This window comes from Oncorhynchus masou, chromosome 29 (assembly GCF_036934945.1).
Source record: "Oncorhynchus masou masou isolate Uvic2021 chromosome 29, UVic_Omas_1.1, whole genome shotgun sequence".
Taxonomy (NCBI): domain Eukaryota; kingdom Metazoa; phylum Chordata; class Actinopteri; order Salmoniformes; family Salmonidae; genus Oncorhynchus; species Oncorhynchus masou.
This window is the reverse complement of record NC_088240.1, coordinates 39057087-39296441: the sequence shown is the minus strand read 5'-3', so window position 1 is coordinate 39296441 and position 239355 is coordinate 39057087. Positions and strand designations below refer to the sequence as shown.

Below are 239355 nucleotides of genomic sequence, written 5' to 3'. Positions count from 1 at the left end.
ACCTAAAGTTGTATTAGGAAAGTTTTTTTGACATGTTTGAACAAAGATTACAGGTAACTTATTAGATATTTTGTAGTCATGTTGCGTGAGTTGGAACCGATGGTTTTCTGGATCAAACGCGCCAAATAAATGGACATTTTGGAGCTAAAACGACAGAATTAATCGAACAAAAGGACAATTTGTGATGTTTATGGGACATATTGGAGTGCCAACAGAAGAAACTCGTCAAAGGTAAGGCATGAATTATATCGTTATTTCTGAGTTTTGTGTCGTTCCTGGTGGGATGACATATGATTGTCTGTGTTTGTTTGATGGGGTGCTATCCTCAGATAATAGCATGGTTTGCTTTTGCCATAAAGACTTTTTGAAATCTGACACGGTGGCTGGATTAACAAGAAGTAAAGCTTTCATTTGGTGTATTGCACTTGTGATTGTATGAAAGTTAAATATTTCTAATAATTTTATTTGAATTTAGTGATCTTCCATTTAACCGGATGTTGTCAAATCGATCCCGTTAACGGGATTTGATCCCTAAGAAGTTTTAAGAGCAAATTGTATTTTGCTGTAACATTATGGTTTAATCATAATGAAAGACAAACACACACAAAGGGCTGCAGTCACAGTGTAGGGAGCGAGATGCAACTGACATTTTGAGAGTGAGGAGAGAGCGAGAGAGGATGGAGGAAGCTTGCCTTGAATTGCTGGGCATTTTGTTATGACATGCATTATCTGAATAAGGCCAACATAATTATACCTACGGAGGAGTGGCTTCTATGGAGGAACTTTGAATTTTTTTGAACTTCTGAGTTGGTTTAGTGTTAGACCAGGGCAAACGTTAGCTAGCTGGCTCGCTAAGAAGCTTGTGTGTGCAGAGCAGCACAAGAATTAAAAAACACATCTTACCTTTTTATATTTATTAAATATAATGTGACATGTGATAACAATAGTATCCTTAACTAGTATTGAAAAACTAAATCCATTCTTCATTAGTTAAACATCTCTTCCTAATTTCTGAATTATGCTTGACACTGGAATATGTTTCTGAGTGACGGAGTGAGGGCTTTGCATATTCGGCTTTGTTGTGGTTTTTGTGGGACTGGAAAACAATGCCCCGGATGTAAAATAACAGTATTTACTGGTTCCCATGCTTTTAAAACAACGGTTCTGTTCCAGAACAGTATAGATTACTTTTGTTCTGTTCCTCAAATAATTGTGTTATTTTCTGGTTTTCGGTCCTGTTCCCTGTACCGGTTCCAACCTTTGCCATAAAGTCAAGCTGGCTGAGGTATTATCAACACAGACAAGTCAAACAAATCCTCAAATTCCTCTTGCTGATGACGAAAAGGACAGCATAAAACCTTTGTCTGTGCAATCATAGGTTGCTGCTAAATTATGTCTGCAATAGTTGCTCAAAACAATGAAGAGCCCCATTTAGCGTTTCTGCTTACTGAAGATGACAATGACTTGAAGAAAAAACTAATATGACCTATAGCTATCTAGTGAGTACAAATAGCTACTTTGAAATGGTGTCACCTTCTCTAAAAACCTATGCCCATCAAATCCAGCATTAATAAAGTAGAGGACAGGAGACAACGTATCCATTAGTAATAGATGAAAATAAACACTTATTTCATGCAGGGAATTTAGAATGTATCTAAGAGAATGTATCTAAGAGAATGTATCTAAGAGAATGTATCTAAGAGAATGTATCTAAGAGAATGTATCTTACAACTTCATCCCACATAGCATATTTTTGTGCGACCACTTGGGACGCCGCTGCCCCTTCTTTTTTAAGGAACTCAGTCAGCGTCTCAACTTACCATTGAGAGTTAGAATAGTAGAAAACACAAGGTGCAATTTTGACATTTGTCTGTGCATCAAATCATGTCAAATTGTACTTGTCCCATGCGCCGATTGCAACAGGTAGACCTTACAATCAAATGCTTTCTTCGAGGCCCTTAAACAACAATGCAGTTTTAAGAAAATCCCTTTAAAAAAAGGAGGAGATAAGAATAACAAATAATTCAAGAGCAGCAGTAAATAACAATAGTGGGGTGATATACAGGGATACCGGTACAGAGTCAATGTGTCAATGTGAGGGGGGCACCGGTGTCGAGGTAATTATGTACATATAGGTAGAGTTATTAAAGTGGCTATGCATAGATAATAACAGAGAGTAGCAGCAGCAGGGGGGGGCGGGGAGGGGGGCAATGCAAATAGTCTGGGTAGCCATTTGATTAGCTGTTCAGGAGTCTTATGGCTTGGGGGTAGAAGCTGTTTAGAAGCCTCTTGGACCTAGACTTGGCGCCCCAGTACTGCTTGCCATGTCGTAGCAGAGAGAACAGTCATGACTATGGTGGCTGAAATCTTTCACAATTTATAGAGCCTTCCTCTGACACCGCCTGGTATAGAGGTCCTGGATGGCAGGAAGCTTGGCCCCGGTGATGTACTGGGCCATACGCACTACCCTCTGTAGTGACTTGCGGTCAGAGACCGAGCAGTTGCCATACCAGGCAGTGATGCAACCCGTCAGGATGCTCTTCAATGGTGCAGCTGTAAGTCCTTTTGAGGATCTGAGGACCCATGCCAAATCTTTTCAGTCTCCTGAGGGGGAATAGGTTTTGTCATGCCCTCTTCACAACTGTCTTGTTGTGCTTGGACCATGTTCGTTTGTTGGTGATGTGGACGCCAAGGAACTTGAAGCTCTCAACCTGCTCCACTACAGCCCAGGTGATGAGAATGGGGGCGTGCTCGGTCCTCCTTTTCCTGTAGTCCACAATCATCTCCTTTGTCTTGATCACGTTGAGTGAGAGGTTGTTGTCCTTGCACCATATGGTCAGGTCTCTGACCTCCTCCCTGTTGGCTGTCTCAGCGTTGTCAGTGATCAGGCCGACCACTATTGTGTCATCGGCAAACTTAATGATGGTTTTGGCGTTGTGCCTGGCCGTGAGGTCTTGAGTGTACAGGGAGTACAGGAGGGCACTGAGCACGCACCCCTGACGGTCCCCCGTGTTGAGGATCAGCGTGGTGGATGTGTTGCTACCTACCTTTACCCGTCAGGAAGTCCAGGATCCAGTTGCAGTTTTTCTCTTGTTATGTCAGTCACCGACAGTCACTCATTTAGTCCATGTCAGCAATTTTTCGGGGGATTGGTAAGTTAGTTTAGCCAGCTATCTAAACTTTTAGTAATCATGGTTCTGCCACTGACCGAGCATGCAGAGCCACTACATTTTACGTAGGGCCCCAGAAAGGGGTCCTATGTATTTCTCTGATGGAAACACAGGATGTACATTTTTGTGCTTTAGAAATGTAAAGATCATGACAGAATCAAACAAATATCACTGTGGGAAATTTGCCAGTACTCTTTGGTCTGCATGGCAGCCATCTTTGTTCTTGAATAGTTAATAACGATGTAGTTCTTATGGTCCTCCAGACATCTCTGAGGGTGCATCAACCAATGCAAACGTAATAGACTGAACACGTAAAGCAGCATTGGCACGGATCCAGCAAGTCACACCCCCAGGGAAGGCAGTTCTACACTAGTTTCACAATTAAACAAACAAAGAAATATTCAGCTTAATGCTTCCTGGAGGAAAATCATAACATATCCAGAGGGCTTGATTTTTTATTTTTTTTTCAACTCGAAAAACTAATTGGTTCCCTTGCCTATTGTTTGTCGTCCACAATACTGTGAAAATGCCTTTGACTCTCCGACTGCTCCTCATGAAGAAGAAGGGTGTCTGAACACAAGCAGGTCACATGGATTCTATATAGACTGTCACCTTGCAATAGGTTAAGACTGATGCCATTTGGCTTGACTAACACACCTGTTCTTGTATTTTAACTGTTCTTTATTGAAGGCATGACTCTATGGAGTTGCTCCTGGCTCTGAGTGCATTGAAACATAGAATCAAATGATCTGATGAGCTTTGGTTAGTACATTTAAGGTCAAGGACCTCAGCCACCCGAGCCACAGCCTGTTCACCCTGCTACCATCTAGAAGGCAGAGACAGTACAGGTGCATCAAAGCTGGGACTGAGAAACCAGGCCATCAGACTGTTAAATAGTCACCACTAGCCGACCCCCACCAAGTACCCAGCCCTGAACTTTAGTCACTGTTACAAGCCGGCTACCACCCGGTCCTCTACCCTTCACCCTAGAGACTGCTGCCCAATGTACATGGTCGTTGAACACTGGTGACTTTAATAATGTTTACGTACTGTTTTACCCACTTCTTATGGATATATGCTGTACTCTAGTCAAGGCTCATCCTATATTACTGCTGCTGTACACATCGTTTCTATGCATATACTGTCCATCATATACATACTGTCCATCATATACATATATATTTATATTCCGGTCTCTGACATTGCTCATTCGAATATTTATGTTTCTTTAATTCCTTTATTTTTATTTTTGGGATTTGCGTGCATTGTTTTGCATTACTGCACGTTTTGCCCTGCCCGCAATAACATCTGCAAAATATGTGTCAGCAACTAATAGCATTTGATTTCATTTGTTTGTGATTTAATCAAGGGCTATCAGATGATAAATTGCACACTGTGCATGATACCGTACACAACGTAGATGGTCAAATATTGATTGTAAACGTATGACATTTTCGAAAAAGAAAGGAAGCAGAAGAGGGAGAGAGTAGTGGGAGGAGCTAGTTGGAGTGGGGCTTAACACACACAATCAGCTACTACTGTCTCCCATCTCCTGTTTATTGAGATATATCTTGTGAAACGTAACATCAGATGGGTGCACAACTCTCATGTATATAATGCATTTGTAAATGGGAAATGTGGAAGTTTCCGCAATGTCAACATTTGGGATTGACCTTAGAGGGAGGAGGAGGAACCAAGTGATGTGTCTGATGGATGAATGGAGAGAACAGAGTAGACTTGACTTGATGGATTCTAGCATGACATAATCAATGGCTTGAATAGTTGATTTTCTCTAACTTGAACAGGCTCTTACTGAATTGAGATGCTCCGTCAAGTATGAGTAAGGGCTTGGAGTGTACGGCTCTCGAAAAGCAGGACTTGATGTTGGAAGTATAATTGGCAATAATGGAAAAGAGGCACTTCCCTTGTGTTTTTCCGTAAGTGTGGTGAGTGTGAGCACGTACGTTTAGTATTGGTGGATGAGATGTGGAAATGTCACAATGCTAGAGAGAAAGAATTCCGCAATGTGAAGATTGTATGTACTGTTTCTTCTTTTCCCATATGTCATTCTACTTCTCAACAGCATTATGGAGAGCTGGTACAATGTACACAGAACACTGAAGGTTTGTTCTTGCAAATCCTGGTGAGAGAACAAATCCATAGAAATGGAGACATTTCCTTCTTTAAAGTCCTTATCGGTCTTTCATTTTGGATACACAGCTATGTGCCTCTCTCATCGCACTGACAAGAAGAACGTTGAATGCCCCTGTGGGGAGGTGAATGCTCTTCTTGATTTTCACCACCAGAGTGAAAATGTTTTTTAAAACGTGAATTAATAAAACATTCCCGCTTAAAGTTGAATCTCAACCCGAAACACTTCTTAACATCCATTGTACATGCGAGAGCTGCTTTCGTGGCCTCCGCAGAGACTCGTGTTCAGCAGTCTCTGTTGGACTAATGAAGCACACTTGTCCTTTCTCGCCATTCCGAACAAAAATCAGCTTACCCCAAACGCCAACACTATCTCTGAGGGATATACAAGTATTATTTTGTAAGCCAGAGAATAGTGTAATCTTCAGGAAAGTATAACCGATTTAAGCTTTAGCTGGAAGCTTCTCCCTCCCTGATAGTGTGTTTTTCTTTTTCTCCATTTGTAAGATATGACTTTTAGCCTTCTTTTATGTTCACGGGGCAGTTTTATGTTGTTGCTGCTGTGTTTATCTGCAAATTGTCTAAGAGTCACACATAGATGTCGTCACAGCCAATTGAGGAGTTCAATCTGACTTGATTGTTTGGTGACCTGGGTTGAATTCAGTATGACAGAACGGTGTGCAACGTTGAATTAAACGGAAACAGTACTGCACTGAACTACCAGTTGAAAACCGTTGTGATTATGGTGACCCAGAGGGCATTTACCACATGGTGTGTGGTGCACAAGTTTAGCCATTTCAGATGGTCACACCCATATTGATCAGGCCACACCTGGCCACGCCCACCAAATGGGAGGAAAAGTACCTCAATAGCTGCTGAAGAACGGTGTGTAGTGTTCTGCGGAAACGTGTTGTTCAGTACATAGCGTCACTCAACGTCACAAATGTTGAAGTGAACTGAATGCAACCCAGGACATATACCCGCACCAATTAGCTGATGGGTTTTTCTCTGGACTGGGTGAGTGTTATAGGGCTGCAATCAACACAATTCCTTTGAGGCTTTGGAGAACAGGGGCTGATGAGCTATTTAAGAAGACTTGCCTCAGTAGGCTACTTTTGATTAATTACAATTTAATAATTCAATGGCTTTTGATGAAAGACAGCTTTTGCGTTTGAAAATGTACAACCTTTCAGAATTTAACAAATTGTGTTTTTTTGAGAATAAACAATGGAGAATGAGTATTCGGTTTCTGATTTTTTTTTTAACACAAAAAAAGGTAAATACACGCTTGCACAGAGATTGCAATGGCTTGATTGCCGTTTCTTCTGCTCGTGACCAACTTGTAATGCAGAAGGATGTGAAAAAATGTACCATATAAACAAACATAGTTTATATGATAGTTTCTTACGTATATGTTTAAAGTTGGACAAGATGAGTTTCACAGCATTGACCAACTTCTTAACATGTCTAAAATCACACCCAGGTACTTATATCCAGACACAATATAGACTATTTCTGTCTTAATGAAGATGTCAGAAAAAGTGACATGCTTTTTCCTTCTGGAGAAATGCATGTCAACAGTTTTGTTCAGATTTAAGCTCAAGCCACTGTGATACATGTGTTTGTAATAAGAGTGGACCAGCTTTATTCAAAATCTATTGATGACAGATTGCAGATTTCCTTGTGCGGAACTGTCCCCCAGTACTAGATCAGTCACACTATGAGGACATCAGGCTTAGTGGATAGAGACAAGTCTACAGCACACACCATGTTGTGGTGTTTGTCAGCCAGTGAAAGAGTCATTGTAGTGTTACCATGGAAAAGCCAAAGTGCCACATTACTTCAATGAGGGTGTATGTGCTTGGTCCTTCACACTGTAATGTAACTCTGCCAACTTGAGCATGTGATTGGACTTCTGGCACAGGTTACCACATGAATAAATCTAATACAATTGTGTTGGTCACATGCGCCGAATACAACGGGTTTAGACTTTACCTTGAAATTCTTGCTTACGACCCCTTCCCAACGATGCAAAGTTTAAAAACATATCAATACAAATACAAATAGTAACACAAAGGAATAAAATACACAAGAATGGATCTATATGCAGTACCAGCACCAGATCAATGTGCAGAAAGAGGTATTTGAAGTAGATATGTACATGAAGGCAGGGTAAAGTGACTAAGCATCAGGATTCATTATAGGTACTTGGTTTTATTAGTTGTATTAGTAGTTGTAATAGTATTGTTTTATGTCTTAATGTATGTTTTTTTTATTTGTATTATAATTACTTTATTGTTATTATAAGACAGTAGCTACTATTATTATTGTTACTAAGTATTGTTTGTTTATTTTTATATCTATTTTTTTTATTTCATCCTAAATTTCGACCAAAAAAGTAATAATTTTAGTAAAATAGAGAATAGAGTAGCAGCAGTATGATGCGTGTAGAAGTTCGTGTGTGTCTATGCGTGTGTATGTGTATTTGTATTGTATCTGTATGTGTGTGTGTGTTAGTGTGTGTTATGTGAATGTGTATGGGTTTTGTGTGAGAGTGACAGAGTAGTGTGTGTGTGAGTGAGTGAGTGTACATACAGTATAGTCTTGTGAGTGTGCATAGGGTCAGTGCAGACAGTCCGGGTAACCATTTCATTAGCTATTTAGCAGTCAAATGGCTAATTAGCAGTATTATGGCTTGGGGGTAGAAGCGGTCTCAGAGCCTGTTGGTCCAAAAGCCGATGCTTAGGTACCATTTGCCGGATGTTAGAGTTGCCATACCAAGCGGTGATGCAGCCAAAAAATGTGATGCCCGTTTTGGGCTCTAAAAATGGTTAATTATGATCAAGTTCGATTCCCATGTTGATTTAAAAAAAATGTGATACAAATCGAGGTATTTAATTAAATAGTGATCCATTCTGACTATTACGTTTGTTGTTACACAGGACCACGTGCTGATACAGACCAATCACGTGCTGGCAGGCTATGCACGCTCTTTGCACAGGTTGACTCCTTCATGCACGCTCTTTGCACAGGTTGACTCTCTCAGACAGGATGAAAACGACTACATCGACCATGTCTATGGATGTCTTGGACTGACCGCACCACCCTCTGTAGTGCTTTGCGATTGTGGGCAGTGCATTTGCCATATTAAAAGCTATTGCAGCCAGTCAAGATGCTCTCAATGGTGCATCTGTAGAACTTTTTGAGGATTTGAGGGCCCATGCCAAATCTTTTCAGCCTCCTGAGGGGGAAGAGGTGCTGTCGTACCCTCTTCAAGACTGTGTGTGTGGACTGTGTTAAGTCCTTAGTGATGTGGATGCCAAGGAACTTTAAGCATTTAACCCACTACAGCCCTGTCCAATGTGGATGGGGGCATGCTCTCCCATCTTAGTCCATGATCAGCTCCTTGGTCTTACTGATCTTAAGGGAGAGGTTGTTGTCCTGGCACCACACTGATAAGTCTCTGCCGTTCTCTCTGTAAGCTGTCCGTGATCAGGCCTACCACTGTCGTGTCATCAACAGACTTGATGATCGTGTTGGAGTTGTGTATGGCCACGCAGTCATTGGTGAACAGGGATTACAGGAGGGGACAAAGCAAACGCCCCTGAAGGGTCCCCGTGTTGAGGTTCAGCGTGGCAAAGGTGTTGTTGCCTCCCCTCCCCACCTGGGGGCCGGCCCATCAGGAAGTCCAGGATCCAGTTCCAGAGGGAGGTGTTCAGTCCCAGGTTCAGTCCCAGCTTGGTGATGAGCTTTGAGGGGACTATGGTGTTGAACGCTAGGCTATAGTCTATGAACAGCATACTCACATAGTTATTTCTCCTCTTGTCCAGGTGGGGGAGAGCAGTGTGAAGTGGAATTAGAGATTGGAAATGTTTGAAAAAAAACTTGACAGCTGGTCTGCGCATGCTTTGAGAACACGCCATGGTATTCCGTCTGGCTCGGCGGCCTTGTGAGTGTTAACCTGATTAAAATGTGTATTTATATCAGCCACGGAGAGTGAAATCATTCAATGTTTCATGGTGTGTTCCTCAAGGTGAGCATAAAAGGCATTTAGCTCGTTTGAGAGTTAGGCATCACTGGGCATCTCACGGCTGGGTTTCCCTTTGTAACATGTTATCGTCTGTAAGCTTTGCCACATGCAACGAGCGTCAGAGCCGGTGATATAGGGTTTCACCTTCTTCCTATATTGTCCTTTTGCATGTTTGATGTATCGTTGGAGGTCATAGCAGGCTTTCTTGTATCAGTCCATGTCCTTGTCCCATTCCTTGTAAGCGGTAGCTCTAGCCTTTAGCCCAGAGCAGATATTTCCTGTAATCCATGGTTTTTGACCCCATACAGTTTGTTGAGTGCTAAAGTGGCGGTGGCTTGTGGAAGGATGTAGACAACCGTGATGATTATGGATGAGAACTGTCTTGGTAGATAAAAGTGTCTGCAGCTTACCATGAGGTGTTCTATATCAGGTGAGCAAAAGCTTGAGATTTCCTTCACACTGGAAACAGCGCACCAGTTGTTGATTATGAAGAAGCATACCCCTGCCCCTTGGACTTGCCCGAGGACGAATATGGATCGAGTAGAAAGACAAAACCATTAGCTGAACACTGGCATTTTCTTACCCATTTAAGCAATGCAACATTGCCTATGATTTCCACTTTGACAACTCAGAATGGTTAGATACAGTAGGTCCAAATTCGTGTTGATCCTGTCAACATTACACGGTGTAATCAAAAACGACACACCCACTGTCCCGGCACCTGAGTTGCAATATTCCTTTAAGACTGCAATTATCCAAAGATTAGCAAGTTCAAGCTGCTACGAGAGGATGCTGTGAGAATGGATTTCAGTTCCAAGATTTCTTGGCCCCTTGCCATCTCTGAAGGTGACAGAAATCTTGCCGATCTTGCATGACGGGAAAGTGGGATGGACACAACACAGGGAGAAGGAGCCAGTGGATCTGAAAGTCAACACTGTTAGGGCTTCCACCACCATGCCCTTACTGCCCCAGTCTAATAGATCAGCTTTACTCAGCACATTCCTCTAGCCCCCAGTGGGAACGTACAGGAGGATTGAAGAGGAGAGGAGAAAAGAGAAAAGGAGAGGAGGAGGAAGAGAGGCAGAGAATTAAACCGCTCCCTAACACGGCTCTGTCAAAGCCCCACTGTCCTGACGCTAATTATTGATCGGATGATTAAGGCAGATGAAGAGATTTTTTGAAAGTGAAGGCTCTGATTGTGCATCCCCGACGTGGCTAGAGAGAGCCGACGGAGAGATCAATACTCTCAATCACACTGGAGAGCAGCTCTGTCAGTCACGCTGAGTGAGGTGATTAGAATTGAGTCTTAAGACAATGAATAACTTCACAGGGCTTCCTCCCGGCGCTCGCAACCTCCTCGCGAGAAGCCTAATGAACTCACATCCACTAAGTGGGCAGCCCAACCTTCCAACACACTGGCAGAGAGAGCGGCCCTGCAGAGAATATTACCTACCTCTCACCTGCAAACAGCCACACATAAACACACACATTGACACCAGGAGCAGCAGAGCTGTAACCTTTTATTATACAACACAGAAAGATTAAAAACCAACAACAGTGATTCCCATCGGAAACTCACAGCAAGCCCTTTCATACATTTAATGTGAGGAATTTGGAGAGGGAAGCCAGAGGCAGGTTGGATGGGCAGAAGCAGCAGGAGAAGATGGACTGAATGGTGTTCTTTCCTTCACTTCATTCATTTTGGGATTGAATTAAAGGCAATAAACCTTTTAATTGCTTAAACCATCTGTAAAAATGCTCCTAGATTTTGAGAAATGTTTTTCTTGTTGTGTGCTTTTGAGACAAAAATATAGTAGAAATATACATTTATTTTTGATTGTGCTAATGCCCAAAGATATGTTAAAAATGCTAATTGAGATGTTGAGTTTATGAAAATTCCCACTGATAATGTTTGTGGTTGTGAGATTGACAGAAAGATCAGAGAGCCCTCTGCGACTCTCTCTTTGTGTCGTGCCTGCCTGTCAGCGAGAGAGGGAGAGGAACATGTCTGTGCTCCCTTTTTCACCACTTCTGTGTGTCCTTGTCAGCCACCAAGAAAGGACTCCTTGCCAAAACTCCCATTGTGAGCAGGTCATTTATAAGGCAGACACCACAAATATAAGGAAATAAAGAGTGAAATATCCCTTCTAAGCGCTAGCATTGAGTCCACTGAGCGATTGTGCAGGATAAAGCTCTCCCAGCAGTGTAGAAAAGGGATCTAAGGACTGCTTTGTCTTTAACAGGCAGCATGCATCAATGTCCCTCCTCCTCTGGCTGACACCAGGCTTTCAGGGAGCCAGTGACTTGTTAGTACTCTAAGCAACAACAGGAACAGATGTGTCCCTGACAGTGGATGGATGGTCAGGGTCCATCTGGTCAGTGCAGCCCTGGACAGGAATGATGAATACAGCTTCATCAGTGAATGGCTGTCATCAATCCCGCTCCGTGGCTATGGCCAGTGACAGCCACATGCCAGCCCCAGGCCCCAGGTGTGGCCAGGCGGAGGGGGCTGAATCCAGAATGCAGGTCAATCAGCCAAGCCTAAGCCAATATTATCTCCAAATGTATATATAAGTGTATGTATTACTACTGCTGAAGAAGTCCATGTTCTAGCAGCTGGACTGGGGGAGAATTTGAATTTTGATTTGGACGCAGACTTAGGCGTACATTTATTTAGTTACTGAGCTTTTCTCTAAGGACGAGTGTCAGGTGTCCAGACAAGTCATGGCTCTACATTGGATTCTTCGGCAGTCCCAAATGAAATGCGTTGCATCCTTGCCTGCCGCATGGTACATAGATGTGGAGAGGGATTGGAACACTGACCTTGCTGTGGATCATTTTGAATATGTTATGGGTCTATGGTCCCTTGAACTGTCACAACTTAAAATTGATCAATTTGAATGCTTTCCTACACAGCGTGGGGATGACAAATACTGTGGTTATATTTCTGCATCACGAGATGACATGTCACCTTATTTTGAATGTGACTTTGAAGACAATGGACTAAAAACGGCGCATCTTTTAAAAACGGTCTCTAAATCTCAAAAATGTCTTGAAGTTTCCAATGGACTTGTTGGAGCACTTGTCTGCTTGTCCTAACGACCAGGAAAGCCTGGAGAGGGTGTGTTTTAGGACCTTGATGTCGATGAAATGATGACACCCGTTTCTAAGGGGGCGGTTCAATAACACACGAAAGCAGGTACATTTCTACAATTCTACACATCTTGCCATGGGGCAAAATAAGAGAAACAATTGCAGTTGTATAGCTAATCTCAAGCTATTTTGCACATTTTGCCATGAAGCTGAGAAATAATTATGCTCGTTTAAAGCGATTTCATGCAATTCTACACATATTGCCATGGGGCAGAGATAAAAATGTGCAGTTTTATAGCTAATCGTGTGCTATTTTACACATTTTGCAATGGGGCTGAGATACATTTGTTTTAAATGGGGGAGGGGGTGGTACACCAGTAATTGGTAAGAGGAATGACAAGCTGGGACCCTGAACCTAGCATACCTCGCATCTCCAGATAAATAAAAAAAACGAATCAAAACCATACACCACTTGTACTAATATACTTACCTAATTTGATCCATTTATTTTTAACATGCCTGTGCATATTTACATATGTTGTGGATCCATTTAAATTAAATAAGGTCGGTTAAAAAAACAAACATTTCCATCGTCTAAAGGTGTGTGGAAATCCTCTAAGTTACAACAGAATGGATGTTATATCAATTACAGCTAAATCCCCATCTTTACACAGCTGTTGCTGGTGCCACCTCGGCTTCAGTGTCAGGACTGTCATGTGTAGTAAGTTGTCAAGGAGAGGGCCTAAAAACAAGTACACATTTGACCTATTAGAGAGCTGGATTTTATAGTCTAATAAATATTTATTGGCACGGCTCACCTCCAGTCTTGCTGACAGCAAACCTGAGCTTCAAATGGCAATCTCAAGTTCACCAGAATGTTAAGCCTGCTCAAGGTTTATGGTAGCTAATAACAGCTAATATTCATATGTTTCTGTATGTTAAAGGTGTGAGTTGCTTTTACATGATAATCACTTGCATTTTATTTTCATGATGATGCCCAAGTGCTGTACTTAACATTAACTTGTCTCCCTAATAGGCTATTTTCTACTAACACAGCACAAACACAAACACACACGTGCGTGAGCGTGCATGCACATATTGCAGTCTCTCAGATTCTTTTGATCTGTTGTAAATCATTCAGCTGCTCTTGTCCACTAGATGTTCATTATAACCTTGTTTTGTTTTTCAGAATTAGAAGATAATGAAGCCCAGTAAACACTACCATGGTTATGTTAAAACAAGCACTGTGATCTTAGTCTCAGTCATGAATGTGGTTTGGCTTTGGTCCAGTATAGAAAACATTTCTCTCCTCATGCTAATTGCAACAACAGCAAAAAATACATAGTTGTTGTTGGTATCATTAACCAGACTGGGTGCTCCCTAAAGAATATAAATTAATCTCAATAAATTGTTCAAATCATGGTGTTGTGTAAAAAAATGTAAATAAACATGCATTAAACCTATTGTAATGACATAGATCTAAAGATAAACATTTGGCAATATTGGAGGATAAGAAACAACCGGACCCATAGACTAAGGTTAATTTAATGCACAATCATGTTTTTTCCATGTTATGTGACTCAAAATGATGGCGTGGGAGTCCAAATTGCTCTTCAAATGTCACTTTCCACTAGCTCACACATTTCCTATCTGAGAAGAGAAAGGTAGTGTGAGCCAGGAGAGAGCTGGTTTTGTACATTTTTGCTGCCCTGTCGTTTTCTCAGTGGGGTGTCTCTTGGGAAATTCAAGGTGAGGGGGAAGCAATAGGGGGAGGATCTGGCAGAAAATACACACACAGCCATCAAATCTACAAAACACCTCGAGATGCTGGGTCTCTAATGCTGTGCACATGTGATTAAGAGCCAGGTTCTTAGAGAGGCTGTGTGACTAAAGATGTACGATCTTAATTTAAGCCAGTTTGCTACAGCAGGAAAATAATCCTGCAGCAACAGGAAATGTGAATTATTATGTGGATTATAATTAATGGAATTTCTTTTAGGGATCGATGCATTTTTCATATTTTTTTTTTTGCATTGCAGGAAAGGCCTCCTGCGCTACACGGTGATCAAATTCAGATCCTACATTTGTATATGTGACTGTGTTTCATGACCCTGGTGCTGCGTGTGTCCCTGACATCCCTGAGCCTGTGTAGTGGCAGCACGCTGGGCTCCTCAAATGCTGCGGACGGTGGAGCGCCTTGAGAAGAAACAGCAGCCATGTTCAGAGCTCCGCTCCGCTTTGTGAAGCCTCCCTGAAACTGACAGTAATCCGCTTTTTCTTCACTAGACTGACAAGAGCAAGGAATGGAGGTGTCACACTGCAGACAGTGAAAGGGGCAGCAAGCCTCTGATGCCCTGCTAAAACATTGCTGCTTGCTACAGTCAGAGCACCGCAAATTGGAAATCCAGAGGAGATCATCTGTGAAGAACAAGTCCACTGGGTGTGAGGGAAACACAGAAAGGGGGAGAGGGCGAGTTTTTATTTTTAAATCAAGCAAACAGGCTTGTAGGAAATCTAAAATGTAACAGTTCATAAACAATACTTCACAGGAGCCGTACTACCAAACGGTTTTTCCATTGAGACACACTTAAAGCCGGCGAATGTAAAGTGTGAGTTGAAAGGAAGGTAATGCATTGCGTCATGTGTTAAATATGTGTAACATCCAGCCGCTTGTCTAAGGCGTGTGGTTCCCATCCAGGGAGCCTTCAAACAGAAACCTTCAATCCCACTGACATCTGCTTAGATGTTGAGGTTGACCAGAACCCCCCTGTATCTATTCGAACATATGGGGCAAATTGCATTACCTCCAGGAATTTGACCAGGCCACTTTGGCCAAGGTACAAGAATAAACAACTAGTATTAAGTTCAAAAGCAGGCCCACCTCGCCTCTTCCCCCTCGTTTGTATTTCTATTTAACCCTAAACCCTTGAAAACAAATTATCTTTTGATAACTTATCTACAACAATCTGCCTGATGTTTCCATTAAATGCCTTCAGAAAGTATTTGTGCCCCTTGACTTATTCCACATTTTGTTGTGTTACAGCCTATACATTACAAATGTATTACATTTTTTCCCCACCCATCTACACCCAATACCCCATAATATCAAAGTGAAAACATTTTTTTACAAATATTAGATTTTCTTTTGGGGAAATACAGAAATATCTAATTTACATAAGTATTCACACCACTGAGTCAATAGATGATCTTTGGCTGCGATTACAGCTGTGAGTCTTTCTGGGTAAGTCTCTAAGAGCTTTGCACACTTGGTTTGTAGAATATTTGCCCATTATTCTTCAAGCTCTGTTGAATTGGTTGTTGATCATTGCTAGACAACAATTTTCAAGTCTTGCCATAGATTTCGAAGCAGATTTAAGTCAAATCTCTAACTCGGCTACAAAAATTCACTGTCTTCTTGGTAAGCAACTCCAGTTTAACTCCTTGTGTTTTAGGTTATTGTCCTGCAGATAGGTGATTTCATCTGCCAGTGTCTGGTTGAAAGCAGACTGAATCAGGTTTTCCTCTAGGATTTTACTTGTGCTTAGCTCCATTCTGTTTATTTTTTATCCTGAAAAACTCCACATTCCTTAACGATTACAAGCATACACATAACATGACGCAGCAGCAACTATGCTTGAAAATATAGAGAGTGATAGTCAGTAATGTGTTGTATTGGATTTGCCCCAAGCATAACACTTTTCAGGACAAAACTTGAATTGCTGTTGCCACATTTGTTTTTTCAGTATTACTTTAGTGCCTTGTCGCAAACAGGAAGCATGCTTTGGAATATTTTTATTCTGTACAAGCTTCCATCTTTTCACTCTGTCAATTGGGTTAGTATTGTGGAGTAACTACAATGGTGTTGATCCATCCTCCGTTTTATGTTATCACAGCCATTCTACTCAGTAACTGTTTTAGAGTCACCAATGGCCTCATCGTAAAATCCCTGAGCAGTTTCCTTCCTCTCTGGCAACTGAGTTTGGAAGGATCCTGTATCTTTGTAGTGACTGGGTATATTGATAGACCATCCAAAGTCTTGTTAATAATTTCACCATGCTCAAATGGATATTCAATATATTTTCTTTTACACATATACCCAATAGGCGCCCTTCTTTAAGAGGCATTATAACACCTCGCTGGTCTTTTTGGTTGAATCTGTGTGTAACTCCTCTTCGTCTGAAGGGGAGGTGTAGCAGCGATCAGACCAAAACGCAGCGTGGTAAGTGTCCATATCGTTTATTATAAAACAAACTGAACAGTAAGAAATACAAAACAATAAATGTGAACATGAACGAAAACCAAACCGAAACAGTCCCGTGTGATGACAAACACAGACACAGACACAGAAACACCCACAAACAAACAGCGAAACCCAGGCTACCTAAGTGTGATTCTCAATCAGTGTCAGGCATATGTGTATAGGTGGCAGGGAAGTCAGGCGCAGGAGAGTCAAACGGAGTGTAAAATGGAGTCTTTTAATAAAGTCCAAGTAACATGCTCCATAACACTAAATAGACAAATGAACAATAACATAAATATGGGTACGAAGACCCGACGCGCACCTATACAAAAACACTACACTGACGATAAACAATCTCTGACAAAGACATGAGGGGAAACAGAGGGTTAAATACACAACAGGTAATGAATGGGATTGAAAACAGGTGTGTGGGAAGACAAGACAAAACCAATGGAAAATGAAAAATGGATCAATGATGTCTAGAAGACCGGTGACGTCGAACGCCGAGCACCACCCGAACAAGGAGAGGCAACGACTTCTGCAGAAGTCGTGACAATCAGAGACAACTAACGACACCTGCCTCTGATTGAGAACCATACTAGGCCGAAACATAGAAATCCCAAAATCATAGAAAAACAAACATAGACTGCCAACTCACGCCCTGACCATACTAAATAATGACAAAACAAAGGAAATAAAGGGCAGAACGTGACACTGTGTTTGAAATTCACTCCTCGACTGAGGGACCTTACAGATCATTGTATGTGCGGGGTACGGAGATTCAAAAATCATGTTAAACACTTTTATTCCATGTAACCTATAATGTTACTTGTCAAGCAAATTCTACTCCTAAACTAATTTAGGCTTGTCATAACAAAGGAGTGGAATACTTATTGACTCAAGACATTTCAGCTTTCCCTTTTTAAGGAATTTGTAAACACTTTGAAAAACATAATTCCACTTTGACATTACGGGGTATTTTGTGTCGGCAATTGACAAAAATCTCAATATAATCTATTTCAAATGCAGGTTATAACACAACAACGTGGAAAAGGTCAAGGGGTGTGAATACTTTCTGAAGGCACTGTGTGTGTTTACAATCAAGTGTATGTGTTCAAATCAATCGGCATGTAAGTGATAATAGGCCCATCCTTCATTATAGGATATTCTGCTGTTTAAGGGTTTCTAACATTCTACAGGAACCTTCATTGGATTGCATCATGTGTAGCATGAGAAATAGCCGTGTTTCTGTAACAAGTGGCTTGGTAAGTAGCCAGTGACAACAACAATCTCTGCTCTAAGTACAAATCTCTCCATTTCATTTGAATGTCTTGCTTATCTAATAGTGTGGTGACATGAGAAGACTTAGAATTACATTTTTAGTAGACACTACTAAAAATCTATTTTTAGCAGACACTCTTTTCCAGAGTGACTTACAGTAGTGAATGTGTACGTCTTCATACAGGTCCCCTGTGGGAATCAAACCTACAACCCTGGCATTGCAAGTGCCATGCTCTACCAACTGAGCCACATGGGACATCACCCTGTGTTAAAGTACATGTGAGCCTGAGAGGTTGAGCGGCCTGAGAGAGAAGCACAAACTAACAATGGCAGCTCCTGCAAAAAGATGATTCTGAGATAATTGGCTTTAAAGCTACGAACCCTCATTGATTTGAATGATGTCAGCAGTTGTTATCTTGTATTCTTTTGAACCTTACTGTATAGGTAGAGAACATTGAACAGAACAAGGCTATGTCAATAACTGAATTTTAAAGTCCCAAGCTCTTGCGGTGTCAGCGACTGCAGTCTCTGTGCTCCCTCTTGTCACCCTGTGGCTGCTCTAGTCCCTCCAACACCCTGTGGCTGCTCTAGTCTCTCTGACACCCTGTGGCTGCTCTTGTCCCTCCAACACCATGTGGCTGCTCTTGTCCCTCCGACACCCTGTGGCTGCTCTGGTCCCTCCGACACCCTGTGGCTGCTCTAGTCCCTCCGACACCCTGTGGCCTCTCCGACACCCCCTGTGGCTGCTCTGGTCCCTCCGACACCCTGTGGCTGCTCTCCCTCCGACACCCTGTGGCTGCTCTAGTCCCTCCAACAACCTCCTCTGGTCCCTCCGACACCCTGTGGCTGCTGTCCCTCCGACACCCTGCTCTGGTCCCTCCGACACCCTGTGGCTGCTCTAGTCCCTCCGACACCCTGTGGCTGCTCTGGTCCCTCCGACACCCTGTGGCTGCTCTGGTCCCTCCGACACCCTGTGGCTGCTCTGGTCCCTCCGACACCCTGTGGCTGCTCTAGTCCCTCCGACACCCTGTGGCTGCTCTAGTCCCTCCGACACCCTGTGGCTGCTCTGGTCCCTCCGACACCCTGTGGCTGCTCTGGTCCCTCCGACACCCTGTGGCTGCTCTGGTCCCTCCGACACCCTGTGGCTGCTCTGGTCCCTCCGACACCCTGTGGCTGCTCTGGTCCCTCCGACACCCTGTGGCTGCTCTGGTCCCTCCGACACCCTGTGGCTGCTCTGGTCCCTCCGACACCCTGTGGCTGCTCTGGTCCCTCCGACACCCTGTGGCTGCTCTGGTCCCTCCGACACCCTGTGGCTGCTCTAGTCCCTCCGACACCCTGTGGCTGCTCTAGTCCCTCCGACACTCTGTGGCTGCTCTAGTCCCTCCGACACCCTGTGGCTGCTCTAGTCCCTCCGACACGCTGTGGCTGCTCTGGTCCCTCCGACACCCTGTGGCTGCTCTAGTCCCTCCGACATGCTGTGGCTGCTCTGGTCCCTCCGACACCCTGTGGCTGCTCTAGTCCCTCCGACACCCTGTGGCTGCTCTGGTCCCTCCGACACGCTGTGGCTGCTCTAGTCCCACCGAGACCCTGTGGCTGCTCTGGTCCCTCCGACACCCTGTGGCTGCTCTGGTCCCTCCGACACCCTGTGGCTGCTCTAGTCCCTCCGACACCCTGTGGCTGCTCTAGTCCCTCCGACACCCTGTGGCTGCTCTAGTCCCTACGACACCCTGTGGCTGCTCTGGTCCCTCCGACACGCTGTGGCTGCTCTGGTCCCTCCGACACACTGTGGCTGCTCTGGTCCCTCCGACACCCCGTGGCTGCTCTAGTCCCTCCAACACCCTGTGGCTGCTCTAGTCTCTCTGACACCCTGTGGCTGCTCTTGTCCCTCCAACACCCTGTGGCTGCTCTTGTCCCTCCGACACCCTGTGGCTGCTCTGGTCCCTCCGACACCCTGTGGCTGCTCTAGTCCCTCCGACACCCTGTGGCTGCTCTAGTCCCTCCGTGGCTGCTCTGTCCCTCCGACACCCTGTGGCTGCTCTGGTCCCTCCGACACCCTGTGGCTGCTCTGGTCCCTCCGACACCCTGCTCTGGTCCCTCCGACACCCTGTGGCTGCTCTTGTCCCTCCGACACCCTGTGGCTGCTCTGGTCCCTCCGACACCCTGTGGCTGCTCTAGTCCCTCCGACACCCTGTGGCTGCTCTGGTCCCTCCGACACCCTGTGGCTGCTCTGGTCCCTCCGACACTCTGTGGCTGCTCTAGTCCCTCCGACACCCTGTGGCTGCTCTAGTCCCTCCGACACTCTGTGGCTGCTCTAGTCCCTCCGACACCCTGTGGCTGCTCTAGTCCCTCCGACACGCTGTGGCTGCTCTGGTCCCTCCGACACCCTTTGGCTGCTCTAGTCCCTCCGACATGCTGTGGCTCCGCACCCTGTGGCTGCTCTAGTCCCTCCGACACCCTGTGGCTGCTCTAGTCCCTCCGACACCCTGTGGCTGCTCTGGTCCCTCCGACACGCTGTGGCTGCTCTGGTCCCTCCGAGTCCCACCGAGACCCTGTGGCTGCTCTGGTCCCTCCGACACCCTGTGGCTGCTCTGGTCCCTCCGACACCCTGTGGCTGCTCTGGTCCCCGACACCCTCTGCTCTAGTCCCTCCGACACCCTGTGGCTGCTCTAGTCCCTCCGACACCCTGTGGCTGCTCTGGTCCCTCCGTCCCCCTGTGGCTGCTCTGGTCACACCTGTGGCTGCTCTGGTCCCTCCGACACCCTGTGGCTGCTCTGGTCCCTCCGACACACTGTGGCTGCTCTGGTCCCTCCGACACCCTGTGGCTGCTCTAGTCCCTCCGACACCCTGTGGCTGCTCTAGTCCCTCCGACACCCTGTGGCTGCTCTTGTCCCTCCGACACCCTGTGGCTGCTCTTGTCCCTCCGACACCCTCCCTCCGACACCCTGTGGCTGCTCTAGTCCCTCCGACACCCTGTGGCTGCTCTAGTCCCTCCGACACGCTGTGGCTGCTCTGGTCCCTCCGACACCCTGTGGCTGCTCTACACCCTGTCCCTCCGACACCCTGTGGCTGCTCTAGTCCCTCCGACACGCTGTGGCTGCTCTGGTCCCTCCGACACCCTGTGGCTGCTCTGGTCCCTCCGACACCCTGTGGCTGCTCTGGTCCCTCCGACACCCTGTGGCTGCTCTAGTCCCTCCGACACGCTGTGGCTGCTCTGGTCCCTCCGACACCCTGTGGCTGCTCTGGTCCCTCCAACACTCTGTGGCTGCTCTAGTCCCTCCGACACCCTGTGGCTGCTCTAGTCCCTCCGACACTCTGTGGCTGCTCTAGTCCCTCCGACACCCTGTGGCTGCTCTAGTCCCTCCGACACGCTGTGGCTGCTCTGGTCCCTCCGACACCCTGTGGCTGCTCTAGTCCCTCCGACATGCTGTGGCTGCTCTGGTCCCTCCGACACCCTGTGGCTGCTCTAGTCCCTCCGACACCCTGTGGCTGCTCTAGTCCCTCCGACACCCTGTGGCTGCTCTTTCCCTCCGACACCCTGTGGCTGCTCTGGTCCTCTGTGTGAAAGAGAGGCACGAGGGAGGGGGCCAGCTGCCGACTGGGATTAGGTACCTGAATCCAATCTTGAGGAGCAGTGGGCTCCAGTGGCGTTAAAGTGTTTTCTGGAGAATTTCTCATGTTCCCCGCTAGCTGATTACTTCCAGATTTTAGTTCCGCCTCAGAGGAGATGAGCTGCACACAGTTTTGTCAGTCGTGGTTGAGATGTAGTTTGACACACTGGTTGCCCTGAGATGAGGTGTGTAATCACATTGGGAGAGCAAAAAGCCATTCGCAAATCATCTGTCCAACATTGGACATGCATGTATTTATCACAATTTGCATGGATTTGATATGAATTAAGACATAGGCCTCTTCAGATAATTTGTATTGTCTTCACAGCTATTTTGATTATGGCCTCAGAAACTATATACACTGAGTGTACAAAATTTTAGGAACACCTTCCTAATATTGAGTTGTACCTCCTTTTGGCCTCAAAACAGCCTCAATTCACCAGGGCATGTACCACAAGGTGTTGAAAACATCCCACAGGGATGCTGGCCCATGTTGACTCCAACGCTTCCTATAGTTGTGTCAAGCTGACTGGATTTCCGTTGGGTGGTGGACCATTCTTCATACACACAGGAAACTGTTGAGCACAAAATACCCAGCAGCATTGCAGTTCTTCACACTCAAACCGGTGTGCCTGGCACCTACCCCATTTAAAGGCACTTAATCTTTTGTCTTGCCCATTCACCCTCTGATTGGCAAACATACACAATCCATGTCTTAATTGCCTCAAGTCTTAAAAATCTTCATTAACCGATCTCCTCCCCTTCATCTACACTGATTGAAGTGGATTTAGGCAGTGGTGTAAAGTACTCAAGTAAAAATACTTGAAAGTACTACTTAAGTCGTTTTTTGGGGTGTCTGCACTTTCCTTTACTATTGATATTTTTGACAACTTAACTTAACTTTTACTCCACTACTTTCCGAAAGGAAATTATGTACATTTTTTACCTGACACCCAAAAGTTCTTGTTACATTTTAAATGCTTAGCAGGACAGGAAAATGGTCCAATTCACCGACTTATCAAGAGAACATTGCTGGGCATCCTTATCACCTGATCTGGCGGATTCACTAAACACAAATGCTTTGTTTGTAAATTAGGTCTGAGTGTTGGAGTGTGCCCCTGGCTATCCTTCAATAAATAAACAAGATAATTGTGCTGTCTGGATTGCGAGATAAGGAATTTGAAATTATTTATATACTTTTACTTTTATTTTTGATACTTAAATACATTTCAGCAATTACATTTACTTTTGATACTTAAGTATATTTAAAACCAAATACTTTTAGACTTTTTACTCAAGTAGTATTTTACTGGTTGACTCAATTTTACTTGAGTCATTTTCTATTAAGGTATCTTTACTTTTACTCAATGTCACGAATAGTACCGATGTTGACTCCCCTTCTGGTTCAGGTGGCGTTCGGCGGTCGTCGTCGCTGGTCTACGAGCTGCCACCGATCCTTTGTTCTGTGTTCGTTTATTTTTGTCTAATTGGTTTCACCTGTTCCTTGTTTGGTTGTTAGGGTGGGGTTATTTAAGTTGGTTTAGCCCGCTTCTGTTTGTGCAGGCTTGTTCTACTGTATTGTGAGTGGTGTTAGTAGTTTGTGTTGAGATTTTACGCTGTCCTAGTATTTTACCATTAGGGTCCTATTTGTTTATAGTTTCGCCTGTGTTAGGTAAATACGTTTTGATTAAGGACATTAAAGTGTGTTTTTCCCGCATCTTTTGCTCTCTGCGCCTGACTCCACACACACTCACTCATTGAGCGTTACACTCAAGTATGACACTTGAGTACTTTTTACACTACTGGATTTAGGTGATCATAGCTTTCCCCTGTATTCATCTGGTCAGTCTATGTCATGGAAAGAGCAAATGTTCCTAATGCTTTTTCTACACTCAGTTGTATGGTATGTACACACATACTCCAAATAGTAAATACAATTGGAAAACAATTCTTTTTTCTAAAGATGTCAAAGATTTTACAGAACATACAGTATACTGTAAAGCATTGCATTCTAGAAACACACAATTTGAATGGATATTTGGGCGATTTGGCTAAGTAAGGGGACATCAATACAAGACCACCTCTGTTTCAGCTGTATAAAACCAAAGCCAGACCCTTTTCACCCTTCGTGTTGGTTTTTTTTTCACCAATGTCAGCACTGCTCTTTCTACTTTTGCTCATTAACCTTGCTTGTTCTTTCACTTCATAGCTCTCCTAATACACCCCATCTAACGCTTAGAAGCGTCCAAATCCCCATGAATGACTAAAGAGAATGGGGCAGACATAGCCACACCCAAGCTCTGCATGGTAGATGAAAGTGGGGTATGTCTTGCCAAAGGGTTGGTTGAGCCACCCCTTGTTTCTAGGAAACCGTATACAAAATCAATCATGTGACCACATATTTAGGAAGAGGTCATCATTTCATGGAGTCTGTAATGGAAGAAACCACATTGAAAAAGTGGTAAGCAAGTTAGATCCAAAAAACAGATTTTCACAAACTCAAATTAGTTTACAGAGTTTTAAGACTTTATACATCAGTTGGAGTCTCTATAAGCAACTATATGAACCTATCATGAAAGTGCATTCTTGTATCTTTTGGGCTAATATAGTCAAAATTTTTGCTTTGGGGTAAATTGTGCCATTTCTCCAGGGGCATGTTGAGCCAATGGCTCATACCCCATACAAATGATGATTACATTTAGTCAGTTTTATGCATAATATGCATAGTATTTTTGCAATTTGTCATGCATATGAACTCAATATAGTGCCATTTTATTGTTAACAGACAACATCATGCCTTATAACGTAAAACAAGCAGGGGACTAGCCCCCCACTTGAGGTCCGTGAAAGAGCAGCCAGGGAAGTGGGAGAAGGGAAGAAGTCTATTTGAGCAGCAGTAAGGGATGAAAAAAATAGACCAACGGACACTGAAGAGTTACATTGACAAACGATTGATCAGTGTACCCGTGTTAAAAAGAGGCTATTATAGAGTACCAGAGGCACACACAGAGTCTGTGCTTGCTAAACATATCAAGAATCTCATGGACCAGTTTCATGGGCTTAGTAGTGTCAAATTCAGAGAACTTGAGACTGCGAATAAGGCGGCTCAACTTACCTTAAGTTGTGTGAAGAGACAAGCTACGTTTTCAAAACTTTTTCTCCACGGATACACAACATCCTGCAATATATGTAATGTATAGTAATGTATATTTCCCTTGACGTAGTGACACTGAATGTAAAAAAGGGTTCAACATGCACCACTGTCCCCTACTCCAGAGGTCATGTTTGTTTATGCATAAGGCCAGTACATTTTTTTTCTAGCATCACATTTGTCACATATATTATAGTTTAATAATCACATGAAAATACATCTGCCTGGTTTTCTATGCATCGTCAAGACCAGAGGCAGACTCTGGTAAGATGAAGGGAGGAGGGGGGTCTCTTTGTAAACAACAGCTGGTGGAAGATGTCTAATGTTAAGGAAGTCTCAAGTTTTTGCTTGCCTGAGTTAGAATACTTCATGATAAGCTGCAGACCATACTATTTACCAAGAAAGTTTTTATCTATATTTTTCATAACTTTCTATTTACCATCACAAACCGATGCTGGCACCAAGACCGCACTCATTGAGCTGCATAGGGACATAAGCAAATAAGTGATTTTTAAAAATTTTTTTTTTTTTTTTTTTTGGAATTTTACCTCATTTTCTCCCCAATTTCATGGTATCCAATTGTTTTAGTAGCTACTATCTTGTCTCATCGCTACAACTCCGGGCTCGGGAAAGTAATGCGTCCTCCGATACACAACCCAACCAAGCCGCACTGCTTCTTAACACAGCGCGCATCCATCCCGGGAGCCAGCCGCACCAATGTGTTGGAGGAAACACCCCTGCACCAGGCAACCTTGGTTAGCGCGCACTGCACTTGTCCCGCCACAGGAGTCGCTGGTGCGCGATGAGAAGGATATCCCTACCGCCAACCCCTCCCTAACCCAGACGACGCTAGGCCAATTGTGCGTCGCCCCACGGACCTCCTGGTCGCAGCCGGTTAAGACAGAGCCTGGGAGCGAACCCAGAGTCTCTGGTGGCACAGCTGGCGCTGCAGTACGGCGCCCTTAACCACTGAGCCACCCGATATTAGCAGGTGCGTTTTGTCTTCATCACACGCTCAAAGACGAATTTCCAAGACTGTGTCCTTGTATTAAAACTCATTATTCTTATTCGTTTTGGAAGAAACAAACCTGAAACCTTGAGCATAGAGTGCTGACACCCAATGGAAGACAAAGGAATTGCATCCTGAGAGCTAGAGTTCATAATGCCCCTGTGCTTTCCATTGTAAGAGCATGGGCTCTCTAAAAAAAAAGTCAGGTTGGTTTTTCTTTGGATTTTTTCCTACCATATCTACTGTGTTAGAGTCTCCTACATTATTTTAACATTTCTACAAACTTCAAAGTGTTGTCTTTCCAATGGTACCATATGATATATGCATATCCTGGCTTCAGGGCCTGAGCAACAGGCAGTTTACTTTGGGCACGTCAGTCAGGGAAAAAAGGACCCTAAACTGAAGAAGTTATACATTTAAGAATGTCCTGTTGGAGGCCACTGTGTTCTTGGGGACCTTCAATGCTGCAGAATTGGTTTGGTACCCTTCCCCAGATCTGTCCCTCGACACAATCCTGTCTCGGAGCTCTACAAACAATTCCTTCGATCTCAGGGCCTGGTTTTTGCTCTGGAATGCACTGTCAACTGTGGGGCCTTATATAGACAGGTGTGTGCCTTTCCAAATTGAATTTACCACAGGTGGACTCCAATCAAGTTGCAGAAACATCTCAAGGATGATCAACTGAAATAGGATGCACCTGAGCTCAATTTTAGAGCAAAGGGTCCGAAGACTTATGTAAAGAAGGTATTTCCGATTTTTATAAATTTGCTAAATGTTGCTAAAAACCTGTACTCGCTTTGTCATTATGAGGTATTGTGTGTAGATTGATGAGGAAAATGTTTTATTTGATCAATTTTAGAATAAGGTTGTAATGTAACAAAGTGTGGAAAAAGGTAGGAGTCTGAATACTTTCCGAATGCCCTGTATAGTTAAATGCACTAAAGAGGAACAATTAGTACATACTGAAGACGCTCATTCACAGAATATTTTGAAGTGTATGTAGCCCTTTCCTGCAGTCAAATGACCTATTGGCCTCATGGGTGGAATGTTATTCATATTTTTCATCAGTTCATAATTAATAAACATTATTTGAAAAAACAGATCCAAATCTGGTGTTTCTATGTCAAACAATTTTGTATATTTTTGTCTTCTGTGATGTATAGCATATAAAGTGTAATATTGGGATGCAAACTCAAGATCTGACATGGTACAGGTGTCTTCTTTTTGTAAATCCACCTCCTCCTGGGCAGAGGCTGTTGTTGTTCATAAGTTGTTGTTCATATGTGTATGTTAGTATTTGGTGTAAAAAAAATAGGGGAAAATGAAAAGAAAGTATTTACACCTTTGACTGTTTTCACATCTTGTTGCGTCACTGGACAAACCACAATAACTCGTACTGTCAAAGTGGAATTGTGTTTGTAGACATTTTTACAAATTCCTTCAACATTTTATGCTTAAGAGGTTGAAAGAATTTGTAAAGAAGTCTACAAACATAATTCCACTTTGACATTCCGGGTTATTGTGTGAAGTATTCAACCCCTTTGTTATGGTAAGTTTGAGGTGTGAAAATGTGCTTAACAAGTCACATAATATGTTGCATGGACTCACTCTGTGTCCAGTAATAGTGTTTAACATGATTTTTGAATGACTACCTCATCTCTGTACCCCACACATACAGATAATTGTAAGGTTCCTTAGTCAAGCAGTGAATTTCCAACACATATTCAACCACAAAGACCAGGTAGGTTTTTAAAGCATCGCAAAGAAGAGCACCTACTGGTAGATTGGTACAAGTAAAAAAACAGACATTGAATATCCCTTTGAGCATGGTGAAGTTATTAATTACGCTTTGGATGGTGTATCAATATACAGTTAAAGTCGGAAGTTTACATACACTTAGATTGGAGTCTTTAAAACTCAATTTTTCAACCACTCCACAAATGTCTTGTTAATTAGCAAACTATGGTTTTGGCGAGTCGGTTAGGAGATCTACTTTGTGCATGACACAATTGTTTACACATTATTTCACTAATAATTCACTGTATCACAATTCCATTGGGTCAGACGTTTACATACACTAAGTTGACTGTGCCTTTAAACAGCTTGGAAAATTACAGAACATTATGCCATGGCTTTGGAAGCTTCTGATAGGCTAATTTACATAATTTGAGTTAATTGGAGGTGTACCTGTGGATGTATTTCAAGGCCTACCTTCAAACTCAGTGCCTCTTTGCTTGACATCATGGGAAAATCAAATGAAATCAGCCAAGACCTCCGGAAAAAATTTGTGGACCTCCGCAAGTCTGGTTCATCCTTGGGAGCAATTTCCAAACGCCTGAAGGTACCACGTTCATCTGTACAAGCAATAGCACGCAAGTATAAACACCATGGGATTACGCAGCCATCATACCGCTCAGGAAGGAGACGCGTTCTGTCTCCTAGAGATGAACGTACTTTGGTGCGAAAAGTGCAAATCAATTCCAGAACAACAGCAAAGGACCTTGTGAAGATTCTGGAGGAAACAGGTACAAAAGTATCTATATCCACAGTAAAACAAGTCCTATATCAACATAACCTGAAAGGCCGCTCAGTAAGGAAGAATCCACTGCTCCAAAACCGCCATAAAAAAGCCTGACTACGGTTTGCAACTGCACATGGCGACAAAGATCGGACTTTTTGGAGAAATGTCATCTGCTCTGATGAAACAAAAACATAACTTGTTGGCCATAATGACCATCGTTATGTTTGGAGGAAAAGGGGGGAAGCTTGCAAGCCGAATAGCACCATCCCAACTGTGATGCATGGGGATGGCAGCATCATGTTGTGACGGTGCTTTGCTGCAGGAGAGACTGGTGCACTTCACAAAATAGTTGGCATCATGAGCGAGGAAAATTATGTGGATATATTGAAGCAACATCTCCAGACATCAGTCAGGAAGTTAAAGCTTGGTCGCAAATGGGTCTTCCAAATGGACAATGACCCCAAGCATACTTCCAAAGTTGAGGCAAAATGGCTTAAGGACAACAAAGTCAAGGTATTGGAGTGGCCATCACAAAGCCCTGACCTCAACCCTAAAGACAATTTGTGGGCAGAACTGAAAAGGCGTGTGCGAGCAAGGAGGCCTTCAAACCTGATTCAGTTACACCAGCTCTGTCAGGAGGAATGGGCCAAAATTCACACAATTTGTTGTGAGAAGCTTGAAGGCTACCCAAAACGTGTGACCCAAGTTAAACAATTTAAAGACAATGCTACCAAATACTAATTGAGTGTATGTAAACTTCTGACCTACTAGGCATGTGATGAAATAAATAATTATCTCGACTATTATTCTGACATTACACATTCTTAAAATCAAGTGATGATTCTAACTGACCTAAGACAGGGATTTTTACTAGGATTACATGTCAGGTATTGTGAAAACTGAGATGAAATGTACTTGTGTTACGGCTTTCTAGGTGGGAAGGAGATTCGGACCAAAATGTGGCATGTAGATTTTGATCCATGTTTAATAAACAAACGTAAAACACGAATCAATTACAAACACTACAAAACAAAGAACGTAACAAAAACCGAAACAGCCTATACTGGTGTAAATAAACACAGAACAAGGACATCAGGACACTAAGGACAATCACCCACGAAACACTCAAAGAATATGGCTGCCTAAATATGGTTCCCAATCAGAGACAACGATAAACACCTGCCTCTGATTGAGAACCACTTCAGACAGCCATAGACTTAACTAGAACACCCCACTAAGCTACAATCCCGATACAAACACACAACATACAAAAACCCATGCCACACCCTGGCCTGACCAAATAAATGAAGACAAACACAAAATACTTCGACCAGGGCGTGACAACTTGGCTATGGTGTATGTAAAGTTACTACTTCAACTGTACTCAGTCACTAAAAACGGTACAGGCATCCTTCCCTACTCAGTTTTCTTCAAGGAAGGAAACCGCTCAGGGATTTCACCATGAGGCCAATGATGACTTTAAAACAGTTACAGAGTTTAATAGCTGTTAAAGGAGAAACCATGAGGATGGATCAACAACATTGTACGTACTCCACAATACTAACCTAATTGACAGAGGTAAAATAACATGCATCCTGTTTACAATAAGGCACTAAAGTAAAACTGCAAAATATGTGGCAAAGAAATTAACATCTTCTGAATACAAAGTGTTATGTTTGGGGCAAACACAACACGTCACTCTTCATATTTTCAAGCATGGTGGTGGCTGCACCATGTATGTATGTACAGTGCCTTGCGAAAGTATTCGGCCCCCTTGAACTTTGCGACCATTTGCCACATTTCAGGCTTCAAACATAAAGATATAAAACTGTATTTTTTTGTGAAGAATCAACAACAAGTGGGACACAATCATGAAGTGGAACAACATTTATTGGATATTTCAAACTTTTTTAACAAATCAAAAACTGAAAAATTGGGCGTGCAAAATTATTCAGCCCCTTTACTTTCAGTGCAGCAAACTCTCTCCAGAAGTTCAGTGAGGATCTCTGAATGATCCAATGTTGACCTAAATGACTAATGATGATAAATACAATCCACCTGTGTGTAATCAAGTCTCCGTATAAATGCACCTGCACTGTGATAGTCTCAGAGGTCCGTTAAAAGCGCAGAGAGCATCATGAAGAACAAGGAACACACCAGGCAGGTCCGAGATACTGTTGTGAAGAAGTTTAAAGCCGGATTTGGATACAAAAAGATTTCCCAAGCTTTAAACATCCCAAGGAGCACTGTGCAAGCGATAATATTGAAATGGAAGGAGTATCAGACCACTGCAAATCTACCAAGACCTGGCCGTCCCTCTAAATTTTCAGCTCATACAAGGAGAAGACTGATCACAGATGCAGCCAAGAGGCCCATGATCACTCTGGATGAACTGCAGAGATCTACAACTGAGGTGGGAGACTCTGTCCATAGGACAACAATCAGTCGTATATTGCACAAATCTGGCCTTTATGGAAGAGTGGCAAGAAGAAAGCCATTTCTTAAAGATATCCATAAAAAGTGTTGTTTAACGTTTGCCACAAGCTACCTGGGAGACACACCAAACATGTGGAAGAAGGTGCTCTGGTCAGATGAAACCAAAATTGAACTTTTTTGGCAACAATGCAAAACGTTATGTTTGGCGTAAAAGCAACACAGCTCATCACCCTGAACACACCATACCCACTTTCAAACATGGTGGTGGCAGCATCATGGTTTGGGCCTGCTTTTCTTCAGCAGGGACAGGGAAGGTGGTTAAAATGGATGGGAAGATGGATGGAGCCAAATACAGGACCATTCTGGAAGAAAACCTGATGGAGTCTGCAAAAGACCTGAGACTGGGACGAAGATTTGTCTTCCAACAAGACAATGATCGAAAACATAAAGCAAAATCTACAATAGAATGGTTCAAAAATAAACATATCCAGGTGTTAGAATGGCCAAGTCAAAGTCCAGACCTGAATCCAATCGAGAATCTGTGGAAAGAACTGAAAACTGCTGTTCACAAATGCTCTCCATCCACCCTCACTGAGCTCGAGCTGTTTTGCAAGGAGGAATGGGAAAAAAATTCAGTCTCTCGATGTGCAAAACTGATAGAGACATACCCCAAGCAACTTACAGCTGTAATCGAAGCAAAAGGTGGCGCTAAGGGGGCTGAATAATTTTGCACGCCCAATTTTTCAGTTTTTGATTTGTTAAAAAAGTTTGAAATATCAAATAAATGTCATTCCACCTCATGATTGTGTCCCACTTGTTGTTGATTCTTCACAAAAAAATACAGTTTTATATCTTTATGTTTGAAGCCTGAAATGTGGCAAAAAGTCGCAAAGTTCAAGGGGGCCGAATACTTTCGCAAGGCACTGTATGTATGCTTGTCATCGGTAGGGACTATGGAGTTTTTTTAGGATAAAAAGAAACTGAATAGAGCTAAGCACAGGCAAAATCCTAGAGGAAAACCTGGTTTAGTCTGCTTTCCAACAGAAATGAAGACTTTAAAATGGCTGTGTAACAATGACCAACAACCAACTTGACAGAGCTTGAAGAATTTTGAGAATAATAATGTGAAAATTATGTACAATCCTAGAGACTTACCCAGAAAAACTCACAGTTATAATAACTGCCAAAGTTGAAAATAGCATGTATTGACTCAGGGGTGTGAATATTTACGTAAATGAAAATGAAATATTTCTGCGTTTCATTTCAATAGATTTGCAAACATTTCTAAAAACATGTTTTCACTTTGTCATTATTTGTGTAGATGAGTGGCAGAGAAAAAAATCTATTTTATCCATTTGGAATTTAGTCTGTAACACAAGAACATTTTGAATAAATCAGGGGGTATGGATAGCCTTCGAGGCAAGCAACACTGAACCATGCATGAGTGCACCAGCTGTTTCATTTGACTGTGTGATCTCGCTCTCCCAAGCAGATATAAGAAAGACTTTTAAACAGGTTAACATTTACAAGGCTGCGGGGCCAGGCGGAATACCAGGAAGCGTACTCAGAGTATTCACTGATATTTTCAACCTATCCCTGACCCAGTCTGTAAAACCAACATGCTTCAAGCAGACCACTATAGTCCCCGTGCACAAGAACACCAAGGTAACCTGCCTAAATGACTATTTCCCCCGTAGCACTCACATATATAGCCATGAAATGCTTTAAAAGGCTGGTCATGGCTCACAACAATACCATCATCCCAGGCACCCTGGACCCACTCCAATTCGCATACCGCGCCAACAGAATCACAGATGACGCAATCTCTAAAGCACTCCACACTGCCCTCACCCACCTTGACGAAAGGAATACTTATTGAAGAATGCTGTTCATTGACTACAGCTCATCATTCACCACAATAGTCCCCTCCAAGCTCATCACCAAGCTCAGGCCCCTGGGACTTAACTCCTCTCTCTGTTCTGCAACTGGATGCTGGACTTCCTGGCGAGCATGCCTCCATTCACGTTGATGGGGCTGTGGTGGAGCGGGTCGAAAGCTTCAAGTTCCCTGGTGTCCACATCACTAAGGAATCGTCCACGCACACCCACACAGTTGTGAAGAAGGAACGACAGCACCTCTTCCCGCTCAGGAGGCTGAAAAGATTCAGCATGGGCCTTGAGATCTTCAATTATTTTTACAGCTGCACCAATGAGAGTATCTTGACTGGCTGCATCACCGCTAGGTATGGAAACTGAGAGACACCCATCCGCAAGGTTCTACAGGTAGCCTAGTGGTTAGAGCATTGGGCCAGTAATTGAAAGGTTGTTGGATCAAATCCTTGAGCTGACAAGGTAAAATAAATATGTTGTTCTACCCCTGAACAAGCCAGGTAACCCACTGTTCCCCAGTAGGCTGTCTTTGTAAATAAGAATTTTTTCTTAACTTACTTGCTTAGTTAAATATACAACATTTACAGAGAGTGGTGAGTACAACCCAGTACTTCACTGGGGCTAAGTTCCCTGCCAGATAGGACCTCTATACCAGGCAGTGTCAAAGGAAGGCACAAAACATTGTTAAAGACTCCAGCTACCTAAGCTATGGACTGTTCTCTCTACTACTGCACAGCATACAGTACCAATGTACCACGTTTGGAACCAACAGGACACTGAACAGTTTCTACCCCCATGTCAAAAGACGGCTACATAACTAATCAAACGACTACATGCATTGACCCTCTCGCTTGCACTGACTCTATGGACACATACTGGACTCTACCCACACACTCAGACGTACGTGCACCCCAACACAAACATACACACACACTACATACGCCCACACACACAGAACATGCTCACACATGTGACACCACACACACATTCACACTCACACACTTTCACACTCAACCACATACTCTGCTGCTACTGTCTAGTATCTATCCTGTTGCCTCGTCACTATAACCTACCTATATGGACATAGCTATCTCAGTTATCTCATACATGGACTCAAGTACTGGTACTCCTTAGCCATGTTATTTTTAACTCATTATTGTTATTAAGTTTTCACTGTGTAATTATCCCTTGTCACTATTTGAAGAAAAACAAGAGCTTTATCTTTAACTCTGCAATGTTGGAAAAGGACCCATAAGTAAGAATTTCACTGTTAATCTACACATGTTGTTTACGACACGTTACATTTTCTGGGGGATGTGCAATGGCTTTATATGTGAATGAATGACATGATTCTGGCCAAAAGCAACTTTTATTTATCATCACCAGTCACCTACCCCTCTCACATTTTGACAAATTAGAACTATTTGATACCCCATCACCTTTTTGAACACATGATTTTGCTGTTGGTGGACAGAACATAAAGACGTTCTAAATGAGGATTTCCAGCATTGAAAAAACAAAGCGTTTTTTTTTAGTAGCTACACATCTGGATGTCTTTCTGCCAATGATTAACTCATCAGTTCGTTACTATAGTAACTCTATAGCTACACTTGGGTGCTGTCATTATAATTAACCTCTATCAGATTGTCTTTTCTCATTTAATCTAGCTTTTTTTCTACTGTCAGGGAGAGAAACTCCTCCTGCGGCTCTGTGATTTATTTATTTTTTAGATCAATTAATTCGCTTGATTAATGGATTCACTTGTCCTGAGTTGATAAGAGATCGGATACTTGCGATAACACATTTATGACGGAACTCCTACAGTGTAGAAGACATAGACCAGAGAAACGATTAAAGCCTTGTACTGAGGAGGGCACGTTGGTGTTCTGTTGAGGAATTTGTCTGCTAGAGGAAACAGACAGGGTAATGACAGTATCATACGTGCTAAAGCTTTGAAATGATATTGCAAACTGTACATGTTGTTGTAGCGTGAGGTGTTGTCTGAATGCATTTACCGTAAGTAATTGTTTTGACTGCTAAATGTGTCATAATTGGACATGTTTACTCATTTTCCAAGAGCTGTTGGACAATTATAAACTTAACTTTTATGATCTGGTAAGAACATGTCATGTCGGGTCTAATTGAAAATAATGAATTCAACTGACACCAGAAAATCCAAGGTTATACAGGATGTTCATATACAATATACATTATAATGCTCAAAATCAGTTTGACACCCTACAGAGAAATGCAATCAAAGCATTGTGTTGTTTTCTCCCCCGTGTATTTTGGACTAAGCAGGTGCATTTGTGTTGTGTCTGCAGGTGCATTTCTGTTGTGTCTAGTCTCTGGGTATGCCAGACAGCATACTGTAGACTCCCTCTGTCTAGCCAACATAGCACTACTCAGTCCAAATCAACTCAACTGGACAGGTATACCGCCCACACCATTTATAGTTTACGCTGTAAAAGTCCATCAATAAAGTTTGAAACAAAGCTAATGTATAACAATAGGTTAAATCAAACTACTGAAAAGGTAGTGGGTAATGATGCAAGAATCTAATTAATAAGTACAGATTTGAGTTTCAGCTTAAAAAAAATACATTTTTACAAAGACATAGTCTTTTTTCTCAGAGATTAGTATCCTGGGGATCAAGACCATGAGCCTTTGCAGTGCTAAAGTCAGAGGAGAATCAGAGCTCTTTGATGTCACAGTTGAATGTAAAATTATGGCACTTTCACAATGTGGTGAAACCTCAATGTACTTGCTAATGATGACAGAGAAGGCCAATATGGCACCGAGATCCGAGGGAATTTGACAAAATGCTCATTAAAAGGTCTAATAATTAAAATATTGATTCATTAGTCTAACATTGATTTACAGTCACACTTTATCAAGTCGAGAGGCTCTAATTACTGTGTCATTATGCCACAGGCCGACCTGCTCATTTTTGTCACTTGTAATGAAAAATGACATTTCTTTAAACTGCCTTTTAAATTTCTGACCTGTAAAATTTTAATAGGGAGTACAGTGGGTGTCGGGTGTGGATTGGTAGTAAAGTCATGGGTGGCTAATGTCCCTGAGTCTGGTTAAGTGGCTGTACACACAAAGCGCTGCCTGGACCGCCTCTCTGGAGGGATTGGTCAGGGCTGCATTGTTTTAACGACAGGCTCAAACGCTTCCAACAAAGCAAAGCTAAATAGCCAAGCTCTACTAAAGCTGAACTTAGCCAATTGTATAATTGCAACATTTTTTATTACATTCATCAAAATATGCAGAAACATACCTGACAATTCCAAAAATGTAATTGAGATGTAAGGGGAATATACAATTATCACTCTTCTTTGATACCATCCTTTTTTTTGTGGATAGCATTTAGTGGTTTAGTTCATGAAAAGGCGTTGAACAGGAAGTGAATCCTATTTTCCACTCCATAGATTCAGAAAATGGTGCTTTAGACACTTGTGAGTGCGGTCAGGAATCCCAATTTGCCTGCCGAAATTGGAAATGTGCAGACATTGAGGTGTGATGCCAATAAAGTCAGTCAGTTTCATACAAGGGGCTGGTGGATGGCCTGGTGGCTAGTCCAGTTCACAGACCAGCTAAGATGGGCCATGACACAATAGACTCCTGTCCATGGCCAATCCATGACCAACATACACTTCCACCAAGTGGAAATTGGACATTTGTGGGCGTTCCTTTTCCTCCATGAAATGTCAGTTACATTATTGAGAAGTAGAAGTTTCCATTGGCGTAAAGTACATTCTTTGTGCTTCGTGTGCTTCATTTTTATATTATTATACATTATTATACATTGTACATTATGTCATCATTTTTTTCTTGTATTCTCTTATATGGTAAAGTAATCCGATTTTGTATTGGGGTTTTTTCAAACAAAAAAATGTAAACTGTATCTTTTCTGGTAGAAGTAGTTGTAATGTTAAAATCACCATACAATGGGGCTTGATGTACTGTATGCATGAATGACAAAAAAATAGGCTGAGTTAATGTCAATCCTCAAAGCCAAATTAAAAACAAATTGCAATAAATCCATTCATGAAGGGCTGAGGGAACTGCTGTCTTTCCCGTTTTAATGAGCTATGAAGAGTATCACACCTCTGTGATTCTGCTGCATCAGAACTACATCCACCACACCTCTGTGATTCTGCTGCATCAGAACTACATCCACCGCACCTCTGTGATTCTGCTGCATCAGAACTACATCCACCACACCTCTGTGATTCTGCTGCATCAGAACTACATCCACCACACCTCTGTGATTCTGCTGCATCAGAACTACATCCACCACACCTCTGTGATTCTGCTGCATCAGAACTACATCCACCACACCTCTGTGATTCTGCTGCATCAGAACTACATCCACCACGCCTCTGTGATTCTGCTGCATCAGAACTACATCCACCACGCCTCTGTGATTCTGCTGCATCAGAACTACATCCACCACACCTCTGTGATTCTGCTGCATCAGAACTACATCCACCACACCTCTGTGATTCTGCTGCATCAGAACTACATCCACCACACCTCTGTGATTCTGCTGCATCAGAACTACATCCACCACACCTTTATTTGCATTTCAGAGAGAGCCCGGGGGAACATGCCTTGCATATTTACACCTGATTAGCAACTTTAAATGAACATGTCAAAATCCGCAAAATATTCATCAGTGACAGTGATAAGACCACACTGACTCAACACCGAGCTTGACGAGAATACAACTACAAAAGGGGGATTCATCTAACATGGCATGGACGACGCCCACAGTTTAGTTTATCAAAATAGATTTAACTGAAAAGGGAACATGTGATTTTTCAAATTACGTCGACTAAATGGATAAAGACAACAAATGGATAAAGACTTGCTACTGTATGGGGATCTACATTGAGCTGTTTGAATAGGGAAGCAGGAAGGATGACTGTTCAAGGTTAAACATTAAACAATACTTGCAGAGGAGGGTGACTAGCATGATGTAAAACATAAATATATATATATTATCCTGCATATCTGAAATGGCGTGTTTGGGTGTGCCATCCTCGATGAGCTCCTCACGTAGTGTAGAACATTTATTTTCAATAGATGGGTTGGTTGTTTAGCAACAAACACCGATGCGTGCCCAAGTATGGGGCAAAACAGGCGGGTTTGGCTAAGAATGTTGACAGCATGTAAACAATATTTCTTCTCCAATGGTTATTGAAAATATAAATACATTTGCTAAATGAGCGCTTGTTGTCTTTCAAATGCTTCTTTACAGTTATTGGTTTGCAAGCTGGCGAATTATTTTGGGGGCCATATAAGCATTGACATGAAATCAGGCAAAACAAGAAATGGTATCAAGAACAAGATGAAACTAGCTGAAACGAGTTTCTTGTTATTGGTGCTAGCCATCTGGCCAAAAACAAAAACAACTCACAGACTTCGGCCCCGTTGAAGTGTGCGCATTCTTTCTGTGACGTTGTCAGCCAACCCATCTATATAGATACATATCTTATTTCTTTGCGGTGCATTCCTTCACAAAGACGAGATCATTCAAATTTCATGGCTATCCCTTAGTGTTCACATTATTATGTATTTTTCTTTCAACAGTCTGTCCATATTAAAGAATGAAAAGGAGAGGGGGAGAAGGGTCCTCCTAGCCTACCACAGCGTTAACGAACCTAGTATTCCAGCATGCACAGGAGAGGAAAACAGAAGAGTTCAAAATGTTAAGGTAAAGCTTGGGCATGCCAAGAAAAAAAATGTACTCTCCATAATTTTCGATGCAAACTTTGTTCCGCCGAGCTCTGTGTACCGTATGAAATATGGACTAACTATGTGATTATTAATTGGGCCCATTTTAATTTGACGATTCTGGGCTGCATATTGTTGGCAGCTCTCCACGGGGTCTGTCTGCGCAGGAGCGTGTCGAGGGGGTACCAGGCTGGATGCCTCAGCTATTTAGAGAGCAGCTTGCCACTTGCACATTGGAATACCAATGAGTGAGGTTAAAAAGGCACGGCTCCTCTTGGAGACGGCTCTCCTTCTCCTGCTCGGCTCCAGAGGGTCTCCACGGACTAATTTCCAAAACCACCTCTTAATGTGGGCTTGTGTCAATCACCCGAACAGACAGCTTCATCCCCTGATATAGAATAGTCCTACGATATAACCAAGCACACCAACTGCTCTACAATCGCCACAGAGCATTCCCATACGGAAAAGGATCAGAGGGTCTTTAATGACATTTTGTCTCTGAAAAAAATACTTTTCTCAATTTTTTTGTTCGCTTTTAAATTACCATCTTAAAGAGTATAATCAAAAAAGTGTTCTGGAGTCATAACGATGAAGTGAAGGCAAAATACAGATTTATTTTGAAAACAAAAGAAAGTGTATTGAGCAAGAACTGAAAATCTCAGAGTCCGAGACATTTATTTTTCATTTTTACGAGTGACCAGTCTGTCATCTTTTCAGGCTGGCCCATTTACTTTTAAACTCCAACTTATGGCCATGGTGCTGTGAATATAAACTTCAAAAGAATCTCCGGCAGATGAAAATAATACTGTGGGACTTCATTTTACCCTGAAAGCTGTCTGTTGTAATCATTTCATTCCAGACTTCATCATCCACTTTTTCAAAGCCGGGGGCTTAAGAAAGAACTAGACTGGAGGGACAGCCAAGAGTCCTATTTAAGAAGTGCATAATGGTATGTCTTGTAACTTTCCGGCCATATTAGTAATATCAATATTGAGTTGTTACCTTTTTGTGAAAGTCATCCATAAAGGAACCAATTCTTGGGAAAATGCATAATAGGAACGTCTCGTATCTGTCAGTTAGAGATCTCATTATTTTCCCTCTGACATGGTCTCTCGATACCAAATAGTATTTGGTCGGGGAAAGGGGAAAACATTTCAAATGATCTTGAGCAGGGGTGAAAGATGATCTCTCATCAGCATGCTTATATGAAAACACAAGGATAGACGTGGAGGTGTCCATTGAAACACACTTGAACGTTATGAAATGGACGCTCCAAGGACATGGATTTTTTTGGGGGTGTGTAGAAATAAGAATTTCATATTCACGTCAGTTAATGAAAATACTGTTTGTTTACTGAGTTTATGAGAACACACGGTGTATGTGATGGAAGTGACAGTATTGTATACACGGATCTAACGTAATAACGGAGTCATCTTACTGAACTCACGGGACCGTATATTCTCATTCAGTCATAACCAATAAAATCCTGTTGGTTAATTTCAAAAATGACTGACAAAAATGTTGTCACATGTTTTCCCCTGCAAATGGAATGGGATTCTGCCTGAAGTTGAAAGTGTAATCACGGAGATGTTTATTTGGATGCGGAAACAATAAGGAAGCAGCAACCTGTTTGAGCGTTTTTTTGGTGCCGTGTGTGATGTGACAGGGGTTAATAGGCTGCAGTAGTTGCGTGGAATTTGACTGTTGAACTGTAGAACTCTTTGGAGTGTCAGCACTAAACGTAACTATTGATTACAATACGATAGTGCTGAGTGGGTTGGAGTCCCCACAGTCCAATCTGCCCATCAGCAGATTCTCAACGAAAAAAACAGGACACAAAAAATGTGTACACTCGCTGTTACACTGCAAACCTAATGACATTGTACCGCGAACGACATGTCCATCTGAATATCAGCCTTCTGGTGATCATTTTTACAATGTTTCAAGTTTTATTGTCATATGCACGGGATACAAATCAAATCAAAAATCAAATCAAATGTATTTATATAGCCCTTCGTACATCAGCTGATATTTCAAAGTGGTGTACAGAAACCCAGCCTAAAACCCCAAACAGCAAGCAATGCAGGTGTAGAAGCACAGCAGGTGTGAAACAGTGCAGTGAGATGCTTAACTTGCAAGCTCTTTCCCAATAATTCACAACAGGGGTAGTGATATAGATAAGAAATTAAACAAGTGACGTGAAAGAGAAGAAAATAATCAAATCAAATAAAGATGAGTGTGGATATCTACAGGTACGATATTTAGGTCACTGTAGAGGTCAGTGCAGTACCAGTGCCGTTATGCCAATGTGCAGGGGTATCGGAGTGATTGAGGAAGGAATGTACATGGAAACGGAGCAAAGGTGTCTGGTAGCAGGATAAATACTAATGGTAGTGATGATCGTTATAAACAATATAGCAGCAACGAATGGCCATATTAATCACTGTAATCAATCAATCAATTATGGCAGCAGCGTATGTGGTGCATGCATGGTAATGAGTGAGTGTATGTATGGTGTCAGTAGTGTGTGTGTGTGTGTGTGTGTGTGTGTGTGTGTGTGTGTGTGTGTGTGTGTGTGTGTGTGTGTGTGTGTGTGTGTGTGTGTGTGTGTGTGTGAGTATGCAAGAATATGAAGTATCAGTGCAGGTGTATGTGGCTGAGTGGTAGAGACCTGAGGTCGGGCACATAGTCTGTGTAGGTTGTCAGTGTGGATAGTCTGTGAGAGTGAAGGAGGGCACAGGTAGTTAACTATTCAACCGTTTTATGCTATTCAACAGTCTGGGGAAAGAAGTTCTTTCGGAGCCTATTGGTCCGAGGCCCGATGCTCCGGTACCGCCTGCCAGACGGGAGCTTAGAGAACAGTCCATGGCTTGGCTGGATGGAGTCCTTGGAAGTTTATGGGGGTTTTCATTTGATTGGGGAGCAGATAGTACATCAGTAGCTCCAAAAACACACCGCTTAACTCCTTCAGTGAAACACAACCATTTGTCTACTGAATCAAAATCCCTTTCCTGCTCTCACATTAAACCACACAGAAACCATCCCACATACTGAGTTTTGCTTTTTGTGTCACAATCCGGGATGGCATATGACACGTAAAACGATGAGAGAACTGTGGAGGCTTCCAGTAAATTGATTCTCCCATCGCCTCGATCTTTTCTAGTTAGTAGTCTATTAACTACAAAGGGAGAGAGTGAGTGAGGGAATGAGTGAGTGAGTGTCACCTATGTGAGTGTGTGAGTGAGTGTGTGAGTGAGTGAGTGAGTGAGTGAGTGAGTGAGTGAGTGAGTGAGTGAGTGAGTGAGACCGAGAGAGACTGACTGCCCTGTTTAATCCTTGGGGCATCGGTGTAATGTGATCACTTCTTAAGAACGCTAAGGCCTATGAGGAAATCAGAGCAGCATTTGAGCCTCTAAGCTGAGCTGAACAAGATATGACCCAGGTTGAGCCCCAGTTCTTCAGGGTGGAATAAGACCACTCTGTAGAACAACGTTGGGAGGCTTTAGAGGCATACCCGTTCGTATGGTCATACAAGGAGCAGTTAGTCTGAACGGTAACCCAGTGTCCTACACGGACAAGTAAATCATCCTTGGGGTTCTTTCAGAGGAATATCTTGTATCATTTCAATTCACACGTTTCATCAGTTATCAACGTAGTGGAGAATGGCCACTTTTTTCTCTCCTTCATGCAGAACATTGTAATTGTTTGATAGCAGTGATTAACCTTTTGTGTATGTCAACTTTCTTTTCAAATATCTTCTGCTGGTTGTATCACACACCTCCGATTACTGTACATCATTGTAGCCTGATGGAAAGGGAAGAGATCCTATCAACTCTGGCTATGTCACTAATGCTTTTATTCCTCTTCCAGGCAGATGAAGTCGATATTTATTCAACACCAAGAAGAAATGTGTTTCCAATTGTAATGCTCTCATCAACCCAGACCTTAAGAACTAAACCCGGCACATGAAGATGTATCTATCTTCCATCTGTCAACAGAATAAGCAGAAAAGGAAATAGGTTCAGGTTATTCGCCAGTCTTTTGCTGGATCTCAAAATACAATGTTCAGCTTTAAAGGGATTACCATTTGACTATATCAACACATCATAATCCCCTGTGTGTTGTGTGTCGACACACTTGATAATCAATATGTGAACTATCAACTTCTCTTCCCTATATCAGGGGTCCGCAGTAGGTTTCTGGACGCCATTCTTTAAAAGAGTATTTCAACTGCGCAAACATAAACTTTGTGATAAAAGAAATTGTTCACCTAGCTATGCATACAGCACTGAAACGGTGAAGCATTCCGACTTGCTCTACTCCTACACGTAGATAACTGATATGATATTAGATTGAATAGATAGCATATCACATTTCCTATTCCATTGTGATGGTATTAGAAGACTGTCCCCCACGTAAGCGCAATATAAGAAAGAAAGAGGAAACTCAACCTTCCTTTGAAAGGTATGCAATTACAAGTTCACAATTCCAATGGATGTGCCAAGGCTAAAGTTGAAGCACATGAGACTGAAGAAACTTGCGCTATGGTTATGCATTTCCACAGTCCAAGAGAGTGACTGTAAAATTAATGAAGGGGGAACTCTGACTTTTAGTCAATGTAAAAATGTCATTAATGTTATTATTCAGTCATCTGAATGGTGTTGAATTTATATCATGGATGCTTCATGCTTAGAATTTTGATGTCAAGTATTTCAATTCTCCCATGATCAAGTATCTGGCCAGGTGTACACCAGGGACCATGCATTGTGAGATGGGTACAGTATGAAGGATGTCAGAAAGGAAGAGGAATCTTTCTATGGCCAACACTATTGAGTAATGTGGATAATTCAATGTTTTCATTTTAAGGGACTTGTTTTCTGAATTGTAAGACATGCCCGTAAAAAGTGACTGTTTTTATTTAGGAAGATAATGCACCAACAGGCACACACATGTGCACGCAGACACGCACACACGCCCACATGCACCCCCCCCCCCCACACACACACACACACACACGCCCACACATGCACACACGCAAGCACACACATACGCACACACGCACGCACACACGCACGCACACACACACACACGCGCGCACACATGCACACACACACACGCCACACACACGCGCGCCCACACACACACACGCGCGCGCATACAGAGTACTCTCTGGAGACCTTAGAGCCTCTGTATCTCTATAGTGTCTGCATTAGGTTTGAGTTTCCGCTATCACTGGATTTTCCCCCTCAATTTCTCTTGGAGTGCCGGGACTTGATGAAGAATCTTTAAACAAATCAACAAAGCAAAAAGCAAGTGAAGAGCCATGAATCAATTCTCCATGGAGTTTAGGATGCCAGTGAGGGATGAAGTATGTGCTTGCAATTGGGGAGTAAATGGTTTTCCGTCAATTGTGCTGGAATGCTATCCTCGCCTCGAGTACTGCTTCACATCTCCGAGGAGTGTCCTTTTCGGGTGGGAACGATATCAATGTTTTGTAATTCCATTTCTAATAACAAGGCTCTTCAGTCCTTTTGGAAATCAGGGTGCTCTTGGTAAAGTGTTCCATACTTACAGGAAGGGGATAAGAGTTAATGCAAGCCCATATCTGTTCAAAATTCTGCAACAAGGTCCTTGATAGACCACGCAGATTGGTTGTGAAAATAGGGGCATGGAGTCATTTGGCTACAAATCTGATTAAAGCTAGCACTCACTCACACAGTTGGAAGATGAAGTGTTATGGTATTCAGACGTTGTCTCCTTTCTTCTTGGTTTTACGGTAAACTCTGAGACAGAGGCATGATACAAACATGTGTGCGTGCTTTTGGAAATGATGCAAACATGCGCATTCTCTCTCTCTCTCTCTCTCTTGCTCTCTTTAATTATGAATACATACAAGTCCATTCATTCCTATCGTCTTGTCCTTCAAGCAACCTTGCATACAAGGTAGTTTGAGGTACTGTAGTTCTCTTTCATTCCCCGGCCACAGTAAGTATATTGACCCTCAGGGTTCTCCATTGTAGCGCTGAAGCAGTGTCGTCTTTAGTCTTCTGGATCAAAGATTGGTCAATAAAAATCATCTTAGCATTTGGTTTAGCATTTGGTTTAGCAACTGGTTTAGCAACTGATTTAGAACCAGTTGGGACACAACATATCTATCCCATGGACTAAACCCATTTAAATCCTAATCAGCTTTCATGACATTTTTTTTGATTCAATTCATTTATTGATAAATGTTAGTTTTATAAACTTCCGCGTCAGTTAATATATAAATGTGTGTTTTGTAGAATATCCAAGGAAGCTGGTTTAACATCTAGGTAATGGGTAAATCAAGGAAATCAAGAGTGTAGGGTTTTTATGCAATCTGATAGTGCTCCAAGAATATACCTCTGATAAATGGTGGTCAGAGCAATGCAAAACAAAACAGTTAAGTAAAAACATGAACTGACCTCTCACTACACTGGGATCAATATGGTAGAGTGCATTCCTTAATCCCACCATCTCTCATATGTCTGAAATAATAAAGCACATAGTCTATAGCTCTCTTACAATTCATGCTCGAAGGATGAATTATCTCCGAACTGAATGATTCCAATTCAAGTCAAAGGTTGCCTGTGTGAAAATAGCCCATGCACCATAATGTTCATGAAAGTACATTTTGATGAAGTCAAACCCAATGTGAGGCCGTTTGACAAAAGTCCTTATCTGCACCACCGTATGTGGTACGAAGTAGCAGCATAACCTTTTGGCTATGTGGCTATGGATCATTCACAGTGATTAATTAATGTCAGCGGGCTGCAGCTTGTGAACTGAGTTTATCCATAAACAAAAATGACTATAAAGAAAGCAATGGTACTGATGAATATCCTTTTAGGGGGTCATATTTCTGGCAGTACTAGAATTGAGGTTAAACCTCACCTTGATTTTATGATCATATTCTACTATATAAGGGAACTTAAAATGACTGTAGGTTATTGGGAATCGAGGTGAAACAGAACTATTCGAAAACAGGATTCCAAAAGGGTTCTGAGGCTGTCCACATCAAATAACCCTTTTTGGTTGCAGGTAAAAGTGTTTTACCTGGAACCAAAAATTATTCTTCAAAGGTTTCTCTTTTGGGGACAGCTGAAGAACCCTTTTAGGTTTTAAGATAGCACATTTTTTTTCTTCTAAGAGTGAATGGTGTAAGTCTTGAGATATACTTTGAAGACATTTCATGGCTGGGTATGTAAGCAAATTCTGATCCGCTGAAAGTCTCGTTGACAGTAGACGTTTAATACAAGTTGTTTCATGATAAGCATTCAGGGTCTCCCAGAATAATGGCTTGGGTACCTCCATGTCCAAAAAAAGATACCATGATTTACAAATGCCTTTGCAGAGGACTGTATTACATTGTCCCATTCTCTTCTTTAGTGATCAGGAATGTGACAATTACTGCCATGTCGTGAAATTCCCACCCCTGCAAGACACTGCAAACAAATCTGTTGTGACCTCTGTTTAGCACTCTGCTATGGGCCAAGACACGTCTCTTTCCTCCTAAAATGCAGAGGTCACGGTCGTTTTGCCCGTGTCCCCATTAGCAGATAATGTTTGTCTCTGTATCCTACTGTGCTAACACTGTACATGGAGACTGAGGCCTCTCTCTCAGTTATATCAATAGATTGCTATATGTGGGTCAAAGTGGAAGCTTTTCAATGGAGGATGATAGGAATACTTCCCAGTGTGATCAAAATGAAAGGTATTTAAACAAAGCCAAATAAACCCATCTCTCAGATGCCTGACCAGAGCAAACTGATCTTCAATGGAAATATGTGTTAACACAGCTACACCTGTTCCAGCACTTTTGTGCCTCCTTACAGAGGAGCATCTGGAGGGATGTATTGGACTCGGATTCAATTAACTTGTCAGATAATAAGGGGCAAATTGAGGGAGTTAGCTATACAAGTCTGAGGTCCAAAGGTATGATTGACGTTAGTCTCGATTCAACCCAGCATGAAAGGATGAGCTAAGTAAACAAATAGAATGCTCTCTAAATATTCCCTGTCCAAGTAATGGCACCAAGTCCAATACATTTTCTTGTGGAATCAATCCCCATATTGTCTGGCATTGCGAAATAATGTACAAAGGCAACAATTATGAAGTAGTGTCTGAAGGATCCGCACTGAGATGGGCATATATTGTGGCCGGCTGATTAATTTAATATTTAAAGGACAAACCTGAGCTTGCAAGCCTGTTGGGGGAGAAATGTGTTTGTAGAGAAAGGCTGAAGGGGTATTATCAATCAAATACAGCATAATATTTTGGGCTTTGTTTAAGTCAGTGCCTTTTTACGCGATTTTTTGAATAAACATAAAGATTATCTTTGAAGATATTTGGCATACTCTCTATAGGAGGACATTTGTTAGTGGTACGTCTTGGACGAAAAGAAGTTGCAGGGGGTTTGGTGACGAATTGGTTTTTATCTGTGTGTTGCTGAATGACACAGTGTCAGATGCTGTCTGGAACCTTTCATGTTTCACTTCAGTGCACATTTCACAATCCTTCCCCTTCCCTAGGCAGCTACAGAATACATTACTGTGGACTTGTTGTTCTGCCACTTGTCATGTTTTGAAGACGTAGATGTACTGTAAAATGTAGCATGATAACAATAACCAAAATGGAAAAACATATATTTAAAGTTGAGGGTAAGGTTTTTCTGTTATTGTTCTACATGTCATGGTATATGACATCATTCATGTTACATAGAGTACATTGTTTAACCACTTGGTCCGTTTATATAAAACATGCCTTTATTGCCCACCACTTTAGCCAATCACAGTAACAAAACACCTGTCCACGAGCGCACAATCAACACAGAAAAGCAGCAACAAGCAAAAACACCCTTAACAGCCAGTCAATGGATCAGCCAGTGGATGGCCGTTGTCCAAGACCATGTCATTGGGAAGAAAATAACATCTAATCAATTGGCCAGTGTAATGTATGTGTGTGTATTGCTTTCATCCTCCCATTTTCCTCCAGCACTTGTGGGACAGTATCCACCCTGGTGGATATTGATCATTATTGGGGGTGATCAGTCAGCCCTCAGTCATGCTCTGTAGGAGATGAGCTCTCCTGGCTGGAACTATACTGAGGCTGGATGGCCCAACAGTAGAGGAATGTAGTGCTGCCTCTATACTTAGTTAACACCAGTTTCCTATGTCTAAATTGAGCAAACTAACTCACTATAATTTCCAAAATGTATTTTTAAATCAACTAATTGTATGACATTGGAACATTTTTATATGTCCTACCAATTTCCATGAAGCTCTTTGAATGAGATACAGATTAGAAAAAATGGCCAAATCCTCCAATGTTTGATTTTCAAACTCATAGGAAGCATATTTAAAAAATCAAACCCATTAATTACACATTTCACTTCACACTCCCACAGCAGGTATTTACATGCATTCTCCCTGCGTTGGAGTAATGGTATATGTAGTACTATCACACTTCTATTGGGGTGATTGGTAATGTGTTCTGTATACAGCTGTTTGTTCACATGTAGGATCAGTTGACAACAACCTGTGAAGCAAAAGTCTCTCCATCCCCTTAAGAACAATTAAACGTTGTGAGCCCATGATCTTGACATCTGTTCCTCCCTAGCAATCTGTTTCAGGGAAAAACCTGTTGAAATAGCCTGCAACCGCCAAGCAGCATGGCAAGATGGGGTCACAAAGTCGTTTATCATATAAAGGGTCAATTGTTTTCGGATCTTTCCAAAGGAATATTAAACAGTAGGTTTTTGTTTCTCAACAAGACAAAATGTACAGATGTGGGAGCTTAATTTGAGCCAATTTTCTACAGCAGGAGAATAGTCTTGCAGTGACAGGAAATGTGAATTTAATATGTGGATTACAATTACTGGACATTTTTGTGGGGGTGATACATTTTTTATATATTTGTATTTTTAGGATGTAGATCAGCTTTAATATTGCAGCTAGATTGTTGCTTTCATCAATGTAATTGTCTGCATCACCTCCAATCCCCCATATATTTTTGGGCAAATATATATATATATATATATATATATATATATATATATATATATATATATATATATATATATATATATATATATATATATGCACACACATACATACTTACATACTTACATACATACTCACATATACACATTTTTTAAAAAAATATATTTTCCTTTATTACTTTCTAACCCTGCCACCCCTCCCTTAATAGGAGTAAACTAGCGAACAACAACGCTTAGGCTTCTACTTCCAGCTCATACGTACTATATATATTTTATAGGAACAGTCTATTTTACAATAGTTATATTTTGTTTGTTTTTACTCCCGTCATTCCTCAAACCTCAACTATCGATTTATTTCGCAAAAGTTCTCAACCTGTTTACATTTTACGGACACAGTATGTTTTACATGAGTTATCTTGTTATTAGTTGTTCTTATTCCCAACCTTCAGCTCCATTCAACCCCTCCTATCTATCTCCTAACACCATCCACATTGGATTTATATTTGTCATATATTTTCCATCTGTGCTGTGATGTTTCACAAAAGTTCTGAACCTTTCTATTCTCATAATTTCTACAGGTTGTAAATTAAAAATATTTTTTCTTGTTGCTGAAAGTATTATTATATTATTGATCGATTGACTATTGATTTATCAGATCACCCATTTTTTTGTGTGGAAATGACAAACTACTATGTTTTGGTTTCCTCATTGCAAAGAATGTTCTCCTGCAACAGGGTATTTGTATGTAATGTATTAAATCCCTTTCAGTTTCATTACATGGTTCTAAATAGGATTTGAACATTATAGACAATAAGGTGAGGTATAATACACCAGGTATGCTATAGTGTAGTGGTATGATATAGTTCAGGCTACAATACAATCTGTAATTACTTGATTTTGTGTTTAGTAATAAAAAGTGTAAGGAGTTGGAGATTGTTCTGATGTGACTGCTTGTTGGGCACTTCCTGCCCTCTAGTGGTGCTCCAACCTTGTGAGACAGAGAGACAGACAGACAGGCGGATGGACGGACGGACGGAAAGACGGACAGATGAGCAGGAGAGTCTTTGTTATTGAGCTGTCAAACTGTACAGTATGTTCACCAGGATAGATTTGCGGGACAAACGTTTCTAAATGATTTCATAAAATAATAGATGGGCTCTTATTCAAAGGTAAAGACAGGCAGGAAAGAGCAGAAAAGTTCATGGTTCAGTATGTTGTGTCTGCAACCGTCAGATATGAAAACTGCACGAACAAACCTTTAGATACTCCCCAAAGACGTAATAATCAGTTATCATTATGTGTCAATAAAACATGTATATTCTTTATATAGTCTTAAATGTAAGTACAATACTGTACATAACAACTGTAATTGAGATATTCATATTAAACTCAATATTAAAACACAATAAACCTGGATTCCGGATTCAGTTCAAATCATTTAGAAAATGATGATGAGATGTCTTGCGAAAGTCATGAATACAAGTTTTGTTCTTGACAAATTTCTAGCTGACTGAAACACCAGAAAGAGTATGTGAATATGATTAGGAGAGAATGAGTATAAATGGTGCTATGATTTCCTCTGCCTCAGAAGCAGGGGAGATGGGGAGAGTGAGCAAGCGGCAAATGCCCAGTGAAAGGTCAGCTCTGTATCGATTTTTTTTTTTTAAATATCTCTTTAAATACCTCCTGGCGGTGCAAATATTTTTGACTACCACCTGGTACTTTGTGGAAGGATGACCCCCCCTTTTCCCCTCCCCCACCAATGCAGAGCACTGTTCTAACCAATCCGTCCAGAAAAACACTGCTCTGGGTTATTCATCGATTGACTATTCAAATCCCAACATATGCTGCTCTGCTTCCACTCCTCAGCGCTCTGAGAAATGGTTCATTTCCTCGCTCTTCCACAAGGCTTCCTGTCTAGCTCAGGAGTCACTCGCACATCATGTAAATGAGAGAAAAAAGTAGGTAGAATTGTAAATAGATTCAATGTGGTGTGTTGGCCATGTTGCTGTCTATAAACCCCAAATGTTGTGTGTGTGTGTGTGTGTGTGTGTGTGTGTGTGTGTGTGTGTGTGTGTGTGTGTGTGTGTGTGTGTGTGTGTGTGTGTGTGTGTGTGTGTGTGTGTGTGTGTGTGTGTGTGTGTGTGTGTGTGTGTGTGTGTGTGTACAGGGCATATTGTACGTAGTGCGTGCGCACACACACACACTACGTACAATATGCCCTGTTTTCAGTGTTACTACAACGATGCTTTGGTTAGAGTGCATGCTGCTTCTTAATGTATTTCAAAGTAATTATTTTGAAAGTACATGTTGCATAATGTCATATGTGAACTCTTTATGTTCTTCACACTGAAACCATTCCAAATTTGACTTAGCGGAATATTTAAAGTGTATTATGGATCAAATGTGATTGCTGTACCTGTATAATGTCATGATGTATTCATTTCAGGGCATGTCTCATTTCTGATTTTGAATACCAAGCAACTGAAAATGTGCAGTTGAATACGAACTTTGTGATGTCAATCAGTAGGCCTATGCTGCTGTACAATATCTCACCTTTGCTTTCACGTTTTATGCTCTACAACGGCTGTAAAAATCCAAATGTTTTCTCTCCAAGACCCCTTCCTGTTTTTCCCCCTGTTATTTTCCATTTCTTATCCATCCTTTTGATCACCTAAAACATCAGTCCATCTCCTCTATAAGCTGTCAGTTAAATCTCCCAGCTGTCTGTCCACAGCTCTCTCTCTCTGCCCACCTCCCTGCTTGCCAAACTCACGTGTTACTGTGAGGAGTGAGCAGGTTTTACATGCAGTACTGCCTTAATGTTGCTCAGTCGGTGGTCAGCCAGTCAGCCAGCCAGCCACTGAGCCACACAGCGAGCTCCTGCACTTCTGAAACACTGTTGGTCAACACAGGCCCAAGCTGCTGGAGATGCTGAAGCCTCGCTCAATTTCTTTCTTCTCTCTCTCTCTCTCTCTCTCTCGCTATCTGTTTCTGTCTCTGTCTCTCTCTCTCTCTGTCTCTCTCCATCTCTGTCTCTCACTCTCTCTCTGTTTCTCTCCATCTCTGTCTCTCTCTCTCTCTCTCCATCTCTCTCTCTCTCTCTCTCACTCTCTCTGTTTCTCTCCATCTCTCTCTGTGTCTCTAACCATCTCTGTCTCTCTCTCTCTCTCTCTCTCTCTCTCTCTCTCTCTCTCTGTTTCTCTCCATCTCTCTCTCTCTGTGTCTCTAACCATCTCTGACTCTGTCCCTCGTTGTCTCTCAGTGCACCTATCCAGCTCAAAAACAGGCAGGGGTTTGAGGATAGCCAAGAACTCTCGAAAATATCCTTAGTGATATTATCGATTGATTGTGTGATCTTCCTCAGAGCCTTATACATATTTACAATATTCCCTTCTTTACTGTATACACACAGGCATTATTTACACATGTCAGTTTTTATCACACAAACACTTGGCTTGCTGTGATTTCTCTATCTCCTTTGAGCAATATAAAGGTATGCCTTTCAACTGGGGATTAGGAGGAGGGGGGAGGGGCTGCCTCTTGCCAGGCTCCCTCAGAGCAGAGCACTCTCTCTAAGGTCAGAAATCCCACTGTAATGTTGTTGCTTTGAAGGTGTTTCTGTGAAGACAATAACAACTGTCCTGCTGGTGGGGAAACAACACCATGGATTGTTATGAGAACGATCCTGCCACTGGTCTGGGAAAGCTATACTGAGCTTAACATCTAATGACATCAGCCTGGACCTAAAGCTCATTTTATTATGAATATTATATCTAATTTATTGCATCTAACAATACATTTGATGTACAATAATATTAGCCAAGAGTGTTTAACGTCTTACTTAATATTAGTCTTTAGCAATTGCTACCTACATGGAGACAGTATTTAACCAGGGGATGTGTCATTGCCTTGTACTGTAGTGTTCAATTTGAACAGTCCAGGTCTAATTGAGCTACTTTACATTGTAATAAGGGAAGGAAATGCATAGAATTGAAGTAGACGAGAACCTGTTCCCTTATGTATTTAAAAATAGGGCTTTAGAAAAAGCTACATTACCTATGTCTTCCCTTTTGAGATTTAATGACTCACTTGTGACTCCACAGAGAATTACTCCCAGTAATTGATTATTAAAACTTGAAATTGCAAACCATATCCATTATTTGACGAGTGAATGTGTTATCCTTGTAATTAACAAAGCTGGATACTTAGTGTTCTCCAGCACCAAGACCTCTGGAAAAATATATGTGGGGTTAGCAGGCAGACTAGGAAGCCAACATTGAAAATGTGTAATTAGCCGCAACACAATATATCAGAAAATGACAAGGTGAAAACCACCTTTAGAAAAAGTCTAGTAAAATTAGATAATTTAAACATAAAACACATGCAAATATAGCTGTCCATTATTAATGTTAGAATTACCACCAAACTAGCCTTTCAAATACGCGTTCTTCTTACGTTGTCTGGAAGTGCAATATATTATCTAAAAAAGGTAGACACAAACACAGAATCCAACCTTTGCCTCAGTACTGTGTTTGCTCTGGTTGACTCAAAAATACCACATATTCTCATGATCAATGGGTTTTATCATTGCATCCTGCCAGCCACTGCCTTTTTGGATATTTCTTTGTTGCGCTAATGCTATTTGTGTGCTATACCTGTTGTTCAACTCAATGTATAACAGCAATTAAATCTCTAAATAAATGGACAGATATGATTGGCCTTCGACAGAACAAATCAGCTGCTCAATCAGGATGCTCATTAATAATCTACCGCTCATTATCCATGTCACTTCGTATCCATGTGTGTATCACAGGGTGGATGGAAACACTCTGCCAAAAGGTGTTGCGCTGAGGAAATGGGCGTGTTTAGTGGGTAGAGGCATTTGAGAAAGAGTAACAGAATTATAATTATATGTTTTGAGGTATGGCATTAATAATGAATTCAATTACTCAAACAATATATAGGCACACACCTTACCCCTATCTAGTTTATTTTGAATTAAATATTCTTTCTTACACACGTATATATTATAAAAACATATGTTTTGATGTTTATAAAGTAAAAAGACAAAAGGCAAAACAGAGTGAAAAAAAAGAGGACAGTGATCTTTAGAGGTTTGGGGCGGCAGGTAGCCTGGTGGTTAGTGTTGGACTTATAACCGAAAGGAAGATTGAAGATTGAATCCCCAAGCTGACAAGGTAAAAATCTGTTGTTCTGCCCCTGAACAAGGCAGTGAACCCACTGTTCCTAGGCCATCATTGAAAATAAGAATTTGTTCTTAACTGACTTGCCCAGTTAAATAAAGGTTAATTAAAAAAAGGTTAGCTTTTTTTTATACCTTAGTGACAGTGCTGTTCCTTTGGAGCTACAGTTGCATTAGCAGTAGAGCTGCCCTGGCCTCTAGGAACAGCCTGGTGTGATAGACTAAACATAGTACATGTAAATCCGAGACACTCAAATTAGTTTAACATTTTACATTTGGTATGGTTGCTTAAGGCAAAAACAATAGTAGGGTGGGTGGTCTGGGTGGGTGTATAATGCGAACGTCTAGCAACCTAAATGCGGAAGGCACATTTCAGTTGAAGGCATACAGTTGTACAATTGCCTAGGTATCCCACTTTCCCTTTCCAAAGGTTGTGAGTTTGAATCTCATCACGGAGAACTTTAGAAATTTTGTTCATTAGCAACTTTTCAACTACTTACTACTTCTTAGCTAACCCTAACCCTAGCCCTAACCTTAACCCTTCCCCTAACCCTAACATTAACCCTTTAACATATCTCCTAAACTTAACCCTAGCCTAGCTAACGTTAGCCACCTAGCTAGAATTCATAACATGTCATACATTTTTACAATTTGTAACATATAGTACAAATTGTAATTCATAACATATAAGAAATGGGTGATGGACCTGCACAAATGAATACATACAAAACGTAACATATTATACTAAATGGAGTATCACAGATTTACGTACAGAATAAAACTAAATTGTCTGAGACCAAGCTGCTGGGAGTGGCCTGACTTGCGTGGGGAGCCAGCCTCCTGCTGACACACTCTCAGGTCATGTACAGTACATCTAACGCACAGAACATCCACTCTGTCCCTGTCTATACCTACCCTCACAGACCATCAGTACCTTCTGCTCCTTCTGGTTGGGTAAAGTAAAGTAGAGAAGAGGAGAGAAGAGGAGTTGTTCTTGTTCTCATGTGGGCCCAGACAGTGAGCCCCAGTCTGCCTGGGAGGAGAAGTTATCCATAGGCTGTTTGGGCTGTTGTCTAGCTGGATGAATTCATTAAGGGAAGCAGAGTCTCTCCCAGCTGCCATCTCTCCCTTATCCCTGGCCCTGCAGCCAGACATGGATCAATGGCAGGAATAAATCCAAGAGGAGCATTTGGCTGAAGACCTCAGAAGCAGGGCTGCGTTTAAGACTTCAGTGTGCACATCTCCCCTGGATGTGAGCACAGTTTCAAAGTGAGCCATTGAAGTAGCCGTGGCCATGAAGTGGTGGGGTGATTCGTTTATCTGACTACAGAGACGGTGTTGTTTTACTCATGTTATGTGCAAGAAACGCCTCAAGTCAAAACGCTCAGCCGCCTGACTGCAATGTACAGAATACTTATCCACGTATCAAGGTTATTCATAATCTATTCACACATACAACAGTCTGTGGCATATTCATTCATTGCTTTCTGGAAAAATTGATTTTCAATTCAATAGAGAAATATGGATTGTATTTCTCATTGTTGACAAAAATGTACTAATTCCAAAGTGAACTGCGAGCACATGGTAAAATAGGCCGCTATGACTCTTTATGAGCCAAATCAAATTAGGATATAAAAAAAAAAAAAAAATCTTACTAGATTAAATAATATTAAGATTGATCTATTCGGGATATACTGTACTGTATGCTCGTCATATCACCTCATCTCGACATTCTAAAGTTACTATCTATGTTTAGTAATGACAGACCAGTGGATTATTAGCAGGTCTAATAGGTCCAGTAAAATGTTGTGAAAGTAAATGACTGATTGCTCTTTCAAACCATTGCAATTATTGGTCTGTGCAACAGATGCTGAGAGATCCAGTGACATATAGAGATTTCATCACTCCCTCCAGAATAGTACAAGAAGCCATTCTATTGCCATCTAGTGGCTACTATATGTACAACCGTAGTGGCTCCAGTGTCTATGCCAGGAAGGGCATCTTAAATTTGACCAAGTACAACAATGAGCGAATGGTGGACACAAACAAAGCTTTACAGAATACGAAGTATATGTACAGTTGTAGGATCTTAATTTGATCATCCTGTTGCAGGATAACCTTTTGCAGGAAATGTAAAACTTGTAGTGTATTCGAGTTTCAAAAAGGCTTCTGAAGTTTGCCATTTCCACTTTGAAATATCAGACTTGATTTTCCCTTACGAAAATTGTATCAACCCCCCAAACATTTTTGATTCATTATAATCCACATAATAATTCAAATGTTCCTGTTGCTGCAGGATTATTTTAACTGCTCTTGCAAACTGGCTCAAATTAAGATCCTACATCTGTACATGGTCATTTCAGATACACTAAGGCTATTTAGGTCAGTATAAAATGAAATCAGAGCTTGTTATGACCTGGTAAACAAAATGCATGCTCTATCAACTTTTCATTAATAACATACCGTAAAGGGATATTTTGAGATTGGGGAAGTAGATAAAGTCCTTCATTGCCACAGAGCCAGATGAACTCATGGATACCCTTTTTATGTCCGCAGCCAGTATGAAGTTCTAGGTAGTTTCGTGAGCCAATGCTAACTAGCATTAGCACAATGACTGGAAGTCTATCGTATCTACTAGCATGTTAGCAGTAACCATAGACTTCGAGCATGGGCGTCTGGCCATCTGGCAATATATTCATATGTATATATTCTTATTCCATCCCTTAAGGTTTGTGTGTATTATGTAGTTGTTGTGGAATTGCTAGATTACTTGTTAGATGTTACTGCACTGTCGGAACTAGAAGCACAAGCATTTCGCTACACTCGCAATAACATCTGCTAACCATGTGTCTGTGACCAACAACATTTGATTTGATGGAGGGCTGGTTGAAATTGACAACAAAAAAAAATATATATATATACAGTGGGGAGAACAAGTATTTGATACACTGCCGATTTTGCAGGTTTCCCTACTTACAAATCATGTAGAGGTCTGTATTTTTTATCATAGGTACACTTCAACTGTGAGAGACGGAATCTAAAACAAAAATCCAGAAAATGACATTGTATGCTTTTTTTTAAAAGTAAATAATTAGCATTTTATTGCATGACATAAGTATTTGATACATCAGAAAAGCAGAACTTAATATTTGGTACAGAAACCTTTGTTTGCAATTAGAGATCATACATTTCCTGTAGTTCTTGACCAGGTTTGCACACATTGCAGCAGGGATTTTGGCTCACTCCTCCATACAGACCTTCTCCAGATCCTTCAGGTTTCGGGGCTGTCGCTGGGCATCCTCCCATCAATGTGGTGCAGTCGTCCAGTCCCCTTTGCTGAAAAGAATGATGTTTCCACCTCCATGATTCACGGTTGGGATGGTGTTCCTGGGGTTGTACTCATCCTTCTTCTTCCTCCAAACACGCGAGTGGAGTTTAGACCAAAAGCTCTATTTTTGTCTCATCAGACCACATGACCTTCTCCCATTCCTCCTCTGGATCATCCAGATGGTCATTGGCAAACTTCAGATGGGCCTGGACATGTGCTGGCTTGAGCAGGGGGACCTTGCGTGCGCTGCAGGATTTTAATCCATGACGGCGTAGTGCGTTACTAATAGTTCAAACATGTGCAGTTAATACAGGTAATGAGTGGAGAACAGGAGGGCTTCTTAAAGAAAAACTAACAGGTCTGTGAGAGCCGGAATTCTTACTGATTGGTAGGTGATCAAATACTTATGTCATGCAATAAAATGCAAATTAATTACTTAAAAAAATCATACAATGTGATTTTCTGGATTTTTGTTTTAGATTCCGTCTCTCACAGTTGAAGTGTACCTATGATAAAAATTACAGACCTCTACATGCTTTGTAAGTAGGAAAACCTGCAAAATCAGCAGTGTATCAAATACTTGTTCTCCCCACTGTATATATAAAATAATGGACATGGCCGGCGGCCCATGAGACAGACATTTTTTTAATAACTTTTGCTCGCTGTGTGTCTGTTGACATAATCGTCGACATTGAGCATTTGGCTGACCAGTGGGCAACAGTATTCTGATTGCCTGAGCTGAGGTGGCGCATATTCACATTCAAGTCAAACGTGCATCATCATAGTGAGACCCGCTCTGACTACAGTACCAGTCAAACATTTGGACACACCTACTCATTTAAGGATTTTTCCTTACTTTTACGATTTTCAACATTGCATAATAATACTGAAGGCATCAAAACTATGAAATAATAAATAGGGAATCATGTAGTAACCAAAAAAGTGTTAAACATCCAAATCTATTTTATATTTGAGATTCTTAAAAGTAGCCACCCTTTGCCTTGATGACAGCTTTGCACACTCCTGGCATTCTCTCAACCAGCTTCACGCAGAATGCTTTTGACAATAGTCTTACAGGAGTTCCCATATATGCTGAGCAATTGTTGGCTGCTTTTCCTTCACTCTGCGGTCCAACTCATCCCAAACCATCTCAATTGGGATTGGGACCATCACTCTCCTTCTTGGTAAAATAGTCCTTACACAGCCTGGAGGCGTGTTTTGGATCATTGTCCTCTTGAAAAACAAATGATAGTCCCACTAAGCGCAAACCAGATGAGATGGCGTATCGCTGCAGAATGCTGTGGTAGCCATGCTGGTTAAGTGTGCCTTGAATACTAAATTAATCACAGACAGTGTTAACAGCAAAGCACCCCCACACCATCATACCTCCTCCTCTGTGCTTCATGGTGGGAACCACACACACAGAGATCATCCGTTCACCTACTCTGCATCTCACAAAGACACAGTGGTTGGAACCAAAAATCTAAAATCTAAATTGCCCAAGCAAGTCTCTTCTTCCTATTGGTTTCCTTTAGTAGTGGTATCTTTGCCTCAATTTGGCCATGAAGGCCTGATTTATGTAGTCTCCTCTGGGGCGGCAGGGTAGCCAAGTAACCGGAAGGTTGCAAGTTCAAATCCCCGAGCTGACAAGGTACAAATCTGTTGTTCTGCCCCTGAACAGGCAGTTAACCCACTGTTCCTAGGCCGTCATTGAAAATAAGAATTTGTTCTTAACTGACTTGCCTGGTTAAATAAAGATAAAAAATAAATAAAACGTTGCTGTAGAAGCATTTATTTGTGCTGCAATTTCTGAGGTGTAGTTAACTCAAATGAACGTATCCTCTGTAGCAGAGGTAACTCTGGCTCTTCCTTTCCTGTGGCGGTCCTCATGTGAGCCAGTTTCATCATAGCGCTTGATGGTTTTTGCAACTGCACTTGAAGAAACTTTCAAAGTACTTGACATTTTCGAGATTGACTGACTTTCGTGTCTTCAAGTAATGATGGATTGTCGTTTTTCTTTGCTTATTTTAGCTGTTCTTGGACTTGGTCTTTTACCAAATAGGGCTATCTTCTGTATAGCACTCCTACATTGTCACAACACAACTGACGCAAACGCATTAAGGAAAGAAATTCCACAAATGAACTTTTAACAAGGTACACCTGTTAAATTAAATGCATTCCAGGTGACTACGTCATGAATCTGGTTGAGAGAATGCCAAGAGTATGCAAAGCTTTCAAGGCAAAGGGTGGCTATTTTGAAGAATCTAAAATATAACACTTTTTTGGTTACTACATGATTCCATATGTGTTTTGTGTTTTGATTTCTTCACTATTATTCTACAATGTAGAAAATAGTAAAAATATAGAAAAACCCTGAAATGAGTAGGTGTGTCCAAACTTTTGATTGGTACTGTATGTCAGTCACTCAGTCAAAACAGAAAAAAACGGAAGGGTGGTGACGAAAAAGTTAGAGACCAAAAAGGGCTTGAGGTCGACGCTGCTAAATGTTTGAAATCAACCCGATTTATTTGCTAAAACTTCTGGTTCTGCTGGTCTGAGTGCTTTGTCTGTGTAAGAAATGACAGATCATCATCTGCACTGGTGCAGTCTAGGTAGGAATAAAAACAGAAAAACACACACACACACTGACACAGATTATGTAGCCAGTTAGGCCTAATATGTTCCTGTCTATTTCTTACCCTACTATAGTGGGCTAATCAGGGAAGGGGGATTCGGGGGACCATTTAAACACTAGGCTACAAGCAATATAGCCTAAAAAGTCAGATTGGCTTTTATAACACATAGGTAAGGCAATAGTCATCTACTAGACCTTTATACAATGCTTTTTACTAAACACAAGTCACCAGGTATATCAATAAAGGTCCATTTGGGGACTGTCTGGGTATTTTAATTGTTTTAACAATGTTTATTCACTTCTGAATGCGCAGTCTCTTCAGCTCAGCAAGTGAGTTTATAAGGTGCTGTTAAGTCCTGCCCATCTCTCGCTTATTTCATTTGATGGATGGCTCATCACTTGTTGGCAGAAAGATACGCATACACGTGCGGCACTGTCAAACGAAGCACAACGCTGGAAATCTATCCGCATCCACATCAACTAATCCCGGCATCGTTCTTTGACAAACCCAGAAGGTTGTATATTGAATTCAACAGAAGAAAACAAAAGGGAGAGAAACTGTCAGTTCCTACAGCCAAAACATTAAGGAACTTGCAGTCTTTCTCCCTCTCAGTTCTCTTCTGATGAATTATACACCCATATGCTCTTTTGTCTCCAGAACAGCCCGAATTATTCGGGCGTGGAAAAATTGCTCAATTGGTGTCACGGGACCAAACCTGTACCAGGAAAACATTCCCCACACCATTACACCACCCGCCTGTACTGTTGACAGCAGGCAGGATTGGGCCATTAACTCATATTGCTTACGACAAATCCGGACTCTGGAATCAGCATGACGCACCAGGAATCGGGATTCGGACCAGGCAGTGTTTTTCCACTCCTCAATTGTCCAGAGATGGTGATCACGTGCCCACTGGACGAGATGCCATTCTGCGCCGTTATTTGCCTGTTTGAGGCCCGCCTGTTAGCTGGAACAATCTCTCATCAACAAGCGGATTTCGCCCACAGGACTGTCACTGACTGGATGTTTTTTGTCTGTTGCACCATTCTCGGGAAATGAGTGAAAAGCCCAGGAGATAGGCCATTTCTGAGATTCTGGAACTGGTGCGCTTGGCACCAACGATAATACCACGCTCCGTCTCTTTAGGTCACTATTATCAGAAATTAGTGTTACCAGTGTTTCAACTACAGTGCAACTAGCATGTCATCTACAACAATATAAATGCAATATTTTCATGAATGTATATATACACGTGTTTATCTTGTGGCTAATTCTCAATATGTAACAATTACAGAGAAAAACACACACACACTGACACAGATTATGTAGCCAGTTAGGCCTAATATGTTCCTGTCTATTTCACACCCTACTACAGTGGGCTAATCAGGGAAGGGGGATTCGGGGGACCATTTAAACACTAGGCTACAAGCAATATAGCCTAAAAAGTCAGATTGGCTTTTATAACACATAGGTAAGGCAATAGTCATCTACTAGACCTTTATACAATGCTTTTTACTAAACACAAGTCACCAGGTATATCAATAAAGGTCCATTTGGGGACTGTCTGGGTATTTTAATTGTTTTAACAATGTTTATTCACTTCTGAATGCGCAGTCTCTTCAGCTCAGCAAGTGAGTTTATAAGGTGCTGTTAAGTCCTGCCCATCTCTCGCTTATTTCATTTGATGGATGGCTCATCACTTGTTGGCAGAAAGATACGCATACACGTGCGGCACTGTCAAACGAAGCACAACGCTGGAAATCTATCCGCATCCACATCAACTAATCCCGGCATCGTTCTTTGACAAACCCAGAAGGTTGTATATTGAATTCAACAGAAGAAAACAAAAGGGAGAGAAACTGTCAGTTCCTACAGCCAAAACATTAAGGAACTTGCAGTCTTTCTCTCTCTCAGTTCTCTTCTGATGAATTATACACCCATATGCTCTTTTGTCTCCAGAACAGCCCGAATTATTCGGGGCGTGGAAAAATTGCTCAATTGGTGTCACGGGACCAAACCTGTACCAGGAAAACATTCCCCACACCATTACACCACCCGCCTGTACTGTTGACAGCAGGCAGGATTGGGCCATTAACTCATATTGCTTACGACAAATCCGGACTCTGGAATCAGCATGACGCACCAGGAATCGGGATTCGGACCAGGCAGTGTTTTTCCACTCCTCAATTGTCCAGCGATGGTGATCACGTGCCCACTGGACGAGATGCCATTCTGCGCCGTTATTTGCCTGTTTGAGGCCCGCCTGTTAGCTGGAACGATCTCTCATCAACAAGCGGATTTCGCCCACAGGACTGTCACTGACTGGATGTTTTTTGTCTGTTGCACCATTCTCGGGAAATGAGTGAAAATCCCAGGAGACAGGCCATTTCTGAGATTCTGAAACTGGTGAGCTTGGCACCTTTGATAATACCACGCTCCGTCTCTTTAGGTCACTATTATCAGAAATTAGTGTTACCAGTGTTTCAACTACAGTGCAACTAGCATGTCATCTACAACAATATAAATGCAATATTTTCATGAATGTATATATACACACATGTGTTTATCTTGTGGCTAATTCTCAATATGTAACAATTATACAACTGAAATCAGACATCTGTTTGCTTCCTTTATTTAGCTTCCTTTATAAAACATGACAGTTCATGACATGCATTACTATTTAAATGCACTGTTCTCCCTCTATGTTAAAAGAAACGTTGTATGAAACGCATTGTTAACATGTCTTGGTTATTTAACTTGTTTCAAAGCACAGTACATCTCGTTTCATTATATCGTACTGGTGAAACATGTCTGTACAAATTGCTGCATGATTACAGTACCATTTCCAAAACAAAGCAACAAAACAATACATGATGTATGTCATAGTTTTGTTGTTTACATCAATATTCAACCATTCCCGGTGCTGCACATGGTTTACCTGAATCTTTAAAAAAAGACTATAAAACATTAAATGTCAATGTACAACAATTCAGATTTTGATCAATAAAATCACAATAGTATACTGTATTTCTATCTTACACTTTGTGGTTTAAATCTAAAAATAGGTCTGGATTCAATCTGTAGTGCCGAAGTTCAGCTCTGCAGTGTGCTTGAAATGTAAAGGTAATTTCCGATTGAGCCGGCATATGCAGCGTTTGCCGTGAATGAAGTCTCCACTAAAACAGGAACATTCCCTTTAAATGTCAATCGGGCAACAAAGTGGAACTTCGGCAATAAGCATTGAATCCGACCCGTAGTCAAATATATCTTCTGTGGCTCTTGCTATAACAACAGAGAGCAGTTTTACATGTATTGACTCAAATGCAATCAATACAATTCAAAGTAATGTACAGTGCAGGCTAGTGAAGCATTGTTGTGCATGCTCTCTCCTTACAGCGGTCACAGTCCAGCTTAAACAACATGCAACCACTTTGCATTCTCTGCTACTCATACCTCTAAAATATATATTTTTTAATCATAATTTGTTTTAGAAAAATACCTGAATTCCTTGAGATGTGAAAAAAAAAACAACGAGCAACAGCTTAGTTTACCCAGGAGATGACCAAGGCCAGAGGACCACTGTAGCCTACATACTACATTTCCCATCATGCCTTGCCTACAACCTGATAGTAGTGATCCCCTCCTACTGACAAATGACCAGGTTCAGCTCAACTGTGCCAATAATGCACAAATATTATGGCTATACCACACTGGTCATTCTATTCACATGGTGTGAACTGAGTCAAATATCCACTCTTGCTCTACGGATCCAACAGTTTGCTACGGTAGAAGATGTTCATTCCCATAGAAAGTTGTAACGAGCAAGTAAGCCGATACACAATGCAAACATGATCAGCTCCACATTATATACAGTACATTAACTGAAGTTTGGACTCCACATGAGTCATTGCGGTGTTTGTGATGTCTCCACACCCGGGCTAACATACAGGATCAACCAATGGGCTCGCAGTAGAGCCCTCTCGGTGACATCAAGTCGACAGTAGATGCACTTTATCCAACACCAGATTTCTCAACACCTGTGGTCACTTCCCACTGAAGTCATTTTAACATCTTGATTTACATTTGGTTGAATTGTCAACTAATGTGAATTCAACAAAAAAAAAAAACTCACATCAATGGATTTAGGTAAAAACCTGAAATTCCTTAACGTTGATGACTTTTTGCAAATCCAATCAGTATTCCACAATGATTCAACGTCATCACACAGATTATTTGTTGTTGTTGTTGAAATGACATGGAAACAATGTTGATTCAAACTAGTTTTGCCCAGTGGGTTGTGACACAGAATCTTCATCTATTTCACATCCTAAAACCTCTAATTCATATTTTATTGAAAAACAAAGTCATTACAAAGACCGATTACCATGTTTGTCTCCAAGAGGATGGCTTCTAGTGGGTGATTATAACAGTGGTTTCAGCTGGCTTATGTCTGGCCGTGTTCTCTGTGTCTCCTGTCCAAGGCACGATAGGGAGGGAGGGATGCATGGGTGGTTGGTTCTCTGGAGAGGCCCTGGCTGTGATTAAGGTGCCTCTGTATGTATTGAGCCCTGGGAGACCCCTGGCCCCTCAAAGGGTGATCCTGGCACAGTGGTGTTTGAGTTTGCAGGGCAGCACCCCCCGGTTGAGCTGGTAGAACTCCACTAGCTGGATCAGATCAGTGAAGCGGGTGTGACCGTCATCCAGACTGTAGAACAGATCGCCCTCGTCATCCACCTAACACACACACAAGCTTGAGCATGTCATCTAAAAGACAAGAGAAGTGCATATACCAAAACAAGGGGTTATACTCACTGGTAAGATCTGAAAGTGTTTGATTCTCTGTGTGTGGCACAGTGACAGTACAAATGTCTTGGGGTTGCTTTGGCTGTCCCTTAGAAGAAATACTCTGAAAACAAAAGAAAAATCTCAGTTTCTTCAGGAACACCTTTTTAATGGCATTTCTGTCCGTTTGGAGAAAAAAGGGAGAAAAATATAAATGTAGGGAGAAAAATACAAAAGCTACACTGAACAAAAATATTAAATGAAACATGTAAAGTCTTGGTCCCATGTCTCATGAGCTGAAATATAAAGATCCCCGAAACGTTCCATACGCACAAAAATGTTATGCACACATTTTTTTACATTCCAGTTAGTGAGCATTTCTCCTTTGCCAAGACAATCCATCCGGCCTGACAGGTGTGGCATATCGAGAAGCTGATTAAACAGCATGATCATTACACAGGTGCACATTGTGCTGGGGACAACAAAAGGCCACTCTAAAATGCGCAGTTTTGTCACACAACGCCACAGATGTATCATGTTTTGAGGGAGCGTGCAATTGGCATGCTGACTTCAGGAATGTCCACCAGAGTGATTGCCAGAAAATGGAATGTACATTTCTCTACCATAAGCCATCCTCCACGTCATTTTAGAGAATTTGGCAGTACGTCCAACTGGCCTCTTAACCGCAGACCACGTGTATGGTGTTGTGTGGGCAAATGGCTTGCTGATGTCAACTTTGTGAACAGAGATGCGGTGGTGGTTGGGTTAAGGTATGGGCATGCATAAGCTACGGACAACGAACACAATTACATTTTATCGATGGCAATTTGAATGCACAGAGATACCGTGACGAGATCCTGAGGCCCATTGTCGTGCCATTCATCCGCCTCCATCACCTCATTTTTCAGCATGATAATGCACAGTCCCATGTCACAAGGATCTGTACATAATTCCTGGAAGCTGAAAATGTCCCAGTTCATCCATGACCTGCATACTCACCAGACATGTCACCCAATGAGCATGTTTGGAATGTTCTGGATAAACATGTACGACAGCGTGTTCCAGTTCCCGCCAATACCCAGCAACTTCGCACAGCCACTGAAGAGGACTGGGACAAGATTCCAAGGCCACAATCAACAGCCTGATCAATACTATGCGAAGGAGATGAGGCAAATGGTGGTCACATCAGACAGACTGTTTTTCTGATCAACGCTGCTACTTTATTTTTTAAAGGTGTCTGTGGCCAACAGACGCATATCTGTATTCCCTCATGTGAAATCCATAGATTAGGGCCTAATTAATTTAAAATCGACTGATTTCCTTTGAAATCGTTGCATGTTGCGTTGATATTTTTTGTTCAGTATATTTACGCTTCTTTGCGACAAAACACATAGAAAAGTGTCTGATGCTGCTCACCCATCAATCAGACCTTGTTGAGTGATTAAGCGGTGTGCCTCATCTCTGGACAGTTTGCTGTGGAACCAGGGCTGGGCCATATGGAGGGCTGCAAAACACACAGGGCGACCATGGTGAATGTCATTAGGCACCGAATGGAGGAAAACATAGCACCTTTCTCTTTCTTCTAAGAGTGCGTGTATCTAAAACCTAAAATGGTTCTTCAGCTGTCCCCATAAGAGAAACCTTTGAAGACCCCTTTTTAGTTCCAGGTAGAACCCTTTACACAACCGATTCTACATGGAATCAAAAACGGTTCTCCAATGGGGACAGCCGAAGAACCCTTTAGGAACCCTTTTTTCTAAGTGTGCAGAAACTGGGAGGGGCTGTCCTGAAATTGTCCAATAAGAAATGATTGTTTTTGTTTCCGTTGTAAAGTGGATGAATACCACCCATGAATATAACCCCCACCCCAAAATTCTGCACTGTTGGTTAATGACTTGTAAAGTAAGCATTTCACGGTATGGTGTATTCGGCGCATGTGACAGATAAAATTTGATTTGACGCCGGAAGGGAGTAGACACTGGTGGCTGAGTCATTAAATTAGCTACTTGTAGAATCTTTGCATTGTAATTTCAGAAAATGTTCATAATATATCTGCAGTTATAGTGGAATGATCGTGTTTCACAATATTTTTTCACCCCAAAATGATTTTGGGCCAATATAAAATCGTATTCTAAAATACAGACTTTCTATTTGACAACAAAAGCCAGACCGGCTTCTGGGAAAAACGGCACCCTCCCTCATCGGCGTCACTAAGAGGCATGGTCATGTCCTCCTCGATCACATTGAACAAAAGCAGACTGGGGAAAGCGGGCAACGTAGAAGTCGCGCTGTTGTTTCGTGGTTGCTAGAATTCTACACCCGCCGCTGAATTTCAGTTTATGTTAGAAAACAATCACTGAATGGTGTCGGGAATCATTGTACCTAAATGGCTGTGAAATATCTTTTCAAAAACAAAACAAAAATAGTTTTTACAGCTGTTTGGTCCATGCTATCCGTTAACCCAAATGATTTAATTTCAATTTCAACGGGGTAAGGTTAGGCTTTAGGATAGGGACATCAAGGATTCTGGACTGCACTAACCTCTTCACCATGTTACAGGAAAATGGGATGCGGGGGGGGGAGGGGGGGTTGTTTGGAATACAGCATAGGTGTTGTTACAATTCACCTCGCTTCCACATGGTTGATAAAGGTGCTACATGTAGAATCCAGTGTATCTGGTCAGGAGGGATGTGACTTTATTCCGGGGAGTTGCTGCCTGCATGGTAAAAAGAAACCGTCTACTAACCTATGTTTGACATGGGACTCTGGGAGGTGGATGGGCTTCCATGGGAGCTCAGACGGTGGCAGCTTTTCCTCTGAAGGGATGGAGAGGAGTTCAAGTATCACACGCTTGGACTATTTTCACATGGGTGCATCATCATTTCACACCTTATACACATTTTGGGCATTGACAAAGCATCTGTTGTCAGGTATTCAGTCATGGTAAAATAATCCTTTAAACACTATTGCAGGACCAGTGTGTCACTAGTGTGTCATGCTGAGTAGAGAGAAATTACGTCAGAGAGAGAACCAAATGGCCTACCCTCCATGAGAGCCCCTCCTCCACGGCTACGGACAGCGCCTCCGATGGGTTCTCGATCACCCGGCTCTTGTGTCCTGAGAAGTCCATGGCCACCAAGGAGTTCTCGGAGATACTTCTCTGGAAATATACGTTTGAGGTAGTATATATTATTACGAGTATACAGTGCAAGAGTTTTAAATACGTGTACAGACGGTGAGTGAAAGGTTTATAGGAGAAGCACATTCATGCTTTCTTTGTGTGGTATTGTGCTGCCATCTAGTGTCTGAGAAGTGTGACTTGAGTATAATTTCTAGATGATTCCGAGCAGAATGTGCTCAAGTGACTGGAGATTAGAGTGGATGTGAATAGAATGACACACGAGCACATAGCATTGACGGTAGTCCCTTAAACTCTCATAGTCACTGATTCTAAATAATCACACACAAAACATTTATTGTCAGGATTAGGATTGCTATGTTGTTGTTGCTTTGCTACGTTGTTGTTGCTTTGCTATGTTGTTGTTGCTTTGCTATGTTGTTGTTGCTTTGCTATGTTGTCGTCTTAGGTCTCTCTTTATGTAGTGTTGTCTCTCTTGTTGTAATGTGTGTTTTGTCCTATATTTATTTTAATCCCAGGCCCCCGTCCCCGCAGGAGGCCTTTTGCCTTTTGATAGGCCGTCATTGTAAATAAGAATTTGTTCTTAATTAACTGACTTACCTAGTTAAATATAAATGTAAAAAAATAAAACAAAACAATTTGTGAGAAACCATTAAAAAAAAAAAAAAAAAAAAAAAGCCACGATTTGCCTCTATCACTCACCTAACCTCAGGAAAGGGAAAGAGGGATACCTAGTCAGTTGTACAACTGAATGCATTCAACTGAAATGTGTCTGAATCAGAGGTGCGGGGGGGGGGGGGGCGGCTGCCATAATCGACATCCACATTTTCGGTGCCCGGGGAACAGTGGGTTTGTTGTAACGAAGTGACTAGTGTTTACTTTAAGGTAGAAACATTTTAATCCTTCTTAGAGACTCTTCTCCGGTCCATTCAGAAGATGTAAATATAATTCTGGAGTTCCTGGACAAAACTGTGCAAACAAACCGATTGCTCCTTTCCTTGACATGTCTCAATTTTCAGTTCGGTTTTCGTTAAGATCGAATTCTTTCTCCGGCAGTTCTAGTGGCGTGCTGTGCTCTAGGCCAGGGGTACTCAACTACTATTGGAGAAGGTCCAGTGACACAAATGTCCTAGGTGGCAAAGGTCCGGATGGATATCGTCCTTTATCAGCGCTGTGGTACAGCCGCAGTAACAAACATAGTCGTCTAAGACTTAGGAAACATGTTATATAAGATATACATTAAACCTGTGCAACATTGCGGCAACATTGCTGAAGAACAAAAAGTGGTTGCATAATTGTCTATGCAAAAAGTGCACTGTGAACCATTGTACATGGGCCTTGAATAAAAAACAAACAATAAAGCGCATGTTTTCTGGAGAACAAAGGAGAATTTAACAAAAATAATCATCTGAAAGCACATAATGTCTCTGTGGGCCGTGCAATATTCATGTAGAAGTCACTCTGGGCCTTGCCCTTGCATCAATGAGAGAAATTACACTTGGTCTCCTCACAATGTTTTGAACTTTGGCACAAAATGGTGTGAGAGCAACTCTTGAGACACTGGTGCCGTTGTTCATTGGTGAGCCTGGAGCGGTATTTGTTTTTAATAAAGTTCATTGTGGAGAAAGCTGATTCACAGCTGTATGTGGAGCCAAACATGGTCAGGATGTATAGTGCCAGTTTCTTGAGAACAGGGACATCAGCTGCAGGCACCATCTTTCCCCAGAAAGTAACAGGGTCACAGTCACCAGTCTGCTCCTTCAAAGACACATTTTCTTGCAGCTCAATCAACTCGATTTGCAGTGAGGCAACATCTACAAATCTGAAGATCTGTTTTGCATTTTCTGACAACTTTGTCACATTTGTGACCAAGAAGGGGTTCTGAATGAGCAGCAGCAGTTCCCTCCCAACAATGAAGTCATCAAAGCGAGCCTTGAATTATCCATCAGCTTCTGGATGAAATCAACATGGGTAGGGAACATCTTTGTCTCCCTGCGTTTGCACCAGAAGATCAGGGAAGTGGACAAGTTCTCCCTGGAGATCATTCTTGAAAAGCTTCAATGTGTTCTGGAAAGCCCGGACTGCTGTTATCATATCACACACTGTGTTGTGTCATCCCTGCAGCTTAACATTCAGTTGATTAAGGTGTGATGTAATGTCTGTCAAAAATGCAACTGTTCCCATCTTCTCCCAATCTTCCAAAAACTCCAAAAACTGAGTTGCCTTGTCACTCTTTTGCTCTGATAACAAAGCTTTGATTTCCTCCCGAATGGCCAAAAGCATCCAAAACCCTGCCTTTGCTGAGTCATCTGACATTGTTGTTCAGTCGTAAGTCAGCAAAAAGATCAGTTTCATCATCGTTGTCATGACCTCAGAATATTCTTTCCCCAGACTGGCACACAGAACAGATTGATGGATGATGCAGTGGTATGATGTCAGGTCAGGGTGGTCCTCCAGTCCCCTCCCTCTTCCTATCATGGATGGATCTGTGATGATGGAGACCACAGACCTCAGATCTCTCCTGCTTTTTGTCAGCATCCCTTTGATGGCCTCATGGGATATCCTCTCCCCGTGTGTGTGTGTGTGCTTCTAGATTTGTTAATGCCAACAGCTCCCCACAGAATTATACAATCTGACAAACACCAGAAGCTGGGCATTACCAGTGTCATCTGTTGATTCATCCATAGCTAATGGTATGCTTGGTGCATTCTGAATGGCCTCATCAAGTTGTGAAGTCAAATCTTCAGCTAATATTTCAGTTCTCCTCATTGCTGTGGAATCTGACAGTGGGATCTGTTTGATATTTTCTCTGAGCTCATAATTTTATTTTTTTAACCTTCGAGCAAGGTGTCAGCAGCTTCACACATGCATTATTTTACCATCTCAGCGTCTGAAATGTTGTTGTTGTTGTGTTTTCCCAAAACCGGGAATTGACAAGGACTAATATTGGAATTTTAGTTGGTTAATCTTATTTGTTCTCACCTCTATGTTCAGAGGATACGTTTGATCTAAATTACTATGCCTGGTGTCATAATGGCGCTTAACATTGGCACTTTTCAGGAGGGCTACGGACTCACTGCATATCAAGCACATTGGTTTTGTGCTCGTTGCGGGGAGAATAAATACATACTGTTCCGTCCACTTGTCTTTGATTATATGGTTTTCAGCGGCAGCTTTTTTTTTAACAAGCCATATGAACAAAGATACTGGTAACTAAGCTCCCATCTATGATATTAACAGTTGAGCCGCAGTAAAATCTTTAACATCTTTCTGCCTGCTTGTCCCGAGGTTCCGCAGAGGATATTTGGATTGATGTTATTGGGTAAGATGCGGCCTCTTGTATTTGCATATAATCACGCGATTGGATTAGACAGGGCACTTGTTGAGGTGGGCGTTGTTTTTGAGAGAAAGAGAGGATGCTGAGTTAGCAGTCGATATGCCCGGTAGATTTTTTAAATAGCTTTTAAAAATTATTGATTTACTTTATATAACAAATTGAGACGTTGTCCGGTCCGTATTGACACTTCACTGGGTCCGGAGACGGACTGCGAGCCGGCAGTTGAGTTTGGCTGCTCTAGGCTGTAGCGGCTGCACGGCAGGGTAAAGGAGATTAAGCAGCGCCATGACCCCTCTACAGTATATCCTGTACCCTAACCTAATATACTCCCCAAGCATGTTCCCAGAAGCTGGGTTAGTCTAGGTGTGCATCCCAAATGGCACCCTTTCCCCAATTATAGTGCACTACTTTTGACCACAAGTGCACTACTGTACATAGAGAATCAAGGTGCCATTTGAGATGCATCTTAGCCCTTCCCTTTGCAGCGCTGAGCTCAGGGTCCCAGACCCATGCCTGGACACTCTGTGCATTCCTCTGACAGCAAAGTAGAAGTGACGAGGTGTTAAGTCTGAGAGCAGCTGATCTCGGGTTATTTTTAGAGGAGCCAGGCTCCTCGAACATGTTCCAGTGCCCAAAATAGAACATGTGTTTACACATACAGAATACTGGAATTTGAGGGGGAAACGCTTTCATTTTAGACTATTCTAGAAGATCACTCCGGTATGAATACTAGACGGGTGTGTCCTGGGTTATGTGCTTTAAACGGTGTACCGGCACATTGGTATTTACACACCACTTACCATAGGTGAAGCTTTCTGTTTCTGGTGTGGTTGAATGAAGTTTTGGTACAGCTGCAACCCATACTGCAACACAAAACAGTAGGTGAGACCGTTGTTCAGTAAGCACCGATCAGACATGAGGCATGGATGGACGGCATACAGTAAGTAGTCAGTTGGGGGTCAGGAAAGACCACACTACTAGAGTTGTGCTGACTTTGGAGATCTGTAGACACTTGACAGAGGTTGCATCCCCAATCGCACCCTGTTCCCTACATAGTGCACCACTATGACCCCGGGTAAACGGTGGTGCACTATATAGGGAATAGGGTGTACATTTGGGACACAGCCAGACAGAGGATGTGATAAGGGGGCAGCATGGTGACTGTACCTTAAAGAGGCGCATGGCAGTGACCCAGCAGGTTCTGGTCTGCTCATCATCTGCACACAACAGCTTGAGGTCTCGGGGAGAGCCATGCTTAGTAGACTGGAGTGGAGTATCATCATGAAGAGAAAGCATGTGTTTATCAAACAGAACTCGGAAATGACTTTCCTTTCCTTAATTGCGCCTGATGGGATAAATAGAGTTCCATTGAATAACTTAACATTGTAAAACACCAAAGTATAGGTTTACAGATAGAAAATGCAAAAGTACCTTGACACAGAAGCCATAGTCCGTCGGCGCTCCGTGTATCTTTTTCGCCGATAGTAACGTGTAGACGTCGCCGTCACTGAACTCGGCAATAAACTGAAGATGCCTCGGTTCCTGTGAAGAGCGAACAAGAAACGTCTCAAATCTCCACATGCCTTTCAGTGTTCATTATTGTGTTTATGTCACATCACACCCCCCCATTGCAACCAGGGGTTCTTCTTGCATTCCACTGTAGAGTAGCCTCAAGTCCCATTACAAATCCAACTATGTGAGAGATCGGGGTAGAAATGTGAACAATGCAGGGGTGCCCAGTGTTGAGGACAGATGCTAAGCAAGTGCCCTGGTCCATGATGATCACAGACTAAAAGTGATCGTTGTTTTAGCTGCAGACTCCTTCGAGCTGAGAGGTGGGACAAGGTTGGCACACTTCAACATAGTCAAGCAAATAGTATTGCCCTATCCATTTACACTGTAGGTGTGGCTAATATGTATATTAGGTGTTAAAGATAGGACCAAATATGTGACAAAGTGATGATAAAGTGATAGTAGCTTTATTAATACTGTAAGCATACTGTCAGGGAACCAAAGGAAAGGAGCACAAAGCAAAACCATTGTTGAAACTATGTGACTGCGACACAACATTCTCACTTCCCTGTTGCACATATATATAATTGCTTAGAAATAGATTATTATTTATTTTATAACAGTCTTTTTTGCTAATCTTTATCAAGGTTGCCAATAATTATGGACTTGACTGTACCTATGCTTGACACTATGCAACAGGGAAGTGAGAATGTTTTTTGGGGGTTGAAATTATATATATATATAAAAAGAATTTCAACCCAAAATGTTTTTGCATACAATTTAGCTCAGTATTTGTATTATTTATTTTATATAGAGTATTTTTTGCCCATCTTTATCAAGGTTCGAATAATTATGGACTTGACTGCAGGTATAGTTGTCTGTGTATGTGTTGACTGACTGGCAATGTGTATGACACCAACCAAAATTGTAGCCAAAACCAATATAGTCTTGAGCATAAACCACATCATATCAAACTAAAGGAATTAAATTAAATCCAACTTCTGTTACTAATTGGATTGCCTATATTGGAGATTGCAAACCCGGGTCATTTTGTGCTTCTAGTCTAAAGAACAGCTCTTCTGTAGTTGGGAGAGGGGGAAGTGGTTGGCTTGGCACAGTGCTGTGCAGGTCTAAGATTCACCTGTCATCTGTGGGTGTTGAGGGCTTAGTCCTTGGCAGTGGCATGCCATCTGACCTGAGGGAAAGCGAGCTCAACCAGTTCCACAGAGCAGCCAGGGAACAATAGAGCTAGCTACTCCCCTACTGTACACCACACCGGCAAATTGACACAGGCTTCTCACATGAACCCATACAGCAGCAGGTAAAAAAACAGTTCTCTCCTTGAACATACTTGCTGTTGTTGCAAAAACACTACTTTTTAACCATTTTTTGAAGGAAATCTTTGTCATTCATATTGTAATTCATTAAAGGCCATGTTTCATTGAAGTCTGGAAAGACGCGACGACAGTTACTTTAACATTGAAACATTTATAGACTACACACTTCTAGAACATATGTTATTGACTGACCTTTGAGGTCCCCTTGTTGGAGAAGTAGAGACCTGACCGTCTCAAGACAAAGTAGAACTTTTTCCAAGACTTCCTGCCTTGTTCTTTGGCATGGAGGTACCCATGGATCTCTGGACAAGTGCTTGAGTTGAGAAATGTCTGTCGGACAGAAAGAAAAATAGTCCTTAAATAGTGTAGCAGCAACACTGAGGGACAGTTTCCCGGACACAGACTTTAAAGTGAAGCAACAAGTAGAATGTCGCTTAATAGATACCTGTATTAGCTGAGAATGGTTCATAATCCCATTGGTTTCACTTGATAAGGACACCATGTGATCTGGGAAAAAATCCTATCAATATGAAAAACATCAGTCATAACACACACACACACAGGCTCTTTACATGAGCTATCCATTACTGGTTCAGCTGAGTGCATTTAGAAAACAGGAGGTGTAATGTACTAATTAGTTCAAAATTGTTTTGCTAATCACACCCTGGTCTTACCAGCGGTTTATTGAAGAATTCATATTTGGCATAGTTCTTCCGAAAATATAGGCGACTGTCTGTGTCCATGCCCCAGCCGGACAGCACCTCCATCACAGATTCATGGTCTTCTATGGTTCTTTCTGGTCAAAACAAGAGATCGAAATGTCAACGTAGAGACCACAAAAGACACAAAAAAAAGAGGGAAAATGAGAAAGATAGTTAGTAAAATCTACAGTATCCAACAAAGTTCCTCATCACAATACCATATAGTCAAACATTAAGGTTTAGATTACAGTTCAGACGTTCAAACATATCGTGATCAAACAGTACACATAACAGTACACAATACAGTACACATAAGTGGTTATAGCTGTTCAGATTCATAACAGTAATATAAACTGGTCTAGTGCCCAGGGCCCACATACAGTACAATAAGGCCTGCGTCAGAGCAGGGCATGTGCTTTGCTACCTCTAAAACGGTGCAGATTGATTATTAACCCTTTAATTGGAGAAAGATTAATACACAGCTTTAAGGTGGGAGTTACAGTACGACTCCTGGCTCTGTGGGTATTATGATTTAGACGTATTATCGAACATTACTCAGATGAATATTAACTGTTACAATGGAAAGCAGTCGTCTGGACACTGGAACACTGCACAGCCGTTTGAGTCAAGGCAAGGTGGTGGTTATGCTGGTCAGGATGGTTTGTGCTGTTTGTACCGTTTCCAAACTTCTGCACTGTTCAAGTAAATGTGATTTTGTGAACAAAAAAATTGGGAAATTGTTAAAAGTCGTACTTGTGCATAGAGTTGTATGGTTTAACTTTGTAATCATTGTTTGTTGTTTGGCATAATGTGTCAGCAGCATTCTGTTACCGTGGAATTGCCCAGCAATGACCATCTTTAGTGGCCTATTTTTACAAATGTATTCATTAGGAATCACATTTCATGTCTGAAAAGCAGCATTTCATCTCATCACGAGCACCGCATTAAGTGCTGAGAGGCTTTACAAACAATATTACATTACAGTACCTGTCAAAAGTCAGGACACACCTTTATTGTGACTATTTTCTACATTGTAAAATAGTGAAGACATCAAAACTATGAAATAACACATATGGAATCATGTAGTAATCAAAAAAAATGTGTTAAACAAATCAAAATATATTTTAGATTTGTGATTCTGACTGATACTGTAATTTCAGCAGCACTTCATGACAAACTTAGTCAAAGCAGATGCACTTCAACTAAATTGTACAAGAGCAGCACAAGCTTTATTTGGCTTGAACAAGATTATGAGTGAATCAGGCCACATATCATTATAGGAGGTTCTAAGGGCTCTTAAAAAGGTTAAGAGGAACTGATGTGTGGGTGTCCCAAATGGAAACCTATGCCCTATATAGTACACTGCCTTTAACCAGAGACCTATGGGCCTTAGTCAAAAGTAGTGCACTATCAAGAGAATACGGTGCCATTTGGGACAGAGCCTGTATACGTCCTGTGTAGCTCCAGGATTGTGGGTTCAATTCCACGGGGGACCAGTACGGAGAAGAAGAAAAAAAGTATGAAAATGTATTCAGGCACTGCTTACTGTAAGTTGCTCTGGAATAGAGAGGACTAAAATGTATCTGCACAGAAGCACCGGAAAACAGTATGTGTCAGTATGATAACATGGAAAAACAGATGCTGAGGGATGTAGAATACTGGTTCCCAGGTTTTCCAGAAATCCCAGTTACTAGAATATTTCCAGAATTAAGAGTGAAAAAGCAGGACATCCAGGAATCACCCAACCTGGGAATTCTGGAACCCTAGTTCTTTACAATTTGACTTTCTTGGTCTCTTTATAATGCCAACACATAGTGCATTTGGGAAGTATTCAGACCCCTTGACCTTTTCCACATTTTGTTACGTTACAGCCTTCAATCTACACACAATACCCCATAAAGAAAAAGTAAAACAGGTTTACACATTTTTGCAAATGTACTATAAATTAAAAAAATAAAAATAAAATCAATATCACATTTACATAAGTATTCAAACCCGCTACTCTACTACGCCAGGTCACAGTTATAAATGAGAACTTGTTCTCAACTAGCCTACCTGGTTAAATAAAGGTGAAACAAAAAAATACATAATAATAAAAACTTTGTTGTTTTTAGCTGCACCTATGGCAGCTATTACAGCCTTGAGTCTTCTTGGGTATGACGCGACAAGCTTGGCACACCTGTATTTTGGGAATTTCCATGAATTATTCTCAGCAGATCCTCTCAAGCTCTGTCAGGTTGGATGGGGAGCGTCGCTGCACAGCTATTTTTAGGTCTCGCCAGAGATGTTCGACTGGGTTCAAGTCCGGGCTCTGGCTGGGCCACTCAAGAACGTTCAGAAACGACCCGAAGCCTGCGTTGTCTTGGCTGTGTGCTTAGGGTTGTTTTCCTGTTGGAAGGTGAACCTTCACCCCAGTCTGAGGTCCTGAGCGCTCTGGAGCAGGTTTTCATCAAGGACCTCTCCGTTAATCTTTCCCTCGATCCTGACTAGTCTCCCAGTCGCTGCTGCTGAAAAACATCCCCACAGCATTATGCTGCCACCACAGGGATGGTGCCAGGTTTCATCAGACCAGATAATCTTGTTTATTATGGTCTGAGAGTCCTTTAGGTGACTTTTTGACAAACTCCAAGCGGGCGGTCATGTGCCTTTTACTGAGGAGTGACTACCGTCTGGCAACTCTACCATTAAGGCCTGATTGGTGGAGTGCTGCAGAGATGGTTGTCCTTCTGGAAGGTTCCCCATCTCTACAGAGGAACTCTGGAGCTCGGTCAGAGTGACCATTGAATTCTTGGTCACCTCCCTGACCAAGGCCTTTCTCCCCCGATTGCTCAGTTTGGCTGGGCAGCCAACTCTAGGAAGAGTCTTGGTGGTTCCAAACTTCTTCCATTTAAGAATTATGGAGGCCATTGTGTTCTTGGGGGCCTTCAAATGCTGCAGAATGTTTTTGGTACCCTTCCCCAGATCTGTGCCTCAACAGAATCCTGTCTCGGAGTTCTATGGGCAATTCCTTTGACCTCATGGCTTGGTTGTTGCTCTGACATGCAGTGTCTGTGAGACCTTATATACACAGGTGTGTGCTTTTTCAATTGAATTTCTGACAGGTGGACTCCAGTTGTAGAAACATCTCAAGAATGATCAATGGAAATAGGGTGCACCTGAGCTCAGTTGAGTCTCATAGCAAAAGGTCTGAGTACTTATGTAAATAAGACATACATTTTTTAATACATTGGCCCCAAAAAAATCTAAAAACCTGTTTTCGCTTTGTTATTATAGGGTATTGTGTGTAGATTGATGAGAATTTAAATGTAATCAATTTTAGAATAAGGCTGTAATGTAACAAAATGTAGAAATAGGGGATGGGTCGGAATACTTTCAGAATGCAATGATTCATCATCAGGGAAAAAAAAAATAGACTCTACAAGAATAGAAGAGAAGCCACATTTAGCTGACATTGACACATTTCCAAAGTACTACAATAACTTTGACTGGTTAATTTAGGTTTTCATTCATCTAGAATTACCAGATGTTCCCGTAACGACATATACTGGGTAGTGGAATTATTCATTTCTCAATTATCATTCATCTCAAAAAAATACATGTGTATTCCAAATTAAAAGCAGAAGAGAAGAGACTCAGAGGAACAAACTTTAAGACAACTTTACTAAACTGGTTGAATGAGAACAGCACATTTCCAGCTAAATCAATGCTTAAATACTCTGCTAAATAATGAACAGAACAGATGGGTAAGTTATGCAATCTAAGTGTGAAGAATGCTGCTGAGAAATGGTTAGATGATAGAAGACGAGTCACTTTTGCTGCACAATTCAGTGTTTGCTGACCAACTAGTGGTACCAAAGAGCAGAATCACACTGGTGTGCCACAGAAAGAGTAACGTTTTTTTTGTCAACAATCTACACGTGTCTCTGCAATATCGAAGTGTTTAAATATATATATATAATATATATTAGAAATTAAATAACTTCGATATAGTCGTGGCATAAGTACTCAGCTCCATGAGTCAACACATGTTAGAAACACATTGGACAACAACTACAGCTGTAGATCTTCTTGGTTAAAATCTGTAAGAGCTTTGCATACCTGGACTGTGCAATAATTGCCCATTATTCTTTTCTGAATTCTTCAAGCTCTGTCAAGATGTTGGGGATTATGGCTAGACAGCCATAGATTTTCCAGCAGATTTAAGTCAAAACTGGGTCACTTTATTTTAAGATATTTATATATATATATTAGTAACTAATTAGTAGTTTATAAGTGTGTGTATAAGCAGCGAAGAAGGTATTTATTCTGTGTTATTAGTCATGTATTAGGCCTTAAGTATTTTCTTATTCAAATGTTATAAGTCTAATTACTGGTCAATCATTGATAACTTCATTGTTAGCCATAATAAATACACAATAGTCATTAATTAAGAGCAAGTTACACAAGAAACAGGCTTTTAGTAATCCGTCTCAATATGGGACTGATAAAGTCATAGCACTGTACCTTAAAATGTGCTCCCTGCTCTGAATTGTGGCCACATTTTTACATGAAAAATCTTCTTTACAGAAATGACCTCGTTGGACAGAAAGGGGCACACATACCAACATAATGTATATGCCATACAGAAAACATTCCAGTCAACATGATGTAAACAACAAAACATGCATATATTTGAGTGTTGGCTGTTTGGCGAATATTAAGTATTATGAAACGCAAAGGAGCACACCTCCCCACACCCATGAGCAACACCATATATTGTTGGCCTGAAACTGAGAATTTGTGTAGTTTCATTAGATAAGAAATTGATTCATATTAATGCCACACATTCAAGGTTGGGATTCAATCTGATCACACAATGTTGACAATGCGCCTTTTAAAGGGATAGTTAAGAGATTTTGGCAATGAAGCCCTTTATCTACTCCCCCAGAGTCCGATGAACACAGGGGTTGGAACCAAAATTGTTTTCCAATCATTTCATTCTGAACATAACCATTATTTTTTGTTCCGTTCCACTGTTTCGACAAGCAAAACAATGTTCTGAAAAGGTTCGAACTCAAAAAAAGTGAAGGTTTATATTGTTCTTTTCTGTTCCTTTTTTAACCTGTGAAATCAATTATTAGATTATTATTATTTTTTTACAGTGAGCTCATTAAATGACTTCACCAATCAGTGCGGATAGAGCAAGCAAGCTAGTTGTTTACATGCATAATGAACAAACAAGTGTAGCCTGTGGCGCAAGATGCGACTGACATTTTGCTGGTGGGGAGAGAGCGAGAGAGGGTTGAGGAGAAGGCTTGAAGCACTGGGCATATTGCTATGACATCCATTATCTGAATTAGGTCCACATAATTAAACCTAGGAGGAGTGGCTTCTATGAAGGAACTTTGAATGTCCTTTAAGCTAGCAAGCTAACAAACTTGAGCTAGCTAGATAACAAGCTTGTGTGTGCAGAGCGGCACCAGAATTGAAAACACCTTCGCTTTTTGTAGTTAATAAATCCAACGTGAAACTTGATAACTAGGACTATATTATTACTTAACTAGCATTGAAAAAGTTAATCCATTCTTCTCTAGCTAATAGACCCAGTGGGTCTTGCGACGGGTATACAGAGCTGACCAGTTTACAGAGTAGTATAGGGTGCAGTGATGTGTCTATAAGGAACAGTGGTGGCAAATCTGATCGCTGAATGGTAAAGACCATCTAGCCGCTCCAGAGCACCCTTACCTGCCAATCTATAAATTACATCTCCGTTTAAAAGTTTTAATTTCATATTTTACCCCCCTTTTTTGTGGTATCCAATTGTTATTAGTTATCTTTTCTCATTGCTACAACTCCCGTACGGGCTCGGGAGAGAAAAGGTCGAAAGACATGCGTCCCCCGAAACACAACCCAACCAAGCATCAAACCGGAAGCCAGCCGCACCAATGTGTCGGAGGAAACACAGTGCACCTGGCGACCTGGTTAGCGTGCACTGCACCCGGGAGGCTTATCTCCGTAGTCTTTATGTAGGCCGTAATTGTAAATAAGAATTTGTTCTTAACTGACTTGCCTAGTTAAATAAAGGTTAAATCAAATAAATAAGTCTAGCATGGGTAGGATGGTCATCTAAAAATCAGGGTTAGTTTGGTAGCCGGGGACGAAAGAGGAGCGATTATGATAGAGGAAACCAAGTCCAAATTTAACTTTAGCCTGCAGCTTTGGTAAGTGCTGAGAGAAGGACAGTGTACCATCTAGCCATACTCCCAAGTACTTGTATGAGGTGACTACCTCAAGCTCTAAAACCCTCAGATGTAGTAATCACACCTGTGGGGAGAGGGGCATTCTTCTAACCAAACCACATGACCTTTGTTTTGGAGGTGTTCAGAACAAAGTTAAGGGCAGAGAAAGCAGTTAGCAAACCAGGCCAAAGACCCCTCAGACACACCAATACACCTTAGCCGGCCCACAAGAATGGAATGGTCTACCGTATCAAAAGCTTTGGTCAAGTCAATAAAAATAGCAGCACAACATTGCTTAGAATCAAGGGCAATGGTGACATAATTTAGGGTTGCAGTGACACATTCATAACCTGAGCGAAAACCAGATTGCATACCCAAGAGAATACTATAGACGTCAAGAAAGCCAGTCAGTTGATTATTGACAAGTTATTCCAACACATTTGATAAACAGGGCAAAATAGAAGTTGGCCTATAACAGTTAGGATCAGCTTGTTTTCCCCCTTTAGATAAAGGACACACCGTGGCTGCCGTCCAAGCAATGGGAACCTCCCCAGAGAGGAGAGAAAGGTTAAAAAGGTCAGAAATAGGTCAGATGATAGCAGCAGGAACCTTAACGGTCTAAACCATCTGAACCCTCAGCAGCCTCCACTGCCCTGAACCAGTTTCAACCCCTGGTGTACAGTATGAAGGCAGTTAGCTTTAGTAACTAGCATTAGCACAGTGACTGGAAGTCTCCAGGAACGGCTAGCATTAAATTACCTGTAAAAGTAAAGCATGCTGTAATGCACGATCAGATTGAATCCCAGCACAAGTCAACGTTTTACGTAAATAATTAGTCACCAAACATCCATAGATACACTTGCCACGAGTGCTAATATTATTGTAATTCTGATTTTAAAAAAGACACACTATGCACAATGGAAGTTTAGATGCTAATTGTTTATGTGAAATGTTTCACTTGATTTGTTGGCTATATGACATAATTTATGTGGGGAGGTGTGCCTCTTCTGTCCCAAAACAATGCTGAAACTAAAAATGTGGCCACACTTCAGAATAGGGAACACATTGTAAGGTACTATGTATGTCCTTATTAGTCCCATATTGAGACAGCTTACTAAGAGTATGTTTCTGGTGTAACGTGCTATTAATTAACAACTAACATGTCTTTATTATGGCTAACAATTAAGTTATTAATGATTGACCAGTAATATATGCCTTGTGTTTGAATAAGAAAATACTTACGGTATAATACATGAGTAATAACAAGGAAAGACCTTATTAGTTGCTTACATACACAATTATAAACTACCAGTGTCACATGTGTAACTTCAAATAAAGTGTTACCCAAAATGGTAACTTGGCCTCTTAGGAACAGTCACTGTCTTCTTGGTAAGCAACTTCAGTGTTGATTTGGCCTTGTGTTGTAGATTATTGTCCTGCTGAAAGGGGAACTCCTCTTCCAGTCTCTGGTGTAAAGCAGACAAGCAGGTTTTCCTCTAAGATTTTGCATGTGCTTAGCTCCATCCTGTTTCATTTTATCCTGAAAAACTCCCCAGTATTTGCTGATGTCAAGCATACCCATACCATGATGCAGCCACCACCATGCTTGAAAATCAAGAGGCAGTTACTCAGTGATGTGTTGTGTTGGATTTGCCCCAAACATTCAGCTCTGCATTTTGGTCAAAAAAAGTGTATTCCTTTGCTGTACTTTTCTTCTTCTTCAGTATTACTTGAGTGCCTTTTTGAATACAAGATGCATGTTCTCTATATTTTGTATTATTCTTTTCACTCTGTCATTTAGGTCACTACAATGTTGTTAATCCATCCTCAGTTTTCTATCATCACAGACATTGTAGCGGTTTTAAAATCACCAGTGGCCTCATGGTGACATCCCTGAGTAGTTTCATTCCTGTCCTGCAGCTCAGTTCAGAAGGACGACTGTATCTGTGATGTGTCTGGGTGGTTTCATTTATAAAATCGACAGCATAATTGTTAACTTGACCATGCTTAAAGAGATATTCAATGTCTGATTTGTTCTTGCTAGCCATGTATCTATCACTGCTCTTCTTTATGAGGTTTTCAAAAAGCTCCCTGGTCTTTGTAGCTGAATCGGTGCTCGAAATTCAATACTTGACGGAGGGATCTTACAGATGTTGTATAAATGGGGGACAGGGATGGTCATTAAAAAAAAAAAAAAAAAAAAAACTGTCAACCCCTATTATTTCACACAGAGTGAGTCCATGTAACTTGTGTGATTTTTCTAAGGCCACATTTTCCTCCTGAACTAATTTAGGTTTGCCTAAATACTTACGCCACGACAATATTTTAGTCGTTGCACAAACAAGCTTCCACCTTGACATAAGAGTATTTTGTGTAGATTGTTGACAAAACATGACCATTACATGCATTTGAATCCCACTTTGTAACACAATAACATGTCAAGAAATCAAAGGGGTCTGAATACTTTTGCAAGGCACTGCAATCAGGTATAACGTATTTTTATATGTGGAGGAAGGTGTCGATTAGATACTTGGAAAACCGACGTGACTTTCTTAATTGCCTCTGATGGGTTAAATAAAAGATGTACTGCATTGACGTTTTTACCTATGCCTGGATGAGAGAGCTGCTCAAACAGAGTCCAGCTGTGGTCGTCAATGCAATGATTCTTCATGACAAACAACTGGCAGATGTCCCGGGCTGTGATGTCAGTGGGAACCTCTACTGCTCGACTGGTATTGTCCTCATTATACACTTTGATTACCTGCAGTGGAAAAAAAACACACAAAAAAACACATTGACACGAACTACATCTTGTATGATATAAAATATATACATTAAATATATACATACATACATACCATTTACATATATCAAATGCACATCGAAACATTACAAATTACCAACAAGGCAAGAAATAAGGATAGGGAGGCGTAATTTCAAATGCATGGGATTTTTTAAATGTTTTCCAAGCCACACAACAGCACCAAATTCTCCCAAAAGTTGGTGAATGTGTCCATAACAGAGTACTGAACTACTGCTCCAATTATCTCTCTTCTTTTTCCATTCACAACAGTTATGTTACTGTTCTGCATTAAAAATAGCACAGAGAAACTCAAAACACCAAATAAGTTACTAACAAATCCATCTAACATCACAACTTACCCCTCTGTTGGGAGACAAGCAAACGTGTGAATTTGAGCCAACTCTGCAGCCTATGTAAGGCTGAGTGCAAAGCATTGTAAACCAGGCTTTTAGTGAGGAACATGGAAACATGCACCAGACAGGCAGACAGCGCAGAGCTGAGCAGAACAAAAAAAAGCAGAGCAGCGAGTCAGTGTCAGCTGGGAAGCGAAAAGCAGAGCTCTCCCTCGCTCTCTTTACTGCAGTGGAGCTGAAATGAGCTAATTAGAAAGAGCTGCCTCTGATCACAGCGTTTTCCTGACTCCACAGATATATGTCACCGAGGCTCTGGCCCAATCACCTGCCACCTTTTCCTCAAGTAAAAAGAGACCAGGATCAGCCTGCTCTGCTCCACACACCCCAGGAGGAGGAGGAGGAAGAGGAGGAGAAAAGAGTCACAAGGCTCGCCCCCCCCCCTCCCTATTCACACAGCCATGGCAAGTCGAGTTCTTAGCATAAAGCCCTGCATGAGCTCAAAAGCAATTACAAAAGGTGCTAGTTAAATGTAATGCTAGTTGGGTCAACTCTGTCTAAAGTGGACAGGGGTGGGCGGGGAGCGGGGGAGGGAGAGAGGCACAGTAAAGATCAGCTGGCTGCCTCTGTGTGCTTGGGTCTTGGTTTAAGGCGGATCGGTTGGGCAGGACGCTCCAGCCCTCTTTTGTGGAGAGAAAGGAGGTCACAGTGCTCCAGCAGCGCTGGGGTTAGTGCCCTTAAGGAGCCCGCAGCGAATCACAACCTTCAGCTATGACATCACCCCACAATGAAGTAGACGATCTAGTGATTAAATCAGTCGGTGCCGAGATTTACAAGACAAAAAAATACAACTAAAAAGGATTTCCCTTTGTAGGTACCTAACAAAAGCTAAAAGGGACTGCATTACTGGGATTACTTTAACAGCCAATGTCCCCTTAGTGGGTGGCCTGTACAGTACAGACAGACAAGCTAATGAGACACTGTAATCATCTTGTACATTGCAGCAACTCTTAGGTCACTCACATTAGAAAGCTGAGGACAGTAATAATCAAAAAGCCCAGTGTACTTACTGTACTGTACACACCATTACAATGCTTGAAATGCATTTCCAGTGGTAGAAATGACAACAGGAAAAAGAGATGAAGAGTGTGAAGGAGCCTCTAAAAAAATCAGGCTGTGGAAATAGCATCTAGGCAGGATTCCAGTTGTGTCCCTCTGTGGAAGTCACTTCCTGAGAATTTGCCAAATCAAATCCCTAAAAAAAGTTTGTGTTTCATGAGTAACAGGGCAGGGTTTGTCAGGGGGTGATGAAGCTTTAAGTGCATTACTCCAGCTGTGACGGCCATGCAATTTTGGCTGATGGTTATTGGTCAGCCAAATGCCCGCAGTCACCATTATAACCATTAGAATATTTAAAAAAATGATAAAATAAATATCATCTCCTACGCTCCTGACGGCATGTGCTGCCATAGAAATAGCCTAGACAACCAACGGCTCGTTTTCTACAACACCTTGCTCATTTCAGCGAGGAGCGACAAAGTTTCACTGCGTTAAGAGTCCAGGTTACCGCAGAAACTGACTTAACCGCACAAATGCCGGGACTTCTAATTATTTTAAAGGTTATGGAGGTTATTTTACTTTCATGAAAGTCTTCATCCATAACTGTCGGTTACACGGTAATTGTGCCAGCCCTATCCTCAACACAAATACACTGGAATGAAACGCTCTTACACACTAGGTTTAACATTTTTGTGCCAAGAGGATATTTTAATACATTGAAGCCCTTTATAAATGAACTGTGCTGACAGAACATTTTGTGTTCATTTAAAGTTAAATTGTTTTATTAGAACGCTACACATGCATTATAAATGACTGTAGTGTTACGCATACTGCATGCACGACTCGGTCTCTGTATACCTAACAAGAGAAACAATATGGCCTGTATGTCCTTATACTTGGGGTGATCTGCGGAGCTCCATATAGACTGCATATCTCTTTAATGAATATCAATGTCTACCATCCTTTAGAGAGCGTTGGGCAAATATTTGATGAGGTACTTAAAAATAAAAAGACATTCAACACTCCGCAACAAAATCCTCTGGTTCGGTCCTCATTCGGTGAGCTACTCTCTTAATTGGAGATACAAGGTCACAGACCGCAAAAGTTCACAACTCGCTAACAGCAAAAATAAAGTGCTTAGTTCAATCTAACGAATCCTTCAACAGTCTGAACCCACACTAGCCTAAGACTACTCCTATATGGGTTTGATCATCGCATGTTGGACGTTTCAACTAGGGTTGAAGTGACTAGCTACAGTATCCATGATAAAGCACTTGTTCCAGGGAGTAAAATGAACGGCGAGGCCAGATAAAATGCTGCTGTGAACGGCTACTTTCTGTGTCAACGAGCACAAAGAGGTGCATTCATCAGGTAGCCATGCTGCTCCATGTGCAGACCTACACTTGGTTTTATTTCGACAGACCACAACGCCAACTCCCAAACTCACCCCTCTAAAGTGTCATACTGCTAATATTCAGGTAGTTACTGCGGTTGCTTTACAAAACCTTCACTAGAAAGATTGATAAAGTCCGCTATTTTCTACACCGACTTTATGACAACTTAAGTCCTTCGTATTCGTGTCGTTATATCCAAAAGATAACACCTAAATGTTACAAAAAAAGAGGATTGAATATATAAGGGCTGCTTAATGCATCAGTTGAAGTGAAAAATAGTGCAGAGTGCAATCACAGTGATTCTGGAACTGTGCAACTAAATACCAAAGTGCATTTCGGTCCAAAGTAAATGTGAAGTGTGCCCATGATTGACTTCAGATAATTACAGTCGTTCTGGAACCGAGGAAGCTTAAAACAATGACATACCCTGTGCAGGGGCTGACAGGGAAAAGGGAAATAAGATAGGAGTTGGGCAACAGTGACAACGATAATGGTGATGACAGAGCTAAGCAGTACTATATGCAACCCAAATTCTACTCCCAGCCTTCCGTCGACAGCCGCGTTGGAGGACATTCAAAATGTACAGAACTCCGGGAAGAAAGGAACATGATGTGCCGAGTCTCAATGGTCTTCTATTGAGAAAGGAAAGACATTTGCGATGGCCTAAATATAGCGTCGTTAAGCAAAGCATAGACCATTCTATAAGTCCTCTTTATCTCAAGGACAAGATTGCAGACACCGGTTTACCAATTAGTGTGTACTGGTTTTTACCTTGAACTCCACTCCCACAGCTCGATTCAGTGTGTATCCACTGTACATCCACAGTGCCCTTCACTACGGCAAAGCCCTGGATGAGCTCAGTTAACCAGGCTACTCCTTCACAAGCTTCAACTGCCTGTCTGTCTGGACACAGCAGGTCAAGCTGCTACTCAAGGGCCTCTTTGCCCTACTGCTCGTTTTGAGGCATTTAGGTTCAACATTGTGCAGCCGTCTATTCTGTTTCTGCCACGTAATGCCAAACCTCTCATTTCATGGGTCTGGTTAATGCTTAATTTATTTCAACAATAAATCTTCAGGTACTCAGGACACCAAACCAAGAATATGTTGAAAGACCATAAATAATGCTAGGGCAGACCTTTTACCCATTTAACAGTGGTGCTGCTCAAGAGTGGTTCAATAGGCAACAGGCTCACATAGAACCTTGAAATGGCTCACTCTAGTGTCATTTTTGTCACACAGGTTTATAGACAATTATAGACACATATCTCAAGCTGTCAGATGTTTTGCATTCCAAATCACTTGTTGGTTCATCCATCGTGAAGAGTGATATCGTCACAATTTGGTAGTCTGAGTTCATTGTGCCTTTCGAAAACAAAATACGTGGACACAATTGTGTTTTAATGTCAACCATCGTTTTGGAATAAGTGCTCGGACTGCAACATTTCATCACATTACTTTGCCGCTACTATAAAACCCGCTAGATCGACAGAAGCTTCTGGTGCAAAATGTAGGCCAGCTAGTAAAACACAAAAACCCACAAACAGAGAAGGCTACTGTAGCTAACCTCGAGAGACGAATGGGCCCTCTAATGACAACCATCTACTGTACTTCAGCAATAAAAGGGGACTATGTACTGAAGATAAATACATGAATTGAATGTAAAGAAAACTTTCCTTTCCTGATAAGGAAAGTGACAGAAAAAGACTGAAGCACATTCCAAAGGATCAAGTCCAAACTACCGGATATCTGGATCTGAAGGTACCTTTTCTTTCTCCTAGTCAAACTGGTTCAGAAATGCCGACGACTTAACAGATTTCCCCACACACATCGTTTTTTCACTCCTAGGCTTAGTTGAATCGAAGTGTTACTATTTAACACGGGACACAATGAGGATAGTTCAAGAAAGCAGAAGTCATGCACATGGCGGCAAAGAGAGGAAGGTACAGGCTCATTTCCTACCCGCTTCTGAAGACAAAGTGGAGTAATGGCAGGCAAGGTGACTCTCCTCGTATTGAAATTCATGTTTCGTTCTTCAGTACACAACTACTAAGGTGAAATGTATCCATATATCTTAATTGTAAATACTGATATTCTATTAATTATTTTTTAGAAAAACCAAACAATAATCACAATGTTAATATCTAAATATTCAGAAGCCTCGACTGAAAGTGATTCTACTGTATGCTATAGAATGCACTTTGCACAGTATATCTCTACAGTGAGATCGTGCACACTGAATGTGTGAGACAGAGACAGAAGTCATCTCTGAACAATAAACTCCTCCTTTGTCCTTGGAAAACTAAAAAACGTCCCCCCCTCTCTCTCTCTCTCTCTCTCTCTCTCTCAAAGAAAGCCACTTTATCAAGCCACAAACAGCTCGATAAAAATAGTTCCAAGGAGGACTATAGTTACAATGCAGAAGGTCAGAGAAAGCGAAAATGACTTTATATATCAGGTTTAAAAATGGTACACAAAAGTTAATAGGTGTACTGTATCATCTATAGTAATGTAGTTGCTCAATTCTTGCAGCTCAGGGACTGTATTTCCATAAATGCAACATGAGGTTTATTTTGTTGTTGTTGTCGAAAATGAAAACTTTGAGGGTAATCAATGGCCAGTTCTTTAGTAGCATTGGCACCTCTTTCTTCTTTACCATAATAATATATGTTGGCATAGTCAATGATATATCATTGTACTACAAATGGTGTAGAAATGTGAGCAACTTTAAAATAATGTACATTTGCAAATACGTCCACACTATTACCCATCAAATCGCATTTGAAAGACATTTCCATATTTAATTTCGTATCGAAAAAAAAAAAAAATAAGTGCAAATATAGGGAATGGATAATAGCATATGGCTGATATAATATCTATACAACACTACAGCAAGGAAAAGCTGTGCATGAAACACATCTCAGCAGGCAAGTAGAGGGGATTGGGGGAGAGGAGGTGGTTGGCAGGCTGTGAATTGGGGGGGGGGGGGGGTTCAAAATAGATCTGTACCAAGTTCTTCCCACAGCCACAATTGCCACAATTCATTATCCACATCTGTTTTACTGTAAGGATGAACAAAGAAGTCTTTATGAAGTAGGAGCAGGCTGCCACAGTCTGCATTCGAGTTAATGATGTAATAATTAAAGGCACTCAATGGTCTGATAAAGAGTTACACAGTGTCAGTAATGCTGACAAAGTCCTATAAATGTTTCCACCTAATTTTACACGACGTACTCTCAAATGTGATCAGCTGTATTTAAGAATGTAACTGTAATCCAAATTACACATTTTTAAAAGAAAAAAGTAATCCGGATTGATTACAGTTACTCGGATTACTTAATCACCGCTACATGTAATCTGTTACTTACCAACCCTGGTTACACATTAAATAAATATGTCTTCAATGAAATCGAAGGGGAAAAGGGGATTTGGCCCTGACAAAACATCATTTTAATTCCTACATTGCTAAACAATTATACAAGCTCCTTTAACTATTCGGCCAAATGCTAACTGCTGATGAACTTTTTTTTAAAGTTTGAGGTAAAAGGGGAATTTGATAATGATGTTATGGTTTTGTTGGAAAAATTCAAGCGTTTCTTAATTAATTAAGTGTGATTAAAAGGACAGCAGAAACATGTCCTTGAACACAGGACACTAGAAACATCCAAGAGTGCTAGATAGATCTCTTTTCAGAAAACCCAGTATTGCATTTAGCTAGGACCTATAATGGGTCACAGCCGAAAAGTGCCCAGAAATGCATTGTTAGATACGGACCACACATGCACAGGCCAGTTCGGCTCTGCTACATATTTCTTTCAGCAGGGGCAAAGCTCAGCGTTCAAGCCCAAACTCCCTATCAATCTTAAAATGTCAAGCAGAGAAGATAATACACTGACGATATTATGAGAAACAAAAGAGACTAGAAAAAAAATGCTTGGATTATTTTAAAGGGCTGATCAATTATTTAATCAACCACATCCTATAGGCAAACGGATATAATTGGACCTTTTAGTCATTTAGCAGACGCTCTTACAGTAGTTAGTGCACTTGTCCCCACGTAGGAATCGAACCCACAACCCTGTCATGCCACACGGGGCCCCATTGGTATACATTTAAATAAATTCAACAAGAAAAATAAAATAACACTTGCGTTTCATTTTCGATACATTATCCGGCTTCATGTACTAACTGAAAGAGCATGAAATGTACAACACAGTAAACAGGTCAGAATCAGACCGTGCACCATAGTTTAGAGGGAGGATTCCTTGCACACTCCCTCTTTCCTTCCTCTCAGACCAGACAGAGGTGGGGGGGGGAGGTTGGCACGCAGGCAGCACAGCAGTGAATTTCATACATTTCCCCTCATGAGAACGGACGAGGAGTCCTTCCCAAGCTCACAGGCTCTCTGTTTATCTGGAACCGCAGCACATAGTCTTGAGAGCACAGACAAGCAGACGCTGCTAGTTATCCTAGAGTGCAAAAATGAATCGGAATTAATGGAGCCAGATAGATAGCGGCGTCTCCGCAGCTCTCATAACAAAGCCGGCTCCAGACACTCTGTTCTTGACCAGGGCTTGATTCAAACAAGAACCCTCCGCAGGCCCTCCCAGGGCTGAGCAGCAGGCCTGAGTCTCACCAGTCTGCAGCGATCACACACAGACAAATAAAACTAACTCTAGTTAGTAATAAAACTACAACACACACACACACACACACACACACACTGCAAAGAAAACTCTAGAAAATGCAGGTCAATAAATATGCAGGAATACCTTTGTTTCTGTTGCAATACCTCGCTACACTGTTATCCTACTTCTTTCTTTTCAACTGTACATTCAGTAAACTGTACCTTCAAATTGACATTGCCATCCATATTACAGCATAATTTATGTGCTCTTAATATTATTTTATAACACAAAAACAATGGTCATTCTTATATGGTCCTATCCTGTTTGACTCGACTGTGCCGGACCTGAAATCATAAGAGCATAAATCGTCCACCTAGACATGTGTACACAAGGTATAGGTTCCTTGTGATATGACACAGTGATAGCCCCAGACTGGTAGCAGACATTCTCATTGAGTCAGAAGGCAGAACTGAACACCAACACTGTCTGGAAGCAGGGGGGGGGGGGTATGTCTGCCTGTCTGTCTGTCTGGTGAGGGGCCAAGCAGAGTGTCTTTCCACTCTTACCAGTTCTGTACACCTAAAAGTCTCTCACCAGAATACATGTGGACATATGCCCTTGTTGTATGACATCTATTTCGCCTCTGAGAAGTACCGACATCAATATTATGCACTTTCTACTATGGATGTCTATAAAATGATATGGATGTTATGAAAATCTTTATGCAATTATAATAATGAACAATTGGATTGCGATGTAACCACCAATACCTTACAAATAAAAAGGTGTTACAAATGACAAAATACGACAGGTACGCAAGTAGCTGTGTCATGGAACAACTTGCTTTACGTAAAGAGCTTTATTTACCAATAGGACGCTCTTCATAACCACGTTCCCTACCACACAAACATAGAGTGTACCTTGCACACCTTGCCAAGCATGGGATGGATTGAAGGGCTTTGTGCTAGCCTTTTGAGGGCCCTTGGTGCTGCAAAGACATGGCAATAACAGGGGACATGGCTCCTACCAATGGGATCTGACTTGAGGTCACGCTCCAAAGTGCACAAGTATTCTATTTCACAAGGTAGTCACAGAAGTGGCTGTGATATGGCTGAGGGAGCAGGAGTACTATAGGACCGATACTGATCAAACTTACTCCTCTTATCACCACATCTGCCCTCTTAAATCACTGGCTGCCTGTAGCCCATGTAACCCTCTCTTTCTTTATAAGTGACAACGTTTTGCACATTCCCATGCACAGAGTTAAAACCAAAATCATGTGAAAACAATCATTTAACAAATGCGATTCAACATCAAATATTATATTCCGTGTCAGCCACTACGCGGTATGTAATGTACCCAAAGATTGTAATGATCAGTGGTGAGTGTCTACACCACAATAACACAACTGGATGTAAAAATGCAATTATTTTTAACCAACTACCACATCCCCAAAGACATTCAGTATTTGAATAATATTCTATACAACATTAAATGAACCTGCTTGAAGAGCAAACAACATATGATCGAGAACTACAAATGGACACGGGCAAATGATAAACACAATTGAAACGGATAACAAATTAACTCAACCATGTGTTAGAGATGCACAACAGAGCATGGGGCTTTTCTTGGAGTGCTGGTTGAAGTTGATGTGAGAGTCGACTTGCCCATAGCAGTCACGACTTGCCGCTTTGGATATGCAAATGCACCATGACACTGCAAAAGCATGGCTGACAGTGGCTCAGGCAAACTGCTTTCTCACGACTGGAAAAGCTTTTAAAACCCATATTAAACAATGGCATGTCAAGCAAAGGGCCTCAGTACAACTCCGAATGGGCATTCAGTCCAATCACAGTAAACTAAAAACCTGGTCAATCACGTACAAGCACACTGGCTACTCCGATTGTCACGGCAACTAGCACCATTGCACACACCACCGATACTAGTCCAATCCCTATATCTTTAATAATTTACCACACTACTGTCTCCTTTTTTTGGGACAATGTGTTTAAAAAAAAAATAGTGATATACACTGCATTCGGAAAGTATTCAGACCCCTTGACTTTTTCCACATTTTGTTACGTTACAGCCTTATTTTCCTCAATCTACACACAATACCCCATAACGACATAGCAAAAACAGGTTTTCATAAATGTTAGCAAATGTATTAAAAAAATGATATTCACATAAGTATTCAGACCCTTTACTCAGTACTTAGTTGAAGCACGTTTGGCAGCGATTACAGCCTTGAGACTACTTGGGTATGACACTACACTCTTGGCACAGCTGTATTTGGAGAGTTTCTCCCATTCTTCTCTGCATATTCTCTCAAGCTCGGTCAGGTTAGACAGGGAGCGTAGCTGCACAGCTATTTCCAGGTCTCTCCAGAGATGTTCGATCGGGTCCAAGTCCGGGCCCTGGCTGGGCCACTCAAGGACATTCAGAGACTTGTCCCAAAGCCACTCCTGCGTTGTCTTGGCTGAGTGCTTAGGGGCGTTGTCCTGTTGGAAGGTGAACCTTCACCCCAGTCTGAGGTCCTGAGCACTCTGGAGAAGGTTTTCATAAAGGAGCTCTCTGCACTTTGCTCCGTTCATCTTTCCCTAGATCTTGATTAATCTCCTAGTCCCTGCCGCTGAAAAACATCCCCACAGCATGATGCTGCCACTACCAGGCTTCACCATAGGGATGGTGCCTGGTTTCCTCCAGACATGACACTTGGCATTCAGGCCAAAGTGTTCAATCTTGTTTCTCATGGTTTGAGAGTCCTTTAGGTGCCTTTTGGCAAACTCCAAGCAGACTGTCATGTGCATTTTACTGAGGAGTGGCTTCCGTCTGGCCACTCTTCCATAAAGGCCTGATTGGTGGAGTGCTGCAGAGATGGTTGTCCTTCTGGAAGGTTCTCTCATCTCCACAGAGGAACTCTGGAGCTCTGTCAGAGTGACCATCAAGTTCTTGGTCACCTCCCTGACAAAGGCCCTTCTCCCCTGATTGCTCAAGGATGAGCAATAAAAACAGGATGCACTGGAGGTCAATTTCAAGTCTCATAGCAAAGGGTCTAAAAACGTATGTAAATTTGGTATTTCTGTTTTTGTTGTACCCGTTTTTCACTTTGTCATTATGGCGTATTGTGTCTAGATTGATTTTTTTTTATTGTTTGTCCTCATCAATTGTATCCAAAGGCAAACCAACTTTGCCACGGTCGCACACCGGCCAGCTGAAGATAATTAGCGAAAGAAGTTGGCTAACTTGCTAGCTAGTCTAGGCTACTTCCAGACAAGACCAGAGCCCTATACTATAGTGCTGTTAGAAAGGTATTCATACTCCTCGTCTTGTTACACATTTTGTTGTTACAGCCTGAATTCAAAATAGATAAAATGTTTTTTCCTCACCCCATTTACATACAATACCCCACAATGACAAAGTGAAAACATGTTTTTAGAAATTGTAGCAAATGTACTGAAGATTATATACAGATGTAATTTACATAAGTATTCACACCCCTAAATTAACATGTTAAAATTACCCTTGGCAGCAATTACAGCTGTGAGTCTTGGTAAATCTCTTAAGAACTTTGTACAATTTTTTTTATTTTTTATTCTTCAAGCTCTGACAAGATGGTTTTCAAGTCTTGCCATAGATTTTCAAGCCAATTTCAGTCAAAACTGTAACTTGGCCACTCAGGAACATTCAAGGTTGTTTTGGTATGCAACTCCTGTGTATATTTAGCCTTGTGTTTTAGGTTATTGTCCTGCTGAATGTTGAATTAATCTCCCAGTGTCTGGTGGAAAGCAGGTTTTCCTGGTTCAGGATTTTGCCTGTGCTTAGCTCCATTCCATATCTTTTTTTTTTATCCTGAAAAACTCCCCAGTCATTAACAATTACAAGCACACCCGTAACATGATGCAGCCACAGATATGCTTGCAAATATGGAGAGTGGACTCAGTAATATGTTGTGTTGCCACATTTTCTGCAGTATTACTTTAGTGCCTTTTTGCAAACAGGATTCATGTTTTGGAATAGTTTTATTATCTACAGACCTCATTTCCCCCCCTGTCATTTAGGTTAGTATTGTGGACTAAATACAATGTTGTGGATCCATCCTCAGTTTTCTCCTATCACAGCCATTAAACTCAAACAGTTGTAGTCACAATAAGCCTCATGTTGAAATCCCTGAGAGTGTTTTCCATCCTCTCCAGCAACTGAGTTAGGAAGGACGACTTTAACTTTGTAGTGACTGGATGTATTGATACGCCATCCGAAGTGTAATTAATAACTTCCATCATGCTCAAAGGAATATTCAATGTCTGATTTTTTTTTTTAACTTTATCTACCAATAGGTGCCCTTCTTTGCAAGGCATTGGAAAACCTCCTTGGTCTTTGTGGGTGAATCTGTGTTTGAAATGCACTGCTCGACTCAAGGACCTTACAGATAATTGTATGTGTGTTGTAGAGAGATGAGGTAGTCATTCAAAAATAATGTTAAACACTATTATTGCACACAGAGTGAATCCATATAACTTATTATGTGATTTGTTAAGCAAATGTTTACTCCTTAACTTATTTAGGCTAGCCATAACAAAAAGGATTGAATACTTATTGACTCAAACTAATTTCAGCTTTCATTTTTTATTAATTTCAATTAAAAAAACATTTTTTTTTTTAAATGATCCCACTTTCACATTATGGAATATTGTGTGTAGGCCAGTGACAAAAACAAATCTCATTTTAAATTCAGGCTGTAACAACAAAATGTGGAAAAGTTCAAAGGGGGTGTGAATACTTTGATGGTCAACTCAGGATAACCAGTACTACGATAGCGGCTCAGCTTTTAGCTGGGAAAATCTAGATCGCAAAGAACCCTTTAGTACTAATCTGCCCCAGGCAGGCTAACTCAGGGCATGGCTAACTCAGGGCAGGCTAACTCAGGGCAGGCTAACTCAGGGCAGGCTAACTCAGGGCAGGCTAACTCAGGGCAGGCTAACTCCGGGGTGAGGACCAATGAAATCAGGTACCTTCCATCTCTCGCAAAGATTGAGTCATCATCCCTTTCATTTGAGTTAGAAGACTGATTACATCTTTTATTAACCTTTTACTTCAGTGGGCTAAATCAGGGTGACAAGTGTTTCTCTGAAGTCAAACAAATCTACTTTGAAACAAAAAGTATACACGTCACACACATGGTTATTGTTTGTGTGTTAAATTATAAATGTTAAAATACCTATCACATTACACATTTAGTAATGACAGAATGCATTTGAAACTTCACGCACAGTAAAACTTGTGTATGACTAAATACAACTATTTTATCGATAGGAGTGAGAGAAAAAAAGTTGCTTGTGATATTGATAAGCACACCAAAAGACGGCATTAACGATAAGTAATCAATTTAAAACGACACGTCAACAAGCCTATTTTACGCCATAGCCTGCTGAATTTGCAAGATAACTTTTCTTTCATTTTGATTTCAGCACAAATGAAAATGTGGCATCGACTCGCCCATGGGTCATTCCACCTCAAAAAGCACAAGAAACACCCACCATCTCAGATTGTTCTGAATTAGTTTATGCTAGAAAACTATAGGATTAGCATTGAAATATAATTAGATCTGAGAAATTAATCTAGTTGATTGCACCCTAATTGGCCATTTGAATTTATTAATATAATATTCAATAAATCTAAACACCGTCTCCCATGCTTGTTCAATGAACCATAAACAATTGATGAACATACACCTGTGGAACGGTCGTTAAGACACTAACAGGTTAAGGAGACGGTAGGCAATTAAGGTCACAGTTATGAAAACTTAGGACACTAAAGAGGCCTTTCTACTGACTGAAAAACACCAAAAGAAAGATGCCCAGGTTCCCTGCTCATCTGCGTGAACGTGCATTAGGCATGCTGCAAGGAGGCATGAGGACTGCAGATGTGGCCAGTGCAATTTAATGCCATGTCCATACTGTGAGACACCTAAAACAGCGCTACAGGGAGACGGGACGGACAGCTGATCGTCCTCGCAGTGGCTGACCACATGTAACACCTGCACAGGATCGGTACAGGATGGCAACAACAACTGCCCAAGTTACACCAGGAACGCACAATTCTTCCATCAGTTCTCAGACTGTCTGCAATAGGCTGAGAGAGACTGGAATAAGGATTTGTAGGCCTATTGTAAACCAGGTCCCCATCAGACATCACCGTCAACAACGTCACCCACAAACCCACCATCGCTGGACCAGACAGGACTGGCAAAAAGTGCTCTTCACTGAGAGTTGCGGTTTTGTCTCACCAGGGGTGATAGTAGGATTCACATCTATTCTCGAAGGAATGAACGTTACACCGAGACCTGTGCACTAGGGCGGGATCGATTGGGAGGTGGAGGGTCCGTCATGGTCTGGGCGGTGTGTCACGGCATCATCGAACTGACCTTGTGGTCATTGCAGGCAATCTCATTGCTGTGCATTACAGGAAAGACATCCTCCTCCCTCATGTGCTACCCTTCCTGCAGGCTCATCCTGACATGACGCTCCAGCATGACAATGCCACCAGCCATACTGCTCGTTCTGTGCGTGCTTTCCTGCAAGACAGGAATGTCAGTGTTCTGCCATGGCCAACGAAGAGCCCGGATATCAATCCCATTGAGCACATCTGGGACCTGTTGGATCGGAGGGTGAGGGCTAGGGCCATTCCCCGCAAAAAATGTCCGGGAACTTGCAGGTGGTGGAAGAGTGGGGTAACATCTCACAGCAAGAACTGGTGCAGTCCATGAGGACGAGATTCATTACTTAATGCGGCTGATGGCCACACCAGATCCGGACTGTTACTTTTGATTTTGAACCGCCCTTTGTTCAGGGACACATTATTCCATTTCTGTTAGTCACATGTCTGTGGAACTTGTTCAGTTTATGTCTCGTTTGTTGAATCTTATGTTCATACAAATATTTACACACGTTAAGTTTCCTGAAAATAAACGCAATTGACAGTGAGAGGACATTTCTTTTTTTTTTCTTTGCTGAGTTTAGTACCTAACATCCGATTTGGACCAAATTTGTTTCGTCAATCACACCCCAATAACTAATACAAGTTCTGTTTTGGCAGAGTGAATGGGGGAAGCATTTGTACATTTAAACACACACCAAAGCACGCCTCCAAGACCCAAATCACATTCTCAGTCACATTACCTCATGAGGAGAATTGAAACCGAGGCTAAATCATGAAGTTCATCCCCACTTTAAAAATGTTGAGAGTAAATAATTTGCCTAGAGACTGACTACCCTCAAATACAGCCTGGGGGATTCAATAGACAGACTTGTCACACCCATTTATGGGGCTAGGGCAGTGATTTCACTGGTTTCTCAAGTGCTGCTGAGGATGGGTCGTGACCCTGCGACTGGGGGATTGTGACACATAAACAGCTGGTCAGGCTGACATATTCCCTTTGTCTCGACAACGGAACAGCTCAAAAGGCTGAGTGAAAGCCTGTCAGCCTAATCAGGTGAGAATGCAGCTCTCATCATTGTGTTACATAAGGAGCACATTGAGACAGGCTAACAAGGAGCCACACTGTTCCAGCCCGAGGTCACCAAGGTGTCATTCTGCATACTTCTTCAATGCTGAGAAATCCAAGTATTTCACTCTTGACAATCAAAAGAAGAAAGCCAAATCCATGCTAAACCTTTGGACTTAAAAAAAAAAAAAACAATAGAGTGAGGGGATCATTAGAGAAATGCAACCACTCATTTTTCAATGTGAATCCTGGGTCAAGTGGATCGGATATATAGGGCTCATTTGAGACTGTTGTATCAAGTCAAGACTGACACTTTAGTTTCTTTGGGAAGACAATCGAGCTCTACAATCAACTTATCAGACTGTATACAGAAGAACAAACAACAAGCTGATTACCTCCCTTTAGCAAATCACAAAGTATTCTAAATCGCACGGGCGCCGGAGACAACTGGAGAATGACAAATACACTCGGAAAGCAACTCGTTATTAAAAGCTGAGGAGCGTGGTCTAATGCTGCTGATTTTCTTTGGTTAGCACTGAGCTCTGTAATTTCAGGCTTTACCATGACTCAGAGGTCTGAGTTGGGCTAACCCCCCTTGCCTCATCCCCTCCCCCCTCCCTCAGCCAGAGATACCCAGTGAGTGTAATTAACACCTGCAGGGAACCAATCGCCTCCAGGGAATGGGTGGTGTGGTCATCGAACGAGCCACAGCCAGCCTGACTTGACAGTCTTGGGGATAATGTATAGCAGGCTTTCCGTTTTGACGTTCAGTCATTTCTTAAAGCATAACCATAATTGTTAGCTTGGAACATAATGAATGTGCTCCCAGTTTAGTAAACGGCACCGAGCATGGGTTCTGTAAAAGCTCATATATCATACAGTACAGATTCAACATTGGCAGAAATCGAAGTTTTGCAGTATAAAAAAAACATTGCTCCTGACCTACAATGAGAAAATGCTAATGTTTTCACACAAATTCAAATTAGATTTGTTTTGTTTTAACTTCACTAATTACATAATTAAAAATGAATTTCTGTAGGCCAGGAACAGCAAGAGCAGCTGTGTGACCATGCTGTATGGTTTTCCGTAGTGCAGGCTGAATCGAATCCCCTATTTTTAAAAAGTATAACTTTATTTTAAACTTACTTTAAGTTAAAGTAATGTACAATCACCAGTGTACACCATGCATCTGCTGTAAGGTGAATTAATAAACCTAACCCCCAAAATCTAAACGTTAATTCTCTCTTCTAGGTGGGAGACAGCCGCGTGTACACAAACCTATACCGATAAACTCTTACCATGTAATTGCGTCGCAGTTTCTATCTACGTAACTAGAATGTTGTTACTACAGTTATTACATAGGTATAGGGACAAGTTAAGGTACTGAAGAGTTATTCATTTAAGCACAGGAATTGCATGTGATGAGATCAAGCAAGAACCAAAACAGAGCCAGGGATCTAGTAAGGAGTGAACTCTGACCCAGTGCCAGGTCTCCTCTCCCCCACATTCACCACTCTCTCCAACAATGGCTTCGTCCCAAATGTCACCCTATTCCGGATGTACTGCATTCATTTTGACATGAGCCATTAGACCAGGTGTGCTGCTCATTGTAACACTAGTGCGGATACAGAATCTCGGTAAAGACCGGCTCTCACAATCACACGTAGTGTGGATTCCCTGTAGAGTGTGCTGACAAGGCATTCTCAACAACCTCATTTTTATACTTGCACAACTGGTTCTGCGTCCTCACGCCCTGCAGTATCAGATGCGTAGCGCAAGCCAAACATGACCGAGCTATGGGTGAATTTAAATCAACACGTGTCTTTGCGGCTATTTTTTCTTTCTTCTGACAGTACCATGCTATTTAGAATCACATGTAAATGCCGGAGGTTTTCAACTGGAAAACATAACAGGGGGAAAGTGGCGTTTCCTATAATATAATATACAGAGAACGCAGACTGGAATAAAATATCTGCTCACTTGAGTTGCGCCGCTTTTGGTCCAGGGTAATAAACAATCAGAGACGAGGGATGAGACGGTTGAGGGAATAAGTTCTGGGAAAGGGTTTGGAAATGGGTCAGTCAGCAGAGTCTCCTCTCCCTCTTCACTCTTCCTGGAGAAAGAAGGAGTACATAAAACAGGCAGCCATGTTAATGCCATTGGGACCATAGATCAGATTGCTGGAGGACTGTCGGTCTGGAGCCTACAGAGAGAGTCATAGGGATCTCCTTAGCTTCTATCTGAGACATCAGATTTTACGGTCCATACCCAAACTGAAGCTTGCGTATGGCCAGCTTGTGTTCTATACCTCCTCTCTATTGTTGGGGCCTTTGATGAGGACAATGTGTCTTCTGTACATTCGAGGGGATCAGTATGACTGAGCAGGTGATCCTCTCAGACAGACATGGCTGACGGCCAGTCACTCTGTCTGCGACTGTGTTGCGCCCCCCCCCAAACCGATATTTGATAAAACAATAGATAACAATGCACCCTCCACCTCAGAGGCCGCTTAGAAATAGCACTTTGGAGCCTAGTTCTCTCCAAGTTAGCATTAATCCCATTAAATGCGACATTAATCAAGAGAGTTTGGTGATACTCCCTCTATACATTCTGTATGGGCTACAATCTGTATACCCATGTCGCCCCATTCATGCAGTGAATCCACAACTGAAATACAGTGTATAAATAATCCTTCTGTTTATTTATGGGTTTCTGATCGTGTCATGTACGAGGGTGCGGCCTTGATGGCCGTTCTGTTGTTTACTTCTCAAAGCGTGTCCATTTAATCCGTTCACATCAAAATCGAGCAGGGAAGAAAAAAAACACCCTGTCCGTGTGGGAATGACCAGGCTGACAAAAGCGTCACCACATTCTCCGGTAGCAGCATGAGAAGATAGGAAACAGAGTTTATAAGTGAAGGCCTTGAATGGTAAAAAAAAAAAAAAAAAAAAAAGTGGCTCACGTTGACATTTCCTTACTGCTCTGTAAACACACAGCAGTTACTAAGTTACTAATTACAAGCAGAAAAGTAACAGGTGCTTGATTCGGGTCCAGTTCTTTCAGTGTACTATCCAAATTGGCTAAAACTATCCTCTCGTTGACAGTTGTGTGCTCACCACAAGTGTTTACAGGTACAAAGTCTACAGCTATTTTTCAACTGGGACTTCTGTGCCCTACCGCTGCGAACACAAAGGGTGTACTATTCCTCTGTAGGAGAGCACATTGTATGAGCTCACTAATCACATATGTTAAAGATTAACTTCAAGTAGTGAGTTACAGTATAAAGTAAGATAGTATTTCCTCCAAGAGCCTCAGCATATTTAACACATTTATGAGGTTTGTGTTTTAGACAGTTAATTGAAAACAGACTAAAAATAAGTTTGAAAAAATACAGTAAATCACACTCATTCACAGCAGCCATTCCAAAGGAGGAATAAACCATACCTATTTCCTTTGCAGACAGCAGTCTTGGAGGGCTGGGCATTTGGTGGTTGTAAAGGACCATGCAAAGGGATGAGGGACGGGCTGGAAGAGCCACTCACATTACCCTTCCCACTCCCAAAAATCTCTGCTTTCTCTCCGAGGCAGCCAGAGGTGTGTATGTCTTCCAGTGTGTTATTCATATCACTCATGGGGGCCGGCTATTTCCAAGGCATCATCTGGAGCAGAGAAAAGAGACGAGCTGTTGGATTGGCGTGTAGAGTGTGCAGGGCAGTAGCAGAGCAGAGCAAAGTGAGAGCGGGAGCGAGAGCTGGCTGGGCTCCTCTGTCTGATCACAGCACACAGCAGACACAAGCTTCTCCGCAAGGCTCATCTGCTGCCCATGAGGCTGGCCCAGTGGGGCAAAATGAACCCTCCTACCAAAACATGATCCACCACAATAAAGTTATTTTTAACTCAATGACTCCCAAATGAGCCCTCTTCGCTTTGACACAGTGACATAATAAAATCCACAAATGTGTCGCTCTCCCAGTCTGGCTTTTCCCCCTGGTTTTAGTTGTTAATTTAACCTCTTTTTTTCCCCCACTTCTTGCATTTTGTTTTGAATGAAATTATTATTTTATTTTATTAGACCTGCACACAAAGCACACTTACACAAAGGGCTATTTGTTGTTGATATGCAACGTATCTCTGTAATGAGTCCTGGAGGTTTGCCAGACTGTAAGACCAAGTGTTCCTTTGTCACAGACTTCACACTGAGGTCCCGACTCCACTTTAAACTGAGCCCTGTGCTGGACTGGATGCATGTGGAGAGTATCCCAGACAGAGTGACTCAGCTGTGGTGTGGTGGGCTGTGGCGTGGTAGTCTATGTCATTCTGTGATAGCCAGCCAGGCATTATGTGTGTGTGGGGGGGGGGGATGGTTGACACGATAACATCTATCTGAAAAGGTAATGTGTAGCAGAGACTGGGCTGGGGTTGAGAGGCTACTGTAGATAATGACTGCCTGCATGTGATTAAGGTAACATCTGGCCGCAGTACCAGTCTACTTAGATTGCAGAAACCTAGATGACAGAATTTCAGTCAATACAAAACGTAGCAAATGTTTTTAACTGGGTATTTCCATGTAAAAAGCCCCATTAGCACCAAAGTCAAGTTTCGGGGACATTAAAGCATATGTACATTTTTTCTACCATTTTACATCCTAAAAAATGTGGAATAAGAAAAGGCTTTGATTGCTGGTCAAACAGAAAATGTATTAAAAAAGGTTATAATGCAGTGCATTCCTAAAGTATTCAGACCCCTTGACTTTGTCCAAATGTTCTTACATTAGCCTCATTGGTGAAATTGTATCCCCCCCTCAATCTACACACAATAGCCAATAATGACAAAGCAAAAACTGCTTTGTATGTGCAAATTTATAAAAAATAAAAACTCAGTACATTGTTGAACCTTTGGCAGCGATTACAGCCTTCTTGGTTATGATGCTATTAGATTGGCACACCTGTATTTGGAGAGTTTCTCCGATTCTTCTCTATAGATCCTCTCAAGCTCTAAGGTTGGATGGGGAGCATCGCTGCACAGCTATTTTCAGGTCTCTCCAGAGATGTTTGATCGGGTTCAAGTCTGGGTTCTGGCTGGACCACTCAAGAACATTCAAAGACTTGTCCTGAAGACACTCCTGCATTGTCTTGGCATTTGTGCTTTGCGTCGTTGTCCTGTTGGAAGGTGAACCTTCGCCCCAATCTGAGGTCCTGAGCGCTCTGGAGCAGGTTTTCATGAAGGACCTCTCTGTACTTTGCTCTGTTCAGCTTTCCCTCGATCCTGACTAGTCTCCCAGTCCCTGCTGCTGAAAAACAGCAGTGCCATCTGGGAAGCGGGAGCTGTGAGCCTCCAGTAATGCACTCCCAGTGTAAAGGAGCCCGAGCTAACAGCACTGTCACAATAACACAGCTCCACCTGGCTTAGGCTACCTTTTCACTTAGACCCCCCATCATATGAAAAGGCCCACCTCTCTGGAGAGCACCACTGACAAAGCATGACACCAACAAAACAGGAAACCATCAAATAAAAAAGGACAGAAGTGACATGCACGTTTTTGTAAAGGTGAAAGTGAATAGTCCCATGCTTATTCAACAGATGCATTAAGCAGCGCAATAGTGATTTAGTGTAGTGCATATGTGTGCCTGCGAGAGAGAGCGAGAGATGACGCATACAGATAGAAAAATAAAAAACGACAGCGTAAGAGAGAGACTACTCAAACAATCGAACTGGGGGTCCTCCAGTGGCAAAGTCCGAGACAAGGACACTTAGGCCGAGCAGCATGGGCTGTCCAAAAATAACCCTGGACTGATAGACATTCTTCCGCTATCAGTCAATGCAAATGCTTTCTAATTACATTAGTAGAAGATGAGAGCCAAAGCTATTTTAGTAGTCTGTGACAATCTCCCAGTCTTGCCACCATGACAGTCCCAAAATAAGACAATAGCTGGTGAAAGCCGAGGTAAATTCTCTCTGTGTGCATTATGGATGAGGAGCAATGGTCGAGTAAGAGATGTCGAGCACTTATGAGTTCATGTAAAGCGAACGGGCCAGTCATACAGTAGCCTTTCATTCCTTAACCGTGACCTAGGTCGTTCCTCTCATTGCACATACATGCACTGAAACAAAGCCATATTAGTTCTCTTTCTCCGAGGTCATATTGCATTCTCACGCTTTCAGCAGCCCCACTGAAAGTGATCCCCTCTCAGTTCTCGATCCGACACGAAGACCGTCCACAGCACTAGAATGACGTTGTCGGAAAACAGTCTGCCTGGTCAAGCCTACATCCAGGGTAACAATTACAGTTACATGTCATCGGCATGTCTTTGGTGTTAAGGAGTTTAGAGTAGCTAGATCAACATGGCCATGTACTGTCGTCACAAACCTGTTGTGTGCGCTTCTCATTCCCCAGTTCACTGTTCTTACTGAATATCCTAGTCCCACGATCACAAGGGGAGTACAGGTGAGCTCTAACCAATGTTCCAGTAGGTTAGCTGCTCCTACAGAGAGGATTTGGGCAGGTACAGTAACGTAGTGTTCACGGTGTCACAGCTGGTTTTGTAAGGAAAAGGCAAAGTTATGACAGACGCTCACAAAGACAAAACAAAGCTCAGGTGTCTTTCGTCAAGGTTACCTGCTTATCGTTGTAGCTGAAGAACTAGGAGCAGGTAGAATAGGAAGTAATTGAGCAAACACTATCCTCATCATCCTCAATTATTTGTTTTGTCTTCGGAGCAGCATACTGCCCCACATCTATTTCCAGCCACACATGCAAGGGGCACTTGCACTTATGGAAAGTGCAGAAACAGTTATTCTTAGATGGTCACGTAGAAACATAATTGCGCATTACAAAACACAGCACACCACCAACTCACTCATTTGACCTTTACAGCACAACTTACAACATCAGCTGCTCTAATGGGGGACATCACAGAATGGAAATAGTAAACTGGCTTTCTTTTCTAATCCTTCATCCTCTGTTGACGCAGAAAAGAGGACAGCTATAATACCGCAATCTTTCACCCCTTGGAGTCCCAGTTTGAACAAAATGCTCTGATTCACAAAAACCAAGACAATTTAGTTGATTGGAGAGAAATGTTGTATGAGCCATTACGTGCATGACTGAGCAGCCAAAACACCTCATGCTGCTGGATTAACAATAGACAAAACCCTGTGACAAAACAGTTTTATGTAACTTGGTTGTTTTGCCCCCAACTCAAGAAGTGCCGAAGCTAAAAGCAGAAGAATCCAATGCTAGGTGCAACAGGCAGATTACAGTTAGATCTAAATTTAATGTGAAATATAATATTATGTGATATAATGTTACCTACCTCCAAATCAGTCATGTCTAGGTAGGCTGCATTAAAGTAAAGTAACTATGGAGGTGGAAGGGTAGGATGGGGGACACAAAGAGAGAGAGAGGGGGGTGGGGTGGCGAGAGAGAGTGAGAAGGGGCAGAGAGACCATTAGAATCTCTAAACATTGTCTGCAACTTACAGATCACGTTCCACCACTCACTGTAGCACTTTGAGACAGTCACAAATGCAAATGTATTATTATTTTTATTCATTACTAAGACTGATGGATTTTCCACCGCTTGCGTCTACCTCCGTTGAATTCTGTCCCGAGTCATGTCAGCTGAAGAATGAAAAAAAAAATACATCTGGCACCAGACATTCAGTACCAATGGTGTCATGAGTATTTTCATTCCTCCTGGGTATAATCTGTGATCTGTTAGATCTCACTAATGATTCGGCAAGTCGACCATTACGACTGAACAAGTCAGTATATTATATTACAGTTTCGCAGGAGGTTCTGAAAATACATCCCAACTAGTAGATGAAAGGCCTGAAAGTATTTTCTTAGTATATGATTATTATCACCTTGGAAAGTGAAACTTAAAAAGTGAAGAATACGCAATAATAACTGATAATGATGAATTCCTAAGTCTATCAGCTAATAGGCCTAATGTGAATAAGCAACTTAATTGCTTTACAAATCACTTCTAAAAGCAGGGAAAAGGCTGCTAACTTCAGTGAGCCCAGATTTACTGAACTGCAATGGATAACAGATTTTCCAAACGAGGCAACAACAAAAAAAATCTAACCAATGTAGACTATTCTTTCTTTAAATACAGTTGTAATCTTACTTTTCTAATCCATGTAGAATTTACTTGAATAGCAAAAAGAAAAAAGTACAAACACTGTGCTTTAAAGGAATAATACCTAAACAGTTATATTTAGTGATACAGTCGCTGTTAAATTAGCATTCTTTTATTTTACAAAATCCATCAGTTGGGCAAACTAGCATCTGTAAAGTTCTCAGTTAATACCAGGTTCACATGCCCTTGTATTAAACCGCATGAACTTGGGCGTACAAAAGATTTGAGATATCCCATAATGTAACATTAACAGGCACCCGGTTCGAGCAAACACACTTCGCAACTCTAGGAGAAAAGACTTGAAGCGTGTAGACAAAAGGAGCTCTCTCTGTACAGCATAGCCTGCTCCCAGAGTGTGTACTAAAAGCTCTAGGAATGAAGAGGTTTTAGCCTCGGAGTGTAGTGCAGGAGGAGATAAGTGGATATTTTAGAGGTCTCCTTATCAACTACTAAAAATACACACCCTTTCTTGCTGAATATTACACGAGGCAATAACCAGCAATGAGTTTCTCACCTGCCCTGGGTGTGGAGGCAGAAGTGTTTGGTTCTCTCCAAATGATTTCATTCCTACTGGCTATGCACCAAGTGTATCATGCTTCTTTCAAAACATTCAAAATTGTCTATATTGTCAAAATGTATGAAAACAAAATAGTAGAGTTTGGGTTTAGGCATTAGGGTTAGCAACGTGGTTATGGTTTAAAAAAACATTTTTATGACTTTGTGTCTTTGCCAGCTAGACCACTTTGCATAGCTGCCTCCAGAACAAGATGCATGTCGAAAAACGCTGACCTGCCTGTAGCCAATATGGATTTCAATGTCAAGTCACGACTCAGTCACTTCCTTCGACTGACGCCAGATGGCAGTAGCATAAGTGTTGAAGTGACGTTTTTTATCTATGCATTTTACGGAACAGTAGACCTACTGACACCTTACAGAGGTGTGAAATAAAGCGCTATAGTAGCCTGTGTAATGTCCATAATGCCACAAAGTAAACAAAACAAAATTAAATGAAAAGGATTACAAAAGGGAAATAGTTTGAATTATGAATGTATAATGGAGGGGTTACAGCCCTACAGGCTTTAGTTATCATTTTGCATAACTTTCAAATTCGCATTTGAAGATGCAACAGGGTAGGCTACATCAATTCAATGACAAGACAGGTAGGCTGCACGTCTTACCTTTGCTGGCATATTGCACAGGAACATGCTTCACTGACCACAGATATTGACCGTCTGAAAATAAGATCCAGCCAACATAAGAATCTCACAAGGACTAAAACGCAATGTCTGTCGAGGACAAAAATTAATCATCTAGACAGTAGGCTAGCTATCTGTCCAAATCCTACAATTAGCCTACATAAGTGTTCCCTAAAAAAAACGGTTCATTGTAACATATCCTACCTGCTACTCGCTGAAATAACGTTACTGCATATTGCTTCCTCTCTCGTCTTCATCGCTGTCCTGGTGGTCTGCGTGGCGTGCTCATCTCGTCCACGCGATCTCCCGAGACAGGTGTTTATATTTACTCCCGCGTTACGTCATGCACAACCCTCACGTTTTTACCTGAAAGAGGCCTCACTGAGATCCTGCCTGAAAAAGTTTCAAGTTTGCAGAGAAGTATCAAGTTAGACTTTAATTTTATTATTTGGTGCAACCTGGCCTGCAAAGCAATTCGTATAATCCGGGACGTTTTTTTTATATCACTCTATTTAATATATGTTAAATTATGCTGTTTTGTCCAGTTTAATTGTGATGGGATTGTGAGTTGTATGCTATGTACTGCACTTCACTTACTGGACATGTTTTACTGCTAATAACATTGTCTTCTGTGTCGGATTTCTTTGCAATTCAGTGTTCAACTTACATTCAAAAATGTTCAGTGGGAAACACTCATGGATTGTCAATAGAATACTTTAATATACGCGACAGTAACCTTTATTCATAACAACATCATATGTTCAGAGAAATACTCTACATACCAGTGTGTCTGGGCACAGCTTTATCAAAAATCTAATGAGTAACACAAAATACAAAATGGACTGAGGGATTTATAAGTATCACTTTCAGGTCCATCAAATTGAACCTCTTCAAAATGAAAGACAGTATTAAAATAGGCTACTGTATTTTCTCGATGACAATTACAACTGAATATGGAAACTAATAATATACTGTCTTTGGACTAAATAACACGCGTGAAAAGTAGAATATGCATCACATTTGAAATATAAATCGTGAATAATAATACAATTATTTCATAATAACAATAATAATAATCATCTACTTAGTTATTTTTTGTCATAAAACAGAAAAGTAGTCTTTTCTACAGTTTGTAGGTTGTTAAGACTAGCAACAGAGGTCGCAATAAACTCAAACAAAGTTTCTATTCCTCTTTCCTCGGCTCATGCTCGAACAGACTCCAGGGCAGGACATCAGGCTCCTGAAAAGACAAAAGAGGGAATTTGAAACCTAACTCAACGCAATGATACATACATTATATAGGCACTCGGACTACATGAATGTAACACTGTCGCAGCTGTACCACCATGTTATTGTACAGTCTAGTGCTTACTGTAGATGTCTCCGTTGATCCATTACTTCTCAGCTCCTCTCCCCACACACACACTGAGCCACTGCTCAGGGTCGCTCTGGCCTGCCATCTGAAGAGTCATGTTGTCACTGGCTGGGCCACCGCTCAGGTCCCCCCTTCCCTGGAGCTCCAAGCCTTTGTTCTCCTCCCCCTCTCCATTGTCACTTCCCTGTGCTCATCAGGGAAGACACAATGCACGCCATCATTCAAAACTCAGGACTGAGTGTGCCAGTCAACACTGAGGAAACTGGAAAGACACTGCTGTACCTGCTGTATATACACACCAACTACCTGTACAACACGAGTATAGGCCTAGTACAGAGAGTCCTTCATGAATAAATATGGAAAAAGGCATGTGCTCAGGCTGTTAACAAGGATATAAAAAGTGTTCCCCACTGGATCACAGGGACCAGCACATCAATGACACACAGGCCCAGTCTCTTAGGGAGGGGACCGTGTCACAGGTCAATGTACAATACTAAGAGGTAGGATACGCAGCTAGGATTGTTTACCAGGCCACAAACTCGGAACAAACGCTTATTGTAGACGGTTCCAATTTTATTGTGAGAAAATTGTATATACATTCTCAGAGAGGAGTATTTCCTGTGTTATTCAACAGTCTCAAAGCTGACCCGAAAGGACATGGGAAAAGGGCAGACTGGAGACTTCATCTGAGGGTAGTCTAATGGTTAAAGAGATAGCGCTGACAATGAAACATCGATCACTTTTAAAATCGGCTAGAAAGTGAGATTCTACTGCAAATGATTTTTTAAAGTAGGCATATGCTTTGAACTTTAAAACAAGTATCAAAGAAATTAACATTTAAGCATAGCATTCTATGGGAAAAGAAACTCTTTGGGTTTTATGTCATTTCAGAGTTTAGAGAACTGTGAATATAAATATCCAGATTCCTACTGTATGTTCTAATATTGAAAATACAGAGTCTCATATAGAGGAAGCACATAACGCAAAACATCTGCAACAACTCACCATAGCCACACCACATGGTCCTTTAGGATCATTGACTAAAAAGCGGCTTGTGATTGGGTAGAATGGTGGCAAGCGAGGAGAGGGTGAGGTGGAGTCTGTGGATAAGGACTGGGACCTTTTGACCGCCGAGGAGACAGCCTGGGCAAAACGGGACGGGGTCGTAGGAGAGTAGGGTTTGGGAGCAGCAAAACTCCTCAGCTTCTCCAGGCTCAGCCCTGGGGATGGGGGCGCCCTGGCAGGACTGGGCCGTGGAGATGGCACACTTGGCTCCATGTCAACTACATCAGCGCCCTCCGATGTCTCCTCCTCCCACTGCACCGGAGGAGGGAAGCTGTCCTCCTCCACTAGCTGCAGTGCCTGAGCTGCTGCTGCTGCTGCCACTAGACTGCCTGGAGCCTCCCTCTGGCCAGCGCCAGGACTGGCATTCAAACTTTTCACTGCCGCCGAGGTTACATAATACCCAGGTGTTCTTTTGTGCTGTGGCAAGCGGAAAGAGCCAGGCTTGGGTTTAGTTGCGGGTGGAATTTTCATCTCCGTGACCTCTGCTATTAAGCCTGCTTGGTCTCCCCCACTAGAGGGGGATGGAATCTTGTCATCTCCTGCAGGAAGTATTCTTGTTGGTGTTGAGGGGGGGTGAATAGGCTCAACCACATTGCTATTTACAGTGCTCTTACTAGTAGTAGTAGAAGTAGTAGTAGTGGTGGTGGTGGGGACTTGCTGAGATAGGGAAGACTCCAAAGGTACAATAGACTGCAGCTCGGTCTGTTCTGCTGTGACCTGTAACTGCTCAGCCTGTGTAGTGCGGTCTTTGAGTTCAAGTGAACCTACTTCCTTCTCGAGAGCCACGTTGGGGGATTCCAACATCAGCTCCAGCTCAAACTTTCTCAGTTTCTCCAAAGTCTTGTGAGGCACGATAGTGTACGTAGTCATCCCCACCTTGGGAATGTAGTCCCTGGTCAGCTCATTGGATGGCTTCGGAGGGGCCGGGCCACTTTGAGTGGACGTTTGGTACTGAGGGGCTGCTGAGGCAGGAGATAAGGCAGGTGTGATGGGGTCAGCAGGGATCAGCAGCTCCTCTGTAGATGTGGCCATGTCCTTCTTCTGCCCCACCGTTCCAGAGGTAGAGGCTTTAGAAGGGGGAGGCACTTCCTGTTGTCGGGGTGGTGACACAGGACATGGTGGTGTGAGATCGGTCTGAACCTGGGCATCCTCAGCAGGGGGACAGGGGGTGCTTGTGGCCACTGGCCGTTCACGATAGTAGGGGTCAGTGTCCAGCTGATCTGAAGCCTGTGTCATAGGCTGGGCTGCTGGTGGGCTGATAGTATGAGAGCTCTCAGTACTACATTCACCTTTGACCCCATCTTGTGTTGTGTAATCTTCACATGGCAAGTCTGTCTGACCACCTATTTCCTTAGCTTGGCAAGGAGGGCTTTCTGGAGAAGATTAAAAAAACAGTAGACAATGATCTTGCCAACATTGCTACTAAAGCTATAGCATTTCATCCATAGTTAACACATTAATGTACATTGAACAAAAATATAAACGTAACATGTAAAGTGTTGGTCCCATGTTTCATGAGCAGAAATTTAAAAATCCCAGACATGTTCCATAATGAACAAAAGCTTATTTCTCTCAAATGTTGTGCACAAATTTGTTTACATCCCTATTGGCGAGCATTGCTCCTTTGCCAAGGTAATCCATCCACCTGACAGGTGTGGCATATCAAGAAGCTGATTAAACAGCATGATCGTTACACAAGTGCACCTTATGCTGGGGACAACAAAAAGCCACTCTAAAAATGTGAAGTTTGTCACACAACACAATGCCACAGATGCTTCAGGTTTTGAGGTAGCATGCAATTGGCATGCTGACTGCAAGAATGTCCACCAGAGCTGTTGCCAGAGAATTTAAAGTTAATTTCTACACCATAAGCTGCCTCCAATATGGTTTTAGAGAATTTGGCAGTATGTCCAACCGGCCTCACAACCGCAGACCACGTGTAACCATGCCAGCCAAGGACCTCTTTATATTTTTGTTCAGTATATTTGAATTCATCACTACTTGCAAACATACCATCTGCAGCTTCAGATGTGTCCATCTCGGCAATCAGCATGGGATCCGTGCGCTCAGTGTTGTTCACCATGCTGTGCACTAGTCTGTCAAAAACAGAAGTTATGAAAAGCAATGCAAAAACCCAAGTCAAGGAGAAACTACTTAATTCATACTGCACACTTTTAGAAAAAAAGGTGCTATCTAGAACCTAAAAGGGTTCTTTGGCTGTCCCCATAGGATAACCCTTTGAAGAACCCCTTTTGGTTCCAGGTAGAATTCTACCTGGAACCCCAAAAGGGTTCTACAGTACCTGGAACCCAAAAAGGGTTCTAACCTGGAACCCAAAAAGGGTTCTACCTGGAACCCAAAAAGGGTTCTACAATGAGGACAGCAGAAGAGCCCTTTTGGAAAGCGCAGGACTCTCTGCTAGAGTTCGTACTTGCCATCTGAGGACAGATCACAAGCCTGATCTTCCCCTGCTGGGCCCTCGCTCTCGGGTGGTGAAGAGGTCTCCATCTCAGCATATGGTGTGTCTGGGGCCTCCAGTGGTGGAGAGAGGGCCTCTGTTCTCTCAGCGTCCACGGAGATGTCTGCTGTTGACAGGTTGAGGCTGCTGTCGTCCTCATGGACATCACTCATAGAGTCTAAGACCACGGAGGCAGTTGTCTCCTCCTGCTCCACGATCTCTTCCAGTGTATTAGGAAGTTGGCCACCTGCAGCACAACAGGATGGAGAAGATTGCAGAGGACATTTTCAATTATCAAGAATCGTAAAATTGAGATAACAAAATCTGCAATGTCTCATCTAAGTTGGGATGAAGAACTGCAGTGTGATGACAATGGTGTTGTGATGGGGATGAGAATGTCAGACGTTCAATTTAAACGAGTCTCAGAGAGTAAGTTAATTTGGCTAATGAGGAGGATAAGTACTCATTTACTTCAGAATGAAGCAGCATATTATAAAAACTAATAGTAAGATGATTTAGTATTACTAACATCACTTTCACAGTCACACAACTGCAGACATAACGTGTGTCTTAGGGACATTTCAGACAAGTTAACTGGGCTTAATGAAGACATGTAGCATCTTATATTCCCCTCTAGTTCTTCACTCTGCATTTCAAGGCCGCCACAGAGGAATAGAGAGCAGAAGGAATATTCAGCAGGCTGGTTATACAAAACTGGGACACCTCACTGTGCAGTCTGTGATGTCTAACTGAAGTGAACAGCCGTGGGACGTCAGGGAGGGACACAGAGAGACATCCAGGTCTGATCTTTCTCTGTGAAGTTGATTATGTGAAGCCAGCGAGGGAGGGAGGGCAGATAGAAAATGGAGCAATACAAGCATAGAGAAGTCAAATCTTTATGAGGACACTTTTATTCATACAATCTGGGATAAATGGCTAGTGTGGTATTCAAAGACTGAACTTACAATGACGTTTCTATGAAATACACTCACTTAGGCCGTCATTGTACATACATTTGTTCTTAACTGACTTGCCAGGTTAAATAAAATGTTTGACAACATGAAAGATATTACAAAAGACAGGAAAAGAACACAAACAAGTAGCAAAGAGGCAGAAAAAGAGATGCCTAGATGGATAGATCCTACACTAAGTCTCACTGGGCTGTGTGTATAGAACCTACACTACCATACAAAAGTTTGTGGTCACTTAGAAATGTCCTTGTTTTTGAAAGAAAAGAACATTTTCTGTCCATTAAAATAACATCAAATTGATCAGAAGTACAGTGTAGACATAGTTAATGTTGTAAATGACTATTGTAGCTGGAAACAGCTGAAGTTTTATGGAATATCTACATAGGCATACAGAGGCCCATTATCAGCAACCATCACTCCTGTGTTCCAATGGCACATTGTGTTAGCTAATCCAAGTTTATCATTTTAAAAAGGCTAATTATTAATTGGAAAAACCTTTTGCAATTATGTTAGCACAGCTGAAAACTGTTGTTCTGATTAAAGAAGCAATGAAACTGGCGTTCATTAGACTAGTTGAGTATCTGGAGCATCAGCATTTGTGGGTTCGATTACAGGCTCAAAATGGCCAGAAACAAAGCACTTTTTTCTGAAAATCGTCAGTCTATTCTTGTTCTGAGAAATGAATGCTATCGCCAAGAAACTGAAGAGCTCATACAACGCTGTGTACTACTCCCTTCACAGAACAGAGCAAACTGTCTCTAACCAGAATAGAAAGAGTGCGAGGCCCCGGTGCACAACTGAGCAAGAGGACAAGTACATTAGAGTGTCTAGTTTGAGAAACAGACGCCTCACAAGTCCTCAACTGGCAGCTTCATTAAATAGTACCCGCAAAACACCAGTCTCAATGTCAAAAGTGAGGAGGCGACTCCGAGATGCTGGACTTCAAGGCAGAGTTGTAAAGAAAAAGCCATATCTCAGACTGACCAATAAAAATTAAAGATTAAGATGGGGGAAAAAAGAGCAGTCACTGGACAGAGGAACTCTTTTTTTATGATGGATTTAAATGGTGCTCCCTGGATGTTCAAAGTTTCAGATATTTTTATTACCCAACCCCGATCTGTACTTCTCCACAACTTAGTCCCTGACCTGTTTGGAGCGCTCCTTAGTCGTCATGGTGCCGCTTGCTTGGTGGTGCACCTTTCTTTGTGGTGTTGCAGACTCTGGGACCTTACAGAACAGGTGTGTATATATATATACTGAGATCATGTGCCACTTAAATAAAGTCCACCTGTGTGCAATCTAACTAATTATGTGACTTCTGAAGGTAATTGGTTACACCAGATCTTATTCAGGGAGTAAATACATATGCACACACCACTTTTTTCATTTTTTATTTGGTATAAAAAAAAAATTGCTTCACAAATTTGGACTATTTTGTGTATGTCCATTACATGAAATCCAAATAAAAATACATTTAAATTACCGGTTGTAATGCAACAAAATAGGAAAAATGCCAAGGGGGGTAAATACTTTTGCAAGGCACTGTAGGTGAACGACTGGGAGTGTATGTCTGTAGATTTAATTAATCAGGTTAGATTATAATGTACTTACTGTCATGATAGCTCATTAAAGATCACTCCTCTCTCACAGAAAACATACAATCCAATCTAAGCTAGTCCGTAACAAATAACAGATATAACCAAAGGCCGGAGTTCAATCAATAGCAGATAGTCTTTATTTGATCAATTTGATTATATTGAAGTACACCGAAAGACCAGCCTACGAAAACTCATACAGAAAGGTGCAAACATGCAGCAGGAAATACAGAATAGAACATGTTAATCTGACAGAAAAGACGAGGAAAAGCAGCAGGTCAGTGCAGAAAGAAGTGGACATGCTTGAGGAGGAGCTGAAAGGGGCAGAGCGGGTAGAGGCAGGAGGAAGAGGCAGCAGCACAGACTGTCAGACACCCTCCTCTGGTGACCTGCAGGCTGCAAGTTCAGAGAGAGGAAGTACTTATAGAACATGGCCTTTACTCTTAATATGAGGAAACATGCGAGGACTATATCACAGACCATTTGGATCACAACAGTGTTGACCTTATCCCTCAGTCTTGTAGCTACAAAGCATAAAATTAAGCTTCAGAATAAAGCAACAGAGATACGCCACTAAAAACACAACTATGTTTAGCATCATATTTATTATTAAGATCTAATGAAATTGTAAAGAAGTACTGTAGTCACAACAAGGTGTTCATTGGGAATGAAATTCAATCACGAAACATTGGGAATGAAATTCAATCATGGGAAAAGGAGCAGTAACTAACTCAATGTGTCTCGACCACTAGGAGGCATCAGAGCCAAATAAAATGAGTGCAACTCCCACTGACTTATTTACCATTATCAATGGTTGACTTTAGAGACCAGTACAATACAAAGTACAATTGTCCAAATCTCTGCCAAATTGTCCAGAAATGCAATAATAGCAATGTCTCACAAACCAGGAGAAAAATGTGTACTAAATTACAGTTGAAAGAGCCTATAGACCAGGGTTCCCCAACTGGCCCCCCATGTTTTCTGAGTCGATAAAAAAAAAAAAAAAAAAATGTTGGATATAAGAACACCAGAAAATTAGTTCCAAGTGATTTTAATTTCCAAAGTATTCCCATGCATAATAGATAGATGTATGTGATTGTATACAAATGCAAGCAAGTTTTGAAATTTTAGTCAAATATTATATCTGTTTGGGCTTCTTGCAGTCCACAAATTATTTGTAATTATGTTCCAGGCCCCTGTCCATCCACTCAATATTTTTTTTGAGAGGATGAATCTAGTTGATGATGCCTGCTATAGACTCATGTAACCCCCTCATGTAAAAAAAAATTGTACCTGAAAATGTGGAAACCTATATACAGGAGGCTGAGCACAAGCCAATTCAATACAGCAGGATTAAATCCATTTAAAAAAAACTTTCATACCTCCATCTAGTGAAGCTACATCATGGACAACCACACTGGGAGATGCAGGGGGTAGGGGAGCCTTGCGCTTCGTCCTCTTCAGGGAAGACTCCGTGCTGCGACTCAGACCAGCCATCTCCACAACAGAAGGGACAAAATAATAATTCAAATTCATCAAGAACTCTGGACATAAAAGTCCTAATTTTGAGGGTATTCAGACTCAGTATTTTACAGACAGACCTGGCATTGACAAAGAACTCAGATCTAGTCAGGTTAGACCCACTCACCTGGTCACTGTCCTTTTGGGCTTCGGGCTCTGAGTCGGAGATGGACCTCTGGAGATGGCTGAGGTTAGAGGGGCATCTCTGGGACACCAGCATGGGGGGCAGGGGAGCCCGTCTCTTCTTTGGCATGTCAGAAGCCATGGAGTTGCAGTTGAATGTGGAGGAGTGGGCACTGAGCAAACTCATGCTAAGAGGTCGAGGCTTGCTGGGAAAGACTGGGGACGCCGGGGCACTAGCAGTCATTCCCTTTAAAGAGCAAACAAACATCCAATCAGATCCTGATCAGGGGCCTGTTCTCTGCAGTAAACAAAGAGAAAACTAGCCAATCCCATGACTGTGACAATATTCCCCGCCTCCCCAACACATACCCTTTCAAATCCTCCTAATCAGCCAAAATTGACTTGCAATTGACTGAGCTGAGAAATGTTGGTGATGCACGTGAATAGATAAAGAACACACCTGCTCAGGTTTCTTCTTACTCCTCCTGAATAAACTGAACAACCCCTTGTTTTCTTTCTCCTTCTGCATTTTATCTTTACTGGGTGGAATGGTATCTGTTAGGAATGTATAGATCTAATTGAAGACATTTCTGAAATTCCTGACACAAGATTTGATGAACTTGACTTCAAATGCACAATGTCAGTAGTAAATTAAAATAAGGTAATAAAACCGTTTAAAAACATCATACAATCGAGTTACATTACCTAGATCAGTTGTGGTAGTAGGGGTAGGAGAGGCAGGTACATCTTCTGAGTACATAGCTGTGAAAGAGAAGATGGAAATGATATGTGGTAGTAAATAAAGCATTTACATGAGTACACCTGCGTAGTTGTAAAATGAATGAATGGTGAATAGCGTTCAGACAGAATAAGCATCTTGTTGGCAGACAACAAGATTAGCTTCTGGGTGCCGAGATTAGTTCAGAATAATTGGTAATTATTCAGATTAATGAACGTTGAAGGCTGTTGTTTTTAAATCAGAGAAGCCCTTACCTTTTGTGTCCGTTGCATAAACCTCCCTTATTGCAAAATCATTGAGAGAACAGGTCAAATCCAAAGGATCCTTAGATTGGGCATCTCTCAATAAAAATGTGCTCTGTCTGTCAAATTCACATTTGTCACAAATAGATGGTAAGAGGTCTTCAAGGGGGACTCGAGGACTGACTCTTAGCATAGTCTTCTGGGTATTTTTATAGTTTATTACCAGACGGACGGTTGCCTGGAGAATCAAATAAATGTGATTATTAGACTGTTTGAAGAAGTTATATGTAGAATAATAGTGAAGACATCAAAACTATGAAATAACATATGGAATCATGTAGTAACCAAAAAAGTGTTAAACAAATCCAAATATATTTTATATTTGAGATTCTTCAAAGTAGACACCCTTTGCCTTGACAGCTTTGCACACTCTTGGCATTCTCTCAACCATCTTCATGGAGGTAGTCACCTGGAATGCATTTCAATTAACAGGTGTGCCTTGTTAAAAGTTAATTAAATAGTGGAATTTCTTTCCTTCTTAATTCGTATGAGCCAAATCAGTTGTGTTGTGACAAGGTAGGGGTGGTATATAGAAGTTAGCTCTATTTGGTAAAAGACCAAGTTCATATTAAGGAAAGAACAGCTCAAATAATAAGAGATATGAGGTCAGTCAATGCGGAAAATTTCATGAACTTTGAAAGTTCCTTCAACTGCAGTCGCAAAAAACCATCAAGCGCTATGATGAAACTGCCTGTCATGAGGCCCAACACATGAAAGGAAGACGCTGAGTTACCTCTGCTGCAGAGGACAAGTTCATTAGAGTTAACAGCACCTCTGACATTTCAGCCCAAATAAATGCTTCACAGATTTCACGTAACAGACATCTCAACATCAACTGTTCAGAGGAGACTGCGTGAATCAGGCCTTCATGGTCGAATTGCTGCAAAGAAACCACTACTAAAAGGACACCAATAAGAAGAAGAGACTTGCTTGGGCCAAGAAACATGAGCAATGGACACTAGACCAGTGGAAATCTGTCCTTTGGTCTGATGAGTCCAGATTTTATATTTTTGGTTCCAACCGCCGTGTCGTTGTGAGACACAGAGTAGGTGAACAGATGATCTCTGCATGTGTGGTTCCCACCGTGAAGAATGGAGGGGAAGGTGTGATGGTGTGGAGGTGATTTACCTGCATGGCTACCAAAGCATTCTGCAGCAATACCTCATCCCATCTGGTTTGTGCTTAGTGGGACCATGATTTGATTTTCAACAGGACAATGACCCAAAACACAACTCCAGGCTGTGTAAGGGCTATTTCACCAAAAAGGAGACTGATGGAGTGCTGCATCAGATCACCTGACCTCAACCGAGACGGTTTGTGATGAGTTGGACTGCAGAGTGAAGGAAAAGCAGCCAACAAGTGCTTAGCATGTGTGGGAACTCCTTCCAGACTGTTGGAAAAGCATTCCAGGTGAAGCTGGTTGAGAGAATACCAAGCTTGTGCAAAGATGTCATCAAGGCAGAGTGGCTACTTGGAAGAATCTAAAATGTTAAATATATTTAGATTTGTTTAACACTTTGGATACTACATGATTCCATGTGTTATTTCATAATTTTGATTTCTTCACTATTATTCTACAATGTAGAAAATAGTAAAAAGAATAATAAATAAATCAACTCTTGAATGAGTAGGTGTCCAAACTTTTGACTGGTACTGTGTGTGTATGTATATATAAACTCAACAAAAAAAGAAACATCCTTTTTTCAGGACCCTGTCTTTCAAAGATAATTCGTAAAAAGCCAAATGTCTTCACAGATCTTCATTGTAAAGGTTTTAAACACGGTCTCCCATGCTTGTTCAATGAACCATAAACAATTAATGAACATGCACCTGTGGAACAGCGTAGAGACGGTAGGCAATTAAGGTCACAGTTATGAAAGCTTAGGACACTAAAGAGGCCTTTGTACTGACTGAAAAACACCAAAACAAAGATGCTCAAGGTCCCTGCTCATCTGCGTGAACGTGCCTTAGGCATGCTGCAAGGAGGCATGAGGACTGCAGATGTGGCCAGGGCAATAAATTGCAATGTCCATACTGTGAGACCCCTAAGACAGTGCTACAGTGAGACAGGACGGACAGCTGATCATCCTCACAGTGGCAGACCACGTGTAACACCAGCACGTGGATTGGGATTGGTACATCCGAACATCACAGCTGTGGAACAGGTACAGGTTGGCAACAACAACTGCCCGAGTTACACCAAGAACGCACAATCCCTCCATTAGTGCTCAGACTGTCCGCAATAGGCTGAGAAAGGCTGGACTGAGGGCTTGTAAGCCTGTTCTAAGGCAGGTCCTCACCAGACATCACCGGCAACAATATCGCCTATGGGCACAAACAAACCGTCGCTGGACCAGACAGGACTGGCAAAAGTGCTCTTCACTGACAAGTTGCGGTTTTGTCTCACCAGGGGTGATGGTCGTATTTGCGTTTATCGTCAAATGAATGAGCGTTACACCGAGGCCTGTACTCTGGAGCGGGATCGATTGGGAGGTGGAGGGTGCTTCATGGTCTGGGGCGGTGTGTGTCAGCACCATCGGACAGAGCTTGTTGTCATTGCAGGCAATCTCAACGCTGTGCATTAACAGGGAAGACATCCTCCTTCCTCGTGCTACCTTTCCTGCAGGCTCATCCTAACATGACCCTCCAGCATGATAATGCCACCAGCCATTCTGTTTGTTCTGTGCATGATTTCCTGCAAGACAGGAATGGCAGTGTTCTGCCATGGCCAGCGAAGAGCCCGGATCTCAATCCCATTGAGCATGTCTGGGACCTGATGGATCGGAGGGTGAGGGCTAGGACCATTCCACCCAAAAATGTCTGGGAACTTGCAGGTGCCTTGGTGGAAGAGTGGGTTAACATCTCACAGCAAGAACTGGCAAATCTTCTGCAGTCCATGAGGTGGAGATGAACTGCAGTACTGGTGGCGACACCAGATACTGACGGTTACTTTTGATTTTTGTTTCCCCGGGACACATTATTCAATTTCTGCTTGTCACATGTCTGTGGAACTTGTTCAGTTTATGTCTGTTCAGTTTATGTTCATACAAATATTTCCACATGTTAAGTTTGCTGAAAGTAAACGCAGTTGACAGTGAGAGGACGTTTCTTTTTTTGCTGAGTATATGATCTATACTCACAGAAAAAAAAAATATTACAAGATACAGCCAATATTAATTACAGTAAATACCCAAGTTGAGGGAACAACTCTCAGATATAAAAGTTTTAACTAGTACATTTCTACCACTGAGATTTCTCACGTGTACCTCTGGCATCTGAGGAATTGGCTTCTTAATCTTGTCCTCCATTCCTTTGGGCTTGAGCAGAACCTTCTCTGCCTCCAGGGCCCCGATCAGAGTGTTGGGTTTGAACTTGATTGTGTGTCTGTTGGTGGTGACGAGCTCTATAACATAGCCTGATGGGTTCAGGTGGTACTTGGCACAAAGCATCACTAACAAATCCATCATGGGCTTGCTGAAAAACAGGTTAGAAGTAATAAATAAAACCTAGCTAAGGATAAAAGGTTGTGTGTTTTATATCCACAGAGAAAACACACAACTCTTGGTGTGTGGAAATTGCAAGCGCTCTGGGAGAAACCTCTATCACGAAAGTAGACGCTATCACAGAATACGTTTTACACTTTACATTATAGTAATGCATTATAACAACTTTTTCACAGTGATAAAAATGTAGCATAAGGAGCCATCCGTTTTTGCTTCATACACAACTGTCGGTGGTCTGCAAAACTCTTTAGCAACAATATCTACACAAAGCTATCCAGCAGTTTCCAAATTCTAGGCCTTGGGAGGGTTTCTGCAAATATAATGCCAAAAGTTAAATTACTATCATAATTAGTTCGCTGTACTCTGTAAATGAAAAGAGATTGAAGAATTAGATGCTTAATCCTTTTATATTAAAGTTGGTCTCGATTATAGCTTGAGAGGGCAAAGGGCAAAATATACCAACGGAGTGCGATGGCGTCTTGCAAAACTAGAATAATAATATCTTGAGTAAACTTGATAGAGAGTGAACAGTGTGGGTCTGTAGTTTCATATCAGGACACAAAGTCCTTGTTCTGAAAAACAACTAAGCCCTTTTGACCGTAAGATATTCATCTCATGTTTGTCTGGTTAGGCGTTTTGGTCTCAGCTGAATTGGTGTGGGTGAAAGCTCCACAGACCAGACTTCATAAGATGTATGTGCAGTGGGCTTGTATCAAAATTTTAATGTAAGTTCTACCATAATAAACTGTGCCGAAAACACAAATAATATTATTCTACCTTAGCAAATTAAAAGGAACCAGCCACATCATGCAACTTTTTAGTGCATTTAATGGTGCAAGTATTGTTAACCAAAACCAAAGTTTTTACTGCGCCACCTAAAATATCTGACTCAAAGAAATGCTACATTCAATTAGAGCTGTGGAAAGATCACGTTATGTTAGAAGGATTTGTGTAGTCGTATATACCAAAAAGTAATATGAATCAAATATGTGTTTTGGAATATATGACACTCGCATAAGAATTGGTCCAAATGCATTGAGATCATGCTTCACCTTGGAATCATGGGATGTCTTGGAGGTCTTACCAAGGAGGGAAAGTTGGGAGCAGTTTGTTGGTGTTTAGTCACAGTGAGACACTTCCTTTATTTATTTACTGCACTTCTGTTGACCAGGGCCCAGAGGCAAGTCATTCCACAAAATTAGTGACTTTTGATATTTTAAGTAGAAATTGTGCACAAATATAGAAATATAAAAGTCTTATACTAAATTAAGTGATCTTTAATATAGACCACATGGAAAATTCAATAAATCAGATTTTTGATATGAATAAAGACTTGCTAGTGCCAAAATTCATCAATTTTGACATGTCTCTCTAAGCATCCTCTGTGACTTCATTTAAAATGTTAAACCACTTAACCCCAACATGTCTCCAGGTTTTCCCCATCATTGTAAAGCAGTAGTCATTTTTATTTATTTGACAAAGTAATTTCTGAAGATTGTTTTAATATGTTGGAACTATTCATTTAAAAAATATTTTAATAGTCAAATCATAGTGTAAAAGCAGGTGAGCTGGTTCTATTCTTTTTGGCTATTTTCTGGGGTTTTGTGTTGAAAAACAGAGTAAACTGAGCGGGTCGAGCATAACATGTCAACCCTGTTACCCATAGATAGACAGGCTGGACATTTTTTAACAAAAATAATGTTGTGAAGCTTGCATTCAATTGCCCCTCCCTGTTTCACACAACAAGCTTCAATTCCCCCTGTCATGAGGGGATTTAAAACAGACTTAAGATGTTGTCAACCCTGTTACTTTATTTGGCACTTAATAGGCAATTGAGATGGGAAAACTTGTTTTTATGAAGTTGAACATGTGACAGAATGTAAATATTAGGTGAAATCAATTTTTTTTGTATTGTTTTTTAAACCAAGTTACACTACTCAAAAGGCAACTAATTAGTCTGTTTAAACTACTGGCACACTGCTTGGACACCCATGCATACCCCACAAGACATGCCAAAAGAGGTCTCTTCACGGTCCCCAGGACCGGGCACACAGTACTACATAGAGCCATGACTACATGAAACTCTATTCCACATCAAGTAACTGATGCAAGCCATAAAATGAGATAAAAGAAAAGAAATACAGATTTAAAAAAATAAAAAATACTGTATGGAACAGCGGGGATTGTGAATCAACAAACATTGTCACATGCATACAAACATGATAACATATGCACTATACACACACATGATAACATACGCACTATACACACTCATGGATTTAGTACGGTAGATATGTGGTAGTGGTAGAGTAGGGGCCTGAGGGAACACAGTGTGTTGTGAAATCTGTGAATGTATTGTCATGTTTTTTTTAAATTTATTTTATAAACGGCCTTAAATTTTGCTGGTCCACAGGAAGAGTAATGGGGGATAAATAATAAATACAACATTGGTGGAATGACTCAGGCACTAAGTAGGGAATAGGGTGCCAGTTGAGAATTAAGACCTAGTCTCACCTGCCATGGACAGTGGCTATCTTCTCCACTCCTCCTGGCAGAACCACAACCAGAGTCAGGTCCTGTTCAAGTTGGTTCTCCTTCTGGTCCATGGTCACCTGAGGAAATGCTGCTACAAAGTGTCTCTGGGAGAGGCCTGCACCATCCAGCCTCTTCACTGATACTGGGGGAGATGGGGCCTTGTTTTTGGTTGACACTCTGCCGGTAGGAAAAAGCAAAGGGACAAGATGAGCCTCACAATATCATTTCAACTCTTAATATTATATTATCAGCCTGTCAGAAACAATACGACGTAAAAACACATTTCCCTGATGGCACCCAAATGTAGGTAACATTGAAGTGGTAGAAAAATATGGTGCAGGGGCTCTGGGTAATATTTGTCAGGAAAAGAAAGGTATAACCATCCACAATAGATCAAAAAAGGAAATTTCATCAGACATGACTATGTTATGGCACTGCATGAAATAGCATGAAAGGAATAATTCCTTCCCAACTTAAAGTAAGCCGCTATTAGATGAAAGAGCTTGGGTTCCCTTTTGCAAACAAGACACAAGACACTCAAGTGTGATCGATTAGGCTTGAGGACAGTGCAGAATAGGCAAGGATAACACATTTGAAACAGAAAATTAAAGGTGGAGCATTGTGAGCTAAGGCTGTCTTTACACAAAGAGCTGATCGGATTGGTCAAAAGTCCAATTAGTAGGAAAATAATCAGAATTGAGCTGCCTGTGTAAACACTGCCCATGTCTCTGTTCGCTTTAAAAACCAACAATCTCCCCTCTAATCATTGAATGAGCTATTATTATTATTAGGATATGTGGCAGTGCAGACAAAAACTAGACTTTCCTGTGTTTTATATAAACTTTTTTCAGGACCCTGTCTTTCAATGATAATTCTTAAAAATCCAAATAACTTCACAGATCTTCATTGTAAAGGGTTTAAACACTGTTCCCCATGCTTGTTCAATGAACCATTAACAATTAATGCACATGCACCTGTGGAACGGTCGTTAAGACACTAACAGCGTAGAGACGGTAGGCAATTAAGGTCACTTAGGACTGAAAAACACCAAAAGAAAAATGCCCAAGGTCCCTGCTCACCTGCGTGAAAGTGAAGGAGGCATGAGGACAAAGGATGTGGCCAGGGCAATAAATTGCAATGTCCATACTGAAGACAAGGAGACACGACGGACAGCTGATCGCCCTCGCAGTAGCAGACCATGTGTAACAACACCTGCACAGGATCGGTACAACTGAACATCACACCTGTTATATACCAGGAACGCACAATCCTTCCATTAGTGCTCAGACTGTCCGCAATAGGCTGAGTGAGGCTGGACTGAGGGCTTGAAGGCCTGTTGTAAGGCAGATCCTCACCAGACATTACCAGCAACAACGTCGCCTATGGGCACAAACCCACCGTCGCTGGACCAGACAGGACTGGCAGAAAGTGCTCTCCACTGACGAGTTGCGGCATTGTCTCACCAGGGGTGATGGTCGGATTCGCGTTTATCGTTGAAGGAATGAGCGTTACACCGAGGCCTGTATTCTGGAGCGGGATCGATTTGGAGGTGGAGAGTGAGTCATGGTCTGGGGCGGTGTGTCACAGCATCATCGGACAGAGCTTGTTGTCATTGCAGGCAATCTCAACGGTGTGTGTTACAGGGAAGACCTCCTCCTCCCTCATGTGGTACTCTCCCTACAGGCTCATCCTGACATGACCCTCCAGCATGACAATGCCACCAGCCATACTGCTTGTTCTGTGCGTGATTTCCTGCAAGACAGGAATGTCAGTGTTCTGCCATGTCCAGCGAAGAGCCTGGATCTCAATCCCATTGAGAATATCTGGGACCTGTTGGATTGGAGGGTGAGGGCTAAGGCCATTCCCCCCAGAAATGTCTGGGAACATGCAGGTGCCTTGGTGGAAGAGTGGGGTATCATCTCACAGCAAGAATTGCAGTCCATGAGGAGGAGATGCACTGCAGTACTTAATGTAGCTGGTGGCCACACCAGATACTGACTGCTACTTTTGATTTTGACACCACCCGTTGTTCAGGGACACATTATTCCATTTTTGTTAGTCACATGTCTGTTGAACTTGTTCAGTTTATGTCACAGTTGTTGAATCTTATGTTTATACAAAGATTTCCACATGTTAAGTTTGCTGAAAATAAACGTAGTTGACAGTGAGAGGACGTTTCTTTTTTTGCTGAGTTTACACACACACACACACACACACGAGGTTGGAATAATACTGTAAAATTGTGTAAGAGCTGTTTGAAGACAGCTTTTTTGGTGGGATGAAGTTTTGGCCGTCCATGGTGACATCACCGTGTAGTAAATTAGTTAAATCAACCAATAAGAAAGATAGTTCCAAACCTCTGCCAATAACAGCTAATTTTCTGTTTTTCCCTCCCCACTCAGACCACTCCTAGCAAAATTCTTGCTTGAGAAATTGCCCTTTGCTAAGACCATTTTAATGAAAACAAATCACATTAAGGTACTTAATTGTTACCCAGAAATTATTTGATACTAAGAAAGAAAAGGCTGCATTGGACCTTTAAGATTTTGTGTCGAGAAAAGTCTGACCATCTGCCACCAGAAATGTGTGGCCAATCACAATTGGTTTAATGATGATGTAATTTGGATACATTATCTGTCATCATCATTAAACTGACTAGGTTCCCTGGGGAGAGTGTAAACCATTTTTGTCTAAACCATTTTTTCTTTAGGTTGGATTGGAAATCTGCATCACAGCCAGATTAATTCCAACCTGACCACAACTGCTAACACAGTCAGTCAAAGAAAACATGCATGTATTTTAAAAGGAAGACATTTCTTGATAAAAGGTCAAACACTTTGTCCTTCAAAGAGGGATACTTTACACTACAGTATGAGAAATGCAAATAATGCTTAACTAAAATAATCTATACATTTAACACATTTAGAGACATTGGGGTATGGCATCCTATTTGTGCATTGTTTCAGACAATGTAAGGAACATGCACGGGCAACAAATGCCTTTTGATGGCTAATCGAACAGCAGGATAATTAAAATAATATAATAGTCCTTCTTGTGTGTTGTCTGGTGAAGTTCATACCCTCTTTGGGTAGACCGTATGCACACCCTCCTGCAGATGCGTTGCACATTTGTACAGCACCAGGTGTTTGCAGAGGGAGATTCCACTCAACATCTGTTTTCATATTTCCCACTGTAGATGTAGTGCCTTGCGAAAGTATTCGGCCCCCTTGAACTTTGCGACCTTTTGCCACATTTCAGGCTTCAAACAAAGATATAAAACTGTATTTTTTTGTGAAGAATCAACAACAAGTGGGACACAATCATGAAGTGGAACGACATTTATTGGATATTTCAAACTTTTTTAACAAATCAAAAACTGAAAAATTTGGCGTGCAAAATTATTGTATCGTGAGATTTTGAATGAAAACCTCCTTCCATCAGCAAGGGCATTGAATATGAAACGTGGCTGGGTCTTTCAGCATGACAGTGATCCCAAACACCCCGCACGGGCAACGAAGGAGTGGCTTCGTAAGAAGCATTTCAAGGTCCTGGAGTGGCCTAGCCAGTCTCCAGATCTCAACCCCATAGAAAATCTTTGGAGGGGAGTTGAAAGTCCATGTTGCCCAGCAACAGCCCCAAAACATCACTGCTCTAGAGGAGATCTGCATGGAGGAATGGGCCAAAATACCAGCAACAGTGTGTGAAAACCTTGTGAAGACTTACAGAAAACGTTTGACCTCTGTCATTGCCAACAAAGGGTATATAACAAAGTATTGAGATAAACTTTTGTTATTGACCAAATACTTATTTTCCACCATAATTTGCAAATAAATTAATTTGAACATAAATGCAATAGTTCATTGGATCAGTCTAAAACCTTACACATGCACTACTGCCATCTAGTGGCCAAAATCTAAATTGCAGCCGGGCTGGAATAATACATGATGGCTTTTCTTTTGCATTTCAAAGACGGTACAAAAAAATACAAAAGAACAGAAGGTTTTTTTCTTTGTATTATCTTTTACCAGATCTATTATTGTGTTATATTTTCCTACATTCCTTTCACATTTCCACAAACTTCCAAGTGTTTCCTTTCAAATGGTACCAAGAATATGCATATCCTTGCTTCAGGGCCTGAGTTACAGGCAGTTAGATTTGGGTATGTCATTTTAGGCGAATAATTATTAAAAGGGTCCGATCCTGTTAACAGATGCCCCCAGCTAAAATAGAGACACAGACACTATAGTGGTACACACCAGGCTAGGCCACAAAGTCCAGATTTCATGTGTCAAAGTTTTATGGCAAAGTGATTATGGGAATGAGACAATCTCCTCACCAAAATGATGCAAATATTTAGTTTCTTTTCACACATAGGAAACAACATTTAAGAGACATTTTAACTACAAGTTAAAACAGTGTTACTGTTATAGCAATAGCATCGAATAGTCCCCGCGATATGCAACTGTTCAGGGAAGTCAGGAACCAATACACGCAGTCAGTCAGGAAAGCAAAGACCAGCTTTTTCAAGCAGAAATTTGCATCCTGTTGCTCTAACTCCAAAAAGTTCTGGGAAACTGTAAAGTCCATGGAGAACAAGAGCACCTCCTCCCAGCTGCCCAATGCACTGAGGCTAGGTAACATGGTCACCACCGATAAATCCATGATAATCGAAAACTTCAACAAGCATCTCAACGGCTGGCCATGCCTTCCACCTGGCTACTCCAACCTCGGCCAACAGCTCCACCCCCCCGGCGGAGATGTACATAGTCTGCAGATGTACATAGTCCATCGGTATATAGCCCACCCAATTTACCTACCTCATCCCCATACTGTTTTTCTTTTATTTACTTTTCTGCTCTTTTGCACACCAGTATCTCTACCTGCACATGTTCATCTGATCATTTATCCCTCCAGTGTTAATCTGCTAAATTGTAATTATTCACTCCTATGGCCTATTTATTGCCTACCTATTCATGCCTTTTGCACACAATGTATATAGATTATTTTTTCCCCTACTATGTTATTGACTTGTTTATAGTTTACTCCATGTGTAACTCTGTTGTTGTCTGTTCACACTGCCATGCTTTATCTTGGCCAGGTCGCAGTTGCAAATGAGAACTTGTTCTCAACTAGCCTACCTGGTTAAATAGGGGTGAAATAAAATGAATAAATAAATAAACTCTGAAAACAAAAAGCAGGTGCCAATATAGCATTAATTCATAGTCAAGTGCATAAAGACAAACATAATATTGTTCAGTTTATGAAACAGTCCTGCTTTTCTCAGTAGCCATATTCAGACACTTCTGAGAACATGTGTATGTACAGTTGAAGTCAGAAGTTTATGTACACTTAGGTTGGAGTCATTAAAACTTGGTCTTCAACCACTCCACAAATGTCTTGTTAACTCACTTGCCTAGTTAAATAAAGGTTAAAAAAAATGGAAGGAGATGCGTTCTGTCTCCTAGAGATGAACGTACTTTGGTGCAAAAAGTGCAAATCAATCCCAGAACAACAGCAAAGGACCTTGTGAAGATGCTGGAGGAAACAGGTACAAAAGTATCTATATCCACAGTAAAACAAGTCCCATATCGACAACCTGAAAGGCCGCTCAGCAAGGAAGAAGCCACTGCTCCATAACCGCCACAAAAAAGCCATACTACGGTTTATAACTACACATGGGGACAACACGTACGTTTTGGAGAAATGTCCTCTGAAATGTGTGGGCAGAACTGAAAAAGTGTGTGCAAGCAAGGATGCCTACAAACCTGACTCAGTTACACCAGCTCTGAGGAATGGGTCAAAATTCACCCAACTTATTTTGGGAAGCTTGTGGAAGGCTACCCAAAACGTTTGACCCAAGTTAAACAATTTAAAGGCAATGTTACCAATTACTAATTGAGTGTATGTAAACTTCCGACCCACTGGGAATGTGATGAAAGAAATAAAAGCTGAAATAAATCACTCTACTATTATTCTGACATTTCACATTCTTAATAAAGTGGTGATCCTAGTTGACATAAGACAGGGATTTTTACTAGGATTGGATGTCAAGAATTGTGAAAAACTGAGTTTAAAATGTATTTAGCTGAGGTGTATGTAAACTTCTGACTTCAACTATATATAGGTACATACAGCCAATAGATTGACCCATTACCATTAATTTACCTTTGTAGACAAGTACTTTTACTATACTTAAGTACTTGCCAGTTGCCAGACAGTGTATCAGATAACACACAGTAGTGGCATGAACTCACAGGGTACCGTTGCCAACCATCAGTTACTGTCTGTCTGGGGCCAACAATTGATTTACAGTGTGACATATGAAAACAGATGTTGAGTGGAATCTCCCTCTGCTAACACCTGGTACTGTACAGCTGCAGGAGGGTCTGCATACGGTCTACCCAAAGAAGGTAAGAACTAAACATAACCAGTCAACACACAAGGCAGCATATTGTATTTTCATTATCCCGCTGCTAGACTAGCATTGAGGGAAATGCCATCAAAAAGGCATTTGTTGCCCGTAAATGTTCCTTACATTACTGTCTGAGACAATGCACAAATAGAACGGAAGTTCAAAAAGCATAATATCCAGGTACTGCTACTGATTTTCAAATACCTTAGATGCCTTTGTGTGTGTGTGCGCGCATGTGAGAGAGAGAGAGACCACAGCCCATAGAAATTCAACAGTAATGACTATGCGACTCCAAATCATTCCACGGAAGTTGACAGTTATAGTGTTGTACCGTTGATGATTAGGCTACTTCCTAGTCTTTGCTTGGGCATCATTTACAAGACAGAGGAGCCATTAACTGGCTAAATGGATCTACTGAAGGGGCTGGGCAGCAGGCAACCAACTCATGACTACTCACACAGTGATGTACAGTATGATTACTGGCCTGCATTAAACACACTCTCCAGGGAATGTTATCATTTTTTTAAACAAGTTATATCCTGATATGCCATTCTTATATTTGTTTTGATGCAATAAAGAGGCGGCACAATAACATCCCCATAAAGGCAGTCTAAATTCTTTACACTCCACCGTGCATTACTAAAGCTGGAACATAGGAATGTTCCCGTGAAATACCTTTTCAATCTCTTTCATGAAATGTTTCATCGTCAACGGGAAACCCTGAGGGAAACATAGTTCATACTTGATGGGGAAAACTACAGATTGTTTTATGCTTGTGACTGACAAGAGTCCGTGGAGTCAGTCTTGCCCAGCTGAAGTTACGGTCAGTAAATACATGGGATTGGTTAACTCAGGGGTTGATGCGTGAAGATTAGCAAGCATTCCCGCTGTTGTAGTCAGTTTACGGTTGGCGCGTAGCCTAAAGGTCCCTTGGGAAAGGTGGGTTGAAGTACAAAGCTCAACATCCAAAGTGGCTATGCAAAACAGGCTTTCCTGCCCTCTTCCGGACAACACCCTGTGTATTTTAAGAAACCACCGACAACATTCATTGTTGACTCTACTGTACGGGCTCACACATGCCACTGCAGGGTTAACAGAAACTCTATTGTACGCTCCCCACTTCAGCAAAACTCTTGAATCAAGGCAAACTACAACCAGAAACTATCCACTCAAACCAATGTATCGTACAACGTTCTTGTATGACGGTACAAATAACAGGGGCCACATTGGGTCTTAATTAACTCAATTATTACCTTGCTATTACCTTCTTTTTTTAAGACCCTAAGACTGAAGGCACATCTACCCATTACATTCCTCTTCAACAGTGTATTCGTTAATAAACAATGCAACAAAAGCAAGCCAGGGTGCTGCTATAAGAAGATCTAGACAGATCTAGAGTGCCTCAAGTGAATCCTGTACTCTCTTTTTCCGATGCTGGATGCATGTTTGAACATGACACATTCATCCTAAAAACAGATCCTCTCCACCAATCATTATCGAGAAACGCCTCCTTACCTCTTGGCCTCAGTGTTGAGTTATCCCCTCTTAAATACGTGCCATCTCCCCTGGGTTCAAAGACAGACTCTGCTACGATATGCCTGTTGGAGCCACTGAGGTATAATAAGAAACGGCTGGGGCAGAGTAGATCGGGCCTACCTTAAAGCCACGCCCAGGCCATGATATTAGAAAACCTGTAGTCTCCTTTATTTTAAAATCGCCTCACAGTGGGCCCCCTCCGTCTGTCAGTCGCAGAAAGCTCTTAAGCATGGTGTGTCGGTGGAGATTCAGTTCCATTCAAAGAGAGAGAGAGAGAGAGCTCCCCCACAGCTAGTAATAAGCAGAGGGCTAATCAGCTTTACTTTACCTCCCTGCGCACTGCGTTGCAGCCGAACGCAACACAACACAGCCCTGCCATCCATCACATTCACAGCATGTTGATCAACTTCCTCTCATATCCTCCAGTTCACACCACCGTGTCCGCTATCCGTCTGTCCGCCTTATAGAGCCTGTCAACAGCGTGCCTGGGACACTTTCCAAATGCTTGAATCAGGTGTTCATTTGTATGCATTTGCTTTTCATTAACCCGAAAGACACAGACCACTTACCACCATGCCCTGCTTCTTTGAAGTGACTCATTCTGAAGTCACATCAGCAAGTGCGTGTGGATCTAACTGCCCATAAACCAGCCTGCCAACAAATGAGATCACATGCACACCTGCACAGATATGTTTCATCTAGGGGGCTGTAGTTGCTGAGACAAGAGTTTGGAATGGATTCCTTGTAGGCTAATCTTGTAATGATGTCTACTTTCTGATGACGTCTGATAAACATATCATTAGATGACAAGACTTAAGCCTCTGACTTGTACTCATTTGCATAGGGTTGTTGAGATGAGGCCGATTTAATGTAACACCGGCATTACCTTAGCATTAATGATCTGATGGATCCAAAAGTCTCAATTCTAATAAACTTTTGCTTGTTTTTGGCATCTGACCCACATTTGTATTTAATCAGACCTTTGTCTGGTTTTAGTTAATTGGTCAAATAGTGAATTGGTGAAATAGTAAACAGTATTAGAAAACTCATTGGAAAAACAGAAATGATTAAGTACATGCAGTGTGCATGGGTAGGTTTTAATGATATGATCTAAGTGATGTTGTTAGTTACAGTCGTGGTTACTAGGTAGCTGAGTATTCTACCTGATTGGCTCTACTGTACAGCAGTGTTCATTTCATCAACAAGAATATTCGTCCAACACCTATTTTTCAGTGGCAATTGACGAGACTATAACTGACTAAATAGACCCAGAATAAACTATAACAAAAAGGCAAATGTTGCATTTCAGTTCACTAGAAAAAGGCGAGATTAAATTCTCTGTGACTAAAATCGGACTACGAATTGGACTGAACAATTGTTATTGGAGAGATTGAGAGCTTTTCAGTGATTAGTACAATTCATATTAGCAGCACAGATGCACAGCGCTGTCCTGTTCAGCAGTGGGAAGGACACGCCACACGCGGCACACACATCCTACTTCAGCTGGTGAGCTGCGGGGTTCGCTTAACCCTCTCACTTTCCCCACTGCATTTCATAGCCAAGTTATGTTGCCAAAGTATCCAAGTCCCCTCTTTTCCTCAGAGAAAACGACTTGAATCTAGCCCTTACTGTTCAAATTGTATGGCCCATAATACCGCCACTACATTTAAAAAAAAAATGTCTATCGTGCATTGGTCCTTCTAATAACACTTGTTCATGCTACACCTTGTTCAGTCATATTACCTCATCAGCTACAGTGCAATCGGAAATTATTCAGACCCCTTCCCTTTCTCCTCATTTTGTTATTTATTTTACTTATTATAAAATGTATTTAATAAATGTTTTCCTCGTCAATCTGCACCCAATACCCCATAATGACAAAGGAAATGTCCATAGAGTTCCGAGACAGGATTGTGTCGGGGCACAGATCTGGGGAAGGGTACCAAAAACAATTCTGCAGCATTGAACAAGAACACAGTAGCCTCCATCATTCTTAAATGTAAGACGTTTGGAACCACCAAGACTCTTCTTAAAGCTGGCTGTCTGGGCAAACTGAGCAATCGGGGAAGAAGGGCCTTGGTCAGGGAGGTGAACAAGAACCCAATGGTCATTCTGACAGAGCTCTAAAGTTCTTCTGTGGAGATGGCTGTCCTTCTGGAAGTTTCTTCCATCTGTGAAGCACTCCACCAATCAGGCCTTTATGGATGAGCGGCCAGACGGAAGCCACTCCTCAGTAAAAGGCGCATGAAATCCCACTTGGAGTTTGCCAAATGGCACTTAAAAACTCTCAGATGATGAGAAACAGGATTCTCTGGTCTGATGAAACCAAGATTGAACTCTTTGACCTGAATGCCAAGCTTCACGCCTGGAGGAAACCTGGCACCATCCCTACGGTGAAGCATGGTGATGGCAGCATCATGCTGTGGGGATGTTTTTCAGTGACAGGGACTGGGAGAATAGTCAGTATCAAGGGAAAGATGAACGGAGTAAAGTACAGAGAGATCCTTGATGAAAACCTGTTTCAGAGCGCCCAGGACCTCCGACTAGGGTGAAGGTTCACCTTCCAACAGGACCACAACCCTAAGCACACAACCAAGACAACGCAGGAGGGGCTTCAGGACAAGTCTCTAAATGTCCTTTAGTGTCCCAGCCAAAGCCCTGACGTGAATCTGGTCGAACATCTCTGGAGAGATCTGGATATATTTGTGCAGCGACGCTCCCCATTCAACCTGACAGAGCTTGAAAGGATCAGCAGAGAACAATGGGAGAAACTCCCCAAATACAGATGTGCCAAGCTTGTAGCGTCAAACCCAAGAAGACGGGAGGCTTTAATCACTGCCAAAGGTGATTCAACAAAGTACTGAGTAAAGGGTCTGAATACTTAAGTAAATGTGATTTCAGTTTTGTATTTTTTATACATTTGTAAAAATGTCTAAATATCTGTTTTTGCTTTGTCATTGCGGTATTGTGTGTAGATTGATTTTTGATTTTTATTTTGTTTTATTTTACCTTTATTTAACTTGGCAAGTCAGTTAAGAACAAATTCTTATTTTCAATGACGGCCTAGGAACAGTGGGTTAACTGCCTGTTCAGAGGCAGAACGACAGATTTGTACCTTGTCAGCTCGGGGATTTGAACTTGCAAATATTTAATTCCTTTTAGAATAAGGCTGTAACGTAACAAAATGTGGAAAAAGTCAAGGGGTCTGAATATTTTCCGAACGCACTGTAGTTATAGCTAACAACCTGGGGAACATTCAGCAGGACGCAACGTTTTGGTATGTTCAGATATAGTATTCTATGTAGAACAAACATGCCTCTCTGACATGTTGAATAAGGAATAACGTTGGCTCCATTAATGGAATTTCTATCTGGAACGTTTGGGAAGATTTTGCAACGGACCGTGGTCCTGGTAACATTACCAGTAACCTAGAAGTAAACACTTGGTGGCACAGAAAGGAAAGGGGATAGTAAACAATTTATTGACCAAATTCGTCTTGCCACTACACTATACCTGACTGGGTAAATGACTTTATTTTTGGTTAATGTGGACCCAGTGACTCAGACTTGAGCACTTGGACTAGGACTTCAGCCATAGAGACTCGTGACTCGACCATTGGTGACTCGGACTCGAGCACAGGGGACTTGAGACTCGATTCTGAAGTGAGGTTTGGTGACAGTCTACTGCCTGGGAGAAACAGTCATTAGCTCCCGTTCAAATTCATGAACCCCCGTTCTTTTTTTGGACATCAATGTGGCTGCGGTGTCTGTGGAACTTTGATAATAATGGCAATACCGTGACTGAGTGATGGAGGTGCAACCCATACTATTTTGCCAATATTTTGCGGCAGCATCTGTGTGACATCGTGCTAGTTCCCCCCTCTAGCTACAACGATTGACAGTTGCCTCTGATTGAGAACCATACCAGGCCAAACACAGAAATCCCAAATGATAGAAAAATGAACATAGACTGCCCACCCCAACTCACACACTGACCATACTAAAACAAAGACAAAACAAAGGAACTAAGGTGACATATTTTCACATTTAAAGCACCAATATCTACAGTATGTTGGTGTCAGATTTCACAAAACAGACTGACATCTATATCAACTTTTTTTCAGTTCCCATAATACTTAATAATGCCAGGAATGGCATAAAGGTTGAAACATGTCCTGAAACTCTGATTGAAAAGCAGGGCACAGATGCGTCTATTACAGAGTACTTGAAGTGTCCAGTGCTGTATTTTGTTGCCTAAATTATAAAAAAATATACAAAAAGGTCACCATCTGCCTATTAAATATATTTGTGACCAAAAGCAGGAAGCTACAGTTTGACCTTGGGTAGTAAGCGTACAACGGCTCCTGTAAATGTCCTACATCTTACAATGAGAGCGTCAGATCAAAGCTCCTGTAAATGTCCTACATCTTACAATGAGAGCGTCAGATCAAAGCTCCTGTAAATGTCCTACATCTTACAATGAGAGCGTCAGATCAAAGCTCCTGTAAATGTCCTACATCTTACAATGAGAGCGTCAGATCAAAGCTCCTGTAAATGTCCTACATCTTACAATGAGAGCGCCAGATCAAAGCTCCTGTAAATGTCCTACATCTTACAATGAGAGCGCCAGATCAATAGAGGTTTAACAACATCAGGTTTTTCCCTGCACCCTCTGCCCTACTATGTACTGTGCATGTCACTTTCACAGGTTCTCTTTCACTTAAAAGAACAGAACTAAGTGCTTGATACAGTACAACGATTAAGTGCCACTCAGTTCATGCTCCAAGTGTAAAGGCAACAAACAGGTTGTTGTCTACTCAAATAGATTGTTTGGTGTACTTCCTCTGTAAATAGTTTTTTTTTCGTCTTTTGAGTTTGTCCTTCATTTAACAGAAATGCCATATCAGATGATAAGAGGACAACTTGTGGTTGGAGGTAGTAGTGGGTGGGGATTCGTGTGACAGGATGGGGGTGGGGTTGCAGAGAAGGGGGGTAAATCTCTGTGGAACGACAAAACACAGGGCCGGGGACACAGCTGGTAATTCCGTAAGAGGTCACTCACAGTAAAAACAAGCTGTTTAGAGAAGGTCTGGAAAGGCCAATACTCCAGGAGCTGTGTGGGAAGGATGGATAGAGATAAGAAGAAGAAGAAAAAAAGAGCAACTATGAAAACTCCCCACTTCCTATGTGTATCCTTTATTATTTTAGGCTAAACAAAACCACTTTCCCATAACATGTTCCTATGCAGGCTTCAAACTCGCTTGGCAAATTTCGCACCCTTATTTAGACAACTGATAAGTGTCTCGGGGGTATTAATAACTTCAGGTTGGCTAAGTGTTAATATACAGTATGTACTGTAATAACCCTCTCTTACGAAATCACCTTATTTCATTTCAGTAACATTGGACCATCCCAAATGGCAACTTATTCCCTTTAGTACACCACTTTTGGCCATAGCCCTGGTCAAAAGTAGTGCACTATAAAAGGGAATAGCTAGGTCCCATTTGAGACGCACACATACATTTTTTAAATAGTACTTTCTTTCCTTCTTACTACCACTGAGACTCCAGCTGATAGTAAGTAAGTCAGCCAGTCAGTCAATCAATGTAATTTGAAAAGATTCTGGGTGATCCTTGAACTGTACATGAAAAATCACCCAGCGCAGGTCACAGAAGAGATCAACCTAGTCTGACTGGTTCTCTCCCCACTTTTACCCCCACACCGAATTTCAGAGGTCAAATGAGCTTCTGCAGAACATTCTCAGTACAGGCAAGATCCTCACAAAGTGCTACAGCTACACCATCGAGAACATTCTGACCGGTTGCATCACCGCCTGGTATGGCAACTGCTCAGCAGCCGACCGTAGGGTGCTACAGAGGGTAGTGTATACGGCCCAGTACATCACTGGGGCCAAGCTTCCTGCCATCCAGGTCCTCTATACTAGGCGGTGTCAGAGGAAGGCCTCAAAAATGGTCAAAGACTCCAGCCACCCAAGTCATAGACTGTTCTCTCTACTACCGCACGGCAAGCGGTACCAGAGCGCCAAGTCTAGGTCCAAAGGGCTCCTGAACATCTTCTAACACCAAGCCATAAGACTGCTAATCAATTAATCAAAATGGCTACCTGGACTATTTGGACTTTTTACACTGCTGCTACGCGCTGTTTATCATCTATGCATAGTCCTTTTACTCCTTCCTACATGTACATATTAGCTCCATTATTTAGACTAACCTGTATATAGCCTTGTTATTGTTATTTTGTGTTACTTTTTAAAACTTTATTTCGTAAAATATTTTATTAAAACTGCATTGGTGGTTAAGGGCTTGTAAGTAAGCATTTCACGGTAAGATCTACACCGGTTGTATTTGGCAAGTGACAAATTCATTTCAAAATTGGCCTTGGCACAGTCAAGACAGGGTAAACATCTGCCAAGCATTAAGATAGGAGAACAACAAGTAATGTGTTCCAGTCCAAGTGTATGTTTAAACCCATTGCTTTTGGCTTGATAAGAGGTGGAATTAGGAGCTATTTAAGGGTATTTAAATCCATTAGATACACAACATAAGCATCAGCTGACTGTAATAATATGTGTACGGCACTGAGTGGGAGGAACAAGTTTGTCCTTTCTGTGAGGACATAAAAATCTAATCAAACTGTATTTGTCACAAGCTTCATAAACAACAGGTGTAGACCAATAGTGAAATATTACTTTTCTACTAACACAAGGAATAAATATAAAATGAGTAATGATAACTTGGCTATAGACACGGAGTAACAGTACCGAGTTGATGTGCAGAGGTACCAGGTAATTGAGGTAGATATGTAAATATACAGTACGTTTGGAAAGTATTCAGACCCCTTGACTTTTTCCACATTTTGTTTTGTTACAGCTGTCATGACGTTGGTCTGGGGGATAGGTTTATGACAGTCATAAATACATCTTCCCCCCCTTTTTCCTCTCTCTACTGAGGTTACATTTAAAATCAATGTAAAAAAAAACTTGGTTAACATAGAGATTCTGGGAACATCAGTAGGTGGGGGGGAACTGGGATGAAAGTTCACCCTCCAATGGGACAGTGACCCTAAGCACACAGCCAAGACAATGCAGGAGTGCTTTGGGACAAGTCTTTGAATGTCCTTGAGAGGCCCAGCCAAAGCCCGGACTTAAACCCGATCTAACATCTCTAGAAAGACCTGAAAATAGTTGTGCAGCAACGCTCCCCAGCTAACCTGACAGAGCTTTAGAGGATCTGCAGAGAAGAATGGGTGAAACTCCCCAAATACCAGTGTGCCAAGCTTGTAGTGTCATACCCAAGAAGACTCAAGTCTGTAATCGCTGCCAAACGTGCTTCAACAAAATACTGAGTAAAGGGTCTGAATACTTATGTAAATGTCATATTTCAGTTTTAAAATTTCTTTAAAAAAACTGTTTTTGCTTTGTCATTATGGGGTATTGTGTGTAGATACTTTTGTACCCGTTTCCACCAGCATCTTCACAAGGTCCTTTGTTGCTGTTCTGGAATTGATTTACACTTTTCGCACCAAAGTACGTTAATCTCTAGGAGAAAGAACGCGTCTCCTTCCTGAGGGGTATGATGACTGCTTAGTCCCATGGTGTTTATTCTCACGTACTATTGTTTGTACAGAGGAACGTGGTACCTTCAGGCGTTTGGAAATTTCTCCCAAGGATGAACCAGACTTGGAGGTCTAACATTTATTTTCTGAGGTCTTCGCTGATTTTTTTGGAGTTTCCCATGATGTCAAGCAGAGGCACAGAGTTTGAAAGTAGGCCTTGAAATACATCCACAGGTACACCTCCAATTGACTCAAATGATGTCAATTAACCGATCAGAAGCTTCTAAAGCCATGACATCATTTTCTGGAATTTTCAAAGCCACAGTCAACTTAGTGTATGTAAACTTCTGACCTACTGGAATTGTAACACAGTGAATTATAAGTGAAATAATCTGTCTGTAAACAATTGTTGGAAAAATGACTTGTGTCATGCACAAAGTAGATGTCCTAACTGACTTGCCAACCAAAGTGTATGTAAACTTCCGACTTCACCTGTATAAATCTAGAACAGGATTATCTATTTGATGTTGAGACAGTTGAGACAGAGAGTGCTCGTGCATGCACTGATTTAAAGCAACCATATTAAAGTGATAGGCTGTTTGCACCAATAAATAAAAACATCTTTACAATTAAAAAAATATGGTGACCCCCAAAAGCCAGATGGCGATGGGTAAATTAGATGCGCATTCAGTCTTTATATTACTGTAGCATAGACTATGCTGCAGCAAATGTAGGCCTACCTGTCACAAGAAAAAAAGTTACCATGATGGGATGAAAGGTCTACATGCATTGTGAACTGCGCTCCATACTGAGATGGGCTGTCTGTCCCCATCCTGAGCATTGATGATTCATCATCCAGAGGCCATAGACAAGCCAGATCGCATATCATTTAACACTTCCACTTCATGATATGCTGTTCATATAAATAATTGATTATAATTGCCAGTTTCACTCAGTTATTTATCTCGGCGGAAAAGGGAGTGGTAAATCCCGGTAAATCTCGGTAACCGGGTTCCAGCCATTGAACCCTAGTCCGGGATGAGCAGTACTGGAGAAGAGAGTATTTCCCCTTGAGTCATACTTATATCACACTGCATTCATTCTTTTGAGACAATGCTGCATTGTCTACACTGAAGTGTTTATCAAAGAAGCAGCAGACTGTTGCTCTGCGGTCTCCCCTGGTGCTCATCACATGCACTGGCGTTTCCAAAAAGTCATCAAGGGACCAAGAGTTTCATAATTTATATGGAAACATAACTATGATCTTGTTTTGTGATTACAGTTTTCCAAGTAAAAGACACAGATGAAATATGAAAAAAATATGAAATTTGCCACAGTGCAATAAGATAACGTATGAATAGGCTATTCCTTATGAAGAATATATATTCTTACCATTTAAAAAAAAAACTATTAGTCTATCTGGCTGCTAAATGCATGCTGCTGTGACCTATTCAATATTGGGCATGGAAAACAAGGAAATGATCTAGAGATTTGCTTCACATACTCTTTTTCAGACCTTAACAGAAAACGCTCTGTTATGGGGGTGGAAGGTAGGTGGCTTCCAACTGCTTATGTGTCAGAAGAGTGCACAACAGAAAACAAAGCACGGGCCAAGACGTCATACACAGGCTTGACTATTTGCGTTCTAGCTGTTTACATGCATTCTAGAGACATTATAATAACCCCATTTGCACAGCACTATATTGTGAGGAATCCGTGTCGATTTAGTGCTATCTGACATTAAAACTGAGCACATAAAATCCCATAATAGCCTACCAATTCATTTGGGGCAATTTGAGCATAATGTTGACTGGTTGTGTGTACAACCCAGTACAACTCCAGTAATAAGAATTCAGTGGTATTTACGGTCAGTGCGTTGGCTTCAACTGCACAAAACAAAGACGACCCATTATTCCCGGTTCTCTGGCGGTTCTCTGGATGATGGCCACTGTCTGTTTTAGGCCTGTGAGGCATAAAGCATACCGTCCACCAGACATAAAAAACCTTTGTATTCCCAAGAAATGACGAGGTTAGTAAATACAAGCTTGTCTTAAGGTCTCAATTACACCCCCCCCCCCCCCCAAGTTTTCATACTGACCAAATTCAGTGATTCCACCTCTCCATTGCATTTAATGTGGTGGTTGCTAAGAGTGGCGTGGGTCCCTGTTGGAATGCTACTGACCTCTTCACAGAAACTACAACAAGGCCTGAGATATCGGTGACAAGTCACTCAACACGGTGCGATATCTTTATCTGCAGTATTGAATCTATCAAACAGCATCGTCGGTTATGCGACATTGCACAAACGTATAATCATCATCATTGCACAAACGTATAATCATTGCGCTAAACGTATCATTAAAATATTGAAAAGTTGTGCATGGAAAATGTATTAAGAAATGTGTTAATTTTCATATTTGTGAGTGAATGATATAAATGTCATCCTCTATTGGCTTTCAGAGTTTAGTGAAGCGTTTGGGGGTAAAGGTGCAAGCTAGTACCTGGTCCAATTGGGAAGTCTATTCCTGGCTGTACAGAGAGCCTTTTATCCCTCAGGAAAGTTTCAAGGGGAAAGAATACTAGAACTCTGTGGGTTTTCTCTCTGCTGAATCATCATCTTACCTTACATAAGTAGCTTTTTTCCACTTTAACTGCACCCAGTGAGGAAATCACAAGCCTCGACCCTGACAAATGAGAACACTCTGTCACATATTGTAGAGGCCCAACTATTTCCATAATAGTTCTTCTGTTCGGAGTTGAAACTTTGCAGGAGTATAAAAGGATTAGGTCTCCGATAATATTTTTACAATTAATTAACATCACAGTAGTTGAAATGGCAAACTTGGATTTTAAATTGTGGTATTAGTTTCACAAGGTCCTCTCCACAAGGAACAAGTTTGCCTCAAAGAACTATAATTTTTACCATGGAAAAACATGGGTGTTCAGTAGCTCATATTAGAGTTGCACGGTTGCCAGTATGCTACATTTTGGCACTATAACACATAAAATAAGGTTATAGGGCAGTGTTTTGACTTGGACCCCAATGATTTCAGCTTGCAGCTATAGTTTCCTCATATCTATCGGTTGTAGAATTTGGCCCATCCATCTCACCATAGCTTTCATCATTAAATTCAAAAGTGCAGCTGTGCCCTTGGACTGCCAAAATGTCTGGAAACAGCTGTGGGGAGTCACAATACCTTAACCAATTCCACACTCGGCTCCACCCCAAGAGAAGCATGCCATGTGAGATCATGGTTAAAGGTGTGTCCCATTATCAGCGCAGGCTTCACATAGCTGTGAGCATAGATCAACTCGGTCCCTGGGACCCCAAGGGGTGTACGTTTTGGTTTTTGCCCTAACACTACATAGCGGGTTCAAATAATCATCACGACTTGATCATTTGAATCAAATGTGCAGTGTTAAGGCAGAAACCAACTTGAGGACCAATTTTGAGAAACGCTGGTATGGAGCGAGGAATGTCACCTATAAAATTACAAAACTGTCAGAAAATCTAGACATCCTCCTCCTACATTCCTTTACTGTATACTGTAGGCCTGTATGTGCAGCTCTATTCATATAAATGCTAAGTTGCCAAGTGAAGAATTTCAAAATGAGACCAGATGTCATTTCAAACAGATGCTGCGGTGACAAAAAATGTTTAGTGGATATTAAAGGGAAACTTCACTGCTAGACACTATTTAGACGAGCTGGACTAAGAGGGCAAATGGCAAACCAGTTAGTTGTTTTGTTGTCGGTAGCTAGCTAGTAATATCAGCTCTCTTTTTACACAAGGCAGTGTTGTTCAGTATCATTTTGTGATCAAGTCGGCCATGACGGGGATTGCTAGTAGCACCACAAGACAACCTAGCCATGTTAAACTTGCTAGCTTTGTTTGCTATACCCAAATCTTACTGCAGCCTAACGTTATAGCTAGCTAGACGCAGTGTTTTTTCCACTTGGAGCAAAACTGGAGAAACGTTTTGATGATGAAGAGTAAAGGAATGACTTTGGCTTTATGACTCATATTAGTCTTTGAGTAAATACGCCTGTGTGTTGTAGCTAGCTAGCTTGTGTCTGAAATATTCTGCATTGTGCTGTTACATTAGAAAGACGGTACACATTACCCATGAAAGTCAAATAGTGTTTTTGTCATTCTCTTACAGACAAAACTGTTTGATGGTCTACAGATTATTTTTGGAGTTTGTTCTACGTGGGGAGAAGCTAGGCAGAGGACATCAAATCCCCTTGCCTGCTTGTGCTGTGCTGTTGGGGCCATTCAAGCAATTTATCCCTCACACAATGAATACAAAGAAGTTGATGAGTCAAGAAGAGATATGAATGGTCCCATAACAACAATCTCCCCTTGTGTCAAAGTGAACTCACTGCTATCCCCAAAAACACCATATGCAAGTATTCCCTTTGTAGAACTGTAGTATTTATAATGTGTTGTGTTATATATATATATATATATATATATTACATGTCATATATTGCCCTAACTGTTCCTACATACAGCTGTGTAAACTCACCTAGGTCTCCAGCGCAAATAAACGTTGTCGTGAATTCAAGCAATGTCCACTTATTTCCTACATTGACAGACCAATCTGTTTTATTGAAACATATTTACGTACCAACAAATTAAAGTTGAAATGATACACCAACTCCCTGCATCATTTGTTTTAGCAGTAAGAGTGTAGCAAGTTACTTCTAAATACGTTTCATGAATACCACAATGAATTGATCCATGGTTTCTGATGCAGCTGGAATGTTCCAGGCAAGATCCTGAATGTTCTTCAGCTGGTGAACCTTGTCTTGTGTTGGGCAATGGCAGCTGGTCTGGCAGAACTTCATGAGCTCCATGAAATTAGCCTCGCAGACTACACAATTTGGCTCTTGCCAGTCATATGCAGTCTTTTCCTCTTCCAAGTCAGATGACGTTGAGCTCGAGGTTGTTCTCGGCTGAAAGCTTTCATCCAAGACTACTTTGTCCCCATCAATACACACTCAAACAAGGTACAGTACTATATCCACCCATTCCCCTCGTGTCAATAGATAATGTATACTAACCTTCACAAACACGTCAGTCGCCCACACCATCCCCTCTTTACTAATAACTCAGCTTTTCTTAAATTTAGACTTCAAGCTTTACATGAACAACTCAACTAACCCTCCATAATACAGAAAAAACTACAGTAGAAGTTGAAACCTACTTATAAACACACCAACTATGACAACAAGACACAGACCATGTTTATGCCTAGCTCCAGTATATTTATTTGCTCATGGAGTCAAGGTGACTTACACTAGTTCCTGGTGCTGAGCTTGATGTTGATGCCGGTGCAGATGTTGATGAGATTGGACTCTGTAAATAGAACACATAGCCCAGTCACGTTAGCTAGCTAACTAACTACCGCAGAGGCTAACGGTTAGATACGGTCCGGTAGGCTGTATAACGTAGCTTGCAAAATTACAAATCACATTGCCAGATAGCAGCTGGCTATTTACATAGATTTTCTTTGGAAGGTCTAGCTAGCATAATATGAAAGCTAGCGAACTAGATTTTAGTTTCAATAAACAAATGTAGTTCCCTAGCTTGTTACCTTAGCTAGATAAATTAACTCTGCTCGACTTCTTAGTAAGGTAACCGATGAAATTGGGGATGCACGATATAAGAAGACACTGCAGTCATTTTCACTACTCTTCGCAATGATTTAGGGATCCTTGTATTAGCTAGGTAGCCACTTGTTGTTGCCTATTTAAACATGAACTTCAGTTCATGAAAATAAATAGCTAGCCAGCTACTTAACCCTGTTGCTCAAAGCTAACGTTATAAGCAGCCAGCTGGCTTCATCAGTCTAGTGAGGCTCTACCTGACCGGGTAATGTGTTGTGAGGCTAGCCACAATAAGAATTAGGCACAATAGTGGAATTTGCGACAAACATTGGCAGTAGAATGGTCTTACTGAAGAGCTCAGTGACATTCAACGTGGCACCGTCATAGGATGCCACCTTTCCAACAAGTCAGTCCATCAAATTTCTGCCCTGCTACAGCTGCCCCGGGCAACTGTAAATGCTGTTATTGTGAAGTGGAAATGTCTCGGAGCAACAACAGCTTAGCCACGAAGTGGTAGGCCACACAAGCTCACGGGACCACCGAGCGCTGAAGCTTGTAGTATGTAAATATCCTCTGTCCTCAGTTGCAACACTCACTATCAAGTTCCAAACTGTCTCTGGAAGCAATGTCAGCACAATAACGGTTTGTTGGGAGCTTCATGAAATTGGTTTCCAAGGCAGAGCAGCCGCACACAAGCCTAACATTACCATGCACAATGCTAAGGGTCGGTGGGAATGGTGTGAAGCTTGCCGCCATTGGACTCTGGAGCAGAGGAAACGCTGGAGTGATGAATCATGCTTAAACATCTGGCAGTCCAACAGACGAATCTGGGTTTACGGATACCAGGAGAACGCTACCTGCCTGAATGTAGTGCCAACTGTAAAGTTTGGTGGAAGAGGAATAATGGTATGGGGCTGTTTTTCATGGTCCTGGCTTGGCCCCTTAGTTCCAGTGAAGGGAAATCTTAACGCTACAGCATACAATGACATGAGACGATTCTGTGCTTCCAACTTTGTGGCAGAAATGGTTTTGTCTAGATCGGTGTGGAAGAACTTAACTGGCCTGCACAGAGCCCTGACCTCAACTCCATCGAACACCTTTGGGATGAATTGGAACACCGACTGCGAGCCAGGCCTAATTGCCCAACATTAATGTCCGCCCTCACTAATGCTCTTGTGGCTAAATGGAAGCAAGTCCCCGCAGCAATGTTCTAACATCTAGTGGAAAGCCATCCCAGAAGAGTGGAGGCTGTTATGGCTGTAAGGGGGGTTTTGGACGAGAGCCTGTGTTTTGGCAGTGTCAGTAGTAGAATAACAAATGTAGCATGGCGTGGAGGGCCAAATGATATCTCTATAAGTCATTGCACTTGTAAAGTGGGATGAATTTTCAGAAGCATTTGTCTAAAGGCTCCAAGTATGAGAAGCCACAAATAATGCAAAAGCTCATGGAGATAGTGGTTTTACTTGACAAATTGTTTAGATTATAAAATTACATTTATGACATGGATGCATGAATGTATTTCAGTCTCAATATGGGAAACTCAGCAACTGGAGAAACAGAAACTTTACATTAATTGTTATCAAGCCTTCAAATTCTCCATATCGCTTCTAATTAAAATCACATGAAGTCTTTAGTCCTCCCTTGCATGCCAAAGGAGTGAGCAGTGACTAAAAGATTGCAAAGAACTTTGGAAACTCATTCCCCAGTTTAAGAGCCAATGCCTCCAACCAACTGGAATACTGTCAGCTGACATCATCTCCAAGCAACCGTTCCTGAACCAAATAAATGGGACATTAAAAGTGTTATGGCTGTGACATATTGTAAAGAGATGATCTTTGACTCTTATTTGATATTCAATATTAGGAAAGACAAACATATTCTCATGGATCATTTTGTTTTACCACCAGGGGAATTTTTGGGATAGGTGATTATTACAAACTACACACAGCGGTCTATCGGACCATCTACACTACATGACACATCTATAAAATCATCCATACAAACAATTATTTTGAACTGTATTGACAAAAATTAAATAGCCAGCCGTTTATTATAATGCACATGAGATGCACACTGGTTTGCCTCCAAAACGCTTCCCATCACCTCAACATGTGGTCAAGGAAATTTCTCAGAACAACTCTGAAGGCAGGACATTAGCAGAGTTTGAAAATTACTGAAATGTCTGCAACAACTGTTACTTTAGTTACTACATGTACTCAGTATGAGGTGGACAAATTTAGGTTAGAGTTGACATCTCAAGTCCCTCTGGTTGTGGGCAACTAAATTAGTCAAACCCTTTGCCTTAGACATGCAATTATGTCACTAAATTGCAATTTGCTTGCAACATGTGTCCAAAAACGTGTTGCAACACTAACTTTTTCGGGGTATAGAATGGTATAGAATAGATTAATGAATTTATGGGATCCCAGTTAAGTCGGGAAAAGGTTTGGAATGACATAAGACTCCATGGGTTACAAAAGTCTCATATTTTCCAACTGATGTCATCTTGAGATGATCTCACATGTTTAAAAATTCCACAATAATGATACACGTTTTTTTGTAATTTCCTCATCAATCTTTAGAAGCATTTCAGCACACCTCCAAATAATAGTGGCTACTTCTAAACATGAAGTGAACAATAATGTAATGTAGACTAGAGTTGAGAAGAAAAGCTGTTGGCTGACAGCTGACAGAATGAATCCCAATATCTTCTCACACAGAAGCCTCTTAATTAGTAAATACACCCAGAATGAATCCACATACCTAGAGCCAGAGAGTCGTCGTCGTGGTGTTCGTTGGGACACATTATCATCCATGACTAGTTGCACAGGTTTAACAAAGTCCCCCGGACTACCGAAAGTGAAGCAAAGCACACAATTATTCATATTTCATAACTAAAATTGCACAGGTTTACATCTAGAGCTGTCCCATCCGAATGCTTGCTGTGGATGGTCGAAACCCTATTGACAACCAGGACAGCGTTTCGGATGGTAACTTGCCCTTTGTTGCCCGGCATGCAAAGTGGGGCACAGGACAATTATGATTTAATTAAGCTCATTATGTTACTCGTCATCTCTTACCACGAATGCCCCAGGCCCTCCGCGCTGCTGTCAACTTTCATCGGTATTTATTAGGGAGAAGAAAATAAATTATACCGTACAAAATATATCGTGGCGATGATTCGGTCAGTGATACATTAGGCTACTGGTGCGTTCAAAATGAATTCCAGAACTCCCACTTCTATCTTGAGCCACACAACAGTCGCTCCTCTGTTCCAATACGCCGCCAGCACAACCCAGTCTTTCCAACGTTTAGCCAGCAGTCTACATTTCAAAGTTGTGACACGATGCCTGCTACAAGCGCTGCTAAATTGTCTCTGCCAAAAGCATACCAACTCCAAAAATCGACGTCAAAACCTATGAGTAGAGATTCAAATAACCATTCGTGGGGGAGTTGAATACCTTCACTCTTCTCCCGTTTTTACTCCCAGCGGTAATTTCACCTATCCATCCCAGAGGGAATACACATACTTTGCCTGATTTTTAAATGAATTCAACAGTAAAAATTGTACTGCAGGAGACAATTCATATTACTTTTATTTTTAGTGAAGTGAACAATTCGGGTTTACATTTATAATATTGAAATATACTAAATATTATAAACATGAAATTGCCCAAATAGTAAATGTATAACATATTCCCTCTAACCAACCGTGGAAAATGCACTACCATTGGACAAACTTCTATAACTGCATCTTCGAAGGGCGTGACATCAAGGCAAAAGGTTACCTTTGAGAAACGTTTTTATAAAAGTGTTATTTAGTCAGATTATGTTACAGCGACATCGTGTGGTAGGTTTCTCGAAGATACTACTCGCGAAATTCAAAGTGGAACTTTGTCTCAGTCTGATATACAAATTGATCAATCTATTGCATTATGGCATTTTCACAAATAGTAGCATAAATTATGACACACAAATTCATTGCAGAGGTAATAAATACAATGAGCATACAAAGTCATATCACAAAACCCCAGTGTGTAACAACAACGTTTCATGTAGAATTCTGAGTTGAATTCTGAAAGAGTAGCTCAGTGGGTGGTGTGGGGGATATGGAGAGGTTGGAAGTTGAGCAGTAAAACATCTCGGCTCCATGGGAGCAGTCTTGGGGGAACATAACCGCCATGATCAAACCTGTTGTCATGACAAAGACACCAGCTATGAGGATGAGACAGGGGATGCGGTTTTCACCTTTGAACCAGCGCTCTGTGGAAAGCTTGAGGTAGCAAGCTGATGGAATTATGAAAATTAAAGGTGTGGCGCTTACAACTCCCTGGGAGACAAAAAAACAATATTGTTAAAAAGATAACCATTGCAATTTTAGTAGAGAAATAAGTTACAACAATTCAAAAGGTCATCCGGCTTACATTTAACACCAGAACAATACCCAGACAGTCGTAGGCCAAGGATAATGCTGTGCACGCTGCAACTATGAGCAAGGTGACCGCCACATGGGCATGGTTGTTGAGAGACCCTTTAAAAAAAACATTGGATACTACCTGTAAACATAAAAGACAGAATAAGGACTTGATTTTTACAGGGTGATGTGCACTAAAATCAATGAACACTGCGTCACAACATGTCCTGTGCCATATGAAGTGGCATGTGCATAAATAACGTCATACCTCTCGAGTCACAAAACATTCCAGAGGAAAAGTTGTTATTATACTGATGCCAAAACAGAAGCGACCAAAAGTAGCCAGGTCATCGTTCCCACAGTAGTTTTCAAAGATATCACCTGAAAATATAAAGAGGCGATCAGAAAAATGTACTCCTTAGGCAGTATGTATATGGGTGAACTTGGGTCTATCACCACAAGATGGTTCTATGATTCTACGTGTTGTGTTTTACCTTGTGTGTACCCAGTGAAGGTAGCATAGCCAGTCGCAGCAAACAGAATACTGACAATCATAGCCGAACCAACAGACATGTGGGTGACACGAGACCAGTTACTTAGGCTCTGTTCCTTCAGAGAGCCGTAGATCATAAAGCTGTTGTGATGACAGATAAAGGCTATGGAACAAAGGGATATGACACAGTATTACAACCTATGAACAGTCCAAATTACATTTTTGTGTGGTTGTTTTGTGTGGGGTTCCTCTATTATGAAACTTGATAGCCATTACCATACAATATGAAGATGTACACATGTATGGGTTGTTTAGTCTCGAGCAAGTATTACTTGTACTTTACAAATATACAGTTGATGTAGATGAGAACTGACCAAAAGACATAACACCAACGGCCTGAATCGCATTCCACCTTGCAAACACCCATGCATTCTCTGTAGGGGGACTAAGGACACAAAGTAATTGGATAAACATGTTGTTAGCCATTTTAAGATTTTCTAATTCCAGAGTAAGTGGTTTCAATAGTCGATTAGTTGACTGAAATATAAAATAAAGACAGAATGTGTTTCAGATTGGATTAGAATATGATACAGCATGTGAGTGAATAGGTTATGACAGTGTTAAGTAATATAATGTACATATGTGGTCCCAGGGTAGCTGCTCTGATGATAACAGTGATGAGGATGAAAACAGTCAACACCATGGACAGTAAGGACACCTGGAATCACATGGATAGATGCTTTAGCTCACAAATTATAAAATTAGTCAATGACTTCTAAAATAAATGTGACAATATGTGATTAAGTCTTACCTTTCCCAGCTTTGATATATTCCGGAAAAGAGACAGGGGTAATGTGAATAGAATAGTGGACACTGCGATGACAAAATGTCTCTCTGAAAGTATGTGGCCTGGTCCAACTGCAAATAGCATGTATGAAAAATATAAATGATCAATATGCAATGAACAAACGTGGCCTTGGTGTTTGCACTTAATTCAGAAAAACTGTGACCTATTTTTTTACTGTCACTGTATTAGCATATCAAGTTGTGGCTTGTATTTGTTCAGATATCTTACATTAAAGTACAATGTACCATACTGTACCTCCAGGTAGTCTCTGAAACACTTTGGTCAATGTGTCACCAGTTATGATGTTGTAGCTGATCATAGCTGGGGAAGACACACATTGTGGTTATGTCTACAATCCAAGTCCCAACCACTACCTGTATATCAGTTTCTATGAGACTGCTCAATCTCATAAAATCTTGGTTGTAAAGTAGTTCTGATTTACTTTAAAATGGCACCTCCACTCAAGACTTACCAATGAAAGGGTATAGAAACTGCAATAAAGACAGAACCCAAAATCCAGTGATACCAAAAGTGCTACGTACAAGTGACTGGTAACTATTTGTCCCTGAAAGATTCCCTCCTTTAATCAACAAGATGATAGAGTAGTCTGCAAGGAAGAAACAGGACAATGCCACAATGTTAGCCGTTGAGTTAAATACATTCTATAGTAAAAGGGAGTTCATCACAGTTGTCACCGTTACAGAACGTACCTGTAATAAATGCTACCAAAACCAGGAGAAAAAGGCCAAGTGGAAGGCCAGCCTGGTTTAAGGAGTATGGCAAACCTGGAAAACAAATTAAATGACATATCATGTTATCACAACATATTCAAAAATATATATATATTTTTTAAGAGCACTCCTCTGTCTATTCTGGTTAGAGACAGTTTGTGCTGTTCTGTGAAGAGAGTAGTACACAGCATTGTACGAGATCTTCAGTTTCTTGGCAATTTCTCACAGGGAATATCCTTAATTTCTCAGAACAAGAATAGATTGACGAGTTTCAGAAGAAAGTGCTTTGTTTCTGGCCATTTTGTGCCTGTAATCGAACCCACAAATGCTGATGCTCCAGATACTCAACTAGTCTAAAGAAGGCCAGTGTTATTGCTTCTTTAATCAGAACAACAGTTTTCAGCTGTGCTAACATAATTACAAAAAAAATTCTAATGACCAATTAGCCTTTTAAAATTATAAACTTGGATTAGCTAACACAACATAGGAACACAGGAGTGATGGTAGCTGATAATGGGCTTCTGTACACATTCCATTAAAAAGCAGCCATTTGCATTTACTTACTAGGCAATTCAGTTAAGAACAAATTCTTATTTTCAATGACAGCCTAGGAACAGTGGGTTAACTGTTCAGGGGCAGAATGACAGATTTGTACTTTGTCAGCTCAGGGATTTGAACTTGCAACCTTTCAGTTACTAGTCCAATGCTCTAACCACTAGCCTACCTTGCTACCCCTAGTCATTTACAACATTAACAATGTCTACACTGTATTTCTGATATCTTTTATGTTATTTTAATGGAAAAAAATAAGCTTTCCTTTCAAAAACAAGGACATTTCTAAGTGGTCCTATGATGTTTTCTATTCCCAGGAAATCATGTGATCCTGCATGTTCAACATATATAACTTGCTTATCTTATTGGGGAACATGATTGATCAACTTATTAGACAGTAACTTGCAACTGGTACTCCCCTCTCAAGAAGGGTGTCATTGCAGCTATTGCCACCAGTAGGTCTATTCTGCTGTGCTACTGAAATACAAACATGATGATCCCACAATTGAATGTATAAACACTCATTTACCTATTATTCCAGATCCTATTATCGAATTGATGAAATTAAAAGAGGCTGATATCATCGAACTTTTGACTTTTCCTGCAACCACCTTTTGTGAAGCAAGCAACGGTTTCCCTTCGCCATTCTCCGTCTAGGGTCAAATAAACACATTTTAACACAATTAACACATCATGTTGTAGAATGGTGGTAATCGTGAGTATCAATAAAAGTAAACCTATTCGTATCATAGTAAATCGGCAGCCTACCTGGTGAGCTTCCCGTTCTCCACTTTCCTGTATTGATGTACTCATTTTTATTCCACCAGGTGTTGTATGTGTTTCCGTCAATTTATAAACGTTCTATTCGCATCTCTGCCATGAAATGAATTAACTGGGCAGAATGTTCAAAACTTTCCTAATCGGAGTCGTTTAAGTTCGCCCATGAAAAACGATGGCAATAGCGCCCCTAAATGGCTTAGTACAACACTGGGTGCGTTCCTGATAGGTCTAAACAATTTCTGCATTGGGTTGCGCTGATTACAACATCATTATAATATTCATGTATGTTCCTGAGACGTGAACTATAGACCTGCGCAGAATTATGTATCTGGAACGCGTCCAACCTGTAAACCGCATTCGACACACATACCCAGTCGAGTGAAATGAGCTTCAAAAGATTAGTATCCAAAGTATTTCTTTGTTCAACTGAAGGAGGGAATATGCAAAAACGAACCAATTCTACACCAAATGGATAATAAAAATAGGCATATACGTCCTTTGCAATTAGGGACAATGGAAAAAATAGTATGTTGGGTTCCATTCAGCATTTGTGAGGGTTTCAAAGACTCCATAGAGTTTTGGTCACGTGTTAATATTAATTGTTCCATTATGAAAGAATTGTAGCCTACTGTACATACCCCAGTGTGATCAAGTCAGCTGACATGAGAAGGCCTAAAAGGCTAGAGTATTTAGGTCAGACATGTTTTTCTTTTTCTCAGAAAGATAGTCACATGCAGAAAAACAAAGCAGAAACACAAAATTAAACTCAACAAAAACGATTTGACTTCTGAAATAAAATCGTGTCTGTCTGTGGAATCAACAATACAAATGTGTTATGAATGAAGACTTTAATTAATATCAAAAGTAGTACAATGTGTTGTTCCTCAATTTACAAGAGTGTATAACATGACACCACCATCCAATGTTGGTACAGAAAAACATTAAAGTCTCAATCAGTTATTAAATTATTTGGAACATTTAAAGCAGTTGAGATCACACTCTTGCTTTCCCATAATGCATGCTGTCCTACCCAGGATTGCATTAGCTCAGTCCGGGCCACATTGCCTGGCTGGCACTCAGACAAACGCTTGCTCTTTAGAGCACCACCCATCAGAGTCCCTGTCTCTGAGCATTGATGTCCTAGAAATGACTGAACGTGTCAGTGTAGTTGCTGATGACTCAGAGAAGTGGGTCATGGTGGAAACTCACACACTGGCCAAACGTGCTATAGCCACATGAACCCAGCAATGTCCTCTGAATGGGGAAAAAAAGTATGCTGGGAAAAACATTTAACAGGGAAGTCTGTAAATGTCACAGAGTGGTTTGCTAGTCATACATCAGTGTGGGCCCCTTTGGCAACGAAAGGAACTTACCCAGAAAACAAAACCTTTAGAGATTCATGATGTAATTAATATAATTGAATATAATTAAAAAGTAGTGTTAGTGTAATTTACCCAAATTAGAGTTTAACCAACACATTTTGCCCAATTGGCAACACCAATCTATATGTGCTTCCTTCATCAACTATTTCACTCACACTCACACATCTCCAATCAGACTTAACCGATCCTCTGATGTTGAATGGGAAACTATCAAGACGTTCAATAACACTGTTTTCTCTGAAAATACAGAGTTGATGGTTGCTGCACGTCAGTAATTGGACGAATGACACAAAACAGCATTTAATTCCGTTTGATCCCTGAACAGTGCTGCCTTCAGCCCCTAGGTGCCCTCAGAAAACCTGGAAGATCTGGGTGTATTTTAGAGGTAGAATGACAGCTGGCAATATTCACACTTTTTTTATACGTGCCTTCTTATTTATCGGTCTCTTAACAAACATCTAATAAAAGAGTAATAGATGCATCAAAGTTGGTATTTTATGTTTTCTTAGATTAGGCTATACAAAATGATGACAACAAGAGTAGCCTACTAAAGGGTAGAACAACTAAATGGATTCACACACGGTAGTGACAACGCACACATGGTAGTGGCAGTGTGTGGCGAAGCCTTTAGTCGTATCATAATGAGAAAAAACCTCCCCTACTTCACCCACCACTAGATGATGATCTGACACTTTTATGTTTTTTAAGGTTATGTTACAGGTGCATGTAATCTCCAGTTCAGTGATACCAAACTGTAGGCTGCCTCTCTATTATCTCTTCCCGACATCCACGACCACAGCAGACATTATTTCTGATCACGCACACAGCCCTGCATCTCTGCAGTCATTTGTACCCGGCAACAACCGGAAGCGCAACAGAATGCCCTGAACAAGGCGACTGTGCTGGCAGCAATTTCATAACGCTCTCCTGTGTGATTTTTTTGGAGGGGGGTCTATCTCTGGGAAATACTACATTATAGAGAGGAAAACCTTTTGACTTAATCAAGTATCCACATGTGTCCTCGAATCACCTTTTTACTCGGGAGAAAGCAACATCAAGGCGTGCCTGGCGATTATTGGCGGATTCTTCAACCTTCTTTGATGACAAACTAATGGTGGGTGCCGGGGATGGGAATGGATGCCATGGGGCTGCCCAAAGTGGGACATTTTGTCTGCGTAATTTAGATAATTCTCCAAAAAAGTATTTATTTCTACAGTCCTTTAATTTCTAATTAGAAAACGGAGAGGGAGCTGTTCCGTTTTTCAAAGCTGATGGAAAAATAGAGGGAAAGAAGATGCCTGGAAGGCCCTTAAACAATAAAGATCAATTATTGGTAACTGAATTTTCCATGATGCGTAGGCCTAACCTAAATATGTCCTATTCAAATAATTTTGATAGACCTTGGTATAGCTACTTAAATAATTGAGTTTAGGGTCATCTTTATTATAGTCATCTTGTGATTTTGTCAGGGTATTACCAGAGTTTACATATCTTTTATGCATTTAAAAAGAAAAGCACAACTGTGGCGTAGGTTTTAAAGGGAATTTGTCTTGTTGGGTAAAATAAGCTCTTTAGAAGATAATACTATGATCCTGCTAGTTATCACAGCTTTGTGATCAAACCTCATTCTTATGTCAATGGATCAAACACTGGATCAGGCGTGAAGTATAGCCTCTGACAACATTGTTCTTTCGGCATTTTTGATCTCCCAGAGAAAATATAGTTCACCACAAATTATACTTGTTCCCTGCTGTAGCCTAATTTAACCTTGTCACAGCGGATATCAATCGAATGTTGTCGATCACTGTGATCATAATATTGTCCCCTCTGCTGCTGTTTCTGTATCAGGTCTATAAAACAGATTGTTCCAGCTGACCCACCTAGAGAAGGTGTCACTTCCTGGTATTACAACCTGTTAGATTCATATCAGCAGTGGCAAAAAGGCTACAAACTATGGAACAGCCAGAAAACGATAACCGACTGTAGCTGACACTTCGGCCCCTGGGACTAGATAGGCCGTAATATGATTATTGCCGAAGAAAGACTATGAGAACTGAACACATATCAGTCAATAAATTATTTCGATTTTTTTCCCACTGGGAAAACACGTTTTTATTTATTAATCTGCGACATAGGCCTGTCATAACACATCAACATACATATATTTGTAGGCTATAAATCATAATCAGTCTGTTCGAACTCATCATAATGTATAGGCCCTGCATAATGTATAGTTTCGCCGACGACCTAAATGTATCATACGTCCGCAATCACTCGACAAAGTAGCCAATTTTTTCTTCAAAATTGAGGAGGGATGCAAGCAGTGTTTGTGGGCGCTTGGCTATAGTACTGTCGTGTGTGTGAATGGGAAGGGTGGGTTGAGGGTGTTGGCTCTACCAGACTAGCTGGGTAGGGCTGAGATGTTGCTATGAGAAAGCCGTTGGAGCCTTCTCTATGGAAATAACTAAAGCCTCAATTATAGCGATATAGCAGCTGATCCTTCGTATTGAAAATCTGCCATTGATAAAATAACCTGTTTGATTCCCTCATGTAACATCTCATGCGGCCATATAAACAAATGTGAGATTAGCCGAAATCTAGGCGTTCGTTTTCGGATGTGTAACACGCACCCTTTTTCATTTTCTGTTGTTGTGTCCACTTATTTAGCCGATATTTACCTTCCCTCCGCAGCCTACCAGGGAGCACCTTCTGGATGAGAGATAGTACATAGCCTACCATACAAGAAGCACTGTGTCAGGCTGCATTTCAACTTTGATTTAACCGGTTATGGTAACAGTCAATCAGATGTCATGAATGTGTTGCTCATAGGCTGCTGATAATGGTTTGAATATGATAATGGTCCTTTATATATTCTCATCTGTTGTTTGACTGGTGGGCCAGATAGCATTTCTTTCACCTCATATCTAGGGTATGTCTTTCACCTCAGTAACTTGCTTTTGCTTGCGGTTGACAGCTTAGAACATTGATTTTGTACCATTTTGTTGAAGTATAGAAAAAAACTGCAATTCCTAGTGCTATTGTTAATTGAAATTCCTATCTCAACTTTCCATAATCGTATCATGTGTTTGCGTGCATGAGAAAACGAAATCAATACGCATATTTAGTCAAGACATGTGATATAATATACAAAAAGGGATATGCGCCCTAAAACGAGTATGATGTTAATCGTTACATCATTCTAGACTCTTATGTGGGTAATGCCATAACTTTTTAATCTCTCCTTCTTGGGCATATCTCTTGAGAAATAATGGAGAATAAATCGTTGACATGCACACAACCAGCAGCCACTGTAAAGGGGATATCAGGCATTTGTGCTAGACCTACCGGCATTTCTGCACTTAGCCTAGTGCGGTTAAACTTGCAGCACCATACACAGCAGCACATGCACGAAAATAACCCGTTCAAATCCCTCAATCAACAGCTCCCATCCACGACAGAAAGTAGCCTAGTAGTGGCTTTGTTGACAAAGTGATGTGTGTTTATTTTAATAACAGACTAAACAACTCATGTCCAACTGGGCACACACTGGTTCAACGTTTTTCCACATCATTTCAATACAATTACGTTGAACCAACGTGGAAAAGACGTTGCATTGATGTCTGTGCCCAGTAGGGTTGGACTTTCAATGTGGTTTTTGGTCGGCTATAGTAGGCAATATTGCACTTAAATGCCAAAATTCTCTCGCACAAATAAAATGCTGATGAAACGTCTGCTGGCAATTACAGTGCGTTTGAGAAAGTATTCAGACCTTGACTTTTTCCACATTTTGTTACTTTACAGCCTTATTCTAAAATTGATACAATCATTTTTTCCCCTCATCAATCTACACACAATACACCATAATGACAAAGCAAAAACTGTTTTTTAGAAATGTTTGCAAATGTATTACAAATAAAAACAGAAATACCTTATTAACATAAGTATTCAGACCCTTTGCTATGAGACTCTGAAATTGAGCTCAGGTGCATCCTGTTTCCATTGATCATCCTTGAGATGTTTCTACAACTTGATTGGTCCACCTGTGGTGAATTCAATTTATTTTACATGATATGGAAAGGCACACATCTGTCTATATAAGGTCCCACAGTTGACAATGCATGTCAGAGCAAAAACCAAGCCATGAGGTCAAAGGAATTGTCCGTAGAGCTCCAAGACAGGATTGTGTCGAGGCACAGATCTTCAGCATCGAAGGTCCTCAAGAACACAGTGGCCTCCATCCTTCTTAAATGGAAGAAGTTTGGAACCAGTAAGACTCTTCATAGAGCTGGCAGCCCTGCCAAAGTGAGCAATCAGGGGAGAAGGGCCTTTGTCAGGGAGGTGAACAAGAACCCAATGGTCACTGACAGAGCTCCAGAGTTCCTTGTGGAGAGGGGAGAACCTTCCAGAAGAACAACAATCTCTGCAGCACTCCACCAATCAGGCCTTTATGGTAGTGTGGCCAGACGGAAGCCACCCCTCAGTAAAAGGCACATAACAGACCGCTATGAGTTTGCCAAAAGCACCTAAAGGACTCTCAGACCATGAGATACAAGATTCTCTGGTCTGATGAAACCAAGATTGAACTCTTTGGCCTGAATGCCAAGCATCATGTCTGGAAGAAACCTAGCACCATCCCTATGTAACGGATGTGAAACGGCTAGCTTAGTTAGCGGTGTGCGCTAAATAGCGTTTCAATCGGTGACGTCACTTGCTCTGAGACCTTGAAGTAGTTGTTCCCCTTGCTCTGCAAGGGCTGCGGCTTTTGTGGAGCGATGGGTAACGACGCTTCGAGGGTGACTGTTGTTGATGTGTGCAGAAGGTCCCTGGTTTGCACCCGGGTATGGGCGAGGGGACGGTTTAAAATTATACTGTTACACCTACAGTGAAGCATGGTGGTGGCAGCATCATGCTGTGGGGATGTTTTTCAGCAGCAGGGACTAGGAGAATAGTCAGGGTCGAGGGAAAGATGAACGGTGCAAAGTGCAGATAGATCCTTGATGAAAACCTGCTCTAGAGTGCTCAGAATCTCAGACTGGGGCGAAGGTTCACCTTCCAACAGGACAACGACCCTAAGCACACAGCCAAGACAACACAGGTGTGGCTGAATGTCCTTGAGTGGCCCAGCCAGAGCCCGGACTTGAACCCGATCATCTCTGAACATCTCTGGAGAGACCTGAAAATAGCTGTGCAGCGACGCTCCCTATCCAACCTGGCAGAGCTTGAGAGGATCTGAAGAGAAGAATGGGATAAACTCCACAAATACAGGAGTGCCAAGCTTGTAGCGTCATACCCAAGAAGAATCAAGGCTGTAATCGCTACCAGAGGTGCTTCAACAAAGTAATGAGTAAAGGGTCTGAATACTTATGTAAATGTAATATTTCAGTTTTTTATTTTTATACATTTGTTAAAATTTCTACAAATCTGTTTTTGCTGTGTCATTATGGGGTATTGTGTGTTGATGATTGATGAGGGAAAAAACAAATTTTAATTTATTTTTTGAATAAGGCTGTAACATAAGAAAATGTGGAAAAAGTCAAGGGGTCTAAATTCTTTCCGAATGCATTACATATAAAGTCAATAGACGAAGCCTACTTTTTCACAGACTTTTTCATTTTGCCTGAGAAGACTAAAAAGCTTCACTACATTGAGACTAATTTCTATTTGAGACCACTCGACCCAACTTAATGTGGGTCCATGTGAAAGCGGGGAGCCTGTTAGAATTAGTGAAACATGGAAGGGGAAGGCTGGGGTTGTCAGCCACTGAGGTCAAGACCCCTGGTCAGGTTTTGTTATGAACAGGACAGGGCTATGCATGGTGAAAGACAGAGAAAACAAATGTGCTGTCATTTGGGGTCAGTAATGATAGAGGAGACAATGACTCAGCCTGGTCTCATAGACTGGACGTAATATAGTAAATGTAAATCCAGGACACTGAAATTAGCACAACATGTTATGTTTGGTATAGTTACATAAGAAAGAAGGTTACTTAAGGCAGAAACTAAAGTATACCGCATACGTCTTGTAACCCACATGTTGCTTGTTTGATTCTCATCATTGACAACTTTAGCATTTTAGCTAATTAGCAACTACTTAGCATGTTAGCCAACCCTTCCATTAACCCCAACCTTAAACCTTCAACCATAACCCTAACCTAGCTAATGTTATCCACCCGGTTAATGTTATCATTAGCCACCTAGCCACCTAGCTTACGTCTAGCAACCCAAATGTTGAATGTTCGTATCTCACGATGGACAATTTTGCAACTACTAAATCCTTTTTAGCTACTTTGCAACTACTTAGCATGTTAGTTAACCCTTCCCCTAACCCTAACCTTAACCATTTAACCTAACTCCTAACATTAACCTTTACCACCTTTTACCCTAACCCCAGCCTGGCTAACCTTAGCCACCTATCTAACATCAGCATTTGCCACCAAGCCACTTAGCTTATATCTAGCAACCAAAAGGTTGCATTTTCGATTCTCATCACAGACAACTTTAGCATTTTAGCTAATTAGCAACTTTGCAGCTACTTACTACTTTTTTAGCTACTTTGCAACTACTTAGCATATTAGCTAACCCTTCCCCTAACCCTAACCGTAACCCATTGGCCTAACTGCTAACCGTAAGTTAAACCCTAACCTTAACCCATAACTCTGTTAGCAACCTAGCTAACATTATCCACAACAAATATAAATTCGTAACATTTCATACATTTTGCAAATTCATAACAATTTATAACTTACATATCATACTAATTGGAATGTCCCTGATTTAAATGTACTATGTTTCATCTACCCCTGAGTCCAGGTTGAACGACATTCCAGTTTTGTGCAGCTGGCCACCTCAAAGTCATGATGACATGTCACCAGCTTCCAGATGAAATTTTTTTGGGGAATAATCTCAACAGCAGCTAATATCCCCAGTTGTCATTAGTGAGTAATACACGTGTGCTATAGATAAATCAAATCGAATCGTATTTGTCACATGCTCAAAATAAAGACAAAAAAGCTTGTAATAGGTCCAAGGGAGAGACTTGGTACGAGGATTCCAACCTGGCCTTGATTAAGGTTTTGATAAAGCTTTAAGGAAGTATTTTTTTTCATGACGCATTCTCACCATACCTGTTGAAATGTGGTACACCAATAAAAGATAGAATATCATTATATATATATATATATACAGATATTTATATTTACTGTACCATTATATCTATGTTTTTGATTGTAGAGCAAGGTACCTACTGGGCACAAACTGGTTGAATCAAAATAGTTTCCATGTCATTTCAACAAAACAATTCAATGTGATGGTTTTGAATCAATGTGGAAAACTGATAGGATTTGCAAAAAGTCATCAACGTAAAGGAATTTTTGGAATGTTTTTATTTTTTCAACTTTTCACCTTTAACCTAAATACAATGGCATTGTTAACATTTTTGATGATCTGAAATCAAATGAAATTGTATTTGTCAAACGCTTCGTAAACAACTGATGTAGACTAACTGAAATACCTACTTATGGGCCCTTCCCAACAATGCAGAGAAAAAAAGCTAAAGAAAATAAAAAATAATAACACTAGGAATAAATACACAATGAGTAACGATAATGTGGCTACTGTATATACAAGCGGTACCAGTACCGAGTTGATGTGCAGTTGTACAAGGTAATTGAGATAGATATGTACATATAGGTAGGGATGAATTTACTAGGCAACAGGATAGATAATAAACAGTAGCAGATGTGTATGTAATGTCAAACGAGTTAATGCAAAAGGGGTCAATGCAGATAGTTAAATAGTTAACCAATAGCTACCCGGACTAACTATTTAGCAGTCTTATGGCTTTGGGCTAGACACTTTTCAGGGTCCTGTTGGTTCCAGACTTGGTGCATCAGTACCACTTACTGTGCGGTAGCAGAGAGAACAGTCTATGACTTGGGTGGCAATTTTTAGGGGCTTCCTCTGACATCTCCTGGTATAGAGGTCCTGGATGGCAGGGAGCTCAGCCCCAGTGTTGTACTGGGCCTTATGCACTACCCTCTGTAGTGCCTTGTTGAAACAGAGTTTGGTACTCTCTAATGTGTGGATAGGCCACTGGGAGTAAACAGATACCAGACTGCACTCTGGTCAAAGAGTGATGACAGACACAGAAGCCCAGTCTAGGAGTTATGATGAAACAGAGTATTCATGTGGTCTGTGTACAGAGGGAAACTGGATAAAAGAAAGAGAAAATTACTACAATGTAAATCCAATAAACATTAATGTCAGCAATCTCCATACACAATTTACAACAAGAGAAAAATAACACACCATAATTCCTCTTAGGATAATTAACATTCAAATGAATCGCATAACTGTACAAAATGGTAAGACAACTGGTGAAGAAAGTTACACCTCTACATACACTTTTATTTTATTTACATTGAACAATAGCAACAGCAGTATTATAAAAATGAAATAAGTATTTGTTCTGACTTACATTTGGTCAAAAACTGATAAATATTCCTGCAAAAATTTGAATGGTCTGATCACCACCGAAGCCAACTCTCAGTTCCATTTGTATACTAACAATTGGTTGCCATGGTGAATAATCCAATAATAATTGGTAGGACACATGAAAGGAAACATCAAATACTGGCAGAGCAATAACATTTCCTTTTAGATCTAAGTAAACTTAGAGGATTCTAAATTAAAATCTAACTGGCTTTAATACACTTGTGGTCAGATGCCAAGCAGTTGCCATACCAAGCGATGATGCAGACAGTGAAGATGCTCCAAATGGTGCATCTGTAGAACTGTTTGAGGATCCATTCCAAATCTTTTTAGTCTCCTGAGGGGAAAGAGGAATTGTTGTTGCCCTCTTCACATCATTCCTTAGTGATGTGGACACCAAGGAACTTGAAGATCTCGACCCGCTCCACCACAGCCCCATCAATGTGAATGGGGCCGTGCTCGGCCTTCCGCTGTTTCCTGTAGTCCATGATCAGCTCCTTTGTCTTGCTGGGGTTAAGGGAGAGGTTATTGTCCTGGCACCACATAGCCAGGTCACTGACCTCCTCCCTATAGGGAACTAAGCACGCAACTCTGAGGGGCCCCTGTGCTGAGGGTCAGCATGGTGGATGTGTTGTCGCCTACCCTCCACCTGGGGGTGGCTCATCAGGAAGTCCAGGATCCAGTTTCCGAGGGAGGTGTTCAGTCATAGGCTCCTGAGCTTAGTGATGAGCTTGGAGGGCACTATGCTGTTGAACACTGAGCTATTGTCAATGAACAGCATTCTCATACAAATGCTCCTCTTGTCCGAATTGGAGTGTGTCCAGGGTGTCTGAGAAGATTGTGTTGATGTGAGCCATGACCAGACTTTCAAAGCATTTCATGGCAACAGGGCAATAGTCATTTAGAAAGGTTATATTGGCGTTCTTGGGCACAGGGACTATGGTGGTCTGATTGAACATTCTACGTATTACAGACTGGGTCAGGTGGAGGTTGAAAATATTAGGATAGACACTTGCCAGCTGGTCAGCGAATGCTCTGATTACACCTCCTGGTAATCCGTCTGGCCTGCGGCCTTGTGAATATTAACCTGAAGAGCGAGATCACACAGTCATGCATGGTTCAGTGTTGCTTTTCTCGAAAGAGTGCATAGGAGGAATTTGGCTCATCAAATAGGCTCAGGTCACTGTGCAGCTCACGGCTGGTTTCCCTTTGTAATCAGTAATAGAGCTGCCACATCCGACGAGTGTCTGAGCTGACTTAGTAGGATTTGATCTTAGTCCAGTAATTGATGTTTTGACTGTTTGATGGCACGTCGGAGGTAATAGCGGAATTTATGATAAGCGTTGGGATTAGTCTCCCTCTCCTTGAAAGCAGCAGCTCTAGCCTTTAGCTCAGTGGGGATGTTGCCTATAATGCATGGCTTCTGGTTGGGATATGTATGTACGGTCACTGTGGGGACGTCACTTTGATGCACTTATTAATGAAGCTGTTTATTGATGTGGTAAACTCCTCAATGTTATCGGATGAATCCCGGAACATATTCCAGTGAAATGGTCCTGTAGCTTAGCAAAATGGTGCCGGAGGAGATGGCCACCGTTTTACGGTCTCCTAACCAATTGTGCTATTATGCTTCACGGAATCGTGGCTGAATGACGACATGGATATTCAGCTAGTGGGATACACACTGCACCGGCAGGATACAAAAGCACACTCCGGTAAGACGCGGGGGGGCGATCTGTGCATATTTGTAAACAGCTGGTGCACGAAATCTAAGGAAGTCTCTAGATTTTGCTCACCTGAAGTAGAGTATATTGTGATAAATTGCAGGCCACACTACTTGCCTAGAGAGTTCTCAGCTATACTTTTCGTGGCTGTTTATTTACCACTATAGACAGATACTGGCACTAAGACCGCACTCAGTCAGCTATATAGCTATATAAGGAAATAAGCAAACAGGAAATCACTCACACAGAGGTGGCGCTCCTAGTGGCCAGAGACTTTAATGCAGGGAAACTTAAACCAGTTCTACCAAATCTCTATCAACATGTTGAATGTGCAACCAGAGGGAAAAAAATTCTTGATCACCTGTACTCCACACAGAGACGCGTACAAAGCTCTCCCTCGCCCTCCATTTGGTAAATCCGATCACAACTCTATCCTCCTGATTCCTGCTTACAAGCAAAAATTAAAGCAGGAAGCACCAGTGTCTTGGTCCATAAAAAAATGGTCAGATGAAGCAGATGCTAAACTAGAGGACTGCTTTGCTATCACAGACTGGAACGTGTTCCGGGATTCTTCCAATGACATTGAGGAATACACCACATCAGTCACTGGCTTTATCAATAAGTGCATTGAGGATGTCGTCCCCACAGTGACTGTACGTACATACCACAACCAGAAGCCATGGATTACAGGCAACATTCGCACTGAGCAAAAGGGTAGAGCTGCTGCTTTCAAGGTGCAGGACTCTAACCCGGAAGCTTACAAGAAATCCCGCTATGCCCTGCAACGAACCATCAAACAGGCTAAGCGTCAATAAAGCACTAAGATTGAATCATACTACAACAGCTCCGATGCTCGTCGGATGTGTCAGGGCTTGTAAACTACTACAGACTACAAAGGGAAGCACAGCCGCGAGCTGCCCAGTGACACGAGCCTACCAGACGAGCTAAATCACTTCTATGCTCGCTTCGAGGCAAGCAACACTGAGGCATGCATGAGAGCATCAGCTGTTCCGGACAACTGTGTGATCACGCTCTTCATAGCCGATGTGAGTAAGACCTTTAACCTCTCTAGGGTATGTGGGACGCTAGCGTCCCACCTGGCCAACATCCAATGAGATTGCAGAGCGCCAAATTCAAATACAGAAATACTCATTATAAAAATTCTGAAAACAAAACATATTTTACATAGGTTTAAAGATTAACTTCTTGTGAATCCAATCACGGTGTCAGATTTAAAAAATGTTTTATGGCGAAAGCATACCTTACGATTATCTGAGAACATAGCTCAGCAGACAAATCATTACAAACAGTAACCAGCCATGTAGAAGAGTTACACAAGTCAGAAATAGAGATAAAATGAATCCCTTACCTTTGATGATCTTCATATGGTGGCACTCAGAAGACATTCATTTACTCAATAAATGTTCCTTTTGTTCGATAAAGTGTCTTTATATCCAAAAACCTCCGTTTTGTTCGCACGTTTTCTTCAGTAATCCACAGGCTCAAACGCAGTCAAAACAGGCAGACAAAAAAATCCAAATTGTATCCATAAAGTTGTGTTAAATTGTATTTATATTCAATCCTCAGGTTGTTTTTAGCCTAAATGATCTATAATATGCAACCAGTCAATAACGTTGTCAATATAAAAGGTAAACAAGAAAGGCACTCTCTCGGGATTGCCCATGAAAAAGCTCTGTGACACGGTAGGGTCCACTCATTCAGACTGGTATTACTCCCTCATTTATCAGAATACAAGCCTGAAACAATTTCTAAAGACTGTTGACATCCAGTAGAAGGCATAGGAGTCCTAAGTCAACTGATACTGTAATGGCATTGAATAGAAAAAATAGGAAAAAAACTACTTCCTGAATGGATGTTTATCAGGTTTTTGCCTGCCAAATCAGTTATGTTATACTCACAGACAATATTTTAACACTTTTGGAAACTTTAGAGTGTTTTCTATCCAATCTATGTTTTCTATCCAGTTATATGAATATCATATCATCTGGGCCCGAGTAGCAAGCCGTTTAATTTGGGCATGCTTTTCATCCAAAATTCCGAATGCTGCCCCCTACCCTAGAAAAGTTAAAAATGTCAACATACACAAGGCTGCAGGGCCAGACGGATTACCAGGATGTGTGCTCCGGGCATGTGCTGACCAACTGGCAGGTGTCTTCACTGACATTTTCAACATGTCTCTGATTGAGTCTGTAATACCAACATGCTTCAAGCAGACCACCATAGTCCCTGTGCCCAAGAACACAAAGGCAACCTGCCTAAATGACTACAGACCCGTAGCACTCACTTCCGTAGCCATGAAGTGCTTTGAAAGGCTGGTAATGGCTCACATCAACACCATTATCCCAGAAACTAGACCCACTCCAATTTGCATACCGTCCAAACAGATCCACAGATGATGCAATCTCTATTGCACTCCACACTGGCCTTTCCCACCTGGACAAAAGGAACACCTATGTGAGAATGGTGTTCATTGATTACAGCTCAGCGTTCAACACCATAGTATCCTCAAAGCTCATCACCAAGCTAAGGAACCTGGGACTAAACACCTCCCTCTGCAACTGGATCCTGGACTTCCTGACAGGCCGCCCCCAGGTGGTACGGGTAGGTAACAACACATCTGCCACGCTGATCCTCAACACTGAAGCTCCCCAGGGGTGCGTGCTCAGTCCCCTCCTGTACTCCCTGTTCAACCAAGACTGCATGGCCAGGCACGACTCCAACACCATCATTAAGTTTGCTGACGACACAACAGTCGTAGGCCTGATCACCGACAACAACGAGACAGCCTATAGGGAGGAGGTCAGAGACTTGGCCGGGTGGTGCCAGAATAACAACCTATCCCTCAACATAACCAAGACTAAGGAGATGATTGTGGACTACAGGAAAAGGAGCACCGAGCACGTCCCCATTCTCATCGACGGGGCTGTAGTGGAGCAGGTTGAGAGCTTCAAATTCCTTGGTGTCCACATCACCAACAAAGTAGATTGGTCCAAACACACCAAGACAGTCGTGAAGAGGGCACGACAAAGCCTATTCCCCCTCAGGAAACTTAACGGGCTATCTGCATTGTGTCCCACCACCCGCCAACCCCTCTTTTTACGCTTCTGCTACTCTCTGTTCATCATATATGCATTGTCACTTTAACGATACCTACATGTACATACTACCTCAATAAGCCTGACTAAGAGGTGTCTGTATATAGCCTTGCTACTCTTTTTTTCAAATGTCTTTTTACTGTTGTTTTATTTCTTTACTTACCTACAGACACACACACATACCTTTTTTTCGCACCATTGGTTAGAGCCTGTAAGTAAGCATTTCTGCTCATTGAGTGCAGTCTTAGTGCCAGCACCGGATTGTTGCGGTAATAGATAGCTACGATATAGATTAAAACTCTCTTTGTAAATAGTATGGTCTGCAGTTTATCATGAGGTATTCTAACTCAGGCAAGCAAAATCTTGAGACTTCCTTAATATTAGAGACCACACACAAGCTATTGTTAGCAAAGAGACACACGCCTCCCCCTTAACCTTACCTGAAGCTGCCGTTCACTCTTGACAAAGCACTCTTGACAAAGTCCTTGTTCTTCAGGTCCCGTTGATAGGATAGTGATTGTACGTTCACCTATAGAACAGAGGGTAGAGGCATTTCATTTACTCACCGACGTAGTCTCATCAGGGAGCCCACTCTTTTGCCTCTCTTGCGCCGTCTCTTTCTCTTTTGAGTCCCGGGGATTAGGGACTGGTCCGGAATGAGCAGGTACATCCAACAGCTGCTGATTTGTTGAAGTAGAAATCTTCATCCAAATCTTATGCCCAGAAGCTGTTTTCGGACATAGAAAATGAAAACCTTGGCTATATTAGATTGATTTGTCACCCCTCAAGGCTTGAATATGAAATCTATGCTTTATTTTATTTTACAATATAAAATATTTAATTCTGAATAATTGGTTCTATTTTTCAGGAAGCAGGTGTCAGCTGTTCATTGCACTATTTTCATAACTGCTGCTACTTGTGCATGTGCTCTGCTCATTCAGTGCATGCACTCAGATGTGTAACCACAAGCAATATGCATGCCATGACTATGTCCTAATGAAACTGTTGTGAAACTCTTTATTCAACTGTTGCGAATATATATATTTCCTATCCCATTTGGAAGATGTACTGTACAGAATAGAGTAGTTTGAATGTTTTCAAAATTTATTTTTGTCCTTTTGGTAACTATAGTATAAAGGTTGGCTTTGGCTTTGGCTTTGAGGTCAATTTGTCATATGCAGTAAGGCCAACAATAGGATGAATTTTAAATAAGCTACTGTGGCTGAATTTAGTACACAGTTACAACTGGCAAATTTGGTACAGAAAAACTTTTACTGGAAAGCCATTTCTTGATGACTTCTTCCATTTAATGAAGGAAAATTATATGCGCCTACTAGCCATTAGATTGATTAGAAGATGTGTGAGTAGCATACAGTACTAATGGCGATCATAGGCACTTATGAGTTCATTCCAAATTCAGGGTCAATTTGTGCACAGCAGGCTAAAGAGTCAAACTAGTCCATCACAGTTGTGATATTAAAGGTATTTATAGTATAATGTCTTTAATGTATTTATTTGCTTTTCAAATCATTAATATTCACAACCCACAACACCACCACTCACATGAAGAATATGGGAAGATATGATAATCTGCCATAACAGAGCACAAAGACACCTTAAACAGAGGTTACAACAACTGCTTTCGTTTCACTAAATCCCTTGATGGGTTTTACTATGTTGACATATTGACGTGATTTATGTTAAATCCAATCCAGCATTGACCAGTGTGTTAGTGATTGATTTCTTGGATCCGACAAGACAAACAATGCATTTTATTGCACTGTAAAGCCAATGACAAAGTGATAAAGCAGATGTGACAGATGCAGAAGGAGCAGTAGTAAAGGGATGCTTGATATCGCCATCGCAGTGTCCCTGTGCATCATGTTACTACTCTCTGAGTCGATTTGGAAACTCAGCCTCTCCCTCTGTTTCGTTCCTACTCTTTACACTGTGACATTTTATAGTGGAAACTTTGGGCTCTGGACGAGACCATGCCTCCTAGCTGTTGTCTGTGTGATTGGCTCTGGAACAGAGATTAATGGGTTAAACTAGAAGTCGCATCTGATGCGAAATCCCTCCGTTTAATCCCATGTATTATAATGTCACATCTGACAGAGTTTTCCCCAGGTAGTTGCTGTGGATTGAAGAGCATGGGCAGGTCTCTCTAGACCTTTTAGGACCAGGCACTTATAAAGGTTGCAAATTTCTGCAACAGAAATATTTTTTCAGGTTGAATGTAGTTTTTCGGATATCATTGCCTCAGTAGTCGACGCTCAGTCACTCCACTTGCCTCTTACTGGAGTTTCTCCCTCTTGTTTCTTCAGCTCTTTCTAATGCAGGAGGCGAGCCGTTCACTCTGAAAGTGCAGGATGAAATGATGGAACAGCTACTTGTACCGCCAGGACCAGACAGCTTCCGCCCGTTTTGTCGTGAGTCCCTCGATGCCATCGAGAGGCGGATCGCTGACGAGAACGCCAAGAAGTCCAAGGCGAAGCCCAACAATGATGACGACAATGGGCCTAAGCCCAGCAGTGACCTGGAGGCTGGCAAATCACTGCCACTCATATATGGGGACATTCCCAAAGGATTGGTGTCTACACCACTGGAGGACTTGGACACCTTTTACAGCAATCAGAAAGTGAGTGGGATTGGTCATCCCAAAGAGCTTGGCTTTGAAACCAAGGAGAGGATGTTTGGATGAGTTGTGAAGGGTTAAGGCAGTATTGGAAAGCATTTGGATCCATGTCATATTTTGAGCAGAGAGTTTATGTTTATGCAAACTAGTACTGTCTATCCTGTCATGTGTATTCTGTGCAGTGAGATATCTCTATGTGTCCGGCACTGTGATTACCCAGAGTTGCAGTAGCACAGGCTATCTCTGTTGTCAGATCCAAGTTCAGTTGTTATTATGTAGGACAAAGTGATGAAGCACACTGTCATCCATCCAGAGCTTTTGTATCCAAGGTGACAGAAAAGCTATGATTGATAGGGCTCCCGTCTGACAATTTCAGGGGAGACATATCACGACACCACAGAGTACCACTGTGCTCTACAATGTGTGTTATAGCAATAACAGAAGCTGGTGTTGTGTTGTCCTTATTTTTGTGAATAATTTCCATCACTCCTAAGTGACCAGGAATATGTGTTGACACACTCTCTCTCTCTCTCTCTCTCTCTCTCTCTCTCTCTCTCTCTCTCTCTCTCTCTCTCTCTCTCTCTCTCTCTCTCTCTCTCTTTCTCACAGACCTTTATAGTGTTGAACCGAGGGAAGGCCATCTTCCGCTTCAACGCCACTCCTGCATTGTATGTCTTAAACCCCTTCAACCCTCTTAGAAGAATATCAATTAAGGTTTTGGTACACTCATATCCTTCGATTAGGAAAGGATTAACCACATTTAATGTTTTTGAGGTCAAATAAATATGTGTCCTATATTGCATGTCTGAATCTTGTTTGTACAGATAATGATTTAAGCATTAAGGCCCGGGGGGTGGGGGGTGGAGTATATGGCCAATTTACCACGGCTAAGGGTTGTTCTTATACACAACGCAAAGCGGAGTGCCTGGACACAGCCCTTAGCTGTGGTATATTGGCCATATACCACAAACCCCAGAGCTGCCTTATTGCTATGATAAACTGGTTACCAACGTAATTAGAGCAGTAAAAATATATCTGTGTTATATGGTCTTATATACCATGGCTGTCAGTCAATCAGCATTCAGGGATCGAACCACCCAGTTTATAATGCACTTCATACAACGTGTGGGTCTTATCCTGAATGCTGATTGGTTGAAACCGCATTCCAGCCAGTGTCTATTCCACAACTTACCACCGGCTAAATCTATGACGTTAAAATGCCTGTTAACTGCGCAATTCACTGTCCCATCAGCCCAGCCAAGCAATTTATAAACTTGATCTCCACTATAAAAAGCATCTAGACATTATCTCACATTTCTTTGAGACTAACATTACATTTTCAACAACGGAGATTTGTATAAATCTTGCTGTCTGTCTCTCCAACATTTGTAACATTGTTTCAATATGCAAATTAGATCTCTAGCTGTCCCATAGTAATGAACATGTCAAAGAAATATCAATAGAAAACAGGTAAAACAAAACGAAGTGCAGCTAATTTTCTGCCTTTCCAGCTTCAGTTTGAAGGGATTGTGTTAACTGTGTTGTTGGCTAGCTCCTCTGAACAACAGTGTCCTGACGAGTGAGCACATTTTCTATGCCAGTCGAAATCGTACCTCATTAGCTCATTGTTATGGATGTATCCAAATAAATGTATTCAGACAACAGCTTAAACAAACGCAAATGCAGCTACTTTGCTGTTATTCTGGCTGCACTTTTTGATGTGACTGTAAGTTAGCCGTAGTTGGCTTGCTAGCAAGCAAGGGATAAGAATGTTGCCAGCCAGTATTTGTAATAGCACATTTCGAACGAATGACTGAACAACTGGCTTGCGTCTCTAGATACAGAACAAAAAGACTGACCGACTGGGTAGCATCCATAGATAGTGAACAAAAAGACTGAAAATGCATCAAAATAAAATGTTCAACAAAAATATGTCAATCATTATTTGAATATGTTGGTAACCCGTTGTATAAAAGTGATAAGGCCCTCGAAGGCGGTGGCACAATATATCCTCCAAACACAGGCTTCTCGGGCATTATTACCGAGTTGTGAGAGGAGTACGTTCTATGCCAGCGTCAAGTGTTGTATTGCATGATATGTGTAATGAATATTGAATCAATAGGTCTGGACAGTTCAGTTTCCTTGACAACTGCCTCCACATTGTTCAGCATGGTAATCATGTTGACTATCCTTACCAACTGTGCGTTTATGACCCTGAGTCAGCCCCCAGACTGGACAAAGAATGTCGAGTAAGTCATCGTCTTACCCCGAAATCAACACTCTTCCACAATACACACACAGTAATCTATGTAGACTAAACAGTCCTCTTTGTTTCCAACAGGTACACATTCACTGGAATCTATACATTTGAATCTCTTATAAAAATTCTGGCAAGGGGCTTCTGTGTAGGGAAGTTTACTTTTCTCCGAGACCCATGGAACTGGTTGGATTTCTGTGTTATTGTCATGGCGTAAGTATTCTCTCATTTTCCTGTTATGATCAGTATTAGGAGTCTGTAGCTTTAATAAGGACTATTATTAGCTTCTGATATTATTACTTACCTATAGTGTGTAACTATTGGCAACACTGTCCACCGGGGTTCCCCAATAGACAGCCCGTGATCCAAATTCAGCACACGGGTTATTTTATTTGGCCCCCAAAGTATATATTTTTTGTTTATAATTTTCATTGTTGGACATAAAAGACTGTAAAATCACCCGAAAATCAACCCAAAAGTGATTTAAATTTAGGAAATCTGTTCCCAAGCATTCCCAAGCATAAATAGAGAGGCATATGTGATTGTATCCCAATGTAATCAAGGTTTGAAATTATTCGGTTTTTGTCAAATACTAAATATGTTCGTAATTCTTGCGGTAAATTTGCAGTATACAAATTATTTATAACTTTGACCTGGCCCCCCCGACCATCCGCTCAAGGAAAAATTTGCCCAGGCTGAATGTAATTGGGGACCCCTGCTGTACAGTCACTAATGTCCACTATAAAAATTCTCACAACAAACCCACTTCTACACTGCTAGTAATTTTGCCTACATGTATTTCTACTAACACCTACCAGACTTCACTACGATTTGTTTTTGCTGCTTGAGGCAGATGAGTTACAACAAGTACAGGGTGAATGTCGATTTAGATTACAACATCGATTCTGTTTGTTGTTCAGGGGCAACATGCCACCTTGGTTTATTCTTTGTGTTGTTAGTGCCTTCATTGTTGGTGGCTTACACAAGAGAACAGTCGTATTGCAATACTGCGTTAGGATGGTTGCAAGTTCCTGTATGTACAAAACCATGTAGACATGATGAATATCGAGGCACTCATACTGCTCAGACTAACGTGAACTTTGATAGTGTTCATCCTTGTTAATTGTCCTCAGACTCCTCACACCTATTGTCTACCCCACCGTGTAATAGTGTTTTAAGGGGTTTAAGGTCCTTGCCATGTAACATGAAAGTCTTTTTTCCTGAACTACACAAGCTCTATTGTAATTGTCAATTTTCCTGCAGGTATGTAACAGAGTTTGTAAACCTAGGCAATGTTTCAGCTCTTCGCACTTTCAGAGTACTAAGAGCTTTGAAAACCATTTCAGTTATCCCAGGTAAGGAGTGCCTGCTGCCAGTTGTCAGCCAGCCCCTTCCTTGTGTCATGTTTCCTCCGACTGCTCCCTGTTGTCCTGTCATGGCGTCTGTTTGTGACCTACCCCTTATTACAGATATGTCACAGAGTTTGTGGACCTGGGCAATGTCTCAGCACTGAGAACGTTCAGGGTTCTCCGAGCTTTGAAAACTATATCGGTCATCCCAGGTGAGAGCAAGGTTAAGGGTTAAGGTTTAGGGGCCAAAGGGTGGTAATGTACTACTCACTCCATCAAAGTTTAAGGGTCACTTCACCTTTACGTTTTTATTTAGGTCTGATGGTTTGCCTCTCATGTTGTAATATGGCCAGTAAAAGCAGTAATCTGAAGCAGTTCCTTGAAATGGAAAGGATTCCCTGCTTTTAGACCTACTATTTTATTTCTTAATTTGTTTATTTCTCCAGAACAGACTTGGGGGTCTAGTCGATTTTGTTTGCATGACTCTGTTTACATCTAGCTTGTGTAATTGCGTTTGTGGTGCTGTCCAGCTCTCCTCTCCTTTCTTTGCTGTTTGGGATGGTTGCTTGTCATTGTCCTCCCTGACTGGGGTGTCTACCTTCATTCAACTGCTCCTAACTGTGCTGTTGGTCTAGTAAGGGTGTGTCATATGTCAGAGCTAATCGTGATGCATGTCCACCCTCACAGACATGCATGCTTTTGTTATTGTACTATGAGACATATTTTCTGATCCAAGCTCTTAGTAAGGTTTATAGCACACTGGCATATCTACAGTACAGCATACATACAGTGCATTTGGAAAGTATTCAGACCCCTTGACTTTTTCCTCATTTTGTTACGTTACAGCCTTCTTCTAAAATGGATTCAATTGTTTTTTTTTCAATCAGGTTCAAGTCCAGGCTCTGGCTGGGCCACTCAAGGACATTCAGAGACTTGTCTTGGCTGTGTGCTTAGGGTCGTTGTCCTGTTGCACCCCAGTCTGAGTGCTCTGGAGCAGGTTTCATCAAGGATCTCTCTGTACTTTTCTCCGTTAATCTTTCCTTCGATCATGATTAGTCTCCCAGTCCCTGCCACTAAAAAACATCCCCACAGCATGATGCTGCCACCACCATGCTTCACCGTAGGGATGGTGCCAGGTTTCCTCTAGGCATGATGCTTTGCATTCAGGCCAAAGAGTTCAATCTTGGTTACATCAGACTAAAAAAATATTGTTTCTCATAGTCTGAGAGACCTTTACGTGCCTTTTGGCAAACTCCAAGTGGGCTGTCGTGTGCCTTTTACTGAAGAGTGACTTACATCTGGCTACTCTACCATAAATGCCTGATTGGTGGAGTGCTGCGATTGTTGTCCTTCTGGAAGGTTCTCCCATCTCCACAGAGGAACATTGGATCTCTGTCAGAGTGACCATCAGGTACTTGGTCACCTCCCTGACCAAGATCCTTCTCCCCCGATTGCTTGGCCAGCTTTAAGAAGTCTTGGTGGTTACAAACTTCATCCATTTAAGAATGTTGGAGGCCGCTGTGTTCTTGGAGACTTTCAATGTTGCAGAAATGCATAGGTACCTTTCCCCAGATCTTTGCCTCGACACAATCTTATTCTCAGAGCTCTACGGAAAACTCTTTTGACCTCATGGCTTGGTTTTTGCTCTGACCTGCGCTGTCAACTGTTGGACCTTATATAGATAGGTGTGTGCCTTTCCAAATCATGTCTAATCAATTGAATTTACCTCAGGTGCTCCAGTCAAGTTGTAGAAACATCTCAAGGATGATCAATGAAAGCAGGATGCACCTGAGCGCAATTTCGAGTCTCATAGCAAAGCTTCTGAATACTTATGTAAATGTTATATTTCAGTTATGTTTAATACATTTGCTAAAATAAAAGTAAAACTGTTTTTGCTTTGCCATTATGGGGTATTGTGCGTAGATTGATGATTTTTTTATTTGTATTTAATCCATTTTAGAATAAGGCTGCAACGTAACAACATGCGAAAAAAGGAAAGGGGTCTGAATACTCTCCGAATGCACAGTATGTCAATTGTGGCGAGAACTGCCTGGACATTATAACATTATAACAATTATATTGGTTTTTATAATCACCTGTAGAGCAATAAAGAACTTTATTTTAAGCTACATTGTCATTTATGGATGTGTGCTATAAACATATTACTGGGATTTGGATCTAAGACAGAAAAGATGATGTGCTTATAATGGCTCATATAATTCTAGTGGAGAAAAGAACATGGGATAACTAGGGTTGCAAAGATATCGGTAATTTACCAAAGTTGCCAGAATCTTCAGTAATTTGGGTAATTAACAGAAAATCCACTGCAATATATTGTACATTTGGTCATTCATAATCTAATAACTTAAAAAAAAAATATTCACATATAGTATTCCTTTTGTATGTATGTGTCCGTATTGTCTGAGTTTCTAGTAGATAGACCACATGGTTTTAAAGAAAATAGCCTAATTAATTTAAAAAAGCATCTAATCAACAATGGCATTATTTTCATTTAACTCTGCAATTATTCCAACTATTGTCTTTTCTTCACAACTGCAATCAGTTTGACGCCAAAACGTTGATAACAAATACATATTAACCTAGTAAAATAAATAGAAAGTTTGCATAAAATATATAAAGGATATTATGCTGAAATGCTAATATTAAACACCAATAGTATTCACTAAGTTGATGGTTTATATTTAAGATAATGTTTTACAGCTTTGTTGTTTTATATTTTGAATTCATCTTATTTAATGCTGTCATATATTTTACATGTGATAAGGCCACACAGAGGTCAGAGATAATTACAGACATATCCCCAAAGGGCCACTAGATGTCTTGAAATAATTATAATAAATTAATGATACCAAAATTCTGGTAATTTACTGGTAAACTTTGAACGTTTCCTGTAATATACCCTCCCTTTGCAACCCTAGGGGTAACAGATGAAACCTCATCCTCATGGTGTACGACCCATTGAGACAGTAGAACGTGTCACCACATTGCCAGCAAACCAATCTTTGACAGTTATATGAGAAGCTTCATTTGGACACATCCACACTATTTTCTTTTAAACATATGAAGCAACAGACATGTACGGGTGTGTCATATGTCAGAGCTGATTGTGACGCAGGCCCACCCTCACAGACATGCATGTTTTTCTTGTTGTACTCAAAGTCACCTTTTCTGATCTAAGCTCTTAGTAGGGTTTATAACACACAGGTATAAAAACTACTGTGACATATGTCAATTTGTGGCCAGAACTGCCTGGACATTATAACAACTATGCGTAGGACTTCCTTAGCTTATTGATTTTTTATAATCACCCATAGAGCAAGCAGAGACGACATTTTAAGCTACATTGTCATGTATGGACGTGTGCTATAGACGTACGGGTATTACTGGGATTTGGATCTTAGTCAGAAAAGATGATGTGCATTTAACATGGCTCATATAATTTGAGTGGAGAAAAGAACATGGGGTAACAGATGAAACATTCTCATGGTGTACGACCCATCGAGACAGTCGAATGTGACCACACTGCCAGCGTTCCAATCTCTGACAATTATATGAGCAGCTGCTTTTGGACACATCCACACATTGTTTTTTTTTAATCATACGAAGCAACAGACATGCTGTTTCATGCTGTGATGTTTACATTGTGTACAAATGAAGGCGTCTTCTTTGCATACACTGTATAAGACTCCTATGCGAATAACAGTGAGGTTCTGTCGTGTCCTGCAGGCCTGAAGACCATTGTGGGAGCGCTGATCCAGTCAGTGAAGAAACTGTCAGACGTGATGATCCTCACTGTATTCTGCCTAAGTGTCTTTGCCCTAGTAGGGCTGCAGCTGTTCATGGGGAATTTAAGAAACAAATGTTTAAGGATCCCTCTTAACTCAACCAACCTCTTTGATGATTCAGTCGACTTTAATGGGACGGACCTCAACAAGACCAGCTCGTTCAACTGGACCTATTACACGAATGATCCCAGTAAGCATGTTTCTTTGGCTTCAGACAGTCAATGGAGGGTTAGTGAAGGCCATGCTACTAGCCTCAGACTACAGTGTGTGAGTCACAGCTCATTGCTAGCAGCCAAACGAGCAGATCCTGGCTAAAGAGCGTAATGTAAAATGACAGGAATGGCTGAGGGGTTTGTAAGAGCTTCTGGTGGGAAGTAGTTTGGCGGTTCATCATAACACTGCCTGTTGGTGGATGATACTAGTGGAACGTTTAGCTTGTCAACACGGAGGGTATTGAGTCATCACCCAAGTGGGGAAAATGGCAGTGGTACCCTGATGGCCATAACACTAGGACCTGGGCAACCATGGGGAAGAGGGGAGAAAATAGATTGAGCATTTTTAACGACCAGAGAAAGTGTTTTTTTTTGTGAATAAAGCTTTGAACTGTTCTCTAGTTACAATGCTGTGTGAAGGTATTGAGGATGGAAATCATTTATTCTTTTTGCAGTTGGCGAAAGATTGATTTTGTCTCTTTTTCCTGTAGAAAATTATTACTACCTCCCAGGTAAAAAAGATGCTTTGCTTTGTGGAAATGGCAGTGGTGCCGGGTAAGATCGAGCCCACATTACTGTCTTTGTATCTGATCGTCAGGATGCACTATTAATTGTGCTTGTGTGCGTGGTTTGCCTATACATGCGAGTGCGTGCGTGTGTGCTTGTCCTCGTGCATGTCTTTGTGCTTTTACATCAAAATAGACTTAGTGTGAAAACCAGATATTGTGAATGCAGAGATAGGGATTATGATTGGCTTGTTGTTTGTTGTAGGCTGTGCCCAGAGGGATTCTGGTGCATCAAAGCAGGCCGGAACCCAGATTACGGCTACACCAGTTTTGACACGTTCAGCTGGGCCTTCCTGTCTCTGTTCAGACTGATGACTCAGGACTACTGGGAGAACCTCTACCAGCAGGTCTGTCTCATAGAGATGTACTAGAGAGCTCATCTCCTGTCTTTGCAATGGCCACTTTTGTGACAGCATGGGCAGCACCTTTGAGGAATATCTACATTTTAAAGTAGTCCATTTCTGTCTCTTCTACTTCTTTGAGTGTACTGGCAGTTTTTAAATAGACTGATAAGGTGCATACCACACCTTACTTTTCTGGAGTGTATAATCTAATCAGGAAACGTATAAAACCAAGGTTGGTGATTAACTTCTTATGGCTGTCATCCCGTGAATGGTGTAATTGTCATCAACAACCGCTGAATTGCATAGCGCCGCATTCAAATAATATTACTAAAATATTTATATTCATAAAATCTCAAGTGCAATATAGCGAAACACAGTTTAGCCTTTTGTTAATCCACCTGTCGTGTCAGATTTTGAAAATATGCTTGTGTAAGGTAATCGATCACTCGACAAAACATTATGTACACCTAGCATCAAGTAGCTTGGGCACGAAAATCAGAAAAGCAATCAAATTAATCGTTTACCTTTGATGATCTTCGAATGTTTTCACTCACGAGACTCCCAATTACACAATAAATGTTCCTTTTGTTCCATAAAGATTATTTTTATATCCAAAATACCTTCGTTTCTTTGGCGCGTTATGTTCAGAAATCCACAGGAAAGAGCGGTCATGACAACGCAGACAAATTCCAAATAGTTTCTGTAATGTCCACAGAAACATGTCAAACGTTTTTTATAATCAATCCTCAGGTTGTTTTTAAAATATATAATCGATAATATATCAACCGCAACTGTATTTTTCAGTAGGACAGGGAAAGGCAATGGCTGCCCAAACTCTGTTGCACAAGCAAAACTCATGCGAACACCTGACGCGATGTTATCTTCCTGACTCATTTTTCAAAATCAAAGACTGAAACTATGTCTGAAGACTGTCGACACCTTGCGGAAGCGATAGGAAAAGGAATCTGGTTGATATCCCTTTAAATGGAGCAAAGGCAGGCTATGGAACAGGGAGTTTACAAAATAGAAGCCACTTCCTGGTTTGATTTTCCTCTGGGTTTCACCTGCAATATCAGTTCTGTTATACTCACAGACAATATTTTGACAGTTTTGGAAACTTCAGAGTGTTTTCTATCCAATACTACTAATAATATGCATATATTAGCAACTGAGACTGAAAAGCTGGCTGTTTACTCTGGGCACCTTTTCATCCAAGCTACTCAATACTGCCCCTGCAGCCTTAAGAAGTTAACTTCCACCTGCAGATATGGAATGTTTGCCACCAAATTGACTACTTCAAAATGTTGAAAGCCCTCAATGGTAGCCTGGTGGAACCAGCCTGATTGCCATTCTATTTACAGAATGGTGAACACGGCGATCAGGCTGGTTCCACAAGGCTACATCTATGGCGCTGCCCTGGCTAAAACAGGCTTTGGGCCCAGGCTTTGGGCCCTCTATGAAACTCTATGGTTTGTCTGCTTCATGCCATGTGATATTGGAGGCTTTTTATTTTTAACATGTGGAAGGAACTCCTTGTGTTGTCATTGGACAGACCTATTTGAGCCAGCTTCTATGCTCTGACAGTATATGTAGCGAATCTCTTGGGTATCGCTGAGAGATAGAGATGTGTTATAAGCGGTGTTGTTCCATACTGTCGCTCTTCCAGACCCTGAGGGCTGCTGGGAAGCCATACATGATCTTCTTTGTGTTGGTCATCTTCCTGGGCTCCTTCTACCTTATCAACCTAATCCTGGCTGTGGTTGCCATGGCCTACGATGAGCAGAACCAGGCCACCATTGAGGAGGCTCAGCAGAAGGAGGAGGAGTTTCAGAAGCTGAAGAGACAGCAGGAGGACGCACAGGTACAAGATGTCAGTCACGCCCTGACCATAGAGAGCCATTGTTTCTCTATGGTGAAGTAGGTCAGGGTGTGACTGGGGGTGATCTAGTTTATATATTTTCTATGTTGGTGATTTGTATGATTCCCAGTTAGAGGCAGCTGGTAATCATTGTCTCTAATTGGGGATCATATTTAAGTAGCTGTTTTCCCACCTGTGTTTGTGGGATATTATTTTGTGTTGTGTGCATGTGCACCACTTAGTCACGTTTCGTTGTTTCTTTATTGTTTTGTTTTGCTTAAGTTTCACTTAGAAATAAAGATGTGGAACTCGACCTCCGCTGCGTCTTGGTCCGACAATTATTCCAGCGAACATGACAATGTCACCGATATAAATCCCATCATACATTGGGTGGTTCAAGCCCTAAATGTTGATTGGCTGAAAGCCGTGGTATATCAGATTCTATACCAAAATATATATATATATATATAAAAATATATCCCATTTAGCAGACGCTTTTGTCCAAAGCGACTTACAAGTCGGCTGGGGCCACTACTTTTGCATATGGGTGGCCCCAGTGGGAATCGAACCCACGACGCTTGGCGTTGCAAGCGCCATGCTCTACCGACTGAGCCACACAGGACACAGGTGTGACAAACATTTTATTTTTACTCTTCTAATTACGTTGGTAACCAGCTTATAATAGCAATAAGGCATCTTGGGTTTGTCATATATGGCCAATATACGACGGCTAAGGGCTATATCAAGGCACTCCGTGTTGCATCGTGCATAAGAACAGCCCTATAGTCATAGTATATTGGCCATATACCACACCTCCTCTGGCCTTATTGCATAATTATAGCACACCCATTTCAACAACCTTGGAATGTCTTTAACAGTGAAATGTTTTAAATCATTGTTAGTGTTATCTTATTTTGTTAGTGTTATCTTATTGTTAGTGTTATCTTATTGTTAGTGTTATCTTATTTTTACCATGACCTGAAAATGCCCTGCATAAGCTTCCAATATTTTTCTGTCATTTCTGATGTGCTTCTGCTGAATCTTGTGTTGCCCTTGACGACAGTGGTTTCTCTGTGTTGATTGGCTTACAGGCGGCGGCAGCGGTGACAGCGGCTGAGAGTGGGGAGTTCAGTGAGAGAGGGGAGCTCACTGACACCTCCTCAGAGGCCTCCAAACTCAGCTCCAAGAGTGCCAAAGAGAGACGCAACAGGCGCAAGAAGAAAAAGCAGAGAGAAGAGGAGGAGAGAGGGGACAATGACAAGTTTCACAGGTCTGAGTCTGAGGGCAGTATGCAAAAGAGTCGTTTCCGCTTCTCCATAGATGCCTCCAACCTGCTCAACTACGACATGAGATGTTCCACACCACACCAGGTCAGGCTCCTCTTCTTTTTTAACCTGCTCCTTTCCCCTATCTTTACCTTTCGCAATCAAAACTTTGTGTGTTCACTGTATTGCTGTAATGTTGTGCATGCTGCACACTCCTTAGCGAGTCTACCCCTGATTGTCGTACGGATTACTTGCATCATCATCAACATTAAGTTATATCTGTTTTATTTTTGATACATTTTATCCTCATCATAATCATCATCATTATTTTCATCATCATTATCAATATCATCGTACGCTATCCTCTCCATTTTCAGCAGCACCATCATCTCTCAATTCCACATTTTCCTTATCATCATAATCCCTATCATCATCAGCAGAAGCAGCAGCATTGTGCTTATCATCATAATCCTCATTATCCTCTTCCTCATGCTCTTGCACATTTCCTTTGATATTATCCCTGAGGTCATCCTCGAGATAATCCACATCATTGCGTCATCTTCATCACAATCATCATCATCTGCAGGACCCGCTCTTCCATCTTAAATTACTGCACTTCTCGACACATGCTTATACCAGTGATAGGCACTGAGGAATGTCTTTCTCTCCCAGTCCTTCCTGAGTATCCGTGGACCCCTGTTCTCATCCAGACGAAACAGCCAGGCAAGCCTCTTCAGCTTCCGGGACCGAGCGCAAGACATGGGCTCGGAGAACGACTTTGCCGACGACGAGAACAGTACTTTCGAGGACAACGACAGTCGCCGGGGATCTCTGTTTGTCCCCCGGCGGAGCGACCGGCGCTCCAGCAACCTCAGCCAGAACAGCATGTCATCACATGTCCTGTTGCCCGCCAATGGGAAGAAGCACAGCTCCGTGGATTGCAATGGGGTGGTGTCCCTGGTGGGCAGGGCTTCACTTCCCACATCACCTGAGGGACTCCTTCTGCCAGAGGTGACAGTAGATAAAGCCTCTACCGATGACAACGTAAGGAAGTTTGGTTTAGCCTGGATGACCTAGACCAGCTCTGTGCGGTCTCCACCTGCCGAGCCTCTACTGTGGTTCTGCTGTGGTGTTCTAGTGTGTCTATTGTTGCATTCCCTTCTCTCCCTTTCTGACTGCACGTGTTTTCCTTGGTCTTATACGGTATACACGACATGTACACACTGAAAGATAACATGTGTTTAAACACATGAAATAGAAGGCAGTCTAAACAGATCTACGTAGTTCATATAGATTGTCATGTGTTCCACATATGTAAGAACCTATTTCAGTATTGCTATTGATGTGTTTGCAAATACAGTATTTTGGGGGGGTTTAACAGATAATAACATCCTGGTTAAGCGATTATTAAGCCTCTTGAACATGGCCATCTTTGGTGGTAACTTTGTGCCAACTGCTGATGCAATTGGTTTGAGTTGACTTATCAATCCATGGAAGATGCTTCCAAACGATGCAACTTCATGTAACATATGAGTTTATGTACGTCCAGGGCAACACTACGGAGCCAGAGTACAGAAAGGCCCGATGTGAATCGTACCAGGCCTCTATGAACCTCCTGGAGGACCCAGGTGCCAGGCAGAGGGCCTTCAGTGTAGCTAGTGTTATAACTAACACTATGGAAGGTGTGTATGACTATACCATGCCCTAGACACCCCCTAAAACAAATAGCATGAATAGACTAAATGAGGACTCATTCATAAAACACATGTTTTTGGTTATTTCTCCTCTATATGTATCAGAACTTGAAGAGTCGAGACAGGAGTGCCCTCCTTGCTGGTACAAGTTCGCCAACACCTTCCTCATCTGGGACTGTTGTCCGGCATGGCTGAGGATCAAGAAGACAGTCAAGATGATCGTGATGGACCCGTTTGTAGACCTGACTATCACCATATGTATTGTTCTGAACACAGTGTTCATGGCTATGGAGCATCACTCAATGTCTGGGGATTTCAAAAAAATGCTTTCTGTGGGAAACCTGGTACGCAGTCACGTCAATTGTTTTTTGCCATATCGCTTTGGATCGGCCATTTTGGAATCGCCATGACATGTTAATTACTGTTGTCACTGTTTTGTGTGTTATTTTACTCAGGTGTTCACAGGTATCTTCACAGCTGAGATGTGTTTCAAGATTATTGCTTTGGATCCGTACTGTTATTTTAAGGAAGGCTGGAATATATTTGATGGTATCATTGTCAGTTTGAGCTTGATGGAGATTGGCTTGGCCAACGTGTCTGGAATGTCTGTCCTCAGATCATTCCGATTGGTAAGAGCATCGACGCTACAGCACAGCATCCAATATGCTGCAGTTTCAGTCAATAATCACTGTAAAAAGTAAAATGTCAACGTATTGGAATAGCAATGAATATTAATCCTATTCTTATCTTTGTATGCAGCTGAGAGTGTTCAAACTGGCCAAGTCTTGGCCCACACTGAACATGCTGATCAAGATCATTGGTAACTCAGTGGGGGCTCTGGGTAACCTCACCCTGGTCCTGGCCATCATCGTCTTCATCTTCGCCGTGGTGGGCATGCAGCTGTTTGGGAAGAACTACAGAGACTGTGTGTGTAAGATCTCTACAGACTGCACACTGCCCCGCTGGCACATGCATGACTTCTTCCACTCCTTCCTGATTGTGTTCCGGGTGCTGTGTGGGGAGTGGATCGAGACTATGTGGGACTGTATGGAGGTGGCTGGCCAGAGCATGTGTCTCATTGTCTTCATGATGGTCATGGTCATCGGGAACCTGGTGGTAGGTTTACAGCTCTATACTGTATCTGTATTACTGTTAATCCATTGTACGTTTTTATCAATTACAGTAACTTTCAAACATTGTGTGTGTGTGTGTGTGTGTGTGTGTGTGTGTGTGTGTGTGTGTGTGTGTGTGTGTGTGTGTGTGTGTGTGTGTGTGTGTGTGTGTGTGTGTGTGTGTGTGTGTGTGTGTATGGCAGGTCCTGAATTTGTTCCTGGCCCTGCTGCTGAGCTCGTTCAGTGCTGATAACCTGGCGGCCACGGATGATGACAGCGAGATGAACAATCTGACGGTGGCCATAGGCCGCATCCACCAGGGCATCGCCTTTGTCAAGGCCTTGGTGTGCCGCTCCTTCCACAGCATCTGTCTGAGGAAAAAGAAGGGGAGCCTGAACGAGGACAAGCCCCTGGATGACCTCCACAGAACCAACTACAACTCCAACCACACCACTGGGGAGATCATGAAAGACCCTGAATACGTGAAGGATGACAATGGCACCACCGGTGGGGTAGGAATGGGAGTGGGTAGCAATGCAGCAGGGAAGTACATAGTCAACGACAACACTGACTACATGCAGTTCATCCACAACCCCAGTCTGACTGTCACGGTGCCCATCGCTGTGGGGGAGTCGGACTTTGAAAACCTCAACACTGAGGACTTCAGCAGCGATTCCTCGGACATAGAGGGAAGCAAAGAGGTGAGCATGTTCGCTTCGTTTGGACTGGCATGATTCTATGTGGAAGTAGTACACAGTCTGAGATTCTTGTACCTAGTTTGAAATCAACTGTTGATCTAGGTTTACAATTTGAAAAAAAGACAGTGACTTTATGAGCTGAAAAAAGACAGTGATATTCTACAAATATCTGCTTGTTTGCTCTTGTTTGTCCACATTGTCTAACATAATTACATTAAAATGACTCATTAAAGACGATTTCACTTTTTCCAAGTGATGCAGTGTCTGTAAATGGTGACAGCCAGAGCCAGGTGGTGCTCAAATATTATCATGTAATATTGTGTGTTTGGCACATTAGAGCTTAGGAAGAGGGAATTGCTGGCCTTTCACTCGCTGTTCACTGGGCGGTGTCAATCAGTTGCAAGTTATGGACGCAGAACCGCCGCATATGTCAGAGAGTTCCCCAAAATGATGCGTAATAATGAAAATACTGTCATTATATTTTCATCCAGGGAACAATAACATGTAGTCCCTCCAGTTCCCTCATCACAGTTTTAGATCATGTACTGGATTGACGTCAATGAGAGATATGCAAGTCGGGGGTCATTTCGCAGATCTCTTGGGCCATTAGTGATTACTACGTTTCTGTACGTCTCCCGATGTCTCATCGATCTATGGTTTCTGATTTTATGGGCTGACAGAATAGGGCGAGAGGCAAATAGAATAGGAACGATGGATGAAGACCGATTCAGCTGTGGTGTGGTCCACTGCGGATACATCTGTTGCTTAAGATAAGTCGGATCTTCCATTGCAGTGGTCATGCTGGTGCACTTAACCCACGGTACATGGCAAGCAAAGCATGCGCATGTGACATTATGGATCCTCTGGAGTCCCTGTATACCATGACCCTTTAACGAGGAGAAGCTAGAGAGACAGGAAAATACTAGTCTTCAAATTACATTATGTGCCATTTAAGTCTAAGTGCTCTACAGCTACATCCTCCTCTTTAGGGAGCTTTAATGCCTTGTGTTGTAGTAGATAGGCCCATTCATCTCCCTCTCTCTCTCTCTCTCTCTCTCTCTCTCTCTCTCTCTCTCTCTCTCTCTCTCTCTCTCTCTCTCTCTCTGAATATGGTATAAACTGAGGGCCTACTGTGAATTAGTATCTATGGTAACATTGTAGTCAGACAATCATAAAATGTCACTGTTACGGTGGTATTTAGCTGATGTTGTTGTACTCTGCTGTTCATGTTGTTATGGTATTGTAATTACCACTTATAATTTAACAAAGATGACTTTTGTATATTTGGTGAGACTGTATCTTCTACACCAAGTGTATTTTCTGAGAGGTTAATATGTGACTAACATGCTTTGCTCCCAGACAAGGTAGCATGTGGCACAGTAACTTACCACACTTAACCCCATTTGTTATTGCAGCTGTTTCACAGACGCTCTCACGATTTTCAATGAGAGGAGACTTGTAAGACCACTTTATTGTCCATAACACTAACCATGGAGGTTGCCTATTCCATTTACCAACAAAAGAACAACCTTTGTATTGGATTGCTCATCTATGTTTTGTTTCTGCTTGATCATACTTTCCTCCCTACTTCATTTATATTCGTTCAGCAGCCGTTCTGATGCTGCCAGCCCTGATAATATTTTATTTCATTTTTGATATAAGGCTTCTTTGCAAAAATGATTTTAATGAATGATCAACACCACCGTTTCCATCAATAGTTCAGCCCATGGTTATTATTTGGTTTTGTTCCTTTGGTTTGGATTTTGGGGGGCTGGATTGCTCAGCAGCCAGAGAGAACCCGGAGCTTTACAAATCTGACTGATATGCTGTAGAGTAATGGATTTTGAAGATCAAAATTCATTGGAGGAATGGTTCACAGCCCAAACATGTATTATGGCATTTTCATTTGACAAATATGATCCATAATGGAATGATGAAAGCAGATGATTACAAATGCTTGTTTTTAAAAGGACCATCATTATTTCAATCAGCTGAGTTTCCAAAATGAATATTGTTGTTCGTAGGCATACCGTTATTAATGATGTGCAAGTAAGAATACAGAGTATAAATACTACTTATATGGTAATGACTAATTATATTTTACTAAGGTAGCTGAATAAGCTGAAGTCCAAAAGAGGTGCAACTTCTTGAGTTACTACTAAAAACAGAGAGTAGAGTATACTGTACAGTATGTGGTAATGAGAAGATATCATAGTGCCTACAACAGCACCTAAATTGAAGGTCAAACATCTCTATGATTCCGGTAGCTTAGTCAAATGGAGTATTCAGCGCATATATCATCGTAGCATGCACATCATTCCCCATTCTGCATTAGCTGGGTCCCATGACAGCTCAGTGCTGTTGCACTCTCCAGAAAGGCATTAAGGCTGCTCTCAGTACAAGGCTGTTGGAAGACACACCCAGTAGAAAGACACCAAGTGCTTGAGGATAGATGGTAAATAAGCTGTATTGACATACCTCATACAATTGGCCCATGTTTGAATATTGTCAAGAGTATTAGATGGTGCATGGTGAAGTTGATACATTTTGTAATCCAGCACACCTCTTCGAAAACCAGCCTTCCTCTAGTTATTACACTGACATTTTCTAAGGACTATTCCACTAGTTATTACACTGACATTTTCTAAGGACTATTTTTTATATAACTAGGCAAGTCAGTTAAGAACAAATTCTTATTTTCAATGACGGCCAAGGAACAGTGGGTTAACTACCCGTCCAGGGGCAGAACGACATTGGAGGCATTTTTTTTACCCTTATTTTACCAGATAAGTTGACTGAGACCACATACATTTACACCAATGACCTGGAGAATAGTTACAGGGGAGAGGGATAATTGAGCCAATTGGAAGCTGAGTATGATTAGGTGGCCATGATGGTATGAGGTCAGATTGGACATTTAGCCAGGACAATGGGTTTCACACCCCTACACTTCCGATAAGTGCCATGGGATCTTTTAGTGAATGCAGAGTCAGGACACCCGTTTAACGTCCCATCCCGAAACGGAAGACAGCACCCTACACCGGCAATGCCCCCAATCACTGAGGGGGGGTGGGGGGGGGGGGGCTTTGCTTTTAGAAGCAAGCCAGCAGGGGGATACAGGGTGGTATGCTGCTGGTTTATTGTGTGATCCACATGGGTCCAAAAACCACAAAGGCCTTTGTAAAACCATATAGGATCTATAACTACATTATTTCCCCAGTAAGATCACACTACTCTGTCAACTTATCTTGTCCTGGGTTTTTAATGCCCTGTCTCCAGGGAAGGTTTGAGTGATTAGGCAGTCCTAATCTGACACTAGCCTGGAACGCAGACTCCTTAGTGCCTGTCTTGGTTAAAGTGCACAACACTGTTATATCTGCTGTTAAGCTAATGCAGGCGACCCTCTTTTTAAAATGAATGAGGCTTGTCTACTGATTAGCAACTGGACATATGTGTTTTCATGTCAATGAGGGAAATGTAAAGGGAGGGGAAAAAACTGGTTTGTTTGGGTCAAAAAGTACTGGACATGAAAATACCGGAGCACACATGTTCTATCATTAAGATCACAAGCTTGGTTCAAACACGCACTTTTTGAGAACGCATGCCATATGACTAAAGTGAAATCATTTTTACCTACAGCCTTTATCGAGATACAAATATATTTTCTAACAGTGCTCATATACCAGCATCTCTTAGCCTACAATTGGACTTTGCAAACTATACGTGTCTCATCTCCTAAGTCTGTAGGTACTTTTGATTGATTCTGCATGAAATGATACAACTCTAAAGAAAGGCCCTGTGAGCTTACATATGGCAAGCACCCTTGCATCACTGGGTGATCCATTGTAATGAGTCTCCCGGGCAAATGCTAGCGTCCCAGGCCCTGTCACGGGTTTGCTATGCTAATGTTGCTGTGGCTTCGCTCCCCTTGCAGCAACTAGGTAAAGACCGTCCACTGAGCTCATCAGAGGGAAGTACAGTGGACATCAGGCCCCCAGGAGAGAGAGAGGGCTCGGTGGACATGGAGCCTGAGGAGTCCATGGAAGCTGAAGGATGCTTCACTGATGGTGAGAGACACAATAGGCTATGTCTCAGGATGTGGGTACAGTTTTTTTGCGTGTGGCTTCAGGCATAACGGGCTGGAACCCAGAAACAGAATGGGTCTGATCAGAACATAGTTAGACATGCGTCATGGGAATTTCTCTGGGAATGAGGTGATCTTTATAACAGAAGTAAAATCTGCTTAGCTATGCTGTCTGCTTTCAGGCTGTGTCCGTAGATTCCAATGCTGCCAAGTGAACGTTGAGGAGGGCAAGTGGAAGATGTGGTGGACATTGAGGAAGACCTGCTTCAGGATAGTGGAGCACAACTGGTTTGAGAGCTTTATCATCTTCATGATCCTGCTCAGCAGTGGAGCGCTGGTGAGTGGGGATGTAATGATTTGGGGAAGGATCTGAAGCTACGAGAGAGAGGGCAGGCAGATTCTCTTCTATTGTCTGACTTACAGTAGTACCCTTATGAGAAACAAGGGAGTAGAAATGCTGTGAGGGTTGTTCTATTTTTCAAAGCGCTTAGTACTGTGTAATTGACCATTCTGTGATCCCTTGACACAGAATTAGCTGGTAACAGATCTGATGAGGCAGCAGCAGTTGCTCTGGTGTATGAGATTAGTGTGGGTTATAGGAAGTGATAATCGGATTGGCTTGTGTTTACACCAAGGCATTTGAGGACATCTACATCGAACAGAGGAAGACCATTAAGACGGTGTTGGAGTTTGCGGACAAAGTCTTCACCTACATCTTCATTCTGGAGATGTTGCTGAAATGGGTAGCCTATGGATTTGCCAAATACTTCACCAACGCCTGGTGCTGGTTGGACTTTCTTATTGTTGACGTAGGTATTTTTTTAACTACCTCTTCACTTGCACAAAAAAAGAAGATATATACAGTGCATTCGGAAAGTATTAGTACCCCTTGACTTTTTCCACATTTTGTTACGTTAAAATGGATGTAAAAATCAAATCAATCTACTCACAATACACCATAATGACAAAGAAAAAATATGATTTTAGAAATGTTTGCAAATATATAAAAAAAATGTAAAACAGAAATACCTAATTTACGTAAGTATTCAGAACCTCGAAATTGAGCTCAGGTGCGTCCTGTTTCCATTGATCATCCTTGAGATGTTTCTACAACTGGATTGGACTCCACCTGTGGGAAATTCAATTGATTGGACATGATTTCGAAAGGCACACATCTGTCTATATAAGGTCTCACAGTTGACAGTACATGTAAGAGCAAAATCCAAGCCATGAGGTTGAAGGAATTGTCCAAAGAGCTCTGAGACAGGATTGTGTTGAGGCACAGATCTCGGGAAGTGTACCAAAAAATGTATTTTGCATTAAAGGTCCCCAAGAACACAGTGGCCTCCATCATTCTTAAATCGAAGAAGACTCTTCCTAGCGCTGGCCACCAGGCCAAACTGAACAATCGGGGGAGAAAGGCCTTGGTCAGGCTGGTGACCAACAACCCGATGGTCACTCTGACAGAGCTCCAGAGTTCCTCTCTGGAGATGGGAGAAACTTCCAGAAGGACAACCATCTTTGAGGCACTCCACCAATCAGGCTTTTATGGTAGAGTGGCCAGTAAAAGGCACATGACAGCCCGCTTGGAGTTTGCCAAAAAGGCACCTAAAGACTTTCAGACGATGAGAAACAAGATTCTCTGGTCTGATGAAACCAAGATTGAACTCTTCGGCCTGAATGCCAATGTCACATCTGAAGTAAACCTGGCAGCATCCCTACGATGAAGCATGGTGGTGACAGCATCATGCTGTGGCAATGTTTTTCAGCGGCAGGGACTGGAAGACTAATCAGGATCGAGGGAATGATGAACGGAGCAAACTACAGAGAGATCCTCTATGAAAACCTGTTCACCTTTTATTCTTAATACATTTCCAAACATTTCTAGAAACCTGTTTTTCCTTTGTCATTATGGGCTATTGTGTGTAGATAGATGAGGAAAAACAATATTTTATGCATTTTCGAATAAGGCTGTAACGTACCAAAATGTGGAAAAAGTCAAGGGGTCTGAAAACTTTCCGAATGCACTGTACATATACAGTACCAGTCAAAAGTCCTGACACACCTACTCATTCAAGGGTTTTTCTTTATTTTTTACGATTTGTAGAACTTTGTAGAAAAAAACTATGAAATAACACATCATGTAGTACCCCAAAAAAGTGTAAAACGAATGCTGGGAACCACACATGCGGAGATCATCTGTTCACCTACTCTGCGTCACACAAAGACATGGAACCAAAAATCTAAAATTTGGACTGAGACCAAAGGACAGATTTCCACCAGTGTAATGTCCATTGCTCATGTTTCTTGGCCCATGCAAGTATCTTCTAATTATTGGTGTCCTTTAGTAGTTGTCTCTTTGCAGCAATTCGACAATGAAGGCCTGATTCACGCAGTCTCCTCTGAACAGCTGATGTTGAGATTTGTCTGTTCTATGAACTCTTTGAAGCATTTATTTGGGCTGCAATCTGAGGTGCAGTTAACTCTAATGAACTTATCCTCTGCAGAGGTAACGCTGGATCTTCCTTTCCTGTGGCGGTCCTCATGAGAGCCGGTTTCATCCTAGCTCTTGATGGTTTTTGCGATTGCACTTGAAGCAACTTTCAATGTTCTTGAAATTTTCCGGATTGACTGACCTTCATGTCTTGTGACAACCCTCCCTCTCTCTTGGCGAATTCGTTCTCTTTGCTCTTGTTTTCCTTAATAGGATGTCAATGAGTGGAGCCGGGAGTGTCGTCAGTGAAATGGGACACCTGGGCCCCGGTGTATCCCGGGGATAAATACACCTTTCCGCCATACATTTAGGAGACTCTCTCCACACAGACACACTGTTATTTTTGGTTGTGGCATTTTGTGGTTAGTTTTGGCACGTCTCAACACCCCTCATTATCACCATACAGTGCCTTGCGAAAGTATTCGGCCCCCTTGAACTTTGCGACCTTTTGCCACATTTCAGGCTTCAAACATAAAGATATAAAACTGTATTTTTTTGTGAAGAATCAACAACAAGTGGGACACAATCATGAAGTGGAACGACATTTATTGGATATTTCAAACTTTTTTAACAAATCAAAAACTGAAAAATTGGGCGTGCAAAATTATTCAGCCCCCTTAAGTTAATACTTTGTAGCGCCACCTTTTGCTGCGATTACAGCTGTAAGTCGCTTGGGGTATGTCTCTATCAGTTTTGCACATCGAGAGACTGAAATTTTTTCCCATTCCTCCTTGCAAAACAGATCGAGCTCAGTGAGGTTGGATGGAGAGCATTTGTGAACAGCAGTTTTCAGTTCTTTCCACAGATTCTCGATTGGATTCAGGTCTGGACTTTGACTTGGCCATTCTAACACCTGGATATGTTTATTTTTGAACCATTTGAACCATTTCACAAGGCACTGTATATGCATGCAACCACTCACTTACACTACTGCACACACCATTGTCAATTGTTTTTAGTTTACTTTAGTTAATACATATATTTTTGTTATTACCGGATCTCTGCGTTGTCTCCCTTTTTGTTAAGGGCTACGAGCCGGTTCGTGACTAAGTTATGGTGGACAGTCATTTCTCTTTGCTTATTTGAGATGTTCTTGCCATAATATGGACTTTTACCAAATAGGGCTATCTTCTGTATACCACCACTAACTTGTCACAACACCACTGATTGGCTCAAATGCATTAAGGAAAAAATTCCACAAACTTTTAACAAGGCGCACCTGTTAATTGAAATACATTCCAGGTGACTACCTCATGAAGCTGGTTGAGAGAATGCCAAGAGTGTGCAAAGCTGTCATCAAGGCAAAGGGTGGCTACTTTGAAGAATCCCAAAGATAAAATATATTTTGATTTGTTTAACACTTTTTTGGTTACTACAGGATTCCAGATATGCTATTTCAGAGTTTTGATGTCTTCACTATTATTCTACAATGTATAAATAAAAATAAAGAAACCCTTGAATGAGTGTCCAAACTTTTGACTGGTACTGAATGGGAAAAGATTATAGTGTCTTTTTCACCTCAATCGAAGTAGACTCTGGCTTTAGGACCACTTAAAAATATTTTATGAACTGAGAAATATAGACAGTTTATTTGAGTGCTCCAAAGGGTTTTTCTGCTTAAGCCAAGTTCTTAGTGTCCAATACGATATCAAAATCAGCTTGTAATTGCAAAGACATTGTATCGTTGTTTCATTGTTGAAATGATACTGTAATGTAGTCAAGGCGAGACAGTGACCCATTTCCTGGTTTATATCTTTGAGACAGAGGCTCTGCCTCCGCTGAGTGTCAATCAGCTAGTCACATGTCTCATGATGACATCATTCTGTTTACAGGTCTCTTTGGTCAGCCTTGTGGCCAACGCCCTGGGCTACTCTGAGCTGAGTGCCATCAAGTCCCTGAGGACGCTGCGAGCGCTGAGGCCCCTGAGAGCGCTGTCCCGCTTCGAGGGCATGAGGGTAAGAGTCACCAGACCTGGGGCTTCATTTATAACCATTGCGTACAAGTTTCCTGTTATAAATCAGACCTGTCGTGAAACTGTGGACGTGTGAACCAGCATAACTCCGCCTGAAACAATGCCCATAATTCATGGTTTTATGGTGACATTTTTATGGTGACATTTTTTTTGTATTTGAATTTGGCCAAGAAAGTATCTAACAAAATAGCAATGCATGGCAACCTTGATCAAATGTTTTTTAGAGGAGTTGGCAGAATATTTTGCTGTATCTCAAATCAAATTTTATTTGTCACATGCGTCGAATTCAACTGGTGTAAACCTTAATGCTTACATTCTAGACCTTAACTGTAACGGCGTTCTTTTGTTGTTGAAGGAGAGTCGGACCGAAATGCAGCGTGTATGTTACTCATGTTTATTTAATGAAGACAAAACGAACGAACTAACACGAATAACTAATAAATACAAAAAAACAACAAACAGAACGAAACCTAATACAGCCTGACTGGTGCAACCTACACAGAGACAGGAACAATCGCCCATGAAATACAAGGCGAAAAACAGGCTACCCTCCCTAACCACGCTAGGCCAATTGTGCGTCGCCCCACAGACCTCCCGGTCGCGGCCGGATACGACAGACTCTGGGCGCGAACCCAGAGTCTGGTGGCACAGCTGGCGCTGCAGTACAGCGCCCTTAACCACTGCGCCACAAGGGAGGCCCAGCTATAACATTTCTGCAACTTGCACACCAGCTTGGTATGACCAGTAGCCACCTCCACCAGCATCGACCTAGGAAGGTTAAAGGGGGAATTAGCTCAGCTGCTTCTCTGCTAGTAGATGTTCGCCTGTCTGTCCTGTTTGTGTGTGTGTCTCGTACTTTTCGTCCTAGTCTTCACCAATAGCTCCTCATCAAAAGCATCTTCCTCCAAGAAGTCCATGATATGATCATGTACAGTGGCAAGAAAAAGCATGTGAACCCTTTGAAATTACTTGCATTTCTGCTGCTTAAACTAATAACACGCAAACAATTTTACATTTTCATGTATTTACTGAACACACCATGTAAACATTCACAGTGCAGGGCCAAAAAGCATGAACCCTTGGATTTAACAAGCGACAACGAGAAGCACCTGACTCTGATTGAGAACCGCCTCAGGCAGCCAACCTAATTAACACACACACACACCCCTAATCAACTACAATCCCAAACACTACAAACCCCAATACGAAAATACAATACAATAACCCATGTCACACCCTGGTCTAACCAAATATATAACAAAGACACAAAATACAATGACCAAGGCGTGACAGAACCCCCCCCCCCCAAGGTGCGGACTCCCGAACGCACCTCAAAACCATAGGGAGGGTCCGGGTGGGCGTCTATCCATGGTGGCGGTTCCGGCTCCGGACGTGGACCCCACTTCATAATTGTCATTGTTCCTCCCCTTCGCGTCCAAGGATAATCCACCCTAACCGCCGACCATGGCCGAATAGTCCTCACCCAGAACCCTACATAATAGAGGAGCAGCTCGTGACTGAGGGGCAGCTCGGGACTGAGGGACAGCTCGGGACTGAGGGACAGCTCGGGACTGAGGGACAGCTCGGGACAGAGGGGCAGCTCAGGACTGAGGGGCAGCTCGGGACTGAGGGGCAGCTCGGGACTGAGGGGCAGCTCGGGACTGAGGGGTAGCTCAGCACTGAGAGGCAGCCCAGCACTGAGAGGCAGCCCAGTACTGAGAAAAAGCCCAGTCAGCCAGGAAGTTGAATCCGGCAGATCCTGGCTGACTGGCGGATCCTGGCTGACTGGCAGATCCTGGCCGACTGGCAGATCCTGGCTGACTGGCGGATCCTGGCCGACTGGCAGATCCTGGCTGACTGGAGGATCCTGGCTAACTAGCAGATCTGGCAGATCCTGGCTGACTGGCGGATCCTGGCTGACTGGCGGATCCTGGCTGACTAGCAGATCTGGAAGAGTCTGGTTGACTGGCAGATCTGGAAGGGTCTGGTTGACTGGCAGATCTGGAAGAGTCTGGTTGACTGGCAGATCTGGAAGAGTCTGGCTGACTGGCAGATCTGGAAGAGTCTGGCTGACTGGCAGATCTGGAAGAGTCTGGCTGACTGGCAGATCTGGAATAGTCTGGCTGACTGGCAGATCTGGAAGCGTCTGGCTGACTGGCAGATCTGGAAGAGTCTGGTTGACTGGCAGATCTGGAAGAGTCTGGCTGACTGGCAGATCTGGAAGAGTCTGGTTGACTGGCAGATCTGGAAGAGTCTGGCTGACTGGAAGAGTCTGGCTGACTGGCAGATCTGGAAGAGTCTGGTTGACTGACAGATCTGGAAGAGTCTGGCTGACTGGAAGCGTCTGGCTGACTGGAAGAGTCTGGCTGACTGGCAGATCTGGAAGAGTCTGGCTGACTGGAAGAGTCTGGCTGACTGGAAGAGTCTGGCTGACTGGCAGATCTGGAAGAGTATGGCTGACTGGCAGATCTGGAAGAGTCTGGCTGACTGGCAGATCTGGAAGAGTCTGGCTGACTGGAAGAGTCTGGCTGACTGGAAGAGTCTGGCTGACTGGCAGATCTGGAAGAGTCTGGTTGACTGGCAGATCTGGAAGAGTCTGGCTGACTGGAAGAGTCTGGCTGACTGGAAGAGTCTGGCTGACTGGCAGATCTGGAAGAGTCTGGCTGACTGGCAGATCTGGCTGCTCCATGCAGACTAGCTGCTCCATGCAGACTAGCAGCTCAGGCTGCTGTATACAGACAGGAGGCTCCGGCAGCGCTGTAGAGGAGGACGGCTCTAGAACCGCTGAATAGACGGGAGACTCCGACAGTGCAGGAGAGGGAGAAAGCGCTGGCTGCGCTGAACAGGCGAGGCGCACTGTAGGCCTGATGCGTGGTGCTGGCACTGGTGGTATTTGGCCGAGGACACGCACAGGAAGCCTAGTGCGGGGAGCTGCTACTGGAGGGCTGGGGTGTGGAGGTGGTTCTGGATAGACCGGACCGTGCAGGCGCACTGGAGCTCTTGAGCACCGAGCCTGCCCAACCTTACCTGGTTGAATACTCTCGGTTGCCCTGCCAGTGCTGTGAGGAGAAATAGCCCGCACTGGGCTATGTAGGCGAACCGGAGACACAGAGCGCAAGGCTGGTGCCATGAAAACCGGCCCAAGGAGACGCACTGGAGAACGGATGCGTAGAGCCGGCTTCATAGCATTTGGCTCGACGCTCAATCTAGCCCGGCCGATACGCGGAGCTGAAATATACCGCACTGGGCTATGCACCCGCACTGGGGACACCGTGCGCACCACTGCATAACACGGTGCCTGCCCGGTCTCTCTAGCCCTCCGGTAAGCACAGGGAGATTGCGCAGGTCTCCTACCTGACGCAGCCATACTCCCTGATAGCCCCCCCCCAAAAAATTTTGGGGCTGCTTTTCGGGCTTCCATCCAAGTCGCCGTGCTGCCTCCTCATATTTGCTCCTCTCCGCTTTAGCCGCTTCTAATTCCTCCTTGGGGAGGCGATATTCACCAGGCTGAGCCCAGGGTCCCTCTCCGTCCAGTTCGTCTTCCCATGTCCATTCACCGAATAATTCCTCCTCCTTTTGCTGCTCCAGCTGTCGCTGCCTGTTAACACGCTGCACCTGTTTACTCTTCGCCTGCTGCGCTTTAGGGCGGCTACACTCTTCTGGTTTTGCCCAGGGTCCTCTTCCGACCAGGATTTCCTCCCATGTCCAGAAATCCTTAAAACGAGGCTCCTCTTTGCGCGGCTCCTCTTTGCGCTGCTCCTGCCTGTTGACACGCTGCTCGGTCCGTGTTTGGTGGGTGATTCTGTAACGGCGTTCTTTTGTTGTTGAAGGAGAGTCGGACCGAAATGCACCTGACTCTGATTGAGAACCGCCTCAGGCAGCCAACCTAATTAACACACACACACACCCCTAATCAACTACAATCCCAAACACTACAAACCCCAATACGAAAATACAATACAATAACCCATGTCACACCCTGGTCTAACCAAATATATAACAAAGACACAAAATACAATGACCAAGGTGTGACATTAACCAACAATGCAGTTTTAAGAAAAATTTGTGTTAAAAATACATAAATAAAAAAAACAAATCAATAATTAAAGAGCAGCAGTAAAATAACAGTAGCGAGGCTATATAGAGGGGACAGCTCGGTACAGAGTCAATGTGCGGGAGCACCGGTTAGTCAAGGTAATATGTACATATAGGTAGAGCTAAAATGACTATGCATAGGTAATAAACAGAGAGTAGCAGCAGCGTAAAAGAGGGGGGACGACGACAATTGAAATAGTCTGGGTAGCCATTTGATTAGCTGTTCAGGAGTCTTATGGCTTGGGGGTAGAAGCTGTTGAGAAGCCTTTTGGACCGAGACGTGGCACTCTGGTACCGCTTTCCATGCAGAAGCAGAGAGAACAGTCTATGACTAGGGTGGCTGGAGGTAATATGTACATGTAGGTAGAGTTAAAGCGACTATGCATAGATAATAAACAGAGAGTAGCAGCAGCGTAAAAGAGGGGAGACGACGACAATTGAAATAGTCTGGGGAGCCATTTGATTAGCTGTTCAGGAGTCTTATGGCTTGGGGGTAGAAGCTGTTGAGAAGCCTTTTGGACCGAGACTTGGCACTCTGGTACCGCTTTCCATGCAGAAGCAGAGAGAACAGTCTATGACTAGGGTGGCTGTAGTCTTTCACAATTTTTATGGCCTTCCTCTGACACTGCCTGGTATAGAGGTCCTGAAAGGCAGGAAGCTTGGCCCCAGTGATGTACTGGGCCATACGATCTACCCTCTGTAGTGCCTTGCAGTCAGAGGCCGAGCAGTTGCCATACCAAGCAGTAATGCAACCAGTCAGGATGCTCTCGATGGTGCAGCTATAACTTTTTCAGGATCTGAGGACCCATGCCAAATCTTTTCAGCCTCCTGAGGGGGAATAGACTTTGTCGTTCTCTCTTCGCGACTGTCTTGGTGTGTTTGGATCATGATAGTTTGTTGGCGATGTGGACACCAAGGAACTTGAAGCTCTCAACCTGCTCCACTACAGCCACTACAGCCCAGGCGTGCTCAGTCCTCCTTTTCCTGTAGTCCACAATCATCTCCTTAGTCTTGATCACGAAGAGGGAGAGGTTGTTAACCTGGCATCACACGGCCAGGTCTCTGACCTCCTCCCTATAGGCTGTTTCATCATTGTGGGTGATCACGCCTACCACTGTTGTTTCATCGGCAAACTTGATGATGGTGTTGAGTCGCGCCTGGCCATGCAGTCATGAGTGAACAGGCAGTACAGGAGGGGACTGAGCACGCACCCCTGAGGGGCCCCCGTGTTGAGGATCAGTATAGCGGATGTGTTGATATCTACTCTTACCACCTGGGGGTTGCCCTTCAGGAAGTCCAGGGTGCAGTTGCAGAGGGAGGTGTTTAGTCCCAGGGTCCTTAGCTTAGTGATGAGCTTTGAGGGCACTATGGTGTTGAACGCTGAGCTGTAGTCAATGAATAGCATTCTCACATAGGTGTTCCTTTTGTCCAGGGTGAAAGGGCAGTGTGGAGTGCAATAGAAATTGGGTCATCTGTGGATCTGTTGGGGCAGTATGCAAATTGGAGTGGGTTTAGGGTTTCTGGGATAATGGTGTTGATGTGAGACATGACCATTCTTTCAAAGCACTTCATGGCTAAAGACGTGAGTGCTACGGGTTGGTAGTAATTTAGGCGGGTTACCTTAGTGTTCTTGGGCACAGGGTCTGCTTGAAACATGTTGGTATTACAGACTCAGTCAGGGACAGGTTGAAAATGTTAGTGAAGACATTTGCCAGTTGGTCTGCACATGCTCGGACTACACCACCTGTTAACCCGCCTGGCCCTTTGGCCTTGTAAATGTTGACCTGTTTAAAGGTGTTACTCACATTGGCTATGGAGAGCGTGATCACACAGTCGTCCGAAACAGCTGATGCTCTCATGCATGCTTCAGTGTTGCTTGCTTTGAAGCGAGTATAGAAGTAATTTTGCTTGTCTGATAGGCTCGTGTCACTGGGCAGCTCGTCGGCTGTGCTTACCTTTGTAGTCTGTAATAGTTTGCAAGCCCTTCCACATCCGACGAGCGTCGGAGCCGGTGTAGTACGATTCAATCTTTGTCCTGTATTGATGCTTTACCTGTTTGATGGTTCGTCGAAGGTTATAGCAGGATTTCTTATAAGTTTCTGGGTTAGAGTCTCATTCTTTGAAAGCAGCAGCTCTACCCTTTTGCTCTGTACGGATGTTGCCTGTAATCCATGGCTTCTGGTTGGGGTATGCACATTACAGTCACTGTGGGGACGATGTCATCGATGCACTTATTAATGAAGCCAGTGACTGATGTGGTGTACTTCTCAATGCCATCTGAAGAATCCCGGAACATATTCCAGTCTGTGCTAGCAAAACAGTCCTGTAGCTTAGCATCTGTGTCATCTGACCACTTCTTTATTGACTGAGTCACTGGTGCTTCCTATTTTAGTTTTAGCTTGCAAGCAGGAATCAGGAGGAGTAAAGGTGGTCTAGAGTTTTTTCCCTCTGGTTGCACATTTAACATGCTGGTAAAATGGATTTAAGTTTCTCTGCCTTAATGTCCCCGGCCACTAGGAGCGCTGCCTCTGGATGAGTGTTTTCCTGATTGCTTATGGCCATATACAGCTCATTGATTGGGGTCTTAGTGCAAGTATCGGTTTGTGGTGGAAAATAAACAACAACAAAGAATATAGATTAAAACTCCCTTGCTAAATAGTGTGGTCTACAGCTTAGCATGAGATACTCTACCTTAGGTAAGTAAAACCTCAATACTTCCATACTATTAGATTTCGTGCACCAGCTGTTGTTTACAAATATACACAGAACGCCACACCTTGTCTTACCTGAGGCAGCGGTTCTATCTTGCTGATGCAGCGTAAAACCCACCAGCTGTATGTTATTCACGTCGTTGTTCAGCCACTACTCGGTGAAACATAAGATATTACAGTTTTTAATGTCCCGTTGGTAGGATATACGTGTTCGTAGTTCGTCTATCTTGTTATCCAATGATTGTATGTTGGCTAATAGGACTGATAGTGAAGGCAGATTACCCACTCGCTGTTGGATCCTGTCGTATCCGGGGACGTAGGTCGCTCCCCGATCTACGTCCCCGATATCTCTGTCTCTTTTTCCTGCGAATGATGGAGATGAGGGCCTAGTCTGGTGTCTGAAGGAAATTCTTTGTGTCCGACTTGTTAAAGAAAATGTGTTTTCCAGTACGTGGTGAGTAATCGCTGTCCTGATATCTAGATGCTCTTTTCGGTCATAAGAGACAGTGGCAGAAACATTATGTACAAAATAAGTTACAAAAACCACAGAAAAAAACACACACATTAGCACAATTGGTTAGGAGACCGTAAAACAGCAGCTATCTCCTCCAGGGCGCCATTGTATCGAAACTTGTTATCAAGGCGAAAGGTAAGAACCAAATGCAGATACAGGAGTCAGATGGTTGGAGTCTTACAATGTTTATTAATCCAAAGGGGTAGGCAAGAGATTGGTCGTGGACAGGCAAAAAGATCAAAACCAGATCAGAGTCCAGGAGGTACAGAGTGGCAGACAGGCTCATGGTCAAGGCAGGCAGAATGGTCAGGCAGGCAGTTACAAAGTCCAGAAACAGGCAAGGGTCAAAACCAGGAGGACTACAAAAAGGAGAATGCAAAACGCAGGAGAACAGGAAACTGCTGGTTGACTTGGAAACATACAAGATGAACTGGCACAGAGAGACAGGAAACACAGGGATAAATACACTGGGAAAAATAAGCGACACCTGGAGGGGGTGGAGACAATCACAAGGACAGGTGAAACAGATCCGGGCGTGATACTTGTCTGAAAAACAAAAACATTGCACTTTGTTGTGTACTTGCAAACAGATAGTTTGAATTCAATAATGATTGGCATTTACTTTTTCCCAAATCTAAATAGGCTATGCCGGCGAATTCTGAAACATTGTTTACTCTGAAAAATATGAAAACTACAGTAGGCCTACTTACGTTGGTAGCTACACACTTCAATGCAAAAGATCAACTGTCTTATCACCTGTAAAATTCCACTGTATGTAATAAACCGCTCTCCCTTTCAGATGCAAAAACTTGAAATTACAGTCGTCTATCTAATAGGCACATTCCTGCACAAAGCTACGACTCGGCTACTTTTGCCTTGCAATACGTACACGCGGTTTAAAGTTTGCAGGAGGATAAGCACATTCTCACCTCAAGTTCAGTTGTAATAAATTCCACCTTTTGAGAAAAAACTGGTGCATGCATGTTTTGGGGCATATTTTGTGCGTACTCAATGTTTATAAAATGAGGCCCCAGAGCCCTCACTGTAGAAAAAAAGCACCAACAAATCTAGTTGTTTCAAATAAATATTATCAAGTAACTGGTTCCAAAGCATTTTTTATTTTTTTGTAAACTTTTCGGTCAAAGTGTTACCTGAACTTAACAGTTTTAGTTGACCCAAATGTAGCTCCAATGTGATAAAAACATAGGCAAACATTCCGTCAACTTCAAATTCACGTGTTTGCTCAATTTGTCTCACATCTTCATTCAACTACAAATGATTATTTTTAGGCATTTTAACTCAACAATGGCTGTGGAACTATTTGCACATGCAGTGTGTTGAACCAACTTACATTACACCTGTTCATTTATACAATGATTAGTACTTAACATGTCCTCACCGGGAATTTGAACTCACAACCTCTTGGTTCATGACATTGTAATCATCTTGCTATGCCACCATGACCTTGTCAAATAGCAGTTCTCCTGACTATTCTCATCATGTTTGCATTGAAGGAGAGCACAGAGTAAAATTTCACTCCCAGGTTGGTGATGACAGACACTGTGCTTTCTAAAGATCTGTGTGTGTGTGCGTGTGTGTGTGTGTGTGTGTGTGGGTGTGTGTGTGTCTAGTTCCACAGCCTTTTTTGTGGTAAAGTAATCATTTCTGGTTGAATGAACATATGAGACATATTTTCTCATGTTGGAGCTAAGTTTGAGGCCAACTAAAAATGTTAAATTTGGGTAATACTTTGACCAAAAAGTTTAGTGAACAAAAGAAAGGCTGTAAAACTAGCTACTTAATAATAATTGGTTGAAACAACTAGATTGTTTTTTACAGTGCTGTTGCCTCATAGTGCATATCATCACAGCCAGAGCCACATATTTAGAGAGTTACACCAACTTTTAGAATTTAGATTTGTTTTCTAATTCTAGACATTCAGTTACATAGCATTGTTTAAATATTCCCCATGAAACATTAATGGGTAACTACAGCTTTTGTCAGAATTTACCTTTTGTATCATTGGCCCGCATTGGCACAATTCTCCAAGTACTCTACATGGCTCTAATGACAGCCTCTTATCAACGTGACATCAGCTCCCTGCAAGGATACAGAGCTCTGTAGTCAAACTAAGGCCCACAGCAACCCAATAGCTGAACAAAAATATAAACACAACATGGAAAAATTTAAAAGATTTTACAGAGTTACAGTTTATATAAGGAATCAGTCTATTGAAATACATCTATGCGGCCCTAATCTATGGATTTCACATGACTGGAAATACAGATATGCCTCTGTTGGTCACAGATAACCTTTTTTTTAAAGATAGGGACGTGGATCAGAAAACCAGTCATTCATTTTCCTCATGCAGCACGGCACATCTCCTTCGCATAGTATTGATCAGGCTGTTGATTGTGGTCTGTGGAATGTTCTCCCACTCCTCTTTAACGGCTGTGCAAAGTTGCTGGATATTGGCGGGAAATGAAACACACCGTTGTACACGTCGAACCAGAGCATCCCAAACGTGCTCAATGGGTGACATGTCTAGTGAGTATGCAGGCCACGGAAGAACTGGGATATTTTCAGCTTCCAGGAATTGTGTACAGATCCTTGCAACATGGGGTTGTGCATTATCATACTGAAACATGAGGTGATGGAGGCAAATAAATGGCACGACAATGGGCCTCAGGACCTTGTCAAGGTATCTTTGTGCATTCAAATTGTCATCGATCAAAAGCAATTGTGTTCGTTGTCCGTTGCTAATGCCTGAACATACCATAACCCCACCGCCCCCAACGGGGACTCTGTTCACAATGTCAGCAAACTGCTCTCCCACATAACACCAACACTGTCTGTCATCTGTGAAAAGTACACTTCTACAATTTGCAAGTGGCCATCGAAGGTGAGCATCTGCCCACTGAAGTTGGTTACGATGTCGAACTGCAGTCAGGTTAAGACCCTGGTGAGGACGACGAACACGCAGATGAGCTTGCCTGAGATGGTTTCTGACAGTTTGTGCAGAAATTCTTCAGTTGTGCAAACCCACAATTTCATCAGCTGGTCTCAGACAATCCAGCAGGTGAAGAACCATTTCGGGGATATTTTATTTCAGCTCATAAACATGGGACCAACACTTTACATGTTGCATTTATATATTTGTTCAGTGTATATTTAGAGATACCTTTCCTCTTCTATTCCTCCTTTTCCACCTACATGTGTTTTCAGGATGTTATAACACAAGAGTTTCCATCAGTCCCACTGGCAGGTCACATGCACTCATCAAAGGATGTCAGCGTTACTGGAAAAGAATCAATAAGACATGTGGAAATGACATTAACTGGTCTTCAGTTAATTAAACTACATGAAAACATTCTTAAGTCTTGGAGGCTACTGCACTTAACCATCATAAACTTGTGCAGTACTCTCACAGCAACATAATCTAGCCAGGGTTTTGGATGTTATATGTCGACTGGTATAACCAACATAGTCCTTATCGATCAAATGCCAGTGCTGTGATGACGGTCTCTCCTCACGTGGTTGTCACTGAATTATCCCATCTGCATGACTGACTTCTCATTGCTTCACTGGCTCTCTATTTATGCACTTTGAAACTGTACTGTGTTTGGATGTTGCTTGCTGCTGGGTACTGCTTTTAACATGAACAATTTCTTCATTTTTGTGTTTGTGCTTTTCATTTACAGTTAACAAATTATGTGACTTCATCCTGCCTCTACAAGGTTTTTTCTGTTTCCTTTTTTCACACTGCAGCCTAATTGTAAATCACTACAACAAGTAAACACACCATCAATGTCTCTCCTTCACAAATACATTTCCCCCTTGTCCTTTCCTTTCCTTTTTTCCTTGTTGTTGTCATGGTCGTTGATAAGCTGTGGTGTTAGTGACACTTGTGTTGAGCTCTACGCTAGCATTTAAACACTTTGTGTTTTCCTATTTTCACCGTCACCAATCAAAGTCAACATGTAGCCTACAGTACAGATGTAGGATCTTAATATGAGCCAGTTTGCTACGGCAGTAAAATAATCATGCATCAACTTGAAATGGGAATGATTATTCTGATTATAATCAATGGACATTTTTGTAGGGATGGATACATTTTTCGTAAGAGAAAATCAGGTCTGAAATTTCAAAGTGGAAATTACAAATTTCAGAAGCCTTTTTAAACTTTAAATAAACACGTGTTACATTTTCTGCTATGCAGGAAAGTTATCCTGCAATGGGGTGATTAAGATCCTACATTTGTCTATATATTGTCAGTGCTGAAAATGATCATTATCCAATGCAATATTGTCTATGGTTCTATATCTGAGACTGTCTGTGTGAATCCTTGCAGGTGGTCATCAACGCTCTGCTTGGAGCCATCCCCTCCATCTTCAATGTGCTGCTGGTGTGCCTCATCTTCTGGCTCATCTTCAGCATCATGGGTGTCAACCTGTTTGCAGGGAAATACTACCATTGTATCAACATGACCACGAGGGAGCGCTTCGAAGTCAGAGACGTGGCAAACAAGACAGAATGTTTGGCTTTGAAAGGTACCCACTGGAAGAATGTCAAGATCAACTTTGATAACGTGGGAGCAGGCTATCTGGCACTGTTACAAGTGGTGAGTGGCTCTCCATTCACCTTTCAGCAGAAATATTTTGTTGACATTTTCGAAAGATAACGGGACCCATGTCAAACGTTTTGTAGCAATTTCGTGTGGGCAGACAAATTGTGCGAGGGCAAAGTCCTTCGGAACAAGTGTCTTAACTATTAGGTAGTAAAATGTTCCTTAATTTCTTTCTAAGGCTACATTCAAAGGCTGGATGGATATCATGTATGCAGCTGTGGACTCTCGCAATGTAAGTGTTTTCAGTAATTCCTTTCACAAGGTATTTTAGACTTATGGTTGTTTGTGTTTGCACATTGTCTATTTATATATGATAATATTTTGGTTTTATGACGTTCATGTATGGTAATACTACGCTATTCTATTACAGTTGGATGATCAACCCGACTACGAAGTGAATCTGTACATGTATCTGTACTTTGTGGTATTCATCATATTTGGATCCTTCTTCACACTCAACCTCTTCATTGGTGTCATTATAGACAACTTCAATCAGCAAAAGAAAAAGATAAGTCTTTTTTAAAGTTGTATGCAATGATACATGCATCCATTTTCTCTGATTTAACGTAATGAGGATTCTTCCCTCCAACAATGGGCAACTAAATGTGTGTAAGAGCTGCAGGAATTTAACTCAGCTTGTCTTGCCTCTTTACTTTGGAGGTCAAGACATCTTCATGACAGAGGAACAGAAGAAATACTACAATGCTATGAAGAAGCTCGGCTCAAAGAAACCCCAAAAGCCTATCCCTAGGCCAGTGGTAAGGTCATACTGTACCACGATGTTTCTCAACAAAGACATTCCTCAATTCACGAACCTCGATTTCCACATCCTGGTGTCTCAAAATGCTTCTTTTCTTATGTTTCCTCCAGAACAAGTTTCAAGGATTTGTTTTTGATTTCATTACAAAGCAAGCCTTCGACATTGTCATCATGATTCTTATATGCCTTAATATGGTCACCATGATGGTGGAGACGGATGACCAGGAAAACGACATTCGTAAAATTCTCTACAATATCAACCTGGTGTTTATTGTCATGTTCACCGGAGAGTGTATTCTGAAGATGATCTCACTCCGACAATACTACTTTACCATTGGCTGGAATGTATTTGACTTTATCGTTGTTATCCTGTCGATAATTGGTAAGATTTTTCACCTATTGTTCATAATTGTAATACTGCAAAGAGATATTATGCTTTGGAGATTATTATGTGTAATTCTTTTCTGTCCTTTCAGGTATGTTTCTCTCGGAAGTGATAGAGAAGTACTTGGTTTCACCAACCTTATTCCGAGTCATTCGACTGGCCCGAATTGGCCGTATCCTTCGCCTCATCAAGAGTGCCAAGGGAATCCGTACACTCTTGTTTGCGTTGATGATGTCACTTCCTGCATTGTTCAACATTGGTCTTCTGCTCTTCTTAGTGATGTTTATCTATGCAATCTTTGGCATGTCCAACTTTGCATACGTCAAGAAGGAGTCTGGGATTGACGACATGTTCAACTTTGAAACGTTCGGCAACAGCATGATCTGCCTGTTCCAGATCACCACGTCAGGGGGCTGGGATGTCCTGCTGGCCCCCATCCTCAACAAGGGAGAGCCAGACTGCGACAGCCGGAAAGAGCACCCAGGAAGCACGTACAAGGGGGGAGACTGTGGAAACCCCTCTGTGGCCATTATCTTCTTTGTGAGCTACATAATCATATGTTTCCTTGTTGTGGTCAACATGTACATTGCTGTCATCTTAGAGAACTTCAGTGTGGCCACTGAGGAGAGCGCTGAGCCCCTGAGTGAGGATGACTTTGAGATGTTCTATGAGGTCTGGGAAAAGTTTGATGCGCGGGCCACCCAGTTCATGCAGTATGACAAGCTGTCAGACTTTGCTGACGCCCTAGACCCCCCGCTACGCATCTCTAAGCCCAACAAGATCCAGTTGAGCTCAATGGATTTACCCATGGTGAGTGGGGAGCGCATCCACTGCCTGGACATCCTGTTTGCCTTCACCAAACGTGTCCTGGGCGAGGGCGAAGGCTTGGACATCCTCCGGGGTCAAATGGAGGAGCGCTTTATGGCCTCCAACCCCTCCAAGGTGTCCTACGAACCAATCACCACCACACTGCGCCGCAAGCTAGAGGACATGTCTGCCCTGGTCATCCAGAGAGCTTTCAGACGATATCTTCTCAAGCGTATTGTTAAGCGGGCCTCTGCCATGTACAAGGAGAAGATACAAAGTGGAGGCACGCTCCTTGATAAAGAGGTTCTCGTCATAGACAAATTTAACGAGATCTCTAATTCAGACAGAACTGACATGACACCCTCCACAGCTTCTCCCCCATCATATGACAGTGTCACAAAACCTGAAAAAAACAAATATGAAAAAGACAAGAGAAAGAAGGAGGTGAAGGAGAAAAAAAAGTACATGGATGTTGGGAAGATTTAGCATAGATTTAATTCTGCTACAAATTGTTTACAGCCTTTGAAGGTGACCAATGTGTCAAGTGAACCCCTTCTTTGGTGTGAATATCTATGCCAAACTGACAATGCTTACTTGAGTCTAAATGTAAGGTTGGTGCCTAACATGAGGTAGTGACTCAACCTCTTAGGCTGTAAGGTGACCAGTTGTTTGGATGTTAATTTCTGTGGGGACTAAAACAAATGTTTGCCAGCTTTATAGGGACAGGTAAAACATGTTGTGTGTTGTTCCAATCAGAAACATTTAGTTATACTGTAACTTCTCTTGCAGCTAGTACTTCCAGGGTTGCGTCCAGTCTCTTGCATTATAACTGCCATATGATTTACTAACTTTGTTTTCTGACAGAATCTTGTTTTTAAAACTCATAGGTTGATTGTGTGACTATTTTTGTAAACATATGTTTTACTGTAAAACGAGGGGTTTCATGTATTGCTTTAAAAGGTAGTCGTGTTCACTTTAAATGTTCATACAACTTGACTAGTCAAGTGTGATCAAACACACATCCTTGTGGGGTGCAGGGCCGAAAGAAGTTGGCATAAAAGAAATTTGGGCCTGCACACTCATAAACCGTTTTTAAATGAAGGTATATGGTGGAGCTTATGCATGTGCGCGCTCTGTTTCGAGCATAAGACATGACTACTCATGACAACCATTATTGCTGCAGTGCAGTTAGGGGGATTGCTGCAGTTCAATCGACATGTAGACCTGCATGAATGCTTACCCATGATTACAGTGTTGCATTACGCACCCTCACCAAAATGAGCTTGCTTTCTCCGTGATGTCTGAGGGGCTCATACTTTGATGAATCTGTATCATTATGTTACTCTCACTATTACAAATCAACAGGAAAGATTTCTCCTGAGCATACAGTCCAAATACCATTACCAACAATCGTTGCCTATAATCAGTTTTCCGAACAATAACACGCTCTAGAAAAACATAGTTTTCCTCCTTTCATTCATCAGAAACCACAGTACAATGCAGAATACATTCATCTTTAGTGCTGGCTCACAGAGTTGATACACATAGTATTCGTGGTCCAGCTCTTCTGTCCAGCTTGAACCTCAATGGCCTCAAAGTCTATACTGTCTTTTCCCGTCACAGTGGTGAATGATAAAATGAATGTCCTCTGCACAGTATAGTTGTGACCATCAGGTGTAAATCGCCTCAAATAATCTCCAAGCCTCGTCTGACAGGTGAAACACTGTATTCTGTGTCATATATGCTCACTTAAGAGGCATTCCAAAAGCATGTATCTTGTGTACTCTGCGGTTTTGGTACTGCAACATCATTAGTAAGTGCTATAAAACTTGTAATTTACCAAATTTAAATTGCTTTGAGTTTACCTTTCCTACCCACTTCCCAAATCATGTTCCACCGTTATTGACGTATCTGTATGTACATATTCTATAATATATGAAATATACAAATATATTTGATATATTATGTGATGTTTCATGTATAATGGAATATACAAAGTTTTTAATGTTATTTAATACATATATCTATTATATTCTGCATTCTCTGCTCTATATGGCAGACAGACCAGAGTATGAAGCATCCAGTTGAGGCCGTGGGAAGATTTTGTAGTTAGATTACACTCAATGTCTATATAAATATTGTAATATGATCATTTTTCTTTGTACTGTACAACTGTTTTGTAAATAGTTTGCTATACAATATGGCCGCACTGTCTGCGCTATAGCCACTTTAGTTATTTAAGCTTCACCACACCCTTTCATTTGGAAACGCCTCATGTGATCTAGTGAAGGGGAAATGGACTTCTCATTTGGATTCTTTCATCTTTTATTTTGTGTCATTTATAAACTGTGGTAACAGTTTACCTCATATGCTTTATCATAATAAATATCTAAGATGGAACATCAGGTTCAGAGAATTCTGAATATGATTGTCTCAAGGCTAGTGTGACAGCACACGTCTTCGATTGTTTCCTACATTTGTTTACATAGTTATCCAATTCCTCAGGATGTTACTTTTGTTAGCTGTTCCCTTTGTATAAAGTGTCACAAGTGTCTGTAATTAGAATGTTTCAAAGTATGTTATGAAGAGCATATGTTGCATGTAATAAAAACATTCATAATATGTATAAACTATACATGTATACACAATGAATGTTTTGATTACGTAACATTTAATAGATCACATCTTTATATGCATTATGCTTGTAGTGTATGAGTAAACTGCATGCAAGATATAACCCATCTCATTGAAAAGCCAAAAGAATAAAGAATACATGTGCCTCAGGTATGTCTGTAAAATATGAATTTATTCCATCACACGTGTTTGACTATTAATTTGCGACATTGCCATCCATACAGTACATCAACATACTCTATAAATCCAAGTTTTGCATGCTTAACAAATGTTTGCAAATCAGTGGCCAGTGAGTTAAACGGATTCATCTAAGGTCCCTCTTTTTCCATGTCAGCAAATACTTTTTATTTGATCATGTGACCTGACCAGTGAAAATGTGTGGCCCCAATTACAAGATGTTTTAATGGACTAAATGTGGATTATTCATTTAATACATAAACCACTACAAATCAATCATGTTACATTGTAGTTGTCCATGGAGTTCCATAATTATAGCCTCACGTCATTGAACGGAAGTCTTACATGATTTTTAATCATTTATTTGGAGATATGTACTGTATACAGTTAATCCTGACCATTACACTGCATATCACACCACGAAATACTCCAGAATACATTAACCGTTACTCTCTCGCGGGAATTCCACTAACGGTCCGTATGTAGCCAAACGTAACTGCTGCTCATGTTGGTATCTGTACTGATGGCCCAAATGTCATGACAGGGAGACATAGTGGAGTGGTAACGCACGTGCAAGCTGTTGCTCCCAACTCCACTTGGGTACACCGCAGCATCCACAGAGAGGCTCTCGCTGCCAAGGGAATGTCTGACAGCTTGAAAGACATTTGAAAATGGTTAAATCTGATAAAGCAAGGCCCCTGAACTCTTTTGTATTTTCTGCGCTATGCAATGCGACCATGTAGCGCTTTTACAACACAGAGAAGTGCGCTGGTTATCAAGGGGTAAAGTATTGACACTATTTTTTTAAATTGAGAGACGAGCTTAAAGTTTTCTTTACGGACCATAATTTTCACTTGTCTGACCACTTGCATGATGATGAATTTCTCACATGACTGGCCTATCTGGGTGATGTTTTTTCTCGCCTGAATGATCTGAATCTAGGATTACAGGGACTCTCCACAACTATATTCAATGTGCGGGACAAAGTTGAGGCTATGATTAAGAAGTTGGAGCTCTTCTCTGTCCTCATTAACAAGGACAACACACAGGTATTTCCATCATTGTATGTTTTTTTGTGTGCAAATGAACTCAGGTGCTTCCCCGAAACGGATGACACAAACAACTGGATTCGTTATCCCTTTCCATGCCCTGCCTCCAGTCCACTTACCGATATCTGAACAAGAGACCCTCATTGAAATTCTAACAGGCGGTTCTGTGAAAATGTAATTTAATCAGAAGCCACTGCCAGATTTCTGTATTTGGCTGCGCTCAGAGTATCCTGCCTTGGAAAATCGTGCTGTTAAGACATTGATGCCCTTTGCAATCACGTACCTATGTGAGAGTGGGTTCTCAGCCCCCACAAGCATGAAAACTAAATACAGGCACACCCTTCTCATTAATCTGTGACTTGAGTTATTCACCATTTTCGATGAACAAATAAGGTCTTATATGTAAGACGGTTAAATAAAGAGCAAAATGATTGATTATATTATATTACTATTTGTGCCCTGGTCCTATGAGAGCTCTTTGTCACTTCCCACAAACAGGGTTGTGACAAAAACTCACACTCATTCTTATGTTTAATAAATGTATTGTGTGTGTGTTGCAAGCTTACAATGATGGCAAAAAAACAACATTTGAGAGGGGGTACGCAGCTGGAGGTTAAATGTTTGAAGGGGTACGGGACTAAAAAAGTTTGGGAACCACTGCTTTACAGCATACTGTTTCATTTCAAATCTATTCCAAACAAAATATGAACACAACAGTATTCAGCTGCAATACATTTTCATGTGTAATGGTTTGCTGACCTGTGTATACCTTATTCCTGTCTTTGTGCAATGCAGTCTCAGATTTCATTGAACAAAATGCTGGATATGAATTGGTATTAGTCTATTCTAAGTTGCATTATGGTCTTTTACTGTTATGGGTATAAAGTAGTATGATTCACTTTCCTTTGCATATCGTAACTCTTCCTGAACTCTATGAAGAACTATTCATGAAAGGAACATTATACAGTTATTTCATACAAGATTCCATTTATTTTATACTTATACTGTCTCTTATACTGTCTTTTTGCTCTTGAGTGGTATAAATGTCTTGAATGCACTCGTGTTTCAAGATACAATAGGGAGAATTGCTTTAGGCCCATAGCAACTGCTACTTAAATCAAAGCTATATTTCAACGCCTGTGTGTTTGACACAGTTCATCACAGATGCAGTAGCAGCTGACGTCTATGCTGAGAGGTCAGGGCTGCCAGTCCCTGTTTATTAACTGGAGGCTTCTGGGTGAATGAATGAATGGTGGAGGCAGGTACAATGCTAGGAGTGGCAGCTGCGCTTCTGTCTCTTGAGCCAGTCAATGCCAGCTCATGTTTTCTACTCAGCTCAGCCTTTGTCACTGCTTTGCATGGCCCTACTGGGTGTATACAGTTGCTACTAGCTAATGACAGGGCAGAGTGAAACCTGCATCATCTACATTCTAGCATGGTTGGAAATGTGGACAAATTAACATGAATTTGTATGATGCAATAGATTCACTCAATTCCATAGATGTGACTCAGACAGTGTTTTCAATGAACATCTCCATTGAAAGATACCTAACCGGCCGCTAATTAAAAAAAACAGGCGGAATTGTCTGGTGACTAACATTACAACAGACTTCTGTCTACAAGGGAACGATCTGTTGCTGTCAAATCAATACTGAAAAAAGCATCTGTTGCTACAACAAGTCTTCCTCTCTGTGCCTTTTAAAGGTTTAATCTGTGTTTGAATCCTGATCCTGAATCCTGATCAAGTCACATTTGTCAGTGTGTCCCCAAATCCTTGTCAGTAAAGCTACATTTTTCCCAATTATATCTCATAAAGACAGACTGCCATTAGCACACTATCATTTGTAAGAAGTTCCTGCATCGTGTGTTTTATTGTATTACTGTTTCGAACAGGAAACGGAGCAGGATATTGGAGACACACATTTAAAGCACTGTGTTCATCATCCTAAATAATATAATTTTTTCTTGGAAAGGGAGGACCACTAATTGGACTGGACCTGTCTCAAGTAACTAACCACATGATTACAAAAGCATTAGACATAAAGCTTTTCCAGTCACCCAATTTAAGACTTTGACCACCATTATTGCACCAACACCGCAATCAGCGTTAGTCCCACTTAAGATCCAGGCAGGAGCTGAAAGGGTTAATTTATCATGTGCCAAATTGTAATGAGCACTTTACATTCAATTATCTGTTTGATAGGAGAAAACTCACTGTTTCTCTCTTCTGGATGCAGTGAGGAAATGTTGCAGACAAATGTCTCTTCTCTCCACAAAATGTGCTTTAACTACAAAGACCTAATGGTACAGTATGTGATCAAAGACATTAAATATTGGATTGTTTGAGAGATGTTTGGTCATCATGAATTTAGTAAAAACCACGAGGTGACGCACACCCACCTTTATTGTAGAGGACCATTCTGACTAACAGAAGGTTAACTGTATAAAAAGAAAGAAAGGCACTAAATATGCTCCCAATCATTGTATGTACAACCAGCGTTTTGGCACTCAGTGCTGTCCACAGGCTTACATAGTAAAATCATCATGAATTGACACAGAATAATAACGTCTGCATCTGAGAGGGTTATCGAGAGAGTATATAGGACCAAAAGAAACAAACAAATTTAACTGATATTGAAGTCTTGTGTAAACTAACAATGGATGTTTGTCACAATGAAATAATGTTGTTTCTGAGTGGTTCAGCAGTGGCTTTTGTTGGAGTCCATTAAAACATCTTGAGTGGGTCAAATATTTGATAAATAATTCATCATAGCCCAAACACTGCATGGCTTTTACCTGGGCAACACTTGTGCTTCTCTGTCTGAAGCACAATGAACAGGACGAAGACAAATGGTACTGGGCTGAGTATTACGATCAATCCTTTTCACATTGAAATGATTATAAGCATGCACCTCACCCAATCCTAGTGATTGTGCTGTGTTGTATTTCTCTGACCGGCTTGGTCATAAAAGCAAAAATGATGCTTGTATCTCTATCCAGTGGCATTCTGTAGTTTAATGTTAGGCGCACAACTTTGGTTTTAGAATTGTGGGGGACATAACCTGGTGAGGGGTCTGGGGGTCCTCCCCCTGAAATTTTTGGGGCAACTAAAGCTCATTTTCTGCATTTCTACATATGACCCATGGCCCTTCGAGCTGTCTCTATTTGGAACAACAAAAAGTAAGCAAAGTTCCCATGAACAGTCATCAAGCTAGGTAAGAGTCCATTATTAAATGTGTTTAAGTGATTGATAAGACAGAACTAGAGCAAAGGTAATTCAAAAAATCAATATTGTGTTGCACCTTTAACCATTGGCCTAACAAATAAACAACTCTCAAACATAATCTGCGAACAGTTAAGGGACGGCAACTGATTTCAGTTAGTCAATTTAAATTAATCTGTATAAAAATACAAATAAATTATACAAAATTTAATTAACGCGAGTACCCATATTCTTATAAGAGAGAAGGCTATTCACTAGTATTATGAGAAGACTAAAGCGAGGGCATAGCAGTACCATAGAAAGCCCCGCTGACAGCTGTCTGTAGATATTTATAAGAGAAGTGTCTACGTGGTCTGCAGCCGTTACAAATAGCACAAGGTGCTTTTGAATACAGGGTGTTATTTATATGTATAGTGTCACGACTTCTGCCAAAGTCGATGCCTCTCCTTGTTCGGGCGGGGTTCAGCGATCGACGACACCGGTCTTCTAGCCATCAATGATCTATGTTTCATTTTCCATTGGTTTTGTCTGGTCTTCTTACACACCTGGTTCCAATCCCATTCATTAATTGTTGTGTATTTAACCCTCCGTTTCCCCTCATGTCCTTGGCATAGATTGTTTATTGTTATGTTCATGTTTTATGGATTGGTGTGCGACGGGTTCTTGTACCCACATTTATTTTATTTTGGACTTTTGACTTCCCTGCCACCTACATACACGACATGACAGAATCTCTGACCAAATATTAAGTCAGCAGGAGAAAATAACCTGGACATGGAGGTGGAGGAACGCGTCCAGGAGCATACGGAGAAGCTTTACGATCTGTGCGTCGCCATGGATCGCGTTGTCCAGAATATGCACCGCTGGGAGAGACAGGGAGTTTTTCCAGTGCCTCCACCAGCACAACCGGGGTCTATACTGGGCTACCCTTTACCACCTGAACCCAGTGGGATCCGTCTACCCATGCCACGGGGGTACGACGGAAGTGCTGCCAACTGCCAGGCTTTCCTTCTCCAATTAAACCTTTATCTGGCCACGGTCCAACCAGCTCCATCGGTCCATGAGAACGTTTTTTCCCTCGCCTCGTGCCTCACCGGGAAAGCACTGGAGTGGGCCAGCGCCGTGTGTGGAGGGGAAGATGCGGCATTGTACCATTTTGAGGAGTTCACCTCCGTTTCCGGGCAGTTTTCGACCACCCATCCGAGGGCAGAGCGGAGGGTGAGCGTCTCTATCATCACCACCATGGATGGTTCCGACCTAGAATATGTGGACATCTATAAGTACCTAGGTGTCTGGCTAGACACCACTTTAGAAAGAGACGTAAGGGTTTATGTTTCCTCCTGCTCAGTGTGCGCCCAGTGCAAGGCTCCTAGACACCTGCCCAGAGGTAAGTTACAACCCTTACCCGTTCCACAACGGCTGTGGTCGCACCTGTCGGTGGATTTTTTAACCGATCATCCACCTTCACAGGGTAACACTACGATCCTGGTCGTTTTTCTAAGTCCTGTCGTCTCCCCCTTTTCCCGGTCTCCCTACGGCCCTACAAACTGCGGAGGCCCTGTTAACACACGTCTTCCGGCACTACAGGGTGCCTGAGGATACAGTGTCTTATCGGCGTCCCCAATTTACGTCAAGGGTCTGGAAGGCGTTCATGGAAAGTCTGGGGGTCTCGGTCAGCCTTACCTCAGGTTTTCACCCCGAGAGTAACGGGCAGGTAGAGAGAGTCAACCAGGATGTGGGTAGGTTTCTGAGGTCTTACTGCCAGGACAGGCCGGGGGAATGGGCGGTGTTCGTGCCCTGGGCAGAGATGGCCCAGAACTCGCTCCGCCACTCCTCCACTAACCTTTCTCCATTTCTGTGTGTATTGGGGTATTAGCAGTATCAGACGTTCTGGCTCCATGGCATCAGAGTCAGACAGAGGCTCCTGCGGTGGACGACTGGTTCCAGCATGCGGAGGAAACATGGGATGCCGCCCACGTCCACCTTCAGCGCGCTGTTCTGCGCCAGACCGTCACCACAGTGAGGCCCCGGTGTTCGCATCGGGGGACAGGGTCTAGCTCTCGACCCGAAACCTGCCCCTCCGCCTGCCCTGCCGGAAGCTGGGTCCGCGGTTTGTGGGGCCATTTAAAGTCCTGATGACAGTGAACGAGATATGTTATAGGTTACAGCTTCCCCCAATTACCGTATTAACCCCTCGTTCCATGTGTCTCTCCTCAGGCCGGTGGTGGCTGGCCCACTCTAGGAGGCTGAGGTGCGGGAGGTTCCTCCGCCCCCACTGGATATTGAGGGGGTCCCGGCGTACTCCGTTCGATCCATCCTGGATTTGAGACGTCAGGCGAGGGGCCTTCAGTACCTCGTGGATTGGGAAGGGTACGGTCCGATGGAGAGATGCTGGGTTCCGGTGGAGGACATGTTAGATCCTTCCATGCTACGAGAGTTCCACCATCTCCATCCGGATCGCCCTGTGCCTCGTCCTCCTGGTCGTCCCCGAGGCCGGTGTCGACGCACTGCTGGATATTGAGGGGGTCCCGGAGTACTCCGTTCGATCCATCCTGGATTCGAGACGTCAGGCGAGGGGCCTTCAGTACCTCGTGGACTGGGAAGGGTACGGTCCGGTGGAGAGATGCTGGGTTCCGGTGGAGGACATGTTAGATCCTTCCATGCTACGAGAGTTCCACCATCTCCATCCGGATCGCCCTGTGCCTCGTCCTCCTGGTCGTCCCCGAGGCCGGTGTCGACGCACTGCTGGATATTGAGGGGGTCCCGGCGTACTCCGTTCGATCCATCCTGGATTCGAGACGTCAGGCGAGGGGCCTTCAGTACCTCGTGGACTGGGAAGGGTACGGTCCGGTGGAGAGATGCTGGGTTCCGGTGGAGGACATGTTAGATCCTTCCATGCTACGAGAGTTCCACCATCTCCATCCGGATCGCCCTGTGCCTCGTCCACCTGGTCGTCCCCGAGGCCGGTGTCGACGCACTGCTGGAGCCGCAGCAATCATCAAATTATCTGTGGTATTGAGTTTTTTGCGGAGAGTGACTCGAAGAGAGAGGTTAGGTGCGGACAATGAAGATGGAAACAACATGTAGTAATTCAAACATGAACTATATAGCGTCAGGCAGTATGAATTGGCTTCAAAATAATCCCTTGGTAAGCTACCATCGGATGCCCAAGGACCCACAACTTTTGAAGAAGTGGCTCCATGTCCTGAAGAGGAAGAACGTGCCAGCTCGAACTAGTAGGATCTGCAGACAGCACTTCGCAGTGGCAGACTTCGCGATGAAGGGCACTTTTGACCAACCAAGAGTTTTCAAATGGAAAGGAGTCATAGGCCTACGTTGAAGCCCTCTGCTTATGCCGCTATTTACAATTTCGAGGGTTATGGTGTAGGGGTTACCGACCGACCAATATCAAACATCGCTGACTTCGGAGTCAACCAAAGCGACTGAATGGAGGAGTCTACACGAGTCAATGCAATGGAGCCTGAGGTAATGTTAACCGGTCATGACTGTTGTTGACTAGGCTAGCGTTAGACACTGGACAACTTCATTGCAACTCTAGTTGAAGGTAACTAGTTAATTGCGTCTGAATTGTTTTGTGTAACACCCCCCAGCAAATAACATTACCAAGCAACTCAACTGCAACTAAAATGGCAACACAGATTCTCCATGTGCCACTGTTATTAGGTAGTTACTGTAGCTAGATTCTACCTCAGATAGTCAAGTACTGTAGTACTGTAATAAATTTGGTTGACAGATTTGTATTTGTAATTTTTTGTTAGCTCCACCTCAGAGACTGAAGTTGACGTAGCTAATGTTTTCTGAAAAATAAATGTCCTTGTGTGTGTGTGTGTGTGTGTGTGTGTGTGTGTGTGTGTGTGTGTGTGTGTGTGTGTGTGTGTGTGTGTGTGTGTGTGTGTGTGTGTGTGTGTGTGTGTGTTGACAAAGCATACAAGACAGGTATATTTGGGTTGAGTTGTCTTAACAAAATGTTTTTTTTCTCTTCACAATGACATCTTCCCTGAAAAGGTTTTCACCCTGTAGGAGACTGTGCAGGAAGAAGAGGAGGTACATGCAAATCCATGTTATTTCTAAGGATAATGTTTATTTCAAGACACAATCTGTCACCCCTGGTGCCATTTTGGATATGAATTGGCCAATATACCGTATATGCGTTGATTCTTGAATATAACTGTCACGTTCGTCGTAAAGATGAGACCAAGGCGCAGCGTGAGTAGAGTTCCACACAATTTTAATAAATCGAAACTCACCTAAAACGAACCAAATAAAGAACAAACGAAACGTGACGCTACTGGTATGCACTCAGGCAACTCAATGTAGACAAGATCCCACAACATAAATGAGGAAAGTGGCTACCTAAATATGATCCCCCAATCAGAGACAACGATAAACATCTGTCTCTGATTGGGAACCATATCAAGCCAACATAGACATACAAAAACCCTAGACATACAAACTAGCGTACCCACCCTAGTCACACCCTGACCTAACCAAAATATATAGAAAACAAATATCTAAGGTCAGGGCGTGACAATAACTATAGCCTATAGTTGCTTTAATTGTTTTCAACCAACAGGAAAGAACGGTTAGTACAGCATGCCAAACTGACCCCTGGGTGCCAGAGTGTTCCTGTGCTGCGGTGGAGAAAAGGTCCACCGGGACCATCACTAAAGAGCTCAGGGCCCAGCTAGATTGCACTCACAACCATCAGTATACAACCGAGTCCTGCCCCTATACACCACAGATGGAGCTGACGGAGAGAGAGATCAGTGAAGACCATAACTCGATATATGAACCTGAGAGCTCAGAATCACAATCGTCACCTTATCCTGAGGTGTTGAACTGTTGCACCCGCTATAACCACTGTGGTTATTATTTTGATGTAAAAAAGGGCTTTTGTGAAATGCATTTGCTTGATTGATTGTTTGCTGTGCTGGATGCTGTGTATTCACTAACTCTCTGAGAGATGGGACATTTGTATAGTATCTGTAACATATTTCGGTGTGTATTTAATCTCCATCTTAACGTCTTAAAGTGGCAATCAGCAATAGAAACAATAACAGTGTCTCCCTGCTCCTCTTTCGGTAAAAAGCTGAGGGACGGGGCTGGATAAATGTAACCACTCTTAAATTCATAGACAGAGCTATAGATGCAAGGACTGACCATCCATTGACTGTATGTTTTGTTTATTCCATGTGTAACTCTGTGTTGTTGTATGTGTCAAATTGCTATGCTTTTTATCTTGGCCAGGTCGCAGTTGCAAATGAGAACTTGTTCTCAACTAGCCTACCTGGTTAAATAAAGGTGAAATAAAAAAATAAAATAAATCCATGATATCAAAATTGCAATCCTGTTTCAATGATCTGTTTCCACTACCATGTACCCAGTTTGCTTTAGATAAAGGTGTCTGCTAAATGACATACAGTGCCTTGGGAAAGTATTCGGAGCCCTTGAACTTTGCGACCTTTTGCCACATTTCAGGCTTCAAACATAAAGATATCAAACTGTATTTTTTGTGAAGAATCAACAACAAGTGGGAAACAATCATGAAGTGGAACGACATTTATTGGATATTTCAAACCTTTTTAACAAATCAAAAACTGAAAAATTGGGCGTGCAAAATTATTCAGCCCCTTTACTTTCAGTGCAGCAAACTCTCTCCAGAAGTTCAGTGAGGATCTCTGAATGATCCAATGTTGACCTAAATGACTAATGATGATAAATACAATCCACCTGTGAGTAATCAAGTCTCCGTATAAATGCACCTGCACTGTGATAGTCTCAGAGGTCCGTTAAAAGCGCAGAGAGCATCATGAAGAACAAGGAACACACCAGGCAGGTCCGAGATACTGTTGTGAAGAAGTTTAAAGCCGGATTTGGATACACAAAGATTTCCCAAGCTTTAAACATCCCAAGGAGCACTATGCAAGCGATAATATTGAAATGGAAGGAGTATCAGACCACTGCAAATCTACCAAGACCTGGCCGTCCCTCTAAACTTTCAGCTCATACAAGGAGAAGACTGATCAGAGATGCAGCCAAGAGGCCCATGATCACTCTGGATGAACTGCAGAGATCTACAGCTGAGGTGAGAGACTCTGTCCATAGGACAACAATCAGTCGTATATTGCACAAATCTGGCCTTTATGGAAGAGTGGCAAGAAGATGGTTAAAATTGATGGGAAGATGGATGGAGCCAAATACAGGACCATTCTGGTAGAGAACCTGATGGAGTCTGCAAAAGACCTGAGACTGGGACGGAGATTTGTCTTCCAACAAGACAATGATCCAAAACATAAAGCAAAATCTACAATGGAATGGTTCAAAAATAAACATATCCAGGTGTTAGAATGGCCAAGTCAAAGTCCAGACCTGAATCCAATCGAGAATCTGTGGAAAGAACTGAAAACTGCTGTTCACAAATGCTCTCCATCCAACCTCACTGAGCTTGAGCTGTTTTGCTAGGAGGAATGGGAAAAAATTTCAGTCTCTCGATGTGCAAAACTGATAGAGACATACCCCAAGCAACTTACAGCTGTAATCGCAGCAAAACGTGGCGCTACAAAGTATTAACTTAAGGGGGCTGAATAATTTTGCACGCCCAATTTTTCAGTTTTTGATTTGTTAAAAAAGTTTGAAATATCCAATAAATGTCGTTCCACTTCATGATTGTGTCCCACTTGTTGTTGATTCTTCACAAAAAAAATACAGTTTTATATCTTTGTTTGAAGCCTGAAATGTGGCAAAATTTCGCAAAGTTATAAGGTGCAGGCATTAGCTCTATGTCTTGAAAATAATTACAGCAGGCTAGATTTACTAAATGAACTGGTTTTATTCAAACTCAAACCCTATTTGAAAAATGCCTTTGCTTCTGGTATGAGCACCTTATGGAAGATCTAAGTCCTAGTGTTTCCATTCCCCTGATTGAAATTTGGATAATAATTTGATTTACATGAATACTATTAACGTTAGAATTTGGATAATATGATTGAAATTTGAATATTAAATTGAATGAAATTTGGATAAAAATCTTGATTGAAATTTGGACATTAAGCTGATTGACATTTGGATAACAAGCGATTGAAATATGGATAATAAGCTGATTGACATTTGGAAATTAAGAGATTGAAATTTAGCAATAAAATACTGAGTGATTGAGAGCTGTCAGGGGACTAGCTCCAGTGTGAATGTAAGCTGAGTTTTCCAGTTCTGTGTGAGTCTTTCGATCTAAAATGTTATTTTATGTAAATACCTAAGTCGACCACCACCCGTCAGATCTACAGGTCGAGGATAACACATCTCAGAAATCTCATTTGAGGGTAGCATGTCTCAGAGGATAACATGTCTCGATTTGTAACGAGAATAACATGTCTCATTAGAGGATAAAAGGATTACACGTCTCATTAGTAGGATAACGTGTCTCTGAGTGGAACATGACTCATGATCCCTTTATAGATAATTTGATAAAGATAAGGTAAAACCATTGTACGGGACATGCCTTATCCCTAACCAATAAAACTGTAAATGCTTATGAGATTTCCTCCACCCTGGAAATACATTTTGAAATAAATCCCATACCCTGTTAAATAGAACCAATGATTTTCTGTAAACTAAAGTTAAGGCTACAATGTATTGTACTCCCGATGGCGTTTTAGTTGATATCCCAAATTATGACGATTTAAACCAATTTGTGAAAAAGCCAAATGGGAACTGCATCTGTTTCTCTGTCTATGCTGTCTCAGGTGTCAGACTTATCATGGACCATGCTCGCCATCTACAGGGGACTGACATACAGTGCCAACCCAGTTAACACATATTGATCCCTCCAAAGCGTTACATGTTAATCTTAAAATAATAGACATTTAATAAGTGGAAGCAGAAAGTTAATTTCCAACAGAAATTTCAAATAAATATATAGAGTAACATTGTCATGGTAGACTAAAAAGAAAACAATTCTTTCCCAAATGAAGAAAGTTATCATGTTTGTTTTGTTTTGTTTTAAACCTTGCAATAAAGGGAAAAGCAGTACTTTGTGTGAGAGTGATCTGTGTGCATTAGTAGTAATAGATTGGGAAGGTCTTCCTATTGGGAAGAAGGGAGTTCTAGTTGAAGGAAACATATATGGAGACTAGTGAAAGTAACAAAGTGAATGGTAATTGGCTTTCAGATAGCACTCCATTAATGCAATATTTTAGTAATTTGAAGAAGTAAGACTGAGGGATTGAGCATTGAGACTGATATTAATTTAGAGGCCGCTCACTCTTCAAGGCCTGGTCCATTGCTCTTGTGTTTAAGTCATTTGGTGTTTGGGTTTGAGGTAAGCTTCCTGTGTAACCAGTACACACTGAACTCAAAAACGGACACAGTGGGGAAATCTGGGACAGAGGTATTAATAGTTGAATATGTTTTTGACATTTTCCAATTATTATTAATGCATTCGATAGTTTGGGTAGCACCAGTGATTTAAGTAAGTAATATCATCGAAAACAGTAATCTGTTTCCATTACATGGAACTGTGTCCAGAATGAAGTAAATCCAAGTAAATGCTTTTAGTGCCTAGTATTGAGCTGATAAGCCAGCACCAACATTTTGAAGGTCCTAGCAGATTTGTTAAACAACCAGTTTCATATTTTGACTAGTTTATGTTCCAGGGACAGTTTGTACAGAATGTATGTCAATGCAACAAGCCAAAATGATAATGACTACAAAGGAGGGTCTCTGGGATTGTTTACTTTAGATGGTGCCTATTCAGCTTGACGGGACACTGTATCATCTGATGTCCTGAAGTATAATTCTGTATACGAGTGATGGAATGTCCGCTACCAAGTTTTTTTCATGTTTATCAGTGATTCTGTATCCCTCCCTTTGAAGGCTTCCGAAGGCAAGTGCCTTAGGAGAGCAGTTAAAGGTATCCGGATTCAGCTGTCAAGGGAGCTCCCAAATTAAGTAAGGCCTGGCGATTTAGTTTGTTTTTACCCTACAATTTTTACTACACACACGCCAGCACCAATACACAACCCACCCATTAATGAATACTTGTTTGTGTTAAATAATCTATTTATTTATTGTTTGGGGTCTTTTTATTTTTATTTGTTTTCACAGATTAGAACAGATTTCTATTGTAAATTTCTATTGTAAATTCTCTTGATAAGAAATGTGGTTGAAAAACCCAATGTAAATCTGATATGTAAACGCCCTACCCCGGGCCAACATCTCAGCACCCCCGCCTCTCCTTCACCCAAATCCAGAGAGCTGATGTTCTGAAAGAGTTGCAAAATCTGGATCCTTACAAATCAGCTGGGTAAGCAATCTGAACCCTCCCTTTCTAAAATGATCTGCCAGAAATTGTTGCAACCCCTATTACTAACCTATTCAACCTCTCTTTCGTATTGTTTGAGATCACCAAAGATTGGAAAGCTGCCGCGGTCATCCCCCTCTTCAAAGGGGTAGACACTCTAGACCCAAACTGTTATAGACCTATATCCATCCTGCCCTGCCTTTCTAAAATCGTTAAAACAAAAAAGTTAAGAAACAGATCACCGACAAATTTGAACCCCACCGTACCTTCTCCACTACGCAATCTGGTTTCTGAGCTGGTCATGGGTGCACCTCAGCCACACCCAAGGTCCTAAACGATATCATAACAGCCAACGATAAAAGACAGTACTGACTGTCAATCACCACATTCTTATCGGCAGACTCAATAGCCTTGGCTTCTCAAATGACTTCCTTGCCTGGTTCACCAACTACTTCTCAGACAGAGTTCAGTGTCAAATCGGAGGGCAAGGGTTGTCTGGACCTCTGGCAATCTCTATGTGGGTGCCAAAGGGTTCAATTCTCGGGTCGACTCTTTTCTCTGTATACATCAATGATGTCGCTCTTGCTGCTGGTGATTCTCTGACCCATCTCTACGCAGACGACACCGTTCTGTATACATCTGGCCCTTCTTTGGACACTGTTCTAATAAACCTCCAAACGAGCTTCAATGCCATACAACACTCCTTTACGGTCGGTTCTGACCTAGAATATGTGGACAACTACAAATACCTAGGTGTCTGGTTACACTGTAAACTCTCCTTCCAGACTCACATCAAGCATCTCCAATCTAAAAAATAAAATCTAGAATCGGCTTCCTATTTTGCAACAAAGCCTCCTTCACTCATGCTGCTAAACATACCCTCGTAAAACTGACTATCCTACCCATCCTTGACTTCAGTGATATCATTTACAAAATAGCCTCCAACACTCTACTCAGCAAACTGGATGTAGTCTATCACAGTGCCATCCGTTTTGTCACCAAAGCCCTATATACTACCCACCACTGCGACCTGTATGCTCTTGTTGGCTGGCCCTCACTACATATTCGTCACCAAACCCGCTGGCTCCAGGTCATCTATAAGTCTTTACTAGGTAAAGCCCCGCCTTATCTCAGCTCACTGGTCACCATAGCAACATCCACCCGTAGCACACACTCCAGCAGGAATATTTCACTGGTCACACCCAACTACCTTATCCCCATATTATTACTTACCCTCTTGCTCTTCAGCACCCCAGTATTTCTACTTTGACATCATCATCTGCACATCTATCACTCCAGTTTTAAGGCTAAATTGGATTTATTTTGCCTATATGGCCTATTTATTGCCTACCTCCCTACTCTTCTACATTTGCACACACTGTACATATATTTTTATTTTATGTTAATGACTGTATGTTTGTTTATGTGTAACTCTGTGTTGTTGTTTTTGTCGCACTGCTTTGTTTTATCTTGGCCAGGTCGCAGTTGTAAATGACAACTTGTTCTCAACTGGGCTACCTGGTTAAATAAAGGTGAATATATATATATATTTTACTAATACTAATAATTATAAGAAGTTTGTCATTGATCAATAATCCTATGTGTGATTCGGACCACGAGAAGGACAAAGAGAGAAAGAGAGTGCTGCCCCTGAATGTGGGACACCTGTCTCTACTCTATTTTACCATTACCTTATGGGATACAATTAAAGTTAAAATGGAGTCACCAAGAGTTACAATTTTAATTAAATTTGTTATTTTGATTTAATAGGCAGTGTTGTTATTTTTTTGGACGCATGAATCTTGATGTGAGTCATGTTTCCAAAGGGGGAATTACCAGTGTCGTACCGGTCCCCTGGGCCTTTGGTAAATATGCTAAATCGGTCCCCTGGGCCTTTGGTAAATATGCTAAATCGGTCCCCTGGGCCTTTGGTAAATATGCTAAATCGGTCCCCTGGGCCTTTGGTAAATATGCTAAATCGGTCCCCTGGGCCTTTGGTAAATATGCTAAATCGGTCCCCTGGGCCTTTGGTAAATATGCTAAACCGGTCCCCTGGCCCTTTGATAGATCTTCACATGCCTGCCAGTAAAAGGAAAAATATGTTGGTAAATGGTTGACAGTTACTCCAAATGGATTTGAAGTTGTATGTGTATTGTGGTTGTTGTTTTGTTTTCTTTGTTTTTGTCTTGCTTCAATAAAAAAATATCACCAGATTGGGTCTGCTGGATGGTCGGGATTCTCCCTAATGACTAGCCCTCTAACCCCCTGACCCTGTAGCTCTGCGGTGAGAATGCCAAGATGATAGGGGAGTAAAAGCCATTTTGGAAAGAAAAAGTGGTTTCAACTGTGTGTTGCTATTCTCTTCGTCATTTGTCTTAGACATTAGTATTAAGAATATTGGTAGCAGTAATAATTTGTCATACAGTAGATCATTTGTCATTTGTCATACAGTGAATAATTTGTCTAGGTTTCCTGAAACAGAAATGGCCTAAACCAAACTGTTGTTCTGGTCTGTCCTCTCTATCCTGGTCTGGTGAAGGTGACCACAGATGGTGTCTAGATGCATGGAAGGGATAATTTGACCAAGAACAGTGTGAACCTCAATCCCCCCTTACCGGCTGAAGTAATGGCGACAATTGCGTTCAGTATGGTCCTTCAACACTGAGTCCGAGCCAGCAACCTGTACACAGCATCCAGTCCAGGCTATCACTGCCTTTTCTCTAATGCCTTTTCTTTCAGGAGTGTGACATGAGTCCATGTGGAGTGAGTATGGAGAGAGAGATCCCGTCCAATCTTGCTGATGTACTGGTAGGAAAATGGACAAGACATAATGGACTCTAAAGGACAGTGAGAGACATTATCAAGAACCATCCACTTTGAACATGTGCCATTGGTAGAATGAACTGAAACACTATCTGAAGAAGAACATGAAGAAACCCCAGAAGGTATGAGTGCCGGGAGGGACAGGGGTGGTCAACCGTGCTGTAATTGATTTAGGGTTATCCAAAATTGTTTATTTGGGGTATCAGGTTAATTGTGGAGGTCTGCACACTGTGAAATGTATAGTAAGTTAGACTAAGTATGCATTGAGATACCAATCTGGCATAGATGATGCTAGAACTATAGGATGACTATACTGTATGTCAATGTAAATGTACATTCTGCCAGTATCAGTGTGTGCTAAATTGAGGTTCTTAAATTAAAGTGATAATACCAATGTGAAGCACTAAGGACTGTCATTCTAAATTTGGGTTGGATAATTTATCAATAGTTATAATTATGATTTTGAAAGACGAGGCTTCCAGAGACAGAGCTATGCCCCTAATATTTGCCACAATCTCATTCTTATCAAGGTTGGTGTGAAACTGTTATAACATGTGTTCTCTCTCTCTTGCCTGTCAATATACATGTGCCCTAGACCAAATCTGGGAGTTATCTAGAGACATAGAGAAAATTGGAAATGCTAAAAGAATTGTGTAAATTGGCTCCGAAAAACAGAGAGGCTCTTGACTATCTTTAGGCAGGTCAAGGGGGCACTTGGTGATGAATGCTATACTTTTGTCCCAGATCACTCATCTAATATGACTGATCTCGCTGAATACATTGCCATTGTTGCTCAGAATAATTCCCACAACCAGAGTGGACGCTTGCAACTTTGTTGGAATCCCTGTTTGGAAGTTAGGGATCCCAAATTTCCAAATGGGTTGCAGTGTGTGTTTTTTTGTTTTGTTTGTCTAAACAATATTATTTAAAATGCTCTGTATGTGTGCATTTTTGATGAATTCACTTCCGTTAATAGAAGTATAACCTTTATTATGATGATAGTATTACCATACTGTCACAGATTCCCCCGGTACTGCTGCTCATTCCGTTCACCAGCTCCGGAGGTCTACGTCACCGGCCTTCTGTCTTGTCTTATTACACACACCTGGTTCCCATCCTCCTGATTAGTATGTGTATATATGTGCCCTCTTTTTCCCATTGTCCTTGTCGATCATTGTCCCATGTCCGTTGGTCTTGTGAGTACCTGTGCTCTGTTTTATTTCGTTTTTGATGCTACGTGTATTTTGTGCACTTGTTATTACGGGTCTCGTGCCGTGAATTGTATTAAAGGTTTACATCTCGCTCTTTTGTTTTGGGTCGAGAAATTTAAAAACCTTATTGCGTATTCCTGCGCCTGTCTCCCATCCTTATGCAGTGACAGAATGATCAACCCTATCTAAATGGAGACAGCGGGAAAGGCCGAGCTGGCAACCATCGTAGAGACAGTCCAGCATCACGAGGACTGTCTCTCCAGATTCGGCAGTGCTATGGATAGCGTGCTGGTGAGCATTGTGCTTGGGGAGGGGAACATATAGTCCCTCCAGTCTCTAGCACCAGTTCCGGCACAGCCCTACACCATTTGTGGGGGCTGAAAGTATTTGGTATTTTGGTATTTTTTTATGATCCCTATTAGATGTTGCAAAAGCAGCAGCTACTCTTCCTGGGGTCAAAAAAACATGAAACATAATACAGAATGACATAATACAGAACATCATTAGACAAGAACAGCTCAAGGACAGACCTACATACATGTTTTTAAAAGGCACACGTAGCCTACATATCAATGCATACACACAAACTATCTAGATCAACTAGGTGAGAGGCGTTGTGCTGTGAGGTGTTGCTTTATCTGTTTTTTGAAACCAGGTTTGCTGTTTATTTGAGCAATATGAGATGGAAGTTCCGTGCAATAAGGGCTCTATATAATACTGTACGCTTTCTTGAATTTGATCTGGATTTGGTGGGATAAGTGTGTGTGTCAGAGCTGTGTGCAAGTTGACTATGCAAACAATTTGGGATTTTCAACACATTCATGTTTCTTATAAAAATAAGAAATTATACAGTCAGTCTCTCCTCAACTCTTAGCCAAGAGAGACTGGCATGCATAGTATTTATATCAGCCCTCTGATTACAATTAAGAGCAAAACGTGCCGCTCTGTTCTGGGCCAGCTGCAGCTTAACTAGGTCTTTCCTTGCAGCACTGGACCACATGACTGGACACTCATCATCATTTGGCAAAACTGGAGCCTGCATGACTGGCTTTTTGGAGTATGGTGTCTCTTTATTACGGCTAGACCTCTCCCCATCTTGACAACCATTGAATCTATATGTTTTGACCATGACAGTTTACAATCTAAGGTAATGCCAAGTAATTTAGTATCCTTAACTTGTTCAACAGCCACACTGTTCATTACCAGATTCAGCTGAGGTCTAAAACTTAAGGAATGATTTGTACCAAATACAGTGGCTTGCGAAAGTATTCACCCCCCTGGCATTTTTCCTATTTTGTAGCCTTACAACCTGGAATTAAAATAGATTTTTTGGGGGGTTTGTATCATTTTACTTACGCAACATGCCTACCACTTTGAAGATGCAAAATATGTTTTATTTTGAAACAAATAAGAAATAAGAAAAATATCAAATAAACTTGAGCGTGCATAACTATTCACCCCCCCCCCCCCACCCCAAAAAAAGTCAATACTTTGTAGAGCCACCTTATGCAGCAATTACAACTGCAAGTCTCTTGTGGTAGGTCTCTATAAGCCTGGCACATGTAGCCACTGGAATTTTTGCCCATTCTTCAAGGCAAAACTGCTCCAGCTCCATCAAGTTTGTTGGGTTCGGCTGGTGTACAGCAATCTTTAAGTCATATGACAGATTCTCAATTGGATTGAGGTCTGGGCTTTGACTGGGCCATTCCAAGACATTTAAATGTTTCCCCTTAATCCACTCAAGTGTTGCTTTGCAGTATACTTAGGGTCATTGTCCTGCTGGAAGGTGAACTTCTGTCCCAGCTTAAATCTCTGGAAGACAAAAAGGTTTCCCTCAAGAATTTCCCTGTATTTAGCACCATCCCTCATTCCTTAATTCTGACCAGTTTCGCAGTCCCTGCTGATGAAAAACATCCCCACAGCATGATGCTGCCACCACCATGCTTCACTGTGGGGATGGTGTTCTCGGGTGATGAGAGGTGTTGGGTTTGAGCCAGACATAGTGTTTTCCTTGATGGCCTAAAAGCTCAGTTTAAGTCTCATCTGACCAAAGTACCATCTTTCATATGTTTGGGGAGTCTCCAACATGCCTTTTGGCAAACACCAAACGTGTTTGCTTATTCTTTTCTTTAAGCAAGGGCTTTTTTCTGGCCACTCTTCTGTAAAGCCCAGCTCTGTGGAGTGTACAGATGAAAATGGTCCTATGGACATAAGCTACACAGCGGAGATTGGAGTTTTGCAGCTCCTTCAGGGTTATCTTTGGTCTTTTTGTTGCCTCTCTGATTAATGCCCCCCTTGCCTGGTCCATGAGTTTTGGTGGGCGTCCCTCTCTTGCCATGTTTGTTGTGGTGCAATATTCTTTCCATTTTTTAATAATGGATTTAATGGTGCTCCGTGGTATGTTCAAAGTTTCTGATATTTTTTTATAACCCAACCCTGATCTATACTTCACAACTTTGACCCTGACCTGTTTGGAGAGCTCCTTGGTATTCATGGTGCCGCATGCTTGGTGGTGCCCCTTGCTTAGTGGTATTGCAGACTCTGGAGCCTTTCAGAACAGGTGTATATACAGTTGAAGTCTGAAGTTTACATACACTTAGGTTGGAGTCATTAAAACTCGTTTTTCAACCACTCCACAAATTTCTTGTTAACAACCTATAGTGTTGGCATGTCGGTGAGAACATCTACTTTGTGCATGACACAAGTAATTTTTCCAACAATTGTTTACAGACAGATTATTTCACTGTATCACAATTCCAGTGGGTCAGAAGTTTACGTACACTAAGTTGAATGTGCCTATAAATAGCTTTGAAAATTCCAGAAAATTATGTCATGGCTTTAGAAGCTTCTGATAGGCTAATTGACATTATTTGAGTCAATTGGAGGTGGAGCTATTTCAAGGCCTACCTTCAAAGTGCCTCTTTGCTTGACATCATGGAAAAATCTAAAGAAATCAGCCAAGACCTCAGAATTTTTTTTGCAGACCTCCACAAGTATGGTTCATTCTTGGGAGCAATTTCCAAACGCCTGAAGGTACCACGTTCATCTGTACAAACAATAGTACGCAAGTATAAACACCATGGGACGATGCAACCGTCATACCGCTTAGGAAGGAGATGCGTTCTGTCTCCTAGAGATGAACGTTAAGTGGTGCGAAAAGTGCAAATCAATCCCAGAACAACAGCAAAGGACCTTCTGAAGATGCTGGAGGAAACAGGTACAAAAGTATCTATATCCACAGTAAGAGTCCTATATCGACATAACCTGAAAGGCTGCTCAGCAATGAAGAAGCCATTACTCCAAAACCAGCATAAAAAAGCCAGACTACGGTTTGCAACTGCTCATGGGGACAAAGATCATACTTTTTGGAGAAATGTCCTCTGGTCTGATGAAACAAACAGAACTGTTTGGCCATAATGACCATCATTATGTTTGGAGGAAAAGGGGGAGGCTTACAAGAACACCATCCCAACCATGAAGCACGGGGGTGGCAGCATCATGTTGTGGGGGTGATTTGCTGCATGAGGGACTGGTGCACTTCAAAAAATAGATGGCATCAATAAGGCTGGGAAATTATGTTGATTAATTGAAGTAACATCTCAAGACATCAGTTAAAGCTTGGTCGCAAATGACCCCAAGCATACTTCCAAAGTTGTGGCAAAATGGCTTAAGGACGACAATGTCAATGTATTGGAGTTGCCATCACAAAGCGCTGACCTCAATCCCTTACATAATTTGTGGGCAAAACTGTAAAAGTGTGTGCGAGCAAGGAGGCCTACAAACCTGACTCTCTCAGCTCTGTCAGGAGGAAAGGGCCAACATTGACCCAACTTACTGTGAGAAACTTGTGGAAGGCTTCCCGAAACATTTGAACCAAGTTAAACAATTTAAAGACAATGCTACCAAATACTAATTGAGTGTATGTAAACTTCTGAGCCCCTGGGAATGTGATGAAAGAAATAAAAGATTAAATAAATCATTCTTTCCACTATTATTCTGACATTTCACATTCTTAAAATAAAGTGGTGATCCTAACTGACCTAAGACAGGAAATATTTACTCGGATCAAATGTCAGGAATTGTGAAAAACTGAGTTTAAATGTACTTGGCTAAGGTGTATGTAAACTTCCGACTTCAACTGTATATACTGAGATCATGTGACACTTAGATTGCACACAGGTGGACTTTATTTAACTAATTATGTGACTTCTGAAGGTAATTGGTTGCACCAGATTTTATTTAGGGGCTTCAGAGCAAAGGTGGTGAATACAAATGCACGCACCACTTTTCCATTTTATTATTTTTTGTATTTTCTGAAACAAGTTATATTATTAATTTCACTTCACCAATTTGGACTATTTGGTGTATGTCCATGACATGAAATGCAAATAAAAAAATCTATTTAAATTACAGGTTGAAATGCAGCAAAACAGTAAAAACGCCAAGGGGGATGAATACTTATCAAGGCACTGTAAAACGCTCTTAGTTTTAGAGATGTTCAGGATCAGTTAATTTCAGGCCACCCATTCCATAACAGACTGCAGCTCTTTGTTAAGGGTTTCAGTGACTTCCTTAGCTGTGATGCTTATATGGTTGAATCATCAGCATACATGGACACAAATGCTTTGTTTAATGCCAGAGGCAGGTCATTGGTAAAAATAGAAAAGAGTAGAAGGCCGAGAGAGCTGCCCTCAGGTACACCACACTTGACATGTTACATGTTTGACATCAGAGAAGCTTCAATTAAAGAAAACTCTCTGAATTCTTTTAGATAGATAGCTCTGAATCCATAATACCATTTTTTCAACAACATGTTATGGTCAAGAACATCAAAGGCTACACTGAAATCTAACAGTACAGCTCCCACAATCTTCTTTTTATCCATTTCTTTCAACAAATCATTAGTCCTTTGTGTCAGTGCAGTACAGGTTGAGTGCCCTTCTCTATAAGCATGCTGAAAGGCTGTTGTTAATTTGTTTACAGAGAAATAGCATTGTATTTGGTCAAACACAATTACATTTTTATTTTTATTTGTATTAGGTCTCCCCTGGTTGAGTTGGCATAACCCTGTTATTTTCTGGTCCGAGAGGAGTCTGCTGGGTTGATCACAGGTGCGTCAGGGGAGGTGTCTCGCGCTGTCTGGAAAGTCTGGACCAAGTCCCTCAAGTGGATTTATCGGAGGATTACCAGGATCTGCACCAGGTTATATCGAAGACCCAGGCTTCACGACTGCCTCCTCATCACCTCTGGGACTGTGCCATTGACATGCTGTCTGACACAGCCCTACCAAGAGGACACGTCTATCCCCTCTCCTGTGTAGAGACCGAGGCCATGGAGACTTACATACAGGAGAGCCTCCAGCAGGTTTTTGTCTGCCCCTCTACGTCACCATCCTCCTCAAGCTTTTTTTCTCTGACAAAGAAAGATGGGGGACTGTGCCCCTGCATTGATTATCAAACTCTGAATAAAGCCACCATTAAGTTCAGCTATCCTTTACCCCTCATCCCAACATTATGGAACAAATGCACTGGGTGCAGTACTTCATGAAACTGGACTTGAGGAGCGCCTACAATCTGGTGCACATTCGTGCAGGCGACAAATGGAAAATGGCTTTTTCCCACGACCACGGGTCATTACGAGTATCTCGTCATTCCCTTTAGCCTGTCTAATGCTTCTTCCGTCTTCCAGGCCTTTATTAACTAAGTGTTTTGGGACATGCTGAGACGGGGCATAGTGGTTTATATAGACAACATTTTGGTCTATTCTGCTGACCACGCCAGCATGTCTCGTTAGTCAGGTCTGTGCTGGAAAGACTATTGGAGCATGATCTATATGCTAAACAAGAGAAATGTTTGTTTTTCCAGCGGTCCGTGTCACTTTTTGGGCTACCTCATACAGTGCCTTGCGAAAGTATTCGGCCCCCTTGAACTTTGCGACCTTTTGCCACATTTCAGGCTTCAAACATAAAGATATAAAACTGTATTTCTTTGTGAAGAATCAACAACAAGTGGGACACAATCATGAGGTGGAACGACATTTAAACTGATAGAGACATACCCCAAGCGACTTACAGCTGTAATCGCAGAAAAAGGTGGCGCTACAAAGTATTAACTTAAGGGGGCTGAATAATTTTGCACGCCCAATTTTTCAGTTTTTGATTTGTTAAAAAAGTTTGAAATATCCAATAAATGTCGTTCCACTTCATGATTGTGTCCCACTTGTTGTTGATTCTTCACAAAAAAATACAGTTTTATATCTTTATGTTTGAAGCCTGAAATGTGGCAAAAAGTCGCAAAGTTTAAGGGGGCCGAATACTTTCGCAAGGCACTGTATCCACGGAAGGGGTGGAGATGGAGGAGCAACGTGTCAGTGCAGTCATGTCATGCCCATCCCCAACTTTGGAGGTTCATCCAGGGCTTCAGCATGGTGGTCACGCCTCTTACCTCCCTGCTGAGAGGAGATCCCCAGTGGCTTCATTGGACGGTGGAGGGGAGAGGGCGTTCAAGACGCTGAAGGCACGCTTCACCACTGCTCTCGTGCTGGCACATCCGACCCCTCACTCCCCTCTATTGTCGAGGTGGATGCCTCCAATGTAGGAGTCGGGGCAGAGCCTTCCCAGCACACCAGAACCCTCCAAAGCTGCGGCTTTGCGCCTTCTACTCCAAGCAGCTTAGCCCCGCCCAGAGGAACTACGACTTAGGGGACCAGGAACTCTTGGCAGTCAAGAAGGCTCTGAAGGCATGGAGGCACTGGCTGGACAGGTCCAAACACCCTTTCCTGGTGTGGACGGACCGCCGCAGCCTGGAGTACATCAGGGCAGCGAAGAGGCTAAACCAGAGAAAGGCCAGGTGGGCTCTATTCTTCGCCAGGTTCCAATTCACGCTTTCCTATCGGCCAGACTCGAAGAACGTGAAGGCAGATGCCCTGTCTTCCCTCTATGATGCAGAGGAGAGGCAGGGAGAGGAGACCCCCATCATCCCTCTGTTCCGTATCATCGTGCCTGTGGTGTGGGAAATGGACGCCGACATAGGGCATGCCCTGCAAACGGAACCCGCACCTGCACAGTGCCCAGAGAACCGCGCCTATGTGCGCAAGGGACCGCCTCCTTACCTGGGTGCACATGGCATCTGTGTCGGGCCATCCTGGGATAGGCCATACCATCACCTGCCTGACTGAGAAGTACTGGTGGCCCATCTTGGCTAGAGACATCCAGGTTTATGTCGCTTCCTGCTCCAGTTGTTGCCCAGTCTAAGACACCCAGACACCTCCCTTATGGAAAGCTCTTTCCCCTGCCGGTTCCACAATGACCCTGGTCTCACCTCTCGATGGACTTTGTCACTGACCTTCCCCCTCCCAGGGGAACACCACCGTTCTTGTAGTTGTGGACCAGTTTTCCAAAGCTTGTCGCCTCTTTCCTCTGCCTGGGCTCCCGTTGGCCTTGCAAACCGCGGAGGCTCTTTTTGCACACGTCTTCCGGCACTACGAGATCCTGGAGGACATTGTGTCAGACCGTGACCCTCACAGTTCACCTCACGCGTATTGAACTAATGTGCAGGTGGAGAAGGTCAATCAGGAGGTGGGAAGGTTCCTGAGGTGTTACTGTCAGGACCGGCCGGGGGAGTGGGCAGATATTCTTCCTTGGGCTGAGTACGCACAGAATTCCCTTTGCCACTCCTCCACTAACCTCACTGCTTTCCAGTGCGTGTTGGGCTATTAGCCGGCCCTAGCACATTGGCATCCATGCCAGACCGAGGCCCCTGTGGTGGACGAGTGGTTTCGGTGGGCTGAGGAGACCTGGAGCACTGCGCACACTTGTCTCCAGTGTGCTGTGCATTGGCACAAGGAACAGCGCCTGTTTTCTCTCCAGGTGATCGAGTCTGGCTCTCCACCAGGAACCTGCCCTTCCGCCTACCCTGCCGGAAGCTGAGCTCATGGTTTGTGGGGCCGTTGAGAGTCCTGAAGAGGGTTAATGAGGTAACGTACAGTTTACAACTCTTTGTTGATTACCGCATTAACCCGACTATTCATGTTTCCCCTCAGGTACGGGGCGTCTCCAGTACCTCATCGACTAGTAGGGGTACAGCCCCTACCAACTGTAGAAGATAATGTTCTGCAGTTGTAATGTGCTTGCCGTGCCTATTACATAATTATTAATTTTATGTATTTGACCACGAGCCATCAAGGACAAACAAGTCTACCACACCCTCTCTCCTTGGCACATATGTACAGACCCCTGTCTTTATTTTTCTGGATTATATTTTGTTGTTTTGTTGAGTAAAGTCCTTTATTACTCATTTTCTGTGTCCTGCTCCTGACTCCATCCCACCTGCTGCACATTGACTCTTAACACCCGCAAGCTGTGTTGCAGTACACCGCAACTTTTAAAGGAAGAACCACTGTACTGTGGGGGACAGTAGATTGACATGGGCTAGTGCTTTTGCTGTTCGTTAGGACTACTCATCTTGTTGCCTGACGAAAAGTAAATGTGGACAGTCCAATGTCTTCAATATGCACCTTGGAATTGGATAAGGACGCATGCAGTTGTGTCCCTGATGTGGTTTCCACACATCTGCTGGCTTCCACAGATAGCCTACACGCCACTGATGCAGACCTTTAGAACATATGCATTTTAAATAGTCTAATAGATCCATTTAATATAGCCTAGATCTTCACAATAAATCCACTATTTATTTTAGACAGGTCTAAAGAAGCATGATATAAAGAAAATGTAGTCTATTTCAAAAGAACGGAATAGCATACTCTGAGTTGTCCTTATTAGCCAAACGATTTGAGGTCGCACATGCGTCTATTCTGTGTTGAGCGCTAAACAAAGAAATAGGTATTCCTACATGCTTAATTTAAAGTTATTATTAATGTAACTTTAGTTGTTCTACAAACGTTGGGCTATATGTTTAGATTTTTAATAGCAATACGAGGTGGATATTATTACAGCATAATCTGACAGATGGCTAGGGGCTAGAGCTGACCTGGCTAAATTCATACATCTCAGTTGAGAGGGGATGAAACAGAAGCTAACATCAGTCAACTCAAGAGTAGCCAGTATCTGCACTGCTTGATTTTGCAACTTGGAGAAAGAGCGCAACATATCCACACCGTCAACAGCTGCCTCTGTTCAACTCTCCCTTGTCAGTTCTAAACCAGCCTTTCAGACAGACTGGGGAGGCAGTGTAGCCTTGTGGTTAGAGCATTGGACTAGCAACCAAAAGGTTGCAAGTTCAAATCCCCAAGCTGACAAAGTAAGAACCTGTTGTTCTGCCCCTGAACAAGGCAGTTAACCCACTGTTCTTAGGCTGTCATTGATAATAATAATTTGTTCTTAAGTACTTTACTAGTAAAAAAAAAAAAAACTGTCCAATCGCTCTGCTCTGAGGCGCCCACATGGTCCTAACACACACCAATGCCCTGTTTTTTGTATCACAGTACAATGATAAAACTGCGGGGGGGGGGCAAGAATGCTATTTCAGAAAGACCCCCCTGTACTCAGTGAAAGTTATGCCCGTTTAATGTAATTGATGTTCTCCAAATAACTGCTGGGTCAACCCAACACCTACTGTAGTTATGTCATCACCATAGTGGATAGGATGAACCATTTAGGAATTGTTCAAATTCAAATGCATTGCTGTGACCCATGTCCTTAGTTAAAACTGCATTGTCCAAAGTTAATGAGAGAGCAACATGGGGTTACTGTGTTACTAAATATGTTCGGTGACTAAAAAGAGCAGATAACCCCCTTGATGTAAACAGTGGCAGGTCTGGGGGAGCTCTTATTGGAGTCAATTAAAGGAGGAGTTATGCTGCAGATTCTCCTCGCCTGTTGCCTGGCAACCTGACATCCCAGCTACTCTGTGTGACTGATCAGCTGGTTCCTCATTCCTCAGACCTTTACTGCCTGCCTTCCAGAATGCTCTGTACAAACGGGAAATCTGCCCTGGCTGTCCTCCCCTCCCCCACTCTTTTCCCCTTCATTTTCATGTGTGAAAATGTCCATCTATCTGGAGGGCAAATGCAACTATGGAGTTTGCCTCGATCCTGGCCATATGATGGGTGTACATAAAGAATAAAACTGTGAAAAAGAGAAACAGAAGAACAGATTTTTGCTTTATATAGATGGAATGGTCTTCTTGACAGGATAGGGATTCCCATTAGCTATAGATAGTGAGGACCCCACTCACACAGCACAAATAGGCATGGACACCTGAGCTAATAGCAAATATTTCCGCCGGCGGTTAGCTGGGATGCCCAAGGTAATGAGCCAGAAAGGTTGATGCCTAACCTATTTACTCTCAATACACATGGTTAGTAATCTGATCTTATGTTTTTATGCAAAGAGCAGTCCTGTTTATGCTGCTATAGATTACCATCATGAGGATGTATGCATTTCTCTCGCCCTTAACACAATCACTAACCGTCCAAATTGACCCACTGTAAAGCTATATTAATTAATAGGATCATACAGTCAGCTAATGTATACTGTATATGTATTTGAATTATCACATTTTTTATTAAGCCAAAAGAGAAGTGTGTGTTATGGAGTGGGACACTTGGATCAACAAGTAGCCTATTACAGAGAGAAGCCACAATGGAAGAGGCCAGTAATATATAACAGGATACAGCCCAGGTACACATTTAACAGGTTTTTGTAATGGGTTCTTGTTACCAGCTACTGTACAATATCCTACTGTTCCTCACAGTGCTATTCCCTCAAACGACAAAACTACAGTTCCACAATAACATGTACAAATATTTTGTTCATGTGTGTTTATGGGCTTGTTTCTACAACTATATAAAAAAACAACAACACTCAAACCGCACTTGACATGTACTGGTTTGTTAATTTATCCTTTATGATCAATGACTATTTAGCAGCAGCTCTGTGAGATCACAACAAGTTGTGTACTACAGTACATGTTAAAGGGGGTGATGTATGGCCCACAGTTGCCCATGCTCAGAGCTCGACAGCAACCTGATTTACTCATCCATTCATGTGTGCTGCAGAAAGTAATGATTATGTGCCAGTGTTTGCGTTAAATAGTGTCTGACAAGGCATGGAAAGGTCTCCCATGGGACAGCTGTTCTGTGCACATGCACACTGGACATTGGATGTTCTAAACATGAATTCCCATATTTCCATCGCACATGAGAGGGACCAGTGTGTGGGAAGTGGGAGTTCGGACAACATGCGATGA

The 239355-nt window shown here is 42.0% G+C and overlaps 4 protein-coding genes and 1 long non-coding RNA gene across 14 annotated transcripts; 1 reads left to right on the top strand and 4 right to left on the bottom strand.

The window, feature by feature from the left end:
• Positions 1-62132: 62132 nt before the first annotated feature.
• LOC135519607 (growth factor receptor-bound protein 14-like) lies at positions 62133-101914 on the bottom strand. 7 transcript variants are annotated; one of them, XM_064944841.1, is made up of 14 exons: positions 101727-101914; positions 100263-100395; positions 83149-83305; positions 74300-74421; positions 74071-74145; positions 73818-73955; positions 72208-72318; positions 71944-72039; positions 71577-71639; positions 67344-67460; positions 67047-67116; positions 65717-65804; positions 64331-64424; positions 62133-64252 (listed from the first exon to the last, which is right to left on the bottom strand). In XM_064944841.1, the coding sequence occupies exons 1-14, from the start codon at positions 101912-101914 to the stop codon at positions 64106-64108; spliced, it is 1599 nt and encodes a 532-aa protein (XP_064800913.1). In that variant the 3' UTR covers positions 62133-64105. The 7 variants fall into 7 exon arrangements, with proteins under 7 accessions (XP_064800913.1, XP_064800918.1, XP_064800917.1 ...); XM_064944846.1 differs by having other exon boundaries at positions 100263-100391; positions 101727-101745; XM_064944845.1 differs by lacking the exon at positions 101727-101914 and adding an exon at positions 101047-101167.
• A 3699-nt stretch (positions 101915-105613) lies between these two features.
• Positions 105614-107924, bottom strand: LOC135521184 (uncharacterized). Its single transcript, XR_010452503.1, has 3 exons — positions 107826-107924; positions 107604-107657; positions 105614-105640 (listed from the first exon to the last, which is right to left on the bottom strand). It is a non-coding gene; the product is annotated as an uncharacterized LOC135521184 (long non-coding RNA).
• Positions 107925-108319: 395 nt separating this feature from the next.
• LOC135519605 (cordon-bleu protein-like 1) lies at positions 108320-148381 on the bottom strand. Of its 4 annotated transcripts, XM_064944837.1 has the most exons (15): positions 148024-148381; positions 147707-147793; positions 144633-144692; positions 123788-123985; positions 121037-121244; positions 117723-117948; positions 117435-117491; positions 117190-117284; positions 116734-116976; positions 116468-116582; positions 112493-112766; positions 112075-112157; positions 110002-111434; positions 108994-109180; positions 108320-108861 (listed from the first exon to the last, which is right to left on the bottom strand). In XM_064944837.1, exons 1-14 carry the CDS (start codon positions 148062-148064, stop codon positions 109016-109018), a joined length of 3285 nt encoding a protein of 1094 aa, XP_064800909.1. In that variant the 5' UTR covers positions 148065-148381; the 3' UTR covers positions 108320-108861; positions 108994-109015. The 4 variants fall into 4 exon arrangements, with proteins under 4 accessions (XP_064800909.1, XP_064800910.1, XP_064800912.1 ...); XM_064944838.1 differs by lacking the exon at positions 144633-144692; XM_064944840.1 differs by lacking the exons at positions 144633-144692; positions 147707-147793; positions 148024-148381 and adding an exon at positions 132085-132302.
• Positions 148382-148521: 140 nt separating this feature from the next.
• On the bottom strand, positions 148522-152913 carry LOC135521183 (putative sodium-coupled neutral amino acid transporter 11). The gene is made up of 12 exons (XM_064947113.1): positions 152749-152913; positions 152510-152633; positions 151408-151482; positions 151170-151304; positions 150953-151018; positions 150662-150768; positions 150489-150568; positions 150225-150295; positions 149852-150013; positions 149626-149738; positions 149368-149499; positions 148522-149273 (listed from the first exon to the last, which is right to left on the bottom strand). The coding sequence occupies exons 1-12, from the start codon at positions 152791-152793 to the stop codon at positions 148995-148997; spliced, it is 1389 nt and encodes a 462-aa protein (XP_064803185.1). The 5' UTR covers positions 152794-152913; the 3' UTR covers positions 148522-148994.
• Positions 152914-155067: 2154 nt separating this feature from the next.
• Positions 155068-210739, top strand: LOC135519603 (sodium channel protein type 2 subunit alpha-like). The gene is made up of 27 exons (XM_064944836.1): positions 155068-155256; positions 169796-170109; positions 170716-170834; positions 172266-172355; positions 172448-172576; positions 173833-173924; positions 177460-177708; positions 178222-178285; positions 178502-178643; positions 180307-180501; positions 181590-181868; positions 182436-182807; positions 183313-183445; positions 183563-183801; positions 183913-184086; positions 184217-184573; positions 184773-185270; positions 189202-189334; positions 189534-189688; positions 189987-190160; positions 193678-193800; positions 205489-205758; positions 205943-205996; positions 206135-206272; positions 206418-206522; positions 206635-206905; positions 207000-210739. The coding sequence occupies exons 2-27, from the start codon at positions 169846-169848 to the stop codon at positions 208199-208201; spliced, it is 6021 nt and encodes a 2006-aa protein (XP_064800908.1). The 5' UTR covers positions 155068-155256; positions 169796-169845; the 3' UTR covers positions 208202-210739.
• The last annotated feature ends 28616 nt before the right edge of the window (positions 210740-239355 follow it).

What these genes read in the sequence shown, in the direction of transcription:
- LOC135519607 (XM_064944841.1), bottom strand. Translation starts at nt 101,914, where the DNA reads ATGAGTGATATGAATAACACACTGGAAGACATACACACCTCTGGCTGC. An exon ending in ACCATTCTCAGCTAATACAG is followed by an intron (nt 73,956 to 74,070) that starts GTATCTATTAAG and finishes TCTGTCCGACAG; the next exon opens with ACATTTCTCAACTCAAGCAC. An exon ending in CCAACAAGGGGACCTCAAAG is followed by an intron (nt 72,319 to 73,817) that starts GTCAGTCAATAA and finishes CGCTCTTCACAG; the next exon opens with GAACCGAGGCATCTTCAGTT.
- LOC135519605 (XM_064944837.1), bottom strand. Translation starts at nt 148,064, where the DNA reads ATGAAAGTTGACAGCAGCGCGGAGGGCCTGGGGCATTCGTG. An exon ending in GTAAGAAGAAACCTGAGCAG is followed by an intron (nt 116,977 to 117,189) that starts GTGTGTTCTTTA and finishes TGCTCTTTAAAG; the next exon opens with GGAATGACTGCTAGTGCCCC. An exon ending in CCCAAAAGGACAGTGACCAG is followed by an intron (nt 116,583 to 116,733) that starts GTGAGTGGGTCT and finishes TCTGTTGTGGAG; the next exon opens with ATGGCTGGTCTGAGTCGCAG.
- LOC135521183 (XM_064947113.1), bottom strand. Translation starts at nt 152,793, where the DNA reads ATGAGTACATCAATACAGGAAAGTGGAGAACGGGAAGCTCACCAG. An exon ending in GTTTCTATACCCTTTCATTG is followed by an intron (nt 151,019 to 151,169) that starts GTAAGTCTTGAG and finishes TGTCTTCCCCAG; the next exon opens with CTATGATCAGCTACAACATC. An exon ending in CGTTGGTGTTATGTCTTTTG is followed by an intron (nt 150,014 to 150,224) that starts GTCAGTTCTCAT and finishes TTTGTTCCATAG; the next exon opens with CCTTTATCTGTCATCACAAC.
- LOC135519603 (XM_064944836.1), top strand. Translation starts at nt 169,846, where the DNA reads ATGATGGAACAGCTACTTGTACCGCCAGGACCAGACAGCTTCCGCCCG. An exon ending in AACTATATCGGTCATCCCAG is followed by an intron (nt 173,925 to 177,459) that starts GTGAGAGCAAGG and finishes CGTGTCCTGCAG; the next exon opens with GCCTGAAGACCATTGTGGGA. An exon ending in AAGCCTCTACCGATGACAAC is followed by an intron (nt 182,808 to 183,312) that starts GTAAGGAAGTTT and finishes ATGTACGTCCAG; the next exon opens with GGCAACACTACGGAGCCAGA.